General features: G+C 45.3%; 1 protein-coding gene and 1 pseudogene across 1 annotated transcript; one reads left to right on the top strand and one right to left on the bottom strand.

Moving 5' to 3' along the window:
- Positions 1–99795: 99795 nt before the first annotated feature.
- LOC144762531 (uncharacterized) lies at positions 99796–268155 on the bottom strand. Its single transcript, XM_078647755.1, has 22 exons — positions 268015–268155; positions 267661–267719; positions 267474–267566; positions 247339–247463; positions 231100–231246; positions 192370–192453; positions 191942–192109; positions 184541–184637; positions 184210–184436; positions 182262–182415; positions 181972–182180; positions 181781–181895; positions 181491–181696; positions 176449–176560; positions 158531–158700; positions 158265–158338; positions 158062–158189; positions 134445–134634; positions 124649–124781; positions 113152–113248; positions 107742–107823; positions 99796–99888 (listed from the first exon to the last, which is right to left on the bottom strand). The coding sequence occupies exons 1-21, from the start codon at positions 268029–268031 to the stop codon at positions 107747–107749; spliced, it is 2682 nt and encodes an 893-aa protein (XP_078503881.1). The 5' UTR covers positions 268032–268155; the 3' UTR covers positions 99796–99888; positions 107742–107746.
- LOC144761245 (chromobox protein homolog 2-like) lies at positions 159539–168502 on the top strand (annotated as a pseudogene).
- Positions 268156–288358: the final 20203 nt, after the last annotated feature.

Raw genomic sequence — 288358 nt, 5'->3', positions numbered from 1 at the left:
ATACCTCACATCTAACCCACTAGGAGGAAGCACATCCACATGAGAGAGCTGCCACCTTTTTGGTGGTAGGTTGTGGGCTGTAGGTTGGTCTCTAAAGACTTTATGCTGTTGCGTTTGGGAATAGAGAGATAAATAGACATATTGTGTTGCATAAAATGATGAGAATAGACAGTAAAAATACCTACTCTAAGCTAAATTTAGGAGTGGTCTATGTCAAACAAACAAGTGGTAAGAACAAGGGGGCTGATTTACCAGGCCCTTGCGTCACTTTTGCGTCATTTTTAACATGGAGAAAGTGACGCAAAAGTGGCACAAGGGGCTTGTAAATCTGCCCCAAGGTTTTTAATGAGCTTCAAAATTTAGGGTGGCTGTCAGTAATCCATATACCACCAAGGAAAGAAAACGACCCTAGCCATCATGAAGGAAATGGAAGATTCTATCAAGGTCACAGAGGTGAGGATTATGTAATCAAGTCTTTATTCACCACTTCAACAGCCCAAACCATATCATTACCAAAAACTACATTGCCAGAAAACAACAGGGTAAGTTTTACGACGTCCAACCAATCAGGTAATCCTCAAAAGCCATGAGAAGAACAACCACTTTTTTCTGCACTCTTCAACCATTCAGCCACGGGCGGCATCACCAACAGGTCCTTAATCTTGTTTATCTTTCCTTCCTAGAATCAAATGAACAGGACAGCCATAGTTAGAACAGAAAATGATTACTTTTCAGCAAAGAAACACTACTGAAGAAAAAGGACACTATGCACATAGCACTAAAATTGTATTTAAGAACATTTGATCAACCTTCAATAAAAACAAAAGCAGCATTTTCAAGAAGCCCAACTAGGTCATACCACCTCACCTGCCACCCTTCCAGGGTACAAAAACCTTGAATACAGTGGACCGGGATAATCTGCAAAATAATATAGCCTTCAAAAGAATCTTGCCTTGCTTTGACAACAGCTAGGCAAATTATTTTTATTAGATTTCCAAATACGGAGGCTTCGATAATGCACGTTCAAAGTTTGCTAAACACTTGAGAAGTGATATTCTGGATTGGCTTGAAATAAAATTTCTGGAACTTAGACAGAGGACTGATACGCCACTCATAAGCTCTTGTATGAAAACCTTGGAGGCCATTTTGACACAAATTGAGTGAGCCCTAAAGCTGAAGTATCAATGGCCGCCACCAAAATTACACCTTTACCCACTGCACTAGGGTAGAGGACGAGACGGGCCAAAAGGTTTCTTGAAGGAAATTAAAAGTTGGTTGGTATCCCTTTGGTGCAGGGCCCTCACAATATACTCTCTCTGTCCTCGCTATATGCAGTTTTGTTTGATCCTGAAAACCGTAATAAAAACAACACACGTGACATGGCTCTTTTGCACCCCATAAACATAATCCTGACAAATACCAACAAAAAGTGATGGGTGGAATGGTTTAATTAATCTCACCCACTGGTAAATACTTATGACTGCATTCCCAGTCCAACATTGTTTTGCGTAGGCCACCATACCAGCTCAGAGAGGAATGTGGAAATCACCCTGTGTAGTGTAGCTCCTATTTTCCCAATAGGCTCTGCGCATTGGAATAGTACCTACAGCAGTAAAGGCCTAGGCCAGACGTTAACTAGGTCTACTACTGTCGATACTAGACTTAATTTTTGGGTTTGCCAGCTAAGCTCAGAGTTCGCTAGAAACTTTCTCGAATGTTCAAGGAAGGATTAACTTCCCTGATTAGACAAGAAGGGATTTAGTTTCTGACAACCATAGAACATGACAACTTTGCTCTCCCCTAATCAAGAGTCAATCTCGAGAGTCGTGTGAGCACAAGGCAATTATTTTACTCAGTCAGTACGTGCATTCTTAGTCTCATCAGAATGTAGAGAAAAGGAAGAGACGGGCGTGTTCAATAAAAAGGTGTTATTTATTGATCAGTCTCTTTTCTCATACATGAGAAATGGATCGATATTATTGCAATACTTATAGTTAAGTAAAGTGCCTACATTACAAGCAATAGTATAAAATAATACTGTAAAAACATTGATATGGTTTCTGAGCCATATGATGTTTAAAATGATTAAAATATATTTACATACACATATACATTTGACTAAACGTACTCAACTGGTGTTTCTAAATACGCCTACCCCGTGTACCTGACCTAAGTCTAATGCGTGGGCGGGAATAGAAAGTTACAGTTTAAGTTAAGTTTGTTTTTGCCAAGTGAATAACTAAAGAATTCTCTGTGAGGGGTTATTCAGTTCTGTACCTGGAAGTTAGGATGAATGAGGAATGGTATCTCTTTCTCTGCTCTCGATATTCCAGGCTGCCTGCGAGGGCTGCCCGAAAGCGCCGGTGCTGGGTCTCTCGGCTTGAGATAGCAGCGCGTCTCTCAGCGCGTCAGGAAGGCGGGGCTGCTGCCAGCGGGGTCTGCTTCTGCTCTCGGCTTCGGCAAGTATGGCTGCTCCGTCTTGTCACCACGCGTGTGTTTGCATAGGGCAAGGTCGGCAATATTTATACCTTAAAGGTGCCGAGATTGACGTAAGGATGGACATAGGTACGTCAATAAAGATGTCATACGACTTGCTCGTTAGCACATTCTTTTGCAAAAAGTTCTCTGTGAAATCAAAACAATGGCCGCACGGATTATCCAGGTTGTCATAGGTTTGATTTGTTATGAGAACGTCGTATGCCTTATCAGGGGCTGGAGGAATGTCGCTTGTCTAATTAGATCTCAAGCGTTATGACCTAATCAGATAACACGTTCCTGTGCCGTAGTGTGACTGCGTCAGATAACGGTATCTGCATCATGGGGGATTTCTTGCCTCATGGGCTGACTGTTAGTTAACTAGCTAGTAAGTTTAACCAGAATAGGGTCAGGAATAGGGGGATCGATTCAGAACCTATAGAAATACACGACACCCACTCCACGCTAACTATGGTCATATCTACTAATCTATGCATAGTATAACATAGTACAACATACTATAGAGTATAGTGTATACCTTACCACCCCAAAATACATAAATGCATTTTGAAATTTTCAAATATACTGAAAAATTGCAGTCAGATATATTGTATGCACTCAAGCTATGAATTAAATGCAAAAGTAAACACGCATTGTTATGCATTATTGATTTTTGGTATATGAGAAATACACATGAAATGGCTCTTAATATGGCTATACAGAAAGGAAGGTCGAGACCATTTCATCACATAATAAAATACTTGTGAACATACCAGCGGGCAGCTAAAGTCTATAAAGTCTCTAAAAATAGAAATCTTAGTTCTCTAGGAATAGTTTCTTACTTTAAGCAGAAGATCAGTGTCCCGGGAAAAAATATATAGAAAAATATTTTAAGGGGCTTGCTGAAAAAAATTGCTGTCCGTGAACTGGAGTGAAATTGTTCATGTGACTTTATTTTTAAAGTTGAAGGCCGAATTCAGGGAACGCCGTGTGCGAGTTTACTCAAAAGTCTCTATTTCTGTTCCGGAGAGAACATCATATCATTCAGGCTTTCGAAAAAACTGTCAACAGCTTCATGGGAAAGTTCCACTAAGTCGGAAATAGGGGTAACCATGCATTCGTGCGCATGATTGTCTCCATTGACATTCTGATTCGCATTGCTGACAGAAGGTCGTACCTGTTCGATGTTGCTTTCATCTTGAACTTCACTACCCTTCAATCGTAGTGGTGAAGATTCCAGGAATGCCGTCATCAGGATTGGCAGCCTTTGAGGGCAGCACAAAGCGTGAACCTTGGTAGGAACCAACAGTGTATCTGCATCCACTGGCGCATCCGATTGTAGCGTCAGACAGGTGTCTAACACGCATTCTTCTCCGCATAGCAGACACCTTAGTACAGGTAAAACACACCTTTGCCACATTGGTCGAAATGATAGAAACCAAGTCATGTTTAGGTCTCTAAGCCGGGAGAGTCCCAGGATTTTTGATATCCGGTCCCGGTATCCAATGGCTAGGATCGTATCTTCCATTGTCGCGAGAGTTTGATCTGTGACATGGGTTGCCATAACGAAAAATAAGGACTAGGAATAGGATTCCTGCAATTAGTCCCAGGATCAGGGGAAGTCCGCCAAAAATCGAATGGACGAAATCTGGAAAAATACCCAGTATGGCTTTGAATGGTGTTAATGCCATCGAAAATACTGTCTTAAATACCTTTGAGACCCCAGTGGTATCAGAAATATTTAAGATTTCGCTTAGGATTTCCGCGAAATGTACGGGGGAATTAGTTGATAATAATGTATGTATCTCTGCAGTCGTCCTTGCGACTTGTAGATCATACGTTTCTTTAGATGACGTGAGCCTTGTAGGCGTCTGAAGAAGCACTGTTTTCATTCTGCTTAAAGTGTCTATTCGAATAGAAGTAATTTTCAAACTGGGCCATGCCCTTGCCTCCCTGTCTGGAAAGGAGCTGGGGAACAAAGAACGTCCACAGCACTTGACCTTCGCCGTCGTAGTGCCGAGATAAGGAGTCCCGGGCATAAGACTACAACATCTGCGGTCTACAATAAGAATGTAACTCCCATTATAGAGTCTTTGAAAGAATGGTTCTATTTCAGTTGCAGGTGCGCCTTGCTGGTGACATGAAAGGTTGTATGAATTCCCTTTACAGGCTCCGTGCAAACTAATACCGTTACACAGAAGCGTGCCGCTTAGTGACATAGCACAATTGTTGCCACTAAGAAACACTTTCTGTCCTTTGTTACTGACACATGCATGTGAATAGGGCAGGTTCCAAGTTGTTTTAAGGTACCCCTTTCCCAATTTCTCGTACATGCCAGCCTGTATATATTTTTGGCAGTATTGAAACCTGAAGGTTGAGATTGGAATATTTATGATTCCGTGGATTATCCATTCACTGACAGGTCGTTCTGACATTGTCAACGGTAATCTTTCTAGTTTTTCAATGCTCAAGATTGTATAATCAGCACCCTTTTGCGCCATACCGATTTGTCTATCAGTAAGGTTAAAGATTTGGAATAGTGACGTTGTGTTGATTAAACGCCAAGGCACATAGCCTGAACACAGATTTTGTAACGTCCAGCCAAGCTGTACAATGGAACGCAATTGTGACTGTCCATGTTGTAATAACAGTAAGTCTTGCGATAATATATCGATTGCTGAAGACACAATGCTGTCCAATGAAAAAATTCTGGAGGACAGAGTCATTAACCCATTGTCCACTACAGAAAGTGATTTTTCCAAATTAATATGGTCAATTTCCCGTATTCTCTCTGCTGTTTCAATTTGAGTAACCTTCCAGGCCTCATTGTATGCTGCATATACAGAGGCTGCTATGAAACGCTTTTGACGCTGTTTGCGTGGTCCCAGTATGAAATCACGCAAGTCAGCACCATCAGTAAGTAAAGTTAGGTGTTGCTTAATTTCAGGCAGTGTGGAAGTTTGTAGCCATTGAAGGCATAATTTGCCCACACTGTAGGTTGTTATTATCCCTGGGTGATGTCTTTGAGGATATCTAGGGTCTGGCCTGGTCATTTTGAAACCCTGTGTTTTATTCAGGAATCTATCTTGACAGTTATTTGTATCTGTGGGCCAGATCAACCATTGTTTCCAATCAGGATGTGTTCTGTTTTGGTTAAGTATATGGTTTATGTCTATTTCTTCATCTGTATCAGAGTTATTGCTAAACATTGTTGGCTTTGGAATAGACAGGTTATTTAAATCTTTGATTTTGGCTAAGCCAAGACAGGTGGTTTGTTGAACAGTGTCATTTAAAAATATCATTTGTTCTGGGATCATGCAGGCTCTAAACAAAGCTTCTAAACCCTGTACTTGCCATTCTTTTGTACCCCAAACACTTTTCAAATCAACATTTTTGTCCCAATAATCAAATCCAAAAGTATTCATTTTTTCAAAGAATGAATCTGAATATATCAATTTTGTGTTGGTTATCATGGTTTTCATCCCTGTCTTGTTTGACAATTTGTAATAAAATGTTTCAGCATTACTTGTGTTAAAACCTTGAAAGTATGAATATTTGTCATAAACGGTTCTTGAGCTCCCTTTTGGAGGTGCAGCACAATGTTCCCATTGATTATAATTTAAAACATTTCTAGGTTGTGCAGATTTATGCAAGAAATGGTTACCATAATGGTTATAGCAATACATACTATCATTTTTTGTAGAACCTTGCAAATAATCATGTTTTGTAAATTTAGCAGACATTACTAAGTCAGACATCATATTGTTAATACTTTCAAAGTCCCAATCATCAGCAAATGAGTTTGGTTTTGCAAAGTCACTCAAGGAGATCTTGATTTGGTGTGGATATTTCAGGATCTCGACCGGACCATAAATTTCATAGTCAGTGTTGTCCCAGGCTACCCCACCAGGTATTGGAATTGCTGTGAAGTTGGCTGAAGAAAGTTCTGAAGAAAGTTCTCTTTTCTCGACGTGTGAAGATGTGTGTGGTTTGAGGACCAAGTTGATGTTCTGACTTGCTGTGTCCATTTTAGCATATTTTCCCTCAATGAAGCGTCCCAAAGTAAATACCATGATGAGCCAAAGTATGAGGATAAATGCACCAAAACCCACCCAAAATTCAATCCATGGAGAAACCAGATATGTTTCTTTCAGTTGTTTCAAAAGTTCCTTAGCTTTGTCTTTAAAGGATTTTGATGATGGCTGTGTCTTTGATTCACTGAAACCTTCAGAGCAATCATCGAAGTTGATGAAGTAACCAGATGCAGTTCTGTCAATTGTTCCAATTGGTTCAGGATTTTTGTTTTTTGCATTGTCACTTGGTACTTCAGTGTAGATTGGTGTGTCTCTGCTAAATGTCTTTATTTGGGTTTTCAGAGGTCTTAGTTCTATTGCATTGTTGCATAGTCCTTGTAGTTCTTCTGTAGGCGTTTCGAATGTGATGAGCCTCTTTGTTAGGACCTCTGTACTGGTAGCAACCTTGGTGTTCTGCTACTTATTGGGAGTCCACTTGGCCTACCGTTTGTTATCGGCCACATGTTGTGGTTTTACCAGGTCGATGGATACAACTCGGTTCTCCTTTTTTCCAGCAAGTGGCGGTAGTACAACTGATCTTGTCCCGTTGACAGACGAGACAGGAACTGCTTTTCTGTAAGAAGGCCCAAATTCCTTCTTTACCGCGATCTTCTCCCTGACTAGATCCCCGACTTTTGGAATCCAGACAGGTCTTGCTGGGACAGGTGGTGATTCTTCAGTGGTTGTTGGCTGTTTCAACTGTATGTTGCTCAGGTCTTTTCTTGTTTTGTTTAAGTCCTGCAAAATAGCCAAACGGTCTTTGACAAAGGTTTTTTCTATTACCACTGAAGTCTGACTATCAAGGTCAGAGATCAACATCCTAGTTCCGAATAATAATTCGTACGGACTGAATCCCTTCAGAGAATTTCTTGGCAAGTTATTTAGACTACGTTGGACACTTATTAAATGTTTGACCCACCCAGCTCCCGAACCTAATATCCTTTCTATTATAGATTGCTTTCTGCCTTGGTTTTTTCTTTACACCATCCCATACCCTCAGGAAGGAAGTGAGAAGATTCCCGCTGGGCTGTGCTCATTTGGCCATGTTTCCCCCCCAGGCTGGATTGCCTGAGTGAAAAGAAATGGTCGAACGTAGCATGCTCTTAGCGTATATGCCATTTAGACTCGCAAATCTTGTATAACAGTCCGGACGTCAGCCGAGTGCTGTGGATCTACATTATAAGTGGAAACTAGCCTGTATATGTTAATCGCAAGCCATTCTTTTTAGTGGTGATGTTATCTGCAGTCAGATTCCACCGTATTTTATTTTTTCTCTCCCCACTGCGATTTCTGTTGCAGTTTGGGCAGTTTTTTACAAACATGGTATGATGTAGGCTCATGCCTGGCCACCAGTACCGTGATTGTAAATCTTCCAGAGAATCTTTTAGTTTGAGGTGTCCAAGACCCTCACCCATATGTGCGTCTGCGATTAACAAGCTTCTCCTGTCCATGTTTGGAATCACTCTATCCCCCACTCCAGGGATTCGCGCAAAAGGGACGGAGTTTGCATCGATTATGTATGTATAATTGAGTGGATAGTTGATCGGTAACGCTGAGCAGTCGCCTTTTGATGACGTTTTCACCGCCAGCCATGTTTCACCGTCAATGTATTTTAATGTACGCTTTTTTTCGAACTACGGGAGCCGATTTAGTGGCTGCCGCTGCGGCTGTTTCAGCCAATGAATTCCCTACAACGTGAACGCCATCACGTTGATGACTCAGTGAGTGAGTCACGTGAGTCTTTGGTAGTTCTTTTTGTAAAAGAGCTATTTGTTCCCAGAGCAGTCTCTGCTTTATTGGTGCATCTGGGTCATCTTTGTAACCGTTCTGAATCCATGTCTGCAAATCGCTGTTATATGATTTGACGCAGTAATATGAATCTGACACTATAAGTGTCGGGAATTCGCGATCCGCATTATCTAGCGCCATTTTCAATGCGATTATTTCAGTTTGTTGTTCTGAATTAGTTTCTACTGAGTGTGATTTTGTTAATAGAGGTTTTAATGTACCTCCGCGCCACACTTCTTTTGTAATCTCACATGTGGGGTTGTATGCTTGTTCTCCCCAAACGGATGGTTGAGCATGTCCGTCTGTATAGATTACACAGGCGTAATGTCGTAGAGGCAGAATGTCGATTGGCAGAGGATACGTCTTTTCATATTTTAGATTTTTCAATTCTTCTAGTTCTTCAAAAAATTGTCAACCAAGCTATACTTGATAATTCATATCCTTTGTATAGAACTTTTAGATGGGCAATTCTGGATTTTTTGAAGTTGAATTTGTAACCCTTTGCAGCGAACCCAAGTATTATGGTGTTCACCCTTTTCAAGTGAGTCTCCAAGTCATCATCTGTTAAGTAAATGTCATCAACATAAGATAATGCTTCATCATCATATAGTTGTAGTAATTCTGTTACTCTCGCTGAGAATACCCCCGGGCTGTTCTTGTACCCCTGGGCTAACCGACAGAATTGTTTTTGAGTGCCATTTACTGAGAATGCAGTTAAATATCTGCTTTCTGGTGCTATATTTTGACAAAAGAATCCATTGGAGATGTCCAAGGTTGTTTTGTATTTTTTGCGCACTATGTTATTCATTAGTGCAGCACTGTGTGAGTTTTGCACTGCAAAAGTTTTGCAACATGTGTTAAGGTGTCGGTAATCCAAAACTAGTCGATATGAATTGTCTGGTTTGGAGACCGGAAACAAAGGATTGTTCATTTGTGAGGTGCAAGTTTCAATCACCCCCTGGTATTCTAGCTGATCTAGTATTTCATTTACCTGTTTTTTAGCTTCTTGCTTAATTGGGTACTGCCTTTGTGCAGTTGGTTGTGATTTTAACTGGATTTTGTGAGGAGGAGAATCCTCATCCCATCCTACATGATTTTTATATAAAGCAGGTGCTAAGGCCACTGCCCACTTTCTAGCAAGTGTATATTTTTTATGAATCGGGATTTGATTCGAGAAGGCAGGCATAATTACTTCTTCGCCATGAGGGCACTCCCTGACAAACTCTGGTGGCCAGTCTTTTTCAGCTAGAAGGATGTCATAGCCCTTGGAGAGGTTATCCCAAAATAGTCCCCTTATTTTCCTAGTCTTATCTCCCTCTATACGTAATGTTATCTCGTATATCTTGTGGGGCTTGCTAACTCTGGTATCTGCAGTTTCCACTTGAAGATATTCATTCGTGTCCACTGTCTCCAGATGATTCATAAGGACTTTGCGAGCTATGCTCACCTCTGCTGCGCTGTCTAGCATTGTCTGAGCCCACTCTCCGTTTTTCAGTTGTGTCCTCAGTATTCTCGGCATTGTTAACTACCTTGATACTGGCTACCTTCTTTTTTGGAAATTGTAATTTCTTTTTCAGTTGAGCAGGTTCCTTGTCTTTGGACTTGGCGTGCTCTTCTGATCGTCCTCTTCTTTCCGATTTCTGCGAGGAATTCTGAAAAGATTGAGAGGGACGTGTATCAATGTCTTGATATCTATCAGGTTTTTTAATATTATCCCTATTTCTAAGGTTATATCTATTCCCAGAGGGGTCACTCTGTGGTGACCTCTGTCTTTGGTTTGGAGATTTCTCTCTTCGCCTAGGAGACCTTCCTCTGGGCTGGAATTTCTTTTCTTTAGGATTGGATTGTTTATTTCCATCCCAGTTCTTTTTTGGTGAATTATTATTATTAAAAAATATTTTTTCTGGACTTGTAGTCAGTTGCGGTTTTACTGGTATTCCACCTAGACTATCTCTGCCTAGTTCTTCATAGGATTTTTCTATGATTCTGGCAATTTCAGCTGGTTGGTCTGCTATATCTGTCTCTTTTAACCTCTGGCGGATCGCCACGTTTGCTGCTTCACCTTTTATGTTGGCTAATAATATAGCCGAAACCTGCTTGAAGTCTTTCAGTAATTTCATACCAAGAGTTAAAGCAGGTTCTGGACCGTATTCATCTTGAATTTGTTTTAGCACATCTGGTATCACCGAAATGGATGGGACACCGTGCGTTTTTGTGTAGATGGAAGCAAAGACTGTACCCCAAGTGTCACAGTCCTCAATGTGTGGTGCGATTCCCATTGGGAGACATAGTCAGAATCCTGTGTTTTTCCAGCGGGGTGGTGTCAGGAAACACCGCCTCTATTTGGGTGATTTTCTGTGCCAACCAGAATGGTATTTGTTCCCGTTTAGCTGGAACTTTACCTAGGCAGGATTGGATGTTCTGTGGTGTAATTTTATTTGTGTTCCCCTGGTGAGGGGTCAGCTGTGGAAGTTTAATCGCTGGCTGAATTGTTGAAGTCCGCATTACATACTGAACTAATTGTCTATGAATTTTTAGTAGTTGTTTTAGCTGTATTAATAGCTCTGCTGCAGGCATTCTATCGATGTCTGGATGTGGTGTGTATCCGGCTAAGACCGGCCACGTTGCTCCTGGTCTTCCTAAAGGACCGAGCCTTGTAATGTGATTGTTATGTATTAGGGCGCCATCAAATAAGAGCAAATGCTCTTGGAATTTGAGTGGTACTTCCACCTCCTCGAAAGGAGTGTATGTTTCTGGTGGAACCTCTCCTTTGTAATAGTGGAAGTACTTTGTTACAGCATTTGCTGCTGGAAAATGTATCCATGTATAGTATACCTCTGTCTGCCGATATTCGTGTGCCTCAATTACGAATATGACTGTTCCACCTCTAGGTGTCAGTCCATTTTCTATAAGTTTTAGAGTTATAGATCTTCTTTTGGCGACCGGGATGAGTATTATATCCGCGTCTGCATCTTTTAGTGCAGTATCTGCTGCTGCTGCTATTTCAGCTGCTAATCTAACTGCCTCTCTTTCATCATCACTTTCAGCCATTTTACTGACCGGATGGTATTATGTTTATTTGCAGATCAGGTTTCTTTATGGAACAAAGATTAGATGCACAATATTTTGGAACTGTTTTTATCCTTCAACGTTGACTTGACCAAAAACCATACATAGGAGTTCCCTCCTGCGAGGTTTTGGAGGATATTACCTTTCACCCACTCCAGACGTCTTTGGAGTATTTGGGAAAAGGGGTCTGAGTGAGAAAGCACGACTGAGTTACTCTAAATGTCTTACGTTAGTTTTATCGCCCTTTCCAAACGCGTTGGGCGCCATGTAGTGTAGCTCCTATTTTCCCAATAGGCTCTGCGCATTGGAATAGTACCTACAGCAGTAAAGGCCTAGGCCAGACGTTAACTAGGTCTACTACTGTCGATACTAGACTTAATTTTTGGGTTTGCCAGCTAAGCTCAGAGTTCGCTAGAAACTTTCTCGAATGTTCAAGGAAGGATTAACTTCCCTAATTAGACAAGAAGGGATTTAGTTTCTGACAACCATAGAACATGACAACTTTGCTCTCCCCTAATCAAGAGTATATCTCGAGAGTCGTGTGAGCACAAGGCAATTATTTTACTCAGTCAGTACGTGCATTCTTAGTCTCATCAGAATGTAGAGAAAAGGAAGAGACGGGCGTGTTCAATAAAAAGGTGTTATTTATTGATCAGTCTCTTTTCTCATACATGAGAAATGGATCGATATTATTGCAATACTTATAGTTAAGTAAAGTGCCTACATTACAAGCAATAGTATAAAATAATACTGTAAAAACATTGATATGGTTTCTGAGCCATATGATGTTTAAAATGATTAAAATATATTTACATACACATATACATTTGACTAAACGTACTCAACTGGTGTTTCTAAATACACCTGACCTAAGTCTAATGCGTGGGCGGGAATAGAAAGTTACAGTTTAAGTTAAGTTTGTTTTTGCCAAGTGAATAACTAAAGAATTCTCTGTGAGGGGTTATTCAGTTCTGTACCTGGAAGTTAGGATGAATGAGGAATGGTATCTCTTTCTCTGCTCTCGATATTCCAGGCTGCCTGCGAGGGCTGCCCGAAAGCGCCGGTGCTGGGTCTCTCGGCTTGAGATAGCAGCGCGTCTCTCAGCGCGTCAGGAAGGCGGGGCTGCTGCCAGCGGGGTCTGCTTCTGCTCTCGGCTTCGGCAAGTATGGCTGCTCCGTCTTGTCACCACGCGTGTGTTTGCATAGGGCAAGGTCGGCAATATTTATACCTTAAAGGTGCCGAGATTGACGTAAGGATGGACATAGGTACGTCAATAAAGATGTCATACGACTTGCTCGTTAGCACATTCTTTTGCAAAAAGTTCTCTGTGAAATCAAAACAATGGCCGCACGGATTATCCAGGTTGTCATAGGTTTGATTTGTTATGAGAACGTCGTATGCCTTATCAGGGGCTGGAGGAATGTCGCTTGTCTAATTAGATCTCAAGCGTTATGACCTAATCAGATAACATGTTCCTGTGCCGTAGTGTGACTGCGTCAGATAACGGTATCTGCATCATGGGGGATTTCTTGCCTCATGGGCTGACTGTTAGTTAACTAGCTAGTAAGTTTAACCAGAATAGGGTCAGGAATAGGGGGATCGATTCAGAACCTATAGAAATACACAACACCTGGTCCTACTCCAAAAGGAAGAGCCCATGCTGGACTGTGGGCCAGGTCCCCGCTGAACCAAACACAAGCAAGCCCAGACAGTTTTTAACCTATTTGGGCCTCTTGCGTAGGGTGACGCTTGGTTCAAGTGGCACAGTGAGCATAGGACCCACATATCGGTGTTACAGTGGCCTCAGTAGCTCAGTCAAGCACTACAGAGCTGAGGCCAGACTGAAGGGATGGTCAAAAAATAAATAAATCGAAAGCGTGACCCTTCCAAAGAAATTGAAGGAACTTCCTGTATGATGGAAAAATTGGCACTATAAGGTTCTTTAGGTCCAGCCTCACCTACCAATTTCTTACTGAAGGATGTGCCACAGAAGATGGATACCCTCCTTCTTGAAGTAGCAGTAGATCAGCAATCCATTGAACGTTGTCCAGTTGATTGCTGGACGCAAACCCTTTTCATTATTCTCCACCAAGAGGTTACTGACAAAAACCATGGAGTGGAAAGTAGCTTTCCTTCATGCTCAAAACGGAGGATCATCTAGTTGATGAATTGTTCTTACTTGGATTCGTTACAGAGACCGTAGGTCTCCTGTTCTGCATTGGAGCTGTGCACCATCTCCCAAGCTTCCTTGGTAATTTACACTCAATTGAGGAAAAACAGACTTAAACGACCCTCCCTCACCGCCCAAGGCTTAGAATGTATGAAGGGATGATGCTCACCTTAAGAGCTGAGAGCTGTTCCGGAAACTCCAAGTCCACTACAAACTCTGGCCACCCCTGTGGATAGGCAAGAACCTCGAGCACGCTACACCTTGAGCGACCTAGATTAAAGAAAGATTTCACTCCTGTTCCTTCCCTGGAAATTCTACAATGGTCTGGAACTCACTACCTTCTGTGATTCGTACAAACCCATCCCGGGCTTCCTTCAAGAAGAGAGCATTACATTCATTCTGCTTGAAAGATATCCACTGAACAGACCAATTGCAGCCCCTTTTAGCCCCTTTGCATAATAAACTGACCTTCTCCCTTTCTCGCTTTCCTTTATCTAACCATTCTAAATTTTCTCCGGAGTTTTACTGTACTCGAAACTGCAACCTGTTATTACTCCAAGACACTTGGGTCATGTATACGCTTTATAAAACTCAATCAATAAATAAATAATGAAACAGTGAGCCAACGCAACAATTGCACCTCCCTTCTTATCCCCAAATCATTCGGGTCTATAATGTAGAAAGAAACGTTGCGTGCACGTCCACTGCACCTGCTGTTTCAAAAGGTACAACCCCAAAAGGTCAGAAAAGTTCAACATATATACGTGAAGAAGTTAGTCCAGTCTTTTCATATGACGTCCAAAGTAATCTTAATTTTTCTTTGAAATGAAACAGAACAGCCAACACATTTTCGTTCACTACATGTGAACTTCGTCAGGGCTGTAAAACAAGCAAATGCGTATAGTATAAAACCACAGAAATACAACATGAAATACCATAACAATTAAAAACATATAAATATCCTTCTCACATATATATATATATATCCATATCCATACTAATATTATAAAGAGAGAGCCCGAACCTTTGAGGCGGGTAATCTCAGTAACCACAGCACCAACCACAACACCCAATACAGCGTTGGAAAGGGCAGTTCAAGCAGAAGGACATAGGCTATGCAGATGGCCACCATATACATTTAAAAGGTAAAAGAACCGTGCCAGCAGAGTAGTCCCTTGTGGGCGTGTCAGAGTTGTGCTGTGGGCATGAGCTGGGGGTGTGACTAACGCTGGGGGCGTGTGGTGCGACCATCATATTGTGGGCTGGGGGCGTGACAAACTCTGGGCGCATGACAAACACCGGGGGCGTGTGTCCGCCCTTCATGCCATGTGAGTCGTACATACAAGCACCAATTACGTTACTGCGCAGCATCAAGGGGCACGCTGGAGGCGTGACACGCTGGGGGCGTGAGAAATGCTGGGGGCGTGTGTCCAGCCTTCATGCCATGGGAAAGCAATTGCGCCGCATCAAGGGGCACGCTGGGGGCGTGAGAAACGCTGGGGGCGTGTGCTACGTTCCGCCCTTCATGCCATGTGGGTCGTACATTAATCAGAAGATCGTCTGCTGTGACCGTGTGCTGGGGACGTGAAACGCGTTCAGCTGGAGGCGTGGTAAGTAACGTTACTGCAACCTCTCCTGTGCGCTGTTACTGAACTCTCTCATTCAACAAATTACACGCGCCTGTTACCATCAACCAGGGCTCTAGCCGGGCTCAGGCGGCGGATCAGTACACTAATTACACGCGCCTGATATCAACCAGGGCTGCCGCTGGGCCTCAAGCGGGGGGACACGCAAATGAGCGTGTCTGCGGGGACAATTACTGCAGCCTCTCCTACTCGCTGTCACTCAACTCTCTCATTAAACTGATTTACCCACGGCTGATCACTCTCATTCAACGACATTACATGCGCCTAACATCATCAACCAGGGCTGTAGCCGGGCTCAGGCGGCGGATCACTACACTAATTACACGTGCCTGCTAACATCAACCAGGGCTGCAGCTGGGCCTTCTCCGTCCCGATTCTAATGAAACAAAAAATGTTGTCTACCGCGAGATTTTTAAATAAATTGCCCTTGCCAAATACACACATTCTATTTCATATCCGGACGGGCTGCTAGTATATATATATATATATATATATATATATATATATATATATATATATATATATCACACACACACACATATATACACACACACGCAGAAAACAATTAGAGGATCGAGTGAAAAAGTAATAAAGCACGGCATACAAACACATTAACTCGAATTTAATCATAAACATTTACTACTATAGCCAAGCAACATGTATTGATTAGACACATTTGGAGAGCAAAACCTAGTTGGGCTTTATTAGCAATTATGGCCACAAACAAAATGTACTCTATTTCATTGTAACTGCATTAGTGAGGTCTTGGTTTGCCTATCTTTCTGTGTTCAAATAATGCTAATCAGTTTTACTGGTAAATGCTCCCAAGATACCAAATATCTCTGTGCAGCGTTAAGAGCATAATCTATGCAAGTAGTTGGGAAGTGTAAATACAACGTGAAGAGAAAACAGGGGCAAGAGTAGTATCTACACACTGAGTGATAATTAAGGAAACTGTGGACACAGCATGAGGGGGAGGAAGGAGCAAAAACATACCAAATTTTGACTTAAGATATTTGTGTTAGGAAAAAAGCAAGCAAAAAAGTGAAAAAAGAAAGTTCTCTAAAGCAATGCAAGTATGGCCACTCGTTATAGCACCTGTAGCCCTACACATTCTGGGAGCTATGGAAGCCTGCTGGGCCAGATGTGCACAGCCTTTGTTGCCCATACCCACCTAAAAACCTTGGGCCAAAGATCCTTTTCAAAGAGTTTAAGATAATTGACAAAAGGTTTCCTGAAGATGAAACCTGGAGCCACTGGGCCCACCCACTTAGAGGCTATATCACCCAAATTCAGGCATACCTTCATCAGTAAGGACCACCTTCTGTCTATGGAGGTCAACAGTTTGTGTTCCAGGCAAAACACGATTCATTGTGCCCAGTCTGATAGGATAATCAGAGAGATGGGCAGTCTGGAGGACTTCACCTCCTCAGCCATATTTAGACTCTTCACTAAGGAACTTAGAAAGATCTAGAAGGTTTTCTTTGCATGACTTCCAGGTGTGGTTAATGACTTTATATGGGTTCCTAATGGATTTTTCCAGAAAGGTGGCCATCTTGATAAGCGTGGCTCAAATCCACCGAGCGACTTACCTCACTCATCTATCATTCTCATATAATTAGCCAGCCGAACAGTGGAGAAGAATTAGAAATATATTTATTAGGCCATAAGATTCATCTGCAGATGGGCCCCCGTCAGGTCTACACCCCAGGGAGTGCACCGAGAGGACCGACCCATCCCATCAGGACAATACATTATAACATAGCATGGCAGGGTAAAGACACGCCCAGACTGGAAAAGTACTGGGCTCAGCAGAGGGCGAACAATAGCCTCATACAAGAGGCATCTGCACCTGCAATAGCAACATTTGGTTATATCTGCCCAAAGCCATGGAGCCGGGCCTCGGCTTCTCCAGAGCATGGAAACATTTCTGCAAGAAAAATACCCAAGGCGAGAGATGCTGAAACCAGGGATTTTCTGCTCATAAGGGAGGGGGGGAAACTGTACCATGAGACATTGGAGCTGCAGAGCAAATGTCAGCATCAGAAGTCTCTCTGCCATAGACCAGCCTCTCTCTCTCTTATGAGAGAAGTTGAAGCTTGCATATTACAAAAATAGCTCAGTGGGTTGCAGCACATGAATAATAAGCTGTAACTGCATATTGGTTAGACACATTAGGTTAACATATTCATAACATCATTAGAACATTCTGCAACTGGAAAATTACTATCAGCCCTCCTTTTAGCCTATTGTGGCTAACATAAGTGCAGCCGTTATTACTTAAAGGTAAGGACTATACAATTCTAAAGGCATCACTCATCAATCAAAGGGAAATAAAAAAACACAAGAATAACCAATAGTATATCATCATAAACGATATCTGGTATCGGGAAATGAAATACTAGGATGAGCATGATCACAGAAGTAGTGCAGCATACTATAGGGCAGGAAATGCAGAGACAACAAGTAAAAGAACAACCCCTGCAATACCTACTAAGACAATTATTCTCTGGGTGTGAGGCACCCTCCTTTTTGACTAATCTAAGCATATGTTCTCGGGGTACCATTTCTCTATAACACTATGTCATGATTGGACTACTTAAAAAAATACATCACAGTTTAAGTCATGAGCAGGAATTAATGCAAATAAGATCAAGCGGTCATTATCAGGGAAAACACCCTATTGAATTCTATACTGAGGGCTCACTTGCATTATAAGCGAGGACCTATATCTAACATCCATGAAGTAGATATTTATCGGGCTGAGAAATGTGTTTTACTAAACTACTCAAAGTATACTAACCCTCACAGCTACTTCCATAGGGCAAGAATACAAGCAACAGTTTTCCACCCCTGTGTGTGTATGAAGGCAATGACCCACGCACCCAATAATTTGCAGTACTATAAATAACATGTGTCTGGTGCAATATTTGAATACTACATCATCCTAATGAACTTCCCAGTGCTCCTCTTCGTGAGGAGCTAGGGTACCAATGATATTCTCAGGTGGTGTTGGAATAACACCCATGAGGGTATGCGCCAAGCAACAAGAAACTAATTCTCTAAAGAGAAATATGAAAGCAATAGTTAGGATATAAACAAACACAATATTACATTTGTAGACCATGAGAACCAAATGAAATCAGGGACATCTGGACAAGGAGCCGCAGAGGCTGCTCCTCCCGGGGAATAGGAACATTCAAAGGGACTCATTTTCCTAGCTAAAAGTCCAAAACTAAACTAAAAAGGTAATCAAAAAGTCACAGGCACACCGAAGCCGGCCAGGGGGTTCTTTCCCCTCAGAAGGGATCTTCTCCCTGTGTCCATTAAAGCCTCACAGGCAGGCTTCTATTGTTCATTCCCTAATCCCACGACGGAGTCGCACAGCTTTTGCAACTCAGGAGCACTTAATCCGGGCCCAGGCGCAATCCTAGTGTCCCATCTGACAATGTCTCGACAGTGCACCAGGGCTCTTACCAGCAGTCCGTCCATAACACTTAACTATTCTTCAGCACAGTTCTCTTCTAAGTCCCTAACTCAGCCCTTCTTCTAGTACTCTGTTCTCATTCCTTCCTTCCATGGGCCGCAGATTATAACGAGTGCTCCCTCGCACCTCTGGATCTGTGAACAGAATGGGGGGCTCAATGGCAGGGGACTTATCCGCTGACGTTTGCTCACTGTGATTAGGAGAGGCCTCACCACTTGCAATCAGAGCCGGCCTCTCTCCTCTTCGATCCGGCTCCTTACCCCTCAACAAAGCATCCGAGACGGGTATGTGCTGAGGAACTGCTTCACATTCGTCGTCAGCGACGCAGTTTCTCACCCATTCGTCATATGGCAGTGAGACACGCTTGCGGCCCTGGATCCGGAGTGCGATGCGGGTGGTGAGGAGCACTTGGCCTCAGCTCCGACCACCTTGGATCCAAGCAGGACTTCCGCTGGTACTTCTTGACGACAACCCAGTCCCCGGGTTGTATAGTGTGTCCTTACCCCTCCGGCAGCGGCTTCAGGGTGTCTGCTACCTGCTGATGAACAGAACGGAGATCTTTAGTCAAAGCATATGAATAAAATTCAATTTCAAAGAAACCAAATGAGGTCTATTCTGTGCTTTCATATCGCTCTACCAATGTCAATTTGAAGGTGAACACATCTCAGGCCCATCAATAAATTTGTGCACTGACAATAGGTAATACATTACATATCTGACTTTTCGCTGTATTACCTGTGGACGGACGTATGCATTTACTGAATTCTAAGAGATGAGAAAAAATAAAACAAAACAGACATGTTGTATTCCCGCATTTGCACTTGAGAAACAGCAAAAAGGGAAGTTCAAACCGCTATTCCTATAGCGAGCACACAGCGTCTACTTTGTGAACCTTCACTGTTGTGCAAAACTTCAAACACTTCTAATATTCTTTTTCTTACTCAAACAACTATATTTTTGCTCATGACCATGCTCACATATTATAGATGCAGCAGGAAACTAACTTCTACAAAGCTTTAATTTCTAAAAATATTTTGCTGAGGATCACACAAGCATCTTTCACCTTTCTCACTATTTAGACCATGTAACATTTTGTTTAGGGGAAAACCTGTTCACCAGCTCTAATAGGGATTGTCATCTCAACTATACAGGCTAACTGATAAGAGACTTGTATACCTTTACTTAGTGCTGCACAATAATGATGTTACCTAGGAATGTGAAGCAAAACAACAAAAAAAGTAGCGACCTATTGTTCCCTTCAAAGGTCAAATAAGGAAACACTAGTCTGGGGCTACCAGTCCTTTCATCCCTTTCATCCCTATCCAATTAAAATAATCCTCTAATAAAGACTATTTCTGTCCTGATCAAAAGGAAAATATTGGGCACGTGCTGTTTGCTTGCCCTGAATATAACTCACCCAGGCGATCATGGCTAAAACCGATTTGTGCCCAGTTGGGCCTTAAAACTGCTAGTGAGGCGGTTAGGATTTTACGAACTGATACCTCCCAGCCAGTTGTTATAGCCATGTCGAAATTTCTTCACTGGATGTGGATAATTCGGGCTCGCAAAATGAGTTTGGAATAACCCAGGGTCAGTTGTCGTATGCAGCATTTCTGATTTTGCACATTGTATTAAGCAACTGATATATTTTGTAAATGATGAATTTCGGTTTTTAATAACGGTTTTTAACCTTTTAAATAATATAACATTTAATAATTCTGTAAAAAGTGATGAGTTAGTTTGATAATTTTTAGATAAAATTGAAATGATTTCGTGGATCGTGTATCTTGCTGGGTGTGGGGGGTCAATTTTGTAAATGTCTTTTCATGATTGAAAAAATATCGATTAAAGACTATTTTGAATTGAGAATTGACTATCAGTTTATTTTCACAGACTAGCTAATAAAGAACTAGCAATGTACTTGCAAGACTACAATAATTGTATTATCACCCAACACTTGTAGAACAAAACTACCCATATCTAATTCCCCTTTTAGATCAAAGCAGGACAGGCTAATACAAATTTGAGAAGAGGAGGGAGCAATATACATGTTACCTAATTTTAATTTATAAAAGCTAGCGGGGAGCTAGCTTCCAGCGGGGAGCTAGCCTCCTCCCCCAGTTTGACAGGAGGAAATCTGAAACATATTTCACTTCAGTCAACACCATCAACCCCCGGGTGTAGCACTGAGCATAAACAAAATTTTAGGAGATACATAGCACTTTTGAGAGGGCTAGAACGCCTTTTAGCACATGTACAAATGTCATTGCCACAAAATGATGTGTGTGCCTATTAATATCTTATACAATGTAACTAAGGAAAATTCATTATAATTATTTATCTATTACAAAACACACTATTTCTTTTTGAGGCCTTTTATTCCCATGAAGAAGTAAGGAAAAGGAAATGGGACTGGGACACAGCTAAAGTCCCCCATAACTAGGCACTATGCATCATTCATTAGGGAAATGGTGGCAAAAGGAAAATCTATAAAAGAACAAAAATTACTTAGGTGATGGTCAGGCTTGTGACAACACCATGTGTACACCGTAGAACTCGTGTATTTTTCTTCTATACCATTTGACCAAATAGACATACACTGCAGAAGTGTTGTCTGTGAAATTTAGGGACCAGAACAAATTCACCACAGGGGAGCTTGTACTAGTATCAAAAATAGAATTGTCAAAACAATACAAAACAGAAACATACATAAAATAAAAACAAGCATACCAAGGCAGCAGGTATACTTGCCGTGCTAATCACAGAAAGCATAGACAAATCCCAGTAACACATGCAAATGAGCTGTGACACACAACACGATGCCATGCATTTCATGCACAGTGAGCCTGCGGCCCAAAACCCAGCATGCTGGCCTGCTTAATTTGTCAGGCTTAAGATCGATCAGCATACCTACCCCGCAGAACAGAACAAGCAATGCACAATAAGCCAGAGAAAACATAAAACACACAATATAGGTACATGCGTATAACATAAAATAATACACAATAATACATATACCAAACACAAAAGCCACAAAAGGAAAACACAATATTAGTTACTCAAAGGACTATATTTTTCTCATGCATGTCATGCATCATGCGGTGTCAGCGCACACTTTATCTGTCTAGCACAAAGCTGCATCAATACTCACCGTAACACAGATAAAAATATTTCCCATTGCACTGAAACGAAACAAATCAAACCACAAAAAAAACCAACACAAAATATTGGACAAAAAGGCAACCATTTAGTAAAAATACCTTCTATAAATACTTACCTTAAAACCTATGCTTGGAGCTCATTTACACTAGTTCATCTATATTATCTATCATCACCCTATATATACTAACTGTTCACTTTCCGTTCTGAAAACCCTGTCTTAGACAAGAAACAGACCTAACCTCTTTTAACCGTCAGCCAAAAAGATAAAACATTTAGCAGCATTGAAAATCACATAACAATCTTGTAATTACATTTAATGCAGCATCTAAAAGGGAAAAAGATATACATTTACTTTCACATCTTTCACTTGTCATGAGCCAGGAATTTCCATATTTGCGTAAAATTTTTATTCTTGTTATTAAAGGTACCAAATATTTCTGCACAGACACCTTTCGCTGTCTAAATGGGCCTTTTTATAACCAATGCAATTTCCCATCTTTAAACAAAGAGGGCGCCATCTCACTACATTTAATCCTGTTGCCAAAGGTATATTCTCACCCCCAGAACATACTAAATACTCCAGTGCACACTAGCAGACATTTGCACAAAACACGCACTCTGCACCTCCACTCAGCGGGTGGGGCACTGGGCCCACTGCAATGGTGTCCCATGGACAAACTGCATACAAATACTGTTACACACATACATACATTCCCACTAGGCCGCTCCTATGAGCAACACAATCAATATTCTTTACCTAATAGGCGCTATGCATTTACCTACCCTCGCATGATCAGTACTCTCCACTAGGGATCCACTAGCAAAGTCACTAATCAGTATGCCAATCAGAGACCCCCCAACTCAATATTTATTTAAATAGAAAACTTTTATACTATGACATGGTCCAACAGTGAAACATTAAAATCAACAAAATGGACACAACAGACAACCAATAAATCTCTTTTTCTCTGTGCCTTTAAACTGCACACAAATCAGTCACTTATTCTGAATATTATTCAAACAATAGGAGTAACATGTGCTTAAACTATTGCATCTGAAACACTCACTAACATATTTAGTAAATTAATATTTCTCAAAACAATCCATCTTTTCTCAGACTAGGCCATTTTAAAGTGTAATTCTCTATGTCCAAATACAATATTCTGTTGAAAGTTATTCATAATTGTTGTTCCTAATACTAAATCACATGTGTTCTGACCCAAATGTTTGCACTCATAATTATGCAGACTCGCTCCAAAGTCACAATTCACATGGCTCCGACTGTGTATCTCTGCCTGTGCCAAGAGCTGAGCCTCCTAGCCCCCCCCACAATCTGCTGCCTGTGCTCTGCGAACCCATTGGAATGCTCTTATCACACCAAGGTCACATCTGCTGTGCTCTGCATCTATTTTCCCTTTTCTAATTAACCCTTCCAGAACGGAATAAAAAAATTCACAGATTGTTATTCTAAACCTTACCAGCCCAGAGCTCTACAACCTTCTTTTTTTTATTATTGTGGACTGAAACACATCCACTCAACAGGTCATGTTTAAAACTAACTAAACAACTCCTGCTCTCCACCCCCTTTTGAGGCCGCTTTTGCCGTTCAGAAATGCATTTCACTCTTACAGTCTTCCAAGAGCTAAGAATTCTGGGCTTCTAGCCAGCCTTCCAGCCTTGCTGGCCCTCCACCACCTTACAGACCTCAAGGCCAAAATCTGCCTCGCGCTCTGCGCTCCTCGTTCTGGAGCTGACAAAGCCAATAAGCCTTCCTAACTCCTTCTAACATGCAATAATTAACCCTATTTTAAAAAAAAAATCTCTTTTTTTTCACTTCTTTCTAACTTTACACTCTTTCTACATTCTATTAATATACATTCTAATTACTGGTAATCAAATCTTTTTTGTTTTCTTCATCTTCTACTATTCACAAATTAAGGGGATGAAAGAAACCAAATTAAATAAGTTCCAAACACATTTTATTTTTTTTAAAAGGCCACTGTTTTTTTTACTTCATTCTTTTCTTTTCTGAGAGCCAGGCACAACCATCTCAGGTAGCTCACAAGGACCAGACAATCTAACTCATGCAACAAGACGCGCTCACTTCATTTAAACAAACATTTACACAAACAAAAGGCAGCCCACAGACTGCTCTCAAACCAAAGCAAATCAAACAAATTACATGAAACACATACCCCCTCCTCTTAATCACTGCTCACATTGGCTCACTAAGCCATTAAAAGCAACTTTAAATGGGAACAACCTGCAAATTCCAAATGTACACATTTTGTCTTTTTTAAAACGAAACTTTTGATCTGTCCATATTCTGGGCTATCCTCTTATCTGTCTTTGCTGAACCTCTTTCTGCCACAACCTTAGGGAATCAAACATGCTCTGACAGGTGTGCCTAGCAAACAATCTCTCCTGCAAGTAATCTATCTTAGCTGCATCAAAAATATTAAACAAAATCGGGATCAAACCATATTCACATACATCTCAAAATTCAAAGAGTCTTCTACAGGAGCGGGTTGGCTCTCGGCCAATCTGACATCAGTTGAACTGCAGCAACACCCAAAACATCGCAACTTACTGAAACGCGGCATCTTGCACACTCTATCAAACACCACCAAACTCACTCAATCAGACACCGTCAAAGAACCCACACATACCCAGACACAAAAGAACCAAGCAATTATCTCCACACACAACCACTTACAACTGCACACGCACGTCCTATGCATTGAGTCCCTGCCAAACACGTGTTACCATAATGGGACAAGGCCCGTCTACCAAGTCCTGGGGAACCTGGACCCTACCGCAGACCGTACAGTACACTAACTGTTCTGAGGTTGGAGGACACATCCGCCACCCGGGCGGCACTACAGACCGTTGCGCACTTTACCCCGGAAGATCTGGGACTCTTCCATCAAACCACTCACACTAGGGGTTTGGGTCCTTTCCCAGTATTCAACCGTGATGAGCCACACTCCAGTCTCAGTACCACCAGGTCGGATGCTCTAAAACAGACATCCACCCGAAACCCTCATCACCAATAGTCTGTAAGAGCGCCACTTGCACTCCGAGTTCCCCGGAGCACACTAGCCCCAGGAGCACACTAGCTCCTTTACCCACTGGGGACACACTAGTCCCGGAGCACACTAGCTCCCTTAACCACTGGAGACACTAGTCCCTGGAGCACCCTAGCTCCTTCAATCACCAGTCGGACCACTCACCTCCTGCGCGCAGAACCGACATCCACCGTTCTCCACTGCCGGCTGCTGGGACCAACACGGTCAGCTCCAAAGTCCCGCCTTCCGGACCCCGGCGCAGGATCATGAACCGGGACCTCTCCCGATCAGCAGGGTGGGGCAGCGCTGCGAGAACCAAGCTTGGCATCAAAGTGGGTACCCAGACCCACCGTGCCGATCAAAGGGTCCAGTACTTTTGGGCGCCATCTGATAAGCGTGGCTCAAATCCACCTGGGCGACTTATTATTATTATTATTATTTTAATTTATAGAGCGCGTAGTCACCCATGAGTATCCCAGCGCTAAGATCAATACAACTGAGGTTCAACGAGGGGGGACGGAATTAGGGGAAGAGGTGTGTTTTCAATCGTTTCCTGAACCGTAGGTAGTTGGGTTCAGTTCTCAGGTCGAGAGGAAGGGTGTTCCAGAGGCGTGCAGTGTGAACCGAGAAGCGCCTTCCACCTGTTCGGGCCTTCTTGATTCTGGGAATGATGATGAGATGTTCCTGGTCAGATCGAAGGGATCTGGGGGCTTTATATGGTTTAATACATTTTTGACTTACCTCACTCATCTATCATTCTCATATAATTAGCCAGCCGAACAGTGGAGAAGATTTAGAAATATATTTATTAGGCCATAAGATTCATCTGCAGATGGGCCCGTCAGGTCTACACCCCAGGGAGTGCACCGAGAGGACTGACCCATCCCATCAGGACAATACATTATAACATAGCATGGCAGGGTAAAGACACGCCCAGACTGGAAAAGTACTGGGCTCAGCAGAGGGCGAACAATAGCCTCATACAAGAGGCATCTGCACCTGCAATAACAACATTTGGCTATCTCTGCCCAAGGCCACTGAGCCGGGCCTCGGCTTCTCCAGAGCATGGAAACATTTCTGCAAGAAAAATACCCAAGGCGAGAGATGCTGAAACCAGGGATTTTCTGCTCATAAGGGAGGGGGGAAAACTGTACCATGAGACATTGAAGCTGCAGAGCAAATGTCCGCATCAGAAGTCTCTCTGCCATAGACAAGCCTCTCTCTCTTATGAGAGAAGTTGAAGCTTGCATATTACAAAAATAGCTCAGTGGGTTGCAGCACATGAATAATAAGCTGTAACTGCATATTGGTTAGACACATTAGGCTAACATATTCATAACATCATTAGAACATTCTGCGACAGGAAAATTACTATCTATCAATCTAAACAGCAATTTTCAGGATGCAAAGCAGCTTATTGGCCAGGGTTGGAGAACATTCCACCCTTAGGTGTCCCCTGATCTTCAGTGGTGTGTAGATTGTATTTCTGACATATCTGCTTCCTTCACTTCCAGAGCCTCTGCTTCAGATATCCTTTTCACCTCCTGGTTTATATGGCCCCGTGGACCATTTCCTGTCAGGGGAACGCATCTACAGTCTGTCCAAGTCCTTTTCCGGTTCTGAATTACCAGAGAACAACCCCTGCCCCATTCTCCCTTCTGTGCCCAAGGTTCAATTCCCATGAGGGAAATCATCTAGTAACGTTCGGCCTAGCAATCCACACCGCATAGGTCCACCTCCTGGCCGCGATATGCACGATTCTGCCATGAATGCAGTCTCTAAAAGACATTCTAAAAAGGCATACCATTTATTCTGACCTTTGCCATGGTTTCCACAGGCTGGCAGCTAGTTAGACTAGATTTACCATTCTTCTGGAGCTCCCCTTAAAGGCCCAGGGGGTATTTTCAGTGTAGCCTGAAGGTGTATAGAAAAGGGTGTGTGGTGCAACACAGAGACAAACTTATATGGTGCCAGGGACCAATCAATGGCAGTCTTGGTAGAAATGTGTCTACCTTAATGCCCACCCTGCACACTAGCATCTGACCTGAGACTGCCCCACCAGCTTGTGGGCAGGGACCATGGCAACCAAGAAATTGGCTCCCAATACACACCCACTGGTCCAAGAAACTGATTCTCAATACACGCCCACTGCACCGATAGAGGCAGGGGCTCTAGGTATTGAGAGATGCCCTTTCAGGGTAACTTAAAAGGAGACTATTTGATTGAGCTACCACCTCACATGATCATTCTGCATGCAGGCCATTGTGTCAAACTAAAGGAGAAAATTATCCAGTATTGTGTGGTAAGAGACTGAATCACCAGAGCATTGTTCACAGTAATCAATTGTTGCTCAATACACCTACCAAATTGACTTGTTCTCCTCAAAAGGCATAAGAAGAAAACAAGTACGTATCTGGTTACTTGAGAAGTGAAGAAAGGAAGTACTTGATGGACTAAGGCAGGATTTGCATCAAATCTCGGGAACCAAAGCTTCTTCGAAGAAAAACAAGCTCTAATGCCCAAGGCCAATATAGATGGCAGGAGTAAGCAGAACATGTGTATCTACAGCCACACAAGCTACATGTAGTTTAGTTATGAATGTTGTTGATGCTGCCAACATAGTGAATACATAGGTGATAGCATAATTGAAGCCTCCGTGTCTTGTCAAAATCCATTTAGACATTTTAGAAATCTAGACTGATCGTCCACCAGTGCAAAACTGTTTGCTGTCGCACCTATCCCCTTCAGAGTAAGGTGATGTTGTTTGGCAGTAGGTACAGTATTTATGCTGGAGGTAGAGTGGTCCAGTGCTGTGGATTGCTTCATGTTTGATACTCATTGCTATAAAGACGACAACTTGCTACAGGCAGCCACTGCAACGATTAACTGGCTGTAAATGGGAGTCCAGGTCTTTGGAATTAACTTGATGTCTTCCAAGAGTGCACCCCAAGGCTTCAGGTCACGAAGAACATTATATGATCAAATGATTGGTTTCGATGATCAAAACACTTGACGTAAAATGGATATTGCAAACGTGAAGAAAATGTGGAAAAAATAGCCCATAGAGATTTCCACCTCACAGTAAAGGCCTGCAAATGTTTAAAGCACAGAGGGTGATTAGACTTAAATGCACAGTCCAAGATTTATATTTTGTAGTCATTCTTAAGACCCTACATGGATAGCTGAAGGAGGAAGTGCTGAAGACCCACGAGGAGGCTTTTCTCAGAGCATATAACATGTAAACTAGTTTGTAGTCCTAAGCGCCTTACTAACAAAATAAGTGCAAGCGAAAAACGGAGGTCTTGATCTGTGACTTGTGAGACCAACTCAAATTGTGAAGTGTTCCAGGTTCACGTATGACTAGCTTCTTCAAGTTTAGTTATTTTTCTCAGCATTCTGGAATTAGGGCCTGGTTTCTTTCATTATTGAACCAGCATTACAAGTTTCAGAATGAAAAGAAAAAGCCGGCGCTAAATCAGCAAGTCAAGCATGGACCTGGGCAGTTTGGCATCCATTTATGGCATTCATCAACCTTTGCCCCACAAGGCTGACGAGAGGTGTGTGCCAACTTGACAACCCCAGTGAAAAGTTCCTAAGAACTTCAGCCTCCCAGCAACTCACACTTTCTAACTTTATCAATGGCATCTGGTACTCCCATTGGCAACTAGCCACATGCCAAATACTGAAGATCCGATTAGTAACCTGCTGTCCAATGAGCACGGTAACAAAAAACTAAAATGTTATCTCCAGGACAAAGCTGTGGTGAACAGGAAGACATACACACAATTGCCCCAAACAATAACTTGGCCAAGAAAATGCACAACAAAAGTGTACTCAAGCTGGCCAAACGAGTCTCCTAACTGGTTTCCAAGGTCAGTGCAACGGTCCACATACCCTAGACCTAAGAAATAAATATACTCAGAGGGTTAAAGAACATTCAAGTCTAGTTGTCCCCCAAAGGAAATTTCGTCAGAAGCTTCGGACTATTCCCCAGTTATCATAATTAACTTAGTGCAGACAGCTGCATAGCAAATCGAAATTTCAAACAGGAAGTGCCATAAAATGTTAATAGATACGTAGGGCTATACGATTGCATTTAGTTATTGCTGTAAACACTTAAATGCTGAATCATGCCTAGAATATGTCAATCAAAAAGAAGCTTCACTACTAATTTACTTAAGGACATTTTCCAACAGAAGGAAAGGCTAAATACCATGTATAAGGAAAGAGAATATTTGGAGTGGGCAGATACACACCTCATGTAACAGTGACACTTCAGTCAACATGAACCCCATAAATAAACTAAATTACCAGAGTTCAACCCACTTCTAGCTATGGCACATTGCTCATTGTACTATGTTAAGCCCGTGTGCTAAGTATGTATGTAGTACCAAAACCTTAATAAAATCTACACAAAACAATAAAAATCCCAAACCAAATTAGAAAAAAAGTACATTTTAATAAACAAAGTGTTAACAAAAGTGCAATAAAGGGAGCAGAGATATGAGTTTTAAATTTGAAGTGAAAATAGAGCCAAAAAGTTCAGATCATCTATACAGTCTATGGTTACGGTAGACCGCGCACTTAAAGTCCAACGCAATGGATCCCAAGCTCAATTACACCAAGCGAGACAGTCTGGTCAAGGTTTTTATGTTTGGGCTAGGTATGCAAAATGGAAGTCAAAATCTCAGAGGCACGGCAGCAGGCTGTATCCCTGAATGTCTCACCTAAGTCAGATAGGCGGTGAATGAGGTCCCCTTCGAGGTGTTTATTTTGGTGGGAAAAGCTCAGAGCCGGAAAACTAAAATGTCATGCCCAGGGCCATTATGCACCAGTCAGATACTTTCAGTACCTTCTCCCAGTCAATATTTCTACTTAGGGACTTTATCTCTGAAATGGATGTTGGATTTCTTCAGCGCGACAAAGCAGTAGGCTGTGGCCTAAGAGGGTGCCACAGGGTCAAAACCCTTCTTGACAAGCGTCCACTGACAGATTTGCTCCTGCAGAGAAGGTGTATGAGGGACAAACTGATTTCTTCAACCCAGTGGAGTTGCACTTTTGTCAGAACAGCACTAGTGGCCAGCCCTGTTCTTCTAGAGGCTGAAAGTCAAAAATTTTCTGAGGCCCAAGACTGCAGTGTTAAGCCCCTTTTTTCTCAGCTCTCCTCCAGGCTTCGGGGGTGGAGGCTTGCTGGTTCAGCAGAGGTCTTGTGCAGAGTCCAGTTTTGATGAAGCAAAAGAAGGTCATTCAAGAAAAAGTGATTCTTCAGATTGTCGTGTACCTGTAGCCACTTACTCTTGGAGTCCACTTCTTTGTCCTGGGTACAGGAGGGAGCCAGTCCAGGCCTTCAGTGCCCCTCTTAGGTTCCAGCAACTAGGGTTTAGCTCTCTTCTGAAGGTCCAGAATGTGTTCCAAGGAGGGTTCCTTAGGTGTCAACATTTATGGTTGGCACTAGCCTGTAGATGGGAGTGCCTCCTGCCTTAACCAATGGGGTGAACTTTCCCAGGGTTTACCATTACCACTTAATTAGAAGTTCTGATTGTCCTACTGCAAACAATTCTATAATGGACCTTACTCCTAAATCGAAGAAGGGGGAAGCCCTTGCTCCCTTGTGCAGAGCCTGTGTCTCCACCCAGAGGTGGTGTCAGGGAAATGAGTACTCCACTCCATTGTGCCTACAACAAACTAGTTTTCCTCCCACTGGGTTTGGACTCGGAGCCAGCCTGGCTGTTGTGAGCAGGAGGGGGTACAAAGGCTTGCCTCCCTCAGGTTTGCTTACATTTAGTTGTGAAAGGGAAGGCATCAACTTGCTCCATTAACAGTTAATTAAGTCAATGGGCTCGATCCGTTGGACTCTTACTGCAAGGGGAGATAAACGCGTCCCCACACTCAGGCTGCCTCTGCTCTGGGAGCAGTTTTCACATCTCATTAAGGTGAAGCACTGACAGACCAGCTAACAGTATGCTAATGCTATATTATCTGACTGGATGATAAAGCAAGTAAAAAGTAACTTTCTAAAAGTTACAGTCCCTACATATTTGTTACGAATCCGACTTAAATTGGATTTTTAATAACCAATAAAAAGTCTTTGAATGCTTTTTGGAGTTGTTTTATGTTAGTTACAAATTAAAGTTTATAAACTGTATTTTGACATTTTCTAAGATGTGGCTACAGCTCTTCCCATGAAATTAGCTTTTGAAGCTTGTCCCTGGAGGAGCATGAAAGTAAAATTTTTGGATTCCCCTTCTGTTGGGAGGGAAAGTACTCTGCATAGTGATACCCCTGCCCAGAGTGCTCAACTGTACTGTTGTCTGCCTAGGACAACAAAAATCAGCATTAGGAATCCAAACACAGATCATGCATGTGCGTCATGACATAGGTATGTCTCACGGATTAAGTTCTTGTTGGACCGGGAAGGGGCACCCAGAGTGCTATCCTCATAGTGGTGGAAGGTTACTGCCTTCACCAGGAGTTAAGCAGCACGAGCACAGTGGTGGAAGCATACCATGTATTGATCAGCAGGAGTTCACATTGCATGCATGGTGAATGGGTGCACTGGGTGGACGTGTAACTGCGAGGAATGCAATACATGAGTTGTAGTGATTTGCAGTGAATGCATGTACTGGGTGTATGTGTACCTGCGAGGAGTACAGTAAATGAAGGATGTAGTTTTCAGCAGCGCATGCATAGTAAATGTGTGTGCTGGTTTATGTATGCCTGAAAGTGGCACAATACAGGAAGGCTACAGTACTGAGTGGTGTACACAGAGTGAATGTATTTGCTTAATGTATCTGTGCCTAGGGTAGCAGAATGCATGGCTGTAGTAGAGCAGGACAGTACGTGTGCTGTGAATATACACTGGTTAGGTGTGCCTGTAATGGTACATTACATGGAGGATCCTGGGTTCCATTTTGGGAATCCCAGGCCTGTCTGGTGAAGACATGAGGAGGTAGAGCAATTCCACAGACAGATTTGTGTATTGCTGCATTTTTGTGAGCTTGTGAGGGACACACTGAAGTGTCATGGGGGAGTCTCTCTCCCTTCTACAAAGGGTGCTCTTTCAGTCAGAGAGAGAGAGAGAGATCACAAGGAAGGGAGCTGTACACATCTCAGGAAGGAGATAGGACTGATAAGGAAATCATGAATAGTGGGGATGGAAGCCCAAGATCAACCTTTTGATGCACATATAACTGTGGCTGACATTCTGGTGTGCACTCTAGTCACTCCCATGACTATGTAGTGGAAATATTATAATCTTAGTCTCTCCTGCTGTGACAGATGGCATTTCAAGAGGGAGAGGAGAAGTATGCACTTTGAAGCTTTATGTTGGGGTCCTGCTTGGTGAGGGGACGTCACTCACGGAAAACCGGGCAACTTACTTGGACCCTGGAGCATCGGCACCTGCCTGCTTGCCAAGACCAGTGTGCCCTGTTAGGAAGAGGAGAGCATGTAAAGGAGTAAGGTCTAGTGGGAAACCCTGTCAAGTGAACTCCCAGTGTTCGAGACAACTGCTGCACTGATGGTTGTTGCCCATTTGCAGATTCAAGTCGGAAATCCTCATACGCTAGGAGAGGGCGGGTGTGAAGGTAGCCGTGTTGAGAGTCCCGTGCAGCAAGGGCAAAGCCTGTATGGCACCATTGCGGTGACCCCCGAATGTCAATATGCCAATAGGGGCCGCTGTGGAACTACAGAGGAAATCCTATATGCCAGGCGGGGCCGCCATGGTGCAGATCGCCATCTGGTGAGGGCCGGTGCCTTGTCTCGTGGGGATGTGGCAACCCCGAATACCAGGAGGGGCTGCTGGAACCAACTGTGCCTTGCAGATCGGGCCAGAGTCTGATAACTCTAAACCCCTGGGTCATAACCAGCGACAAGGACTGTGAAGGGGGTAGCAAAGAAGGGTGGGGTAGCCCCTAGCAACACACGTCAAACACAGGAACCACAAATTAGTGGACCTTCTGCATTAAGTATTTAAGAGTTCACACCGGGAGGTGGAAATACATACTCATTCCTAGTTTTGGAGCCCATGCCCAATGACCTGGGTAATACACAATGAGGTGACATCAAGCTAGGCATACACCCCTCCCTCACATCCCCGCAATAGACCTCCCTCTCCTCATACAGTGGTTGAGAGACAGAATGACACTACGTTGGCCCCCAATATAGTAGAGTGAAGAATCTCCCAAAGTCACTTGGGTTAGTTATAGTTATTATATGTTTTTCTTAAACGGTATTTACAGAGGTTCCCTTTACAAGTTGTTACGGAGCACTATATCTTGATGGAGGGCTTTGCTCAGTATCCCGATAGACTGAAGTATGTCTGTGGTGTGAATTATAGTGGGGAATAGATGAGACAACAAGGCAAGTGTAGATGTCAAGCCAAGGGGTAGACATGACCAGAGATTAGCGGTAATAAACGGACTCCCTTAGTGCTGGAGGCCTGCTTAGCTACAATACTCTGGTAACGTGGCGTAGAGAGACATGTGATGTTTTTTTCTTTAAATGTAGGTCGATGGCCCATAGGGGGCTGCTCTCGGATTGTAGCACTATCTAACCTGGTTGAATATACTCCTGTGATGTGGAATGACTATATTGTAATGTATATTATAAAATTCCAATTAAGATAGGTTTAACAAAAAAAACAAGCAACGAGGACTGCATCTGATCCGACCCATTGAATTGAGTGAGGACACATCGCCTAATCACTGGGATCGGATCAGGTATGCTTGAATACCACTCACCACTCCTCCGTCCCCCCCCACCCCCACAGGACCGGAGCTGTGAGAGTGTCCTTGGGCAGGGTACCCTCTGGTACATTGCATGCATCGTCTGACTGAGACGGTAAGACTGAGTACGGGTCTATCGGGCCCTGGGGGACTCACTGCTGAGAGTGCTGCAGTGCCAAGACACTTGACTATTTGCAAAAAATCTGAGTGGACTCCTGGGTTAAGGCCTGCTAGTGAGTATTCCCTAGATGCGGCCACCAGTGAATGAGGAATAACCCTAATAACATTGCAAGGAGTGTGTGAGCCAGGGATTTGCCGTTGAAACACTAGAGCTCCAACCTCAAAGAGGAAATATTTTTATAAATGTCGTAATGAGTAGAGGTAGAAACAAAATACTTTGTATTGTAAAAAAAAGTTTTTCACTGGATGTTGATTTATTGCTACTGCTGTGCGTTATGAGTTGCGTTTACTAACCTGTATCCACACTTCACCCTCCACCCCACTGAGGGAACCTTAGGCTGCTAGTTTACAACTAACTACCACTGAGCGTCGAGTACAGAAGGGGTACTTGGCCTAGTTGCTCAGGATCCATAGTAGGTCGGACCCTGTAATATTAGGAGTAAAAGGCCTCAACCCCGCCTGGTTGGCCCCAGTAACCTGTGGGGTGCCTTGTGACCCTATGAACGGGTTTCTGACCACTTCTAAATATTAGGTTAGGTGGCCAACAAGGTGTACGTAGGGGACACCTTTTAATATTTAAAAGCAGGGTTTCCTCACCTGTCAAATAACATTGCTGTTGTAGGTTTAAAGCTGCTGCAGTCAGGCTACACAGGTAGGCCTGATATCATGTTTTCCAAGCCCACTATGTATGGCACAATAGAAGCTTCAGTCTACAGATGGCATTTAAGTGCCATGCCCTGGGTACATTTGCTATACCATATACTACAGACTTGTATGCACGTTAAATAAGTCAGTCACTGGTAAGCTAATTTAAAAGGGCAGCATAGGCACTTTTTTCCTTCTGTTTAGCAGAAGTAATGTGCACAGATTTCTAAACCAGCAAAACAGCTAGGGCGAAAAGTCTCGGGATGGGGCAGGGGGTGACGGACACAAAAGATGGTCATTTGCTACATCATATATCCCTAAAGTGCAGCTGGGTGAACAGTACCACGTAAGTAGAAAGGTTCAAGAATCCATTCAGAAGGGGACATATCTTCGATATAAAGAGGCATCGCTCTCATATGGAACCACATATGGCATTTGTAATACAAAGTAGCGGTATTTGCATGGTAAGGATGAATAATTTTCATTAAAAACAGCCACTTGCCGAAAATTATTCTCAGGTAGAATTTGCTTTTCTTGTGATGGTAAAAGTGTGCATGACTTTTTTCCCCATGTTTTCTTCTTGCATAAAGGTTTGATGGATCGCCAAAGAACTGGGCTCATTAAGAGCATGCAATCTGAAACCGTAAATAAAAGGCGGAGTGGCCCCCAGTAGATTGATCTTTACACACAATGCAGAGAGCAAGCATTCCAACAGGAGCCTGCAAAATCAAGATAACAAATTCCAAATCCAGCAAGTAATCAGGAGCAAACATAAGTTCCAATTTACATTTACTGAGAAGAGGCGCAGACTGACAGCTGGGAATGGCTAGCACTCCCCGGGATAGTGGCCTGCTGGGGTCAGCAGACCTCCATGTCTGGGACGGCTTTTAAATAAATCAGTTTTTTTTTTTTTTTAAATGAAGCCAGTTTTCCTTAAAGGAAAATCGGATGCATTTAAAAATATTAAAATGAAACTTTTTTGTTTCATTTTTAAGGGCAGGCGGTGGTACCTGGGACCACTCCCTGCCCGTAAAAATATTTGTGCATACATTCACAAAGGGTAAGGGGTCTCCTGGGGAACCCTTCCAGTTTGTAAAAACCAAGGCAACTCCCCCATGCGCAGGCTGCCATGAACATCAGTCAGGGGGAGCAGTTCGCGACGGTGGCCCTTTTGGACCTTGGGACTGCTCAGTCTAAATGCGAATTTCTAAATCCTAAACCTCTACCTTCTAAAGATGTCCTCTTGGCGCTGTAATCAGGAAGTGCACACAAACGAGAGAACTCACTCAAACCAACTTTTCAGATTCAGATTCAGATCAAAATTCCAGGTCTTAAGTTTTCAAAGAAATGCCATCAAAGTTCTTTTTTCCAACTCCAAGAGAAGAATATTCAGCAAATTTTAACCAAACACCAAAAAAGTCGCCCCACCATGCCACATTAAAGGCGGCAATACTGAATAGCAATTTGCTATTAGAACGATTATTATGAACCACCAGCACCCCAGATCATTTTTTAGCTAAAAGCGGTGGAAAGTTCTGAATGAACACACTGTACAGAAAAAGCTACCTTGAAGCACAGCCACCTGATGGGAAGCCATTGAAAATAGGTTACCTTCTCTGTGACAGGTTCAGGTTTCTTTAATCTCTTGAGCCTCCCACTTGCAGGATTTTGGTTTTGTGGTGGTGGGCAATTGGACCTGCAAAAACAGACTAGAAAAGTCCAGCCGGGAATGGACAAGGGAATTAACTGTGAAGGACCCTTCCTTTTCTGAATGTTTCCCTCAGGATTATGTCAATTGGTGAAGATGACAATAGCATGCTTTTGTGATTAATGCAATTTGTTCCGTTAATAAGAGGTCAAGGTTCAATAAGACACCAAGATCTCAAACCATCAGAGCCGGACGAGTAGACCAAGGTTGGTCCCCAAAGATCAAATGATGTTTAGTAAGAAATATCTGATTGAAAGTACATTTCTAACCAATTGTGGTCCATCTATTGAGTCAGTAGCAATGCTCGTGTAAGAAGTAAAAGTCCAAACTCTCACTCCACTCATGTCCAATAGCATCTGAGCATCATCTGCATACATGAACATGGTAGAATGAGCAAGAGAAGCAAGGCAGATGTTGATCAGCAGCCCTGGTCTCAATGGCCAGGACAGCAATGTCTGGAACAACTAGTGTAGGGAGTTCCTGTTTTCCTTGCCTTAGACATAGCACCTTAGCAATAAATCGTAGACACAAGGGGTAAGGGTGGAAAAGTTACTGGACCCTATGACGTCACCAGGGCATCAGAGTGCGTGATACCTTTTGTGCTATCCCTTATATTTTAGTTAATTATCAAAGGACAGTCAAATGTTAGTCGACCGTTTCAGTGTACACAATGATGTTGAAAATGTGATTCTCAATCAGCACTTGCCTGAAATGAACATTTAATGCATAACATGTGCCTCCTTAAAGCACACACACGAGTAAAAGGTATGTACATCTTAATTCAGACATTAGATAATTCCACGTGTGAATGGCATTAATTCTGATTCAAAGACTGTTCTAACTCTGTTTGAGTTTAATATGCAACATAGCAAATTATATCATTAGGATATGAAGCTGAATCAGATTATAAATATTGAATTTGAAATCTCATTACCTTCTTAAAAGGTGAATAAAAAGGCAACATTCAGATCTACTACAGCACACATTCCACACTGTAGGTGTCCGCACAGAAAAGCAATGCAAATGTTGGGGAATTTAGCCGTTTTTGCTATTTAATCTCAGATCATGTTGACCAACGATTTGGACAGAAATCACATCAGCCATTCCATCCAGTCAAGTACTGAATAAGAGTGGTGTGGTTAATTCTGATCCATGCGTAAACCAGTTTATGCATGGGACAGAAACACAAGTTGAAATATTTAACGCATCCGATAATTATTGAATGCGTTAAATGCCTCAGGCTTCGTTGAATTTCAGGAGGACAAACCTGCCGAAATTCAACTGGGGAAACGTGCATAGTAATTGCTGTACCATGCAGATTTTGGTGAGTTAAACACCAAAATCTGCATGTTACTTCACACACACCTTAATAGGTGATATTTATCGCACCCGATAAATAACATACCCCATGGTATTGTTATTTTTCAGGTGCACTAAATAGTACCTACACTTGTATTCACCCCTAAGTTGGCAAACCAACTAAAGCAGTTTCAGTAATTCAATTTACAGTGGATAAGGTGTCCACCTCCATGAGCTGCAAGTTATTGAGAAAGAAATGGCAGGAGATCTTCACATTTACCAAGGCCTAACAAAAATAGTCCCATGAACCACCAAGTTCACATGTACATTAAATAATGATCTCACCGTGCATCCAGATATTGGATTATTTTAGCAAATGTTTGATTGGCAAAAAAAGTAAGGGCTAATGGACACAAGATGGGAATAAACACACAACTAGGTTTACACACAACTAGGTTCCAAACACATGAACACGGTTTTGTCAGAATTCAGCTAAAGTTCCAAATTCCAAACTAGTCCTAATGACAACCTGTGTGACACTGGGGACTAAGCTTAAACTTTCCTGTGGACCACTTGAATGCAGCTTTATCTAGATAACAACGGTAATGGAGCCTTCATTTTCTAAGACCCAGGTGCAGGCATCTATAACAGAAGTGGATTATGGCGCCCTGTTGTACACCACAGGGGAGGATACTTCGGCCAATGTCCTGAACCTTAAAGTGCCTTAAATCTGGGGACTCTCATTGCCAAAGTTGCCCTCTGAATCTCACATTTCTGCAGGGACTAAAACCAGCTGTTCTCATCGGAGTGCATTTTAGCCAGTCCTCGGCTTTCTATTGTTTTCTCAGGATGAGACTGGAAACCTATGCTTTATTCTTACAGGACTCACCTGCAGTTCAAAATGTTTCATCCAGATCACTCATGAAGATTAAGTTCAAGCACATTTCTCGATTTCTCCCTTTACATTGTCCGACTCTCCATGACCAGATTCGGTTTAATGCACTTTGTGACACATAGATCACTTCATCTGTGAAAAAGGAGCCAATGAGCACGATAAGCAATTTGCTCTGATCGGGGAATGCCTTAGTTTCACTGATCACGTGGAGAGAGGTGTGGCGCCGCGGCCAGGGCGACTGACGCTGGAATCTGGGGACCACAGTTCGATCCCCGGCTCCGGCGGCAGGTCAGCCCAGCACCATGTGACTCTGGGCAATAGCTCGCTTAATGTTCCCGACGGCCCCCAGCGCCTAGAGACCCTTACGGGTGAGTGTGCGCTTTACAAATGTGGACTATCACAATTCAGGTGCTCTTTCAGGTTTCAAAACACCATTTATTTTAATATCATACCAAAGCACAGTAATCTGGTATCTGACCATCTCAAGTTACATCTAAGCCTGAAGACCAGGTTATGCACCAAAGAAAGCACCACTTCTTGGTTGTGTCTTAAGTAAAACAGCACTATGATTTTTTCCCTATTCTATCCTTCAGTCCAAACAACTGACTAATATCCACCACTCAAATTACTTTCATATTTCACTACATTAATTCACACTAATCCTTTAAGGGTTCTGGAGTAGCGCGCTACTCGCCAAAAAAGCACTTAAACACCCCATCAGGGGTAGCAAGCACTATATAAATGCAAACCTTTTTCCCTCGTCTATCCCTCTGCTATCTTTCTCAATCCAAATAACGGACTAACATATCCACCACTCAAATGACTTTCATATTTCACTATACTAATTCACCACTAATCCTTTCATGGGTTCCAGAGTAACGTGCTACTCGTGGAAAAAGCACTTCAACGTCTAGTCAGCGGTAGTAAGTGCTATATAAATGCAATTACAATACAATTACAATGATTCTTCTCTGGAGTCTAAGAGCTATCCAAAAGTATCGTAAACAAAATACAACTCGAGAATGGTTTATCGACCTGAACATGACAAGGAATACCCAAAATGTGTGTCCACTGAGACAAAAGTCTAAAATTTGAGACGGACAATGTCGTGAAATCAAATTTGCTCAAACACACAAATTAGAATTAGCAGACAAGAGCTGCAAAGAAAGGAGTAAGATCTGAATCTTGAAGATATTTGGAGAGTAAAAAAATAGGTTCGTAACTGGCCCCCAGAATTTTACTTTTCATAACAAAAAACACAGTCATCTTTCTAGAAGAGATTATTTTCTGATAGAATCCAGATTGATAAATTATGTTAGTGCAGTATCTCACATCCCAAAACATTTATCAGATCATTCAGCGGTCCGGATAGACCTAAAATTTTCCAGTCAACTGGAAATAAAAAGAGGGAAGTTTGATAAAGCTATTCTTAAGGATGTTTCAGAAGTAGAACAATTAAAGTCGGACACTGTTCTTCTTTGAAGTGAAAGATCAGTCAGCTCCCACGGAGGTAAAATGGGACGCCTAGAAGGCATTCATTAGAGGCAGCATCATTAGCATCTCAGCTAAAATCAACAAGGAAGTCAAAGAAAGACTTAGGTTATTGGAAGACAAAATCCTTAGAGCCTCACTTAACCAAGCAGACAGACTAATGTAGAACAGAGGGAGAAAAGCTCTGAGGTATTAGCTAAACGGCAAGATATGCCTGACTATCTAGATACTATCACTAGGAGAAGGTGGGAAGTTAGTAAACTCGCTAATTATGAATATGGAGAAGGGTGTGGGAAGCTTCTGACCTGGAAATATCGAGTCAATCTAACCAGAAACTTAATTAAGGAGATCTGCAATTCAGAAACAGGGGAGATAACATCAGATAGGGCTAGTATGGAAAAAGCATTTGAACTATTCTTTCAAGAATTGTATACTGAAGACCTAGTAGTCCCAGACTCCCAAATAAAAAATTATTTGGATAAAGTCCCCTCACAGCCCTTATCTTTAGACCAGGGCCAATAGTTAAATATTTGTATTTATTGTTAACTGTACAATTAATTCAAATCATTACAGAAAAAACAGTCATGTTACAATGTTACAGCTAAAACCGTGAATACAAAAAAAAACCATTTATTATTATTATTATTATTATTATTATTATTATTACGGCAGTCTTGTATAGCGCATGGTTACCCTAGAGCATCCCAGCGCTTAACCAAACAGAGTAATACTTAGGTGAGTAGAAGAGCAGCAGTTAACAGAAAAGAAAAGTTTTCAGATGTTTACGAAAACGCAGGAGGCATGGCTCAGAGCGCAGGCTTAAAGGGAGTGAGTTCCAAAGAGTAGCAACTTTTACAGAGAATATCCTCCCTCCTGTACGGGCTTTTTTCACCTTAGGGATCTTAAGTAGGTGTTTTCCGTCTGAGCGGAGCGTTCTACTTGCCTTATAAGGGGTCACCATCTCTTGCAGAGCAGGGGGGCCTTTGCCTTGCAAGATTTTATGTGCAAGGCAAAGAGATTTAAATTTCAACCTTTCTCGCACTGGCAACCAGTGCAAAGCTCTCAATGCGGGTTTGGCCGACCGTGACATAGAGATGTTATTAAGCATTCGTGCCGCCGCATTCTGAACTTGCTGTAGTTTGTTCAGAGTGACCTCAGGGGCGCCGAGATAGATTGCATTACTGAAATCCAATCTCGATATAATCAGCCCCTGGATCAAAAGCTTCCGAGATGGAAATGGAAGAAGAGGCAGCACTTTGCGCACAGATCGGAGAAGGCCGAAACAGACACCTGCCAACCTAGTAGCCTGGGTCCTGAAGGAAAGATCTTGCTCCAACCAAATACCAAGGCTCTTGATCTCAGCCTTGGGTTGGGGGGGGGGGGGGGATCCCAGACAACTAGGCCAAGCGGACAGTGGGATTAAGGGACTTTTCTTTCCCATCAGCATGATTTCGGTTTTTGACCCGTTTAGCTTTAGTGCTGATTCCCCCATCCACGTATGGACTTTGGATAGGCAGGAATGCAGCACCTGGGGATTTTCCATGGCCTGGGAAAGGGCGAACACCAGCTGAGTGTCGTCGGCATAGCTCACGATTTTGATGTTGAATGGAGCCACCACATCCTCCAAGGGGGCCATGTACACATTAAATAATGTGGGGCTCAACGAGGAGCCCTGCGGCACTCCACAATGGAGGTGGGTGGATGCCGATCGTGCGCCGCCTTCCCAGACCTGAACAGTCCGGCCGCTGAGAAATGACCGAAACCATCTCAGCGCAGTCCCACACACTCCGACGTCTGACAGGCGCTGAAGTAACACTTGATGGTTAACAGTGTCAAAAGCTGCACTAAGGTCCAGGAGGATCACTGCCACTGATCCTCCTGAATCCAAAATGCTTCTTGCTTCTTCAGTGACTGCCAGCAGGGCGGTGTCCGTGCCTTTAAACATTTTTTTCTTATAAAAGAAGTTTGCCGCCCCTCCCCAGTTCCGCCACAATCAGCCTTCCCCAGGGTTTGTGGATGCAGAGGTAGGGCTTTATGGAAATCCGAAAGCCCACATTCTTCTATGGGGATGGATGACATTGTGCAACTGTGGCAGATGTCCATTGGCCATGGGTACGTATTCCTGTATGGCTCTGTCCTGGGGGGGGACGCTAGAAGTACAGAGAAGTGTCAATGCACTTACAAGGCCACCTCGCCGTCGTTCCTTGGGTTTGTAATACATTGCTCCAGAGTTTTGTTTCCTTCATTTGCCTTTTTTAAGGCGAGCCTGATGCTGTAGATCAATTTCCCCAGTCTTGCTAGCGTCATTGTGCTAGACTTGGAAAAGCACATTGCTGACGCTTCGCTACAGTATTTTATTTCATAGATGTTACAGATTAGGCGCAATAGTCTTCTTCGATCATCCTTGAGATTCAGGCAGCAGCATAAGAGGTACAGCCACGATTCCTTCTTTTATGAACAAAGTCTGCAATTTGTGGCATCTCCCCTTCGGGCCCATGCCGGATTAAAATACGCAATTCCTAGCGTGATTAATCTCATGGACAGTATTTTACTTCGGGTTGATAGAGTGAGAGCGTCACTTAGGTAAACCTGGGCTTTGCCTACCATGTAGGAGCTATTCAGCGGGTCTAGGTGTGGACTTGAGCGGAGGGATTTGGAATCTAGATGGAGTTAAATTTCGCCCACTTGTTTATTTATAGCTCAATTCCAGGTGATTATTGACATTTCCGGCCTCGATATGCTCTCTTCCACTATGTTCAGTGCCTTTATTGCTTTATGCGGGGCGATGTGCCAGAGCATGCGTGGCTCTTAAAAAGATAAATCTCAGTTGGTGTTTTAAAAAATTTGCTGGGGCCCTTAAAATCCTGAGATAAAGTTTTGTAAAGTCCCCCTGGCACATCAAATCGGGCCTTGCCAAGCCTAATTCCAGCCTTAGCCTTGCGGACCTCGGAGCACCGTTTTATAAGTTTTTGATTGTATTGAATTTAAGCTAGCGTGCTGTGACCCGGGGAAAGCAAGGTGGCCATAACTGATTGCTGGTAGACGTTTCGCTTTTATAACTTTCAGTATTGGGCCGGCAGTCGGGCTGATCAGGTGGTGGTTTAATTGCTTGAGGAGATGTATCACCATGTTGGCCTTAGTACTCTGATGTTTCAAGTGGGCCTTCGCGTTTGCTCGTTCCGTCAGCCAGACCCCCAGGTAGTTGTATGCTCTGCTGTATTGATATGCAAGTTGCCCATTTGCCATTGTACTTTCTTTTTCTTGTGGTAGGTCCCGAAGAGAACGACCTTGGTCTTTCCTTGGTTTACTGTCAGGTTATTGATTCTGTTGAAATGATTTAATGCGGTTAGGGCTCTTTGTAGGCCAACCTTTGTGTGGTCCATTATGGCTGTATTGTCGGCGTATTGAAGCACCGGCAACCTCAAGTTACCTAGTCTTGGTGCTACTAGACAGGCTCCTTTTAGGGCATCCCCCAGATCTACTGTGTATAGGTTAAACAAAATGGGTGCCAGCACACACCCTTGCTTCAGCCCGTTCTCTAATTATTTGAGGACACTGCTGGTTTTGACTCGTACCCAGGTGTCCTCAGAGCGATCTTATTGCCTTCAATAGGTTTGGAGGAATTCCCCAGTTTTCTAACTTCCACCATAATCTTCTGCGAACAACTTTGTTGAATGCTGTGCTGTAATCCACAAAGCAACAGAAGAGTGGGTGTGGTTCTTCCTGGTAGCCTGGGCAGATAGGTCAGTACCAATTATTATGAACCACCAGCACCCCAGATCATTTTTTAGCTAAAAGCGGTGGAAAGTTCTGAATGAACACACTGTACAGAAAAAGCTACCTTGAAGCACAGCCACCTGATGGGAAGCCATTGAAAATAGGTTACCTTCTCTGTGACAGGTTCAGGTTTCTTTAATCTCTTGAGCCTCCCACTTGCAGGATTTTGGTTTTGTGGTGGTGGGCAATTGGACCTGCAAAAACAGACTAGAAAAGTCCAGCCGGGAATGGACAAGGGAATTAACTGTGAAGGACCCTTCCTTTTCTGAATGTTTCCCTCAGGATTATGTCAATTGGTGAAGATGACAATAGCATGCTTTTGTGATTAATGCAATTTGTTCCGTTAATAAGAGGTCAAGGTTCAATAAGACACCAAGATCTCAAACCATCAGAGCCGGACGAGTAGACCAAGGTTGGTCCCCAAAGATCAAATGATGTTTAGTAAGAAATATCTGATTGAAAGTACATTTCTAACCAATTGTGGTCCATCTATTGAGTCAGTAGCAATGCTCGTGTAAGAAGGAAAAGTCCAAACTCTCACTCCACTCATGTCCAATAGCATCTGAGCATCATCTGCATACATGAACATGGTAGAATGAGCAAGAGAAGCAAGGCAGATGTTGATCAGCAGCCCTGGTCTCAATGGCCAGGACAGCAATGTCTGGAACAACTAGTGTAGGGAGTTCCTGTTTTCCTTGCCTTAGACATAGCACCTTAGCAATAAATCGTAGACACAAGGGGTAAGGGTGGAAAAGTTACTGGACCCTATGACGTCACCAGGGCATCAGAGTGCGTGATACCTTTTGTGCTATTCCTTATATTTTAGTTAATTATCAAAGGACAGTCAAATGTTAGTCGACCGTTTCAGTGTACACAATGATGTTGAAAATGTGATTCTCAATCAGCACTTGCCTGAAATGAACATTTAATGCATAACATGTGCCTCCTTAAAGCACACACACGAGTAAAAGGTATGTACATCTTAATTCAGACATTAGATAATTCCACGTGTGAATGGCATTAATTCTGATTCAAAGACTGTTCTAACTCTGTTTGAGTTTAATATGCAACATAGCAAATTATATCATTAGGATATGAAGCTGAATCAGATTATAAATATTGAATTTGAAATCTCATTACCTTCTTAAAAGGTGAATAAAAAGGCAACATTCAGATCTACTACAGCACACATTCCACACTGTAGGTGTCCGCACAGAAAAGCAATGCAAATGTTGGGGAATTTAGCCGTTTTTGCTATTTAATCTCAGATCATGTTGACCAACGATTTGGACAGAAATCACATCAGCCATTCCATCCAGTCAAGTACTGAATAAGAGTGGTGTGGTTAATTCTGATCCATGCGTAAACCAGTTTATGCATGGGACAGAAACACAAGTTGAAATATTTAACGCATCCGATAATTATTGAATGCGTTAAATGCCTCAGGCTTCGTTGAATTTCAGGAGGACAAACCTGCCGAAATTCAACTGGGGAAACGTGCATAGTAATTGCTGTACCATGCAGATTTTGGTGAGTTAAACACCAAAATCTGCATGTTACTTCACACACACCTTAATAGGTGATATTTATCGCACCCGATAAATAACATACCCCATGGTATTGTTATTTTTCAGGTGCACTAAATAGTACCTACACTTGTATTCACCCCTAAGTTGGCAAACCAACTAAAGCAGTTTCAGTAATTCAATTTACAGTGGATAAGGTGTCCACCTCCATGAGCTGCAAGTTATTGAGAAAGAAATGGCAGGAGATCTTCACATTTACCAAGGCCTAACAAAAATAGTCCCATGAACCACCAAGTTCACATGTACATTAAATAATGATCTCACCGTGCATCCAGATATTGGATTATTTTAGCAAATGTTTGATTGGCAAAAAAAGTAAGGGCTAATGGACACAAGATGGGAATAAACACACAACTAGGTTTACACACAACTAGGTTCCAAACACATGAACACGGTTTTGTGAGAATTCAGCTAAAGTTCCAAATTCCAAACTAGTCCTAATGACAACCTGTGTGACACTGGGGACTAAGCTTAAACTTTCCTGTGGACCACTTGAATGCAGCTTTATCTAGATAACAACGGTAATGGAGCCTTCATTTTCTAAGACCCAGGTGCAGGCATCTATAACAGAAGTGGATTATGGCGCCCTGTTGTACACCACAGGGGAGGATACTTCGGCCAATGTCCTGAACCTTAAAGTGCCTTAAATCTGGGGACTCTCATTGACAAAGTTGCCCTCTGAATCTCACATTTCTGCAGGGACTAAAACCAGCTGTTCTCATCGGAGTGCATTTTAGCCAGTCCTCGGCTTTCTATTGTTTTCTCAGGATGAGACTGGAAACCTATGCTTTATTCTTACAGGACTCACCTGCAGTTCAAAATGTTTCATCCAGATCACTCATGAAGATTAAGTTCAAGCACATTTCTCGATTTCTCCCTTTACATTGTCCGACTCTCCATGACCAGATTCGGTTTAATGCACTTTGTGACACATAGATCACTTCATCTGTGAAAAAGGAGCCAATGAGCACGATAAGCAATTTGCTCTGATCGGGGAATGCCTTAGTTTCACTGATCACGTGGAGAGAGGTGTGGCGCCGCGGCCAGGGCGACTGACGCTGGAATCTGGGGACCACAGTTCGATCCCCGGCTCCGGCGGCAGGTCAGCCCAGCACCATGTGACTCTGGGCAATAGCTCGCTTAATCTTCCCGACGGCCCCCAGCGCCTAGAGACCCTTACGGGTGAGTGTGCGCTTTACAAATGTGGACTATCACAATTCAGGTGCTCTTTCAGGTTTCAAAACACCATTTATTTTAATATCATACCAAAGCACAGTAATCTGGTATCTGACCATCTCAAGTTACATCTAAGCCTGAAGACCAGGTTATGCACCAAAGAAAGCACCACTTCTTGGTTGTGTCTTAAGTAAAACAGCACTATGATTTTTTCCCTATTCTATCCTTCAGTCCAAACAACTGACAGTGGGATTAAGGGACTTTTCTTTCCCATCAGCATGATTTCGGTTTTTGACCCGTTTAGCTTTAGTGCTGATTCCCCCATCCACGTATGGACTTTGGATAGGCAGGAATGCAGCACCTGGGGATTTTCCATGGCCTGGGAAAGGGCGAACACCAGCTGAGTGTCGTCGGCATAGCTCACGATTTTGATGTTGAATGGAGCCACCACATCCTCCAAGGGGGCCATGTACACATTAAATAATGTGGGGCTCAACGAGGAGCCCTGCGGCACTCCACAATGGAGGTGGGTGGATGCCGATCGTGCGCCGCCTTCCCAGACCTGAACAGTCCGGCCGCTGAGAAATGACCGAAACCATCTCAGCGCAGTCCCACACACTCCGACGTCTGACAGGCGCTGAAGTAACACTTGATGGTTAACAGTGTCAAAAGCTGCACTAAGGTCCAGGAGGATCACTGCCACTGATCCTCCTGAATCCAAAATGCTTCTTGCTTCTTCAGTGACTGCCAGCAGGGCGGTGTCCGTGCCTTTAAACATTTTTTTCTTATAAAAGAAGTTTGCCGCCCCTCCCCAGTTCCGCCACAATCAGCCTTCCCCAGGGTTTGTGGATGCAGAGGTAGGGCTTTATGGAAATCCGAAAGCCCACATTCTTCTATGGGGATGGATGACATTGTGCAACTGTGGCAGATGTCCATTGGCCATGGGTACGTATTCCTGTATGGCTCTGTCCTGGGGGGGGACGCTAGAAGTACAGAGAAGTGTCAATGCACTTACAAGGCCACCTCGCCGTCGTTCCTTGGGTTTGTAATACATTGCTCCAGAGTTTTGTTTCCTTCATTTGCCTTTTTTAAGGCGAGCCTGATGCTGTAGATCAATTTCCCCAGTCTTGCTAGCGTCATTGTGCTAGACTTGGAAAAGCACATTGCTGACGCTTCGCTACAGTATTTTATTTCATAGATGTTACAGATTAGGCGCAATAGTCTTCTTCGATCATCCTTGAGATTCAGGCAGCAGCATAAGAGGTACAGCCACGATTCCTTCTTTTATGAACAAAGTCTGCAATTTGTGGCATCTCCCCTTCGGGCCCATGCCGGATTAAAATACGCAATTCCTAGCGTGATTAATCTCATGGACAGTATTTTACTTCGGGTTGATAGAGTGAGAGCGTCACTTAGGTAAACCTGGGCTTTGCCTACCATGTAGGAGCTATTCAGCGGGTCTAGGTGTGGACTTGAGCGGAGGGATTTGGAATCTAGATGGAGTTAAATTTCGCCCACTTGTTTATTTATAGCTCAATTCCAGGTGATTATTGACATTTCCGGCCTCGATATGCTCTCTTCCACTATGTTCAGTGCCTTTATTGCTTTATGCGGGGCGATGTGCCAGAGCATGCGTGGCTCTTAAAAAGATAAATCTCAGTTGGTGTTTTAAAAAATTTGCTGGGGCCCTTAAAATCCTGAGATAAAGTTTTGTAAAGTCCCCCTGGCACATCAAATCGGGCCTTGCCAAGCCTAATTCCAGCCTTAGCCTTGCGGACCTCGGAGCACCGTTTTATAAGTTTTTGATTGTATTGAATTTAAGCTAGCGTGCTGTGACCCGGGGAAAGCAAGGTGGCCATAACTGATTGCTGGTAGACGTTTCGCTTTTATAACTTTCAGTATTGGGCCGGCAGTCGGGCTGATCAGGTGGTGGTTTAATTGCTTGAGGAGATGTATCACCATGTTGGCCTTAGTACTCTGATGTTTCAAGTGGGCCTTCGCGTTTGCTCGTTCCGTCAGCCAGACCCCCAGGTAGTTGTATGCTCTGCTGTATTGATATGCAAGTTGCCCATTTGCCATTGTACTTTCTTTTTCTTGTGGTAGGTCCCGAAGAGAACGACCTTGGTCTTTCCTTGGTTTACTGTCAGGTTATTGATTCTGTTGAAATGATTTAATGCGGTTAGGGCTCTTTGTAGGCCAACCTTTGTGTGGTCCATTATGGCTGTATTGTCGGCGTATTGAAGCACCGGCAACCTCAAGTTACCTAGTCTTGGTGCTACTAGGCAGGCTCCTTTTAGGGCATCCCCCAGATCTACTGTGTATAGGTTAAACAAAATGGGTGCCAGCACACACCCTTGCTTCAGCCCGTTCTCTAATTATTTGAGGACACTGCTGGTTTTGACTCGTACCCAGGTGTCCTCAGAGCGATCTTATTGCCTTCAATAGGTTTGGAGGAATTCCCCAGTTTTCTAACTTCCACCATAATCTTCTGCGAACAACTTTGTTGAATGCTGTGCTGTAATCCACAAAGCAACAGAAGAGTGGGTGTGGTTCTTCCTGGTAGCCTGGGCAGATAGGTCAGTACCAATACATTATCCATCGTTGATGCCTGTGACCTGAAGCCAGTTTGGTAAGGAGGCATAATACTATTCTCCACCCACTCCTCCAGGTCCTTTAGTAGCAGGCGGGCATAGGCCTCGGCCTCAAGGTCGAGTAGGGCAATGAGCCTGTAATTTGATGGCTTTAGGCGGTCTCCTTTTTTAAAGATAGGGACCAAGATGGAGCCCCTCCAGGCATCAGGCGTTGTTGCGGTCTGGAAAGTGTATTTGTATAGGGAAGTTAATATTGCAGCCCAAAAGTCGGGGGCCTTTTTGAAAACCGGTGCTGGGATCCCGTTTGGCCCAGGGGCCCCGTCCTTCATGTTCTTGATGGTCTTAATGACCATTTGAGGATTTAGCTGGGCTGTTGCTACACTGTCCGGCGATCTATCATCCTCGGACCGGTTGCAGTGGCTGGCTTTTGTGACTTCTGACGTGATATCCCATTGCCAGTCTGGGCCATCAACTCCGCGGGCCATCAACTCCGTGGGCCATCAACTCCGTGGGCCATCAACTCCGCGGGCCCCATCTGAGCGGTCATCGTATGCGGGGATAGTTGTATAAAGCTGGGTACCATAGATCAGCCAGTCCTTTTCTGCTACTCCGTTCTCTCTTGAGATTCCTCTGCTGCTCAGTTGGTTTATGTATTTCCACAGCTGCAGGGAGAAAACTTTGAGCCATTCCCTTTCCCTGGTGGCGTTTTTGTGTTCCCATATTTTATTCCTTAGTACTACCCTCAATGAGGCAACCGATGGTCCCTCCGGTAAGACACCCCCTCTTCTCTTGTTTGCGAGGGCTTTGCGCAGGAGTTGTTTGCTGTCCTGTATGTCTTTGTTTAGCCCTGTCCTGCCCCTTCTTAGTTGCCCATTAGGCCTGGTAGGATGTGACTGGGGTTTCCAGAGCTTAGCTTGTAGGTCTTGCACGATGTTTTCCCAGGCCTTTATGGGTGAGAGCGCCGAAGACAAATAGCCTTCCTGTTTTTCTTCAAGCCAAGTCTGTGACGTGTTGCCTGTTGTCCGACCATTTGATCCTTCTGAGAGCACTGTATTTTTATCCCCTCTTGATGCTCCGATGGTTTGGTGATAGAGAGCAGACGGAACCGTCATCTGGAAGACCGCTCTCAATGGCCTGTGGTCGCTTTCTGGCCTATGTTCTACTTCAAAGTCATCTAGTCTGGCCGCCAGGGCCTCGCTGACCATGATGTAGTCAATTCTTGAGATGTTTCTGAAGGTGGGGAGAGGATCCCATGTGTTAGAGTGGGCCTTTTTCAGTGCGCGAGTTAAGGTCAGTTTATGATTGCTAATGAAATTGGACAAGGGGGGTGCCCTACCGCATCTTAGGGTAGGGGGTTTGTTTGTGTCCAGATCTCTCAGGTTGAAATCCCCCACTAGAATAACCTGCTGTGTTTTGTATTTGCACAGGAGGTCTTCAAGTTTCCCCAGCAGTCCCTCCAGTTTCTCTTTCATGGTAGGCTGTGCCTGGTTGATGGAACAGTTAATTATTAAGAGAGGCATTGGATAGGAATTAAGGTACAGGCCTCTGATGTGTAGGGCTTGCAGTCCGGGTGAGTTTAAGTCAATTGCCGTAGCTTCCAGGGCGCTTTCGTGCTTTATAAAAACTGATAGACCGCCGGCTGGTCGGCCAAATAAATTCTTTTTTATGGCTGGAATGAAGTGTTTGTAGTACCCTACCAGTGCAGTGCTGGACGAGGCCCACATCTCTTGGAGGCAGAGTAGATCGCCTTTTTCCAGAAATTGCTTCAAAATTTCATGGACGCTGATTTTTCTTATCCCTGCTATGTTCCAGGAAATTATGGTTAGTTGCTGTTTGTGGGCTGCTCTTTGCTTTGTCACTTCCCTGGCTAGCTGGAATTCTCTGCCATTAGGGATGCTGGTATCCCCCATTTGGAATTCCTGATGGGATAGGAGAAAAGGGACCTGCGCTAACGACCCGATAATTATTTTGGCATGAAATCCTGATGTCCATTGGGATCCTTAGGGCGGTGCGAGTAATGCCCGAGCAACCCAAACTATTGGTCCCCTGCAGGATAGACCAAGGGGCCTTTTTCCTGTTGTCTGGTGCCAGGACGTATGGGTATTTTGTATGTGGCACCATCTGAACGTCGATGCTCCACTCTGCAAGTTGTGTGGAGTTGTTCACAATGGCTGGTTGTATTTTTATGAGGTTTAATCCCACCACTGATGAGTCGCCATGTGTGTCCCCCTTCGTACTCCGGAATTTCACTCATTCTATGTCGCCCGTTTGTATTTTTTTCTAGGGTAGCCAGGTGTTTAAAGAGGCGGAGTATATTACTCCTGTTCAAGATGTCATGACTCCACATCACCAGACGTCGCTTTCCTCGCGGAAACATGGATGAACGCCTCCTCAGCACCCGACATCGCCATTGCCATCCCAGACGGATACAAGATCACCCGGAGGGATTGCGTCAATCAGACTGGAGGAGGCATCGCCATCATCCACAAGAACACCATCCGTGTCACGACCATCATCGATGACACCTTCAGAGCCGCCGAACACCTGCACTTCCAGATCCACACCGATCCCAAGACCACCCTCAGAGGCACCCTCATCTACAGACCCCCGGGACCACGCACATAATTCTGCGAAGACATCGCCGACTTCATCCGCCCGCACGCCCTCCCCTCCGTTGACTAAATCCTCCTCGGAGACCTCAACTTCCACCTGGAGAACAACAACGACCGCAACACGACCACCTTACTGGACAACCTCGGTCTCAAGCAGCTGGTGACCACCCCCACCCACTACGCCGGACACACGCTCGACCCCGTCTTCTCCTCCAGCAAGGACATCGCCTTCAGCCACGCCACCGGACTCCACTGGATGGACCACAGCTGCGTCCACTTCAGCTTCAAAAAGAACACGATCCACCGCCACCAGCAACAGGTTGCACGCAGAAGCTGGAACAAGATCACAGCCGACCAGATCGTTGCATCCCTGAGCCAGGACCCCCCCGCCAGCTCAGCGAACACCAGCCAGGCCGCCAACAACCTCGCGAGGTGGATCAGCAACTGCGCAGATGACCTCGCCCCACTGCGGACCCCGCCCAGCAGACCCGGCAGTCAGAAAGCACAATGGTTCACCGACGAACTCAAGAGCTCCAAGAAGAACTGCCGAGCCCTTGAGAGAGCCTGGCGCAGAGACCCAACACCAGACAACATGACCACCCTCAAGCTCGCCACCCGAAAACACCACCAACTGATCCACACCACCAAGAAAACCGCATTCAAGGAGCGACTAGACAACAACGCACCCAACAGCAAGGAACTCTTCAAAATCGAAGAGCTCTCCAACCCCAGCGCCGGAAACAACGACATCGCCCCGTCGCAAGACCTCTGCAACTCCCTGGCCTCCTACCTCCACAACAAGATCGCAGATATACACAACCGCTTCAGCACACAGCCAACGCTCCCCACGACCGCACCTGCGCCCCCCACCACCACCCTCCGCGGCTGGTTCCCGATCAACACCGAAGAAACCCTACGCACGATGAACTCCATCCACTCCGGATCTCCAACCGACCCCTGCCCTCACTAAGTCTTCAACAAGGCCGACTCCATCATCGCACCCCACCTACGTGACGTCATCAACACCTCCTTTGCCATCGCAACCTTCCCGGAGAGCTGAAAGCACGCCGAGCTCAGCGCCCTCCTGAAGAAACCAACAGCGGACCCCACCGAACTCAAAAACTACCGCCCCATCTCACTCCTCCCTTTTCCGGCCACAGTCATCGAGAAGACCGTCAACAAGCAGCTGGCCGGCTTCCTCGAGACGAATGGATCCCTCGACCCCTCGCAGTCTGGCTTCCGGGCCAACCACAGCACCGAGACCGCCCTCATTGCCGCCACTGACAACATCCGAGCCCTGCTAGACAACGGGGAAACAGCGGCCCTCATCCTCCTGGACCTCTCCGCAGCGTTCGACACCGTCTGCCACCACACCCTAGTACAGCGCCTCAGTGATGTCGGAATCCAAGATAAGGCACTAGAATGGATCACCTCCTTCCTCGCCGGAAGGACACAGAGTCCGCCTCCCCCCGTTCAGATCCGAGGCCACCGAAGTCATCTGCGGAGTCGCCCACGGTTCATCGCTCAGCCCCACCCTCATCAATGTCTACATGAGCCCCCTTGCGGCCATCGCACGCCAGCATAACCTCAACATCATCTCGTACGCCGACGACACCCAGCTGATCCTCTCCCTCACCAACGACCCCGATACCGCCAGACCCAACCTACACGAAGGGATGAAAGACGTAGCCGAGTGGATGATGAACAGCCGCCTGAAACTGAACTCCGATAAGACGGGAGTCCTCATCCTGGGATCTTCGCCCTCTGCCTGGGACGACTCCTGGGCAGCGCACCCAAACCTACGGACCACGCACGAAACCTGGGCTTCATCCTGGAATCCTCCCTCTCCATGACCAGACAAGTCAATGCCGTCTCCTCGTCGTGCTTCAACACCCTGCGCATGCTATGCAAGATCTTCCGGTGGATCCGCACCGAGACTAGGAAGACGGTCACCCAGGCCCTCGTCACCAGCCGACTGGACTACGGCAACTCCCTCTACGCCGGAACCACCGCCAAACTCCAGAAGAGACTCCAGCGGATCCAGAACGTCTCAGCAAGACTCATCCTGGACATCCCCCGACACAGCCACATCTCCGGACACCTGAGAGACCTGCACTGGCTCCTGATCAACAAGAGAATCACGTTCAGACTCCTCACCCACGCACACAAAGCCCTGCACAACCAAGGCCCAGGATACCTCAACAACCGACTCAACTTCTACACTCCGACCCGCCAGCTTCGATTGACCAACCACGCCCTCGCCGCCGTCCCCCGCATCCGAAGAGCCACCACAGGAGGAAGGTCCTTCTCCTACCTGGCCGCCAAGACATGGAACTCCCTCCCCACCCACCTTCGCCTCACCCAGGACCACCTCTCCTTCAGGAAGCAGCTCAAGACCTGGCTGTTCGAGCAGTAGCGAGTAGGCAAGACAACAAGTGGAGGGGATGAGGCTCGGGCACTAGACTCGCAGGAACACATCCCCAGTACAGTGGAAGCACAAGATGGCACTCTATCGAGGCGAGCAAAAAAGAAGCCTCAGAAAGTGCCTTATCGAGCCCTTTGGTGCAGCGTCTCGCAGTGATTCCTTTCGGTCATCTGTAAGCGATTTATTCCTTGTGGTCCTCGTGGACCCAATTCTTTGGAGGTTAGCATTGAGAGTTTCCTCTGGAGTCATGAGCGCTGGTCCTTTTCTTTTGGGTCCCATGTCTAGGTGGAGCACTGGAATAGCTCCTCCTGCTGTGTCTCTGCTCACTTACAGATCTTGCCTGGCTGAGCAAGCACTCCCTCGGTACAAAGGAGTTGCAGCAATGCTGGGGGAGGAATGGCTTTAAAGGATCTTAAATTGTCTGGGAGTGTGCTCTGTGGGCCCCTTTGCTGCTGTTGCCTACTAAAGGGCAGCCACGCTTGCCTCAAAAGGACACTAGTCTTTACCCAATTTTTCCAATTTTCCAGTTCCCTTTCCAGCAGGGGATTTTTCCCCAAAGCACAAGAGTCAACTGCACACGGGTTTCCCAGCTTTTTGCCTCTCCTAGACCAGTGGTGCAATGGTATTTAACTGACAGTTTTAGCAGGCAGTGCTGGGGGCTGGCTGGACTTCAAGAGATTAGCAGCACATTTTGTTTAAAAATAAATAAATAAATAAATAAATGTGCATTAGGTAGAGCAGGTAAGGTGCAGCAAGCTAGCTGGCTGAGTCAGTGGGTGGGAGGAAGGGTGGGGGGGGGGTGGGGGAAGTGTGGACGGCAGTGATAGTGGTGAGCGGCAGGCAATGTGCAGGCTAATCGCGTTTTGCTGTGAAGTCTACGGGCGTCAGATTCTGCCTGCTACTGCTGCTGCCATTCACAAAGTCCACACGCACTCACCCGGGCTCCGCGACCCCCCTCCTTCCACGCAGCCTTGATTCCCGGGCTCCCAAGCTGGTGTTTTTCAGCGATTTTCGGTTGCTCTTCCTGCTTTGCTCCGCTCCTGCTGCAGCTGGTTGCTGGACCAAACGTGGTCGAAAACCTGGACTGGACTTCCTCTGAACCCGGACTGGACATCCTTCCAACAGTTAAATAGGAAGATCACACTACTAGAAATTAAAATTACAATACTAAAACTAAAGAGGCAGTGCTGCAGGTTTAAATGCCATCCCCAACGAGTTCTACATTGGTCTTAATGAGACACTCGCCCCCGTTATGGAGAAATTGTTTGACATTATCTTCTCTAACAATTCCACAATTACCAGTTCCTGGAATGAGGCAGCGGTTTCCTTGATTTTAAAGCCCAATAAAGATTTTTTTTTAAATGGGAGTCCTAGACCTATTCCCTGCTGAACTGAGATTACAAAATGTTTGCGCAAATGATAGCAGGGAAGACTGAACAACATGATGGGGCATTGTGTTCATCCGCATCAAAAGGAGTTTATTAGAGGTTGTCAACTTCTTGATTTTATGCATGAGTTGATAGGAGCAATCTACATCACAAAAGCTAACAATTTGTCGCTCACGATTTTTTGCATTGGACGCGGCCAAAGCTTTTGACTGGGTGAGCTGGTATTGTTTACACCATATAGTTCAAGAGTTTGGCTTAGGAGATAACATCTCTAAGATTATTAGGAACATCTATAAAACTCCCACAGCTAGGTTAATAGTCAATGGAAATTTTTACTAACCTAATTAGTTTAGAGCGAGGTAATAAGTAGGGGTGCCCCCTCTCCTCTTCGATCTTTACATAGAACCATTGGCACACAACATTAGGACTAGCGAGCCTTTGCTCCATTCGATTATAGGGGATGGGTAAAAAAGTTGGCCTTGTATGCAGATTATCTGATTATTTTCACGAAAGATTCACCAGCAATTCTGCCAAAATTGGAATAACTTGTGAAAGATTTCAGGAAGATATCTGGTTACTTAATTAATACGCAAAAAACTGAAATTATGTCTTGGAACTGGCAATCGAGCTCTACTTTAGATCATAATCAAATAAGATATTTAGGCATTCAAATCATTCAAGACATTGACAAATTGGCCCAGGTCAATCTGTAGGTTAAAAAGAAAGGTCAGATTGAGATCTTGCCGCAACCTTCCATTATCAATTCTTGGCCAATCCAATCTTGTTAAGACGTCCATTTTGCCTAAAATTACAATCATTTTTGATTCAATCCCTTTGTTCGCTAGGTCGGCCGTTTAAAAAAAAAACACAGTCTGATATAAATAGTTTTCTTTGGGCTGATAAAGGGGTCAGTATTGCATGGAAGACATTAAGATGTGAGAAAGCAACCAGGGGAATAGCCAGCTCTGATCTGTTTTTATAGCTGGGCTTTCTATTTTAAGAATCAGGTCCCGGCTTCTTTATTCTTCCTGCTTTCCGCCTTACCTTGTAGCTAGGTCAAATAGTGTCCCCCAGGGGGGAGATGGGTTTCTTTTTAAATTCGGACATCCCAGATACTTTAAAAGGTCAAATTGAAGGAGCTACAGTCAGTCTGTGAACTATGGTTCCAGATGAAGAAGCTGTTTAGAATTCCATATTATTGCTCAAACACTCCGATACGGAACTCTCCAGGTACCCCAGATTGCCTAAATGACAGATTATCAGCCCCTCTATGGGAAAATGGCCATCAGAAATGGGGCCAATTACTCAAACTACTGCCATGGGATGAGTTGAACTCACAAACAAATCAAAGGCTATCCAGATTCAAATTGTATCAACAGTCTCGTTGGGCTGCAAATCAGGGCAAAGATGGAGTCATAAATGAAGAGTTGGAGGATACGTTTTTGGTCCCTCACCACCAAAGCAAAGTAGTGTCTAAATGGTACTGGCTTTTGATTAAAGAAATTCCACCACCATTGCCTATGGAGGAGCCCTGGAGAAGAGAACTGCCTTCCAGTGACATCACATCTTACTGGCAAGTATCATTGTGCACTTTGTGGAGGGTTGTCAAGGCTGCACCATTGAGGAGAAATCTGTTCACACTCCACAGAGCCTATTTGACTCGGAAGAGGCTTTCCAAGCTAGGAGGTGGAGAGAAGTCTTGCGTGAAATGCACCCTGAGGAGTGCAGATGATGTGCACATGTTCATGCAGTGTCCTCAGATCCAGGGGTTCTGGAGGCAAGTGGGTAAGACTATCTCAGATGTAATTTGCCAAGAAACCAAGGTAAGCCTGGTTTTAATTATTTTGGGAATTTTACCTGAAGACAGTATTAATAACAAGCTTCACTTCTGTTTGTTCTAATTCTTGTGGCAAGAAGGGAAATCTGTTTAAATTGGATCTCTCCTAATCCGCCAAAGTTTTTCGATTGGTCACTTCAGTTAAAAGAGTCCATAGGCTGGACATGGGATGCAAGTCACAGAAAAGAACAAGATTTTGTGGGTTTTGGGAAGAGTGGGTCAATAACTTGGGTCTTGCGACTTCCTAATTTACACAAAAGTCCAACAATTATGAAACAAGTGAGTTTTTGGGAAGATAGTTTATGCAGAAACCATGGGCTTGAAACTATCCTGGTAAATTCCCAAGTGTCATGCGGTCCACGTCTCCAGGTACCCATTGAGGTGGAAAGATATCTACAGGGTTGCATGTCCCATCCATCGGGCCCAGGAGGGTGCTATGGTACTGCTTTAAGAGCACTCATTTTCTTTCTTTGAGGACCAAAACAAAAATCCTTTATGGGTTCTGGAGTAGCGCCCTACTCGTCAAAAAGGTGCTTAAACACCGCATATGGGGTAGTAAGCACTATATAAATGCAAACCTTTTCCCTGCTTCTATCCCTCTATCTTTCTCAATCCAAATAACTGACTAACATATCCACCACTCAAATGACTTTCATATTTCACTATACAAATTCACCACTAATCTTTTTATTGGTTCCAGAGTAGCGTGCTACTCGCCAAAAAAGCACTTCAACCTCTAGTCAGGAGTAGTAAGCGCTATATAGATGCAATTACAATACAATTACAATGATTCTTCTCTGGAGCCTAAGCGCTATCAAAAAGTATCGTAAAACAACTCAAGGAGAATGGTTTAACAACCTAACAGTGTCAAGGAATCCACAATATGTGTGTCCACTGAGACAGAAGGTCTAAAGTTTGAGACGGACAGAATGTGGTAAAAATCTAATTTGCTCAAACACACGATCTAGAATTAGCAGACAAGAGCTGCAAAGAAAGGGGGTAAGCGGCTTACTTGTAACTTACTCAAAGACCTGCATAATTAAACTCCCCACTGCATAGCGAGAAAGTGACATTTTGCGGTCAGACTCGCATTATTCAGCTGTGACCGTTAAAACTATCTAGTCCATTTAATCTCAATGTAAAGTTTGAATTGGGCCACCAGTTCAGTGTCAAAGGTCCTTCAAAATTGCACTGAATGGTTGAGAACTAAACCAAGTGGTTCTTTTTGTATTTGAAGATGGTCAAAAAAATTATGAAAGTACCCGCTTAATACTTTTGAATTAGTCCAAGGATTTCAGCAATTATAGTTTTATGATTGAGGAATTGTATGCACTTTTTTCCAGAATGTAAACTCTCCAAAGCAAAGGAAAAGTGTATAATTGATAAAACCTAGATTAGCAGGAGGTACTAGGTTTTAAAATGTAAGTAATTTACCCCAAATTATTTATTTTAAAAGTTTTCTATAGCGCTGGCTAGACCCAGGGGTATCAGTGCTTTACAGGACTGAGGTACAGTATTCAAAAACATATGAACGAAACAAGAGCCAATATAACAAAGAAAGCAGATAAATATAAAAATGTAATATGGGCTGGAGTGAGACCGGGACGGCCGAGGTATCCAAAATGGCGTCCGGCTGGACGCCATCCGACATGGGAGTGAGCATTCTAGAGTCCCGGGACAGCGACGGCATGACGGCGCAGGAAGAGGAAGGTGGCGGTTGGACCAGCGGGAGGAAGACGATTGATTGAGAGGTTGAAGGAGAGGAATGGCAGGAAAGGACAAGGACGGGAGGAGCAGAAGACTCGACTGCGACAGAAGTACGAGGACCAGAGGAGACCAGCGGGAGATCAGACGTCAGAGCGGCACTGTAGAGGGAGAGTTCCCCAACAAACACCATGCCAGTATCCGGTAGTCCCCCGAGGAAACAGGACAGATACCCAACGCTACGGTCCAGGGGGTCCATAGCTCCAGGTAGGTGTCTTGGAGGGAAGGGTGGAGGAGGAGGTTAGCGGGAAAGGGCTACTTGGGGCTGTGGCACAAGTAGAGCACTTATAAGCGATTGAGTGGTAAACCCTGCACAGAACCCTTCACTTTCCCAGCCCTTCAGTCACTCTTATTCCTCACTAATTTCAGTGACCTAAGAATGATGTGACGGGGAGCACAATATAGAGTTAGAAGTATACAGGATAGACCGTGACGGTAGTGTCCTTTCTGTTTTCCTTTTTGACTATTTCAGGACTGCGTAGTCCCTCCATTGTGTTATGGTGCACTTAAACTGTCGGACTGTTATTTAATAAAAATACTACATAGCGATATTTCTAAGGGCCACGCGTCTTCTCCTAAGGAAAGACTTTAAGCTCAGGGTTCATCCTAAGTGAGAAAGGGGTAACAACCATCACAGAAAGCGATTTACAAAACAACTATATTAAGCTAACCTGGATAATGAGAACTTAGCTTAGGGTGGGTGGGTGAGTGAGGGTGAGAAGAGATAAGGAGGGGAAAGAAGAGAGTATGGGTTAGGGGAGTAGCACGAGTAGTAAAGCGGAGGGACGTCATGCGAAGGACTAGGTGTCATATGTAGATATAGAGAGCAGGGAGGGAGGATAGGGGAAGAGTAGCATGAGGGAGGAGAGTTTGGTGGGAGAAGCTTGAAGAAGGCCTTCCACTAAATGACTATTTCAGGACTGCCCAGTCCCTCTATTGTGTTAGGGTGCACTTAACTGTCGGACTGTTATTGAATAAAAATACTATATTGCGATATTCCCAAGGGCAACGTGTCTTCTCCTAAGGAAAGACCTTAAACTCAGGGTTCACCCTAAGTGAGAAAGGGGTAAAAACCATCACAGCGGTGTCAGAAGTGGGATACTATCATCTGAAACAAGAGGACGCAACCAGTAACAGTGCAGGGCATAACTCAATTAGCAGAAGGACAGACATTTGCAATTGTTTTTGGAGCAACAGAATCAGAATGCTCAAAAAGAAAGGGAATCCTTCCACGCTGCAATGAAGGAACAGGCAGTTCTCTTAACTAGCAATCAGAATGTGCAAGATACCGCCATTTTGCGACTCACAGATGCTATCTCTAATGCCCGAGTACATCCTAATATCCCAGGCAGTGTTTTACAAAGGTTTCAGGAAGGCGAAGATCCAATTTCTTCTTTACAAACTTTGAAAGGGTGGCTACCACCACTACATGGCCTCCTGAGAGATGGTGTCAATATATAGCTCCATTGCTACCTGGGGAGCTACAGGCAGCTTACCAAGCTGCCAGTCCTGCAGGAGTAACTCCCTATCAAGATATAAAGAAAGCCATTTTAGAAAGACTGGGATGTGACCATGAGTACTACAGAACCCGCTTTCGGAAAGAAAAATGGGTCACGAGATAATCCCCGAACATTGTTTTATCTGGTTCGAGACCTCTGGAACTGATGGCTTCAGCCTCATCCTTCCTCAATGGAAGAGGTCACTGAACAGATTTTCCTAGAGCAATATCTTGAGGCATTACCTAGCAACACAATGGCATGGCTAAAACAACATCCCGGACTTGCTACTCAATCTGCTATTGAATTAGCCTGTGCTTATCATAGATCTCCTGATTCCAAAGCCCCGGCAGGGAGAACTCCTTTTCGCAAACCTACCACGAGAACCTCAACCGAGGGTGGGGGGGAACAACCCTTTTCTACTCCTAGACCGGCTACTAAACCATTCCCAAAGATTGCCCCACCAACTCAAATGGGACCCCACTGTTTTAGGTGTACAGAGTGGGGGCACATATAGCGTAATTGTCCTTTAAACACTGACAGTTCAGAACCAATGGAGGTGGGTTGATCCCGAGGTAGGGTACTGGTAACCGGAGTCCATAGAAAGAGGTACAAGAAGGCCATTAGACTCAACAGTCGACCTATTGAGGCTCTACTTGATACAGGCTGTCATAGCGTAATAGCCCAGGCACTAGTTCCTTTAAACTCTATATGCGAAGGGGAAACAGTCTTAGTTTCCTGTGTACATGGAGACGTTAAGTCATATTCCTTAGCAGAAGTATTGCTTGAAATAAACTGGTATCCTCAAGTAAGAAAAGTGGGGGTAGTTCCAACACTTCCAGAAAACATTCTCTTAGGTACCAACTTACCCCAGTTACATGAGTATTTGATAGCGGTATCCAAACAAGATACTGAGGTTGAAGGGCTACAAGAGGCCCCCTTTTCCAGTGAGTGATGGAGCGAGGTGGCAAACGCAAAGTTTTGTGTACCCCTCGTAAAGTTAATGTCCCATAACAGTAACGTTCACCGATTGCATGTTTTTTTAAATTAACCAACCATAGAATAAAGTGCACACATTATGTTTTTATTACACATGGGGAGAATTAACTTTGCTTGCATGTCGCAAATAAAACTGAGCTAATACGTATTGTTTGTGTTGTGAATTAATGCACAGCTTGGAAATAATCAAAATGCAATTTAAATGTGCTTATTATATTCATTTATGTGATGGAGAGGTTGAAATGCAAGTATAAAATGCATTTATGTGGCTTATTTGCTAGGTAACAACTAACTGGGAAACATTAGTCAGGTGGGAGGTAAACAGAATGGGTTTAAATTCACAATTTAACATGGATCTGTGTTTGTTTTTGCAATAGTTCCAAAAGTGGCCTCTGAAGCCTAGTCAGAAAATGGATGGTCGGGTAAACTGTGAGCAAGAGTTGAACTGCGCAGGCATGCCAAAACCTGCAAGTCAGAGTGAACTGCCTGTGCTCGAGGAGGTTCAAGGCTGAGGTGGCCTGGAACCTAGGATGTGTGCCAAGCATGGATGATGTCGTGCACAGAGCCTGGGAGAAAATATGGATGTTGCCACTGAAGGAAATGCCTAGGCCAAAGACTGTCCTAAAACAAAGCCCCTTTATTTTTTCTCTGACACGTTGTGAAATTAATGCTGTAATGGTGAGATGATGCTCACCCACCCCGAAATTGTCCAATGAAATTTGGAATAAGATGTTAGTTACATTTTAGATAGATTAAGTTAGGGTTTTAGGGTATAAAAACCCCTGGTTTTGTCTAGTGGGGGTCGCTTTTTCCATTTCTATCGGAGATGCTGCCCGATTCCTGGATGTAAGATTTCTAATTGTTTTTCTTCCTTGTTTGCTTTACAGGATTGAAGGATAAGATGAGGGTGTTAGTTAGGGATGAATGACTTTGGAACTATCTGTTCTTTGCTAATTCTAACTGTCGTCTAAAATAAAGCGATTTTTCTTGAGCTCAAATAAAATGATCATTTTGAAATATTAAGTTTTACTGAATAAAGATTTACTAATGTCTAAATGTCAGACATGTTAAAGTTTTGGCTTTGAATAAAAATTAGAGAAATGAAGTACTAAGAGCTGGTCTTTGAATTCTTCCTACGCCTAATTTTCATTCTAGCAGATCCATTGCCATTATGGGGGTGTGTCTGAATAATTAAAGTCTGAATAAAACATGGTAAAATGTCTTTAAATCTGCAGGTGTAAATAATAAATAGGTTTAGACGCTCCACCTAAAATGCGTTTCTCTGCCGCGATTCACCAGAGCCTTGAAGCCGAGTGCAAGTGAACAGGGTAAATGCGCAGTGTTATGGGCCCCACTGATGCACGAGTTGTGCGTTTTAAGGTTTCAGGGAAATGGTGAGTATTGATTAGAAATGATTTCTGGAGCCGCGCTGTAGCAGTTATATACTTGGTAGCAGAGTAGTGGTTGCTAAGGAAATTAGCTAGGGTTATGGTAAAGTACTATATAGAGTTTTGATGTACAGAATTATGACTAACATCTATTGAGTTCGTATTATGTTACATGTAGTCCTGGAAAGGCTTCATAGAGTAGGGTGAAGCCAGTGCCTCCGTCTGCAGGTGGAGGAAGTGTGGCAAGGTAGTCGCACAGTGAATTAGTCTGTTTCAAAGAAGGAGTATTGTCAAATACTACGGTGGTATTGGCGCATATCACTGTTTAGGGACCTTAGGCGTGAAAGGATAAATGTAGTGAGGACAGTCTATAAAAATTCATCCTTCAAGTATAGGGTTCATTCCGTGCTTCCCGACTAAAACTTACTGCTGGGAGAGTAATAGTTCTTAACCCGAGCTTGATTGAAGGGTAAAGGGAGTGGTGTCTCTTTTGCTAACAAAAGAGGAATTCTGTGGTGGGTTAGTGGATGCGCTGCCTACTAGTAACATGGAGTTCATGTAAAATATGAATAGGGTTTCCGTATGAATGTGTGTAAATGATTGCAATACGCGTTCAAGCGAAACTCTGGGACTGACACTATTGTATGTGCTTTCCTAGAGAAGCGAGATAGTTATTGCCGGGTAGAAAGGTAAAGCCAGTAGTGTTGCTTTATCGGCGAGTCTAAAAATTCTGAGGAGATAAGCGTCATCCACTCCGGCTACAGAATACTTGAGCGATTGAAATTTCTATCACTTTATTAGCGAAACAGACTAGTGGATTTGTTCTGTGTAAGTTACTAACTGATTTTGTAAAATATCTTGTGAATACGGCTTCTTGAAAAAACCCTGTAAGGGAGAGGTCAGTCGGCGCTGCAGAAGCCGGAGCGCTGGTGACGTCAAAAGTGTCGCGCTGGGATTGGTCCGCGTGACCAAGACAGTGTAGGAGTTGATTGGTTCATCACAGAAAGCAGCAAAGGCTATTGGTTAAGCAATATAGTGATGTATCGTGTTCTAACAGGTGCATTAGTGCGAACCGCGCTGTGATAGGTTGGTGTCACAGAATGAACAACAGAATACTACGCGATCTTTTGAAAGCAGGAAAGTTTACCGAAAATGTCAGACTACTATTATGATGATATGAAGAAATCTTCATTGTTTAAAAAGCTGAAAAACATGTTTGTAAAAGACAAAGAGATAGTTATGAGAGAGGGAAAAATACTTCCTTCACCGAAAACGCCTGCTTCCTATACGTTGACGAAATATGGTTACCATACGTGTGTTTGGTTGGAAAATTGGGTACAGTATACTAAGGATGATGGTGTGTTAGCTTTCCCGGAAGGAAGATCATTTGATTTGGCTGTTTTGAGAAATTTGAGAGACAAAATGATGAAACTTGAGCCAAGACCCAGACCAACTCAATTTGAAGGAGTTAGTTGAGTGGGAAGATGAGATGCATCAAATAGAGAGCGAGAGGTTGAGTAGGCATCTTAGACCGAGAGGTAAAGGCAGAGATTTGTGGGCAGAAACACATGAGACTAGAATGCGAAGATGGAGAGATGGTAGTATGTGCCATGGCATGTATCCTGTCAGATTGGTTGAAGAATGAGGGACGAAAGAGTACAGAAAAGAAAAAGAATACAGAAGTGGGAAATCAAAGCTATGGTGAAAGCGAATCAGAAGATGCGGTTTTAGAAGAAATATTAAATAGGAGACCATCCCCATATCAGCCAAGTTCTTTATGGACTACCCCGAATGCCCCAATGTCAGAAGAAAGAGTAAATGAATCACCAAGACAACCATCAAATTTTAGAGATTTTCCAGAAAGAGTAGAAACAAGATATGTCCAGAGTACACCAATAGGAGAAACTAGAATTACAGGAACTCCTGTACAGAATAATGATTCGCACAGAATTGTGCAAAGTGCAGAAAGAAAAAGTAATGAACAGCCAAATATGACTGATTAGGACCGTTCTGCACATGAATTGATTCAGAATCTTACTAGGAATATGGAAGCTGTAACTGTACCAGTAACCATAGGACCTGCAATACCGGTGTTTGAAGATCAGAAAATAAAAGAGCCTAGACTAACAATTCCGTTACAACAAAGTATACAAAGAGCAAGAGAGAATACTTGTCCTGATCTATCAGAAATAAGGCAGAATATGAGCGTAAACCCACCAGAATTAACTTTAAATCAAAATTTGTCATGTGGATACCAGACAGGAGCAGAATCTGGCTCTGCTACTCCAGAGAGAAGTACAGAAAATAGATTTAACGCAAACCCCCCTTGGACCATCAGAAAAGGAGTTAAGTGAATGGATAAAATCGTTGATATTAAAAGAGCAGGAATTAAAAGTGTTGGATGTGGCTAAATTAAAAATAGATATGGAAGAATTAATAATTGGAACAATTGGGACAGACAGATTGAAAACTTATCAGGCTGATGAGCTCATGTTTTTATGTAAAAGCATAACATGGAGAGCAAAGACAATGTATGATCAATTAGAAGTGGCAAGTGAATATGGAATAGATTTTTCCAAAATAAAGTCATTGCAGAAATCTTATCGAGTAGATTTTGCAGAAAGACATTGAAAACATGAATACTGCAGGAAGACAAGTACAGATAAAAGATTTGATTGTGTTGCTGCGCAAATGGGGTGATGTAGGAAAATGGAGTCAAATGGGCAAAGAAGAAAGAAGAAAATAGTGACAAGTCTACTTTAGCTTTCCCCATTAGAGAGAAGGAAAAAGTGGTAACTGAATTCCCTACGAGAGAAATTCCTGGAGGAGGATATGTACATGTGCCTTGGAGCAGACAAGATATATTGTTATTTACAAATGATTTCCCCAGATTAAGAGAGAAGCCAGTAGAATGGTATCGACAAGTGGACAGATTTGTAAAGGTGTCAAAAGTATTGTGGATTGATTTAGATGGAATATTTGACATAGTGGTGCCAACAGATTTATGGACAGAATGTAAAATATCTGTGGATTGGCCTAGGGAGGAGTATCCCAGAAATGAGAAAACAGGAGCTCCTTCACCAGATGTGATGAGGAAATATGAGCAAGTGATAGTATGGTTGGAAAACAAAATACCTCCAAAAGAAACTGATTGGGTAAAAATAGACAGAACACCACAAGAGCCGAAAGAAACTGTGCATTCATTTTATGAAAGGTTGTTTTTAGTTTTCAAACAGTACAGTGGTTATGAGTTAAATGAGAAGGACATGAGCCATTTTGTCTATAGATCCGTATATGGATTAAGGCCAGAAATCTCAGACATAGCATGATGGATTGGCAGTCTAGTTCAGTAGATAAGGTCCTGAGACAAGCAAAATATTGTAGTGAGGAGATTGATGCCAACCAAAAGAAGCTGAAAGAGAAAGCCATGTGGGCAAGTAAAAGTAGCGGAGCAACAAGTAGCACAAATGGAGAATAAGAATGTAGGGAATCAAGGTGGGATCAAAGGTAAACCAAAATTGGTAGGAAATATTGATGAATTGAAAAAGAAAATGCCATGTTTCAACTGGGCCAGATAGGGCATTGGAAACTAGTGTAAATGTCCACCTAGAGTTAATGGGGAACATACATCATTGAATCCGCAGGTGCAGTTTGAGGTAAATCAGCAGCAACCGCAACAGCAGATAGCAAATCAGCAAAGTCAGGTGCTGCAACCGCCACTGCCATACAGTGGGAATCAGCAGAGATACAGTGCAGAGACAGGATTCAGCGGTGGTGAGCAGGTAAAAAGACCGCAAAGAGTAAATGCGTGTCCTCAATATTGGTTGCAAGAGGAGAATGGCAGTGAGCCGGATGAAAGTTTCTGACGGTGTCTGAGAGAGGAAGAAGAGTGTGTGCTTGGAGCCACTCTTGAGGTAGATCAGTCAGGTCCATTTGCGAGTGGAAAAGTGAATGATGTGGAAATAAATGTCCTAGTGGACACTGGTGCTACCCGTTCTACTGTTAGATCAATGGAAATTCAAAATCTTCCTCTCTCGGGTGAGACAATCCAGGTTGTAGGTGTAGCTAACAGACCGATGAATACTCCCTTGACAAAACTAGTTGAAATAGAGATTGGAACGTATAAAGATATGCATCGGTTTGTGGTATGTGACAGCAGTCCTGTTAATTTGTTAGGTAGAGATATATTGTGTAAGATTAACTGTGCCATATATTGTTCACCAGATGGCATAGAATTGCAGACTCCAGATGAAGATAGTTTGTATAAACTGACAATGCTCATGATTGAAGGAGAACAAGACAAACTGTTGTCTGTTTTTGATAGAGAAAATTCCAGTTGAACTGAAAGAGGCAGTGAAAGAGTGTGTGGGATTTCACTGGAAAGGATATAGGTTTGATGAGGAGTTGATCCTGTGAAATTGTCCATAAAAGAAGGTGCAAGTTATCCAAATATACCGCAGTATAAAATGACTGCCGAAGTAATTGAAGGAATTACTCCAGTGATTGACAAGATGATTGAGCAGGGAATTTTAATAGAAATTGAGAGTAGTCCTTGTAATTCGCCAATAATGGGATTGAAGAAGCTAAACTGAACATTTAGAATTGTGCAGGACCTGAGAAAAGTTAATAAAATTGTTGTCCCATGTTGTCCAATTGTCCCGAATCCAGCAGTGATTTTGTACCAAATACCACATGATGCAGAGTGGTATACAGTGATCGATCTATGCAATGCGTTCTTTACTGTTCCATTGCATCCAGAAAGCCAACCAATTTTTGCGTTTAGTTTCCAAAATCGTATCCTAGCATGGTGTAGAATTCCACAAGGGTACACTGAGAGTCCATCGATTTTTAATCAGCTGCTAAAGAAATCATTGGAAAATTTGACCATGCCTAGAGAATCTTTGTTAGTACAGTATATTGAAGATCTTTTGGTTGCATCAAAAACAAAGGATGCCTGTGTGACTGACAGTGGCATTGTTGAATCATTTGGCAGAGGAGGGACATAAAGTATCTCCATCAAAATTGCAGTTTTGACAGAAAGAAGTACAGTATTTAGGCCACAAGATTGCAAAGGGAATCAGACAGGTCACAATTGAGAGGATTAAAATGATACAAGGAATGCAGCCCCCTAAAACTCAAAGACAGGTGAGAATGTTCCTAGGAATGGTGGGTTACTGCAGACAGTGGATAAGTGGATTTTCATTGATTGCAAAACCATTGCAGACTGACAAAGGCAGATATCAGAGACCCTATTTTGACCAAAACAGATGGAAGCATTTGAACAGCTCAAAACTAAATTGTGTGAAGCACCAGCTTTGGGAATGCCGGATTATGAAAAAGAATTTGAACTGTACTGCAGTGAGCGAGAAGGGTGTGCTCTGTCAGTATTAATTCAGAGGCATGGAAGAATGAGAAAACCAATTGCGCATTTCTCAGCTGTTTTAGACCCGGTTGCAAAGGCATTGCCAGGTTGTCTGAAAGCAGTAGCAGCAACCAGTGTGAGTCTGGAGCAAAGTGAAGGAATTGTGATGGGATTTCCGGTGAGAGTCTATGTACCTCATTCAGTGGAGATTCTCCTTACAAGAGCAAAGACACAGTACATGACTAACAGCAGAATGACACGTTATGAGAAAATAATTCTGGGAGCTGAGAATGTGACGATTGCCAGATGTGTGAATGTCAACCCATCAACACTGTTACCTGATACAGTTGAAGCAGAAGTGAAAGGTGAGCTTCAACCCATCAACACTGTTACCTGATACAGTTGAAGCAGAAGTGAAAGGTGAGCTTGATCACAAGTGTTTGGATGTTCTGGAATATTGCACAAAGCCTCGTCCAGACATTAAAGCTGAACCTTTGCATGAACCAGACTTTGTAATGTTTGTGGATGGATCTTGCTTGCGAACAGAGAGTGTAGTTCTAAGTGCTGCATATGCTGTTTGTACAGTGGCGGAAGTGTTTGATGCATCTGGTCTTAAAGGAATTCATTCTGCTCAAATAGCAGAGTTGATTGCTTTAATACGAGCATGTGAGTTGGGAAAAGAGGCGAAAGTAACCATAGTGACCGATAGTCAATATGGTTATGGAGTTGTTCATGATTATGGACAACTTTGGTCCCAAAGAGGCTATTTGGCCTCTGCAGGAACACCTATTCGGAATGCAGAGTTTGTAAAAACATTGAAGTGATACAGTTGCCAGAGAAATTGGCTGTGGTAAAATGTTGAGCCCACAAGAAAGTTGAAGATTATATCACCAGAGGAAACAGTTATGCTGATGCAATTGCAAAATATTGTGCCAAAAATCAAATTTCAATCAATCGAGAGAAAACTGAAGAACATGTTCCAAGTCCTTTAATGCTAACCACTGTAGTGGAAACTTGGCAGGAAGTGAAGCAGATGCAAGAGCTGATCCTCTCCCTCACCAACGACCCTGACACCGCCAGAACCAACCTACACGAAGGGATGAAAGACGTAGCCAAGTGGATGACGAACAGCCGCCTGAAACTGAACTCCGATAAGACGGAAGTCCTCATCCTGGGATCAGCACCCTCCACCTGAGACGACTCCTGGGGGCCCCCTGCCCTCGGCAACACACCCAAACCAACGGACCACACACGAAACCTGGGCTTCATCCTGGACTCCTCCCTCTCGATGACCAGACAAGTCAACGCAGTCTCCTCGTCATGCTTCAACATCCTACGCATGCTCCGGAAGATCTTCCGGTGGATCCCCACCGAAACCAGGAAGACGGTCACCCAGGCCCTCGTCACCAGCCGACTGGACTACGGGAACACCCTTTACGCCGGAACCACAGCCAAACTCCAGAATAGACTCCAGCGCATTCAGAACGCCTCAGCACGACTCATCATGGACATCCCCCGACACAGCCACATCTCCGGACACCTGAGAGACCAGCACTGGCTCCCCGTCAACAAGAGAATCACATTCCGACTCCTCACCCACGCACACAAAGCTCTCCACAACCAAGGCCCCAGATATCTCAACGATCGCCTGACCTTCTACACTCCCACTCGCCAACTTCAATGGACCAGCCACGCCCTCGCCGCCGTTCCCCGCATCAGACGAGCCACAACTGGAGGAAGATCCTTCTCCTACCTGGCTGCCAAGACGTGGAACTCCCTCCCCATCCACCTCCGCCTGACCCAAGACCACCTCCTTCAGGAAGCAACTCAAGACCTGGCTGTTCGAGCAGTAGAGGACCCCCCTCCCCAAGCGCCTTGAGACCCTCCGGGTGAGTAGCGCGCTATATAAATGCTTGATTGAATGAAGAAGAGGCAGAAACAGAGGAAAAAGATATTTGGTTAAAATCAGGTTGCAGACAAAGAGAGGAAGATGAAATTTGGGATTACAAAGATGAAAGACCAGTAATGCCTGATAGCATGATTTCAGATATGGCCCGAATGTACCATGGTCAAGCCCACAATGGTAGAGACGCTATGATTCGTCTCTTTAGGCAGACTTGGTAGAATCCTAAATTTAGAATGATTGCTGAAAGTGTGTGTCAAAGATGCTTGGTCTGCCAGCAATTTAATCCAAACAGAAAAACTGTTGTAAGTTTGGGAACCATAGGACGGGAGGGTGGCCCATTTACAAGAGTTCAGATGGATTTTATTGAATTACCTCCATGTAATAGACTTAGATATGTGCTTGTGATAATCGGTTTGTCCTCTCGATGGGTAGAAGCTTTCCCCACGAGAAGAAATGATGGAATAACTGTTGCTAAATTGTTTCTACGTGAGATAATACCAAGGTTCGGGTTTCCGGTCACGATTAAAATCGGACAGAGGCCCGCATTTCCAAAATGATTTATTGCAGATGATTTGTGAAGCTCTGGACATTCGCCAGAGACTACATTGTGCATACAGACCTGAGGCTTCAGGAGTAGTTGAACAGGTGAATGGAACAATTAAAAATAGAATTGCAAAAATGTGTTTGGCAACAGGAATGAAGTGGCCAGATGCTTTGCCACTTTTGTTAATGACATTAAGAATCATACCCGACAGGAAAACTGGTTTGAGCCCTCATGAAATTTTGATGGGAAGGGTGATGAGGCAGGCTTATGTACCAGTTAATAAACTGCTAACTAAAGGATGACATCATTCTGGATTACTGCAAGAATCTGATGTAGTAACTTCTGTGCTCCACCAGGTGGGAACTGAATCAAATACCAAAGAAAACTCCAGCTCATGATCTGGTCCCTGGGGACTGGGTACGAGTGAAAGTTCATCGCAGAAGGAATTGTTTGGTACCAAGGAGGCAAAGACCACGTCAAGTGATCTTGGTCAGTACTACTGCAGTTAAGTGTGCTGGACTGAAAAGGTGGGTCCATGCTAGTCACACCATCCGTGTGCCTGAACCTGAATACCCATACGACGGTGAAAGTACAACTGACACTGATTCTGAAGGTGAACCAGAAAAGGATCCAGATACTGAAGATCGACAGGAACGTCGACATCTGGAAGTATCAGAAGCCAGTTCTGCGTCTGAAGTTGAAGGTGAAAGGGAGATTATTGAAATACCAGATTCAGAAGATCAACTTGAAGGTCGAGAATCAGTAAAGACAAGCACCAGTAAAGACGCAAAAGAAAGTGAAAGAAAAGTTGTTGAAAAAGAGAAAATTGAAAAAGAGAAAACTGAAAAAGCAAACTGAAGACTCTGAAGGCAGGAACGGAAATCCTGAAACTGGAGAAAAGGAAGTAACTCACGATAAGGATGAGATTCCAAGTACCAGTTATGAAGGTGTTCCTCACAGAGTAAAAGTAAAGAGAACTGAAACTGATGAAGATAAAGACATTGTAAAGATCATAATCAATGATACAGTGGAAGACACTGAAAGTGAAACTGAGGACAGTGCAGACGAAACTCCATTAAGAAAAAGCACAAGAAAAAGAGCTTGGAGAGTGGAGCATAATACAATAGAGCCGAAGATTAAGAAAGTCTGCAAAGGAGACAATTGGCATAAAGGTGCTGGAGGATTAAAATTCAAAATAGTCAACAAAACAAAAGAGCAAGAAGACCAAGTGAATGAGATCTCTAGCCAGAAAGAAACCTTGAGAAAGAAAATAGAGACTGTTCAAAGGCCTAAAAGAGTAAGACGTCCCAATCAAAGGTATAAATCACCTGAGTGGACATACATTGTACTGCCACCCATTGTTGAAGTTAATAGTAGTCAAGAAAACCTGTATGACCCAAAGCCAATTGGGAAAAGTGAGTAAAAGAAGTCAATTTAGAAATGGAAAGTTAGGTTCTAAAAGTATATGATATTAAAGTAAAAAAGTCTGAGGTCCTGTGAGACGGTTTTGTACATATAGAAGAGGTCGGAGTTGACACAAGGTCGAAGAAAACTTGTTAGAAAATCTAATTATAGCATTATTTAGAATAGAAATCGACACAAGGATGAAGAAAACGTTAGCGTGCTAAGTGGTGTGAAATTTATAGGTGACAACAGGTCGAAGAAACAGTGTTAGTGAAAATGTCAATGAATAATCACAGAACGAAATGTTCCATTTTTAGAAAATGGTGCAGGTGTTTTTCCATATGTATGGGGTTGAGGACTAGATTATGGATAATTTTAGCTATTGTGATTCCTTTCCAAACTAATTTAACGAAATCAAAACAGAATGTGAGTGCGAGCAAGCCAATTGAGAAAGGAAAAAGTGCATGAGAGTTTTGTATACAAGCCAGAGTTGCATCAAGATAGGTCTATCAGTGACTACACTACGAATACCTTTTCAAAGTTATTGTTGGAGTATATTAAAACAATGAATGTTGATGACTGTTATGTATGTGTAAAGTTGCCAGCATCAGCGTCAGAAGGCGTGACATATCATCACCTTCCTCTTACTTATGGAGTAACTTGTAGTGTAATTGCAAGTTTGATTTATAGGACTGGGAAATGGGAGTATCATTATTCCAATGTAGATGAGATATTTGCAAAATTAAAGATTGATAATACACTAAATAGAAGAAAACATGCAGAAGTAATGGGAGAATATTTCTTAGAAGTAGATGAGTTAAAACAAGTATGCATTTAATAATTTGACATGTAAAATGAGAATTGAAGAGAAAGCTTTTCTAAATATGGTTGAAGAAAGGAGGATTGCTTACAAAGGAAAAGAGAAAATGAAGCATGCAAAGTCGAAATATTACACATTTGATGAGAACATGTAGGATAAAAATGTTAATGTAGCAATCAATATAGATGCACCAATGTTGGGAAAATTTTGTATCAGGAGATATAATTCAATGTATGACAATTATTTTGTGGGTGCAAGTCAATGTGAAGACACCTATAGAATTATAGGAGGTTGGGGATTTAAAGGGGATGTGGTAAATAAATAAATACCTCTATTTTTGACTAGATATACAATAACAGATAGCTCAATAAATAAGAGTCAAGATTCGAGGTAGCTAGAGTTTGCAGGTTTAATACAGCATAAAGGACAGGAACAGGACAACCTGCACGGGAATAGGATGGCAGCTGCCGGGGGCAGGATCGGGACAACAACTAACTTTTAATAACAGTGCACAAGTATATATAGTTAAACAAAATACATGATGTTCAATACAATAGGCGTAACAGTGGGCAGGGCCTGTAGCAGTCGCGAAAGATAAGGCAGAAAGTAGGTGTAACAAGAGGCGTGAACAGGGCGTATACATAGACATGTGATGTAAACGTATCGGAATGTGTCATAAATGGGGCGGAAACATGGAGGGGGCTACCTAAGGAGCCGGGACCTCTAACCTAGTGGTGCGCGCAAGCTGGCAATGACGTGTTACTAGGAGGGACTGAAGTCTGGAGGGTCAGAGCGACATGTACCTAAACACTATCTAGTATCTGATGTTTAGAGAACATATTGATAGAATCCAAAAGTTATCAGAGTAAAGGCTAACAGACTCTAAGACTGGTGCATGCATAATTCTACATGTAGTGCGTGTTGAGGAATATTAAATGACCATTAATACAGTATTTCTCTTACATGGAGACGTAAAGGCTAGACCATGACGGAAACTATTGATGCGATTCAGTAGCTTAGGAATGCAGAGAAGGAGAGCTGGACTGATAACTAGAATCATAACATACTCTTGACAGACTGGCAGGCAGAGCCAGGCCGAGCCGGGCACTGTGAGGCAGGAAGTAAGTGAAGGGTCAGGGATACAGGTGGGGGCTGTATCGCTCCTCGGAGAGGCTTCAGGAGACAGGAGCTGAATCTGAGTCCGGGCCCTTTTGAGGCCTAGAAACGGGGACTTTACAATGAAATAACGTGCGCACTGTAAAACGTGGCAACATAACTTTACATAGGCCTAATACTCGTAGCTTTCACGAGGACTGGAAACTGGCATACTAGAGTTGGACACAACTGTAATTGCGTCTTTAATCGATCATGGGGAATACATATGCATATTAATCATGCACATATAACATAACATGGGGAACACGTAGGGACACAGAACATGGCAAAATTTACTTTTCCACATTCCCTCCTTGTCACTACGTTTCCATCAGGACACATCAATATTCATGATACCATCTATCATTTCATACAGTATCATTTGCTCGTCTTGAATTTTCTTGGAACGGGATCTAGGACGGGACTTGGGACTAGGAATACAAGAGGTAGCACAAATGCCGCAAATCGCAGGGCCACATTGTATACAGAGGCAGCAACTGAATATGATCGTTACTGCAATACCTAGAAAGGACAATACTTTCCATCCCCAGGCAGAAATTATACTCCAGAACCAACCGGACCATGTCCAGGTGCCTGGATTCTGGTGTAACTGATGGGCAATTTTATGAAGTCTGGTTATAGCTGAATAAACAGACGGCGCGTTATTAGGAATGAAAATGCAGCAACTAGATCCGATGACTCTACATGCTCCTCCTCTGTCGGCCAGTATGACGTCAAGAACGAGACGATTTTGGAGCACGACAAATCTCATAGCAGATTGCTCTTCGGTTAAGTTACCCAGGGCAGAGGCAGTCTCATTCACTACTGCTTCAAGGGTTCTGGTTAACCTACGGATTAACTTACTATTCTGGATAGGTCCTATAAAGAAGAAGAAACCTTTATTGAAATCTGTATACTGTTCTAGAGCAGTTTCAGTTTGATCGACAATCGGGGACTCGATCTCCCTTCTATGTCTAATGTGTACTAGATGTGTGTTTCTGTGATAATCAGACGGGGCTAGGAAAACTGGTGGCAGTAGGAAGGCAATGTAACAGGTTCCATCCCAATCGAGGGGCAGACGAACATATGCGGTCTGACCACAAACAAAATAAGAATGACGTGAAGCTTTGAAAATAGATTTCCCACTGTCACTATACTCGACAATAGTAGTACAATCACTATGTCCTACATGGACGGAACCATTATTTCTGACACATAATTCACCTTTGACTGGTAGTACTGAAATAGCAGGTAAGTCTGGAGTAGGATCAGACTGAACATTCAGGACCATGAAATTCGAAGAATAATTACCCAAATTATAAACTTCATTTTCTAGATCTAACCCCGTTCTGTGGGGAAGACCTTGCTTGTCTGGAAAACATGTACTATTCAGAAAGGACATATCTGTTGTGGATGACGTTAACATGGACCAGGCTCCACATGAACCATTATGTGAAAACGGATAAGGAAACAGTGGCAGAACTCCCTTCGGTGTCTGGAAAGGGGGGAGTCGACCACACACCCAACAATTAGTGGCATTGCTGGTCTGGTGTGAATAATGTAACATACGGATAAATGTATTGTTGCGCATAGCAAGACGATAAGATAGTTCGTGAGGAGGCAGATCACTAAACGTGTGCTCTACTGTAGCATTAGAAAACTTATTTACATGAGAAATTGGAAAACATAAATGAAATGCATAACTCGTGCAGGTAACCATCAGACTCAAAAACAATATAAAACTTAGAAAAACGATACATCGGATTGAGTTTTGACTAACTCTCTCACTATGGGGGTCTATTTCATACATGTCAGATACCTGTCTAACCGTTTCACCCAGGGGGACTTAGACAATTAAACTGGCTGACTTATTTTACTAGACCGAAGCTTCTGTTTATACTCCTGCTGCAGAGTTTTCTCTAACAGGGGATCCTTTGAATCAAAGTCATTAGCGGGACAGTCCTTGATAAAAGTGTCTGTAGAAGTGTTATTTAAAGTTTTAGGTCTTAGTCCATGATATTTCTTGACGTGAGACAGATGCACCCAGCCTTTTCTGCCTTCCAACTTCACGGCTGTGCGGGTGGTCAAAAGGACTAACTTCGGCTCCTTCCAGCGAGGCTCCAGTGGACTTGAACGATCAAAATTTCGGATTAAGACCAGGGTGCCGGGAAGGACCTCGTGTGGCTTGACTTCAGTATTGTCGGGAAATGCAGCGGCAACCTGTGAACGACAAGAGTGTAGGGCAGACATCAAGGAAGCTAGGTAATCTGTCAGCATATTACTGGAAACATCTGTAATACTTCGGGGTCTAGGTGTACCCCACATATTCGGGGGGCGGCCGAATACGACCTCATAAGGGGACAGACCTGATCTGGAATGTGCGACCATGCGCATATAGAACAGAGCAACTGGCAGGGCAACTAACCAATCTACACCTTTTTCTTGACAGACTTTGGCAATACGGATTTTCAAGGTTTGATTATGTCTCTCTACGAGACCGGCTGCTTCTGGATGGCGTACACAATGGAACTTCCACTGGTACCCTAACAAAAGGGAAACGTGTTTCATAAGTTCGGATGAGAATGGCTGGCCGTTATCAGAATACACGACCCTAGGGAGTCCATAGCGGGGGAAGAATTCACTAACCAACTGCTTGGCAGTGGTCGCGGCTGTATAATCTGGGACTGGATATGCCTCTGTCCACCTGGACAAAGCGCATACAACTACAAGGACATACTTGAAACCTCGGCATCGCTCCATCTGAATATAATCCATCTGGAGGACTTCAAAAGGGTGGTCAGGGGGCTGGAATCCACCTTGTGCCACCGGGACACTTTTACCTGGATTGAACTGGCAACATATCATACAAGTGCGGACTTTCTGCTTGGCTGCAGCTCGTAAATGCTTGTTAAACCAAATGTTCTGGATACTGTCTAACATGGCTTTTTCTCCTAAATGTGCTGGACTATGTGCGGTATTGATAATGACTTGAACCATAGAGTCGGGGAGAAACCATGTGGCTTTTCCCTTCGTCACCCATCCCTGATCTGTCTGGACCCCTCCTTGTTCGGACCATTTCTTAATTTCTTCAGGAGTAGCATGTAACTGGATATCTATGACATCCTGAGTAGGGTCCTTAACTGTCATACAAGTAGTCGGATCTAGAGTGGATGTCGGTGTCTTGTTAACTGGTATGTCTGGAGTCTGTGCTGTAAGCTTGGCTGTTCGATCTGCTAGATCATTACCTTGGGAAATAATGTCAGTAACTTTAGTATGTGCTTTGCATTTCATGATAGCGATAGATGTCGGTAAATGTATTGCATCTAACAGAGCTTGAATAAGGAACCCATGCTGAATCTTGGTTCCATGAGAAGTCATGAAACCTCTCTCCTGCCAGAGCACTCCAAAGTCGTGTACGACTCCGAATGCGTAGCGTGAATCTGTGTAAATATTAACTTTCAGGTTCTTGGCATGTATGCAGGCTTGTGTCAGAGCGACTAGCTCTGCTGCTTGAGCAGACCGGGTGTCAATACGGTGTGTTTCAATAACTTCAGTGTCAGTAGTCACTGCATACGCGGCTACTAATTCTCCTGTACTTGTTCTCATACATGAACCATCCACATAAAGTGTCAGGTCGGGATCTGGTAATGGAACATCTGTCAGGTCTTGTCTTGGCTTAGTCATAGTGTTAACTACTTCCACACAATCATGTGTGGCAGGATTTGAAGTAACGGACGGTAACAGTGTAGCAGGATTTAGAACGTTGCAGCGTCTGATTTCTATGTGTGGCTGGAACAGTGTCAGTTCATAACCTGTCAAACGTGCAATTGTCAAGTGCTGAGTCTGTGTTCGGTTTAAAAGAACTTCCACGGAGTGTGGAACTTGTACTGTCAAGGAGTGTCCTAATACTATGGAATCACTTTGTCTGATAGCTAGTGCTGTGGCTGCAACTGACTTGAGGCACGCAGGCAGAGCCTGGGCTACTGGATCTAGTGTGCTCGAAAAATAAGCACAGGGCTTGTATTGTCCTGCTTGATCTTGTGTGAGAACAGATAATGCTGTACCATCGCGTTCTGTGACAAAGTGTAAAAGGCTTACTATAGTTCGGTGTAGCTAGAACAGGTGCTTGGCATAAAGCTTTCTTTAACTCATTAAAACTAAGTGTATGTTCAGATGTCCAAGGGAGAACAGTCGATACGGCTGCCTCCTGTGTCGTTAACTGTATCAGTGGCTTGGCTAGAAATGCATACTGAGGAATCCATTGTCTGCAGTAAGTAGTAAGGCCGATAAAAGCACGTACCTCCTTCTGGGTCTTGGGCTGAGGAAGACTCGCTATTAACTGGATACGGTCAGGTGTCAACTGCCTACCCCACTTGGACAGTAAGTGGCCTAAGTAGATCACTTGCTGGACACAGAATTGAAGCTTTGAAGGGGACACCTTGTGCCCCATCTCGGCTAGGAAGTACATAACTGTAAGTGACGCTCGCTCGCAAGCACGTTCAGAACGGGCTGTGATCAGTAGATCATCGACATATTGGAGCAGGGCAGTGTCAGTTGGCATGTGGATATTGTCTAGTTGTCTTTTAAGTGCTTGACTGTAAATACTAGGACTTTCTGTGAAACCTTGAGGAGCTCGTGAATTTATAGCTCCTTCCATTTAAACAAAAACCGAAAAGGTACTGGCTGTCTGGATGTATCGGGACACTGAAAAATGCATTCTTGAGGTCGATGACGGTAAAAAATATTGCCTCAGGATCAATAGCTGTCAACAGAGATGAGATATCTGGAACAACTGGGTACTGGGGAATGATACATTTATTGAGTTCTCGAAGGTCAACCACTAATCGATATACTGGGGGTGCATTTGGATCAGTACGTTTCATGACTGGAATGATAGGAGAATTACATACATTGGAGTCAGTTTCTACAACTACTCCTTGAGCCATGAGCTCGTCAATAATTTTGGATAAGGCTGCTACAGCCTCAGGTGGCAATCTGTACTGTCTGATTCGTGGTAAGACTATACCTTGTTTGAGAGTCACACGATGGGGTGTGATTTGCATGAAACCAACATCAGTTGGACCTTGCGCCCATAGATGCTGCGGAACATTAGACAATCTCGGATCAAAATCACGTAAAACATAGTGACCCTTGAAGTCACGTAAAAACAAACGTATTCCCTCTGGGGAACATCAAATAACTGCACCTAATTCTTTCAGTGTCTTAATGCCTAACAAATTTTCTGGACATGACTTCGTAAGCAATAGATCAGTAGTTCGGGACAATGGACCAACTTCTAGAGTAACTGGCTTTGATATCTCGTTAACAATTGGCTTTCCTGAAAATCCAAGGGAAATATTTCTAGAGCCTGAGAGCGGAGCCCCTGGAACCTCGTCGTGACTGATAGTCGTCCTACTTGCCCCTGTATCAATCAGAAACTTTCTGTCTTTCCCTAATACTTGACTATGAACATAGGGACCTTCTTGATCTACAGGAATCTCGATGAGAGGCAAGCCTACCTCCCTCTCTAGGCTGTTTCATGAATACGCTTGATACTCTGGATACTCTGTCTGTGCATACTGGTACATCTGCTGTGTAACATGCTGTGTTGCAGCGATAGGCTGCGGTGCTGGAACTGTCTGTTGTGCATTCTGCGGCTGAGAAGTCTGTGAAACTTGTTCTTGTCTAGGCGGACGTGGTCTTTCTTTAGTTTTACCAGTGGCTATATTGTGTTTCAGAACTGCACACTCGTTTATGAAATGACCTGGCTGTTTACAATAATTGCATGTCCCTTTAACGGGAGCTGCAGGATGACTGGCTTGATTCGCTTGATTCGGACCCCTCTTCTGACTGTCTTGGGGAACAGATTGTGCAACTAGTACTTTCATTTTCGTGTCTTTCATACGTCTTCTCTCGTGTTCTTGCTCTTCTCTGATTCTATTCTGGTGATACTGGAGCATCTGTAACATCTGGGACGGAGTACTAGCTTGCCATGTACTTTCGACTTTCAAAACTCGATTCTTAACTTGTGGACTTGAATTCTCGACTAGTTTAGTAACAAAAAGATGAGGGTATGACTCACTACTAGTCTTCAAACCACTGTTTATTATAAAACATTTCTCAAATCTAGAATAAAAATCACTAGTGTCTTCGTCTTGTTTCGGTTTACAGGCTGAGATCGCATCCCAGTCTTCCTTTTTAGTGGCTAATAATCTAGGTAAAACTTGTATTAATAATTCTGGTAATTCTTTACATTTGTCTCCAAGACCGGTACCTGGTACTCGTATCTTATCTTCAGCTTCTAGAGCTGTCCAATCGATCTTTTTCTCTCCCACCTCCCAATCTTTTTCCTTGAGTTTTTCGTATATGCCCGCAGGCAACAGGACTTTTAACATTTTAATAATATCTGGATACGTGTATTCTCCCATACGGAGCATGTCCTTTAATTCTCGGTGGAACCCTGCTGGATCTTTGTCGTGACAGGGAATTAATTTCTTCATTTCTAAGAGTTCCATCTTGGTAACTGGGGTGTAAACAAATACTCGTTGCATTTCACCACCCTCTGTCCTAACTGGGTGTACTTCTCATAATGGATGCTGTCTATATAAAACGGTTTACTTTCTGGAGGTGAGACATGAACAAAATGCGGGTTCAAAAACGTTCTATATTTGTGGCGCTGTTCTAGAATGACACTAATTAAATCGGTACCTAAACCTTTCCATCTATACTGGAGTAACTCGTTCAGGATATCATGTAACTGACCTGGATCAGAATGTTGATCCTCATACAGTGTAATGAGGTGCTGGATCATATACATACCCACCAGTCGCTGCTCGGCTGGGGGCAGTTTCAGAAACATTTGTGCCACTATTTCGTCTGGAAAAGTGGTAGAATCAGTAACCCATCGGACTGCTGATCGGGCTAGTTCTTGTTCATGCATGGTACTTAACTCACTATAACCGATTTGTGATTTCAGAATGTGATCGGTAGCTTGAAATACTTGTTCTAGAGAGCCTTGTTCTGGTGCTGGAAGATGAAACACTTTCTTGTGTTCTAGGCGTAAATGTCGGTCTGGAAATCTAGATTTACCTACATACGCTATTCTGGCGGTATTCTCGTCGTCTACCTCTTCAGTAGAAGAGTCATTTTCTTTCTCGCTTCCTAGAGCTTCTTTTCGTTGTTCGTGTAACCTTATTATTTCTTTATGTATTTTCTTGTACATACTCTCTATACTATTGAGTGTCTTGTGCTTACCCTCGGCTATATTATCACTCCACCTTGTCAGAACTTTCATTTCGGTCGGATCTTTAGTCGGGGAATCTTGTTCCCGTATTAAACAATTGATCAGAAACTTTAATAACATGAACTGGATCTCAGCTTTCCTGAGAGACATGACTTCACCGATACTTTCTGGATCTTGTCCTGTACGAATGAAACAATACATTCTGTCTAGATCTTCTTTCATATTCGGTAGGGTGACCAAATACTCGGACACCTGTCTTATACGTACGGAATATAGAACCATACTATCCTCGCCTGGGACTGGATCATAACAGCATTTAGTAAGAACTCGCCTGATTTCTGCAATGGACTGATATTTGGGCGTACGCTGTAACGCACGTTCATGTAACTCGACTGCTCCTAGACGTCTATTTGGCGGGGGCGTACCAGGAGGACCTCCTCCCGCGGCCCCTAAGCTGGAATCGTCGATTGATACTCTTCGTGCTGGCAGAGTGGCGGGAATTTGTACTACGGGCTGGACCGGGGGTACCGTAACAGGTACTGCAACAGGTGCCCCGTTGGCTGGGGGACCATGAAGTACATTATTTACAGGAGCTGGTGGAACAGGATTTGCATATTCTGGGACTGTCGTCCAAATAGGACGAGAGAAAAATATCAGCTGCGGTCGGTTTGTGACGTAGCTTGGTCGGAACTAAAGGTGGCGGGAAATTACTGGATGCCTCCGGGGTTGCTTTTGGCAAGCCCTCGGCAAGAAGAGGATACATACCCTTAATAAGGGCATTCCTCTGTCTGTCTGACTGTTCGGTTTTAACTCGTTCACCTATCTCGATTAGTTCCCTTTCTTGGGCTCTTTCTAAGGATTCTCTACTTAATTCTGACTTTCTGATTTCTTTTTCGGTTCTTTTATGAGATTCTTTGCGCCATAACTCGATGGCATCTTTCTGTGACTGTCTGGCTTTCTTTTTCCATAATACTTCTTCTACTCGCATGATGCACTCGGCATCCCATGTACCCGATACGGGCCATCTATACTTTTCTTCTAACTGTTTGGTGTACTCCACCCATAAATCTAGATATAATATGGCACTTATGCCATGCTTTTGATACATAAAATGACCTGGACTGTCCCTAGGCGGGACAGGAACTGCTTCTTCTAACAGACCTTTTCTAGTTCTTAACTGACGTAATTTTGAGAACAGAGGCATGACTGAACTGTAATCTAGACACAATACGATACACAATGAACACGATAATTACTGAAGATACACCACTTTCATACCACGACATTGAAATACATGAATGACATTTAAAATAACAGTTCTGACAAAATACTACCTGGAATACTGAGAACAGAATACATGAATTTCTCAAGAACAGAACAGACTAGAACAGAAACTAGATGCACTGCTAAAACAGTACGAAACTTACCGGTCTCATAAAGAGACACGTCAGGACCCGCACCCACCTAAGTGGACACTTCGTGTTGGATCTGCGTACCCAAACCCACGGACCAGAGACAATGCAATTGACCCTGTCTAGATACTACCCCAGCAACGGTACTCACCGGGCAGCAAGAACGGAAGGCCTCGGACTGGACTGGACTGCTACGACGCCGGACGGACGAACTTCGGACTTCTGTTACGGGTGGGCCTCCGGGTACCTCGGACCTTGGACTCTCGGCTTGGGCTCTGGTCGGGACTCGCCGCGTTCCTCCACCGCCTCGTCTGGATGCTGGACCGCAACCTCCGTCTCCTCCGTGGGCCTGAGGGATACTTGAAGCAGAAATATCTGCACGTGCACGGTATGGTTCCGTCACGGCTGCAGAGGATCAGGGGGCTTGCGTGGCTTCACCGGCGCGTGGGGAAAGGGCAAGTCCCTATTCGGGCGCCATTATGTGGTAAATAAATAAATAATACCTCTATTTTTGACTAGATATACAATAACAGATAGCTCAATAAATAAGAGTCAAGATTCGAGGTAGCTAGAGTTTGCAGGTTTAATACAGCATAAAGGACAGGAACAGGACAACCTGCACGGGAATAGGATGGCAGCTGCCGGGGGCAGGATCGGGACAACAACTAACTTTTAATAACAGTGCACAAGTATATATAGTTAAACAAAATACATGATGTTCAATACAATAGGCGTAACAGTGGGCAGGGCCTGTAGCAGTCGCGAAAGATAAGGCAGAAATTAGGTGTAAAAAGAGGCGTGAACAGGGCGTATACATAGACATGTGATGTAAACGTAACGGAATGTGTCATAAATGGGGCGGAAACATGGAGGGGGCTACCTAAGGAGCCGGGACCTCTAACCTAGTGGTGCGCGCAAGCTGGCAATGACGTGTTACTAGGAGGGACTGAAGTCTGGAGGGTCAGAGCGACATGTACCTAAACACTATCTAGTATCTGATGTTTAGAGAACATATTGATAGAATCCAAAAGTTATCAGAGTAAAGGCTAACAGACTCTAAGACTGGTGCATGCATAATTCTACATGTAGTGCGTGTTGAGGAATATTAAATGACCATTAATACAGTATTTCTCTTACATGGAGACGTAAAGGCTAGACCACGACGGAAACTATTGATGCGATTCAGTAGCTTAGGAATGCAGAGAAGGAGAGCTGGACTGATAACTAGAATCATAACATACTCTTGGCAGACTGGCAGGCAGAGCCAGGCCGAGCCGGGCACTGTGAGGCAGGAAGTAAGTGAAGGGTCAGGGATACAGGTGGGGGCTGTATCGCTCCTCGGAGAGGGTTCAGGAGACAGGAGCTGAATCTGAGTCCGGGCCCTTTTGAGGCCTAGAAACGGGGACTTTACAATGAAATAACGTGCGCACTGTAAAACGTGGCAACATAACTTTACATAGGCCTAATACTCGTAGCTTTCACGAGGACTGGAAACTGGCATACTAGAGTTGGACACAACTGTAATTGCGTCTTTAATCGATCATGGGGAATACATATGCATATTAATCATGCACATATAACATAACATGGGGAACACGTAGGGACACAGAACATGGCAACATTTACTTTTCCACAGGGAAATGATCCTGTTTTTCCTGGAATTTATTTTATATGTGGAAACAAAGCTTATTATAGACTGCCTGACCACTGGTATGGGACATGTTATGTGGGTTTGGTCTTTCCTAAAATGTTCCATGTAGATAAAGGTACTAATGGAAAGCATGAGGTAGGTAAAGTTTTAAGTAGAAAAAGAAGAGAGTGCCTTAGAAATAATAGGAGATGTATTTGGAGCACTGATACCAGCAGTGGGAATTTCGTTTAACGCAAATAGGATCAGAAAATTGTCCACAATAGTTGATAAATTATCAACAGATACAGAAGGAGGATTCCTGATGGTAGATACTGAAATGGTTGCTATGAGAGCTATGGTTATGCAAAACAGACTTGCCCTTGATATAATTTTAGCAAAAGAGGGAGGAGTCTGCGGAATTTTAAAAGTTCAACACTGTTGCACTTATAATTCTCAATATTCTGACTTATCGAGAATGTATTATAAATATTACAGATTTGCATGAAGAAATTGAACCACTGGAGGTTGAAGGTGTCCTTGATAAATTGGGCAAAAGTTTTTCAGCAATTAAGCACTGGTTTCAAGAAATAGGTAGTTCAATTATAGGTAAAATACTAATACCAATAACAGTCTTAGTGGTAGCAATCCTTATGATAAGGTTATGCTGTATATATATATATAAAGGTAGAAGAGATTTCAAAAATCTGATAAAGAAAAGAAATGAACAATTAGCAAGGATGAGAGAAAAGAATGAAATAGAAATGGAGGAAGTAAAAGAAAAGGTTTTCAGAAATTCGAAAGAAAAAGACAAAATTATAGATGACTAACAAAAGAAGTTGAAACGTGTTCCGCTACATTATTCAAAATTGAGGGTTATTTGGTGATAGAATCACCAGATGAGGGAATTGATGGAGCGAGGTGGCAAACACAAAATTGTGTACCCCTCGTAAAGTTAATGTCCCATAACAGGCAAGTTGACTGATTATTCTATGGTTGGTTAATTTAAAAAAACATGCAAAGTGCACACATTATGTTTTTATTGCACATGGGGAGAATTAACTTTGCTTGCATGTTGAAAATAAAACTGAGCTAATACGTATTGTTATTGTGTTGTGAATTAATGCACAGCTTGGAAATAATCAAAACGCAATTTAAATGTGCTTATATTCATTTATGTGATGGAGAGGTCGAAAGGCAAGTATAAAATGCATTTATGTGGCTTATTTGCTAGGTAACTACTAACTGGGAAACATTAGTCAGGTGGGAGGTAAACAGAACGGGTTTAAATTCACAATTTAACATAAATCTGTGTTTGTTTTTGCAATAGTTCCAAAAGTGGCCTCTGAGGCCTAGTCAGAAAATGGATGGTCGGGTAAACTGTGAGCAAGTGTTGAACTGCGCAGGCGCGCCAAAACCTGCAAGTCAGAGTGAAATGCCTGTGCTCAAGGAGGTTCAAGGCTGAGGTGGCCCGGAACCTAGGATGTGTGCCAAGCATGGATGATGTCGTGCACAGAGCCTGGGAGAAAATATGGATGTTGCCACTGAAGGAAATGCCTAGGCCAAAGACTGTCCTAAAACAAAGCCCCTTTCTTTTTTCGCTGACACGTTGTGAAATTAATGCTGTAATGGTGAGATGATGCTCACCCACCCCGAAATTGTCCAATGAAATTTGGAATGAGAGAGGTTAGTTACATTTTAGATAGATTAAGTTAGGAATTTAGGGTATAAAAACCCCTGGTTTTGTCTAGTGGGGGGCGCTTTTTCCATTTCTATCGGAGATGCTGCCCGATTGCTGACCGATTCCTGGATGTAAGATTTCTAATTGTTTTTCTTCTTCGTTTGCTTTACAGGATTGAAGGATAAGATGAGGGTGTTAGAGATGTTAGGAGAGAATGACTTTGGAACTATCTGTTCTTTGCTAATTCTATCTGTCTAAAATAAAGCGATTTTTCTTGAGCTCAAATAAAATGATCATTTTGAAATAAAGTTTAAGTTTTACTGAATAAAGATTTACTAATGTCTAATTGTCAGACATGTTAAAGTTTTGGCTTTGAATAAAAGAGAAAAGAAGAGCTGGTCTTTGAATTCTTCCTACGCCTAATTTTCATTCTAGCAGATCCATTGCCATTATGGTGGTGTGTCTGAATAATTCAAGTCTGAATAAAACATGGTAAAATGTCTTTAAATCTGCAGGTGTAAATAATAGATAAATACGTTTAGACGCTCCACCTAAAATGTTACAGCGTTTCTCTGCCGCGATTCACCAGAACCTTGAAGCCGAGTGTAAGTGAACAGGGTAAATGTGCTGTGTTATGGGCCCCACTGATGCAGGAGTTGTGTGTTTTAAGGTTTCAGGGAAATGGTGAGTATTGATTAGAAATTATTTCTGGAGCCGCGCTGTAGCAAGAGCATAACTAGCCCTAGGGATAAAGGAAGTCCAAAAATGAGGAAAAAAGGGAAAAAGATGCATGCATGCTTGCCAATCTATTGCCTCATGTCTACTCTTCTCCAGAAAATGGAAATACTCCAGCTTGGAGTTTTTGTGCAGCCTAGAAAGACAGCACCCTTACGAATGCCAGGAATAGAGTACAGGAAGTCGACCCAGAGAAGGAAAGACTATTTTTCATAAAAACAAGGACTGTTATACAGAGCAGGTGAGAGGCAGAGTGGTAACTAAAGGAGAACTAACTCTTTCAGGGAACAAGCATTACAGTTAGCCCACAACCAAGCGGGAGGGGGGGGGGGGGTCACTATGGACAGGAACTGACATTGAAGTCAGTATTAGGAAGATTCTATTGGACAGGGGTCTATCAAGAAACTGCCAAGTTCTGTGCTGCTTGTCCCAAATGTCAGTTAGTCAACCCCTCCAAAGACTAAAAGGTACCATTACATACCTTACCGATTATTAATGTTCCATTTCAACGTTTTGTGATGGACCTCATAGAACCTTTACTTCCCTCAGCCCGGGGACAAATATATATTAGTTCTAGTAGACTACGCCACATGGTACCCCGAAGCAATACCCTTCACTAGTATGACCACGGTAGCAGTTGCCCAAGCAAGGATGTCTTTTCTCCAGAGTAGGTTTCCCTTTGGAACTCCTGTCAGACCAGAGAACTCCTTTCATGGCTAAACTTATGAAAGAGGTATGTAAGCTTTTAGGAGTACACCAAATTCAGACGGCCGTGTATCACCCCCAGACGGATGGTCGGTGGAAAGGTACAATAAAACTACTAAAACTATCCTAAAGAAACTGATAGGGGAGACAGGAAAGGATTGGGACCGGAAGCTGCCACTGGTTCCGTTTGCAATTCGAACACATGAACAGAAGTGTACGGGATTCTGCCCTTTTGAGCTTCTGTTCGGAAGGAAACCATGCACTCTGTTCGACATGGCCGCTGAACAGTGGACAGAAGGAGGACGAGGGGAAGCCACTTCTCGGGTACATGCAGACCTCAAAGGAGACGCTAGCCACACTGTGGGACACTGTCCATCAGAACATGGACAAAGCCCAAACTAGACAGAAAGAGCATTATGACCATACTAGTCACATGAGAGAATTAACTGTTAGGGACAATGTTTTAATATTTCTTACCTCCTCCGACAAGAAACTGTTAGCCATATGGCAAGGACCATATACGAGGACTCAAAAAGTGACCCCTGTTTCTTATTGGGTCGCAGTTACTCACACTAATAAAATTGGACAGACTTATCACATCAACCTTAAGAAATGGGAAGAGCCCAATGCTATACCCCAGGACCAGAATGTAGTCCAAACGATTAATCATGTAACCATCCAGAAAACCTTAGACCTACCCCAGGGCCTCGGGGATAGTGAAAAAGGAGAACTCTCTAGAACAAAAACAACAGTTAGAACAACTGCTAGAATAGTACCCGGGCCTCAGTTCAGGTAGCCCTGGGCAGAAATCTTTGGTAGCTCAAGATATTGTTACCAACCCGGGAAAGGTAGTCAATGTAAAACCATATCGAATAGCCGAGGCCAGAAGAGAGGCAGTTGAACAAGAAATAGAGAAGATGCTCCAGGTAGGTATAATTGAACCCTCCAAGAGTAATTGGCGCTCTCCCATTGTGTTAGTGTGCAAACCGGATGGGAGTATCAGATTTTGCATAGACTTCAGACAAGTGAACGCCCACTCCAAATTTGATAATTACCATATGGACAAGCTGATAGAGAGGTTGGAGGGAAGCTTGGGTCATGTCCACGATTGACCTAACCAAAGGGTATTGGCAAATCCCTCTGACAAACTCCGCTCCGGAAAAGACAGCCTTTTCAGCACCATCTGGGTTGTACCACTTTAAAGCCATGCCCTTTGGGATCCATGGAGCCCCAGCTACTTTTCACAGGCTTATGGCCATCCTACTACGGGTACACCAAAAATATGCAGTTGCATATTTGGATGATATTGTGATGTATAGCCTGACTGGGAGACTCATTTGGAACACCGTCAGAACCTGTTTGACACGTTGGCTCACGCAGGATTGACCATGAACCCGAAGAAAACACTAGGCACCCATCAAATAAACTATTTAGGATATACTATAAGTGAGGGAACCCATAAACCACAAATCCACAAGTTAGAGGCGATTCAAAACATTCCCAGACCTACCACTATAAAAAGACGAGCTTTTTTAGGATTGGTGGGGTACTATAGGAGATCACTCAACTATCAGACGTGGCCAGCACCCTTACTGATTTGCTAAGGCGCAAACCCTCTAGAGCCAAATTTGATTGGGGTCGACCCCAAGAAAAGAGTTTTGATGCCTTAAAGACTTAATTGTACCATGCCCCAGTACTGACTTGTCCCAACTACAATAAGTCGTTTGTACTATAAACTGCCGCCTTCGATAGGGGGCTTGGAGTAGTACTATCCCAACCGGATTCTCAAGGCCTGCTTAAACCAGTGTTCTTGAGCCGACAGCTATTCCCGAGGGAGACCAGATATGCTACCATGGAAAAAGAAGGACTCGCCATAAAGTGGGCCCTGGAGTCTCTACAGTACTTTCTGCTAGGGCGTACTTTCTTTTTAGTAATGGATCAGGCCCCATTGACTTGGCTAGCCACCAATAAAGACACCAATGCTAATATCTTACAATGGTTCTTAGCCTTACAGCCATTTTCCTTTCAGACGCTACACATGCCAGGAAAATTACAAGGAAATGTGGACTATCTATCCAGATTCCCTACATCAGAATGGCCTGACAGTCCATCCCAAGAAGAGAGGCAGTGTAATATGGGCTAGAGTGAGTCCGGGATGGCAGAGGTATGCAGATGGCACCCGGCTGGATGCCATCCGACATTGGAGTGAGCAGTCTATAGTACTGGCACAGAGATGGCATGACGTTGCGGGAGGAGGAAGAAGGTGGCGGTTGGACCAGCTGCGGGAAGACGATTGATTGCGAGCGAGGTGGAAGGAGAGGAGCGGCGGGAAAGGAAGAGGATGGGAGGAGCGGAAGACTAGACTATGACAGAAGTACGAGGACCGGGGAGACCAGCGGGAGAGCGGAAGACGTCGGAGCAGCACCAAAAAGGGAGAGTTCCCCAACAAACACCGCACCAGTATCCAGTAGTCCTCTGTGAAAACAAGACACAGATACCAAACGCTATGGTCCAGGGGGACCGTAGCCCCAGGCAAGTGCCTTGGAGAGAAGGGAGGAGGTTGTTGGCAGGAAAGGGCTTCTTGGGACTGTGGCACAAGTAGAGCACTTATAAGTGATTGAGTGATAAACCCTGCACAGAACCCTTCACTTTCCCAGCCCTTCAGTAGCTCTTATTCCTCACTAATTTTGGTGACCTAAGAATGATGGTGACGGGGAGCACAATATAGAGTTATAAGTATACAGGATAGACCGTGACGGTAGTGTCCTTTCTGTGTTTTCCTTTTGGGGAGCGCCGGCCCCGGTTGCAATCCTGGAGGAATAAACCTTGAAGAAGGCCTTCCACTAAATGACTATTTCAGGACTGCGTAGTCCCTCCATTGTGTTATGGTGCTCTTAACTGTCGGACTGTTATTGAATAAAAATACTACATTGCGATATTCCCAAGAGCAAAGTATTTTCTCCTAAGGAAAGACTTTAAGCTCAGGGTTCACCCTAAGTGAGAGAGGGGTAAAAACCATCACAGAAAGCTATTTACAAAACAACTATATTAAGCTAACCTGGTTAGTGAGAACTTCGGTTAGGGTGGGTGGGTGAGGGTGAGCGAGAAGAGATAAGGAGGGGGAAGAAGAGAGTATGGGTTAGGGGAGTAGCAAATCAGAGATGTCATGCGAAGGACTAGGTGTCATGTGTAGATCGAGAGCAGGGAGGGAGGATAGGGGGAAAGAGTAGCACGAGGGAGGGGCGTTTGGTGAGAGAAAGTGGAGGAGATAGAATTGGAGGGCAGAGAGGGGGATATGACGGGGGTCTTAGCACGTGAGAACAGTGTCAGAGGGAGGACTTAAGGACCCCAGTATTTGTTGAAGAGGAAAAATCGGAGTTCTTTTTTGAAGTTGAAGTAGGAGGGCTTACAGCGAAGGTCTTTAGGCAGGAAGTTTCAGATGGAGGGAGCATTACCAGAGAAGGAGCGAGCTTGGGTGCCTTTCTTCTTTAATAAGGGGGGGGGGGAGGAGGATAAGAATGAGGGCATTTGTGTTAGTCAGTTGTGCGCAGCTTGCTTTGTGGAGCTTATCCGAGAGGTAACTTGGAGCGTTTTGGTGAAGGAATTTGTGCGAGATACATGCAATCTTATAGGTGGATCTGCCTTTTGATGGGTAGCCATTTGAGGGATTTCAGGGCGAGGGAGATGTGGTTGAAACATTTGTCCGAGATCAGTCTAGCAGCTAGGTTGAGCACAGATTTGAGTGGAGCAAGGTGGACTCCAGCGAGGATAGCATTGCCATAGTCTATTCGACAGAACCAGCGATTGGACAACAGTTTTAAAGTCATCAGCCAGCATGAAGGGCTTAATTTTCTTGAGATGACGGAGAGCGAAGAGTGCTCCTTTGGCTGAGGTTTTTATGTGGGAGGTGAGGGTCAGTCTATTATCAATGGTGATGCCTAATTGACTGAGAAGTGGTGAGAGCAGTTGAGAGCATTAAGGTCAGAGAGCCAGTCTTGAATGGAAAGTGGGTTGCTTTTAGGCGCAAAGAGAATGATTCCAGTATTTTTAGGGTTGAGTTTGAGATGATTAAGGTGGAACCAAAATTGGATCTTGGTCAGGGTGTCATTAAGGTGAAGGACATCAGAGTGGGATTTAATCTTATAGTAAAGTTGCGTGTTGTTGGCATAAAGGTGGTAATTTATTCCTGCTTGTTTGAGTATGTGGGTGAGTGGCTCCAGGAAGAGAGCATGAGAGAGAATGCATCCCTGGGGGACACCAAGAGAGATCGGAGTGGGGTTGGAGAGGCAGTTCTGAATTTCGATTTGTTGGGTTTTGTGTTGGAGAAAGGAGGTGAACCAGTTGAGGACATGGCCATTGAGGCCAAAGCGAACTTTAAGAGTGTTTAGTAAGGCAGTGTGGTTAACAGTATCAACAGCAGTGGATAGGTCGAGGAGAATGAGAATGCATGATTCACCTTTGTCGAGTGAATGATGCAAGTCGTCCACTATATGGATCATAGCAGATTCTGTGCTGCATCCTTTTCTAAAGCCAGATTTTAGTGAGTCAAAGAGGTTAAAAGTGTTGATGTGATTATCTAGTTGGAGCAGGACACATTTTCCAAGGGCTTTGGAGATAAGAGGGAGGCTAGAGAGGAGTCTGAGGTTATTTGGGTCATTGGGCTCTGCGTTAGGATTTTTTGGGATGGGTTTGATTTGACCCAGTTGGAGGGAGTCAGGAACACACCCTGTGGCCAGGGAGGAGTTAATAATGGTGGTCCAGAAAGTGGCAATGATATGTTTTAGGTCTTGGACAAGGTTCGGGGGCAGAGGGTCCTTGGTGTGGGAGGATGGTTTTAGCTGAGGGATGTTGTAGACTTAGTGTTCGGTGACTGTGTGAAAATTATGCCAGGAGGCATTTTTTTTGTTGTTGCTGCAGACAGAGAAGGGTTGGGTTCAGGTGGGAAGGAACCGGACGAGAGATGGGCAGGGGGAGGATTTGAAGGGTGGAAGGACATTTGGGAGAAATGTCATTAAAAAATAATGTGCTCGGCAAAAGCAGATTTAAGCTAAAGGATTGGTCTATTTTGGTGATTATCAGAGAAGAACTTAGCAATTCTTCACATTTCTCAATAGAGGCCATTAACTTTTGGGGGGCAGAGGAAGTTTGATTTTTGACAATGTTGAATAGTTCTCTAGGTCTATTTTTGGCCCGATCAAGATGAGTGCGGAAGGCGGCAGACTTCATTGAGGTTGTGTTTTTTGTAGTTGGACCTAGCAGATCGGAGTAGGGCTAGGTGGGAGGGGACGGGTGTTGCCTCCACGTTCTTTCAGATTGTCTAAGGGAGCATCGTTCGTTGTTGAGATCAGGGCTGAACCAGGATTTGGATGGTATGTTTCTTTTGGTTTTTACTTTGTAAATTAAGGTATCATTCTGCATTCCACTTTTTTGTTAGAGCCTTTTAACTTATTGAAACTCCATTCTGTTGTAACCCTTCTACTGACCGACAGAGGCCCATTGGAGGGCAGGTCTGTGCTGCAGGACGCCTGTAAAACATGTTTATGTGAATGGAGCGTTTCCCCATGTGCAGTTATGAAACAGGACCATACATTTAAAGCAGATCTTTATTTGGTCTAGTTTGGCTGAAGTGCACAAACGTTTCTCCAATGTTGAATGTGCCTACAGCCACCTTTATTGCTGTTAGTGCAACACTAGAGACTTAACTAGCAAAATCGGCATAGATAACCTTTCTTGAGATTGTAATAAACCAGATGCAGCTACAATGTCAATAACCAAAGCTGACCAGTGTCCGTGCGTTTCAGACCTGTCCCAATGCTTTATGAACCAGTTTGTTAGAAGATCGTACTTCCAAAGCAAAACCTCGAATAAATACTAAGTTAAATAATTTAGTGATGCCAAAGATGTAGTCCCAACTTTAAAATGTGGGTGGTGGAGTCGATGAGTCACTTAGTCCTCCCACATTTTCCTGATGACAGCATGATTGGCCTCTGATGCAGAACACCATTTTGCGTCTTTAAACTAATAGGGTGTCGGAAACTTGGATTTTGTTGCAGTACCCCGCCCCCAACACTTATCCACTGTTAGTCCTTAGTAAATGGTAGCCAAGGCCTGAGGTACTAAAGCGTCTCCTTAGGGGAAACCGCACAAATTGTGCCACCTTAAGGGACCCATCTCGAAGCACATGCAGGGCTGCTATTGCAGGCAAAAGCGACAACATAACATGTTACACATTCCTGTGTCACGTCCCCCAACACTGCATGTAATATTTGTAAGTCACTCCTACAGCAGGCCTGACTGCCATAAGTCAGGGTGTGGAATGTTACATGTGAGGGCATACCTGCATATTGGCATACCTGCACAGGTATGCCCCTGTGCTGGCCAGTCCCATTACTGCCAGTACAAGTGACCAGTGAAGCCATTTTAAAACGTGCTGGACATTGGTGAAAATGAGTTCCCTAGCTACATGACTGCTTCACTGAAAATAGGGATAATTGGTATCAAACAACTTGTATTGGTAAACCAACATTGATGCCAGTGTTACATATACCAATACATGCACCCAAAGGGTACTTTAGAGGTGCCCCCTGAAAACCTACCAGCAGCTGGGGTCCTTGCTGACCAGTTCCTGCCACCCAAGACGCTGTCCTGAAGTAGGGCAAGAACCTTTTGCTCTCAGGAGACCAAGAACAAAAGTGTGTCAAGGAAGGGGGTGTAACACCCCTCCTAAAGGATGGCCAGGTGATAAGCCTCCTTCGGCTGGCAAGCTTCAAAGAGCTGCTGCCTTTGTAATGTGAATCTGGCTCTCCCTCACAGGAAAGGAAGGCAACCCATTTGTCCAGGAGCCCATTGGCACCTGGAAAGGCAGGAAAATTAGCTAGTCAAGTAGGTGTGCCACCTTCAGGCTAGTACCACCCCTAAAGTGGGCTGCTATGAGGTGGACATGATTTTCCAGAAGTAGCCATCTTTGTGATGGCATACGTAGGAATGCTGGGACAGGGTTATGCCCACTTCCCACAGGAAGTGGTCATAATGGGAACATAGTGACCAAAGGTCAGTAGGCCATTGGGTACTACCCTACACCCCCCCCCACACCTCTAAATTCAGTATTTACAGAAAACCCAGGCACCAGAGAAGCAGATCCCGATGACCAAAGAAGACTACCAAAGAGCCTCAAAAGCAGACAGGAGCGAAGCACCAGCTGACCTGGTACCAACCATGCTGGCCTGTCTGCATAGTCATTGAAAACTGTGCCATAGTCAACTCATCCTGCAGCTGTAGATATCGACTCGAAACCTGGGAGGAGTGCCTGCCTTTGAAAAAGACTTTCGGGAACAGCTGACCTGTTCTGAGGCCTCCAGAACCACCAAAACCAGACACCCGAAGTCACCACTGCATCGTCACCTCCAGCCAGAGTTGAAGTGGGCCACTGGTGTCAACAAGGCCCCCCCCAGCCCTTCATTGTGGTTTCACCCCTCCTGGTCTTCCAGACATCACCTTCAGCCTCTGCATGCAGGCCACTCCTTGGTGAAGAGGACAAAGGTGTCCACCTAGGCCCAAGCCCACCCTGAGGACTTAGCCCACTTGCTGGCTCAGCCAGACTGGCCTCCCCGCCAGAGCTGGAGTGACTGATCTCCACTGAAATATATTGGGCTCCTGATGCAGTTTGGCACCCTGCCGTCGTTGTGCTGCGGGTGGTGTAGTGTTGGTGTGGCATTGGACCATGCCAAACAATCACCTTAACTCCTAGAGATTGGTCTTGTAAATTGCTGGACTATACCTGTTTGGATAACACTGTAGAACTCTAAAATTGCACTGTGTCCACTTTTTAAAGTGAAAATGTATATTTAAAAACTTACTTACCAGAACGATTTGTCTCGTATCCCTATACATATCTAAAGATACTTGCTAATCTTATAAATTGGTGTGGATCTCCTTCTTGAGTTGTGTAATTTGAGTGTATTTGCATATGTCCTGCACTCCTGTGTTAAGTCTAAGGCTGCTCGACCACACTACCGCCTAATGGAGCACTTTGTAATTGCATAGCAAGCCCCAGTCCACTCATACGAGAACCCCTTGACACTTTACACGGTAGATCAGATTCTTGATATATCAAAATGCTAGCTTCCTACACAGGACATTTAAAACAAATATTTCACCTATACCACATGCGCGAGTTTGTCACATTTTAGCGGCAATTCATTGTAGCATTTTTGAAATATCTTTATATGCATCAGAGTGAAAATTACATCAACGTTTATGTACCATCAAAATAGAAAACTACCAAAAGTCCAGCATTTCAAATTGCAGAGTTTGTTCCTTAAAGTCCCTACATGGCAAGAACCCTACCTTCATTTCTGCAAAAAACCTGTGTTCCATCCCTAATCAACTTCTTCGATCAAGTCAGTTGCATTTCTTAACTATACCCAAATATCAAAGGAAGAGACCGGAAGGTGCTAGGTTCTCAGTGTCTGTGTCCCGTACTTTGAAATCCTTCCCAGTAGATTTGCAGGCTAAACGTCAACTATTTAAGGTTCAGAAAGCAGTTACCTTGGCGTTTTAGACAAGCATATGGCTAGTCCTTAGCAGTATGGCCTCTCTTGCGGTCCGTGGTTCCAGCACCAACAGATCTTTTTGGTGAACATGCGCTTAAGTGTCCATAACATATGCACACAGGCAGACTCCCAAAGGAGGGAGCCGTTCTCGTTCTGCCCCAGGAATATTTGCACCCGGGCAGGTGGGAAAGTTGGTCAGGAGGTGTAAACACTGACAAGGCAAGCTAGAACCCCAGGGTGGGCTACTTGATCTGTACAGCCATTTTTAGAAGTGGCGGAAGAGAGTGCTCTGGGTAGAAAATGGAACACCCCCCGGATGTGGTCACCTCAGGGGCCGATAAGCCCTGAGGCAAGTAACCTATTGGCCACTTGCACCCACACTCCCCAACACCCATAAATCTGGACTTTGACACCACTGATACCAGAACCTCAGATCTGTGAAGACCGCAAAGAATGACAAAGAAGAGACCAGAGTATGTGATAGCACAAGTTGCACAAACCAAAGGTGGTATACTCTTCACCTGTGACAACTGTCCTCGAACTGCGACTTGTCCTGGAGCAAAGACTGGCTCACTCAGACAGAGAGACCCCTTTGAGAGATGAAAGCACCTCTAGACTCCATTGGACTAGTGGCACCAATCCCCTTCAGCCAGCAAGTAAAAACACTCACGTAACCAAAGAGTCGCTTGCCCTCGGAGGGATCACCCAAAAGTAGCTGGTCCAGTGCATTGTGGGAAACTTAGTCCTGACCTGCAGCAAGTTTCAGGCAGCTACCGTTTTACCCCAGACATCGCAGTAACATCTTGCTGATCTTACCGCTCCCAATGCTTGTTGGTGACCAGTCTGGTTTCCACCATCTTTACTCGACAACTGAAACAGGGAACCACACAACACCTTCAACTGACCACAGTAGTGGCCCAGTTGTTGAACTTTTACATCCATTTGTTTCCCAGCACCATCTAAGCAGTAAACCCAGCTCTCCCGCAACTCCCGCTTTAGCACCAAGGACAACTCTGCAACCAGGCCAGGTAAAATTGAACTTCATGTTGTGGTTTAGTCCTGAGACCCACAGCACCATAACCCTCTCTGGGTTCCATGGAACTCGACCTGCCAGTGACAGTCAATGGTACTTCTCCCCCAGCCCCCCCCCCCCCCCATTGACCGCAATGGCAACGTTTCTCAGTAGTGAGTTGCACAGACTTTTTATGTCTGAAACAACCCATAACTCTGGTTAAATGCATCCAATTAGGTTTGGTTTTGTGACTAAGGCCCTAATTACAACTTTGAAAGGCCGCCAGCCTGCAGCAGCGGAGTCGGTTGGGAAAAGGCCGCCAAGCTAGCGGAATCCTGACTGCCACATAACTTTCCCCTGGGGCTGGTGGTGTTGCAGTGGTGCAGCTAAGGTAGCCTGCATGCTTCGGCTCTAGGAGAGGTCATGAAGCCAATGCCGGCCGCACTACTGTGCTGCCAGCAAGTCCGGAGCACTGTTTCCATTCACCATGTTGTGCATGGCAAAGAGTGCGCGCACCAACAAGACCGGCATGTGGGGCTAACAAACGCCCCAGCCACACTCCACATGGGCCTATATGCCCCAGGGGCCTTGTGTGTCCCTTTACCTGCCTTTTGACCTACCTTTTCATGGGAGTCTCAACACAACTAATTCAGACAGCTGTGCTCATGCCAGCACTGCCTCCATTGACTGCTGCCTTCCCCACCACCGCTGTGGAAAATGTAATGCTGGAGGTGTGTCAGCAGTCTGGACGCAGTCGTGGCGGTCGGACCACCAGGGTTGAGGGCCACCAAACGACAACAGTCCCTGGACCACCAAAGTAGTAATTGGGCCAAAAATGTATTTTAAAAATCTGCTTTATTTTAAAGGATTGGCGTTGAAATTCCTTTTCCATGTCAATTACTTATCGTCCATATTCATACTCAAATGCTCAACACTTGCTGCTACAGCCGGACTACTCTTTCCCACACTATCAGGACTGGGCTAATGATTTCTTATTGTGAATCACAGGACCATTTTTGGGGTGCTGTGATATTACATAGAGAGGCCTACCAATATAACTAGTTTCAAACACAAAATTACTAGAAAGACCCTACCACCCCCCCTTCCCAATTGTGTTTTCCATTCAGCTCAGTGTTCTACTATTGCTAAAATTCATACAGCTACTTAGGTAAAGGAATACTACATTCTCGGTTTCTGTTGCCAATACCTTCATCTCATTACACAATTAAAGCTACTACAGTTTAGAAGCCTGATGTAACCATACTTATTCTAGTCTAGTTCCGGTTTGTCTGGTCATTCAGTACTGTAATTACTTTAGGACCATAATGCTTTTGGCAACCAAACGCTTTATAAATTCCAGTTCATAGACCAAACACTATATATGTTTATTTAACCTACTGGTGGTTGCCAGAAGGTAGTTATAGTTAGGACCTAGTGGTAAGTGTACTAAAGGTAACTATAACTCGCGCCCTTCTCAGGCACTGCTAAAAACCCCACATATTACATCACTCATGACATCTTCTATGACATCATTGATCATAACACTGCAACATTGGGTGTAAAATTATCGATGCGGAAACTGCATGGCGGGCGCTAGTCACTTACCATAGGGCAGGAGCTATCGTTTCTTCAGCTAACTGCTAAATATCTATGGTTGTGTGTGTAAAATACGCACCCAACTGTAACGTCCCTGTAACCTTTGATATATACACAGATATATCACTCAACAAATCATCTAAACCAATAAAGATGTTCAAGAATGTGTGGATATAAATAAATGCAATTTTCCACATTTAAGACAGCAAGGTATACCCTAGACTGGCTGCAATAGATGAAACCGCCTGTTCACCACTGCAGGTATGATTGATCCTTAGAAAGGTCATGCGGTTACAACAATTTTAGGAGTGAGTTTGGCACAGGAACCATTTTGAACAATAAATTGGGGCATATCCAACAACTTTTCATACCAACGATAAAAGTTTAAACAGAATTCTTAAACCTAGACCACAAAAGCACTTGAGTAAGGAGTAGATGTTAACCATTCCGACAGCCAATGGACAACTCTAGCTGCAAACTTTAAGAATTTCTCATTGATTAATGAGGGACAGTCATAAATCTCATACACGGGATCTGTTCTACCTTTGTAGCAAAACACTTTATGGATCCACCAAGGATTAATAAAGTAATACGGGAAATGTAGGATTTTCCAGAAGTTCAAAATTTGTAAAACCCGCCCTCAATAGGAAAACAGTAAAAGGATTAAAGTTCATAAACTTCAACCTTGCTGGGGCAAACTATCAAGTTAGTATAGCTACTACAGTGCCCTGACTTGCCACATCAAATACCAAAAGAGACCTTGTAACCACACAGTTTACAGGACAGCCCATACTGCTAGTACACATGAACTATGCTGCAATTGTAACTGAGGGGCTTAAATCTAAATCAATGCTTTGGGTAAACATGGGCCACATTGGCCAGTAAGTAAATGCACCTGAGGATTTGGCAGACTGCCATAGGCTGGGTTGTAACTATCAATATCAGGACCTAAGGTCAGGAAGCCAATTGAACCAAAATCATGGCCATCTGACCACCCAACAAGGTACCAGGTGGCACCTTCTCCCTAGCAGGCATTCGGGGCTAATGCGTCCTTCTCTGCCATTGGCCACTGAAAAATACTTTGACATGTGAAACCAATCTCCACAAAATAAAGACAAAATCCGGTTCACTTTTTTGGTTTAATTAACAGGTGCACATTCATAAATAAAACAGATCAAGGCAGCTTGATTGAAGATCCAGCCATCAATTTGCTCTAGAAAAAAAAAACAACGATTAATTTGCCAGCAAATTATACAAAATGTATTGCTGTAATTATAGAATACATGGCTGAGTACCCTATGAAAAGTGTTTACATCAAGAGTTAGAGGTCAAACGTGAGTTTTATTTGTCCTTCTTTGCAAAGGCAACCGGAGATTATAAAACATGAAGATTACCCAGGTTTAACATTGAGCTTTCTTTAATAAAAATCTTTTCGAAGCAGTACAAAAAATACTTTACATTTAAGCTGCAATCGGGGCCTATTCGTGAAAAGCTTTAAAGAATAGCTGCAGAGGAGACCACAGCGTGTTCACACCAACCCCACATTCTAACAGGGTAGGACTTTTTTCCGTCTTTTTTAGTAGTGGGGAGGAAGAGAAGGCACAAATATAAGATTAGCCTAAAGAGAATAAATGAAGTGGAAAAAGGAAAAGCATATAAGGTACGATTTTAAGTATGGAGGAGAAGCAATAGACGTCACAAAGTGACATTACTGGTGGTCTATTTGTGCCGGTGGTTACAGTTGGCAGGCTGTGGCATTGTGTGAAATTGACATGGAGCAACACATTAATGCAGATAATAGTTGAATGATAAATCTATGATAACAGTAACCAAGCAGAGATATAAAATCTACAAGGAGGAGATAACGAAGTGTAGGGTTGGTGAAGGAGGAATGAGGTGGAATCATGACTAGGGAGCCTTTGCATTCAGCAGCAATGGTGGTGGACACCCAAGCAAAACTCTTGTTTTACATGTCCTAGTAGTGAAAAAACAAACATTTCAGTACTGCAAGGACTCTCTCCCATAGGATAACAGATGCCTGGTTACATTTTTAGAAGTGTAATTTCCAAATGGAAGAGAGAACCAGTTCATGTTTGGTGTCTCTGAAATCACATTTCAAAATCCTAACTTATGGTTAAGTCTGGTTTTAAGTTGCAATGGCACTTTAAAAAGTTGGATTTTTTTTCTTAATCATTTGGTGCCTGCAGCCTGTATGTTGGATGATGGGTGTAGTTGGCAGTTGATTGTGTATTTCTCCTAAAAAGCCACACAATGGGAGCTTACGTGTGACTAGATGGGCCATACTTGGTGGGATTTCAGGGGGGCGGTAGAGGAGCTGGACACATCACTTACACCTACATAGGCTATGTCCTGTCCCCACTTAAAGGGCCTAATGACCTTGTATTGTCACTCCAGCAAGGTTGAAGCCAAGGCAGGGGATTCCTTGAACTTCAAAGCCACTGTCTAGAAGCTTCATCCACCTTCAAGAACCAAGGCACCAGGGTATAAAAGATGGAGCTCAGATATTACTTCAGTACACTTCTGGACCTGTGGATACCTTGCCAGGAAGGACTGCTGTGCTGCTGAAGGACTGCCACTCTGCTGGACCACACTGATGGGACTTTTGCTTTACTGACCTGCCGCCCTCTTGCCTAGGTGAGAAAGACAACCTGCGACACATTTTGACACAGATCCACGCTTCGCACAGCAAACCAGGATTGACTATTCTCTGTTCAAGTCGTCAAACTGGGTCCTTGCAGCTGGCCCATCAGGGTTAGTCTGAACTTGTGACTTAATCCTGGTCCGACGCGCCCAGATATCCATAGATGGCGCTTTACGCCTTTGGGTGCTATTTTCACGAAAAAGTTCAAAATTCAATACCTCTGGTTCTACTAATGGGATTCTTGTTATTTTTGTCTGGGTTTATTTATTAAATTTAAATATATTTTTCTAACCTGGTGTGGGCTTTTTCGTGTGGTGTTTTCACAGTTTGTTTGAAGTGTTGCACACATACTTTACACATCCTGCAAATTAAACCGGACTGATCTGTGGCAAGCTACAAGGGGATGAGCACAGGTTAATTTGGGGTTTACTTGTGCCTTACCCTGACAAGGATAGTGGTTGCTGCTGGACCATGGGTCGTACCCTAGTCAACCAACAACCACATTTTACATTTCTATCCTTTAGAAAGGAAGTTAAAACCTGGCTTTTCTCGGCACAGCTCTAATCAACTTCGTCAAGATCAAGTGGTACATCTCAGCGCCAAGACGCCCTTGGGCATTCGCGCGCTATACAAATAGAAAAATCAAATCACACTTTATAGGGTAAGTATCCTGGTGCTACGAATAAATACTCCGGTGATCCTGTGACTTTAGTTAACATTTTCCTTGCATAATCTTACAGCCTGCATGAATACTTTCCTGAAATAAATCATATCCACCAGTCCATGCTACTGCAAGCCTCACTCCTTCCAACCACAGCCTTGCAGGCAGCAACCATGTTGCAAATCGCTGCAATTTGACCACCAATGTTTGTTCTAGAAATCTCCTGGTCGTGCTTGAAGCGAAATATGTTGGAGGGTCACCGCCTCTGAGCTACAAGTTATGTAGCTATACCGCTTGCACCCCCTTTAAACATAACACTTAACTGTTTACACAAATGTGTTACTTTATTCCACAAAGTCACTCATTTCACTTATTTCTAAAAGGATAAATTTTTCTGAGATAATAGGGGATCATAAAGTGACAGGATAGGTTTTGCTGTGTTCCTGACCCTGTCAAATGTTGACCAGCCTCACCCAAAGAAAAACATACGTGTATCTTTTATAAGGAGAGACTATTGCAAGTTCCCCATTTCTGAGCTACCATAGGTGGAGTTGTTGCTCTTTTTCCACCTATACCCCTATTTGCTGGTCAGACCATTTTCTTATACTCTTCGCTATTTCTCTTAAACCCACTAATTCTCTCTCTATCACTTCTTCTGAATCTTTGAGGAGAAATTGGAAAAGATTAAATCTAGATGATCTTAACAGTGCTTTGAACAAAGACTTCCCATGTCTTGATGGAGACATGGAAAGCATAGCTGAGGCTACACATGCATGGCTAAGTGATGCAGTGAATGCCTGCCTGCCCCTATCCCGCTGTAAGGGAAAAGCACATCGTCCCCCGGCCCCCTGTTTCACAGAGGCCCTCAAGAAAGAAAAATCTACTTGTAAGAACTTGGAGAGACAGTGGCGTAAGAACTATGAGGCTCACCAAAAAGAGATCTATCGCAGGGCCAGAAACAGCTATCACTCGGCATGCATGAAAGCTAAAGCATGCTACGTAACCGCGACAATTAATTCAGCGGTTAATAAATCCCAGACTCTTTAATACGGTGAAGGAATTGGCGGGAGAAAACACAAGAGCGGAGGTTCTCCCTCTTAGTACTCAGCAATGTCAAGACTTGGCGTCCTTTTTTACTGAAAAGATCGAAAAAATCGTCTCTAATATTAATAACAACAGCTTTATCTCTCATAATCAAGAGGATACCTTCCAAAGCTTTAGAGGAAACTGTCATCTTGAAGTCTGGCCCCCCTTAACATCGGATAAAACGAGGAAACTTCTTAAAGCTATCAAATCGGGCTCTCCTCGTGATCCCATACCCATCAGTATTATCAGCCAACTGGAGGATTCTACCTTGACGCCCATTACGGACATACTCAATGCGTCCATGGAACAGGCTTCAGTTCCCGCTATATGGAAACACGCCATAGTCAGTCCTTTGCTGAAAAAGCCAGCTGCGGATCCTACGGTATTGGCCAATTATCGACCAATATCGTTACTTCCTGCCTTTTCCAAAATGCTGGAAAAGCACATTCATGAAGCTCTCTCCACATACGTGGAAAATAATGAACTACTCCACCCTTCTCAGTCCGGATTCAGGAGCGGGTATTCCACTGAAACTGCCCTGCTCGGAATCACGGAAAAAATTAAAGAGCTCAGGGATGATGGCCAAACGGTGGCACTGGTCCTATTGGACCTAAGCGCAGCCTTCGACACCATCTCTCACTCCAGACTGCTCTGCAGGCTGGGGGAGAGTGGTGTCGAGGGCAAGGCGCTAGAATGGATCAAATCCTATTTATCCTCCCGGACCTTCCAGATCACCTCCTCTGAGGCCTGTTCGGATGTTTTCTACTCCCCGCACGGTGTACCACAGGGATCTATTCTAAGTCCCCTTTTGTTTAACTTATACCTTCGCCCACTAGCTACCCTTGCAGAGAATTTTGGTCTTGTTTTGATGACCTATGCAGACGATTCTCAGATCCTTTTTTCATTATCTAAATCCGATTCGTCTGATTCGTCTGCACTCAAAACAGGCCTCCATGAAATTTTCTGCTGGATGTCGGCCAACCAACTCAAATTAAATGGGGAGAAAACAGAGATCCTCCTTTTAGGAAACAGCAAAAATCTCTGGAGCGATTCCCATTGGCCGACCTCACTGGGCAAGCTTCCGATCCCTGCCACCCAAGTCAGAAATCTTGGGGTCATCATCGATGACAGCTTATCTATGGTTCAGCAAGCTAATAAAGTGGCTGGTATCTGTTTTACTATTCTCAGATGGCTACGTAAAATCGTCTGGATGTTACCATCAACCACCCAGAAGACCGTAGTCAATGCCTTAGTGACATCTCGGCTTGACTACGGCAACATCCTGTACCTGGGTGCAAATAAAGCAGTCATAAGACGCCTACAGCTGGTACAAAATGCTGCGGCCAGACTGCTTTGTAGAATTCCCAGATATGCCAGAGTCACTAAACATCTCAGAGACCTACACTGGCTTTGGGTCGAAAATCGGATCCGCTTTAAAGCCCTAAGCTATTTGTTCCAAATTAAAGCTGGGACTGCTCCCAAATATCTTCAAGACCTTGCCAAGCCTTACCTTCCAAATCGCAATCTTCGCTCAATCACATCTGCGAAATTTGCGATACCAAGGTACAAACGGGCTAGACTAGGCGGAAGATCCTTTTCATTTTTGGTACCAACTCTTTGGAACACACTGCCTACCCAAATACGCAAAGAAGAAAACTACAGGAGTTTCAGAAAAAGCGTGAAAACCTGGTTGTTTGATCTATAATCTTTGCTTTCAGATCTGATCTCTTTCCAGTTGTGCCCTGTGTCTTTGCTGATTTCGGCGCCGGGAAACCCTTTGTGGGTAGCTGTGCGCCTTATAAATGCTATAAAATAAAATAAATAATATACCGATCGCGTAACATTCGAGACATTTTGGAACACAAATGTCTCCCAAAACCTTTGAAGTAAGACATGCAGTGTCTTTTTGTCTGGCAGCTAGGCACTCTAGATTGACATCCGCGAGGCGTTATATTGCATGACCATGCATTTCAGGGCAGTGAGAAGGACCACCACACTGAAATGCATTGGTCTAATGCCTGAAAAGTGGTACTTGGATGACTTGACGTGAAAGGTGTGGCGCAGCGACCAGGGTGACTGACGCTGGGGATCACAGTTTGATCCCTGGCTCTGGCGGCAGGGGTCTGCCCAGCACCATGTGACTGGGCAACAGCTCGCTTAATCTTCCCGCCAGCCCTCAGCACCTTGACACCTTCGGTTAATTGTTCGCGCTTTACAAATACCGTACATTTACTTGAGGTTTTTTTAAACAAGGACATATGCTGTGCACTTTTCTTCGTGCGACTAGCAGGGAGACCTGACTTAGAAATAAAACAGCAAAATTGTGCTTACTAATAATTGCAGGCATGGTAAACTTATGGGAATTTTCACATTCACAAGTAGTACAATGAAAAGTTTCGTGCCTGTGGGGCTCTCAGCCACCAGAGCACCAAAAAACATGGGAGAGGTATCGTTAGAAAGGGGAGAATCTCCCCTTTCCATAGGAGCCCTCCCCTAGTGGATCACTGCTTGGAGGGCTATCTCAAGCAGGGGTCCACCGACTAGCCACCAGGGAGGGGGAAGCGGCCTCATGTGCAAGGGCTTTGCTGCCCTCATTAATTTTTGCCAGTCTGTGCTGGAACAAATGTTCTACCTCTCAGCATTTCCCTCAGTCTCCAGAGTAAAATCATAACTCACTTGTGTGGGTGGGCCAAATGCCAGTCACTAGGAAGGGCCAAAACATAGGGATTAAGGGTATAACACTGGGAATTGTAAGCGCTACATTAAAAGAATATATGTTTTTAGCGGATTCTGCAATGGGCAGGCACACAAGTGAGGTATCATTTTCTTCTGGATACCAAAGGGAACACTGGGTGGTAGGAAATTTGAGTCAACCCGGTGATCTTTTAACGTTGGCACACAAATGTAAGAAAAAAAAATCTGAATTCTCACTACAATGAGGTTTGCAGGGGATTCTGGGTAGGGAAATGTTGGGGGATCCACGCAAGATATACCTCACAGGACTTCCCAGGGTGTCTTGTTATCAGAAATGCATGTGTTTTGCAAGTTTCCCTAGTTGGGCGCTGAGCCCGGGGCCATAAACCCAGATACTCCCCGCAAAACCAGGTTGTTTTAAGAAAGGTAATTTTTAAGTCTCCGCAATACATTAAAGGCCCTTGCCTGATGCGTGTACTTGACCCACCCACACGAGTGAGGTACCATTTTATAGGGAGACTGGAGAATGCGGGTGGGTGGAAGTTTATGGACCCATGCAGATTCCAGAACTTTCCATCACAGAAATGTGAGGAAAATTTGATTTTTGACAAAGTTTGCAAGGGATTCTGGGTAACAGAACCTGATGCTAGCCAGACAAGTCACCCCATCCTGGATTCCCCTTGATGTCTAGTTTTAAAACATGTATAGGTTTGTTCGGTTTCCTTCGGTGCTGGCAGAGCTAGGTTTCAAAATATACAGCTAGGCACTTTGCAAAAAAAGGGTCAGTTTCATTGTAACAATTGTGCGCACATGTTGCTTTTTGGCCAGTTTCCTGTTGCGGGCACTAGGCCTCCCCACACAAGTGAGGTACCATTTTTATTAGGGGAATACAGAATTGTAGAGCAACTGTTACTACCTATTGACGCGTTTGTCTCACAAAATGTAAGACAGTGTAAAAAAAGAAGTCACTTTGAAAAATGTCCTGTGATTCACATGCTAGTATGGGTAACCACACTTTCGGAGATGTGCATATAGCCACTGTTTCTAAACTCTATATTTTGTTCCCACTTCAGAAATACATAGGTGTATTTCATACAGATTTTTTACTGTTTATATTTTGCCAAATTGCTATAACCCAGTACACAATTAAAAAAAACATTGCAAGACGCTGCTCAGTTATCGGCTCTGGGTTAGCAGGGTTCTTGGTAAACCTACAAGTCCTATATAACCCCACAACCAGAAGGGTCAAGCGGATGGAACGGTATATTGCTTTAAAAAATCTGATATACTTCTAAGTTACAGGTGAAAACGTTGGAACAAATGGCTTTTTCTTCAGCTTTTCCTATTGTCAACTGTTTGCGTCTATAAAAAAAAAAAAAAAAAATGCAGGCTCTACACAAATGACCCCTTGAATTCCGAATGTGGTCTATTTTTCTGAAATGTATAGCTTTCCAGGATCCATTATTGCTTTCATACCCATTTCTACCATTAACTACAAGGAGGTTGAAAGTACAAATAGCCAAATCGGCTATGCCGCAGTAAAATGCCAAAACTGTAGAAAAAAGAAAAAGTTGTTTTCTGACAAAAGTCTGTCCCTGAAAGCTGCTGATTTCAGCACCACAAACCCTTTGTTGATAAAATGACGCTTTCATTTGCAGCACTTTTTTCCCCATTAAAAAAATAATAAATTGCTGTATTTGAACCAATTTCTGTTTCCCCTCCAGGGGAATCTACAAACCCTGGGTACCTTTAAAATCCCCATGATGTTGGAAGAAAAGAACGCAAATTTGGCGTGGATACCTTGTGGTCAAAAAGGTACAGGGGCCTAAGCGTGAACTACCCCAAGTAGCCAAAAAAGTCTTAGCACAGGGGAGTAAGGCCTAGCAGCGCAGGGGTTAAGGTAAGAGTGGATGGAAGCGGGGTAGCAGAACACAAAGGTGCCTCAGCAGCTCAGATGTGTTACCTTCATCAGTCCTCTGCCACAAACTGGACCGAGCCGGAGGAAACGAATCCATGCACATCAGGGCGATCGTCCACACTGCGGCCTGGAGAAAGCAGACACATTAAATCCAAGCAATGCCTACAGAGACATCAGTCAATCATTAAATGCACAATAGGACGCAAAGCGGAAGGCAGATAACCGGCATTAGTTAACGGTGTACAGTGGTATCAAGTTATCCAGTTGCAGCCGTATTTGAGGCGACAGCTACCACAAGTTAGCCTTGGACATGTTAGAACTCTGGATTGGACTCGTGACTAGACAATAACGCCACGATTGTAAAGATTTAACACCACAGGACAAAGGTGTATTAAGCATAATATTTAAATGAAAGCATTTTTTAACGAGACGCACTTGTGGGTTACTTACCAATTTATAAAATACACTGAGTAAATTAAACTCAAGAATTTTAAGAATGCAGCGACAATAACTGGATTTAAAAATACTTTGTTCGGGAAATTATTAAGTCAAATGGAAAGTGTCTCACGTAAGACGCAAATGATTATGGGATTTTATTTATGTAAATAAGTGATAAATGAACACAGTGAATGCTGTCCATTGTCCACATGGACTAGTGCCGCCGGATCCTGCACCAGTTTACCACTTGCAACAGAAAAAAAAAAGTGGTAAAGATCGATGACGAACACTTGTGCCCACGGTCAACGATCAAAGATGCAGCGGCGTCCTCACCTACGCAAGCACTTGAACTGATTTTCCCTCACAGTGCACTAGTCTGGATACATATTTCGGAGGGCGATAACAGAAGTTTCACAAAAAAAACCCCACAAAAAACAAAATAAAACCTAGGTACAACTATTACCTCGCGCCAGCAAATTAGAGTCCCTTTAAAAGGCCTATACAAAGTGGCTAATAAGTGCACGCTGTTGATTAGTAAGAGTACAGCACTTCGTATAAACAGGAGTCAGAACTCCAGAACTTAAAATGTTACCATGTTTATACTAAATGTTCTGCTGCCATCTAGTGACCAATGTTTAAATGTCTACTGAAGCCTTGCTATCAAAATCAGGTCTCTGTAGCCAGCAGCAGCCATGAAAGAAAGGGGACGAGCACGTGCCTAGCAGTCTGACGTAAAAGCATTTATGTGCGTTAAATCTGGATTTATAAGGCGGAAACAGCTTTACATGGGCGAATCTAAGTGAGAAAGCAGGCCACACACCAAACTCAGTTTCATATTAACTCTCAAAGTAAGGGTTGGCTTTAATCCAGCAGCGCCCTGGATTAAAAAACAAAAGTATCGTTGAGGTAACTAAGCATCAGTACTTTAAGTGGAAAGCAGTACAGGCACACTTTCAAATGAAATAAGTTCAGGTTCTCCGTACCAAAGAGCACCTGCCCCTTTAAAGCACCAGTAACCTTGCAGGTCAAGCATTAATACGTGCACACTGGACTTATCCACGTGTGCACTTCGTTTCTTGGAGTATCCGATATTCTGAACAGGGGTCCGCAGCAAGGTCATTCTAAATGCCAGCTCACACTTAAAACGCCTCCTCAGGGGTAGTAAGCGCTATATAAAAGGTCATTTACAAATTCCCTTTATGGGGCGAAGGCGCTCAGCGGACAAACCAAAGTTTCTCAACTCCAGATGACAACTTTGAGGGCGTTCGCTTCAAAGTCTAAAAGGTCTACAACGTATTTTATATAATATAGAACACCGCAGGTCTTCAGTTTTACACTGCAGCAAATATCAGGTGCTACTAATAAACTATTAAATTGTACTCCAATTTACCACTCCAAAATGACAGGCCGAGATGGCCTTCCCAGGATTTTAAGCATGTGATCTTGTGAATGCATGGAAAGGCCTACAGCTCCAAGTCCCAACAAACTAGGATCCCATTTCAAATGCACTCTTGAACATGAATTGGCGTCTATTTGTATAGCAGAAATCTTCCTGAGTCTGTATTACATAAAGTGCACCAGGGTGTGCTTAGAGCACCTTGTTATCACAGAAGGGGCTACAGACACTTGTGTCCTCTACTGTAATATTGATAGCACAGGGACACAGCCGCAGCCCGTGGAGAGAGTTCTGTGGGTCAGAGATGTGGTGGGAGGAGGGGCAGGAATGGGGGGGGGGGGGGGGTGTACTAAAAACCGGAATATGGATAATTAAAGGTAAGTAAACAATGTAATAAATAAAAACGAATTTCGTAGCGTGCCCTGCATTGCAAAATGCGCTACGAAATTTGTTTAATTTAATAAATCGTTTACTTACCTTCAATTATCCATATTCCGATTTTTAGTACCCCCACCCTGTCCCTCCCCCGCCTCTGTCCCACGGAACTCCCTCCACAGGCTGCGGCGGCAAGGACACATGTAGCACCAGCGTCCTCTTTAGAGAGTGTTCCTCCTTTACAAGCATGACCCCTATGCAAATGAGGAAATAACTGCCTATGCAGCCACGCACTATTGAGGCCAACAGGCTCTTAGGAGGCAGAATGTGTGCCCCCAAGGGTAGCCCTCAGGAGGGGAAGTAAATAAGGGGGGGCCCATGGAATTCAGACATCCCCCTGCAGGAAGGTACATACATTCACTCACTACGCCCACGTGCATGGTGTATTTGCGCCCACTTTAAAATGCATACAGCTGCTGCCTACACAGATGTCGGTCTTATAAACAGACGATCTGTAGTTCACTGAATGGGTCTCCTCCAGGCCAGACATGTTTGCTGCTGCCCTTGGGGCAATGCATTCATTAAAATAGGGCGCGCTATCCAAGCAAGCACTAGATGCACTTTTTGAAAGGTACGCCTTGACACAAACTCACTGTGCGCCCTACGTAGAAAATGGTCTTTAAAAAGGCAGGAGAGCTGTGCAAGGTCAAAGGCAAAGACAAAACACTAAAGTGATAGCTGGGTTCCGACAGCACAAGTGTAATGTTACCAGGTCATGTAGTATTATTTAGGGGCATCCTCACCCCTTTCCTAAATTAGTGCAAGATTGGGGCAGTTCCGATCAATACAGATATTTATTTAGAAAGTTTTATAGAGTGCGAACAAGACCCTGGCGGATATCAGAGCGCTTTACAGTAAATAAAGTTCTTTAAACATCAATAAAGGCAAGTTGAAATTCGTATACACAACATTTTGTAAAGGCAAAGTCGTAAGGTACAGCACAAAACTATATTGTTGCATCAGGCACGAGTAAGATAGCCTGTCTAGATTGCCCAGATGGTACTTTTTCATAGCAGGGGTAGTAGCGAGGGTACATTTTGTCTCAGGATTTCCTTGGACCTTGCTCAGGTGAATTTTGCCATGAGAATCGATTTTACTTCCTTTTTGAAAGAAGCAGTGGAGGGGTTAAGTCTGGTTTCTGGGGGTAAAGCATTCCAAATTCTGGGCGCCATCCTTGAAAAGGTTCGGTTATAAGTTTTCTTCTTGTTGCATCTTTGTGGTTTCAGTAATCGGTTTTTCGCACTTATTGAGGATCTGATCCCACCGAAGATCGTCAGTTTTTGTGCTAGATAGCAGGGTGTATTGTGATGCATGGCTTTATGCGTCATACACACTATTTTCAAATGAATTCTGGCTTCCAGAGGTAGCCAATTCAAGGATTTTAGCTCTGGGGAGATGTGGGAATTTCTTTTAGAACCGGTGATGAGTCTCGCTGCAGCATTGATTGAAACTCTTAGCAGTGCCATTGCCGTTGTGGCTTTGGGTAAGCCACAAAGAGTTCTGTATTCCACTCTAGGGATAACTAACGCTTGTACTCCTTGCATGAAATCATTGATTGGCAGGAAGGGTTTCAGCTTCCTCAATGTGTTGATCTGGAAATTAGCTCCCTTTGTAGCATTGCTGATGTGTTTATGCATATTGGTTACTGTCAAGAGTTATTCTCAGTGATTTCGCTGAGTCGATGCTTGGTTGGACGTTGAGTGCCGTAAGGTGTTTTATCCAATCTTGCATTATGGGGACTTGGGCGGGTGGAGCTATTGGAAGGAATTCGTTTTTTAGGGCATTTAATTTGAGATGATTTTCTGCCAGCCATATCTGGGTACTCCTAAGCGTTGTGTTAAGCAGTCTGATGTCTAAGGTGTGGATCTTAAGGTTATAGTTGTGTGTCAGCATATATTTGGTATTGCAAGTTATAAGCTTGTAGAATTTTGGTGAGAGGTTCCAAGAAGAGATTAAAACAGTGATGGAGCAGACCCTTGTGGTACTCCTAAAGTTACTGGGACGGGTTTGGACATGGAGTGGTTGACCTTGAATTGTGTTCGATTTTGGAGAAATGAGGTAAACCAGTTTAGCACGGATCCTCAAGTTCTCATGTTTGACCATATCAAAGGCTGAGAAGTCTAGCAGGATGAGTAGGCAGGATCCATTTGGTCAAGGATTTGTAGCGAGTCGTCAATTGTGTGTCATGGCGGATTCAGTGCTATGACCTGCTCGGAAACCCGATTGGTGTTTGTTAAGAAGGTCAAAGTGGTCAATATGCCTTGTCAGCAGGAGGTGTACACATGTTTCCAATAGTTTGGCCAAGGAAGGGATATTGGAAATAGGGCGAAATTTGTTTAGGTCTGTAGGGTTGGCCGTGGGTTTCTTTAGAATGGGTGAGACCTGTCCAACTTTGAGGGTGTCCGGGATGCAACTTTGTTGTAGTGAGCTGTTTATGATCTTAGTCCAGAGAGCCAGAAGCAGTGGAGTTAGGTCTTTAACAGCGTTAGCAGGGAGAGGATCGGTGAAGTGATTGGCAGGGTTCAGAGCACTAAGTATTTTGCATATGGCTTCTTCAGAGTATGTGGAAAAGGATGACCAATCTGCATCATTTTTTAGGTTAAACTTTGATGGGCTATGGTAAGGTGCAATGGTCAATGCTGGGGAGGTTTTTGTGTGCGGTCCAAAGTATAAGATTAGATCATTGAAGACAGACCATATCAAGAATGACCTCAGAGTGAAGGCAGAGAATTCTTCACAGTTGGGTAGCAGGCATGCTATTTGTTGTGGACGTTGAGATGCATCCTTAGATTGGGTTTTGATTAGTTCTAAGTTTTTTGGGACGATTTCTTGCTTAGTCTAGTTGGTGGCTGAAGAAGTCTGCTTTAGTACGCTTGATCTTTCTGAAGTATGTGTTTCTCTTTTTCCTTAGAATCTTAAGGTGATTGGCAGATGGAGCTGATCTTCAGGTGCGTTCAGAAGATGAGAACGTCCGTCTTCGTTGAGTATTCCATTTTACCAAGGCTTAGAGTCTTTTATGGAGGCTCTTTAGTTGCAGGGGGGCTACCTCATATTATCGTTGTCATGGAATTGAGGTAGTGATCGGTAAGATCATGGTCTTTGGAAGATCCTGCAGGGGGCAGAAGTAGGTAGTAACTGGACGATAGTACACAGACAGTTTTAAGGTGATGAAATCCAAACACTCACCTAGCCTTTGTTTTTCTGGGATGCAGCGCCGTGAGCAGAGTTGATCAGCCGATCGGAGGTTTGAGCTGCAGATCACCACACTGCAGTGAAAGTAGATCTGGGAGGGAGGAAAGGAGGCACAAAATGCAACATGAACCCAAGACCAAATCACATTAGCGAACCATGCAACAATTTTACAAAATGGAACCACCAATTGAATGCAGATATCACATCAACCCAATGGCTATGCTAGCTGGCTATCCAATAACAGCCCCTGCTGCCCATCTTTAGAGTAGCAAGACTCCAGTAGGCATCATGAACGAGAGGCATCCATGTAACTGGAATCTTAGCCTCCTCACAAATTTACGGACCAATTTATTTAGGATGGACTTCTTTGTGCATTATGTACTTTGCTTTTTGCTGGCAGGGCCCTATGTGGGGTATAGCTCACAATCGGAACACATGAACATTTGATGTTAAGCAAAGGGGTCATTCAACAGCATGAACTGACACAATGGCACCGTCACTCTCATTGCTCATTACTTTAGACAGATCTAGAGAGTGACAATGAGAGCGCACAAAGATGAACAGAACAGCAGAGCAAGGGAAAGCTGCAGGGACTGTGCAAGCAAGAATAAAAGCAAAACATGTAAAATATTTCACCTGACCCGAATAGAGTCTCCCATGCAATCTCTGCAAAACAAATGGGATTATAGCCCCGTGGTCCAATGACCATAGAGAAGGCAGAAGTGAGTCAGCCTACACAGGCCATGAGGAACCTGAACAGACAAAAACTAAAAAAAGGCTTCTTTAGGAACTATGCAAAATTGGATGGTGGTCATTTAACTGAACTCAAAACAAGAGCCATGAAAAACTAGCTAGCAATTTACTGGTTGTTTTGGCCACAAGTTGAATACAAAACGCCAGGTGGTGTCCAGGCACTGAGTCCACCAGGAAGAAATACAGGGTCAAAGAATCTCCCAAATCAAGCTCCAGGAAGTAACAGTGTTGAACAATACTTGGTCTCGATAGAAGGCCCAAATTGCTAGATGAGAGAGAGCATGAGACCAGAGAGTCCCAGACAGACTAGAGACAACCATGTGGGAAACCATTGGTATGTAGCAAAGGTTGACAAGGTTAAGTGATCCACTTTAACCCCTTCCGTGCTCCCGGCCAACGGGAGCACTCCCTCCCTAGTGCTGTGAACGGCCAACGGCCGTCGCAGCCCCGCCCACTCATTAGAACACCCGCACCGGAATTGCCGCCACGGTTATGGCGTTAAACACTAAAGTGTACACAGGGAAACCGACAAATGGGCACAACCTCTTCACAGATTAACTTTGTATGCAACAATAAGAAACTGTAAAGCGGCATCATCTACTTTACCCTAGGTTAGGTTTATTCCAGTTATTCTCAGCTTAAGTTATATGTAAAATCTACTATCTACTATACCCCGCCCAGATGCAGATCCAACAACCTCTAGAAAACTAACCACAAAACACTCCAGACTAGACATAGGACCTTTATCACATTAGGCCGGAGACAGCAAGGACACAGAATATGGCCCATCATGGTTCTGTGTAAATAACCACAAAACAAGGGACTAACCACAAACATGCAAAAAAGAACTGAAGAGTATAACCATTTATCAATCAAGTATAGAATTAATTCAACTTTAGGATGCAATCAATTAGTATTACTCCCTACCCTCAAAAGTACACTGGTGAGATCACTTTTCTTGGCCTAAACCTGGATACTCAACCTTACTTTAAAAATAATGAATACTTACTCCATCAACCGCCCAATCATTTGCTTACTCCCTTTTCACAATAAAGTGAAAACTTGTTTAGTAACCATACCACAATGAAGAAACTAGCACCCAACCTGCCCCACTGCATACCATCACTAGAACAGTTGAGAGCATTTTTAATTTATATGAACCCCAAATGTTGTATTAGCTTAGAAACCATGTAACATGAAGGAAAAGAAAACTGAATTGGCACGCCACAATGTGAGGCTTAAGTGCCATACAACATACAAACTTTAACACGCATAACATGCATGAAATAAAAATAATAAGTGAACCTTCTTAATGCCACATTTGCAATAAAAATATAAAAACTCATGAAATCACGCTAACTTTAAAATTGTTAAAAACAAATATTAAAGTGTACAAATATATTTCCTTATAAACCAGCAACTTGAATGTAAAAATTAATATAAGATTTAATTAAATTACTTTCATTTAAATCTATACACTACTTTTTACATTTATGCATAACGAAGGTGGGGGTTTAAGTTATTTAAATTTCAGAATATTTTTTATTTAATATATGTAAAGACTGAATTCAAAATCAGGTTAGTGTTAAAAAAAAAATGTGTTCTATATTTCAAATAAAGTTAGCAATATCTATAAAAATAATTTCACTATTTTTCTTGAAGTCAAATACATTTTGTACTTACTCTTCCAGTGGGAGATTTTGAAGTAAGGGCAAAAGTCTCAATTAGTTAAAGGGGAAAACTAAAAAAAACCTCAAACTTGGAAAAAGTCAGTTTTGTTAAATACTATTGTAAATTCATTTTAAATGAATACAAATGCTATGCACTAAAACAATTTTGAAAAATGTTTGTCAAATTTAAATTTCCCAATTGTAAATTAAAAAATTCCTATTAGGATTTTAACAATATATTAAAAATCAATGTGGTGTACAGAATTAATTTAATACGTTATCAAAATGTATTCCTACCTTTAATTTGAAATCCAAAGGATGTTAAAATATTTTATATTTATTTTTTTATTTTTTTGTAAATATATTTTTATTGCAGAAACAAATGTAATCACGTAATAGGCACCTGCCCGATGGTTCATAACAGATTCACTGGCAATAGTATAACATCCATACACGGCCATTTAGCCCACAACCCGGAGGTCGGGCGGCATTTGCATCGGATCATTAGAGGATAGCTCAGTGTTCCACCAATGCAAACAGGTGAGAATGAATAGGTCTCCTCTGCGTTTCTAAACAACCTAAAAAGAAAAACTCCCTTCCCCTCCCAAACAGTCTCACCCCCCCAGAGGATTAGGTCCCAAGTCCTCAATGGTATAGTTCTCCGGTGCTTGGCGGAAGCGAATGTCGCTCCCCTTCCCTCTTTCCACCTCCCCCCTCCCATCCCGCCATCGGTAATTTAGTATACGGTTAAAGAGCTAGTGATAAGAGACAGTGGTTTTTCCGTTGGGAGTATCCCGCTAATGTCATTCTACTGGGACCTAGGTAGTTCCTCAGCAACACTTTCAGAGTCCGTATGAGTGTCGTGGTCGCGTAGGGCCTGCACCAACGTCTCCCAAGCCTGCGCTGCCTCTAGTGCTCGCTCGTCCTGTCGCCACCTCGCCAGCTGGTATCGCAATGTGCTCTCGTTCCCCGCCCACTTGAGAAGTTCATTGCGCCATTTAGTGCCCGTTGGACCAACCCGCGCCTTCCAATGTCTGGTTATTTCCCGCTTAGCCAGGAGCAACCCTAAGTCGATAAACTTACTAGCAATTTTATTTTTGGGGGTATGTGGAAACCAGTGTAGAATCCCCACCGCCGCATCAATCTGCAGGGATCTTCCAGTTACCTCGGTAAGCGTGTCCCCTACAAACAACCAGTAGGAGGTCAGCGCGGGGCAGGCCCATAACATGTGAAAAAGGTCCGCTCCAAGCGTCCTGCATCTAGGGCAGGCTGCTGACTCCGAGGCAAAATATTTCTGTATTTTCTCCGGGGTCAAATAGGCCCGATGCAATATATAGAAGTGGACCAGCTGGAATCGAGAACTACGCGTGCCCCTCGAGGCTCGGCGCAGCAGCTGGGCCCACATGGTCTCCGGGATCTCCTTCCCTATGTCTGTTTCCCAACGGGTCTTGAGCACCTCCATGGGGGGCCAATCTCTCATTGACCATCTTGGAGTACAGGCATGTTACTGCTTTAACCGTCCCTGCAGACATCATGACAAGCCGCCGACAACCGTGGTTCCTCATGACCAGTTTTCCAGTGCGCCTGGAGTGCCCTTGTGACCGCCGCGTGGAGCAAAAAAATCGCCCCGGGGAATGTCAAATCGGTCCAGAAGTGCCTGAAAAGGCAACAGCGTCCCGTCCTCATAGAGGTCACCCAGGAGCTGTATGCCCACCTCCTCCCAAACTCAGCCGCGACCAGTCACCGCCATGCGGTAATGCAGTGAGCATCCCCAACGGGATCTCCGGGGCATAGGGCCGTGACTTTCCCAGCCTGCGGTGCACTCTGTTCCAGCACGACCGTATGGTGCGTTCCTCCTGGGTGAGGTCCTTCGAATCAAGCCTCTGTTGCAGTGCGATATAGGATAATACATGCCTGGGTATGCCACAACCCCATGACTCTTCCGGGCCACGAAACTCCCGCGCCACCTCCTGAGTATAAGTCTGCAGGTGGGCAGCCAAATAGTACGTTTCAAAGTCGGGTACCGCCAACCCACCTTCCACCTTCGGTCTCAGCAGGGTCTTGAGCGCAACTCTGCGGCGGCCCGAGCCCCAGAGGAACGCCACGATCAAAGAGTCTAAGTTCTGAAAGCTAGATCGGGGGATCCAGATCGGAAGTGTCCTAAAGTAGTACAAAAGCCGGGGGAGCGCCACCATCTTCAGCAGCGCAATCAGTCCCGCTATCGAGAGGGGTAAGGTGGACCAAAAGGACATGCTACCTTTTAACGCCCGGACGCTTCTAGAGATGTTGCCCTCAAGGGTGTCAGCAGGGTGATGATAAATGTGCACCCCCAGATACTTCAAGCAAACAGGCTCCCATCTGATCGCCCTGGGAGTGGCTGGCTGAGGTTCATCTCTGCGGACCGGGAACAGGCGAGTTTTATCCCAGTTTACACGTAGTCCTGACACCTCTCCGAAAGCTGTGAGCACTGCATCCGCCCCGGCTAAGGCGGTCCCTGCGTTATCGAGGAAAAGCAGGAGGTCGTCAGCACATAGGGAAATATACTGGTGTCCCGACAAGGACTGCAATCCTCTATAATGGGTCCCCGTGCGGATCGATATAGCCAGCGGCTCCACAGCAAGGGCGAATAACTGCGGAGACAGCGAACAGCCCTGTCTCGTGCCCCGTTCCACGGGGTAGCGCTGAGAAATCAGCGAGCCCGACTTAACCCTAGCCACCGCCGAGGCATACAACACCATGGTCCATCGGAGGAACCCCTCTCCCAGACCAAATCGCTCAAGGACCCTGCGGAGGTAGATCCACTTCAAGCTGTCAAAGGCCTTCTCTAGGTCAATCGAGAGGATCATGGGATCAGGAGCATCAGCGTGATCTCCCTCCAACAGGCGAAACAAACGGCGGATGTTCATTGTAGTATTACGCTTGGGGATGAAGCCCGCCTGGTCGACATGTACTAAAGAGCCCATGTGATCCAACAGTCGTGCGGCTAAAATGCTGCTCAAGATCTTATAATCAACTGTGAGCATCGATAGCGGCCTGTAGGACGCCGGCTCACCGCCTTCCCGATCGGGCTTGAGCAGGGGTACCACCAGGGCCTCCCGCATCGAGCCAGCTAAGCGCCCTAGGGTCTTCGCTTCCTTGTAAACCACCAAGAGCTTGGGGGCCAGGAGATCTACATAGGTGGAGTAAAACTCCACTGGGAGTCAGTCTAGGCCCGGTGTTTTATTTCGCGCCATCTTTTTTATGGCGCTACGGATCTCTCCTAGCTCCACATCTCGCCCCAAGTCCTTCGCTTGTGCAGGCTCCAGGGTGGGGATCGGTAAGTCACGCAGAAAAGCGTCAGTCGGAGTAGTGTCTGGCGGCAGCCTACTGCGATATAGCATCTTATAGTAACGCCAAAAGCAGTCAAGGATCTCGGGTTGAGTATAAACCTCCTTGCCCTCCGCAGTGCGCATGGCCACAGTGGGCGAGGTGCGTCTCGTCGGGTTGGCAAGCCAAGCCAGAAGCGCTCCCGATTTGTCACCCTCAGCGAGCGATCTAGTCAAGTAACCTTGTGGTCATAGCATCGCAGCCTTTCGACCTCCACGGCTACCGCCTCCCTCGCTGCCAAGGTCTGTTGTTGGAGCTCCGGACGGCCGGGACGGATAACTTCCAGTTCACGGAGTGTCCGATCAGCCTTAGCCAGATCTTCCAGGATGACCAGACGCACCCCAAGTCTCTGTGCCATGCAATAGCCCCTAGCCACAACTTTAAAGGCGTCCAATTCCGTAGCCCTCTCCCCTGTCGTGCCTTCATTCACTGCAAAATATCCAGTGATCCTGTCTTCCAGGTCGCTGCGGAACACCAGATCTTCTAGGGACTCGGGGCGCAGCTTCCAAGTCGGCACACAGGGGGAGCCCGGGAGCCACCGAAAATCAACCAATAGCGGGTTGTGGTCGGAGATAGTCCTCGCCAGGTACTCAGACCGCACAGCTGAGGAAACTAGTTCCCTCGACCCTAGCACACCATCCAACCACACATGCAACTCGTGCATGCCGGAAAAATGGGAGTAGTCCCGGGTGTGAGGGTGCTGGGCCCGCCAGATATCCGTTAGCCCCCACTTAGTCTGCCAGTCCTTCCTGCCGCTGGCCACCGGATGGGTCGGGGAGTCTGGGAGGGGAGGATGAGATCTATCAAGGGTAACGTCAACCACCGAATTGAAGTCGCCTCCCAATAGGAGGGGTCCCGACAAATAGCGGGCCAGGGAGCCCGATAGCATAGTCAGAAAGGCGAGTTTGTCCGTGTTAGGCACGTAAATGCAGCAAATATTCAGATCCCTACCCCCTAGCTTTCCAGCAAGTGCCACGTACCTCCCCTCCGGGTCCACAGTGTAACTATCCACCTGCAGGGGTACCCCAGCTCTTAGCATAAGCCCCTAGCATAAGCTGAATACGTGGTGTTGTATACCTGGCCGCGCCATCTACGCTGTAGCGCTATTCCCTCAGATCTGGTGAGGTGTGTTACCTGCAATAGCGCCTCTGCGCACCAGGTAAGCGTGGACTTTGTGTCGTCTGGATAGAGTGCAGACCCCGCACATTCCAAGTGATGCATTTCAGAGTTGACAGATCAGCCATTATCCCATAGTTTGTTCTCCAGTCTCTCTAAACACAGCTCAAGCATAGGCAAGCTCCTAGTCAAACCCATACCGATGGCGAGTCCCCCCACAACAACAACAACAAAGAAACAACCCTCAAACACGAATCCGCCTCCACCCTCCCCAGAACAGGTTCCACATAGTCCCATCCAAACTGTACCCTCGAAAATCCCCCCTTGTACTAACCTGACGGTAGCCACCGCAGGTGTGCCTTAAGGGCAATATGGGGGCCGAACGCCAATAGGGGGTCCCCGCACTTCAACACTACAAAGGTGCGACCGAGCCCTAGGTCATTAGGGCCTAAATAGGGCTCCACCACAACCCACCATACAGTCAGTTACCCAACAGTTCCCTCCATGAACCCCACCCCTCACCCAGCCGTCCATCCCCCACCCTCCAACCAGAGCCGGCTCACCCGAAATAGTTACTGTTCATTAAGCAGGCCTTCCGCCGTCTTCGGGGTGACCACTGGGAGCGTCACGCTATCAGATTCAGATCCCTCCAAGTCCGAGTGGCCCCCACTCTCGCCAGGCTCCGAAAGTTCAGTCCTATGGTCACTTTGGGGGCCAGAGATATTAGAGACCATCTCCAGCGCTCCTCGTCGTTCCGCCTCAGTTTCCACCGTCGAGGGTCGAGTAGTCCTGCCTCTGCGATGTCGGATCCTCCTAGTTTTCCGCTGTAGGCTGCTCTCCATCGTGGATTGGGAGGAGGTCCCAAAGCCATCCTTGCCAGCCCTGTACAATTCAAGCCAACCACACGAGTCATCCGGGGTATCAAAGAACTTGGTCGTGCCGTCCAGGATAATGCGGAGTCGTGCCGGAAAAAGCAGGGAATATTGGATGCCCTCACCGCGTAGCTCCCTTTTAATAGCCAGGAAGGAGGTCTGTCGCCTTTGCGTCTCGTACGTGTAATCCGGAAAAATGTTCACTCGACTGTTCTCCACCTGGTAAGGTCCCTTCTGCCTGGCGGCCCGTAGTAGAAAGTCCCTGTCGCGGAAATGAAAAAGCCGCGCCACCACCGGTCGCGGGGGCCGGCCCTGCTGCGGTGGTCAGGCCGGCACTCTGTGCGCTCACTCCAGGGTATAGAAGGGGGAAGCCCCTCCGGTGCCACCGCCGTCCGTAGCCAATCCTCTAGATACGCCACCATGTCCTCACCTTAAATTTTTTCTGGAAGGCCTACTATGCGAATGTTATTTCTTAGATTGCGCCCTTCCGCATCCTCCGCCCGTCTCTCCAGAGCTTCTATGCGAGATAGGGCGTCCTTCACTGTAGCGTCCAAGTTTTTCTGCGCCGGTTCCAGGAGTCGCACTGAGCTCTCTACCTCCTTCACCCTGTCCGAGAGCTTGCCATGGTCCGCCCTGAGCAATCCCAAGCTCGTCGCAACTTGAGCAATGTCTTGTTGGAGGGCCGACCGAGTATCAGTGATCGCCACCAGGATTTTGCCGAGCTGCTGCTGAATGTGCCGGTTCCCTGGCCCTTCCGGGTGCAGGCGCTCCTCGTTATTAGGAGTCTCCGCATCAGAGGCAGTCTGGACGCTTCCTTTGGCTCCTCTGGTCTTCCCCATAGCGTTCAGGTCCCTCGACAGGGTCTCAACGAGAGCGGGGGATGGCCAAGCCGGGTGCGTCCCGCCGATGTGGCGCGGCTGCGGGAAATGGTGTCGTTAACCGGTCTTCCTCTCCCCAGCTACGAGCAGGCGTCTAAGGAGATCAGGTCTTCAGGCAATGGCCGAGAGGAGCGTCCGTCGCCAGGCTGGTCAGGACCCCCAGGTCAGAGGACAACGGCAAGCTCCGCCGGTGCAACGCGGTGCAGGCGGTCCAGGTGTAGGCGTTCCCTCCGCTCTCAGTGCGCAGGCCAGGCGTAAGCCATCGGTCCCAGTCTCGGGGGGAGGGGGGGGCAGGCCAGGCGTGGACAGATCGCGGGGGCAGTGGGTCCCCGAGGATCCCCCGTCTCACTCACCAGCAGCAGGCGCCGGTCATCCGGCGCCCAGTCCAAGCACCGCGGTGCCGTCCACGCCGCTCCTCAAGCTCCCGGGGGGGAGGGGTGACCCTAATCTCTCCCCAGCGTCGTGAGTACAGGCCCCAAGTCAGGAATCAGGGCCGCAGCGAACTCAGCAGCACGGCGAGGATCTCCGCTCCTCTCCTCCTTCACACAGTCCCACGGCAGGGAGCGGCGGCGATCACCCGGGGTCCGACTTGGCCCACCGCTCGGCGTCTCCAGGCCTCAAGGGGTCGGACTTCAGGTCCGTCTCTCCGGTGGAGGGGAGAAGCAACAGCCACGTCAGGGGCGCTGGGGGTGTCGGCCGCACCAGGGTCTCCGGCCGTCCTAGGAGCTCCGAGGCGAAGCGGGCGCCATCTTGGCTTCCGCTCCGCGGACTCTGTAGTTCCCCGGTTCTCTTCTGCAGGGCTCGTTACAGGCCCCCAGCGTCTGCAAACATTGCAGGACCCACAGCGGTCTCCGTTGTGGGGGTCGGGCGCCCTGGATGCCGTGGGAACAGGATAAAAAGGTGGCTCGATCGCAGAGCAGAGCGTCTAGGCGACCTCCGCCATCGGCGTTCAAGCCACGCCCCCCAAAATATTTTATATTTATATGTAGTAACAAAATACCTATTTATATTTAACCATTATGAATAATTTCACATTATTTCCTATGAAGTTCTATTTCAGTCCCTAACCTCCATTATTTACCATGGGAGGTTGTTGCAGTATCAGTGGTGGACCATGTGTGTGGTGCAGGATTTACTACTACTTGTTGGCAGTAGTAACTTGCACTCACTTTTGGATCCATTCCCTTTTTCTGGGGGTGGAGACATTTAATGCTACACTTAAGTTTCAATCATTTGTGAATAGGTAAAGTAGTAAAATTACTCAAGTGTAAGAGTAAATCTACCGGTGTAAATTACGGACTAGGTTAAGTTACCTTTCTAAATAGCCACACAAGTGTAATTAGCAGTTCTCTTGCAAATTGGGTACTTTCAAACAATCCGAGCCAAGTGTCAGTTTCTTTAAAGCAGGGTAACAGATAACAGAAGACATTGTACCTAGTGATGAAACAAGTCAAATCTATTTCTGATGACCCCTGTGGTGAGAGGGAATTAGAAGAAACTCCAGTAATGAAACCGGTCTCCATTCAAACAAAGGCTAGTCTGAAACCTGCTCAGATGTCATGAGGGGATCAGTGGTGTATCACAAACTAATGGGACCCTGCAGCATTTGAAGAGGGGCCACTGGGACCCCTATATAGCACATATACTCCTTGATCTGGGCAAAATGGTGGGAGATAGTGGGTGAGAGAGTGGGAGAGAGAGCGTGAGAGTTAAGCTTGTGCACCAAAGGTTCCATTCCTAACAGAGTTAGAGTTGTAATAATGAAACCACTCCCCCCCCCCCCCCCTAAAGAGAGGGTACTACAAAACAGCAAGTAGCGAAAATGGAATTAGAACAGCACGGTTTCATCTACATCGGAAAACAAAGATACCTCCCACTCCCTCCCTATATTGTATAAAAATCCATTTGGACTAAGCACTCCAGAAGACTGATACTCCTCCAAAATGTCAGTCAAGTATATACTTAGTCTGATAAAGAACTAACCAGATAGGTTTCTAGAGTTAACCAAAAAGTACAGAAGATGCAGAATCCCTTTAGAAGACATCCAAGTCAATCATAACGTGTAAAGCAAACAAGAACAGGTGTATCTTTAAGGCGCATGTTCACTTTTGGTTCTCTTGAGGCTGTAACATGCCTTTTCACCCAACTCAATGGGACTCATTTTAAATCGACATCAGAGTATTGAAGGTCTGAGTGAACTCGCCAGAATTCAGACCTGTAACCAACCATCAGGTCAAACTGATTCCTGGAATGGGAGGACTTATTCCACAAAAGCCACCATACCCAGGAGCTTCTCCCGTTAAAGCAGCATCCAACGGGACAAACAGCACTCCTGGGAGAGGTCAGGTAATTGGGCCCTTTGCCCAATGGAGGGCTAGAACGTTCACAGCTGACTATTTCCTGAATGAGACTCTCGCAAAGGAAGGACTGCGATACAGAAGAGGGACAAAGTTGTAATGAGCACCCTCTCTACACATTGACCATTATTTCACACATTTTCAGTTTTGTTTCAATTTATGATACAGCTTGCATTACAATAGGGTAACCTCAGTCTTACTTTGGCCAATGTTAATAAATGGAAAACTGAATGATCTAGCAACTCTCCTCTATGGAATACCTTTTGGATGCAGTGACACACTTCAAAAATAGTCCTAACAGGTGAACAAGAGACAAAACATACCAGACCTTGAGCAACCGCACATCAGACGCAGCTTTATTACAAGTGGTCTTTACCGTGCAATAGCTGCAGCATTGTGCGCCCTCGGTCCAGGCTAACTTCCCATGCAATTTTTTGTACAAATTAAAAAAAACCAAATCTCAGTTCAGTGAGACTCACCGTGCCCTTTGGGATTTGTCTGAAGGTAAAAGTCTTCACTTCGAATCTCTTCAGGTGGCCTGGAATACGCACTCTCGAATCCACAGCAACTGGGTGGAAGACTGTTTCATAATCATCAGCGCCATTTTCACAGCTTAAAAAGGAGGGAAAACACTCTGAACAGGAGAAGGCAACAATAAGACAACAATAAGGCGACCAGTCAGCAGCAGCCCAATAGGCCTGCAGTTCATGTTAAAGCCGGAGATGGACAGGGGCCTAAAACAAACGAAGAACGCTGCACTTTCTGTTTTAGAATCTCACCCAGGGTCGCACGTGCCCCTCAATCAATAACCGCACGCCTCACCCCCGTCTAGATCCAGGCTGTCTAAGGTTGCAGCGCGCGCCACTGCACAATCATGTGGAGCCCACTTTTGAACGGGCCTCCTCTTGTCAACTCAAACTGATGGGGAGTTATGGGAAGGGCAAGGAGTGAAAGCTACCGAAGTACACATTCCTCCTATGAGATGGAACAAAGGTCGAATCAAACACCTGTCGCAACATACAGAGAAACTAACCATTAGCAAAGCCAATAGATCTCCCCGCTAGGACCTATTGGCTTTACGAATACTTTTGGCAGTGCTTTCCAGACAACCCACCAACTGTGTAACAAAAAACACAATTGAGTTGACGAGACCGCGGCAGATTAAGGAATTATCCCACCGGCCCATGCAAGCATAACAATGTATGTACATGCATGCACTGGAATGCATGTGCATGCAAGCAAAGTTATGCGGATGCCATTTGCTTAAATTTTCTTTAACCGATCCAAGATAGCAGACCCCACTTGGACTAGTAAATAAAAAGTGGGTTTTTAGCACAAAAGCACAATTTTTTTATAAAATGAAAAAAAAGTCAGAGGGATGCTAAGGATAATGGAGGTGCTTGTGGGGGCAAGGAGGGGGAAAGGCACTGTGTGAGACAGACCAAAACAAGGGCTGGGGAGAAGCACACACGAGGGTGAGAAGCAACCTACAGTAACACCTGGAGTAATAGTGCAAGGGGGGGGGGGTTGGTGATTGGGGGGAGTGGGGAAGAATCACATGGCCAAAGGGAAGGAAAGAGCTGGAAAATACATGCACAAGTGCTTAACCAAAACGAAAACAAGTTCCCCAAGTGAGCAATGGATGGAAAGACGCCATCCAATAAGAGAAGGGAAATAGGCTATGCTCCAAGGGAGGGACACAGAAAATGGACAAGCTGGGAGTAGGAACGCCATCAAATAAACAAATGACAGTGACAATAAATCCAACCAATAGTAAGCAATGGGTAGGCTGTAAACTCTGTTCTTGGTAAGCTCAGACTTATGTTTTTTTTTGCAACTAGACCACAAGTGGGGTGTTAGGCTCGACTTTAAAATGGGCAAGTATGGCAATTGTGAATGATAGCCAAACAAGCATTTGATCAGGCAAACATACCAGTTATATGATATACTCACTACATCCAAATTTGTGTTGGATGCTGCAAGAAATTGGGTTGTTTGAATGGGTGTGAGCCCTTCAAGTAACAGCCTCAGTCCCCATCAGGGCAAACCATAATCACAAAATTAACCTGTGCTTAACCCTGTGGTAGCTTGGCACAAACAGTCAGGCTTATTTTGGAGGAACGGTGTGAAGTGTTTATACAGTGCACAAACCGCAATAAAAATAAAGAAAAATCCCACACATTTAGAAAAAAAGAGTACATTTGGATGTCAAATTATTCAATCGGTAGAACTGAAGTTATGTATTTTTAAAGGTTAAAGTGGAAAATGGCACCTAAAAAAATCAAAGGGCTAACCACGAACATCTAGGCACAGAAGACCAGGGCTAAGTTGAGTTATGGCTGACCACAATGGAATGAGAGTCTGATGCACGAAGTGGATTCAGCCCGGTCTCAGCTTACCTTCAGATTTGCAAGAAATGGTCCAAGGTAAAACTCAGTAGGGCCAGGCAGCCGGTGGTGTCAGAGGAAGATGTCAGGGAGCCGCTAGTGGGACAAAGCGACAGACTGAAGTTCCACACAGGCTCAACGAGGCGCGATACCCCTTCTGCAAGGAGCCACTGAACAGAATTTGCTGCACACACCATAGTGGGAGCTTCAGTGAAATCAGGCCAACCGGCATTGCATCTTGGATAGAACGAGCAGGTAGGTCCTGGTCTCCTCTTGGTACTTAAAACATTTTATGGCAGAAAATGTTCTAAGTGCCAAGTTCTGGAGGACCAGAGGCACCATTTGGCAAAGATGGTTGTAGCCTTTTCAGTCCCCAAGGCTCTGATCAAAAGGGAAGCCAACTAGCCCCTTGTATCGCTTCGGAATCCTGGGTTCAAGTAGAAGAGCAGGGTTCAAGTAGCAGGACAGACCACTGGGAGCTCAGAGAAGGCTTCAGGCAGCAGAGCAGTCCTTGGTGCAGAAAACAGTCTTCTGAAGTACACAGCAGGCAGTCAGAATCCTTCCACTGGTCCAGAAAGTGAACTGAAGAGTGGATCTGAGGTTCCCCTCTTTATACCTGGTGCCCACTTTGAAGTGGGAGAAATGCTTGGAGGCTGTTCACCCCCAGAACTGCTCTGGTCCCAGTCTGTCTGCAGGGACAATAGGCTAGTGTGAAGGGCTGTGTGGTGTGGGTCAGTCTCTTTTGAAGTGCAACTGGCAGCTACCACCCCTGCCCCCAATCATGCCCATTTAGGCATCCCTATTCCCTCCGTTTGGCTGTCTGGGAGGACTATACAAAGGCAAACTGCCACTCACACCTAGTCATGTGACTCACGAACAAGCTGCAGGCACCAAATGGAGAGGAAAAATGCCAACTTTCTAAAATTGGCATTTTCACAACTGACTTAAAATCTGACTTAACCATTAAAGAAATTCAATTACAACACCAAACCGGACTTTCCTACCTGTTGCCAATCAAAGGTTCACAGATTAGATGTAATAAGTTAACCCAATGTTATTCTTAGGCAGTTGTGAAACACAAATTTGAGTTTTTCACTATCAGGATATGTAAAAAGTACCCGTCAACATTTTAAATAAAACTGCACCTTGTCCTGTGGGTTGTTTAAGGCCTACCTTACGGGTGACTTCTCTATTAAAAAGTGAGTATGAGGATTGGTAAACTGGTTATTTTTCAAAGTCAAATTGGCAATGTAAAACTTCTGGCAGGCTGCAATGACAGGCTGGAGACACGTTTTAAAGTGCTACTTCAGTGGGTGGTGCCGGCCCGCTAGCAGCATTTAATTCACAGGCCCTGGGCATATGGTGTACCATTTACTTTGGGCACTCTACCACTGCTACAAAGTGCTACAGGCTTTGGGACAACACAAACAAATACAGAAAAATAGGAGGGTTGAAGGCAAAGTTTGGAGGTGACCCTGCAGAAAGGGTCAAGTCCAACAAATACCATTTTGATTACTGAAAAACTAGAAAACGTCTGCTCTCCATATATTTTAAATTTGAGATTATAACACATGGTCTTAGATATCTACGGTGCAATTGACTTGGAAGGGCGGGCAGAATCTACAAGAACTATTCCTTCTACCATAGTGGGTCCAAAAAAGATGTCACTCGCAGCTGAAAAAAAGAAATAAGCTACCAGCAAATCAAAGAGGACCAGAGTCAAAAGCAAGAATATATGGGATCCTACCGTAGAAAGTACAAATTAACTTCATGTTCCTCCTACCCACATCTGCAGCCCAATGCACTCCACCCAGTCAACAACCCACCCTACCACGTCTGCAAACTGAACTCCCTGGCTAATGCAAATTCTATTGTAAGATGCAACGATAGAGGGTAATGGCAGCTAACAAGTTGTGCTAAAAGATTAGTAGTCATTTTCTGCTACTAGAGCAGACTGCTATGAGGCAGTCCGAATGCGGATTAAAAGAGGTGGTGCAATTGCGTTTATGAGTACTGGACAGGCTCAATCGGGGAAAAAAGGGCATTCCCCTACAGCCTGTAGGCAAGAGGAGTGTTATCACATTAGAATGGACTACACACTCAACCATGAAAACAGTGCATCGAGCCACACCCTGCGTCTACTCTATGGCAAGAAACCTGCCATTGTGGAATTCAGTATGCTTTATTGGCAAGAAAAACATTGTGATAGGTAGATTGATAAGGCTCATTGTAAACCACATTAACAAACTGTTCTGCATGAGACAGTGCTTACTTAATACCAAGGGGGAGTCTGGGAGCAGAAGAGAGGGGTTTGCAGTAAGGCGTGGACAAGCATGCTAGGCTGAGCTCAGCAGGGCTAGAGTGCCTGCACTGCTGCAGTGATGAAAACCACTCATCCAGCAGTGCAGCCTCTACCTGCCACTGCAGCTCTAGAGAGCTGTATGCTCAATGCAGACAGAAGGCGGCAGAGATTCTGGGAGCCTCTGTCTAGAGAGAATACCAGAAAAACTGATAATTGATCTCAGGAGGTGAGAATCTAGACCGACACAGAGGGACACCAATCGTAGGCTCTAGCAGCAGTAGAGGGAAGCAACAGAGAAACTGACCATACCATAGGGATAGAGACCAGAGGCAAATGGGAGAAGGTTGCTAATGAATGCTAGAGATGAATGGCTGCCTTTGTCCTACGTGGCCTGCCTACCTTCTAGGTGGAGCATGGTGGAGATTTGGCCAATGTCAGGCACTGCCTAAGCATCGGTGGATGAGCCCTCCGCTTGTGCCCCTGCCCCGATCTACCTGGAATGAGCTGGGTATCTTATATTAGTTAATACTGTCCCTTGATATACATGACCAGAAAAACACAAAATTAGACACTGGGCTGATCAAACATTAAGAGCAATATGCTTGAAAGAGCTTTCTGGAAACGGTCATTGGGCATGTGATATAATCGGATTGCACATCTAAGCCGGATGAGGATGCAGAGATCTACAAGCATGCTTAAGATCACTACAGAACTTTTGAACAGGGCTCTGTGGTATTGGTTTAGTGGGGAAACATAACAGCCTGACAGACGTCGCAATTAAAGACTCCCACAGGTACCAATGGAGAGGCAGGGAAATAAAAGTGTGCGAATTAGATGTGATTCCTTAGTTTGCGTAGGGGAGGTTAAACTGGATAGGAGTGAAATACATTTTTGATCGCTCCTTGAAAGGGGTTTAGTTACAAGAATTGTGAACTATGAGAGTTGTGGCAGTGACAAAACTGCAGAGCCTATAGGACACTAGCAAAATGACTAGGGACAACCTATCAGCCTCTGGAATAATGAAGTGTCTTGGCTTTGAGTATCAATGATTACTAGTGGTGTGGAAAATTTACGTAATTTGCTTTGACTTAATTCTATTAAATTTCAGTAAAATTAGGTGAAACTACACGCAATGGCACAAAGCGCAAATATGTATTTTATTTTCCACAAAATGCACCCTTGCATTAATTTGATGCAAGAATGTATACAGAGCTAAAAAAAGTGCAAAAACCAAATGCACCGTAAAGCACAACTGCCTGAGTACTATTGTTCTTTTGCATTCATGATAATTTTTAGAGTGAATCAGAAGTAAAATTTTTACCACAAATGGCGTTTAATTATACAACTGCAGTAATAGTGTAGCTGTGAGCATCACATAACATGAACTTCCCAAAATTATTTGAATTATGCTAATCGAATTTAAAATTTCGCCCAGGCCCAAGGATTACCCAATTGAGCTGCAACACAAGGAGGTGGACATTAAACAGCGTAATCATCAGATCCCTCAGCATTACCCCAATATAATTGGTAAGTCCGAATTAAATCTATATGCATGGTTTGAGAAAGGTGATTTTGCACCAAAAGGAGTCCTGAATAAATGCCACAGAATAATCCAACGGGAGCAGGCATTTTCTTTACAAAGTAGTATTTTGCATTCATAGACATGACAGCACCTGTCTTCCCAGTGCTATGGTGGTTGAGGCCTGCTTACCTTTATTGGAACAATGTGTATATACACACCCGTCTGTATAATATCTATATCAATCCCCTGCCGTACATAAGGATATTGCGTGTCAGTTCCATGAACATGTAGAAAAAAAGAGGCTTAAGGCAGAGTTCCTTCTCAAGATTAAGGAACTCTGAGCTGACTTGCGTAGCTCTTGTAGGAAAGAAAATATTTGGAAACGTCAAGAATACATATTGAATATCTAGCGCAAAATTAAACCCATCGAAAAAGCTATTTGTTGCAAAAAGATTAGATTCCGTTCAATAAAAGTACTTTTAAAAAAAAACTGTCTCAATAGGTCAAAATGTATAGAAACCTGCATAAAGATTAACTTTACTGTAGCTGCCCAAGGATGGAAAAATAAACATGTCACTATAAATATCTCCTTTCTGATGGTCACTGTACAGCTTGAACTACGGAGTTGAAAAATTGAAAGTTATTTTCTGATCTTTCAACACCTGCTTTAATAATGCTCAATGACTTGACCAGCCTTTCCCCACAGCTGCTAACACTGGCAACAGGCATGTCCATGTCCGAACTCCACTGTAATAAGTTATTACAGTGAGTTGCTAGGTCATCTCTTCATAACATGTCGGCCTGTGTCAAAAGTCGGCAAAATTAAAGAAATTAGAGACTAGTTTTAATTATAAGGATTGCAGAATCTCATGTATTTATCTCTGGAGAGCGAAGACGAGCGATAGAAAACCAAAAGGTTAAAGTGAAGAGTTTATTTGTTAAAAAAAATTATTTAAAAAAGACACTTGAAAGTACACCTAATCACCACGTTAAAGTGCAGTTCTGGTAGCAAATTAGCAAATTGCAAGTGATTTTTTGTTTTAATCAGTTAGGACACAATCCATAACTCACAACAGCCATGCACATGACAATTGGCAGATCAAATGCAATGCTCAGGACCCCACACAAAGACAGATGCGATTACAAATGTTGAAAATCTCAGATTAGATAACTGGTTGCATTACGGTTACCGCTTTGACCGAGTCAACTATTAACGCTTTGAGAGCGAGAGGTTATTTAATTACATTTTGCTTTTCGTGGTTTTAAGTACTGCAAGGTCAAGTGCATCAGATCGGGTGTACAGTTTAAGGCGTACATAGCTTTTGTGCAAACCTCCACTGCCTTCGCCCGTGCACAGCAGGTGGGAGCCGCAGTTATTTTTCGAATTGTTTTGGTTCTGCGGTTCCAGAATTAGAACTGCAGTCCCAAGGCTATGGCTCCATGTAAGCTTCACCGAGTGGTGTCAGAACCGTGGCTCTGGTGCATGCAGGTGGCCCTATTACAGCCATCGATATTTTGGAACTGCAGAGGGGCCCCTCACTGGTCTGCAGTTCCAGGAGCCACAAGTCTGCACTTATTTGTATTGTTTTATTTAATTATAGGGAGGGGTCCCTTCACAGCACTTCTCAACATGGTCGGGGAAGAGGGGGCTGCAATGGGACCCCCTTCAGGTACTAACCCATTCCTTTTATGTGCCCACTTTCTTTTAAGGGCTCTGGGGAAGATCCCTCGCAACCTAGTATGGCAGCAGCAACACTTTCTCCCAAAGTTACCGCCGGCCAATTGTATGCTTCCGATAACACAGATCAGTCTTTCGATCGGTCTTACTAAAATGGCTGAGGGGAGGAGACACGCTCTCAGCCAATCAGACCTGTGTATTTGATTGAATAAAAGCTGTAAAACTACAAGCCATTAATTTTACAGTTTTGATTCCATCAAGGTCACTTCAGGGATACTGAACTTATGACAAATACAGAGTGTTAGCACTCCTCCTTTAGAAGACTGGGGAGGGAGGCAGCAGGGTCATTGACTCTGGGGAGGGGAGGGGGGTATAGAAGGGACAAAGGCAGCAAACGGAGAATGGCGGGCTAGAGAGCAAGGCAGTGGCAGCACAACAGACCACACAGTATTTGCAGGAGGGGCAGTGACAGAGCAGACCAGGGAGGATGCAGGAGCAGCAAGGCAACCATGCAGGAGAGCAGTGGCTGCGGCTGCACAATGAACCTTGGAGGGCAGGAGTGGGGGTCAGGGGAATAAGGTCAGTCAATGAAGGCCAGCAGGTAGGGGGCAGAGTAGGCAAGTTGAGCACAGGGCAGGAGTAGTGGCAGCATAAGACCATGGAGGGCATGAAGGGATAGGGACATAGGAAGGTGTGGGGAGGGGGCACAGGAGACAGGGAAAGCAAGCTGACTATGCTAGGCAGTCGGAAGGGGCAGAGGCAGCACAATGGGCAGTGCAGCGCACGCTGGAGGAGCAGTGGCACCTCAATAAACCATGGGGGTCAGGAGGAAGAGGGCAAAGGCAACAGACAACAAAGGGCATGGGGGAGCAGGGCAGGCGAAAAAAGTAAAACACAGGGAAGGCAGGAGTAACAAAGCACTGCCAGGACTGGAGTGAAGGGCCAGGAGCATGGACAGAGGGCAGAAAAAATGTGGGCTGTGGTAGCAAGCCAAGCATGGAGGGCAAATGGGTGAGGCAGTGGCAGCACAAGAGACCATGTAGGGCGGGGGTAGATGGACTATGAAGGGCAGGGAGGAGGGGGCAGAAAGCAGACTATGGAGTAAAGATGGTGAACGTCAGGCAACTAGACTTCATTGAGCAGGATGGCATAGGAGGGAGGGGCAAGGGCTTGCACATGAACATAGGGCATAGGGTAAGCCCAGGGGCAGGAATAACAAACGGACCATGAAGGGCAGACTGGAAGGGACAGCTCACTTGGCCAGAGGGCAGGGGCATGCATATAGAGGGGAGGAGGACAGCGAGGGCAGTAAACTGACCAAGTCAGGCAGGGGTGGGCACAGTGCATGCACATTGGGAATGGATGGTAGGCAGGAGGGGGGCAGCAAGGTGATCAGAGACTAGGCTGAAGAGGGTTGCCACCAGCAGAGTAGGTCTGTGGCAACCACGTATTGCGAATGACCAAAGGTTGTGAGCAGTTTGTGTTGGCTAAATAGGTTCTTTAAATAGATAAGCAGGAATTCATGAAAAAACAAAAAAAGCCAAAGGTTACATAGACAGTATTGAAGTATGTTCATATGACCCCCCCACCCAAAAAAAAACAACAAAACAAACTCACGGCAAAAAAGCCATAGTTAAAGTGACATAGTTAGGTATAGTAATCTTAGTTCTAGTGCCTTTTTAACCCCTTCGGTGCTGATGACGGAACCGCTCCGTCATCAGCCGCGGTCGCGCTGTGCTGATGACGGAGCGGTTCCGTCATGGCCCGCCCAGCTCGATAGAACGCTCATGCGCGGCGCGAATTCCGCGCCTGCGCTGAGGGTTCTGGAGCAAGACTGGTTGCTTTGTATTTAATAAGACTGAACAGTCTCAATCATAGACCAGGGGCAAAATGTATACAACATCCTACTATTCAAACTTAGTCCTCAATACCTGAACCAACATGGTATTTCAGCTTACCGAACTAATTATATCATTTTGAATTTTTAGTTAAGAGAAATTTGTGAAGCAAATGCTAGGTTAGACCTGAAGATCTACTTGCAACAGCTAGGAAATTTAATTGCCCATTAAGATGGCCATGGGTGCAGGTAGAGCCTGTAGGGCACATACCATGCTCCCAAAAGAATTCTTGCGGCACAAGCCAACTTTCAGTGCCTTGCAGCCTAGGACATCTTTGAAGAAAGGGATGCTGGGATGTACCAGTACATATGTTTAGTTACATAATGTTGTACACCAACATAATAATAAATAACTGATTTGTCACAAAGGAGTTTTCCGAAACAATCAGTCACACAGGGACATGGGGAGCTGCAGGAAATTATACAATGCCATTCAAACATCATCCAGAGCATCACATAGTGATAAGTTAGTAACAGAATCCTGCATACCTGTTGACCACTATATCCCACTGTGGAGTGCTGCGTCTGTCTCTGGAAGGGGTAGCCCAGCAATTATCCAGAAAGAGCTCAAGCTGTGGATCTTGAGTATACTGTAGTTCAACTTCAAAATACAGTGGTTCCTGCAAGTATTTCACTACCGGATACTCCGGATTACTGTAGAAGTCAGAGTATGACAGATCTAAATTGGAGAAATAATTGTAATTAAGCAGAGGGCATTCAAATATAAACTTTGTGCATAAGCTAGTACATATCGTACCTTGTGTAAATGGAACCAATGTTTTTACTGTAACACCTTTCCATGCTACAACCTATTACAAAGGGCAGCGTTTCTTGTGCAACAGAAAAATCAAATGAAACTAATTACACAAGCAGTTCACTTAATGTAGCAGGTTCTTAAAGGAGCACATGTTGAACTTACCCAGTGCTTCAAAACGGAAGCTTTCGATTTAAGTTTTGAACAAAGACAGGAGGAGGATGTGGAGTGAAATTTGGGGGTGGGCGGGCAGGGGAGACTGGGGAGAAACTGGAAGGAAAATTAGGACGGAGGTAGATATACATTTAGAGTCCCTTCAATTATGCATTCATGATAAACAGATTCCAAATGGTGACAGAGCTAGGGTTGACCATGCAGGTGTATAATTCAAGTTAAGCTTCCCTAGAACATGGACTTCTACCGGTTTATTTCAACTTGTTCTGCAAATCCTTATGCTAGAAAAAACAATTAATTACCTAAAAGTACCTGGTAACTTTTCACTACCTCTCCACCCCAGTCTATGCTGAAGCCATTGAAAAAAATATTAAACCATACTCTCCATTCATAGAGTGGGTGATTTTACATCCAATCAAGGAAAACAGTCCACGTAGACCTCAGTCCTGGTTGACCCAAGACTGAAGGGAGGCATCGTCCTCGTTTTGGCCCAGATTATGCAGGACCAAACTACAGCCTTCCCCCCCCCCCCCCCCATTTTCCCCCCTCTGGACTACATTTCTGATGGTGTGCAATTCAAGAACTCCAAATAATGGACAAGACCTTGACAGGATTCATTCTTACATTCAAGACTGTACTGAAGGCTTATACATCTCCCCAGCATATTTGTGCTGTCCCACACATTGAATGAAAAACCTATTAAAACCATGTTGGCGGCATTCCACCACCATACAGCAAAATCACATCCAGAAATTACACAAAATTCACCATCTCAGAATTTCCTAAAATTTCAGTTCTGCCTTTGACATCCCTTGATTGGAGACAGTTCATTTTATACATGTATGCACTCACAAGGTTCAGGAGTTGCTTAACCTTCGTCTATTTGCACAGGTTAGGACCTCCCCGTTTAAAGTAAGCCAATGGAAGGGTAGCTATTGGCTGAAATTAAACAATCCTAAAATGATAGGAGTTTTTGGAAAAGTGAATCCACCACACCTAAGCAAAGGCTCACATTGAGGAGTGCTAGCTAAATACAACAACGCGCCAGCTTTGCTGCCCCCTACTTCATGAGTAATTATTAATTTGACCTTATATTAACATTTATAATCTGGTGGGACATCCCATTGTCAAACAAGCGACCCTAACATGCCTATTGTCAGCCAAACTGCAGATTGACTATTTTTAGTAAAAAAGTTATGGGTTAAATTGGCTACTCTGCTAACCAGAGGGGAACCTATTGCTTATTGGCTGTGGAGAATGCCACTTAGCTCCTGGCAATGACCATATGTGGCTGTCTTTTGAACAATCAAGTTTCAAAGCAATCTTTTACCAGAAGAAAAAGGCAGCGAGACATTTTTATAAGCTGCCCCGTTGCAGAATATGTAAGATAGGAAAGTGCATCTTGGACAGTCCTGAACATGCTCACACGTCCCAGATAGCACAGGGGTTCAGTACACAAATGGTGTCCTGTGATGTGGGGAGGGTAGAAATGAGAAGGGAAGGAATCTGCTGAGGAAAGAAAGGATTTAATCATAGAAATCCCCAGAAAGCTCAGATTAGCATTTGGAATATATAAAATGAAACCTCGCCAGATCGGGTGACGTCACCCTGCTGAGGAAATGGGATTTGTGAGATCAAAGGATGGGTACCTCAGACTGAGGTTAGGACACTTTATAAACCCTAGCAGAATCCAGGTTACTTCAGACTCTGCTTAGAAAGACAAGAACCCTTTAATATGCAAGAGAGCTCCCAGAGGCAATCTACCTCCAGCTTGAGCTTTGTAGAGTTAGATCATTCTGGTAGGCCATCTAAAATAATTAAAATACACAATGGGATGCGTAAACGATGTGGTTCAGCTCTCCTCTTTGTATCTGGCGGACTTAGTGGCCACGTGGAGAGTAAAAGCAGTTATTCTAGCCAAAAATGGGAGACGCCACATACTTTGTTTACTTTATGCAGGCAACCAAATTCTTCTGTATTCTACAGCAGTAGATTTACAACATAAGTTTGACTGCCTTGCATTGCAAAATACATTGTTATGTTATACTTGGTTTTGTATAGCGCACGGCTACTCAGAGTGTCCCGGCGCTTTGGTTTGCACACCTATCTCATAACATAACAAGAAAAGACAACAGAAAAACAAAGAATCCAGAAAGGAGAAAAAAAAAAAAAAAAAAAAAAAAAACCCCAAAGAAGCAGCTAAGAAGTAAAAAGCCAAGTTTTGAGCCCCTTCCTGAAGGCCAGCAGGTTTGAAGTACTGCGCAAGGCCACTGGCCGCGCATTCCATAGCTGGGGAGCCAGCAATCTAAAAGAGCGGCCTCCAATACGCGCCCTTTTGACCCGAGGGACAGCGGCAAGGAACAAGGATCCTGACCTCAAGGGCCTGGCTGGATGGTAAAAAGCCAACCTTTTTTGAAGGTATTTCGCTCCGGAGGCATGCAAAGCTTTATGCGCCAAAGTCAAGGTCTTAAAGATAATCCGCTTCCGGACGGGAAGCCAGTGCAGTGCCTGCAGGAGGCCCGAGGCTCTGGCACGGCGAGATAGTCCAAAAATTGCCCGTGCTGCCGAGTTCTGGACCACCTGCAACCGTTGAAGCAGATATTCTGGCAGGCCGAGATAAAGAATGTTCGAGTAGTCAATTCTCGAGCCAATTATCGCCTGCACTGTAATCTTCCTGTGCTCCTCCGATAGTAAAGGGAGAAACTTACACAGCATCCGGAGCAGGCCAAAACAAGTGCCAGTGAGGCCGATTATCTGAGAGCGCAGCGTTAGGCCGTTGTCAATTTTAATCCCTAGGTTTTTAGCCACCTGGGCCGAACTTGCTGGTGGAAACATGTTCTCTGGCCACCACACCTTCCAGTCCGGATCTGAACTGCACCCGAAGAAGAGGACCTCGGATTTGTCAGAGTTGCACTTGAGGCTGTTATGTTGGAACCACTGAAAAACAGCCTCAAGGCAACCCCGGATCTTCCCTCCATCGAAGTCCGCACCACTCTCACAGGTGAAGAGGAGCTGGGTGTCATCAGCGTAGGAAACGATCTGAGCCCCGAAAGACTCCGCCAGAGCCGCCAGAGGGGTCATGAAGATGTTAAATAGAGTCGGGCTCAAGACTGAGCCCTGAGGGACTCCGACACCCAATGGCGACATCTCAGTGGAGCAAGTAGAGGCCCAGACCGTTTGTCGACGGTCCGCCAGGAACGAACGAAACCAGTTGAACACCGTCCCCCTCAGACCGATCTCAGAGAGTCTTACGAGGAGACCCTCGTGGGGGACGGTGTCGAAGGCCGCCGACAGATCTAACATCACCAGCATCGCCCTGCCACCTGAATCCAGCACCTCCTTAATAGCCTCCGAAACTTCCAGGAGTGCTGTTTCGGTGCTGAGATTAGAGCGGAATCCAGACTGAGTGGGGTGCAGTAAATCATGGGACTCCAGATAATCGGCGAGCACCTTATGCACATGTTTTTCAATAATCTTAGCGAAAGCAGGCAAAAGCCAGATAGGCCTGTAATTCGCCAGCACCTCCACGTCCAATCCGGGCTTTTTGAGCAGGGGAATAATCATCGCCTGCTTCCATGACTGAGGAACCACACCCTGTGCAAGAGAGCAGTTCAGCAGGGGGTTCACATATGGATTAATGGCTAAATATAGAAAAGATTAAAATGGTGATCTTTTGTAAGAAGAATACATTGTTTCTTGGTTTAAAAAAAGTTAATACAATGTTATTGTATTTGGGTATGTTATTTAACAGGACTCTATATTTGAATGATCATCAAAAATCAGATAAGATCAGAGTCTTCTCTTAATATGGCTTTAAGTCTTGTTAATGTCTGGCAGATGCAGGTGGTAGAACAGACAGACAGTAGGCCAGCAGTTACGACCATCTAATTCCAATGCGACCGCATATAAAGCGGTTGCAAACTCCCATTTCTCTATGGAAACTTGTGCGGCAGGTGGTTTCCAGGAGGACCTGGACAACCATGCGCTCTGTGTGGGAGCAATTTGAAAATCTTGCAAAGCATTGAGTACGTGATAACAGCATTGACCAGTTCATTGTGAGTTTGTCATTAAGGATGATGCAGAGGTTTCAGGCGTGGTCTGTGGATGTGGGACCCAGGTCAGGTGGCCACCAGGAGGAGTCCCAGGGGAAGTTCTAACTTCTGAAGATCAGGATCTCCATTTTTAGTGTTGAGTTGTAGGCAGGTCTCGCATCCAGTTGGCCATGTTGGACACAGGTGGAGAAGTTGGTCTTGGTGGTGTTCAGTGAGGTAGTGGCAGAGCATGGTTAGCTTAAGAGACAATGTTGACGCAGCGGGTTCTTAAGATGTGGGCGAATGGTGCCATGTAAATGTTGAACAAGTTTGGTCTGAAGGAGAAGCCTTGGTGGACTCCACAGATTAGCTTCTTGTGATCCGAGGTGAAAGTGTGATCTGAGGTGAAAGTGAAGTCTGACTCATTGTGCCCTGTTGGAGAGAAAGCCAAGGGCAGGTCCTTGGATACCAGAGTCCTGGAGTCTGGCAATGAGGGGGCCATGGGAGACTGCTTAATGCTGCAGAGACGTTGAGCAGGATGAGAGCAGTGGTTTCTCCTCTGTCATTGATGGACCAGATGTCATCCATTGTTGCCAGGAGGGCAGTTTCCGTATTGCAGTTGCTGCAGAAACCTGACAGAGTGGAGTCCAGGAAATGGTGCTATTTAAGATGGGTGGCGAGCTGCTTGTTCTTTCTCTGGGACTCTCTGGTTGCTGAGAGCTTCATGGCTGGCTGAGGTTTTCAGAAGAGCTGTGACCACTGCAGGTTTCCAGCTGTAGAGATAACAGTTTATGATGGTGGTCAGGTTGGCACTGATCAGTATGCTTCAAAGGTTGTACATGTGGTGAGGGCAGGGGTCTGAGGGTAAACCCAGAGTGGATGGTCTGTAAGATTCTGGCGGAGTCATCTGTGGTGAGAGGGCTCCTGTTCGTTAGGTGGTGGGTGGGGTAGCAAAGTTGGTGCAGATCTCAAGTATTATGGTGTGGCCGAAATCCGACGATTATGACAGAGGATCTGTGAGGGGTATGAAGGTGGTGGATGCTGCGGTTGGGTTGGTGAATTCTGTGATGGAGTTTTGTCTGAGTTGGAGCAGAATAGAAGTATGAGTACAAGGGCCTCTTGTTTTTTGTTGTTCTTATTCTTTCTATTGAACAAATACTCAACACACTTTAGTTACACATATTAATGTGGCAAATGTCGGTAAGGGCATCGGGTTCATCGCTCATAATCAATACAGTCAGTCCACTACAGTAAATACAGTCAGTCCACTACAGTATAGTATCAGTGTGTTCAATCCCCACAACGTTCCATTACAAAACTCCATACAACTCTCCTTTGCAAAGCATCATTCACTATTTAAATGTTTCAGGTTCCTCTATACCAGAGGTTTTCAAACATTTTGATGCAAAGACCCCTCCCCATCGAGATTTGTTTAAGGCGTAAGGACCCAAACTAAAGGTCAGTGAGAGTGGAAGCGTGGTCTAAGGTGTAGGTTAAAACAAAGGGCCTCATTTATGAGGAATTGGCGTAGGGAAGCGCCGCAAGTCCTCTTGCTGCGCTGGCCTACATCAATGTGAAAGGGCAGGAACGCACATTTATGAAATATGGTGCATTCGTGTGCTTTCCCCCTGCATTGGTGCACAAGTTGTTGCCCGGAGCCAATGTAGGCAGGATTGTTTTTGTGCAGGAAGGAGTACCTTCCTGCAGAAAAACAATCCAGAGAGGAGTTTTCCTTTTTCTATGTGAGCTGCAGAATACTACACATGGAACGAGGGAAAAAACAAGGCGAAAGTAAAACATTTCTCCTAGTTACACCTGCTGTGGGGAGGTATAAGGTTTTGGCACTGCCACAGGTTGACATGATTTTGTAAATCTAGGGCAGCGTCAAAATCCATGAGTGTTGTGTGAACACTCACCGCTAAGGCCCATGGAAGGCCTAATTGACAGACTAAGGTAAGGCAGCACTTTAACTGCTTTGTCTTACTCCATATGTATGAGGTTATGTAAAGGTACTCGAGGCTATTGTGTCTTCTGGAGATACGATTGAGATGCTTGTGCTGACAGCTTCAAAAAAAAAAAAAAGTGACGCTCTGGCGGTTCAAGTCTCATTAATCAGCCTCAAAACATTGTTAGTTTTTAGGTCTTTCACTATCTGGTACCTACATATAAAATAATGGACAGCTTAAATGAAAATTACATTTTGAAAAGTTGTTACTCAGTGGAAAATGCACTGTCGTACATTATGAAACCTATTAGTTAATGCACTGCAGAGGTCTGTGTGTAACCAGAGAGCCAAAGAATTACATTCAGTTGGTACAGTAGAGAATAGGGACTTGTGTATTTTAGTGCTACTAGGTCACAGCCTATGACAAAGAACTGTGACTGTGCAAGTCATTATTTTATTCTTGGATTACACACATTGTAAGATAGATTGATACAAACTGTGCAAATAGTTTTAGGATAAAATGGAGGTTCCAAAATGTAGATTTTAGTAATACCAGACCATATGCAACACATTTTTTTTGCATAACTGTCCCTCCAAAACCTCCTCAGGGGTACTAAGTGCTGTATGAATTACGATTAAAAGAACATGCACTTCACAGCCCGGTTAACGCTTCCTACCACTCAAAACCAAATCAAATCTTTGCCATCACAAAGCAATTAAAGCCAGAACCGCTCCCAAGCACCCTTTACCTTTGCAGATTCTCATAACCAATTGCATTTCATTAACGCACCCTGGCACTAAAGATGGTTTAACTGGTCTGCTCAGCCTCTCCGTTTACAGCACAAGAGACTAACTTCATTTTAACAACCCGAATAAAGCCTCACGGTTTCCAAAAGTAAGTGCACATGTATTAGATTCCAGGCAGAATGGAGGCCTGGAAATGTGCGACCCCTTCTCAAGATTCCTCGCCCCCCCCCGGGGTCACGCCCCACAGCTTGAAGGCCTCTGCTCTATGCTCTACCCAGCACCCCCATATCTTGCCCCATTTCCGCGGGCATCCATGCCCTTGGTATAAGACCTTCAGCTGCACAGCCTTAATCGAGGTCTGCGTTCCACTCTAACCCCTGGAGGTTGAATCGCACCCCACACGCTTACAATATTTTTTTGCCATGGTCTGCCCTCATTAGCCAAATTAGTCTGTATTTCGGCCACGGGTCATCCCCTGTCACACAATACGCCATTGAGCATCCAGTTTGACCTCCTGACCCACCACCTCAGACATCACTCACGCAATCCCATTCCAGCATTGCTGAATGCGTAGACCAGTCTACAAGGTGTGAAAGAAAGTGCCCAACTCTCCGCAGCCCATTGTGCAATGTGCAGTAGCACTACATCCCATTCTGTGTATGAGCACCCTAGAGGTGTATTTGTGCAGAATATGCATTTGTATAGGGCGGAACTGTGCACTTATGGCCACCTACCAGGGACTCTGTATTGCCTCTGTCCAATCGTCATCTTCTAGTATGCCAAACTAGACTTCTCATGCCTCCTGGGTGTCCATAGTGTTCAGTATCTTTTTATATATTAGGGAAATTGCCTTATCTGGCATTGGATCTAATAATAACCAGTCTTCAAGTGGTGAGCATTCTGGTAGCTGTTTACCCATTGGGATGTGGGCTCGCAATGCAGGTTTCAATTGCAAATATCGGAACCTTTCCTAATCGGCATTTGGTACTTTACTGGTTTCTTCGATCTGTGCGTGGTACCTTCAGAGTGTGGATTTATAAGCTTCTCTGGAGGTGTAGTCTCATCCTTCTCAGTCTTCTTTCCAGTTGTTTGCAATAGTGGTTGGAGTCGTAGGTCTTCAGTGAACCAGCATGCTTAAGCGGGCGTTCTTGTGTGTGATCTTCATGGGGGACTGGGTGTTCACACAGTCCGAGATCCAATTGTCGAAGGTGGATAAGGTTGTTCTGTATGGTCGCCTGTGAGGATACACTGGTTTGACCGGATTGTGTGGGTCCAGTCTGCTTCTGTTATGTTGTGCCAGTTGCAGCTGAAGGGGATTGTTGGTTTTGGTTTACTGGGGGGCATTGATTAAGAATTGTCTGAGAGTGCGCTGTCCATGGGAGCAAGGAGAGGTGGCTGAAAGTAATCTGTTCTGGCTGTGGAGACTGGCTGGAGTGTGTCCAGTGAGGAGAGTTGGGCCTTGTATGAGCTATGCAAGTCCGATGTTGAAGAGCTCCAGGTGGTAGGGGACATTGTGGTCCATAGGGTCATGGAAATAAATGTGCAGGTTATTGAGCAGGAGGAAGTTGTTTGGATCTAATGCCGATGGGAGTGAGGACATCTGAGGAGATTGCTGAAGGTGGTGCAGGGTCCTGACAGTCAAATGAGGGTGCCTGAAATGGTTATACAGTGGCTGAGATGCAGTTGAAAGTACATGTGTTCCACAAGTGTGGTTGGTTCATCCATAGAGGTAGTGCAGGTGATGGTGTATTTGTGGATGATTGCATGGCCTCCTCCAGGTTTATGGAACCCATTGCGGTGGAGGATTGTCACGATGGCAGGAGTGGATGACTGGCTGAGCCAGGTTTTGGTGAGCATGAGGAAATCCAGGGAGTGCATGTCCATGAGGTTCCAGGTCTTGAGGCATGTTTGCAGTGAGATCTGGTGTTTAGGAGCATGCAGGCAATGTGGACGGGAGTATGTTAATGTTAAGGTGTTTTATATAGCGCTCGACTACTCCGAGGAGTGTCCTGGCGCTTTTAACCCAAAATGAACAAGGGACAGAGACAAGGAGGGAAAGAACCTACTGAACAAACAACCACAAGTCCTTTCTAAAGGCCAACAGGTTCGGGTTCCTTCGGAGAGTGACCGGCAGAGTGTTCCACAGCTGAGGCGCTAAGCGCCTGAAGGAACGACCGCCAACCCGCACTCTTCTTATGACCGGGACCGAGGCCAGGGCCAACGACTGACCTCCGTGGTCTGGCAGGCTGGTAAAAAGCCAGCCGCCTTTGGATGTATTTAGCTCCGGTCACATGTATGTGGAAGGTGGGATGGGAGGATGCTGCAGGAGAAGCAGCAGAGAATGCACGAGACAGGTTCTGCCATGTGGTGAGGAGCAGGGGCAGCGGTCGTGATTGAGTGCTGGCAAGTCAATGGGAGTGTAGCGTTGGCAGTTGGATGGACCATGGTCCGTGGTGCTGGTCGCAGTTCTGGCACGGACTGGCTTGCCTTTGGCATGCCTTCTTCATGGCAGCCATTTAGTGGGTCCTTGGGGGTGGGCATTGGAGGAGAAGCCTCCACCACCTTTACTATCTTTAGGAAGTGAAAAGGTTACCCTAATCTTAATTGCTTACCAAATACTCCATTCCATTTGGAAATATTAAAATGGATTAAGATATACACCTTTGCATTCAGTTCAAGAGTTTTGTGGTAAAAGACCGAATGGGTTTATGCCCACTCCAATTAGTACTCACAGCCTCAAGCTGGGCCGCAGTTTTATTTTTCTATAATTATTATACTACTGATCAAGAAAAGAAATTTTGATTAATAACTGACCCATGCAAAGTATTGGTTAAGCATTGTGATTATTTAAAGCAATCTTTTGTAAAACATTGACAAATCAAATTCGGGCAACAGTGGCATTTGATGGCTACTATATAGTTGGGGCAACTGACTAACCCTTTGTAACTGATCCCTCCAACAGCTAGTTATTTAAATCATGGTGTTTTCACATATTGTAGTTTGCATCAATACCACCACACAAGATCATACCACCCACCAGAATACATTAACGCACGCCTCCCCAACACAACCATTTAACCGCATACCATCCGTCCCACAGCCAACACACAATTCTTAAAAGGCTCCTGGGTACCATATCACTAAAAGACACTTCACACAATGCACAGTATAATACACCATTCACTATATATGGTGCATTGCTTAGATCATACTCATCCATCACTTCACCCAATATCACTCTGCACCGCCATACAAGGGCTCCAAAGTAGCACTCTTCTGGTTCCTCTATTACCAACAAACCATTATCAAAATTCACTATCACCTTTACTAAATAGCTCATTAGAAGGTGATTACACTACCTCATCTTACAAAGTGTTTCAGAACGCGAAGAGCTTAAGAGAAATAATGTTGCATTTTCCTGCATGCACAACTAGTCAACCAGAAAGTCAAGGGTTTACTCATCAGAAGGCTGGTAGCAGGTGACACGGAGTTACGCTAATACAAAAGACAACTGCTTTGCTGGGATGCTTCCCTCTATTGACCAGTACAGCACTCGACAGGAGGCAGATCCCAATTTACAGTTACTAATAAGTTCCCTCCCGGAAGAACCGCACGCTCCCACAGCAATCTTCAAAGATTTATTAGCAACATGTCACCCAGTTTCAGATTCCCCTAGGATCAAGTTTGATCCTTGAGAGATCGCACTGTTACTAACCGTTCTATTTCCCTATTCTTAATACTTTGTTTATTTGATTAGCGCAGTTAATTAAAACCATTGCAATAAAATATCAACATTGGCACAGTTAGAAACTGAAGAACACACTATCAGGATTAAAAAGTCTATGCATATAAAAACAGTCTTATAGTTACCAGTGTGATCACACTACTGAGCTAGGCCTGAACTAAAACAGAAGGTGCTAAACCAGGGGACAAAAAAAGTCTAATTCGTTTTTTGGGGGGGGGAGGAACTAGAAGCACTGGGGCCAAAGAGGGTGAAAAAAGATTGTCCAGGAGTCTTACAAACTTTCCAATCCTTGCGAGCGCTTGAATGTCTGAAGTAAAACACAGGGCCGTTGCCTCCCAGCATGACCTAATGCCCCATTTTCAAAATACGGGTTTTAAGAGTAATCTTCTAGGGGCGTCCATGGAAGGGCAACAGCACAAAAGATGCAACCATGATTAGGTGTAGTAGGTGCACAGTCTGCAGGCCCCTTCCTCCTTTGAAGGCGCCCACCTGTAAAAGGTCATAGAGCGCAGGCCTAGGAGGCGCATGAACATTATGTTCTTCCGAGACACTGCATTTAGACTTTCCAGCAAATAAGATTGCGGTACCCCAGGATGGTATGAGATATTCAGGAGGAGCAAGACAGTAGGTGTTTTTAAAGCCTGGAGGTCCATCCGATGGGAGATTAGTTTCACCTGTTTATTGATAACTTTTTTCCAGACTGAATATGGAATAGTGTCTGAAGTTAGTAGTGAGTTGTCGATCTCTAGCGTTTTTATGGCCTTTGTAATCTGACGATTCCATGGATTTCCAGGACTGGCAAAGGTTTTTTTGCCGGGATTTTAAGGTTGTATCTGCAGCTTTTAATGACCTTATAAAATATTTCAGAGAGTCTGCCTCGCAATAGATGGATTGTCTTTGTAGGCCCAGCTCCAGACGTAGTCTTGCCCTCTGAATGAATTTCGGAAGATGAGACTTTTTTATAGGTGGAAACCTGGGCGAGGTCAAGACTAGCAGAGCATGTACCAGGGAAGGCCTGGTGCCCATAGTTTAAGGCAGGGAGTAGTGTAGCTTTGGTCACCTTCAAAATGGGATCTGCGGAGGGGCTGCTCAGGGTCAAGTTCAGTCGGGTCAGGGAGTATGTTATTGCACCTGCTCTGCTAGTAACAGTGGTTTACTGTATGCGGAGATGCAATTTATTTTCTTCTGACATAGCATGGCCACAGAGAATAGTGCATAAGTGTGATTAATAAAACAACTTTTCAGAAAAAACTGTCGCTTAACCTACCATTCAGAACTCCAAACCCTTACTGTAGTTAAGTTAAGCAAAGGAAATTGTTCTCAACCTACAAGGGGATTCCTTCATAATGGAGCCCAGTATTAGTGACCTTTGTAGAGTCCACACCACTGAAGGCGCTCAGTTCACGGTTACATGCATCCCTTGCTTTTCAAGGCTTGAAGAGGAGAGCTCTGCAAGGAAGAGGGAATAACAGGATGGCTAGTAGTTTATTTCAAATGATACTATACCCAGCATATCTTCTCCGAACTACAAGCAATGAAATGAACCAGGAGGACTATCTGTAAATTCCAAAACTCACCCTCTAACTTGCCCCCAAACTACACCCCACGTCAACATTGCTGGCTATGTGGAATCCTTAACTTTCAACAAAGAGCTACATACATTGAATGTTCCAGAGTTGACTACAAAGCGTAGAAGAGTTCTTGAGTTGGTCTAATCATACATTCTAGGAAAGGCTCAACCCTATTTACTTGTGGCATTGACAATACAAGTCCAAAGGAAAATATTCTACAAGACTCACGTTACGGATCACAGACTTCCACCCAGCTTGGGCACATAAGGGGGAAACAGAGTGTAGGCTATGTTCCTTCGTCAAAGAATCCTGGCTACACCTCCTTGGCTGTTGCCCTAAATTGAATAATGTGTGAGCGTCTTTGCCAGATTCTCATTGCAAAGGGTGTAAGGAACTGTAGGGAAGCTTCAGCCCTGTGCTTCAACGAATCAATGACCAGAAACCTAGCAAGACTGGGGAAATTTACACTCAATCAGGATCACCATAAATGAGGCATTACAAGGTGATGTCACTTCTGTGAGACCAATACCCGCTCATTTTATGATGACCCCACATTTTACAACAAGGTAATGGCTGCAGGGTGGGTCTCCAGCAGGCACTAAGGCGGACCATCCTTTTTAATCAAAGTTTACCTACTAAATCAGACTCTCCAACGAGTAATTACAAGCAATCACAAGAACTTGCACAAACGAGTTAAGGGCCAAAAGCTGATCTTAAGGGCAAAGTCATTGACGGGGAGGATAGTTTCAAACAATTGTTTTTCTTTACAGTAATTATTTTAATTAATCGAATAGTTAATATTAAAAAAAAATGTCTCGAGTTGGACTACTCCTAGTCCAACTTAGAAACCACTGGCAAAGGCCTGTGTGCCAGCACTGTAGGAATGGTAAACAGCTCCACCTCGTGCTCAGTAGTGTTACTCTACAGCACTGCAACCAAGATCTTGTTTTACCAGAGCAAATATACCTCTAAGCTGGAAGTATATCCAGGTCACACCACAATTTAATTCTAGCTGGCCCTTTCCTCAGTAGAGATTTCCCATATCACCCATAGAATGTTTAGTCACCTGTGATGATCACCTTTACTGCGCCAGAACCTTCTGCTTTTCACACTTAACGCAGTAGATTTATGTAGGGTGAGTTCCATCGCTATGCAACTTACTGTTACCACTACCCCCCCCTCCCCCCCCCCAAAAAAAGAAGAAATATGGAGTCTCTATATTTCACACAAGTTAAACATTTGTCCATGAAATAACCTCATTTCAAAAGCCGCATTTCCCAACTGGAGTATTGGAGATTACTATTTTGGGGTGGTACATACAAACTACTACTACTACATCTCCAAGACAATACTAGCTTGATAACATTTCAGCAGGTTTTAAAAGGTCCGATTTTACTCTTCCAAAATGTTATCATTCATTAATCCTAAAGTGCCAAGTTGCTACATATTGCATTAATACTGAACACGAAGGAAAACAATCCATAGGCTTCTTTAATTTACTCTGCTGCCTAATCTGCATACGTCTGGAAAAATACCCCTCTTCAAAGATCTATTGATCAAGAACAATTCGAATCAAAATGATCTTTAAAAAATAAAATGACAGAGCTCACCAGGGAAACCATAAGAACACAATAGGCTGTGGCACCCTATAGCAAACAAATACAATCAAATGCACAAGTTACACCCAATTCCCCTCATGCTTTAGCTGGCAGGAGGTAATTGCTTGCCAGTTTCAAACGGCTTCTGGAGGGACAGTGTTTTGCTGAGAGCAGACACCCAACACAGCCCTAGTGGTGGACTTGGTTAGCCATGTGCTGTCGAGCCCATGGCTGCTAGCCATGTGCAGCCAACTAATTGTTGAGCTGGCAGTATACAAAATCTAGATTAGGCACACAACGGTATGCAAAAGTGGGGAGGTTTGCCCTTTTTGCCCATTAGTCAGCCCCACCCATGGATAATGAAGTGTACAAGAAGTAGCACCTCACCCACCAGCTCGCAAGAACACTTTATAGACCAGTGGCAGAAGAGGATTGGACCTGCTGTCTAATCTATGGGGAGATTTGAAGGGCTGGATGTACTCCATCTTGTACTCAGGACAAAGTGGCCCACAAAGGTCAGTTGGTGACCTACTGTCTGACTACAGGATCAAACTGCAAGAGGTATTTTCCCTGTTGTGACTAGTGAACCAGTTACAACTGAGACTGAAGTGGAGTCGACCTTACTGGCGGCCTCTGTTGGAGTGTGTCCTGGCCTGCAAGTTCTGTCCCTGAAGCCCTGGGAGCATTTGAGGTTGAACTACCCCATAAAGTCTGAAAAGTTGGGACTAATGAAGATCTTAAAGTCCAAAATCTTTCTAACACCAGCTCGACCTTACGGCAAAGGTGCCAGATTTTGATGAGCCTATTAGATATACCTTTATGCTTGCCTCACTTGAGGATTTGCGCTCCCAAAAAATACTAAGGACCAGATGTATCAAGGGTTTTCCCGTTTGCGAATGGGAAAAAGCCTTTTGTAATGTATCATCCTAAAAGGCCATCGCAAAATAAGGTCTCAAAATTTGCGATTCCCTATTTCGCGAATACATTTAAGGAATCGCAAATTGAGATTCCTTTAATGCAACTTTGGAAGCACCCAAAATTTGCAATCTGGCCTTAAGGAATCGCAAATTACCACCAACTTAAAGTTGGTGGTAATTTGCGATTTCCTAGAAAAATGCAAAAAAGTGCATTTTTCATAGTGCCATGTGGCGCACATACATGCCCTTAGGGCATGTATGTGCACCACATGTGCACACATGCATATTTCAGGAGTGCATCAGGGTGTCCTTTTGGCACCCTTTAAATTGCATGCGCAATTAGCGAGTACCTATTGGGTACTCGTAAATTGCACAAGCAATTCCCATTAATTTCTATAGGCCTCTTGTCCCATAGAAATGAATAGGAAGCCATTCCTTATTTGTGGCTTGCACTTTGAAACTTACATTTCTCCCACTCTAAGCATTTGCTACCTAAACCAATGACTTCAGCGGGACCTTGTCCGTCAGCTGTCTGGCTTCAAGAGGACTTTGGCGTATAAAACCTTGCCCCGCTGAAGGATTTAGAATTCTATAAATAGAAATAAATAAAAAACGAAGCCAAAAGGTAAAAACTTGAACCAAGATGACACACTTTGTGTATCCCACTTGCACATGTTCGCAGTTGACCTGAATTTGCACCTGGGTCCCAGTCAACCATGAACCGTGATTTCAGGTTTGCACTTTTAGTGCTTTTCTCCTTAACCCCTTCGCTGCGGCACAAATTTTGCCGCGGCGCTTCCATGCTCGTGATGGAACCACGACGTCATGAGTCACGGGCGTGTGCTCATGATGGCGTGGTTCCATCACTTATTTCTGACAAAGAATCCTCATGCGGGAATTCACATATATTTCAACGGTAGGTATTACACTTCCCCACACACGTGTCCATTTTTTGGGGCACCTTCGAGTGTAGACTGATTTCTCCACTATCATTGCAGTGTGCATGTCTTTACACCACTGGTGGAGGGTAAGAGTTTGTTGAGGTCCCCAGCATTGCGCTTTATTAAGCTTCGCCATTGTCATGCCTAGTGTCACCCAGTCTTGAGCCATATTATTTAGGTCCCTGGGCTCCCACACATTGAGAAGGTAACGTTTAGGTTCTGGGGAAATCGTGATCGTCGTGACCTGAGAGCGTGTGCATCACAGCTTTCCAATAAATCGCAATCTCGGGACAGAGCCAGAGGGTGTGGAAGCGTGTGCCTGATGCACCACATTGCCCAAGGCAGAGCGGTGTGTACATCCGGTTTATTTTGTGTAGAAGCGTCCATGTGTAGTACATGCGATGTAAAATCTTTAATTGTACCAACTTTAGCTTAGATGATATCGCTACCTCCTTAGGGGAGTCAAGCGCCTCTTGCCAATCTGCTTCATCTAGCTCACCTACTTCAGATTCCCATTTGGTTTGCAGAACTGCAGTAAGGTCTGTGCGGTTATTTATTATTTTCCGATAGGTTTGGGAGATGGCCTTTGTTAAGGTGATCCGTCAGGAGCCTATCTTCTAGTGGTGAAGATCCTACAAGCAGTGTACCCGGTGGGATCACGGTCATGAGTGCGTGCCTGATCTGCATGCAACAAAAGGTTTGCCAGTCCGTATGGGACCTGCAATGGGGCAAACCGGACCATTCCCCTTTTTCCCCCCACAGATCCCCAACCCTTGATATTCCTATCAGGTCCCACTGCCGAAAGCCTTTGGTGTAGCGTACCCAATCTTTTCGTGTCCCATAATGGCAGGGCCTGTGTTACTACTCCCTCCCAACCCAATGCTCTTCGCGCCTCGAACCAGATGTGGATTGTGTGCGCCGTTGGACCTGTGAGGTTGTTTCTCCTGACTATTGTAGAGTGCTCCCATAATCCCCACAGTGTCTAATGGGTGTCTATCCATGCGATATGCTGGGTCATCTTGGGAGATGGGAAGCCATTGGTTTATGGCAACGAGATGCAAAAACCCAATAATATATTTTGATATGGGGGAGGGCAATGCCACCATCACACCAACTTCTTGTAAGTTGGTGCATTGCTATACGGGGCGTTTTTCCTTCCTATAGCAGACTGGTCACTTCTACATTTATCACTGTAAAATATTCTGGGGTGACTGGGAACGGTGTATTCTGTTGTGCATATAGGAAGCTGGGAGCACCATAGTTTTAAAAAGGGCTGCTCTCCCCAATAACGTTAGCGGTAATGAGCGCCAATGTTTGACATCGCACTGAAATCGCATCAGGGGCTGCGTTAGGTTTTGCGCTATGAATTGAGTTTTGACGTGTGTTATGTATACCCCTGGGTACTTCTAGCCACTGCCAGCTATCTGAAGTGTACATCCATGTGGAAGTCATGGTGGGGAGCTGTGGAGTACGTAAAGTGGTTTTGTCCAGTTTATGGTATAGCCAGAGACCCACTCATACGACATATGTCCAAAAGTTAATCGAGCGCACTGGGGATGCTAGGTATAGCAGTATATCGTCCGCATAGAGCGAAATGGGATCTTCCCAACCCATGACTCATTTCAACCCATGGATTGCCCAGTCTTCACATATCCATGCAGCCAAAAACCTGATAGTTTCAGAGCTGGCCGTAGCTAATTGTCAGCAAGCATACAAAATTCAAGAAGAGCTCCATAAATCTTGCCTTCATGGACATGTTGAGAACTTTTGACAATGTAAATCGGAAAAGATTATGGGGGATGATTGGTTATATGGGGGTGGAGGAAGACCTAGTTGACCTCCATAGGAGGCTCCATTGTAACACCACAGTGAAGGTATGCCTCGGTCATGACGGTGACTGCACTGAATCACTGCTCTCAACTGAGGGTTACTCTGCGCTGAATCCTAGCCCCCTTCTTGTTCCTAGTCTATATAAATGGCTTTGAGTCCTTTTGCAGTAGAACTTGGATTTTCCTACGGTTGTCAGTTAGAATCCACTCTTCGTTACGCAGGACACTTCCCCTTGACAAGGATAGCTAATGGCCTGCAAAAAGCCCTCGACACTTTTATAAAATTCACGTCTATTTTGGATTTAAAAGTAAATCTTGAAAAGGCCCATATAATCGTGTGGGGTCAAAAATGAACCAAACCTTATACTTTATTTACAAGGAACTGTTGTGGAAACGGTTTCAATTTTTTGTTATCTGGGGGTTCTTTAATAAGCAGCTTAAGTGGGATCCTCTTAACTTTAATGGTGCAGCAAGTTAATAGGGCGGTTGAGGCTCTTTCAATTTGCAGTTAAGCTCGGGTGGAAACCTATCTGAGAAATGTTAACGATTTATAAGGCAAAGTACATTTCTTATGGTGCAGGGGTTTGGGGGTAGTGGGGATTGCTTTAAGCTCCAAGTCATTAAGAACACCTTCAAGAGACTCTTGATGGCCCCTCAGGGGCCGTCAACTTTGTTTCATCACTCTGAAGTGGGGCACAGCTACTTAAAAGACGGCATTGAGCTTGCACCCCTACTTTGGGCAAAAATCTGTGCCACAGACGATTGGACCTTACAAGGCAAATGTTAACAGACTGCTTGACCAGGAGTAACTAAAAGAATATCCCATGGATAAGCTATGTTAAATGTGACCTTGAAGATCTTTGCCTTAACAATCGTTCACATCCAGCTAGCATACTGCGCGTGGCCAAAGTACAAATGAAGGCAGCTTATATGGAAAAGGCATTGGCAAGCCCCACTAGAGCAACTCCTCCTCAACTTTGTACGTATATTAACCCGATGGATGATTTTCACCAGCAACACCATTTTATTTGACACTCATTTTAAAACCTCAGCATGGATTTTATTTAACAATCCACCATACATTTATTATTTTTGTGTCCTTTACCACTGAACTTTTTTTACTTCCGCTTTGGAGATTGGGTAGCCCCAGTACCCTGAAGAATGGTTTTAAAACTTATATTCATCGGGATCTCAAGGAATTGATCTAGCGGTTCACAATTTTATTAGGGGGGGGGAGGGGTTGTATTAGAAAGCGCTAGGGTCATTATTAAAAAAAAAAAAGTTTGTTCACTGCTATAACTTCATCGCATAGCACTGCACTCTCAAACATTCTGTAAAGCTTCCTTGCAAAGTTTTTACATTTTTGAACTGTACATTTTTTATTTGAGCTCCTTTTAGGATTCACTGAAATCGAATAAAGTTTCATTTATTTATTGTACAGTTTTCTATAGCGCGAACAAGACCCTTGGGTATCAGAGCGCTTTACAGTTACAAGCACGAGATTACATTAGACTGTTTTAGTCAATAATACTATCATAATGGTTGACATCGATTACAAGGTCATAAAGAATGAAGCGGTGTTCTGAGGTAGGTGAGATAATAGCAATAATTGGAATGTTCAAACTTCCTCTATGTTTGTTTCACGTGTCTTTTCCTTTGTCTTCCATGTTCTCCGATCAGTGAAACATCTTAAACTTATGAGGTGAAGAATTAGCGCCTATAGCAAGTGATTATGGAAGGAACTTACTCATTAGAAATAACTTGGTTTCTCTCTTAAACATTGCTAAGTTTGGGATTTTTCTGATGTTCGGGGGAAGCGAGTTCCAGATTCTAGGGGCTGCTCCTGAGAATGCCCTATCATAGGTTTTTTTCTTCCTGAAAAAGGGTGGTCTTAGTACCAGTTCCTTGGCACTCCTGGCTGGTCTGCTTCCTCCAGATAGTTCAATTTTTTGGGCAAGGTATCAGGGAGTATTGTGATGAGTGCTTTGTAGGTGATACACGCCAACTTTAGCTGTATCCTGGCTTCGTAAGGTAGCCAGTTTAAAGCTTTTAGATGAGGGGAGATATGGTTGAATTTCCTAGATCCTGTGATAAGTCTAGCAGCTGCATTGAGGCATGCTTTAAAAGGTGCCGTGGATATTTTTGGTAGCCCTGCCAATGTTGTGCTTCCATACTCAATCCTCGAAATGATCAGTGATTGCACAGCTGGTTTTAAGTCCGCGTCAGTTAAATATGGTTCATGACGGACATACCCCCGTTCACAAGTTTACATCGCCTGGTTTATTACACCAGGCTACATCCTCTATCCATCCATTATCCTATTCATCCAACTAACAAGCTCACTTGTCCACCACTAAATAACAATTTTAATTTCTTTACGAATCCACCACTCTTCCACCTATGGGTGCCATTATAGTGTGCTATTTACTGAAAAGCACTTCAAACCCTCGTCAGAGGTAGTAAGCGCTATATAATTACAATTTACTTGAAGCAGCCGCCAAAACTATCCCGACTGATTCTATCAGGCTACTGACTGGACCCTCACATTTGCACAAAGATTTGCTTCAATGTTTTAATTCCTTCGCCAACCATTAACAGTTTGTTAATTTGACAGTAGTTACCAAGATACAAATCAGTGGGCGAGAAAATAAAGTGTTTACTTGCACATTTAGACAATTATATTTGGAAACGTGCACTAGCTTTGCATAAATTAGGAATTCTAATGCAGAGAAATTGAAAGCTGCTTGCTGAAATATCCATGCTAGGAATTGCAGCAAAGGGTGTACTTGGACTGGGCTCTGAGCAGCCGACTGATATAAATTGTGAGTGCAGTGATGAAGGGTCACTGAAAGAAGATGTAGGCTCATCGCTCTCCTCGAATCTTGAAGCAAAGGCCTACATGCACATTCTCTTAAGAGCTGGAAACCTGGGCAGCAGATAAGCTCTCCTGCTTTGCCAATCCGGCTTTACGCCAGACAGCTCTACGATGGATAACATCTTAATGCTGACGTACTGCTCTTCACTAGCTGTTAGGAGGAAGCAACCCCCCTCTTTTCTGCTGTTTCACAGACTATAGCATCGCCTTCGATAAGGTGGACAGGGCAGGCTATGGGGGAAGCTAGCCACCTGGGGATTCCATCCCTGCTCCTTTGGGTGATTAGATTATATCAGATCATGGGTCTGGGTAAAAACAAGCCTTACTACAGTCACTGCCAGATTACCCACCAACAACAGTAACAAGACTGTGATGGCCCCCTCCTTTTCAACCTTTACACTGCAGACATGGGAGCAGCCCTGGAAGGAGCCAGGTTTGTTACACCAAGGCTGGGAAGACACTCTCTCAATCTTGCAGTAGGCAGACGATACGGCCATCATGGACCAAACTAGGGTAGGTTTACCGAGAGATCTTAATGCTCTCGATTGCTACAATCTAGCAAATAATTTGCACGTGAAACAGAACAAAACCAAGTTGCTGTATTGGGTAAATGTCCACATAAATTACAACTACCTCGAAATGTGGCTATCAGCAAGGGCCAAACCAACCGTCCATCTAAAGAATCTCAAAACAAGGGGCTCACTGGTATCCACCTGCTAAAGCATCTCATTAACTGTCTACAAAGTAGAACAGCTGAGCCCAGGCTGACTGTACTGAGAGCAAAACTGATCTGGGCCCTCAAATATGGCCATAGAGGCTTTTTCCGGTACCTTTCGATAAGTTATTAAACTCTCAGATTAAGGCCTAGAAGAAAACCCTACTTGCTCTTCAGCATTGTAGACGATACAGGCTAAGGGTGGAATTGGGCGTTGGGAGTCCTGACCTTGCTGGTCAGGGGACTTTAAGTACTACTTCCTGGTGCTGCCAGCCCTGGAGGCTTCGCTAAAGCACCATCTGAGATCAATCTTTGGAGCAGTGTCCGAGGGATTTACAGCTCATAACTGCAATACACTTTAAAGATCAGGACAGAAAGCCTGCACACAAAAGACATTCCACGCTCAGCCTGGAAAAACGTAGTGAACCGGCAGGTGCTTTTAATCTCTTGAACAGGGCATTGGGAGTCTTTGGCCCAACCCTCTGACAGAGGCGCTGGATAAATGTTTTATTCCAGGGAAGGCACGGTCCTATTTTCAACATGCACCCACAACCCAGGCTCATAGGAAAATTCTCTATAGGAGGCTAATTGCCTTCGCAATCTCAGATTTTAATCCTGCCCTGGCCAATCAAGAGGAAGTAATCTCATGCAGGCTATGGAAATATCAAAGAACATTGGCTCCATTTATTGTGCTGCTGCCCCAAACTGGCCGAAGAACATTACCTGCTCTTTACCTGGTTTCGGTTGAAAGGTGTGAAGCGCTGCAGGTAGGGATCGTATCTGTGCTTCACTGAAAGCACGCCCAGTACTCTAGCTAGATTGGGGAAATTAACGAGGCTTATCTGCTACTCACTAGCTGAAGAGGGAACAGTGACTGTCCATACTCCATAGGTCTTGTACTCCACACTTAGCCAATAGGAGATCTGTTAACCCGAACTGATAACCTATTGGGTCATGAGTAGAGTATAACACGGTTATGCAGCCCAGGACTTGGCAATCACCAATTCGGAATCAACATCTACCAAAGTTGGCCCTCACCCATTGAGGGTAGGAAAATCACCAGCTAACCACCAAACATCCTAAGGTGGCCAGTCGTGTGGAGTTGGTGCCCAAATAGGAGAAGGACCAATAAGTTTACTAGGCACATTGCACTTTACACCCTCACCACTAACCTTGGACACTGATTGCGAAGTCTAAAATGTATTTGTCCATTATCTCTGGCAGGTTTGAATAAAAAAAAAAAAATGTTTTAAGTCCCAGTGGAACAAATCAATGAGAGTGCTTTTAAAAAAAAAATCTTGTAAAAATTCCCCTTGCTGTAACATGTTTCATCCTTATTTCATGTAATGGTTCTGACATGTAAAGATTTTAATTATCTAACATGAATAAAGTACTAATAGGAGTTGTAGCCAGGATGGGATATACACAAACACGTACAGCGAAACGAGCACTGAAATGGCCGTAGGAAGCAGCCTAGCGAGTTAAAGCCGCGGTGAAGCAGCCGGGCGGAAGGACCGGTTGTCCTCACCAGCTACTCGCCACCATTACAGCATCCAACAGCAGCACTAGTAAATAGAGAAAAGAACGCAAACTGCTGCATTAATATTAAAATATTAAGAATAAAACTACTAAAGTAATGGGGAATAAAATGCCCCCACCCACGAAATGCTGTGGAATTTACAAATAGTCCATTCAGCAAACTGCAATGGACAACTAAAGTATAACTAAGTACAATGAAAGGGACTGACCGAAAGCCCACTCAACTATTTTCTGTATATTTTGAGTTATCGCTGACGAAAACTCACAAAGGCTAAAATTCTTTGTAGTCGCACCTAAAAACGACGACTATTTTTACTATCTAGGAAATGCATGCCATTTCTAGCTTCAAAATGATTCACATTTCAAAACATTAACCCTCCCCTTTTTCAACCTGCTCTTTACATATCGACTTTCACATGTTATACTACAAGATGAACCATAATCACAATTACTCTAAACACTTTATTTTAAAACTTTATAGTAATTTCCAGTCACAACTTCAATAGCTCTAAAAGACAACTTGTGACTAGCAAGCAAGAATTTAACGAACATTTTCAGATGATTTATATGAAGAGGTAAATCAAGAATATTTATTGTCGAGCATACTTCCTTCGCAGATTTTAGCAATGTCAATACTCATGCAACAGCACCGGCAATAAAAGTAATAAATAAAAAGTTAGGCTCCCATTAATTGTGCTTTCCATAAATACAGTTATATAGTTTACCTTTGCTTAGTCTCATTACCAGGGCTAGAGACCCAAATCCCTCGTCAGCAGGCGGTAATACGATATCCTCGGAAGTGTAGGACACCATCAGAGTATCATTGATGCGATAATTACAGGATAAGCTCAAACTAGGGAAAAGTAGAAACATTTTCAGAATCCAAATTGCATTTCACTTACTTAACTAATACACAAATTATACTTACTTGTATTTTGCTCCACTTGGGCTTGGTCGGAGGTGGAATATATCATTTTCATAAATCACGGAGTTTCCTACAAACTGAAAATAAAATGGTGCATATGAAACATCTCAGTACAGTGACAATCAAATAGGATAAGACAGTCGAGTTTGGACTACCAACTTACACAGACCCCAATTAGGAGATATACCAACAAAAAACCCCCCACAAAAACACCAAACACACACCACATCTCTCCGTGCAAAATTCTGACATAGAATGCTGTAGAATACCCTTGAAGTTGTTCCACAAGTGTTGGCATTAAAGACAAATGTTGCGCTCAGATCCGTTATCTCAGTAGGTCTACAACGCTGATCTCGTAACACCAGTTGACTAAGATCCATGCCCTGCAACACGGCCTTTGGAGTGATAGTAAGGACTATGGTTCCATTAGGTTGACAATCTGTCAAAGTAAAGTGTAGATATTAAGTCAGGGATTTTAGGGATAGAAGAATAAGTCAAAGAAAAAGTGCATCACTTTAATACTTTATCAGAATGGCATTAATCATTTATTAATTCTTAAGCACTTGGCATATATGCAGGTAAAATAATGAAGAGGCTGCCGTGTTACAAGTAGACTAGTGTGTAATGAACGCTTTGAGTAGGGACCTTAATATGGTTAAACTGGGTTTGAGAGACAAGAGCAATAGGGCATTTTATTTAAACCAATATAATGACAGATGAACGCATTTGGAGATGCTTAAAAAAAACAGTTGCCATTAGGCATATAGTTTCAATAAAAAATGTCCATATAGAGATTGGAGAAAAGAGTGCAAGGAGCAGTTTCACAATGTATGCTGCATGCCTTGTTTAAAGGAGTAGGTGACTAGCAAGTGCCAAAGAGCATGAAGATTTTTAGTACAAAAGGTTAGTGTAAACCGGAATAGCACCAAATCAGATTGAGGGGGTCTTTTCTCAACAAACAAAAAAAGTCTTAAACTAGCTCTCCCGACTATTTAAGAGTTTTATATAGTGCCAATTAGACCTGAAGATATCGGGTACCAGAGCGCTTCACATGAGCACCAGTGTAGTTACAGATGGAAACATTCATTAGGTCGAGCGTGGGCCGGCAGCGAAGCTGCCCCGCCCTGCGAGAGATCTTGTAAACAACTATGGGACTCCAAGCCCCACCTCTCCTTTCCATTGGGTAGAGTCAGCGTTTAGGGTAAATGCTGGCTTCCCATTGGAAAAGAGGGTTTTTGGGTGCCACCCGGTCCACTTTTTGTATGGCCCCAAAGGTCATGATCACCTGCTTTATGGCTGTTGTGACCATCTTATCTAAGGGAGGCGTGACAAAGGTTCAGGCAGAGTTCTTCAATGTTTTCACCAATCAGCTTAGACCTCACGTGCTTTTGCACATACATCCCGCGTGCCCTCAGTTTATAATTGAGCCAGTAAGAGGAGGCGTGGGCTCTATAGTCTGGACGCTGCGGGCAGCTGGTGAGGACAGGATGTATGCAGGTTTGAAGTGGCCGGGTTAGGGGCGGTCTCCTATCACTGCACTCAGTCTGAGCATCAAACGCCGAAAGACTGACTGCACTTGAAAGGAATTTAAGGAAGATTGGAAACCTGCCTGCCTGGGTCATCTTTGGGGTGTCTGGTATCCTCCTTGCAAGTACTGAGGAGGCCCTGTTCATCGCTCTGTGCCGGGGTTGGATTTACAGTCCAGTCGTGTTATCAGGACCTGCCGGGGTGCCTGCAGCGAGATCAGCCTTTGTGTGTGGTTTTTTGTTAGCACCACGATGTGAAGACGCGCTTACGTGTCTGATCAGCAGTTTTATCACTTTGTGTGGTTTTGTGATCCAGTCGCAGCAGCAGGGTGTGATTTGCATTAGTTACCTGCGGTGTGATTAGCAGTTCTGCCTTTGGTGTCGTTTTGTGTTCCTGTCGCGATATACGAGCATTCTTGAACGCCCCTGGTGCCATAACCAGTTTACACGGCACCCGCGGGGGGAGGGGGTGCAGGCTGTCCCACGGAGTTGAGGGTCACACTCCGAATAAGGGCTTGCCTCCTCTCGCTTTGTCCCCTCCCTCTTCTTGCCTCCTCTCTCTATATATGTTCCCTCTCAGCCTCTCTTCTTACCTCCTCTCAATCTTTATTGCCCCCCTCTGTTTGTTCCCTCTCCTCTGCTGGCTCCGCGGTCACCCCTTCTTGCCTGGGGTGGGCCTCCATATCCCATTCCACAGACCCAGAGGCCATCACTGTTGGCCTTCTCCAGCTCCCCTCCCCATGCAGGATGCCTCCATCGATCACTCTTCTGCCCCGTCACCGGTCCCCTTCAATTTACCCCTCTGCTCCTGAGATCACCCTTCCAGTGAGTGAATCATTACTCACTGCAGAGCATCAATTACAAAGGCGGTGAGCCCTCAACACCCATCGGGGTGCAGGAGTGCTGAATGGAAAGAGCCCACCTCATGTCCACCCTGCTGTGCCAATATGGAAGCCGGGGGGGGGGGGGGGGGTTGCAAGCCATAGTGTAACACCCTCCACATCTGGGACAAGCCGCTTTGCTGGGTACTGCAGCTTCATTGACTTAGAGACTTTGGGCTCTGCACTGACCCAACGTAAGCAGATTAATTCCTGAAGACTAACTCCTCAGCAATTGCGCTAACCGCCAGAGAATCCTGACTGCGGTTCATAAGTGTACAGAGCAGGTGGGTTAGCACCGGCCTCTGCAAAGTTGGAACTCACACATCCCAAAAAATGCTCCTTGGTCACAAAAGGGTGGGTGAAGTACTACTCAAGGAACAACGTTCCTCCACAAGCAAACCTATAGCCCCAGTCGTGGAGATTTACAAAGCTAGAGGGGTCAGCGCTGCACTAACCAGGGCGGAGCCGTGGGGTACTTGCAATCTGGATGTACTAGTAAAATCGGAGAGCAAATTTTTGAAAGATCTGATGGCCCTCCCGTCAAGTACTCCTACTGTTCCAGTGTTACTTGATCTAGGCAAATCAATCAAGGAACAAACGCAACTTCGCCCCCCGCTTCTTTGGGCTCGGTTGTGGCGGGTGCCCGAACTAGCCTCCTACGCAGAAGGGCTGTCAGAGGTAATGGCCATGGAAGGCTGGTCTAGGATTAAATGGTTGAGGGATGTAAAACTGCTATTAGTGGAGTTAGGGCTAGGCGATGCATGGTCATCAAGATCCGCCCTATCCAAAGTTAGGATTAAGAAATTGTATTGGAATTGGGTCTCTTCTAAACTAATCTCAGATCCAAGTCATTGCAGCTCCACTGTAGCCTTTGTGAGGATTAAAGATGTGGTGGCCTATGAACCTTACTTAGACATGATTTCCATCCCTCTTGACCGTGCCCTGTATTTTAAGTTCAGAGTGGGGACTTTACCAGTAGGTGAACTAGTTGCCCGTTGGAAATCCCCTTTCCAGTCTTCCCCCTTTTGTGCGCGTTGCCCCTCTCGTGTAGAGTCGGTAGCCCACATTCTTTGAATGTCCGGATTACTGTGCACCCAGGAGGCGTTGGCTTAAACCCTTATGTAGACTTTTAGGTACCCACCATTATAAAGTGGCGTTATGTATTTTAATGTCCGACACCTCCACTTTGATTGTGTGTGTTGTGTCAAAATTTTTAAAGTGGTCATGGTTGATCCGTGCATGAAGGCTTTCATTGTCAATTTAATTCTGTTTTAACATCTTCCCTGTTCCTCTTTTTTGTATAATTAGGAAAGTGTTTGTTATATATGCTGTGTTTTATACTTGTTGTACATGCTTTTATGATATTTTTATATCGAAATAAAGACCATCAATCAATCAGAGACTTTGGGCTCTGCACTGACCCAACGTAAGCAGATTAATTCCTGAAGACTAACTCCTCAGCAATTGCGCTAACCGCCAGAGCATCCTGACTGCGGTTCATAAGTGTACAGAGCAGGTGGGTTAGCACCGGCCTCTGCAAAAGGCCCAACAACCCCAGATCATCCGACACCCGTTCAGCTATCTGGGAATGTAACCTATGTGCCCCACAGTTCGTGAAGACTGCATGATGCCAAGGGGTCAGTGGTCCTGCCCCAGAATTTTCTTCTAAAGTGGTGATCTATTAATCTAATTGTATTCGCCTAAAGTCAAACTTCAGGTACCAGAATACATTTGGTTATAAAATATAAGCCCAAGACCCTAATTGGAGATGATGTGGCCGAACGGCCAGAGCTGCAGACATCGGAGCTGGGGAACCAGGTTAGAGCCCTGGTTCATTCAATACCTTAGAGTTTGCGCTATATAAACCCACAAAAAAACTATATATATATATATATAACTACTTGGTAAATTGCAGCGATTCAGGTAGACCTTAGGTATGCTTGACATATGGGCATTATTTCCTCACCCTGGACTGCCTTCTCACGATGCTGCTAATTGGATCCATATCATGAGACACCTCTTGGCAGTCCTGGATTTTAAATCAACAACATGTGCATGCTTTTAAATTTGAAATTGAATTTTTAGTTATTTATAGAGCGCACATTCACTGAGCAGTTTCTTGGCGCTATAGGATTTCAGTGCCGAGAGAAGCATCGTGGACTAAGGGCTGAAAGCCTGCTGGAACAGAAAGGTCTTAAGAGCCTTACGAAACTCCAAGTAGGAGGGGGAGGATCTGAGAGGGAGGGGCAGGGAGTTCCAGAAAGTAGGTGCGAGTACCGAAAATTTCTGGCCACCGGATAGTTTCTTAAACCGGGGGATGACTAGCAGGGACTTGGCAGAGGAACGAAGGTCTCTGGCAGGGCAGTAATTGATGACGGTGGAATTAATAAACGCAGGGGCAGTGCCCGCCCAGGCTTGAAAGGTGAGGCAGCCAAGTTTAAAAAGGGCTCTTTGTTTAATCGGTAGCCAATTAAAATCTAGTTACCTTATGCTTTATGGTTACGGTGACCAGGTGGTATAATGCTAGTGTGACACCGACACCACCTTTCTACTGCTGGACTTTGCCTTACATATTGTTATCAGTTGTGTTGGTCCAATTAAAATGAACCCAGACTACAACTTCCAGAATGCACCGATATGTAAAAGAAAGTCCAGGAATGTAAAAGTGGTGTCCCTTGAGATGGAGCTATCTGACCACCCTATTAATGGTAAAAAGCGTCACCTGACGATCCAGCATGGAAAAGTTGCTCCCTAAAAAAAAAAAAGCGAGAACATTTCCCCGTCGAGCTGTAGGTCTGCTAGGGGGTTTTGCCGAACAGGTCACAACATTTCACTTTTGTATTTAACTATCTAGGATTACAAGCTCATCTCAAATTTCACTCCTCAAAAACGCAACTGCAATACTACTGAAAGACTAACTGGATAGAGGTCTGAAAATTAAAATTATTACTGCACCCTAAGGTCAAACATTTTGCTGTATTAAAAAAAAAAAGAAAAAAAAAAAGAAACACGTGGATATTGGGGACCCGAGGGAGAAGTCCTACCCTTCTTAGATTTACACCCAATCCAATAACTAAAGAATTACAAATCAATGACACCATTTTCATATTATCTGGGGTGGGGGTCTATGATCTGTACTCCGCAATTTAATTTTTCAAGACAAAGCAGGTCAGATTGGTTAGCCCAGTTTTACACAACTTAAAACTTTTTTCAACCCAAGAGGTTTATTGCTAATGGGATTACATTAAATGCCCAATACATTTTTTTAACCCAGATTTAAGTATTACATATTTTCAGAATTTAAGTTATTAAAAAAATGTATGCCATTGCAATTTTAGCCTCTGTTTTACGATAATTTTTTCATTCTATGGTTGCATGTACGTTGTTGCGGTTTGTATGTTCACATTATTGTAACTTATCAAACTAATAAACTGGATATTTACACCAAATTCACACACCAGTGTTTGTGGAGAAAAGAGGTAATTTGTGATACACCACGATGTAAAAATAACCACAAAAAAAACAGACAATCTCCAAGTTAAACATGTTAAACAACATACATTCAAACACAAAAGTTGTCTTTTGGGCTGCAAACTAACAGCTTAAAAAATTATAAAATGTTGGCCTCCATGAATTGACCATATTCTATAGTCATTTCTACAAAAAGTAGTAATGTCCGAATGAAGAACTTATTCACCCATGCAGTAGTGAAAAAGCAAGTAACAGCAACACAGATTAGCATTTTAAACTTTGAAATTGCAGATTTGAAGTGTTCTGGGGCTTATAGAAGACTCTTCCCCCGATCTGTTGCAAGCCACTCCCAAGGGATTTGCCTTTATGAAACTTGGTAAGCAAGGATAGTGGGGGCAAGTGTGTGTGTGTGTGTGGGGGGGGTGGGGTTGCAGTAATTTTTAAACAATCAATGCAAGGTACCTTCTCTGAGTTTAGTATTGAGGGAAGTGAAGCAGACTTTCGCCCTCCGGCATGGACGATTAAGTGTACGATGTCAGGAATACGGATTAATTGTGGCCCTGGGTCTGCCTCCAACTTGGTTGCATCGTTAGTAGATGTCCTGTCCCCATTGATACTTGGATATTCTAAATTTACTGTGGTTGAAGATCTGAATTAGCATTTTTAGGACATTACTCGTCTGGCAGCAGTGATTGTGGCTGCAGATTTGGAGGGTTGCAGCTTTTTCAATATGTGACGTCCTCTACACAGATGGGGCACATATTGTACCCTATTTTTTTAAAATCTTGCTGGGATAGTGATCGAGCAGCCTATTCCACTCACTTGTTCGGCCCATTTTGCCATTCCATTTATGGTCTTGTATGATAAAGTGCCCAACAGTCATGCCCCTGTGGCACAGGCATGGCAGTGCGGTAAGATTACCCGGTCTAAATTCTGTGATCTGCTGGCGATCAGCCAGCCTATTTTGGACAGCTGTATTGAAACTGCAGATGCAGAAATGAAGTGGATCTATGGATCGCCTTTTTCTCAGACAGTCAACTGAATGGCTTAATGAGGATTTGATGGTTTTGAAAATGGAGTGCAAGTACCTTGAGTGCCTTCGGCGCCGAGCATACAGCCCTGCCTGCAAAAAAGATTTGCCAGTGCAAAAAATCTACCACTGTAGTATTAAGAAAGCACGGAGTGACTTCAGCACTGATAACATTGTTTGCTCAAAAGCTCTAATAAATTAAAAGTGGCCATGATCGATTCCAGGAGGAGGGAATTAAACATGCGATATAAGCACTAAAAGCGATATTTTGTTCCTTTTATTGGTCTATAGGTTCAGATCGCCCGAAAATTGACTTTGTCCAATTTTCAAATAAATATGGTACAAGAAACTGTACAAGCTGTGTAACCAATTCAAAATGAGTTTCTTGGATATAGCATGTGCTATTGGAAGGTTTACGATTGCTTTCAAAAAGGTTTGTGTATATAGATCAGCAATGCTCGGGTAATTTAGGATGAGTTTATTTGCATGTCATGGGGAAGGTGACGACAAAGAAGGGGTATATTTTAAGCTATTAGTTTTTATTCAATAGGAGGTTTATTTTGTTAAATTATGTATAAATATGTAAGTGAATGCATTTATAAAAAGCGGTCATGTTTGTAAAGGATGTGTGATTAAGGACCTAAGGCCTAAATAAACCCTTCTTTGACGGGCGGAAAGCTCTACTCATGAAATATTTCACTGTGGTGAGGTCACTCATCACCAGCTCCACTCAGTCTCGACGGCACCATCAGAGGTGGGTTGTAATGTCCTAGCCCAGTTCATTGTGGAAAAAGGAGCAAAGTTATATAGTTTATTTCCTGTAAAAGCCAGAGAGGCCCCATGTTGGAGAGCCTGGTTCGACTGTTTGGAGAACAGCACTGTGCTATCAAACTTCAAGCCTGGTACTGGGCGGTGGAAGCATGCTGTGCCAGTTCCACTGTTGAAAAAATCCTCTGCTGGATCCCTCTAAGCCAGAACACTATCACCTGATCTTGCTGCTGCCACTATTCTCTAAGATCACATCCTGATTGAGAGACCCTGCAACTGTGGGGTGGGCCATGAATTGCTGAGCTGGATCGCCTCTTTTTTGAAGGGTGGCACCTTCTAGGTGTCACAAACACCCCATCAGTCAAAGGTGCTTCCATTGAAACAAGGAGTGCCACAGGGCTCCTCCTCAAGTACAACTTTTAAGTGTACATATGACCGCTGATGGTGATCGAATGCTATGGATTTACCATAATTTCACATGCAGATAACACATCTGATTATGCAGTCACAGAATATGTCCCACATTGCCTCTGCCCTATGCCTCTGCCTGGCAGAGCTGGCTAGGTAGATGGACCTGAATGGACTCAAGATCAATGCTGGGAAGACAGAGGTTTTGACCTTGGGCAGTCAGTCAAACATCTGGTCAACTGCATAGTGCCCTAAGGAGCTGGGCCCAGTTTGTGTCTCTAAACCCAAGGTTACGAATATTGGCGTTTCATTTGATGAAACATTTTAGGACAGTCCAATTATTGCAGTGGCAGGACAATATTTTGTGCTGCTTAAGATGCAGAGAGAAATACTGTGCTCTCTGCCAGTCAGCAAAAAACCCCAATAAAAGACAGTAGTTCAGGCACAGATTCTATCGGGTCATCAATTGCAATGCTTTGTACCTTACAGTAACAGGGGCTGATTAAGAGACCCCAGGGAATAGAGGACTCTGCTGCACATCTTTTATTGACCTTGTAAAGGCGCATGTTGAAATTGGCCACACTCCAGTTGCACTGGCTTCCGGTTAAGCAGAGATACTCTTTCAAAACCCTGTGCTACTGTCACAAGGCACTTGCTAGTAAAGGTCCATGCTACCTTCAAACTTTGGTTACACCACTTGCACCATCAGGGAATTTAAGATCAGCAGGGAAGATATTGGGAGACTTGTCCCAAGATAAAGAAAGTCCGCACAGATGGGAGCTTTTTCAGGTATTTGGCACCAAAATTGTGGAATGCTTTGCCCCAGATAGTTAGACCGGTCCAGTTGGATCATCATTTTAGGAAAAAATTAACTCTGGTTTATTTACCCCAGGATGTATGGGGTTTAATAGTTGCACCTAGAACTGCTGATACCTGCACCTAGCACCGGGACACCTTGTTTGAGGCAGCTATGTGCTTTAGAAACCTTATTCTTAGTAGCATTTTTAGTAGTAGAAGTAGCTAGCATTACCATTAGTAGCATTACCTTTACTCTTATTACTAAGATTATCTCTTGTGAGTTCTGCGGATAGAGGCAATAAAATGTGAAATTAAAGGTCTAGGCCACAGGTCTTCAGTCCATGTTGTACACCCCCTTGGTGAATGGTCTACCTGACCAAAGAGGCCTTTGGCACTAAACGGTGGTGCATCAATGGGCCATAAGGGTAATGGAGGGGCTGAGGCAGTCTCCCGTGCAGAGTAGCCTTGTATCTAGACACCAGACTCCTAGGGATCCGGAATAGCCTACTGTCAACGTAACTCCATCTGTACCAGCAAAGAGTAATATCTCAACTCTGAACTTAAAAGCGAAGAGTGCCAAAGTGCTTGGCGGGTTAGGGTTAAATGCTCCGTGATCCAAGCTCGTCAGAGTTGCCAGTACTGGGACTCCCACTGAATTGAAGTCTGATTTTGCTGTGAATGCTAACAATAAGAACTTGTCCAGCAGTGGTGCCTCTAGAGGTGTCCCTCCCAGCACCTCATGCCTCTCGAGCCAGGAAACTAGTCTTCAAGCTTTAAACTGGTAAAGTGTGAACAGAACTGTGCCGAACACCACAGGCTTAACCAGATGTCCTTACACTGCTGCTTTGCAGACAACTCAACGCACTAAAAACTGTGCTGGGAAAACAGGTTCAGCTTTTGTTCCCAAAAGTGACGGGGACCGGTGATCAACCCTGCCAGTTCTGTGAAAGTGTCAGTTTCACCTGACCCAGCCAAGGGAGAAAAGGCAGCAACCAAGAAGATTCCAACCAGCGAGCGAGATACTGGAAAATCAGGCACTAACCCTGGTTGCCCACCCAACCCAGTACTTCATGATGGCAGCCACCAAGATACAGGAAAGTCTGGGGCGGGGAACCGCAGGCCAGTAGCAGTCTGAGATGAGCACTGGCGAGGACACCACCAGTTCGGACTCAGATCAGGACTCTGCCATTTCAAGCCGGGCCCAGAACATGTCAGTTTCCATCCAGACAAAATAGGACAGGAAACCTACCTGCAACCTAATTGAGCACGTCTTTGTGACGGATGTCACCGCTAACCTCATCACGGACCATGAAGGAGTAACCAACAAGTGTCGGATTGTTTAAGATAAGAAACTTCTGAGCCTTCCAGCTGGGATTATTCTAGTGCACCATATAGGTTTCCTTAAATATATTTTGGATTTTGAACGTATACCTTTTCACTTATCACTGGAGCCTAATTGTATATCGATCGTTCAGTTGTGGAAAGTAATTACATGGGCTATTTGTTCAAAATGTTGGATGTGGGCAGGCAGCTAAATGTTTCTTCAAATTTGAGTTTTTTTATATGGATACACGTTGAGGAGTGGTAAGAGACAAAAGAAATGGAAATAAGCTCTCCTGTGCATAGACGTGTTAAATATCACCCCGTACCTGAATTAAGTGTTAAGTTCCTAGGTCTTTTCAAGGAGGTGGAGTGAAGTAATCCTTACCATCGTAACGGATAATGCTCGGTTTCTAAAATGGCTTCTTTCTCTGGGATTTTTCCGAGATCTTTGTAGAGACTTTTAATAATGTGTGATGGTGTGTGCATGTGTTTTTTGTACTAGAGCATGGGATTGTATGTGCGCTTATGCGTGTGGATGTTTCTGTATGTGCTTGTGTGCGCCCTCTGTTCGCGTGTGAGTGCACACATGTGTGTGCTTGTGCATATCTGTGTGTGATGGTTTGTTTCTGCATGTACCTGTGTGTGCGTCCTTAGGTATTTTTGTTCTGGAGCATGTGATTGTATGTCTGCTTGGGTTTGGTAGTTTCTATAGGTGTGCTTGTGTGTGCGCGCATTTGTGTGTGCTTGTGCATGTCTGCATGTGATGGTTTTTGCGTGTGCATGTACTTGGGTGTTTTTGTACTAGAGCATGGGATTTTATGTGTGCTTGTGTTTTTGGATGTTTCTGTATATGTGCGCATATGAGTGTGCTCACATTTGTGTGTGCTTGTGCAGGTCTGTGCGTGTGATGGTGTGTGCATGCTGGATTTGTTATTCTCTGGCGGCCACTGTCCTGGATACTGACTAACTGCCAGATGCCTGACCTTAGGATGGCCACCAGTGTACAGTACAGTCCCCTGCCTGACCCCAAGATGGCTTCCATAGTTGTCCCCTTCACGTTGTTTTACTTCCCTGGGACAACAATTGGACATTGACCAGACCTTGAGCCTATCCCCTAACCGGCTTACACATCAGGATTTGGAACCTGCGGAACTTTACCCCAGACTGTAGAGACCAAGTGATTTGGCTAATGCCCAGTGGAGCTACCATATATCTAAAGAGGAGATGGGTTGTGGACCCCCCCCCCCACCCCCCCCATCACCTACCCAGCCAGACTTTCCCCTAGTCCCTACGTCTTATCTTCCTCCTACCCCTTTACCCTATCCCCTTACCCTTCATTGTGCCATTCACCTTGTTCCCTATGTTCTTTAAATGCTTTTCTTGATACTTATGTAACTTTTAACTAATGTAAATTGCAACATTATTGGTCCTCATGTAAGCACTCCGTTTCCTTCGGGTCTAGCCAGCACTATATAATCTCATTAATTAAATATGTTCCCATTTAGTACTCCTTCTCTCTGTCTACTTCACCAGCGCCTTTCCCTTCTCCCCTGAATCTCTCACCTTGCCTGCTAGTCTGCCTAGCCCCCTGTCCTTTGTGCCCTTTGACTAAGCACTCCTTCTCCCCTTGTTGGGGAAGGATCCAATATTTATACTCTGGAGTCTCAGCGTACCCGCTGAGAGAGTCCACTGCGCCAAGGCAGCCACTCACAGCTGAAGTATTGTATGGCACCCCTTTCCAAAGCACTCCCTCTCCCCTTTTTCAGGAAGGATCCAGTATGTAGGCCTTGGAGTCTGAGACCCCTCAGAGAATCCACTGCGTAAAGGGAGCCTCCTGCACCAGAGATAGAGAAGTGATACCACTTCCCCTGGGATCACAGCTTACTGGACTTAGGACATTGCTTGGACTCATCTACCTGTGAAACCTAGAGATCTGCTGTACAGCCCCTGTCAAGTGCTCCAAGTCCAAGCGTGACTAACTGTTCCAGCCCAGGTTTTTCCTTTGCATTTTAGGATTCTTATAAAACCTTCATGTTAATCCGATTCTTCCCTCCCCCCAAAAAGGACTGCTAGTCGAAGAAAGCAAATAAAAGCATGGACTTGAGCAGTTAGTCATGCATGGATCTAGGAGACCTGGCATCTACTGCTGTCCAGAAAGCAAAATTAGAAATCCAAGTCTGAAGGCTGATCAAGACACTCTTGTAGCAAGAATGTGTAGAAGCAGATCTCAGATTAATTTCTTTAAAAAGGGGCTGAGTTTACGAGCTTTACTTAAGGAGTGACAAAGTACACATAATGCACCCCCAAACAAAAAGCCTCTGCAACATCTGCTTTTTCTGTCCACCCAGTGAAACTGCCTCAGTCACCAAGGGGTGATCAGCAACATGCCTCTAAATGGTTGGGTCATGCGGGTGTAATGAAGTAATTACCATACTGTTAACCAGAACAGGCAAGGTAAAGATAGGTAATGGTGTCAAGTTCAAACAGCCCATGACTGGAGCTTGAATATAAAGACTCTTGACCAGATTGGAAAAAGGTTCAATTTTCAGGAATGTGCACCATCTTGCTTATGATTCGATAGGATTTAAATTTGGTAAGATCCGGTCCAATCCTCGGAACGTAGGTGCTCTTCTCAAACATGGGGAGTGGACCCACTTTCCTTGATAAATCCCCAGCTTTTGAAGCTGGAGGGGGGGGGGAAGGAAAGATATTTAAAGGCTTTTGAATGATACCAATGGTTTTTGCCTGATCCAAAATATAACAGCATCTTTCTCTGGTGGGAAACAGTCAGAACACCACAGTCTAAACGAGTGTTGTGACTCCGCAAGCCCTACCACGCTTGCCTTAACCACACCTATGCATGGTTAAGGCAATGCGCGGTCTGTTTGCTGGCAGACGGAAGCAGGAAGCGGTGAGGTAAGTGGGGCGGAGTGTGGTTCTGGGGGGTGGGTTGGGGGTTTTGTGGTAGTTTAGTAGGCAGGGCGGGTAGTTTTGTGGGATGGGGGTGGGTCAGGATAGTTTTGTAGGCTGGAGGTAGTGGTCAGGGCTGGGGTAGTCATTTTAAAATTAGGGGTTAGGGTATTAGACCTCAAGGCAGGGGAATGGGTAGTCAAGGTAGTTTTTAGGCCTGGGCTAGTTTAAAGGACAGGGTTTTAGGCCTCTGGGCAGGGGGAGGCGAATGGGTAGTCATGGTAGTTTTTAGGGCTGGGGGAGGTTCAGGGTAGTTTTTGAAATAGGGGTTTGCCCAAGGTCAGTGGAAGGGGTTGGGATAATTGTAGGGATAGTGCAAGGGGATGGGGGATTGAGGTAGTGTTAAGGGTTACAGACAGTTTGGGGGTTGGGAGGGGGGAGTTTAGGACAGGGGGGTGAGTCTCAACCTTAGCCACGCATACCCTTTTACCATTCATGCCTTAACCATGCATTCCTTTAAGGCATCATTTTGTGGTAAAGACGCATTCATCGTTTAGGTTGCCTGGTAGAGGCATGCGTGGTTCTATCATACAACCTTCTCTGGTGCATCTTCGTAGCTCATTTGAGTGCAGTATCTAAGCCAATTGCTTGGGGAAACAAAGGCTTTTAAGTGAGCAGACAAGCCTTCTGAGGCAGCTAGATGGATCTGGAATAACAGGTTTTTAAAAAGGTCAACTGTATACCAGCAATTTACAAGGTATGCGAGGGGAGTGTATGTATTGCTGTTTAAGTGCTTGATTTTTGCTTTTGGTTAGTTAGCACTAATTTAATCAACATCTGATTAAGAACCAAGTTAGTGAGACTAGTTAGTTTGAGATCTTGATTTCAAGCGATAAACTGAAAGGCTTGATTTTTAATGACTAAAATGTCATATTTTAATTTGTGTTTATTAATGGGTTTAATTTCTCTGGTTAAGATACAGATGGTTTTACAAAAAATATCTAGATCCCTTTTATCAATTGCGAAAAAATATATAGATAAAAAATAATCAATATTGTTGTGTGCCTGTTGGACACTATACTCTGTTTCCTCAGGTAAAAACCTGTGGGTCTGACATGTACAATGTCTTGATCAAATGTAAATACTACATAAAAAGGTTACAAAATACACTTGCCCACTTTACTTGTTCGGATGCCGTTTATGCTAAGCTGAGATTTTTGGTGCAATAAATAACACATTTTTCATGTAGAAAAAACACAGGCGCCAGTCTTTGAAGAGTATAAGTATGCCTGGTAATGGCGACAGCTGAAAGACTGCTTACCAACTACACTGAAAACAAAAGAGGGACATAATGGTGGAATAGAAGGCTATCACATAGCTCCTTAACGCGTTGTTCAGGCCATGATACCAAGATGGGCTATAGGTCCCCCCCTTAAAGGCCTTTGATCTACACAAAATATAAAGTGCGATTTCAGCATATTATTCTCCTCCTGCCCGGTTGAAAACTCCCTTCTTTATGGTGCAAAAAAACCAATAAAAATACAGAGCCATCTGTGTAAGGTGGCTTCATGGGCTATGACATTCCATACAACCCCGCATCGACACCAGAACAGTGTGGACATTGTAATTTCCAAGCTGGTGTTTCTACGGAAGGTTCTATCCACCACTCTCCTCCTTGAAACCAAGCAGCAACGTTTAGCTCTCTTCAGGTATTCTGCAACCACCATGGTCAGTGGACTTGCTTCTGCAGAGTTCGGCCTATCAGCCTTCGGCATGGAGGGGAGATGCATTGAGTTACTTGAATTCTAGCTAGATCAAACTACACCAGCATTCCAGATCCCTTGAAGTTTTTACAATAGTAGCTGCCACTTCAACTGCATAGCCAGTGCTGCTGGAATGATGTTGGTCTTTGTAGTATTCTCAATTAGAATATTACTATCGGAATGTTATGGTTTCTCTGGGTTGGACGTTCTGTAAGTGGGAGTTAGGAAGAGGGAGACTGCTCTTCGTGAACTGTGGATGTATAAGCTGTCTGTTGTGATTAAACTATGTTTTTCATGAACCTGACTACTGGATTACTTCAGTCTTGAAGTCTTTATCAAGGCTCTTAAGATGTATGAATGAATGCTGTTCCCAGAAACAATATATACATTTGAAGCACAAGAGTTTTCCCTCAAGGTAGCCAATCGTTTAAATTGGAGGTGGCTCAGAATGATGGTTAAAGTATTCCAAACTGGGTGAAAGGTGGTTGTACTCGGCCATCGGAATCAATCGCCACACTATAGAGGATTCTCAATACTCCCAGACGCCCTTTACCGGTACAGATGTCATCGAAAATTCTCAAAATTAAGAGCCAACAAGACACCACAATGCTGCTAGCAGAGCCCTCTGTTGCATATCACTAAATTAAAACCACCACTAGAGTCACAATATTGGTCTTGTGTGCCCAAGTTAGTAAAAATAATTATATCTATATATTTGTTTTATTAAGATCAAATTTAGGGTGCAGTTCCATAGTCAACACTATACAATCCGTACATATTAATCAATACATTAGGTGTATGAAACAATGCTTACATTTAATCAGTTTTATTTAAGCAGGACAGTCAATGTACCTAGAAGTCGATCATTTTGCACCATACAATCTTTCAGGCTCGCAGGCTGGGAGGAGAGGAAACTCTCGAACAGACTAAGGGTGAAGCAATTTCCCTTATGTTTGCGAAGGCAGTAACACTTACTTGAACCTGTATATTGTTAATTAGTGCCTATATTTTGTAAATGGCATCTATGTTCCAGATCTTCCACTACAGGTGTACGGTGCTTGAAGCTTCCAAACGTGCAATTGCTAGTCTAGTGGCAAGAGATTGGTTTTCCCTTTGGTGTCGAGTGGATAGTCTTAGCTCTACTGCTCATCCACACAGACCTCTTTGGGGAGCCAGGGTTATGCCTGTGATTGCTTTGATGTGAAACAATCTCCTGTCAGTAAGATTGTGTATCAATGAACACTCGCCACTATGTGGATGTGTGCTCAGGTTTCCCCATAACCCTTTAACATGTCTGGACTGCTAAAGATCACTCAATGTTGCTGGTCCAGGTACTACCTGGTCATTCTACTGCATTTTATTTATGCTGTAATTGTATGGAGGACTTGGCTGATGTAGCCAAATTATACACTAGGTCTCCTCCAGAATCGCAATATTAACATTTATTTTCCAGTTGGCCATTTGGGTTTAAACGAGTGTTCTGAATGATTTCTTGCTTTTTGGTCTATGGATAATGATTCTATATGAATTTGCTCCCTGCCAGCAGAACCAATTTAGTGCCATGTTTGTCCATAGTAGTATCCGAGTCACATGACACTAGTCTTGAAGGGCCCAATCAATCTATTAAGTTCCATTACTAGAACATATTGCTCAGTCAATAAATCAGTCTCCTGTCAATGGAGGGTTACGCAAGGTCCAACTCTTGAAGCCAGGATCCCAGGCGTGAAGCAAGGCTTGCATATTACCAATGTCCAGATGGAGGGGAAAATTCAGTCTACCAGTCTTCCTAGATCAATTTGTTAAAGTATTAAGAGTGCTTCCTGAAGGTGTTTAGAGCGGATAACATGCCTCCAGTTAACTGCACAAATCAAACCTACATAAATACAAGTGGAGGCAAGTTCAATTAAGGAAAAACAAGGATACCTGTCAAACCTCCTCAGAAGTCCTAACACACTTACAGACTAAAGACGGCAATATGTCAATACTTTTCTGGCAAATATTGGCTTCAAATACCTTGCTTTAATGGTGCCTGCATAAAAGGCCACCATATGTTTCCATTAGATCAGCCACACTGTATTGTACCATCCTTTTCACATGTGAAACTGAAGTTCAAGTTCACAAAAGCACTCAAGTGCTTGTTACAATAGCTTCATAGCTAAATACGGTTTCATACCATACAGGATACCTGGCATTTTAGAAATTAACGAAGATGCGGAACTGAGATCTTGATGTTTGATGAGGTCTTGAACATAAAGTTAAACTGAATCAAAGTGCCAGCCCCAAGTTGTGTCGTAGAGGCTGTGACAAGTGTACATGGATTTTTTGAGTACTCTAACTTACTGGCTGGTTTCCATCTTCTCCATCTAACATGAAGTGTGTGTGAAGCTGGGACACTTCTCAAACTATACAGTGATGTGTGTGTTCCGAGGTCAGTCTTTCCACTTCTATGAAGGCCACACAAATTATTTACATTTACATGTGCTAAAACTAAACTACTACTGGTCTCGATTACCTGTTAAAGTGTCCTTTCAGTTACTTCATCTTCAAATTTCAGTCAAATCAGTAGGTACTGCACTTACCTATACCCTTGGTGTGTTTTTATGTATGAATAACATAATTGAACCAATGAAGGAGCACAACTGTTTCCAAATGGCTGTTGCATACACTTGTATTCCACAACTTGTGAGAATTCCATATATATTTTTAGGTATTCTATTCTTGATCTAGCACTCAATGGCACTAAGTGACCACCATTTACTGTAAATTAGATCAGTGCATTATTCACTGGTTAATGCTCAAGCCCCATTCAAAGTCAGTCACCTTCACAAAGCATGCAACTGGTATACATAAGGATTAACATCAATTTTCGATTACTGTGCTTCACATGACTAAACAGTAAAAGAAGGTGCCGATCCCATCAAAGTCATACATTCTCAACCAACTGGGTTGTACAGGAGGCTTTATATTGGTGAACGGTTCAATGTTCATGCTTTTGGACCCCTCTAGGTGGTTTGTGGAGTCCATGTTATACACTCCAAACATAGGATTTTAGATCCAGATAGGATAAAGCCATGAACAGAGCTGAAAATTCTGTAATGAAAAAGATTGTTGCGTTTCACTGTAGCTACGAGTCGCTTGATAATGTACTGGGGCAGACAAATATATATATATGATGTTTAATGACCGTACACAACACTTCTCTAAATAAAAGCGGTCCAGATATTAGGTTAACTGCCCCAAGTTGCACTCGAGAATAGTGGTAAAGCGGTGTTATATTCAGGGTGTATACATGGTTTACAAGAACATTACCTATTTTTTCTTCGGAAATGTAACTGCAAGACATCGAGAAATTACTCCTAGTGTTGCCAGCCGAGTCTTTCAGAGAGACTGGAATGGTAACTGCAGTAGTGCCAACGCCGTCCTGGAAAAGCAAAACCAGATGCATCAACATCCTGAATTGTTCTCTGGTCAAACAAAAACTACACTATTTACAGCATTTAACACTACAGATGCCTCCAAAGTAGGTTACATAACTACCTAACTCAGAGCATTCGTCTTCCATGTATAAGAATTATTGCCATCTTCCTCTACTGTGGGTACGTTAGCACCATAAACATTACCAGTTCAATAGCTGGTTCTACCCACCTGATTGGCTAAGCATACTTTGAATAAGGCTCCTTGACTCTGCTGCCTAATCTTAGTATAGTTCGCCCTCTTGAAGGTTTGCATACCAGGTAAATATTAGGCAGTCCCTGACCCCCATATGTGGGTCTTCCGCTTGTCTTTGCTTGTAGTATAGCGTCCCACTCCGCTATTGCAGTAGCACCACTTTTCTGTGATGTTCAATTAATATCTCCGCTTGGGCTCTGGTCCAAGGCTGTACATCTGGCAACCATAAATGTATATCTCGCTTTACATGCCAAGACAATATTATGTTTGGCAACCACCAGCGGAAGGTCCAGGAACTGAAGAAAGAGGGCTGGCATCAGGGGTCCCTCAGGGCTCGGCCCGGAGCCCAACACTTTAATCTCTATATGGCACCACTGCTTTTTTTTGATTGACACTGACGTCGAGTTAGTCGCTTATGATGACTCAACCGATCCTTACCCTGGATAAAAATTCCACAGTGGCTGAAGAACAATTTCACCACTGTCTAACAGCAGTGATGGACTGGATGAAGCTAAACCATTTGAAATGTAACAGCTCCAAAACAGAGATTATGCGGTTTGGCAAGACTAACATTTTCAATCCGAACCTATGGCAGCCGTCAAATTCAGCCCCTCCCCCAACTACAGTGGAGACTGTAAAGAATCTGGGAATAAAATGTGATCATACATTATCCTTCCACAAGCAAGCTCTTGCTGTGGCAGGTACCTGTTTTCAAATAATAAAAATTCGCAGAAAATGTTTCGATCTACTCCCAATTCTGGCCAAAAAGACAGTGGTAGGAGCCTTAATTCTATCCCGTCTGGACAACTGTAATAGTCTATGCAGGAACAAATAAAGACCTACGAAGACTACAGGTAGTCCAGAAATCTTCAGTGAGGCTGGTACTCTATTTGCCTAGAGATTCCTCCTCTGCAACAGCACTAAAAACCCTCCATTGGCTGCCAGTCCATAAGAGGATTATTTTTAAGGTTCTTCCCATCATTTATAAAACAACAAATACTGGACCAGGATACCTTAACGTAAGAACTAAGCCATACATCACTCAACGCACCCTACGGTCATCTTCAGAGAACCTCTTAACACCCAAATTTAAACTTAAAGCCAGGGGTGGAAAGACTCTGGTGGCCATAGGGACCAAAGCCTGGAACTCCTTGCCAACTCAACTCAGACACACACAAACCGAACTTAACTTTCGGAAGTCCTTAAAAACATGGATTTTTGGTATCCCAGATAATATGGCTTTGTCTTTCCTCTGAATGTCTATAATCAGAGACTGTGCCGGCCCCTTTCTCCTGGAAGGTGCCCTTTCCCTCCACATACAGCGCCAAGATACTTCTTGGAGTGAACGTTGTGCTATATAAAAGCTCTTTCATTCGTTCAACTCACACTTGCTCAGCTGGCTGTTCCTGACCCAGTATGCTGAGTGATCTGTCCTGATTCACTGTTCACCGTGACACCTCGGTCAGAGAATTCGCTATCTCAGCACAGATTTGAGCAATTAGCACAGTCCCATACCATATGAAGGAAGCCTGCAGTAATTCACAGGGAGGACGGTGATCTGCTGAACCAGAGTACATCCTTGTGCTTTCTAAGCTGTAAAATATGCTTGGTATACTATAAGTACATTTACATCATGGATTCCTCACAGTCTTGGGGTATTGCAGCATTTCTCATTACTCTGTGAAACCTTTACCCAACATCCCTTCCCACTAGGCTTTACCTACTTCTAGGCTAGAAACAAAAATGGAGAAACAATGTCAAAGTGAAGATTTGGCTGTTCTCCTAGGCCAATGTGAATCAGCTCTTGAACAAATTTAGTTGGTTCGTTATCTCCCTCTACCCATGTAATCAAGACCACATTGAATCGTGCATTGTGAGTGAGGAGATAGCTTGCTTCAAAGTCATTTGTGAGGGTGTCATATGTACCAAGTGCCATTAGAGTACAAGTCTCCCACTAATCTTATGCTGGCCTCAGGCAACTCTTGGTGATTCTGTAACCTGGTGAGTGTTCTAAATTCTGGGAGACACCAGAGTGGAATCTCAGGGGCATACAACCAAGGGGTCTCAAACATTTCAAAACTACACCAGCATAGTTAGGCAATCTTTAGAGTTGAGGGGTATACCTGAGAAATGCCTCCTACATTGTGACAGAGCCTAGCGTTGCACCAATCTACGAGCAATTGATTGCCATTGCATAGGCCACTGCAATTGAGCTGCAAAATATTAAGCCTCATAATTTGGAGTCCCTAGATCACATTTATCCAATGGCTGAATAAGCTCATGCAAGGTCACTTTTATTCTTTCCTTTCCCCAAACCAGTTGAGTCAGTAGGGAGTCCAGTTCAGCAAAGTGTTGTAGGCAATAGTACTAGCAAACACAAAACACAATCTGAACAGGAGCAAAATGTGCTATTGCAATAAGTCCCATGGGAAATGGAGGGGTGGGGGTGGGGGGGGGAAGAGGGGAGAGATACACCAGAAGGCTAGCGGTTGTCTGGCGCCTGTCAGCACCCGACCTATGTTCCCAGAATTCAGACGTGTTATGATACATTTGGGTCCTCAGATACCCAAACATGCCTGCTTCCAAGACAGCAGGGGTCGTGTCAGTGCCATCAAGGTAGACTGGATCTTGCAGGAAGCTAGAGTAGATCAATTTTATGTTTCTAAAACTCAGTTGTAACTGGTTTCAAAGCTAGCTGCATGTACTTCATAGACTACATTCTGGTGAGCCTTCAGAATTGGCATTAAGTTATAGTTAGGATGCCAGAACATGCAGGGTTGACTTTGACCTTATCAGTGGACCACACTGATTTTCATCTGCCCACAACTGAAGCAATACCCATTATCCACTCATTTTCTAGAAGACTCCTAGGATAAAATGGGACTCCATTGTTCTTTCCCGTATATAAGATACCATTTTAGAATTCCCCCCTCTAAGTATTTGACCCTTTAAGTAATGTGGTGTTGCATGGACATGTGTTTTGAATCATTGCCTCCTTTACTATACCATTTTTAACACAAGTCTGATAATTTCTATCCCCTCTAGATTGGATAGTACTAAATTTTGGTCCCTGCATTTTATAAGCAATAGTTTGAGATTATATAAACATTATGGTAGAAATCGATTACCAGAATAAGTAGCTAACAATGCACTCCATGAGGGAGGACAGAAGATTCTCAGAGAAAAAGGCTGATTAGTGCTAAAGCAAAAACCTAGCCGTCTCTGCCATAATGTTTGTCTGTCACAACAATAACGAGGTAGAGATTAGCAAATTACAGAAACATTCTTGCATGTATTGCAAATTGATATCCAGGCATCATTTAGTTCTCCAAGTGATTAAAGCCGGACACATTGGGAAACCAGAGATCACGAATTATTTAATAGACTCCTCAGTGAACCCCAGAAAGCAGTTTGGCGTTAGAAAGTTGGCAATCTGGAACTTGTGATAAAGTTCCGATTGCCAAAGTTACAGCTTAACTGAATGTGTTCTTCCACTCCTTTGCTCTGGCTCATGGAGTGCCAATTCCTAGGAGTAGAGATTGTAAATTGGCACAAAGAGGATAATACAAGAACCTCACTATCAGGTCAGTCTTACGGATTCAACTCACAAAATTTGGGAAAACGTTAACCTGGTCTGAAAATTGGATCCATTGAAATCAACTCTTTCAGAACATCAGCAATTGGATTGGAGACACTGGAATATCGGGTCTGCTGTTCACATTAGACAGCAGACCCAACTCTAACTGGAGCCAAACTCGACTCTCCTATAAGATTCTGCCCTCTAGAAAGGTCCTTGGAGATGTCCTATGAAGTGAGAAAGCCACCTCAGTGCTGTGACTAACCCTACACCAACCTCTGATCATACCCCACCGAAATATCCAGACGAACTTAATTAAATTTGTGTCGAGCTTTGAAAAATAGTTGGATCAAACAGAAAACCTGGTGACGAGTCAAATTCTGGTTTAGCATTTACCCTCAACTACATTTAGTTAGAACTGGTCAGCAGAGCATGCTGCTTCAAACAGTTCTTGGGTGCTGAGGAAAGGAAACTGGAGTACCCCTTTCATTTTTGTGACCGCTTACCCAGTGTTGTGCTGGTAAAGGCTAGCCTCCTCCATCATACATATGGGTATACCGGAGTACTTAACATCCTCAGGGACTGTCCCTTAAAACCTTAAAGAGATCTTTTGTGAACCCATTGAATGGTGGCTTCTTACACATTTTTGGAAAGTTGCCCTTCTTGAATAACCATGCATCCATGTTTACAGTAAATATAGAGGTGTGATGCTTACTGCGATGGAATATTGGGTAGCTCTTTATGCATTTTACATTATTTATGCAACCTCTTGTATTGCAACATGGTGCTAATAATTATGTGTTGTATTGCCTGTAAAAATTCTACTTGAGTTTAACTGGAGACAATTAGTAAATGTATCCTGCACTCAGCTTTCCTAGGATAAACAAGCACCTGAAAGTAGGTTATGTACATGGTTACTTTAATCATATGTGCATGTTGGCCTTGTGCCAATTTGACTAGCCAATTTGACTTATCAATTGTATGGAAAGGGTTTTGAGAATTTCAGGTCTTCTATAACCTGGAATAAACTTCTGAAATGCAGTGTCGAGTTAAACAGCAAGATACAACACAGCGGTATGTGAACAGCAAATAGCTTTAAACTTACCTCATAGACCACAAGAGAAGATGCCAGAGGAACTGCAATATCGACGTGTGTGCCATTGTCAAACAGCAGATAGCCACGGGTTTGATCAGACTGATTGGTCAGACGTATGTTTCCAACATAAGGTGTCCAATGCTGGTCTATACTCTCCCGTTTGATTACAAGGTGCAGGTAAAAGTCATCACAATATCCTGTTGCGCTGGGTAACACTGAAACAATATTTCAAGTCATTCAGAGTAGATCAAACAACCAATTTAGTACTTTGCGGTGAACAACAAAATTAGTAGCCATACCTATATCCTGAAGACTTGCAACGATTACAGCAGGAACAGAAAAGGATTCACCCTGAGGAATCACGTTGAAGCCAAATGTAACATTCAATGTATAGACGGTGAACGGCCAAGTAACCTAAAAAAATAAAATATTAACAATGTAGCACAATTATCCATTTGGTTCAAACATGATCAATGGTCTTTAAACCCACCTTCTTGTTGACATTTGGGTCATCAAATGGAACATTCACTTGGTAACTAAACCGTCCGTCTGGATGTTGGAGCTCGGAGATCAAGTATCCTCTTGCATTAGCTTGGGCTGTACTTAGTGTTTTAGGACCAATGGTAATAAACACAAGATTCACATCTTGAAGAAATACCCCTACGGTCGCATTGAACATCCTCGTTGCTGGAATAGTCTCTGTTAAAGGAAAGAAAGTACATCACAAAATTACCTCAGCCGCTAGAAAGGTAAAGTTGCAAACTGAGATGCCCTACTTACCATTTATTACAGTGGGTGGGCGTGGCATGAATGGAGTTGTAATGTCTTTTATGATGGTTTGTCTGGTCTGCCCCCACTTGTCATCGGTCCACTCATTTTGCAAAAATATGTTGACACTGTAGGTTATGCCGTACATCTCATGCCTCACATGGCTCTGAAAATTAAACATTATGCCTTTATTGAGCTACATGATTATGCATGGGCTACATTGGTTATAGCTATTGTATAAACATATGTCATTACAAGAGCGTTAGGTGGAATAATTAATACAAAGTTAACAAAACTGCACAAAGATTTAGAATCTGTGCAGCAGTTAACTGTTCTCATCTGGCTTCTTGCACGTATCACGGTAGTAACAGATTTGGACCAGGTTTGTGATGTCTACTACAGGAGGACATACTTTTGATGGGCCAGAGTCTACATTCTGGCTTCCTTTACCACAACATACCCTAGACTCCTGCCCTCTGTACAATGGCTGATTTGAATATTGGCTTGTTCAAATGAATGAACAGGATGTTGAATCATCAAGCTCAATTTGAAAGAAGGCAGAAGATAATTGTGAGACAACGGCCCCTCCTGCAGTCAAATTCCACCTTCAGCCGGAGCGCAGATAAATGCACACTAGGTGTAAGGGGACTCAGTTTGTCCTCCATTGCAAGTGTTTGCGGCAATAATTACACTAACCAGGAGTCCAGTGAGGTGGTACAAGACTAATGTTGTGAAGCTACTCAAGTAGCTAACACATTGCTCTCTGGGAAATACGGATACTTTGTGCTACTAACACCATGTGTTAAACCCAGTTTTGCTCAGATAGTCTAGCCATAGCAAGGTATTCCATTACTCATTTGGTGGGATACTTCTGCACCTTAGATTATTAATCCAGAACCTCCCATTTCCATTAAGTTCTTCATTTCTACACACCCTTTTCTCTTTCAGGCTTCTGCCCCTTCTTATCATTAGTAGGTGAGGACTTCAATAAAGGGCCGATTTATCGCACCCTGCAACATGGATGCAAGATTCAGGAACTCATTCAAATGAGCATAAACTCTGTATTCAGCAGTTTCAGATAGCATGGGCGTAGAGTGAACTACAGTCTTATCTGCTCAACATACAAAATGCACGCGTCACAGCAGGAACACCACAAAGCAGACCGAGATAAGAAAATATTCCATCCATGTCATGCCAGTATTTTAGCTGTTTATTGCATTAGGAAGGAATCCCATTTTGCAAACCACTAAGTGGGAAGTAGGCGAATGGACACCAGTATAAACCAGAAAATTGTGTTCAGTGCTGGTAAACAGTCCTGTATTAGATTTAAAAAACAAACAATGAAAAACGACCCTTAATGGGAAGAAATGTATCAAAACCTTGGGACTCTTCCCAACGTCTCATTTCAGGACACCTTTTGTGACTCTGAAGGGGAGGGGTAGATTTACAAGTTCATAGACCACCTATCCAACAGTTGGACACATGCAAAAGCTGAAAGCCAGTATAGAGTATAAATGCCATGAGCTACGAAGTGTTAAGTAGGTAGACATTGCAGCAGCCTCCAACATTAATCCAGAGCACGCACTGCAACGGAACATTTTATAGGCACTTTCAGTAATAAGGTGTTTTTTTCACAACCAAACTCAATGGTAACACTGAACTACTTTAAAAGTATGAAAGGAGTATCTGAAAGGCCAGTTTTCCAATATTTGACCTGGAGATCTTGGGCAATACACTAGTCTACTTGGTGGTCATGCTCAGTTAGGTGGATTCAAAATGCAGACAAGAGGTTATGCATCTAGTTCAGAATAATGGACAATGATCTTTCCTAAGTAGGATGGCTGCTCTGTATGAATTATGCAGACAAATCTCACTTAGAGTGAAAACCAATGCACAAGGTTTCCATAAGTTACTTAGTGGTTAAACATGGATGTCCATTACATATAATCTTGCGCCTCACCTTATAGTAGCCACTTGGTGCACCCAAGGGGATCTGGATCGTTGTAGCTAGGCTGTCATTTTGGATCACATACTCATTACGAACATCTCCAGCTCTCAGTTTCTGCAAGTCGACCCCAAAGGCACCACTGCTCGTCTGGACGTTGTCTGCGCCAGCCATTAGAGGTCCAATCAGACTTTGTCTTGGAACACTCCACAAGATAGCATCATCTGTATACTTTAGGTCATCTGAAAATGGCATGGAGAAAAGAAGCCAACAACAACTTCTTTAGAGTGGTCTAAAATCCTGCAATTCAACTAATGGTGGCAGCAAAAAGAAGGATTTCACTCACCAACAGGGCAGGCTACTGCTGTATCAACCATAAATACCATCCAGCGCAGTTTGTAGTATGAAGTGGATCTCAAAACGGAGAAGTCAACACCACCAAACTGCAAAAAGACTACATCATTACTGCATGCACGATTACTAACTACGATGCTTTACAAGCAGAGGTCTCAAATCCAAGGTTTCTTATAGAAAACAAGCAATAACCACCTCAAAGAACTGGTTTTACAATGCGTCATCCAGCTCACTTCAACAGAAGAGTGTGAACATTTAAGGCTGCTTAGCCTGCCAAAAGACTTCTAGGCAGCTCCCAGGTAGTACTTTAGATCACCTTTGTATACATATGGATTGTGTGAAGCTTTTTTTTGTAAAACATATTTTTATTGTATTTGTTCAAAGGAAAGAGGGAAGGGAGGAAAGGGGGAAAAGGAAAAGAATAGGCGACAACCCCGCCACAAATCCCACACAGGGGAGTGTAATATGCTGTAAATGAAATGCTGAAAGCAATCCACAATAGTACACGCTTCATCAGGAAAGGTCAGACAACGCTCGTGCCTTCTCAATTGTCCACAGAAATACTGTCCAGGAGCAGTAAAAGAAAGGTACCTGAAGCCATAGAGTTTCCCAGTCCCCAAGCTAAGCAGAGCCGCAACAATGAATAGTAACAAAACCCCAACTGGTTCTCCCCCCACCCCCCACCCTTCCCCGGTGGTGACGACATAGCCACGCTCCCACCATATCCCGGAGGGAGGACACAAACCAATCATACTTTAAACAAATGCAAGGCTCGTAGCGTGGGTGGGCATACCGCCGACGGTAGGCCAGATGACAAAAAGCAGACTAGTGGACCCCATCGAAAGTGGAAATTCTTAAAATCTCCCAGGAAGATGTCCGACATTCTCTCCATGCTCAGAAGGCCCCACAACCTAGAGTGCCACAGTGATACAGCCGGTGCTTGCGGCTTTTTCCACGCCGCTGCCAGGGTGAGCTTAGCCGCCCCGAGGCACAGCCACTGAATACGCTTATCAGCCTTAGTCTGGTGTTCCAACAATGGGTCTCGAAGACCCAGCAGGACATGAGCCATCGAGTCCGAGATCGGGTACCCCAATATCTCCTTGATGTGGGAGAGTATCTCCGACCAGAAGGGGCGGATGATCGGGCAATCCCACCAAATATGTTGGAAGTCGCCCAGCAGGCCACACCCTCTCCAACATCGATCCGATGACGTAGGAAAAATGTGATGGAGCCTGGAGGGGTACAGGTACCAGTCATACATTGTTTTCAGGTGGGCTTCCCGAAGGCTCACAGAATGGTTGTGCGCTGCCACATCCCTCCAGAGGTGTTTCCATTCCGTATCAGAAATGTCCCGCTCCAAAATGCTCTCCCACCGCTCCATATATCGAGGGCGAGGGGCAATCACCGTGCGCAGGAGCAGGCCGTACAAAAACGAAATCGCTCCCCGCATCGTCGAAGTGCGAAGCAAGAAGGATTCAAAGAGAGAGAGTGGACGAGTAGCAGCCTCACAAACCCCCTCCGAGGTCGCCCAGTGAAGGAGCTGGGCATGGAGGTAGCATTCTGTAGGTAAAAGATCATAATCACGCATACAATTGTGGAAGGTGAGGGGCACGTTCCCATGAAACAAGTGCGTAAGTGCCCGACATCCACCTGCACGCCACCGGCGGTAGGGACCCTCCTGAGCGGCCGGCGGGAAGGCCGGATTAAAGTGGATGGGGTGAAGGGAGAGGGGAAGGTGGTCCATCGATCGTCACCAGTGATCGTATCCCACACCTTTAGAACCGTGCTAGTGGGAGTGCTGATGTAAGCATTCTTTGGCCGATCTACCTTAGGCTTCCAGACCAGGTCCCAGATCGATCTACCCGCCACTGCCCGGTCCATATGTAGCCAGTGCTTCTCCGAAAGCTGTTGGGTCCACTCCACTATCACCCGCAACTGTGCGGCCTTGTAGTACAGCAGCATGTCCGGGAGTCAGACTCCCCCCTCCTCCCTCGGCCGACGAAGTGTCGCAAAGGGTATCCGAGCCCGGCCCCCCTGCCAAACAAACTTCGGCATCGTCTTCAGGCGGTGGAAGAAGTCCGTGTCTAAAGAGATAGGTAGGGCCTGGAAAAGGTAAAGGAACTTGGGGAGGAGGACCATTTTAAGCGCATGTATCCGGCTGAGCCACAAAAGGTATTTTGGCTTCCACCGGTCAAGGTCATTGCGCACCGAAGCCAACAGGGGGGGAAGTTCGCCGCAAAGAGGGAGCCCACAGTTGGCGTGAGGCGTACCCCCAGGTACATTAAGGATGAGGGGGTCCAAGACAGTCGTCAGCACGCGTAGCCGATCCACCTCAGCTGACGGGAGGGTCAAATTCAGGACCTGCGACTTGTCAAAGTTGACTCGGAATCCCGCCACTGCTTCAAACCGGGACAGCTCCTCGTGGACAGATGGTAGGGATCGAGCGGGGTCACCTAAAGACAGCAGGACATCGTCTGCAAAGAGATATTTTATGTTGCTCCCCCGTGAAGGGTATGCCCTTGATGCGGTCATTCTCCCGAATCGCCAGCGCCAGAGGCTCAATACTCAAGGCAAAGAGAAGAGGGGAGAGAGGGCACCCCTGTCTCGTACCTCTCGTATGGGGGAATGCAGCTGACCGATGTCCGTTAACCAATACCCTCGAGGTCGGTCGATGGAAATTTGCCTGAAGCATCGTAAGGAATTGGGGTGAGAATCCAAAAGCAGTCAGGGTGCGGAACAGAAAGCCCCAATCGACCCGGTCAAAGGCCTTTTCCGCATCTAGACCCACCAGTACAGCAGGAATCCGGAACCTAGAGGCCTTCTCAATCAGGTGAATCACTCTCCGTAAGTTGTCATGAGTCTGCCGCCCTTTAATGAAGCCTGTCTGGTCCGGGTGTATAATGGCCGGCATCAAATCTTGCAACCGGCGGGCGACGAGAGAGGAGTACAGTTTGGCATCCACATTCAATAAGGCTATAGGGCGGTACGAGGTACAGCTGGAGGGATTCTTCCCCTGTTTGGGGATCACAGATATCAGGGCCTCAGCCATAGTGCCCGTGGTCTCCCCGGCTGTTGCCATGCTATTGAAAAGGGAGACTAGGCAATCGACAAGTTCCGAGGCAAACAATTGATAAAAATAAGCTGTATACCCATCAGGCCCAGGGGCTTTATTGGGTTTCAGGGCCTTGATCGCCACTAAGACTTCCTCCCTAGTAAAGGGGGCAGTCAGTTGGTCATTGCTAACGGCAGAGACCTGTGGGAGGGGGAGGCCAGACAAAAAGGCGTCTTGCTCCTCCGTATCTAGAGAATCACCTTTATAAAGTGTCTCGTAGAATCGTCCAAAAATATCCGCCTTGTCCCCATCCCGATGATGAATCGTGCCTCCTGAATCCCGGATCCCCCCTATATATTCCCTCTCCCTCTTTTCTCGGAGCTGGCGTGCCAAATGGCGGCCCACTTTGTTCCCCTGAGCATACGACCCCCGGCGCAAACGCAGGAGGGTTAGTTCAGAGCGGTTGGTGTAATGTGCCTTCAACTCCCCCCTAATAGCCGACAGAGGTCTGAGTGTCATGCGAGAAGGGTTTAGTTTGTGGGCCCGCTCAAGTTTCTCAAGCTCAACCTCCAAGGCCTCCCGCTCCACCCTACGCAGGCGATTAAGAGCCGCGTTAAGCCCTATGCAGGTGCCCCTCAGCGAGGCCTTACAAGCATCCCAGGTGTTAAATACCAAGGTGTCCGAGCTCGGGTTAAGCGTTAAGAACTCCCTAATAGCTTTCCTAAGTTCCTTACAGGATGCCTCATCACGCACCAGAGCTGCCGGAAAGTACCACTTCCGATACCCATCCCCCTTCACCGACCACTGAAGCTGGAGTGTCAAGAGGCCATGATCTGAGACAGAGAGAGGAAAAATCGTAGAAGTCCGGACATCTCCCCTGAGGGCCTGACTCACAAAAACATAATCAATGCGTGAGTAGGTGTGGTGCACATGAGAAAAAAACGTATAGTCCCTGGACTGTGTGTTCACTTCACGCCATCCATCTAGAAGGCCCAGCTCCTCCATCCTTTGCTTAGTGACAGTGGAAAAGACACCAGAGTCCGTCCTCTGGGCACGGGAGCTGTCCACAGCCTGATCCCATACCATATTAAAGTCCCCCATAACCACCAGGTGACCCTCGACGAAGGCCCCCACGGCATCCAACAGTCCCTGAAGAAAGTTATTCTGCTGGGCATTCGGCACATACACTACCACAAACGTACACAGGCGCCCCTGAAGCATCCCTTTAACCATCAACCACCTGCCCTCCTTATCGCTATTCACTCCCAGAGGCTGGAATTGAATGGAAGACCTGAATAAAAGAGCCACCCCTCTGTGCTTGGTAGAAGCGGAAGACCTGTATATGAGGGGAAACTGCTTATGTCGGAGCCGGAGCTCATCTCTACGGGCCAGGTGGGTCTCCTGGAGGCCCACCACGTCTAAGTGGTGATCCAAAAGGTATTTCCACAACTTCAGGCGCTTCTGTGGAGAGTTAAGGCCCTTCACATTCCAAGTACCCAAGCTAATAGGCATGTGAGTAGATCAGGCCCCCCAGCTCTCCAGCAGCTAAATCCAGCAGGCCCCCCCCTCCCTGGAGCCCCCCTCTCCAGACAACTCCCAGGCCAGGGAAATCTCTCCTCTCCTCCCAGCACTGGCTCCACCCGTACCACTCCCAGCTCATGTTCCCAGACCAACAACCAGCCCCCAAGGCCCGGCATAGGACAAGCGCCCTCCACAACCAATAGTAGCGGGCCAGCAGACCAGTCCTCACACGCACAACCGACCACTCGTCGTCACCACCCCCCCCCCCCCAACCCTCCGCCCCCCAACAGCACCCCATCCCTCCCCATCCTGCCCCCCATCTTCCCCCAAACTCCCCAACAACCCAAAACACAAACAAAACGAGTCCCAAGGAGGACAGACCCCGAAGAAAGTCTCCCAAGGGGCGCAGTTGGAGACCCAAGAACGAGTCTCCCAGGGCCAAAGACCGGGGTGTCTTCTCGGAAAGTACATTCATAGCCCCGTTACCTGCAAGTGCGTGCCCCTCCGGCACCAAGGCATGCGGAACGACGATCAGGCCGCCCCAGAGCTCTGTTGTGACGGTGGAAGCGTGGCGGAGTCTACAGAGGCCACTGCATTCCCCCGCTCCTGAAGGCTAGTTGTGCGGTCGGGCCTCCTGCGATTCTCCGGGCCCACCCTGTGCCAGGACGAGGAACGGCGCCTTCTCCGCGGTGAGGGGCTCCGACGTTCGGGTGTCGGGGTCTCATCCCCAATCCCCAACAGCTCCTTTGCTTCCCGGAGGGAACGAATCTGTGCCAGCCTGTTCTGCCACCGGAAGATAATTCAGAAAGGGTGGCCCCAGGAGTAGGAGACATTGTGCTCTCGGAGGTAGGTAGTGATGGGACGGAACTCGCGCCTCTTCTGGAGCATCGTCACGGCTAGGTCCTGGTACAGCGGAGGTCGATGTTCTCTAAATTGCAGGGAGGGGATATCACGCGCCTTCCTCAGAATCCTTTCCTTGACCTGGAAATCGTGGACACACACCAGGATATCAGGGGGGGGGGGGACCTCTGTTCCGCCTGGGCAAGCCCACTCTATGAACCCGATCCATTCTGATCTCCTGTACGTCCTCCTCATCCAGAATCTGAAGGAAGAGAGCTTGCACATATCCTCGGAGATCTCCCGCCTCACCGTCCCAGGGGACCGCCCTAATGCGAATGTTGTTCCGGCGGGAGCGGTTCTCCAGGTCTTCAGCATGGACCTGCAAGTCTATATTCTGCTCCATCAGGCGGAGCACGTCCTGCTGCAGCAAGTGTACATCATTGGCTGTGCTGAGGTCGTGATCTTCCAGGGTGGCCACCCTTTCCCCGATGCAGTCGACATCCCGCCGCACCTCGCGAAGATCCGACGTAAGCTGGGCACGAAGCTCCGATATATCGTCTTTGATGGAGGAAAAGAGTTCCTTCATGAAGGCCTTAGTGGCCGGGGCCTCATCATCAGATCTCCCCGATGACGAACTCTGGCCCGGGGAGGCCGGGGCCTGAGAGCTCCTGGTAGTCCCCTCTTTCCCAGCCTTCACCTTACGGGGATTATTGGCCATCACTGCTCCAGGTCCTTGCCCCCAGGAGTCGGAAGAGCGTCCCGCAGAGGAATGGAGGGCAGGCAAAGGAAACCACAGGCTCACCAGCTGCCTCTCAATGCTCCAAGAACCAGAGGCAGTCGCAATGTCCAGCGCCCCAAGGGTGTCCACAGGGGGGAGACGGGAGGTGGCGCCAGGGGAGCCGGCCCCCAGCAATGCAGGTCTGCTAGGCCCACGACCTCACCGGACAGTCAGCGTCCCCCTCCCATGGCACCCCGCTCTGACTCCAATACCAGCCGCCCTCCACAAGCTGCTCACCGGGTCTGCTTAGCCTCCGGGGATCCGGCCGCCAGGTAGGCCCACCTCCAGACGAACACTCCGCTATTCCGAGCGGCCACTGCGGGAATGCTGCAGGCGCTGGGCAAACAGCTCAACCGTAACTCTCCCTGGGGCTGCGCGCACAATTGCTCCCCCCTCCAATCCGCTCCCGGCGGAGCACGTAGACACCCGGCACTAAGGAAGGCTGTCCCCCACTCCGCCGCCATCCGCAGCACCTCCTCTCACGGGGGGGGGGGGGGTGAGGGGGAGGGGGTCGCAGATCCACCCTTGCTGCTGCAACGGATCGGCCACAGAACAAAGGCCGGGCCCCAGGAATAGCGCCGACCGCCTCCCGGACTAGGCCTCGATCCCCGGCCTCGATTAGTCCGCCGGCCGCCCTCACTCAGGCCGCCGCGGCCGCAGGCCCCGCCTCCTCCCGAGGCTCAAGACCGGCGCCAGGCAGGCGGCCGCCCGCGACTAGGGGGATTGGAAGGCGTCCGCCGGGCAGCGCAGGCTCTCACTCCTGTCTCTGGCCGCCAAGCCGCGCCGAGCTGTCTCCCGCCTCAGGCGAGGCCCCAGACCGGAGCGCCGTGCAGGCCCTGGGTATCAGGCAGCACCGTCGTCTCGGGGTCGCGTCTCCCGGGACCGGGGATTCCAAGAGTCGCCCCAGTGCTGATCCCCACTTCGGGGGAGTTGAGGAGCAGTTTCCCGCCCAGAGAGACTCCAGGTGCCGTCGCTAAACAAGGCTATGCAGGGCCGGGCGCCGGAGGGGGGGACACAACACGTCCTACTCCGCCGCCATCTTGGCCACGCCCCCGTGTGAAGCTTTTAAGTGACACTGTAGGCCAAGCACATCCCCTCCTAACTGGTGTGATGGTCAGAAGAGCAAACCTAAATGGGGTCCCCCTTTAAGTTGGTGCTTGCCATAAGCAAATAATGGACCAATATAGCTGCACAATACTTACAATTCCTGTAGATGCCTCCGATGCATTGTAAGCAGCTCGCAGCACAATCCGAGATTCTGTAGTGCGGATTCCATAACCAGCTTCTTGTGCCGCACTCAAAGGCATGGCCTTCCTTCCAGATGGGAGGTGGAATACAATCTGCCAGACCGACCCATTACCAGCCACTGCCTGAGAACACAAAAGTTAGTTATGGTAGTGTGTAGCACCAGTACCCTTCCACCTAAAGTATTTGGCCATGGCAACAACGTCTGCCTTCATAAACGCATTTCATCATCGACCTGGATCATTTTTTCATCATTGCCATAGCTTGAAGCGAATGTTGGATTACAGAATATGCAGATACCGTGCAAGGGCTTCAGGGGTTCATTGATATGTAGAGATGGGGGGTTGCTTCTTTCACAAAATTGAATACATACTCAAGAACTCACATTTGGAAAAGCTGCAGCCCAATCCTCTGGCTGATCTTGTACGTAGCCCTCTGGAGCCAAAGGAATGCTTCTCTCAACAGACACCTAGAAAGAAAGCATAGATCAGACTCTACAAAGAACGCACCACTGAACAACTGTCAGTGCCTATTTCACCTTACCTAAGCAGGTCCTACCAAAAGTTGATTCACACACACACACACCACAGAAAGTACTAGTTTTGTATGAGCACATACATCTGTGGGAAATGGATATGGACATGTTTGCCACCCCATATGTTGAAACAAGATTAACAGCAGTTTGCAGGGACAATACATTATTTAAGTTGAAACAAGCTAAAATAGAATGCAGCAGCAGGTCATGACGCAATTTCTTTGAGGAAATGTGTTGAAGCCCACTCATCACAAAAGTTTAAGTTCAAGCCATTGCAAATTCCATATTCCCCCCATGGTTCTCCTTGACGAAGCAAGCTGCAATTCATTATTATACAACAAATCTACACATAGCGGCAGAAGTAAACCATCCAAGAACTTGCAAACGATGATAGTACAATTGTGTACTGCATACTTGTAAATGGATGTCCGCGTACAAGCTATTTCTACAAACTATTCTGCTCACTCTTATTTAAAGTAGTCTCCCTTTTAGAACAATGATTCAGGTCCAACATGCATGGCTTGACTATTCATTGGGCAAAGATAACTGACTAGACAATGCCGGGGTGGAGGCGGTTGATCTTCACAGGTCATACAGCTTGCCATGGATATGGCCTTGCATCCCTAATGTTTGGGAGTTACCTTGCTGCTGCAGACCCAAGACTGGACCAGGCTTCTATTCTGTATAGGGTGCCTTTTGGCCCATCTAGATCAGAGTTCTCCAAAGTCTGTCCTGGAGGGCAGGACCCAGGCTAGATTTTTTTTTTTTTTCAAAACCGTATTTATTAAGAGTTCATGCATGAATCAATACAGCCCTCCACAGTCAGGAGGAGACTGTCAACGACAGACACTGAAAAAGGCATAGCAGTGAACCCAGAGTTATAGAAAACATACCCCAATCCCCTCCCAGACCACCCAACCCCAACAGCGCCCTGCAACACCCCCCCTACTACCCACCCCTTATCCCACCCGAACCCAGTGCACGTGTTCACAGCGTAGCAACATAAGATGAAAAACAAAGGTGGAGTCAGCCAACAGTCTAAGGTACGGGGTCCACATCCAGAGCCAACACATCATCAAGATCAGCGGGGGGGTCGAGGTGCAGACCCCTGTAGTCCGCCCATCTTTTCCAAATTTTGTAGTGTTTCCGGGGACACCCTCTGGCCTCAAAAACAGGTAATTCCAGGCCCATAAGGAAGTCCAGTCCCGCTTTCCATGCACCAAGTGGGGGGGCACGAACGCTTTTCCAGGCTTGGGCCAGATCCCGCTTGGCCACCACCAGTCCCAAAAGCAGCAAGTGACGTTTGTAAGCGTTACCCCCAACATTTTCCAGGATATGAAGGAGACCCAGCCTAGGGGTACGGGGCAGGTCCCACCCCAGCACCTCCGAAAGACAGTCCCAAACCCCCGCCCAGAATCTGGTCAGCCTCCCGCAGGACCACACAGTATGGAGAAGCGTCCCTCTCTCATCACCGCACCTCAGACACTCCGGGGCGGCTATAAGGCCCGCCCGCCACAGCCGTTCCCTAGTATAGTAGGCCCTGTGGAGGTATTTGAACTGAATAAATCTAAGACGGACAGCTATAGCAGCTCCCCGGGGGGATTCAAGGGCCTCGCGCCAGTCATCATCATCCAAGGGGCCAATATCAATCTCCCAGGAGGCCTTCAACGACGAGAGGGAGGGGGAACAGTGTGTAACCAAGGAGCGATATATCTGAGAGACCTTTTTGTCGCCTAGGTCACCCATAAATAGTTTAGCCTCGATGGGACTGAAATCGGGGAGTTGCTCCAAGCCCACCAGACTCGGGCCAAGGGCATGGCGGAACTGGAGGTACCGGAAGAATTGGGACTTAGGCATATTGAATTCAGAGCTAAGGTCCTGAAAGGACTTAAGCGTAGTACCAGAGAGAACGTGACCAAGGGACGAAATCCCGATCGCGTCCCAACCGCCAAACCCGGATAGGGAAGCCAGCGCCGGGAGCAGGCCATTACGCCACAACGGCGTCTCAGCCGTCAGTCTGCCCCACCACCCCACACGATGCAAAGCTTGCCGCCAGACCGCAAAGACCACCTGAGTGACCCTCGGCAATACCCTCCTCCGTCTGGCCGAGTACAGCAATGTGTGGAGCGTGGCACCGCCCATCAACGAGTGCTCCAGAGCATAAGCCGGATCACTACGGTCCCCATACCACCACTCATTGAGCACGAGGAGGTGGGAGGCCTGGTAATAAGACAGGAGGTCCGTGGACGCCAAGCCGCCACAGTATGTAGAGAGAAAGCAGGTACGTAGCGCGACCCGAGAGGCGCCCCCGGCCCACAAAAACCTACCCAGCACCGAGTTGACACTCCGGAACCATTGTGGGTCGATTCTATAGGGATGATTCTGCAGTTGGTAGAGGAGCCGAGGCAGGGCGACCATCTTAAAAATTGCCGCCCGACCATAGATGTTAAGGGGCATACGTGTCCAGGCCTTAACGTCCATCTGGACCCTATCCCACACCGGCCGAATGTTCCGATCCCACGCCACCGCGGCCGAGGCCGAGAGGAAGACGCCCAAGTATTTCATGCCCTCAACCACCACCCGAAGGGACGCAGCCCATGGGCAGTGCACCGTGTCACTCCCCAGCACCCACAGGGTCGACTTGCGTGGGTTAAGAAAAAGCCCCGACGCCAGACCAAACTCATGCATGATCTCAAGAACGCGAGGGCCCGTACGATGCAAATCAGTCATAAAGAAGAGCACATCATCCGCATATAAGGCAACGCGGTCCGAGTGGTCCGCCCCCCATACAAAGCCCCGATAAAGCGCGTCCTGGCGCACCCGGGCGGCCATAGGTTCCATAGCCAGCGCGAAGAGGTACGGGGAGAGGGGACATCCCTGTCGGGTGCCCCTGGCCACAGGAAACCGCGTGGAGACCGCCCCAGAAACACGTACCGAAGCGGTGACATCCGTATAGAGCAGTTTTACATAGGAGACAAAAACCGGTCCCAAGTTCAGTAGTGGTAGGAGGGCGAAGAGATAGGTCCAGCTGACCGAGTCAAAGGCGCTATCAATGTCTGCCAACAACAGCGCCGCTTGATCCCCGGTGGTTCCGATCGCGTCCAGCGCCGCCTGGGCCCGCCGAATGTTGTGCCGCGTCGCCCGGTGTGGCATAAAGCCCGCCTGATCCGGGTGGACAAGGGTTGAGATATGCGGGAGGAGGCGGTTTGCAAGCGCCTTGGCCAGGAGCTTGGCTTCAAAATTAATAAGGGAGATGGGACGGTACGACTCATGGCGCTCGGGGGGGTCTGCCCGGCTTTTGAAAGACCACAATTTCGGCATGTCGCCAGTCTGGGGGGAGGGTGCCACGCTCCCGCGCCAGTTCCAACGCCCGCCTGTAATGTGGCCCAAGCTGCAGGTGGAATTTCCGATAGAATTCGCTGGGGAACCCGCTCGGCCCCGGTGCCTTACCCGCGTTTAGTTGACCCAGTGCGTCGCCTAATTCCTCCGCCGTCAGGGGGAGCTCCAGAGCGTCACGCACATCATCGGAGACCGCCCGCGGATGGACCGCTGCGAGGTATTCCTCAATGCCATCAGAGGAAAGGCTCTCCCGGGGGGCATACTGATGTTCATAATGGCGCGCAAAGCTCGCCGCAAGGATCACGGGGTCTGTAATCGCCACTCCTGCGTCGTCAACAAGCCCCGGCAAGGTGATTGGCTGCAAAGTCTGCTGACAAAGCCTATGGAGCATGGTGCAAGACTTGTCACCCCACTGATATACCCTACTACGCGTAGCCAGCCACGCCTGGCGTGCCTCATCTAATAAGACCGAGGAGTAAGACTGTTGCGCCTGTAAAAGCAGCCGCAGTGTCACATCATCGGCCGCCGCCCTGTGCCGCGCCTCCAGCGCCTCCACCTGCACCGCGGCAGCAGTAATACTGTTTTGGCGAGTCCGACGAGCCGTTGCGCACCAGGCTATATCCACACCCCTCAAGGCGGGCTTCATGGCCTCCCACACTGTGATTGCATCCATCCCCACCGTAAGGTTGTCCTGCCAGTAGTGGGCGATTGCACCGCGCAGATGCTGGGAGTAATCTGGTCGCTGCAGGTGCCACGTAGACATCCGCCACCGAAACGGCTGGCGCGCCTTACAGAGATCTATCTGCACCGCCACAGGGGAGTGGTCCGAGAGCCCGCGAGGCCGGATCGCCGCCCCCTGCACCCTGTCAAGGAAGGCCCCCGGTACAAACACACAATCGAGGCGCGAGAGAGAGCCATGCACAGCAGAGACATACGTGTATTCCCGCCTCCCCGCATGCAAATGTCTCCACACATCCACCCATCCAAGACCATCAATCATGGCACTCAGCCGAGTAGGGGAGGCTACAGCCTCGGCCCCTCGTCCCCTCTGTCTGTCTAAGGTCATGTCCACTACATCATTCCAGTCGCCTCCAATCACAGCCAGGGAACGGGGAAGCTCGGCCCATAAGGCAAACAGTCGCTCCGCAAGGGCCCACTGCAGCGGGGGAGGGGCATACACACAACCGAACACCACAGGCTCCACACCAACCCTACCCTGCACAAACACAAACCGGCCCTGAGGATCAAGCCATTGACGCTCATGAGTATAAGCCAGCCGTCTGTGAACAAGAATGGCCACGCCCCTCGACCCCCTAGTGAAGCCAGCATGAAACACCTGGTGGAAGCCAAACCTCTGCAGACTCAGTGCCTTAGTACCCAACATGTGTGTTTCCTGAAGAAAGAGCACATCTGCCAAGTCCCTTTTCGCCCAGCGAAGCACAGCCCCCCGTTTGATCTTGTCTAGGAGCCCCCGGACGTTCCAGCTCAGTACACGCATGGAAGTGCCAGGAGACACGAGCCGTGGAGCTTCAGCCATTGTCACGATGAGCCAGTTCCCGTCCACCCCAGTACCCGACCCCGGCCCACAACACCCCGTTTGCCAACATCATAAGAAACACGTGCACCCCCCAGAACACAGCCCTAAACCCCACTACCCCACTAACCCCGGCCCAACCCACAAGCAACCAAACACCCCAAGACCCCCCACCCCCACCCCTCAATGAACGATGAAGTATCTGTCGCGGTATACGGTACTTCAGGCCCAAAACACAGCGCCCAAAGCCAGCCATACCAAGGGATCCCAACTAGTCCCCCCCCCGAACTAACCAGACACTCCCTGAACCACCCCCCAGTCCCAACAGGAGGAGGCAGCCCATAGTACAGGCCCCGAACCCCAACAAACATACAGTCGAGTCATAAACAAAGCACCATAGAAAAGTACCAGACCAGGATGGCCCCGGTATTCGCCAAAAAGAAGTCAATACTGCACCAGCCAATGTCTGTCCCACCGACCACAGCTCAGCATCCGCAACATATATTTTGACATAGGAAAGGCAACCAGCAGATAGTCTCTGTGAATGGTGATCAGGAGCCTTGTTCAGATTGATCCGTATCGGGCTGTGTGTCCCCCAAAAGAGGGTCCCGGGACAGGGACCTCCGGCGGGAGCGGGACTTGCGGTGACGTTTCCCTCTGCCTGACGGGTTGCCCCGGTCCTGAGACGAGCCACGCGACGACCCAGAGTGCAGCCCTGGTTGGACATGAGGTCGAATTCTGACCGTCTCATCGGTCCAGTTGAAGACGGCCTCCGGCGTATCGAAGAAGAGGGTCTTGGAGTTGAAGATCACACGGAGGCGGGCCGGGTAGAGCAGTGAGTATTGGATTTTCAAGCCACGCAGCTTGGCCTTGGCTTCCAGGAAGGAGTGCCTCTGCTGGTGGACCAGTTTGGTATAGTCCGGGAATATCATAATTTTATTATTGTCATAGAGCAGGGTGTCCTTAAGCCGAGCCTCCCGGAGAATGACGTCCCTGTCGTGGAAGTTGAGGAGCCTGGCGATGATCGGGCGAGGCCGCTCCCCGGCCGGCGGCTTCTGTGTCAAGGCGCGGTGAGCACGCTCCACCACGAAGCATCGCGACAGGGAGTCCGGGGGTAGCCAGCTCTCCAGCCACCGGGACAGAAAAACGTCCATGGGCCCATTCTCGCAGTCTTCCGGAAAGCCAACAAAGCGCAGGTTGTTCCGCCTCGCCCGCCCCTCGGCATCTTCCACACGGAGCACCAGGCCCCGCTGAGTCTGTTCCATGTCGGCAATCTTCTTCTTAAGGGCACCAACATCTCCCTCCACTGCTGTGACCCTGGTCTCGGTTTCAGTAATGCGGGCGACCGCATTACGAAGATCTTGCCGCAGCAGCATCACGTCGGCACCCACCGCGCCAATCTTCGCATCCAGCATGTCGCGGGACTGTGTAATGGCTGTCAGCAATGCCGCGTTGTCTGGTCCAGCAGTTTGGCCCCCGCCAGCCGCACCAGCTCCTCCACCAGGGCCGGTGAACTTATCAATGGGTCCAGTCTTAGTGGCGGCCGAGCCCCGAGTCATGGCGGCCGCAGAGATGGCAGATCAGTATCACGCACCTGTAGCAAGGCCGCACCTCACCTCACGATAGTCCACCAACCAGGCCTCGGCCGGGGCGTCCAGAGCACACCAGGCCACACGGGATCCTCACGCCACCGGCCCACAGATCGGGCAGGCCCCCAGGAAACGCCGCCTCACCAGGGCGTAGTAGGTCGTCCCCGCGCCCACTGGCACGGCGCAGATATGGGCCACTCTAGCCCAGTCCACGAGTCTTCCGGCCGCCGCCCCGGCGACCACAGGGGCAGGGAAGGGCAAGTATCCGGGCCAGGCGCCCGACTGACACCCCAGCCCCCGGGGGGTCCCACTCGGCCGAAGGATCTGGGCCGGCGACTCCGGGCGGGGACCACCAAACTCGAGGTCCCGGCTCCACCAAGGCCAGGCAGGCCGCAGGTCTTCCGAGGCCCCTCCAGGCACCGGCCCCCACCGCAGATATGGCGAGGAAAGGCAGGGGATTCCGCAGCTGGTCGCCGGCAGCAGGCAGCCCCGGATCACGGCCAAAGAGCAGCGCCTCAGGCCCCGGATCAAGTCCACCGGTCCGGGCCCGCCTAAAGTGAGGCCCCGGCCCGGTCAACCGGCCCCAGGTCGTCCACCGCTCCAAACTGCCTCACCTCAAGAAAGGGCACTGCACGTCCGTCTTGGCACCGGTCAATGGAGCTGGGCCGGTGACTCCGGGCGGGGACCACCAGACTCGAGGTCCCGGCTCCACCAAGGCTAGGTAGGCCGCAGGAGCAGGGAAGGGCAAGCATCCGGGCCAGGTGCCCGACCGACACCCCAGCCCCCGGGGGCTCTCACCCGGCCGAAGGATCAGGGCCGACGACTCCGGGCGGGGACTACCAAACTCGAGGTCCCGGCCCCACCAAGGCCAGGTAGGCCGCAGGTCTTCCGAGGCCCCCCCAGGCACCAGCCCCCACCGCTGATGTGGCGAGAAGAGGCAGGGGGTCCCGCAGCAGGTCGCCGGCAGCCAGCAGCCCAGGATTGTGGCCAAAGGGTAGCGCCGCAGGCCCCGGATCGAGACCTCCAGTCCGGGTGTGCCAAAATTTAGGCCCCGGCTTGCTCAACCGGCACTAGGCCGCCCACTGCTTCGAGCCGCCCCACCGCCGAGAGAGGTCGCAGCGCGTCCTTTTCAGCACCGGATGACTCCCTGCGCCGTCCGCCACCGTTGCCCCAGATGTGGTGCACAATTCGGGTCCGGGGGCCAGGAGAAATCACAGGATAATTATCGGGCCGGCGGGAGCTCTAGCAAGCCACGTCCGCCATGATCGCCCGCTAAGCCACGCCCCTAGATTTTTAGTACATCCAAATTTGCATGAATGTAGTTATCTTAAAAATCTGGCATGGAACCAGCCCTCCAGGAAAGACTTGAGAAGACTGAGCAAGATCAGTGACGTGTGATTTGCCCGGCAGGAGGGTGAACCTTGGATTTACATATGAAAGATTCCCATGGTTCCAATGGTTAGGTTGGAGGTAGAGTATATTCGTCGAGCTGGGGTGGTATGAGAACGGGAACAGCTAGAAGGCACCATGGACTGCCTTGGATTAGAATTATGCCCATTGGTTAGTGCCAGTCTGAGCTTAGATTGTTTTTGTAATGTGGGTGAGCTTTAGCGGTATTACATTTGGTTTGTCATCAATGAATGTACGTGGGCTGTTTCATTTGTGTTGTGCTTTTGTAGCATCCCAAAGAGGATACACAGCTCGGATAAATGGGGTAGTCCATCTTCCATATATCTGAGCGGTGTTCTTAAGCAATGATTTACAGACAAGTTGAATATGTTCACTTACCCAATGGAGCGTTTAGTAGTGATCATTGAACAAGCGGAACCCATAAGTAGGGTTATGCAGATGGTGTGAAGGGCATGATGGGCAGTTGCGCAGAGCTCAGTTGCAGGTTTATGCTGTGTACTTCATTAGGGAGTGCTGATGGGAGCTCCACAATTAAGACTGATCACGACACACAAACATACCACCGGGCACTTCATGGAAAGAAAGCCAGAGAGGACTTTGCAAGCACTAGTTCAAGCAACATGATGGGTCCTTGTAAGGCTCATTTTGCATAGTGATGTATGCACATGGCACGTTACTCGATTTATCCCAGTTTTGAAGTAGTACACTTCTGTGCTTGCTGGTATACGGTGTTGAAATTATACTGTTGGACATGAACATTTTATTTCACTATTAAGCAACAGTATACAAAGGGTGGTTATCCAGCACCTACCTGGTGGTACTTTGCATCTGGCCAGAGTCACTATCCCAGCCTATCAGAAGACCTCTAGAGTGCATAAAAACCATACATGCATATGCTCTCTAGCACACAAACAGCTTCTCCTTGCCACTCAGTGTCCAACATCTTCCATGCAATGCTTCTAAAGAGTTATTATCCCAGCATATCAGAAGACCTCTACAGTGCATAAAAACCATACATGCATATGCTCTCTAGCACACAAACAGCTTCTCCTTGCCACTCAGTGTCCAACATCTTCCATGCAATGCTTCTAAAGAGTTATTAAATGCCAAAGCCAGTCGGTGCTACAAGGGTACCTGGGATAGTGAGTGACACTGCCAGTTAAGAAGGCAGGAGAATTGGAGGGTGTTTTACCAGGCTAATGATGGTACAATTATCCTAATACTGAGGGAGGCCACACTGCAATCATTTGTGGTGCTGTGGGCAATCCTTCTGGAGCAACATGGCTGCCAGTGGACATTTCTGCTAGTTCTAGAGTTTGATAATTCTTTTGTTGGTGGTTACTAATTGTACTCTTTGCGGCAGTTTATACTACAGATGCGTTAGATACCCATGGGAAGAGGGTCAATGCCAAACTGAACAGTAAAGTGCCACTCAATATTTCACAAATTAGGCTGAAAACAGTTGACCCAGACTGAAAACTTCCAAATGTGACACAAACTAAGTAAAAACTTGGCATCCTTGTGCATGTTCCATTTGCTTTGCTATCCACTTAGGAGACACATTATTTAACATATATTTATTACACACACACACACACAGATACTCAAGAGTGTTCCTGCGTGATATGGGGAGAGACTTTCAGCAAAGAAGTGTGTAACTTCCTTTTAAAAACTGCTGGGTCCTGAGTGGAACGCAGGGCGGGAGGAAGGGCATTTTAAGGCACTGCTGCCTTCACAGCAAAGGAGCTGTCCCCTAGCCTATGATACTTAAAGTGGGGGACCTGTGCAAAGCGAAGGGCTTGCGAAGGAACATAAGGAGAGATCCGGTTTTGCAGATAAAGAGGACCGCACCCATGGAGAGTGCGATGAGCTAGAACCAATCATTTATATTTAACTGTCCACCACGGGAAGCCAATGGAGGGTATCGCAGCTGATGGCGAACATGGTTCCTAGCTGAAATGCCCATCGCAGTCTGGCTGCCGTATTCTGAACCACCTGTAGCCTTTTCAACAGGTAGCCCAGAGCACAGACAAAAGGGCATTGGCATTATCCAGTCGTGACAGAATAAGTGCACAAGTGACAGTTTCCCCTTGCTGCCTGAGGTGGAAGAGGGAAAACATTTCTACGCATTTTAAGAAGGCCAAAGCAGCACCCAGCCAGCTTTTTTTTGGTTTTTTTGAGAACCATTGTCATTTCAAGTAAATACAAGCATGGGCCTACAACCATCCCGGCCGGCCACTAGTCAGTCGTAAGTTCAGCAAAGCAGTATAGAAAGGTACAGCAGCCCGAAAATCGGGGTCTGATAAGTGTCCAGGATATAACTTTTATTCAAGCGTACTTCGTGTGAATCAGGATTCAAGTAGGTTCATTTTACAATAAAGGAAGAAAAGTCAGAACCAATGCCATATGGTCATACATGTTCCTACCATAGCAGCATGAAGCGGGAATCCGCAAAGAGTGCGAATACGGTTGAAGAAACGGTGGTAAGGCACACGAGTCAGGATAGTTGTAAAAAACACAGACACTGCGTGGCGAACTGCACCCCACCCCTCAAAACGAAGACTCTAGGAAACACGAAAAACAGCGACACCAAAAAAGAAGGACAAAGGGCCATAGAGACAAAGAAGGAACAAATTAACAAACCCCATCCCCCTACCCCCCACCCTGCACCCCTGCAGAAGGCTACGGCCTACCCCCCCCAGCAGCGTGCCTATCGCCCTAAATGAGACCCGAAATATAGAAGAGAAAAAGGAAAAAGAAAAAATGTGGAGAAGGGCCATCGATCTAGCTACCCCCCCCCCCCCCCCCCACCCACCGCGCACAGTAAACATCCTAAAAGCAGGATCAGGACAGCCACAGTAAACAATCATCAATAGCGCAATCAATTACATCCCCGCGGAGTGTCCCCCTAAGCGCCATCAGCCAACAATAAGTTCCACTATGTCCTAGACGATCTCACCCCTGGCCTTTTCTATCAATAGTACCAACATACATCCATCTAGCAATCGGCATAATGAGCAGTGTGGAGGGTCCAACCGATCCGGACGGACCGCGCAGCGCCGTCACTCCATGGGACTGTAGCCCCCAAGACCCAGCCGAATATGTATGGTGGAAATCCGTCTGTGTCAGTATCGACACCGGAAACAACCTCCAGTCCGCGCACCATCTCACCAGCCATGAAGAGAGAGTCACAATTCGGGAAGCGTTGAAACGCCGACGGGGCAGTCCAAACCATAGATCGATGTGGTTTCTGCAGCCGCCGAACAGATAAGGGCCCCGACGAGTCACTCACATATGCGACACATCTATCCAAAGCGGTATCATGAACCGGGTCTATCAGCTTCTCCACAAACGTAGGCGTAGCTGGAGCAGTTATCACTGACGCAGAAGTGGGCAAATCGGCACTTCCTTGAGATAGAGCCACGCCGATGTGGAGCGGTGGGACAACAATGGCGGCCATCTGTCTTCCCAGATCCCGGGCGTCTCGGATCAGGGTCATGTGCAGAGTTGTTAACGCAGCCAGTATATCTCTGGACGTGGGCTCTCTCTCGTGGTGCCAGACCCCAGGACTCACACACAGCGGCTTCTCTGCCCGGATGAGGTGTGCGTAAGAGGGTGCTATCCGCCATCTTAGCTGATCCGGCCTCGACCTTCTCCACCCCACCTCGGGACCGGGCCTCACACCAGAGAGGAATAAGATTCACCACGGGGATCCCGAAAGTCAAGGCAGGTTTCTCATCGGAGGGTCACCAAAAGGCTAAACAAAATCTCCGCCGCTCCCTGGGAGCTGCCCGTCGACTCTGGGAAAAGTCGGTAGTATGCCCGGACAAAACACTGGAACGGGGGGCCAAGTATCGTGCACACCCCTCGACCCTGCTGTATCACACTGCCCACAAGGCTCTCCGCCAGTTGAACTGGGTCGGCACTGTCGCCATCGGCCATCAAGTCTTCGGTTCCCACCGGCCGACTCTTCACCATCACCAGAGGCCGCTGTTGTCGCAGTCGCGGCCGGCCACACTCCTCACTCGAGACCCCGGTCCCAGCTACGTGAAGGCCGCAAAACAGTCTGGGACATTGCAACGGGTCTGCCGCACGTAGAAGCCTCGGGAGCAAACGATAAGAGAAAGTTGTCCTTCGCCTACTGTAATATGCCGTTGCGGCTCAGGATGGTTGCCAGGATGTAAGCGCGGGGTGAGAAGGCTCACGGAGCCGAGCGTTTACGCAGCCATCTCGGTCACCATCTTGGCTCCTCCTCCCAGCCAGCTTCTTAATGTGCACCGAGAAGAAACTCATCGAACCAGACACCCAAATTTTTGACGGGCAGTGGAAGGTTGGGCGGCCACAGCTGCTCTCGGAAATTGAGAGGGAATTTACCAAACAGCAAGATCTCAGACTTCTGTTCATTACACTTCTTGAGTTGTGCATCCACCAGCCATTTAAAGATAGAGGCTAAGCAGTGTTAAACCAATGATACAGAGTCAGCACCTTTGTCCCAGGTGAAGAGCAGCTGGGTATCATCCGCATAGGCCATCACCTTAGCCCCAAGCTCCTCTGCCAAATATATCAGTGGAGTGACATTAAAAAGGAGGGCTAAGGGTGGATTCCTGAGGGACTCTAGTTGTCAGACAGAGGGGGGGGGGAAGAGGACGACGGTGGGAAGCAAATCTGCTCGACCAGCCCCTCCAGGAAAGACCTACGCCAACCCCAAAAGGCCCCCTCGACAACCCAATACCGGGGAGTCGCACTAGGAGAAGTGCGTGCCGAACCGTGTCAAATGCCGCCGGGAGATCCCGCAGAATTAATGCCGGTCTCCCGCTGACGTCAAGACACTCCCAAATGGCCTCCGACACCTCCACTAGAACTGACTCAGTACTATGCGAAGCCCGAAACCCTGATTGAGATGGATGCAAGAGTGCCTCTCTTTCCACGAATTCTGTAAGCAGTTTAAGAACCACCTTCTTGCACACCTTGGCGAGAGCCGGAAGGAGGGAGTTAGGCTGGTAGTTCCCTGGGCTGAGGGGATCCAAAGACTGCAGGATCTTAGCCTGCTTCCAGACCTGTGGTACAACAGCTTTCTGGAGAGACATAAGAGTTCACTTCTATGTTCATGCTCTCTGCGCCAGCAGCCAGCAGCCAGCAGCCAGCAGCCAGCAGCCAGCAGCCAGCAGCCAGCAGCCAGCAGCCAGCAGCCAGCAGCCAGCAGCCAGCAGCCAGCAGCGGCAAACCAGACTTGAGGCCCCTAAGAATTGAGAGAGATTCCAAAGAATCGACCAGTCTGAATACAGACCGTGAGTGAGCAGAATCAACAGGCGGAGTCTTCGAAAGTTCCCCACTGCTGGCGATGCAGGGTGTAAATGCCGCCTAAATAATCCAAATCTTGTCCCTAAAGAAACAAGTGTTACACCAGGCAGGTGAAGATGGAGTCACACTCGCTTGGGCCAAAGGGGATGTGAAGCTTTGTACAATGGCAAAAATGTATTTGGCGTGGTTACTGGAAGATTCGATGCGGGCAGTGTAGAATTGCCCTTTCGCCAATGTAATAGCTTCATAGTAGGTTTTTTGATTGACAACTTCCATCTTGGCCACCGGGCAGTATCCACTTCTGTGCCAAGCTAGTTCAAGAATCTTGCATTCATGCTTCGCAATTTCAAGGGCCAAGTTAAACCAGGGTTTAGAAGGAGATTTCCTAGCCAGCCTGGTGGGCCGATGTGGGGCCATAGTGGCCACTGCCCGAGACACCCAGCCAGTGAACCCCTTCAGGCACTTCTCTAGCTCCCCTGTCAGAGTAGGTCTAGAAGTTTCCAAGGCCAGCTTAAATTAGAGTGGGTCAATTTTCCCAAATGCTAGTTTACCGCAAGAGCGCGCCAGTGACTCTGCATTAGACACTTCCCATGAAAAGTAGGATCTAAATGATCTGACCATGAAACCAGACAAGGATCCCTTAGAGCAGTGGGAAAGTTGGTACAAATTTGATCAAGTATGTGGCCGGCCTGATAAGTGGGAATGCTGAGCTGCTGATCAAGTTGCTCCAGATGAAGTAAGTCCAGCAGGTCATGCGCCTCCTTGTTGTCTGCTTGATCCAAATGGATATTAAGATCACCCAAAACCATAAAGTGGGAAAATCTTACCACCCTGGAGATAATAGTCCCCACAGGTAAAAAAAAACGAACCCACCAGGCCAGGGGGCATATAGATCAAGGAGCCACCCAAGGTAAAATGTGCTGAGAAGCGGACGCTAAAATCAAGCGCCTTGCAGCCCCCCCAAGCAGTAGTGTCCCCCAAGCAAAGATCCACTTGTTCTTATAAATAGCCACACCTCCCCCTCTCCCCTCCGGGCGGCTCTATATAGTCCTCCAGGAGATCAAACTAGTCCGCATGATGTTTCCTAAGCGAGCGAGCATTAATCATGGCTGCCAGAATATGAGGGTCCTTGACAGATTGGCAAAGAGGGAGACCATTGATAACCAGAGAAGCAAGCCGTGACCCGGTTTAAAACCGCACGCAGAAGAAGCATCTTTTGGTCCCTCAGCCACATCCCAACTGCAAGCATGGCAGCCCGTGGTGAGATCCAGAGCCCGTAGTGTGGCTCCAGAGTAGCTCCTTCTAAGCGCTGGGGGGTAGCATGGCTGGCGCTGGCCGCCTCCGTGATGCGGACTAGCGCAGACTGGCTCACCTTAGCCGCGCCTGCTGCACGTCCGTGCAGCGCACATTTAAATATCCCCGTGTGCCAAAGAAGTAGAGCGCCAACTACCAAAATGGAATCTCAGTGGCACCACGGGCATCCAGGAAGTGATCTGACCCAACAACTCCAGCAAGCAACTTTAATGCAGGCGGTAGTGAACACAAAATATCAACACATCACTTTAAACATTCTTAAAGTGCGGGTATGAGGGCTATAAGTTGTGCAAATGAGCAGAGCAATTTTGCAGCAATAAAAGAGCGAAGTGGTGAGTGGAGAACCCCTAAGGCGCTCCGCTCCGTGCAGCGCACACATAAATGTCCCCGTGTACCAAAGAACTAGAGCGCCAACTATAGGATCTAGTTTTGCAATTAATGGAACAACCAGAGGCGTTTCAGAATGAAGCGTTTGCATTCAGTAGCCTGAATGAAACTCATTATCCTACAACTTAATTGGATCACTTGGGATAGAAAAGTAACTTCAGAGTGATTTCAAATCTTTAGGTAGATAACACATTTGGTTTCGCCTAATTAAGGATTGGAGTAAAAGGAGGATTTGAGGACCAAGACAATGGAAGCCAGTATGTAGGTATGCTTAGGTGGGGACTGTTTGCAAAGTTGAGCATTGACAACACATATATTTGCACTTACTCTTCAAGGAAAAGCAACTAGGAATATTCATCACAAGTTTTGAGCAGGTAACATTTGAATACCATCTATATTTATGGCCATAATATTTAGTTTGGAAAGGGGCTACTCACCATGTTTCATGCCATGGGAGTGTAGACTGTATAGTAGAGTTGCCACAGAACATTAGTTCACTTGGTCTTTGCTCTGGTTCAGGTGGGTTTGAGTCAGCCACCATTTTATTTCATGGTATTTTCCTCTCCCACCACAGGTTGATTTGAGCTTACCTTCTCCAATTTCATATGTGCTTGGGGGTAATCAGCATAGTCGTAACCAGTGTTTCCAGAAGAGGATTAGAGCTGCTAGGGTGCAGAGTAATATGTAGATTAGGGTGATGAGAAGGTTACACACATACTTTCTGTGCATTATGCCATCTGGCATGTAAAGCAGCAATGAAGGACTTCCACTTCTATCTTGGGCAAGTTTCTGTACACTGTCCCACCTGTAGTTCAAGGTCTTAATTTGTTTACAGTTTTGGCCTGCCTCATCCATTTGCCTTCTGGGGTCTGGTGGAGAGCTGTTCTTGTGAGAGTCCGGTTCTCTTCTGAAGGAGTCCATTTCCATCTTTTTCTCATAGTGGTTGTATCCATGCTCTCTTGCTTTTATCTGGTGAGCAGTTCCTGGTTGATGGCTCGCGGCCAGAAAATGCCCAGGATTATTTAGATTACTGGTGTGGAAGGTTGACAGTTTGGTGATGTCACAATTCATCACCCCCCCCGCATTCTGATCCAATTCAAGAGTATGGACAGAACACCGCACTGAAAAAGAACCAGCTTAGTATTGGTGTTGTATTTAGATTAACTCCACACATTCAGTGGCCTGAAGGCATGCCTGCATTTTGACTGCTCTTGATGTCCCGGCCTGTTGCTGCATGTCAGATTTTACTGCCTCTGTAGTTGAACTTTTCAGTCCTGGCTAAATCATCTCCATTCACCTGAATTGGTTAGGAGTTTTGGGTGTGGAGGGGTAGGACTTCCAATGGCTTCATGTTGAGAAAGGTACCCTGTGGAAACAGATGGTTGGGCCATTTAAGAGAACTGGCCTAGAAATACAATATAGGTTATTTTGGAGAGAAAGCTTTGCGTCATCCAAGGCAGTGTTTATGAATTCCATCCAGTGCATTTTGCTACATTGGAATACAGAGCACATCTTGATTTAATAAATTGTATTCCTAGAAGGTTTGCAATTGATTTTAGGTTACAAGTTCTGAAATTCTGATTGAGAATGAGATGTTTGAGAGGTCTGTAGCGGTTGGTATCTTACAGGTAAAGTAATATATTTTAAGCAGAGGTCTTGAATTCTGGGGGAACTCAGTGTTAAAGATGGATAAGAACAAGAAGGCCAACAGTAAAAGTGGAGCTCCTGGAAAATGTAGATAAAAAAAGGTCAAGAGGCGACAGAGGTCTTAGAAGGTTAGACTAGCAGCGGTTGTTGGATGCAAAATTCCTTCCTCGGAAAAAGTTTGTCCTAGGTGATTGTACCCCACAACTGGCTGAACCAAAAACCTAGATTCTGGCGCTAGATATGGATCTTGAACTCTCCACACCGATAGTGTACGATTCTTATTTTGTCAAGTCTTTTATTGAAAAAACGTACACTACTGGCGCCTAAATGGATTCAGAGACCAAGGCAATACTATAAAGCACAAATTGCTTTGGGGAAAAGTGGCACAACTTAAGTTTGCCACAAACTCATGTGATACACAGAGGAATCAGCGAGTTGGAATACAGGATGTAGGAATTTATTGACAGATGGAAGCTGCTAAATCTGCAGTTTAGACTGCAACTGTAGCTGGGTTTACTCATACATGGGTAGATTTCTTGGCTGCAGTCAATGCTTTGCGCAATAGCACCTTTTACCTAAAGTATATCGAGCAACATATTCCTACCACTTGAGTACCCAAAATCCTTTTGCTAACATTCCTGGGGTGGGGGATTCCAAACCAAGACCGCAGGCTGGAATTAATCATAGCAGCCTATGTGGGAATAGCATCTGCCCAAGCTGGTGTGGCAGCCACAATTTCACTATTACAGAAATACTATTGTGGCATGGTCTGTAAAAGTAGACCAAACAGTATATCCTTAGTTGTTAATCTCCACCATTGCATGCCCACAGCAGGCACCCCTCAGAGTAGCCAGCAAACCTCTCCAAAGTGTTTACCTAGACCCTTATGGCCTCCTTAAAATCTGATGGTGCATTTAAATGTATTCTGCTTGCTGTAGATTCTCATGGGTGTGGCCACATGGGTGCTTGAATGGATATTAAAGATTTGCAAGTCTCACGTTACCGTTCCAGATGCGAGGATTAAATGACCTTAACATTTAGGAAAGCCATCAAGACTCCTCTTTTTCTGTAATCTGGATCACTAGATACTGTTATGTTAAAGCCTGCCCAGCGGTGGTGATGCAGCTCTCTTTGTACTGTTTGAAAAGCGCAGGGTTGCTCCTTAGCTGGAGCAGCTGTGCGCTATACAAAAATATAACAACATCTTCACATATGCAGTTGCTGCATTCCACTCAAACTAGGGCCCTGCTTTTGCCTCAAAGGTTTACATGCGTCCAATGGGAACCCTGGGTGTGGCAGTGCATATTTCCTCACCCTATCATCCGGAGGGAAATTCGATATTGGGGAGGAAATACAGTGACTTAAAGCAATCCTTAACAGCTAGAGTATTAGGGTCAGGTTGTAGTTGGATCCATCACTTGCATGGCATCCAGAGAGCATTAAAAATAATCTGCCTAGAAGATCTTTGGGTGGCAGGCCCCATTTGAAATCTTATTTGACATCCAGATGTAGACTGTCCTGGCACAGTGGTGGTAGATACACCTTTTGACATATGAACACTTCACTGTCTTACAGGAATTACCACACATCCGAGACAAGCGTTCTAATGACCTTTCTAAAAAAAACACCACTGAGAGTGAAGGAGGAATTAGCACCTTCCGGTTGGATTCAGAAATTCAGGGATCTAGTAGAAGAAAAGATTGCAGCAAAGAAGGAGCTCATCATACCGTGCACTGGTGCCAGGCCTCTGCATTCAAGGTACAAGAACTGATCTTGCCACCACTAACTGGTTGTAAAGACAAACGACTTGTCTCCATTGATCAAGTTGAATTACATTGTGTGGCCAGTACTACATAGGCCATGAGGACTATTGTGTGATTCCACAACACCTCTCGCTACCCTACAGGAGCTTCCTCTACAAGTTTTAGGCAACACCAATGTTTTTCCCTTGCTAGGGAATGCAGAGAATAAACCATTGTGGATTCCAGATCAAATTTATACATGCTCTTGAATAAGTATACAGCCGTCTGTACTGGCACCATCTACTTCGCTTTCATGGGTCTGTCCTCCGTGTTTGATCACGTCAAAAGATCCAAGCTTTGGCAGACAATGCCCTCTATTGGCATCGAAAGACATTGTTCTGTTTTTAAGGGCTTTCCATAGAGACACCAAAGCTGTAGAATGCTATTCTAAAGGATCTCAAAGTATCCTGCAAGTTTTTTTTTTTATACAGAGAGGGGTCCGTCAAGGGTGTATCCTGGCCCCTTTTCTTTTCAATTTGTAGATTAACTTTGAGCAGGCCCTTTTGAAATTAAAATACTGCCTCAGGGGGGCAAGTGAAGTTTGCCAGTTCCTCGCTATGCGGATGATGCAGTCCTCATGGTGAGGACACCGAGGGGTCTACAATGCTTATTAAACTCCTGCATACATTTTATGAAGGAATTGGAGGTAAATAACAGCAAATCATTTATGAGGTGAGCCAGCGTCCAGCTAAGCCCTGCACTTTTGATGTGGGCTACACCAGTCCCGAAGACGCCTTTTCATACCTAGGGGTGGTGTTGGATGTAGGCCTGAATTGGCACCCCTTGACAAGTCAAAAGAAAGGCAATTTCGCTAGGGTTATTGCGGCCGTTCTTAACTTTGCCTCCAGACTAGGAACTAGAGCTATCGGGGCACTTTTCCAAATTTATAAAGCTAAATGTATATCGAAGGTCATCTATGGAAGTGAGACTTTGGGTTATATAGAACACTATGTATTGCAATCTGTTGAAAACCCTTTTCTGAGACGGATTCTCCACTTAACCCCAGTGTGTCCCATTGTTTACATGAGATGGCTTTTCTCAGATGTGCTGGCCTATCGTCCATTGTCATTATGGATCATAATCTGGATGAAGGAGGGAGTCTACACAAGTAAAGAAATCCAGAAGGATGGTATTTCCCTTGACTATTCTAACCATATTTGCCGGTTAAAGGATATCAGAGAAAGTCTTTCCAGCATTGGAAGGGCTTATCTATTTGAGAATCCAGAGGGAATATGTAGAAGTGATATGTACTGGGTAAAGAACTTCAAAATGAACACATGGGCCAGGGAAGAAGAGAGTAAAGGAAGCTCAGTGTTTAGGTATTCCTTGTTGAAGACTGTGCCATTCACTGAGCCTTATTTCTGATGGTTCAAAAGTGCCCACAACCACTTTCTACTGACTTTCATCTGGATCTCTTTCATCATCTCTTATCCCATCCCAGTGGTGCATATAGCGGGCATGGTCTCTTACCCTGTGGCTGCGTCGGAAAGTCGTCACTGGATAAGATTCACTATAATATTTTGTCGTTTTTAGGAGGTCCGTAAGAAAGTCTATTATATCTATTCTTAAGAAGGCCAGCTTTAGGCAGATTAGACCGGCTTATCTTTTTACAACTGCTTTCAAGCAACTGTTACACACTCTTCGCTTTTTAAGGACTGCAATTAAGCTTAGGTCCAGCTGCGATTTTTATGGTTAATCTGGGTTGCCGTGGTAATAGCAAACACTTTTGATGGATCCATAGAAAAAACAATTTCTTATTTAACTCGGAATTCTGTTAAATGTTTGAGTCTTTTAAAGTGTTTGTTTGACTTATGGTTTGCTTATAAAAATCGGAAAAAGTTGATAATGTTGAGGATTCCAGTTGCAACTACAACCCATACATCGGATGAAAGTATACAGCATGCTTCTGCTACTTCTTACAGTGGTTTATGATGAGCGACCTTTGGGGCATCCAACAGTTTTTTTCTGCCTGTCACAGCTCCTGTTTTACAACAGACTGCTTCGGGTCATTTTGTCGATGTGGAAGACTTCACTTACATCTAATCTCAAACTTAAATGTATGTGAATTTCCTTCTTTTGTTGAAATATTTATCTGATAACCTCCATGGCATTATATTTGGTTAGCCATCTCACTACTCCGGATTCTTTGGATTGGATTTGTGATGGTCTTTTTGCTAATAAAATGACATGGTCTCCCAGAACACTCCTGTAGAACTGGTAGTCAAGGTGCTGAAACCTCATCTGTTTTCACACAAAGTGCTAAGAGACCGGTCCCTTGTGAACATTTCTGCTTTTCCTGTGCTTGATGGAATTGTTTGGGACAAGGTCCCATATGATATACTAGTCCTACAGAGACACTGCAGATTCCTTACAAGTTTATGGTTGTTGCAATGGGTGATAATATTCATGGATTTCTTTCCGATTGTGATGTAAACATCTCTGATCTGGAATATTATACTGCATTTGAAATTGAAGATTTGTACCTGAACTCCAATTATGGAGAAAATTTTGCTGTCACTATGCACATCAGTATTTACACAGAGCTAGTGTTCCATGTACAGTTTACAAATTCACAAATGGGAACATTGCCCAACCCCCCCCCCCCCCCGCCCCATGGGTAGTTCCAGAAAATACATTGACATTTGCATATTTTCTGGGCATGATCCTTTAGATCCAGTGACCATTCTTCAACTTGACCCTTCAACTGGCAAATATATGCTCACCCAAACTAAACTGAGTCGGATTACTTTATTTCCCAGATGGACCTAAAAGGCTATGACTATTGGAAAGACTATTAAATTCAAATCAGTTTGGGCAACAAAAGTTGGCAAGTACAGGAAACAGAAACTTTGGTTAGAGCCCGTTTGATTCCAAAATACATTTTCTTAAATAAGACCGTGCAGTAGACCACTCGCTTGGGTCTTGCCAATACAAAAGAAGAAATTAAACTTAGCCATTAATCAACTGCCCTCTTTAATAATTGGCATACTTACTAAATTACACGGAGGAACACTTCACTAGTAAGATGCATACAATTCAACACTTTCAGTTCCTGACGGGTGGTTATTGTAGCCAGTGGACACAAACCGGTGTTGAGCACATTTTTTGCACTCTACATGGTTTTAAAACTAGCAGAACAGGCCCTCACCACATTCAGTCTCGCTCAAGGGTCATTACTACCTAATCTCTAGGTAAATTGTGCCAGCAATGGTTGCAACATTCCACTATCGGCAGATAAGGAACAGCTGTCTTTTCAAATGTCATGGATTTGCAAGAGTTCTCATAAGATCCTAGGTCTCAAAGTTCTAAAAGATTTCTTTATGCTACCTATAATGAAATATGGAAAGTATCACAAATGGAAGTGGCTGTGCGTTTAGGGCAAATTGATCAAGCTAATTTGAAAAAGCACTTGCTGTTGATAAAAGCATTAATACGTTGTCAACCCTTATTTACAATTTGAACATCGGATCGTCTGCAATTGACAGTGTACAAAATGACATGTCTTTATACCATGTGCAGAGTCAGCTTAGGTCAGTTATGCAGTTCAGCTGGACACTACAGGTTTTTAAATTATTCTACATGCCCTAGAAATACGTAAAATCCAAGCTATTTTTGCCTTGTAGGCAACAATTAATGGCTAAGAAAGATACAATGTTAAACAGCAATACATTACAACATCTGCCTTTCACAGTGGCAAAGACAAAGTCAGCAGTATGGTTAATACATGGCGTGATTTTACTCCCAATTTCAACGTTTCAATTTACATCTTGCATGAAACATTTTCCAATAGGTAGGTATTAGATTTTTAAGGTAGAGTTTTGTCCACAAAGTGTGGTCTTTGCCCTTTGATTACAGATGTGCCAGTGGGGAATGAGAAGTGCTCCTTAGTGGAAATGAGTGAGATTCTTCGCTCGGCCACCTACTCTTTTGTTAAGAGGTGGCACCAAATGGTGTTTAATGCTTCAATGGCCAATCTGGCATGTTATTTGAAAGGAGTACCAGCTTCTACGATTTATCCTTTCGAATAGAAGTTATTTGATGTTGAATGATCAAAGTTGCTGAGGGATGAGAGCAAGTGTCCCATATGTGGTTTCAGTTCTCAGATAGTCACATGTTGCAATTCTGTGCTACCCCTCCCCCTCCCCCCAGCACATTGTTACAGGAGTTAGCTTGCAGCCTTACAATCAAACATTGAAGGTTAACTTTGACAAACTGAGCAGACTAAAAACATAATTGCTGCAGAAGTGGCACTTACATTTGCCCATGAAACCTTTGAACTACAAGTTGCAAAGGTTTCCCTCCAAAATTCTATCATTTTGCACAACACTGCCTCACAATTTTGATGAACTTGTGTAATGCCTATTTAAAGCTTCCAACACTGCAGGAGTGATGCATTTCTTTAAGGTGACTGGGTCTGGTTTTGTTTAAATGTTTCAGCCAATTTTTGGAGTGATTGTCCTACGTTTCAGTATTTCTGGAGGTGTACCATTTGTGTTATTCCTCATTTGTGGTATTTGTTTTATTTTTGCTGCTCCACAATGAATGTTTCTCGACCAGACCAAATGGTGATCTACTGCACTTCAAGCTGTGTTGAGAATGCATGATACAGTTATTTGGAGTGTGATTCAGGAACTGAGTAATGACTGGTTCCTGTCCATTCTGCCAGTGTGGTTTGCCTGTGTTACACTGTCGGTGCCCTTTCATGTCTGCCCTCCAATGCAATCGGTACATCTATGGACTTGGATCTGCTGATGCATCCAATGAGGACCCATTTTCGGGGCAGTACCATAAACATGCCATTCCTCCAAGATGCCTTCTATGAGCAATTCTTCTGGGATATGGAGGTTTTGGTCCCGAGTTTATGGTTCTCAGCTCTTGTGATGAGCTACAGGATAACACCTCCAGCATTGGTTGAGGATGTGACCACATTTGTTCTTTGCAACGTATCCGCATGGCCATTGTGTAAATATTGTCTGAGGATACATAATCCTTCTTAGATTCCTTTGACACTGGAAGCACTGAAAACATCTTAGGAAACGTATCCTATTTTTAATTCGGACCTGGTTTGTTAATTGGTTTAATGTTTATTCCTATATAGTTTTTTTATTTGGCATACTTTTAATGATTTTGGTTAGCTTGGTTTGTGAATGTGACTTTTTTATTGTAGTTTTAGTGTAGTTTATGTAGAAGCTGAGTTTCACAGCCAAGGGGTGCGTGTGGTGGAGCCCTCTAGGGCCCACTTCGGTTCTCCATTTTAGTTTCATATTTTACACTTTTTAGCAGGCTTCATTTTAGCATGGTTATATTTTACACATTTTATTTGCAAGTTATGCTTCTAAGAAACGCTTGGAATTCGGCTTGTTTTTAATAAGCCTTTCCTGCAAAATAATCTGTAGCGTTCGTTCAAGGCTAGGAACATAGAACAAGGTATCCTGGTACTTTGGTTGCCCACTCATACAGCTTCTAACATCTGGACACATTACATCAGAGCTGAGGCTAGGAACATAGAACAAGGTATCCTGGTTCTTTGGTTGCCCACTCATACAGCTTCTAACATCTGGACACATCATTACATCAGAGCTGTGTCTAACACAGTGGTTTTATTATATGAACAAAGCCCTGTCCCTTTGTCAAGGGGCGGGAGGGACTCCAGCGACGATGGTCCGGGAACTAATGTAGTGTTTGATGTGCAGCTCCGCTAATACTGATCTTCCATCTTGATCCAGCAGAGAGGGTTTGCCAATCCAACGCCAAACCAATACATCCAAGTGTGGGGTCTCAAGCTAACCTAAGATTGGGCCGAGGTACACTCACTATGCTCTCAGAGTAGAGATAGCGATAGGTAGGGATATACAGAAATCAGACTGCCATGGGTGGACTATTTATACTCTTCACCATATTCATAATGCTGGTTATTTTGCTTTATCTGCTTAAATCGCAGCTCATTCACTATGCAAGATTACGACTTTCAATAAATGTATTGAAAACTCCATTTATCCTTTAGAGTTTCGTGTTTGAGGTTGCCAAAATCACCTATAAACCCAGGAGTGTTAGGGGTTTTAGTGAGGCACGGAGCTAGAGGAGCGTTGAGCCAACAATCTCGGATAGTGTAGATGGACTTAGTCCATGCATTCTAACGTCCCGTTGGCCAATATGCAGTCTTACTTTTTTTTAGTGGGAACCGGATCACAGTACTTTCTATTGACTGAATTTCAGTCTATTTTGTTTGCTTGATTGGCGACTACAGATGGGGACACTATCAAATAAGTTTTGATTCTGCTTAGAATGGAACAGTCCAGCTTGAACTGCCAGGCAACGTATCCTCTGAATGAGAATCCATTTAGACGTATTGGGAATCAATGAGGTGCAGGTTGAATGCTGAGTGGTCAGCAAAATAAGGCCTTCAAGGAAGAAACCTAGACCAGGCACTAAAATGCCAGCGGTTTATTGGTAATTCCAAAGCTTTATTTACAAACCCCTACCAGCACGTTATAAGATGGGGTCCTTGAGACACGTCATGACACCTTTGGCAGGTCGGAGATCAAAAAACTAAAGTTCCACATCAGTTTTAGTGGTATTGTGAAGTGCATGACATTCAGATTTCTCTTGGATTCCTGCAACTAAAGGGATAGTTTTAGATTTAGGGGTCTCTAGTTGGCACAGGTAGGTACTTGTGACAAATAATGACCCTTGCCTCTAGTCAGGGTAAGGGGTTACACTCCTAAAATAACCCCTGCTCACCACCTTGGTAGCTTGGCACGAGCAGACCGGCTCATCTCAGAGGCAGTGTGTAAAGCATTTGTGAACACATACAGTAATCCAGTGACAACACTACAGAAGGACACCACACAGTTATATTAAAAATAAGTATTTATATAGATTTAACACAAGACCACAAACGACAAAAATCCACAATACTGTACTTAAAATGGTAGAATTAGCTTAGTTCTCTTTAGATCTTAAAATGCGACACGGAGTCAATGTACCTTAAAATGCCACACGCAGGGCAACGAAAGTGCTGCGTTTATTCCTTACGGCGCTTCCAGGGCGATGCGACGAGCAACGCCACGATGTGATGACATATTGGTGCAAAGAAATAAAGACGTTGTTTTCTTCTTGATGCGACACGATTTTCCGATGTTGCAAGAAGTCTCGACGCGTCAGCTGCAGCAGCAAAACCCTTGTTTCGTGATGCGACAAGAGCGACTTTGGCCACTACACTTCCGACGCTGCGAGTCGCTTCCGCTCGATGAGACAGCTGCAGCGGAGACACCCTTGTTCCGTGATGAGAGAGAACAGTGGCTCAGATGGCGGCAAGCTTCTCAGTGGATGCGAGACGCTTCTCTTGAGGCGGTGCTATGCAACAGCGGCGATATCCACAATGAGACGGCAGCGGCTGTGACGCACATCTTCGTTGTGAGATGCTTCTCTTGATGCGGTGCAATGAGACAGCTACAGCGGCGACATCCACGATGCGGTGGCGGCAGCGGCGGCGACACGCTTCTTCATTGCAAGACACTTCCTGCTCCTTGCGACAGTCCCTCAGAAGGCCCAAAACAGCAGCAGGGATTTCCAAAGAACTCTTGGGGAGCTGGTGGTTGAAGTCGGTTGTCCTTGAGACTTCAGCAGGAGGCAAGCTCTTCTCTCAAGCCCATGGATATCCTTTACAAGTTGACTAAAGTACACAAAGTTCCTTTCTTTGGCAGCCAGGAACCACTGTAGGCCAATCCCCCAAGCAGCACTTCAGCTTAGGGATAGTCTCTCTTGTTCCACTCCTCAGCAAAGGTTTCTTCTTGTTGTCCCAAAAGTGATCAAAATTCTTGGGCTCAGGGTCCCAATATTTATACCGCAAAATCCTTTGTCCTCTGAAGGCATATGGGCCTTTGCCTAATCCAAACCGGTTCTGGTCAGTCCTGGAGCACTGTTTACATGACTCCATCCTTCCTTTCACAGTGCAGGGCAGAAAAAGACGCACCACTGGAGGTGGAGCCAGCATTGTGAAGGGAAGGCACAGCCCTATTCAAGTCTCAGGTGCAACTCCTCCCTCCCATCTAGATGCAGATCTCTCTATTCACCACTGGGCCGACTCATCTGGTCTCCTGGAACTCCCCAGCCCTTGTCACTCAAATTCCAGACAAGGAATACACAACCTAGCAGAGGCAGGCTTGGATAGTTGGACAAGAAAATACCTGTTGGACCTGGCCCTCTTGGCAGGGTCATCCCTAAACTTTTTGCTTTTCTCCAATACTCTCTGACCTGTTTTTGTTGGTTTAATGACTCTGGGCACTTTGCCACTGCTGACCAGTGCCAAAGTGCATATGCTCTCCCTGTGCCAAATGTATATGTGATTGATATACCTGATTGGTTCATTGGATTTACTGTCAGTCCCCAGTAAAGTGCACCAGGAGTGCCAGGGCTTGTGAATGCCAACACTGCTAGTGGGCCTGCAGCGCTGGTTGCGCCACCCACAGAAGCAGCCTTAAAATGTGTCTAGGGTCTGCCATTGCAGAACCTGCATGCAGTCTGGTACTGTCATGCTGGCTGGGCAAGTGCACACACTTGCCAGCCCCTAAACCTTCCCTTAACTTCATATTAGTCACCCCTATGGTAGGCCTGAGGGCAGGGTGCATTGTAAGAGTAAGGTAGGACATGCTCTGATGTGTGTGACATGTCCTAATAGTGAATTACTGCCAAATTCGTTTTTCACTATTGTAAGGCTACCAGTTCCCTTTAGGCCAGATGGGCTGCTGGAATTATTACACTCTATAATCCCAGCAGGCTCAGGGAACATGGTAGAAATTAATGTTTAGTATGCCTGAACTCAGAATAATAAAATACTTCTTTTAGTAAAGTTTATTTTAATATCCTGTGTTTGCAAATGCTACTTTTATAAAGCTAGCATTTGCTTGTCTAACCATTTCAGCCCGCCTCTGCTTTTGTGTGTATCTGACTGTCTGAGTTGTGTGAGTGACAGGGCTGGGAGGTTACAGGTGGTGAATAGCAGGATGACAACTTAGTGGGAGGTGGGAGTTTCCCTGAATGATGCATCAGGCTGTGCTCTGCCTCCACAATGCTGGCTCCGCCCCCCTGGGGAGCGACTGATGACTCAGCCTGCACCTGGCCCAGGAAGGACCGAAGCTTGTCAACAAAGTGTTCCTGGCTGCCCCTGTCCACACAATGCTGGCTCCGCCCTCCTGGGGAGCGGCTGATGTGCCTGCCCTCACACTGAATGTAGAAGCAGAAGTACCCACCACAAGTGCTCAGGGACTGAGAGCAGTTATGCAAAGGCCCCCCTGGCCTGTGAGAACAAAAGAAACTGGGTATAAAAGTAGGAGCCCTGCTCCTTGTAAATTAGATCCTGTTTGCGCTACAGAAGAAACTCTGCCCGAAGAGAAGGACCTGGAAGAAGACTACAAGGAGGAGTGCTGTCTCTGGCCTGTGTCTGGTGCCTTGCTGCAGAAGGAGAGGAGAGAAAAGACTACAAGAGACTTTTGCTTTTATTGAACTTTGTGCCAAACGTCTACTAAAGATCTCCAAGGGCTTGCTGTGGAACTTGCCCCCTGACCAGCGCCCCAGGAACAGTGGGCGCTAACCCTCCCTGACCAAGGCATCTGCTGTGTGTGCTGCTTATCGCTGCAGCGCTGATCGAGGAGGACGAGAGCCATCTACGTCCCCTGCACACCGTGACCGTGGGCTAAACAAGTCGCCATAACAACGTGAGGCCCAGCCCGCCGCTGGCCCGAGCACCGCGACTGCGTCTGCATTTGGCCCCACGAGAACAAAGTAACGGAGGACCCGTCCGGTCCAAGCATCGAAGTCTACTGGGCTCAGTGCCGTAGATTCCCCCGCAAAGACGGACTGCCGCCCTTTGTCCTCTCCCCCCGATCGGCGTCTTGCCAGAAACAGCCCCTGCTGTGAAGGGCACAGCTGCGACCGGCACTTTGGCTGGGTACGTCCCGCACTTGGGGACCGTACTGCCACTGCCGCCACCCTCAGCCGCCGCTGTCAGGACTGAAGCGAACACAGAGGGAAGGACCTGTGACCCCACTAAGCACCGCTGCCCCGGGTGACCCGTGACCTGCTCCGCCTCGAGCCGCAGCTCGCCTCGCCCTCCAGGGAAGCAACGCGACGTGGGACAGCTCCCCTTCCAGCCGTCCGCTTCAAGATCCTCAACCAGACAACTGACTCAAGGTACTGACAACTGTACGCCTCGCATGGTGAGGTCCGTACCCAGCGCATTGCCATAAATAGCCTGTGTGCCTCTAGAAGTAATCAAGAACTGTGCGCCTTGCTTCAGGACGTGTACGTCATGGAGTACACCTCGCATTGCCCCCTTGAAAGTAGAGAGCCTGGTGCGCTGCGCTTCGAGGCCCGGACTGTGCGCGACGTACACCGGCTGCTGAAGTGAACTGTTCCCTTCCTGAGAACGTCCCGCACCGCCAGAAGCGTGAGGCGTAGTGGGGCTCTCCCCATGTATCAAGGAGAACTGTGCACCATAGACTGTGCGCTGGATGTACGACTCGAACCCCCATCAGGAAGTCCAGGTACCTTGGTTCGCTGCCCCATAGACTGTGCGCTGAGAACAGGGCTTGAGGCCCAGTACGCTGAATCTCCCCGCAGTACGAGCCGCACAAGCTTGGTACGGCTCGTACCACTGTTAGCATTGCAGGAAGAGTACGCGTCTCACGCGAGATGCGTGAGACTTGGTAGGGCCGGGGCTAATAATCGTACGGAGTGCACTGGAGCGTTCTAAGAGGCCCCAACTTGGGAAATCACTGTACCAGGCGCCTAAAAACAGTACCTGACGTCAGAGAAGGGGTTGTGAAGATATTTAACCCTTTGCAAAACGAACATTGCATAAAAAGAACTGGCATCCCCAAAGTAACGGGAACCATTCCTTGAAAGTAAAACGACTGCATTTACAAGGCACTGCTGGAAGAGTATATATGGTCTATTGAAAGTAACTGGAACCTTGCATTTACAAGTAACTGGAACCGCGATTGAATAACCAAGACTGTATTTACAAGCCTGCGTGAAAAAAATTATATAAAGATATATTTTTTTACTACAATACAGTTTGGTGTCATTGTGTGGTGGGTTGGTGGTGATGGTGTGATACTGCAAATGTTTAACCATATGTGCCCCAGAGATTAGCCTAGACTGCTTGCGCCACACTACCTAGAGGGTAAGCAGGGGTTGTTCTTGAAGGTAATCCTTTGCCCTGACTTGGGAGAGAGGGTCCCTGCTTGTCGCCAGTGCTGCACTGCGCCAACCAGAGACCCCCATTTCCAACAATACCTACTTTCTAAAAGTGGTATTTTCAAACAATGTTAAAACAACTTCACTAAAAGATGTATTTTATCATTCTGAGTTCAGGCATACTAAACTCGAATTTCAATCATGTTAAGAGTCAGTTAGGATTATAAAATGTAATAATCTAACTGCCCATTTTGGCCTATGGGGAATAGGTAGCCTTGCAATAGTGAAAACCGGAAATGGCTGTAATTCACTATTAGGACATGCCACACACACCAGGGCATGTCCTACCTTATACCTACAATGCACCCTGCCCTTCGGCCTACCATAGGGGTGTCAGATATTAAGAAAAGGGAAGGATAAGGGATTGGCAAGTGGGCGCACATGCTCAGTCAACATGGCTGTACCAGACTGCACACAGGCTCTGCAATGGCAAGCCTTAGACACACTTTTACAGGCTGCTTCTGTGGGTGGCACAGCCAGTGCTGAAAGCCCACCAGCAGCATTTGGTTTACAAGCCCTGGGCACTCCTGGTGCACTGTACTAGCGTCTGTAAACCAAACCAGGCAATCATGGAATCACTAAACCATATATCAATATACAATAGGGAGAGCATATGAATTTTGGGCACTTTACCACTGCTGATCAGTGCTAGAGTCATAAAACCAACAAAAACAGGCCAGACGAAATACAGGAGTAAGGCAAAAAGTTCAGGGATGACCCTGCAAAAAGGGCCAAGTCCAACACACAGCTATTGTGAAGACCGGAGAAAAAAATGGACAGATGCCCCATATACCATACTGTAACCTTACCTTAACATGGACACATACTGGAACAGCAATAAGTCATGTCAGAGTTAGGCAGTTCCCCTCAACATTTTTTCCGAGTCAGTATAAAAAAAAGTTGCTGGACTAATGTCTACGATAAACCAATCTAGTACAAAATGTGCGACTACAGCAAAAATAAAACATAAAAAATAAAAGCACCACTATGGAATTGGTTTGTGCTACTTTCCTACAAAGCCTTAACACTAGTCATTAGCAGCAAGAAGTCTGCGTATTCCTTGGTGAGAGGGGCAAGGTAGCCTGGGCTGCAAAAAGCAAAACATTACATATATGCCATCATAACTAAAGGGAAATTATAGTATGCGACAGGTTAGGTGTTAAAGACACTTAATAGCAAAGTGTTTTATGTTAGAGGGGATACACTAGGAATTATGTGCACACAAGACCATATGGGTAATATTGTGATATTTGTTATGCAGTGAAAACCAATCAAGCTCTTGCTGCATCCACTGGTGTTAAACCTCAGCCAACACACATTAGGTTGCAAACACCGCAGTAGACATACCCACCACCTGGCAAAGTAAAGTAACTGACTATTTTGTCCTTCAGACATGAACTGTTGTGGTTGGCAGGAGATTTACGGATGCAAATGCAACAATTGGACAGAATGCTGAACAATGTCAAACATTCATCCCAGTACAGAGGTCTGGGCCTAAATCCATTGTTTGTTTTCTCCCCATGCCATTCCAGCTTAAATACAACCATATGCAAATCAGTCTTGACCCTGCTCCCTATGGGAACAGTCCAGCCCGAACTACCATGCCAGGTCCTCCCGGGACCAGAAACCAGCATCCTGGGACCAGGACCAGAAACCAGCATCCTGGGACTGGTCTCAGGGTCACCGACATTGGATTCAAGCTAGCCTGGCTGATGAGCATGATACCCCAGTCCCAGGATGTTTGTTTGCAGTCCAGGGAGGATCTGGCTTGGCTGGACTGTTCCCATGAGGATCAGGGAACGACTGATTTGCATATGGCTGGGTCTGAACTGGGGTACCCAAGTGAGCAAAACTACTATGGAATAAACCCAGATCTGGCGACTGGGGGTGAATGTGCATTGTTCAGCATTCTGTCCATTGTTCGTTTTTTGCTTTTGGCAGGATTTACCAACACTAGGATGTGATCTCTTGGTATTTTCACACTGCAACGCAGTCAAGTCTTTCAGAATGAAATACTGCTGGCAGCACCAGACTCCCATCCACATGATCACCCATGCTGCCAAGGAACATTAGAGATTTAAAAGTCAGCATACATATTTTACCAGGCAGAGATGTATTCAAAAGCTTCAGTTCTGAAGGAAAACTTGCAGTTCTTAGGTTTCAGGCTGCTGCCTTGATTTATCACAGTATGCAAAATCGTGCAGTTGCAATGGCTTGCTTGCAAAGTCAGCCAATATATTGCATGTTTCTCTTATATGATGGCCACAGCTGACCATGCTAGATTTTTAACTTCTGAGTGGGTGCTCATAGGCAGGGCCCAAGGGTATGAAGGAATATGGAGGAGTGTCTTGTATGCTCTTTCTTGGCGTGGATGTTTCCATCTCCTGGACCAGACCAGCCTTGCCTATGGCTCTTTGATAAGGGTAGAAGGCCAGGGGTGCCACTTCCCTAGTGTGCCAATGTTGTTACTGTGGCCACCAACACTACTTGGAATCTTGTTGTATATTTATCCTTCTTCTATTTCCTTTACTCCACCACAATTCTTACCTGTGTCATCCATTCCAGAATGTATATGGCTCTGTCTCCTTCTAGTGTTCTAGCTGGTGACAGTTTGTGCCTGGCCAGCTTGTGTTGAGGTGACTCCTTCTGTTTCCTGCAATAAACCTCTATTGCTGCTCCTGTGGTCTCCTGGTTACTTACTACAATTTTGGCGACGTTACCTGCTGGCCAGTACCATTGAAGACCTCATCTTGATACTTTTCAAGATTTTCAGCGGAAAGCAGGAGTTTTCCTCAACAAGAAACGAATCTACGGCGTGCAGATCTTGCCAAGGTTCTCCTCTTCTGTTTCCAGTGCAGGCGTCCATCTGTGGCAATCCTACAATTAATTTGGTAATCCTACCATTAATTTAAGACTAGAAAGCGGAGCGGAGCTCGAGCTCTACCAGCGCTGACGTCACCCAAACAACGGAGTTGGTGAGCCATTGCTGAACAAGCGCAGCGCGTGTGTGAGCCACGCTCGAGACACCGTCTTCGGTTGCCGTGGAGACGCATCAGACTCGTCAGTCGTTGCGCAGTGAGTACAGCGCATGCGCGAGCAACGCTCGAGACACCACTTCCTGTTACCCTGGAAACCAGCTGTCGTCAGAGAAGCTGTGCGCGAGTCAGCCGAAGCGAGAACAACGAGTTTCCTTGGTGAGAGACGCTCCCTGTGAGTTCCAAGCCTCGTTCCCAAACAGATTCAAGCCTCGTTTTCGCCAGCGGCCATCTTTCCTTCAGGCCTTTGTCCTCCAAGCCTCATTTCAACCGAAATCCAAACCTCGTTTTCAGCAACAGCCATTTTGTCGTCTAGTGTTTACATTGCAAACCTCACTTTGTCTTCCAGCCGTTTTTGGTGATATTGGAAAGGAATTTACTCGTTTACCCTAAAACTTCTGCCTAACTCTGTCGCAGTACTTCAATATTGTTTGGACACCTTATGAATGGTAAGAACTGTTACTACAATCTCTTAGTTTTTGTTGTGCAAAACTTGTGGTTATTTTGTTTTCACTCTACAATCAGTGAACATGGCACAACAATTTGTGGTAAATTCGCCTCCCCAGTTCCTACCTGAACCTGGTGTACCTGAAATACCTTGGGAGGACTGGTATATCATGTTTGACAATTACCTAGAAGCACTAGATGGACAGGAATTTTCACCCAAAAGGAAAAAAGCTATCCTTTTGAGCACTTTGGGCAAAGAAGGGCAGAGGGTCTTTAGATTCCTACCTATCACACTTAGAGCTGGCGGACATGACATTGATGAGTTTAAGGAAGCGGTTGATCGCTTGGAGATCAGATTTGCAAAGGAAGAGAATCTGATCATGAACCGATATAAGTTCTATACACAAAGCCAAAAAGAGTCAGAAACCATAGATGATTTTGTGGCCAGACTCAGAGAGCTTTCTATAAAGTGTAAGTTCGGTTCTATGAATGACGAGCTCATAAGAGATCAATTAGTCGTCCAGTGCTCAAGTAAGAAAATCCAAGAGAGGCTATGGGCAGCCAAAAATCCTACCTTGAAAGACGCAATTGATCTGGCCAAAGTAATTGAAGAGTCTAGTAAGTGCATGAAGGTCCTTGATTCGCACAAGTCAACTCCTCACCAAGAAGTTTCTGTGGTTACCGACAAAGGTAACGTTGTGGGGTGTGAACATTGTTCTGGAGACAGTGTTGCGGTAGTAAAAAATAGACCCAGACCCACTGTCAAGAAAACTTCAGTAAGCAAAGTCTGCAACAGGTGTGGCAGTAGCAGTCACTCTTCCGACGCCAGGTTTTGCTTTGCATCAAACAAAGAGTGTTTGAAGTGTGGGAAAGTCGGACATTTTTCCAAGATGTGCAAGAGCAAAATTAGACAGAGGGTGAATACTGTTGATGACTACTACGCTGATGATTCTGGAGTTGAACCTGACAGGCTTTTGGTCATTGACGATGTTGATGTCATCTGTGATGATCCGAGACAAACCAGACCCAAAGCCATCTTCAAGATTGACTCCCACGAGGTGTTGTTGATGGTTGACACGGGTTCTCGACATACCATTATACCCAAGTCTACTTTCAATGCCTTTTGGGAAGGGGTGAAATTACAGCGTAGTGATATCTCACCTAAGGGTTTCAATGGCCAGAAAATTGAAATCCTGGGTTTCTTTGAATCTGAGATTGCTTTTGAGAAAAGGTCTGTTTTTGGGAAAGTTTATGTTTCCATTGATGGCCCGCCTATTCTAGGGTGGGTACATCAATATGACCTCTACATCGTCATCAATCCTAGAGCAAAGAACCAAATTATGGTTGTTGACGATGACTCTATTGAATTCATCTTGTCTGAATTTGGGTCTGTGTTCAAGGAGGAGTTGGGTGAACTTCGGGGGTATGCCCATCTCATTAAGTTAAAGAAGGGTAGTCTGCCAGTGCAGCATCGGGTAAGGAGGATTCCTATATCAATCCAGAGTGAGGTAAAACTTTTAATTGAAGAGATGCTTCAGTCTGGTGTAATTGAGCCTACAGAAGCTTCAGCATGGATTTCGCCCGTCGTGATTTCTAAAAAATCAGACGGAAAATTGAGATTTTGTGTGGACCTCAGGTCCCTAAACAAGTGTGTCGTTGCGGACACCTTCCCATTACCCAACATCACGGAGATGGTTTCCACTCTTCAGGGGGCGAGATATTTCTCAAAGCTCGACCTGAAGAGCGCCTACCATCAGGTTAAGCTCCATGAGTCCTCGAAACATCTTACCGCCTTCATCACCCCAGAGGGTATCTTTCAATTTACTCGTCTTCCCTTTGGGCTGATTTCGGCGGCGAGTGTCTTTCAAAGATTAGTCAGCGAAATCTTTAAGGGGCTCAAAAATGTGGTATTCTTTCAAGATGACATCTTGGTCTTTGGAGAGTCTGTGACTGACCACAACCTTGTTCTCAGGAATGTCCTACACAGAATCTGGGACACTGGCCTTACACTACGTAGGGAGAAGTGCTCTTTTCTTGTAGAGAACATTGAGTACTTGGGACATGAGATTTCAGTCGATGGCGTCAGACCCAAGAAGAACCTTCTTGATGCAATACGCTTAGCCCCTTGCCCGTCTGACAAGGACCAGTTGCGGTCATTCATGGGCTTGATCGAATACTACTCCAAATTTGTGGAGAAATTCTCAGAGAAGACCTTGCCTCTGAGAACCTTATTGAAGAAGGGTTGCAAATTTTCATGGGGTCCTGAAATGGAAACTTGTTTTAATGAAATTAAGGAGGCTATCTGCAGTGCTAAGGTTCTGGCACCCTTTGATACTGCCAAGCCCTCCACTTTGTTGGTAGATGCCAGTGCCTGTGGCCTCGGTGCAGTTTTGCTTCAGTCCCACAAGGATGGTGACAGACCAGTTGCCTTTGCCTCGCGTACCCTTTCGAAATGTGAACAGAACTATTCTGTTATCGAGAAAGAGGCTTTGGCTGCTGCGTGGGGTGCTCATCATTTTCGACCATATCTGTGGGGCACCCGCTTCAACCTTAAGACTGACCATAAACCCCTCATCCGCATTCTTTCTCCTGGGGGTGGAGCATTTGGTTCTCCGAGGTTGGCAAGGTTAGCCTCTAAACTCCAGGAATACCACTTTGACATTTCACACATCTCTGGGTGGAGGAACTTCCAGGCCGACTGTCTGTCTAGGTTGGCTGTTCCGTCTGGTTCTGATGTTGGCTTCAGTCTGGAGGGATGTGATGCGAATGTTGCTTGGATCGACGATGTGCTTTTTCTTTCTGAGAGCTCCTTTTCTCGCTCTGAGTGGGTTGATGCCATGTCTAGAGATACTGTGTTACAGGAAGTCATCCAGCTCATCAAATTAGGTTCACGCAGAGAGAGCTGTCTCCATGTCTCTGTCCGTCCTTTTCTCAAAATCATAGATGATTTGTCTGTTTGCAATGACAATGTGATATTGCGTGGTGACAAATTTGTACCTCCTGCTGATTTGAGACCGAAGCTCATCTCCTTAGCACATGAGGGTCATCTTGGCCAAACCCTGACGCAACAGCGTCTCAAGCTCAACTTCTGGTGGCCCGGTGTGGACTCCATGGTCTCCTCATGGGTCGAGGATTGTCCTATCTGCAAGGTGGGTGAGAAGAGACTTAAGGTTTCAGTGGGTTCTGAAATGGGTGCGTTGCAGTTCCCGGAAATTCCGTGGCACTCCATCTGCTTAGATTTCATAGGTCCCATTGCAGAACTGCCTATTTCTCAGAGGTTTGCTGTTGTCATTGTCGACTGCCATTCTAAGTGGTTGTCTGTGGAGTTTCTCAAGGACATCACTACGGCTACTACCATTAATCACCTTAAGTCTTTATTTTTTAGAGAAGGTTTCCCTAGTGTTCTTATAACTGACAATGGCACACAGTTGGTTTCGCATGAGATGCAAGCCTTTTTGTCTGATTGCGGTATTTCCCACCATAGGACCTCTCTCTACAACCCTCAGGGTAATGGTATCTGTGAACGCCTTAATAGATTGGTGAAAGGCACCGTTCAAATGGCCCTCTCCAGTGGTTCTTCTGTCTCTTCCCTTGTTAGTGAAATGGTTTATGCATATTGTACCACTCTTCATGGTTCCCACTCCAAATCCCCTTTTGAGATGATGAGGGGTAGAGTTCCCAGCACCAAACTCATTCCCTCTTGGCTCAAAAATTTGCTTTGTCAGTCTCTTTTAGGTGATGGTTCCAGAGTGGTCCCCAAGCTTTCTCGTAAGGACTCTATGTTTCCTTCCGGTAAGGGCGCTTCTAGTTGTAGTTCTGTAGGTCTGCTTCCTAGGGTCTCCTCTCACAAACCTCGTGAAGGTGATGGGACCTCCACCAAGGTTGTAGTTGGTAAAATTGCGAGAGGTGACCTTGTCAAGGTAAAGTCAGGTCGTGTTTCTGGCGGGTTGTCCAAGTTCCGTGGTCCTTTTCTGGTTAAGATGGTCTATCCCCACTATGTTGTCCTCTCCAATGGGGAGAAGTGGAACTTAAGGAGGGTTGCCCTCTATCAGAAAGGTAGCGTTAGCTCTGTAGTTGGTCCTAGTTCTGTTCCTGTCCCTTCTCCTGTCCAAGATCTTCCCTCCTCAGGCTTCATGTTTGTTCCTTCTCCGGTTCCGAGTCCTGTGGTTCCTGTTCCTGTGGCTAGGGGTGACGGTGGAGGGGATGCTACTGATCACGCTGTGTCTCTTCCCAATTCCATTACTGATCTCGTTCCCAACTCCTTTACTGATTCTAACCCCATTACTTCTTCAAGTCCTTCTTTACCTGCCATCAGAACTCAAAGGAGCCGTAGACCTCCTGCTCATTTGAATGATTTCTGTTGTGATTAGTTCTTTTAGAGGGGTGACGTGTGTCCCTTTCAATGCTTATTAATTTTGATGTTTTCACCGCTTATAATTACTTGTGTATTAATTATATGATGTTCTCTTTGCTTATAATTATTTGTGTTCGAACGCTTATCATTCTATGATGTCTTTTGTCTTTATTTCAGGAATTGTTCTTTAGCCATGTGCTAAGTTTCCTTTCAATGACATGTCTACTCTTTTGTGTTAAGTTTCCTTTTATTCCTTTTATTTCTATTCTACGAGAGGAGATGTGTTGTATATTTATCCTTCTTCTATTTCCTTTACTCCACCACAATTCTTACCTGTGTCATCCATTCCAGAATGTATATGGCTCTGTCTCCTTCTAGTGTTCTAGCTGGTGACAGTTTGTGCCTGGCCAGCTTGTGTTGAGGTGACTCCTTCTGTTTCCTGCAATAAACCTCTATTGCTGCTCCTGTGGTCTCCTGGTTACTGGAATCTCAATGCTTAGATATTGCCTGCCCCTTCCAGTGGCTCCCATGCCACCTTGCCTGGGTCTGGCTTCCCACATGACTCCCCTAATGCACCTTCAGAATCCTATTACATGGGGATTAGGTGGGTAAGTAGACAACTACAACAAACGACTTCCAATCTGGCAAGTTTTTTTTTTGTTTAACTTCCAAAAGACACAGATAATGGGATTGACACGCTTGCCAGTAGCTAGCACTCCACCAGACTGTCCCATGGCCATACCTTGGTTTCCTGTCACACAACAGTTACCACAATGCCATATGGCCTTGGCTGTAGAGCAGGGTTCTCGAAAGTTAATGCTGGATGGCCGGACCCAAGCTTGATTTTTTAAATAACTGAATTTATCTTAATGGGGTATGCTAAAAATCTGGCATGGATCCAGCCCTCCAGGGCCGACTTTGGAGAACCATAGTGGCTCTTACCTCTTCCTTCTTGAAGATTATTTCCTCCCAGACACCCAAACACGTGGCTTGCCTAATGCTCAGATCAAGGCACCTGCTGCTGTCCTCAAGACTTCATGTGCACCCTTACCCAGGTCATACCTGTAGGGAACGTGCCCCTACACACAGAATTAGGCTATTACTTTGTCAGTTTTGACCATATGGCCCCGCACCCGTGATTATAAACTCATTCTGCACTTACTTCCATATAGTTTGTTTCACAAATAATTTCTCTGGCACTCCACAGGTAGGCAGGGCACATTAACTTCTTTACATAGGTAACTGCAGACACCATATCCGGAGTCGAAGAAATATCAATTGTCACATTCATAGAAAAGCTTGCGTCATCCTGCAGAAAAAATAAATACATCTGAATTTACTGCAACAACTGCGTTTCGAGTATCCCGATAAATGTGTACCAGCAAAAGTCACTTTACTTTGAAATTCGAAGATGCAATGTACCAAGCAATGCGTGGCAGTCTGCACCACAGGCACGATAAGGGACTCCAACGAAAAATCTACCGAACGAATTTCATTACAAGACCGGAGGCTACCATTATGCATACAACTTTTAATGCAGTCCAAGCATAGACGCATATGTCACAAAGCAAAAGTTCCAACTTAGAATACATATGAATCAACAATAGCATGAATCACTAGGCAATCACCCTCTTTTAAATGCGGCTCCAAGCAAGATAAGTCACCTCCTTACTTAGCTCTTATAATATTGTAATTTCATGTTTAAGACTTGTATTTTATTATTAATCTATATTTGTTACTATATACTGATTAACCCCTTCATCCCTACAGGAGTAATATTTATATATATATACAATGTACCTGTTTTATATACCATCTTATAAGGTAGAGTAACACTTTTTTACTCCTTATACCCAGACCCCCAACCTCCAATTTACAGAGGTTGGCTTCCGCTTTCCTTTCCTGTAGTTGTCTTTATTTTAAAGTTATAAGTCTTTCCTCTCGCGCGCGAATTATTCAAAAAACACAGTGACCCGCTTTTATTTTCAGAACAATCTCCCAGACGTTCATAATTGTGCCCAATACCTAAGACTTTGTCAAAACCTTGTGAGGTACGACGCTTTGTGAATGTATCTAATTATTTATCCGTGTTACCCTCGCCTCCCTCCCATAATCAGTCTATTAGGATTGATATTTACAAACTAATTTGAAGGTAATATTAAAAAATTAAAAAAAAAATTAAAAAAGGGAGAGGATATATATATATATATATATATATATATATATATATATATATATATATATATATATATTGAAAACATTACTATAAACATATAAAAAAAAGGCTGTACATATATAGCAAGTTTATAGAGAAAGGTTAAGAATTCAATATAAGCTTCAAACATTCTTATATATTTATTTTTTCAATTCAAAATATGTCTGAGTCAGATTCTGATTCAATTCACAGTATTACTGTTGAATCTGATTTTAATAATGATGCCATCAAAAAACGTATCCACAAGGAGATGAGATCACGTATGTTTTCTACTCTCTCCCAAGTTAGGTCATCTAAGAGACCCTTGTTCCATTAAAATGATGACCTATCTGACTTGGACATAGCTGAGATTAATGATCTCACCGAAAAAAGGGGTAAGAAGCATAAAAAAAGTAATAATATTGATTATACCCCAGAGAGCACGGGAGGTCGTAGCACCTCAAATTTTACAGGAGGTCCTCGCACCTCATTTGCCTCAGGTGTCCCCCGCGGCACAAATCTGAAAGGTGTCCTTAGCGGCACAAATCTGAAAGGTGTCCTTAGCGGCACAAATCTGAAAGGTGTCCTTAGCGGCACAAATTTGATGGGTGTCCCTCGCGGCACAATTCACCAAAGTGCTCTAGATAATGATCCAAGTGATATTGATGGCTCAGAATTTCCTGACGAATATATTCTTGACCTAGATGAGGACGATCAAGATATTGATTCCTTTCTCTTGAATGACGACAATGGTCCTTCATCTTCTAAAGATAGTATCTTGGACCGTTTAGGGGAAGAAATGTTCTCCCCTTTTAACATTAAACATCCTAGAAGCTCAGAGTGGACTCCACATGAGCAGGTTTCTAAATTCATATCTAAATGGATTAGGAACCCTTTAGAAAGGGAAACTTGCAATCTTTTGAGGGCAGAATGCACCAGACCTTCAATTGAAGGTAAAGTCTGTCAAACTCCTAACCTTGATCCGGAACTAATTACTTATCTTTTTAAATTAGGAAGAGACCCACGCAAATGCTTGGAAAGGTCGCTTAAGCGCTGCCAAGATAAAGTTCTCGACATCCTAGGTCCACTTACTAAAATAATTGACGCAGCTGAGGAGAGTTACCTTAATGGTTCCCCTCTTGACACACACTCCATTCGAGGATGGAGCCAAAGAGCACTTGTCCTCTTAGGAAATGCCAACGCAGGACTTAATTGTGAAAGAAGAAGAGTAGTACTCAATAAAATTAGTCCAAAATTAATCGATATGGCTGAAAAAGAAACCCCCATTAATCCAAAAGGTTTACTTTTTGGAGAAGTTTTAATATGTATCAACATTTACCGCTTTAGATAGAGCGCATCAAAACATGAAAAAAGTTTTTTTTTTCTACAACAGCAACCTTTTTGGAAGGGCTGGAAGAAGGGGGCAATCTTCCGGCCGCTTTAATCGACGCCCCTTCCCAAGAAACAGAGGCAATTTTGGTAGAGGGTACCAACCACCCAACTAACCACAGTTTTATCCACCCAGAGGAAGAGGTTTCCGCTCCAGAGAATTCCGAGCACAAGGAGCACCTGCTGACTCCACCCCTCAAGTGAGTACTCCTTCCCCTTCCCTTTCTTTGAATCCAAAAGTAGGTGGCAGACTAAGATTCTTTTACCACAATTGGAAAATTATCACACAAGATCCCTGGGTTCTGAACACCGTTCAAGGTTTTTGTATAGATTTCACCAAGACTCCAATACAGTACTCTCTTCCAAGACCGACACCCCTTACACTAGATCAAGAAAAAATCATAGAAGAAGAAATTTCCTCAATGCTAAAAAAAGGAGCAATTCTAGAGGTACCCATGGAATTTATGACATTCCTAAGTACTCTCTTCCTTGTGGAAAAGAAAGACAAGGGTTGGAGACCGGTTATAAATCTCATGGAACTCAACAAATTCCTTGTCTACCGTCATTTCAAGATGGAGGGCATCCATCTTCTCAGAGACCTCTTACTAGAAGGAGACTGGCTAGTCAAATTAGATCTGACGGACGCCTACTTTACAATTCCCATGACAAAGGAACACCAACCCTTTCTTCAGTTCATTTGGAAAAAACATCTCTTTCAATTTCAGGCTCTTCCCTTCGGCCTCTCTTCTGCCCCATGGTGTTTCACCAAGGTAATGAGAGCAGTTGCCTCATGTCTAAGAGAAAAAGGGATTTGTCTCATCATTTACTTAGACGACATCCTGATTCTTTCTCAAGACTATGCTCAAATCATCAAAGATCTGAAGACAGTTATAGACCTCTTAGAAAGTCTGGGTTTTATCATAAACTGGGAAAAATCCATTCTAGTCCCCTCAAAGAAGATGGAGTTCCTGGGCTTCACAGTAGACACAGCAGAATGCCTTCTCCTTCGCCCTCCCAAGAAGATTGCCAAAATAATAAAGGTGATAAGACATGTATTGAAACAAGAAAATCTCTCCCTAAGAGAACTAGCAAGACTTCTAGGCCTTCTATCTTCCTCCATTCAGGCCATTTTTCCGGGACCACTGAATTATCGAGCCCTTCAGAATAAAAGCAAGAGCTCTCAGGTCAGGTCTTTGGTACGGAGATCGAATTTCCTTAAACCCAGATGCAATCTTAGAACTTAACATGGTGTTTAGACAATCTAGATGCATGGAATGGGAGAGCGATCTTTGGTTCAGCACCAGATTTTATTCTAGAATCGGATGCCAGCCTTCATGGCTGGGGTGCTTGTCTACTGAACCAGAACACTGGAGGAATTTGGTCCCAACAAGAGTCCCTGCACTACATCAATTATCTAGAATTAACTGCAGGACTTTATGCTCTAATGAGCTTCAAACGCTTTCTTCAAGGAAGATCAGTCATATTGAAAATGGACAATATGTCTGCCGTTGCTTACATAAACCGTCTAGGAGGGACCAAGTCAGAAGACCTCTCCATTCTAGCAAAGAAGCTTTGGTTTTTCTGCCTAGAACACAAAATCTCTGAGAGCAGAATACCTTCCAGGGAAATCCAATCTTTGCGCAGATTGGAATTCAAGATTCATCTTGGATTACAGCGACTGGAAGCTCAACACTTCTGTTTTCAACTCCCTCAATCATTTCTGGGGCCCATCCCAAATAGATTTGCGAGCAGATTGACTACCCAATTGATATCTTATTTCAGCTGGATGCCCGATCCTGGTGCTCTAGCAGTGAATGCCTTTCTCCAACCTTGGATAGGGATCAACGCTTATGCCTTCCCTCCATTTGCAATGATCCAGAGACTCCTTCAGAAAGTGAGACAAGAACGATCCTCAATTGTCCTAGTAACTCCTTTTTGGCCATCCCAAGTCTAACGATCTCGCTAGACTTTCGTCAACAGCTTCAACTCTCCTTGGAGAGTCATGGGCCCCTGGAACACATTACGGGTACAACAACATTTGGAAAGTCTGGTCACGTTGGTGCTTGGAAAGGGACTTGGATCCCGTGGAGGCACCTATTGTTGATATAGTTAATTTTCTTGGAGAACAATTCGATAGAGGTTCAAGTTACAGATCTCTCAATTGTTTTAGATCTGCTATATCTGCAGGACATTCTCTAATTAACAATAAAACGGTAGGTAAAAATCCTAATATTTGTAGAATACTTAAAAGTATCAGACTTAGAAGACCTCCTCAACCTAGCTATCAATCTCTTTGGGATGTTAATTTAATTCTTGACCTTTTTTGTTCTTGGCCAGTTAATTCTCTTCTCAGCAGGAAGAATCTTTCTATCAAATTAGCTACTCTTCTTTGCTTAATTTCATGCATTAGAGTCTCTGATGTTAAAGCTCTAGATATTTCTTTTAGATCTTACGATATGTTTGGAGTAAAATTTGAAATACATAGAAGAACTAAAACCATGTCAGATTCTATTTTCTATCCTCGTTTTGATACTTGCACTAAACTCTGTGTTGTTCAATGTATGAAAGAATATGATGTGAGAATGAACTCTCTTCGTCCTTTGAATGTATCTCAGTTACTCCTCTCTTTTGTTAAACCCCATAAAGGAATTTCTTCTAGCTCTATTGCTGGATGGGTTAAAACAGTCATGAAACTTCCTGGAATCAATCTGAATATTTTTAAACCACATTCTATTAGAGGCGCAATGGCCAGTAAGTCATTCTGCTCAGGTGGTAAGTTAGATGATATTCTAATGGCTGCTGATTGGTCTAATGTGGGTGGGCCCAGTTTATGATAAAACCCAGACTTTCTAAGAGGTCTATAACGGTCTTCAGATCTTTGATGATTTGAGCATAGTCTTGAGAAAGAATCAGGATGTCGTCTAAGTAAATGATGAGACAAATCCCTTTTTCTCTTAGACATGAGGCAACTGCTCTCATTACCTTGGTGAAACACCATGGGGCAGAAGAGAGGCCGAAGGGAAGAGCCTGAAATTGAAAGAGATGGTTTTTCCAGATGAACTGAAGAAAGGGTTGGTGTTCCTTTGTCATGGGAATTGTAAAGTAGGCGTCCGTCAGATCTAATTTGACTAGCCAGTCTCCTTCTAGTAAGAGGTCTCTGAGAAGATGGATGCCCTCCATCTTGAAATGACGGTAGACAAGGAATTTGTTGAGTTCCATGAGATTTATAACCGGTCTCCAACCCTTGTCTTTCTTTTCCACAAGGAAGAGAGTACTTATGAATGTCATAAATTCCATGGGTACCTCTAGAATTGCTCCTTTTTTTAGCATTGAGGAAATTTCTTCTTCTATGATTTTTTCTTGATCTAGTGTAAGGGGTGTCGGTCTTGGAAGAGAGTACTGTATTGGAGTCTTGGTGAAATCTATACAAAAACCTTGAACGGTGTTCAAAACCCAGGGATCTTGTGTGATAATTTTCCAATTGTGGTAAAAGAATCTTAGTCTGCCACCTACTTTTGGATTCAAAGAAAGGGAAGGGGAAGGAGTACTCACTTGAGGGGTGGAGTCAGCAGGTGCTCCTCGTGCTCGGAATTCTCTGGAGCGGAAACCTCTTCCTCTGGGTGGATAAAACTGTGGTTAGTTGGGTGGTTGGTACCCTCTACCAAAATTGCCTCTGTTTCTTGGGAAGGGGCGTCGATTAAAGCGGCCGGAAGATTGCCCCCTTCTTCCAGCCCTTCCAAAAAGGTTGCTGTTGTAGTTAAAAACTTTTTTCATGTTTTGATGCGCTCTATCTAAAGCGGTAAAGGTTGATACATATTAAAACTTCTCCAAAAAGTAAACCTTTTGGATTAATGGAGGTTTCTTTTTCAGCCATATCGATTAATTTTGGACTAATTTTATTGAGGACTACTCTTCTTCTTTCACAATTAAGTCCTGCGTTGGCATTTCCTAAGAGGACAAGTGCTCTTTGGCTCCATCCTCGAATGGAGTGTGTGTCAAGAGGGGAACCATTAAGGTAACTCTCCTCAGCTGCGTCGATTATTTTAGTAAGTGGACCTAGGATGTCGAGAACTTTATCTTGGCAGATCTTAAGCGACCTTTCCAAGCCTTTGCGTGGGTCTCTTCCTAATTTAAAAAGATAAGCAATTAGTTCCGGATCAAGGTTAGGAGTTTGACAGACTACCTTCAATTGAAGGTCTGGTGCATTCTGCCCTCAAAAGATTGCGAGTTTCCCTTTCTAAAGGGTTCCTAATCCATTTAGATATGAATTTAGAAACGTGCTCATGTGGAGTCCACTCTGAGCTTCAAGGATGTTTAATGTTAAAAGGGGAGAACATTTCTTCCTCTAAAGGGTCCAAGATACTATCTTTAGAAGATGAAGGACCATTGTCGTCATTCAAGAGAAAGGAATCAATATCTTGATCGTTCTCATCTAGGTCAAGAATATATTCGTCAGGAAATTCTGAGCCATCAATATCACTTGGATCATTATCTAGAGCACTTTGGTGAATTGTGCCGCAAGGGACACCCATCAAATTTGTGCCGCTAAGGACACCTTTCAGATTTGTGCCGCGAGGGACACCTGAGGCAAATGAGGTGCGAGGACCTCCTGTAAAATTTGAGGTGCTAGGACCTCCCGTGCTCTCTGGGACATCAAACTTGAAGAAGGATGACGGAAGAAAACACCATCCACGATTGATCCACAGGTGTGAAATCAAGAAGACAAGTTATCTGCAAGGCAAAGAAAGGTTGTTAATAAATCCCAATAAAAGTATTAAGGACAAGAATAATAAACAATCATCTAAATAACAATTCCTGACAAAGGAAAGGATGTAAGTAATCCTGCAAAGGAAAATAATGTTTGTAAGTAAAAAATTCAAATAAGCATATCATAACATATATTATATATATATTATATCATTTAATCAACCACCCAGGGAAGGGTGGGAGGGATAATGTTAGCCTCCGTGTCTTTAATGAAATCCAGATTCTCTGGTCATGTAAATAGGAGAATCGCAATTTCATTACAAGACCGGAGGCTACCATTATGCATGTTGGTAGCCATGTAAATCAACATCAGACATGTGAGAAACAGGTTTGCAATAATGATGAGCAAAGGTTCTAGAATTAGACCAATCAGCAGCCTTTAGAATATCATCTAACTTACCACCTGAGCAGAATGACTTACTGGCCATTGCGCCTCTAATAGAATGTGGTTTAAAAATATTCAGATTGATTCCAGGAAGTTTCATGACTGTTTTAACCCATCCAGCAATAGAGCTAGAAGAAATTCCTTTATGGGGTTTAACAAAAGAGAGGAGTAACTGAGATACATTCAAAGGACGAAGAGAGTTCATTCTCACATCATATTCTTTCATACATTGAACAACACAGAGTTTAGTGCAAGTATCAAAACGAGGATAGAAAATAGAATCTGACATGGTTTTAGTTCTTCTATGTATTTCAAATTTGACTCCAAACATATCGTAAGATCTAAAAGAAATATCTGGAGCTTTAACATCAGAGACTCTAATGCATGAAATTAAGCAAAGAAGAGTAGCTAATTTGATAGAAAGATTCTTCCTGCTGAGAAGAGAATTAACTGGCCAAGAACAAAAAAGGGTCAAGAATTAAATTAACACCCCAAAGAGATGGATAGCTAGGTTGAGGAGGTCTTCTAAGTCTGATACATTTAAGTATTCTACAAATATTAGGCTTTTTACCTACCGTTTTATTGTTAATTAGAGAATGTCCTGCAGAAATAGCAGATCTAAAACAATTGAGAGATCTGTAACTTGAACCTCTATCGAATTGTTCTTCAAGAAAATGAACTATATCAACAATAGGTGCCTCCACGGGATCCAAGTCCCTTTCCAAGCACCAACGTGACCAGACTTTCCAAATGTTGTTGTACCCGTAATGTGTTCCAGGGGCCCATGACTCTCCAAGGAGAGTTGAAGCTGTTGCCGAAAGTCTAGCGAGATCGTTAGACTTGGGATGGCCAAAAAGGAGTTACTAGGACAATTGAGGATCGTTCTTGTCTCACTTTCTGAAGGAGTCTCTGGATCATTGCAAATGGAGGGAAGGCATAAGCGTTGATCCCTACCCAAGGTTGGAGAAAGGCATTCACTGCTAGAGCACCAGGATCGGGCATCCAGCTGAAATAAGATATCAATTGGGTAGTCAATCTGCTCGCAAATAAATCTATTTGGGATGGGCCCCAGAAATGATAGAGAGAGTTGAAAACAGAAGTGTTGAGCTTCCAGTCGCTGTAATCCAAGATGAATCTTGAATTCCAATCTGCGCAAAGATTGGATTTCCCTGGAAGGTATTCTGCTCTCAGAGAGATTTGTGTTCTAGGCAGAAAAACCAAAGCTTCTTTGCTAGAATGGAGAGGTCTTCTGACTTGGTCCCTCCTAGACGGTTTATGTAAGCAACGGCAGACATATTGTCCATTTTCAATATGACTGATCTTCCTTGAAGAAAGCGTTTGAAGCTCATTAGAGCATAAAGTCCTGCAGTTAATTCTAGATAATTGATGTGGTGCAGGGACTCTTGTTGGGACCAAATTCCTCCAGTGTTCTGGTTCTGTAGACAAGCACCCCAGCCATGAAGGCTGGCATCCGATTCTAGAATAAAATCTGGTGCTGAACCAAAGATCGCTCTCCCATTCCATGCATCTAGATTGTCTAAACACCATGTTAGTTCTAAGATTGCATCTGGGTTTAAGGAAATTCGATCTCCGTACCAAAGACCTGACCTGAGAGCTCTTGCTTTTATTCTCTGAAGGGCTCGATAATTCAGTGGTCCCGGAAAAATGGCCTGAATGGAGGAAGATAGAAGGCCTAGAAGTCTTGCTAGTTCTCTTAGGGAGAGATTTTCTTGTTTCAATACATGTCTTATCTCCTTTCTTATTTTGGCAATCTTCTTGGGAGGGAGAAGGAGAAGACATTCTGTTGTGTCTTCTGTGAAGCCCAGGAACTCCATCTTCTTTGAGGGGACTAGAATGGATTTTTCCCAGTTTATGATAAAACCCAGACTTTCTAAGAGGTCTATAACTGTCTTCAGATCTTTGATGATTTGAGCATAGTCTTGAGAAAGAATCAGGATGTCGTCTAAGTAAATGATAGACAAATCCCTTTTTCTCTTAGACATGAGGCAACTGCTCACATTACCTTGGTGAAACACCATGGGGCAGAAGAGAGGCCGAAGGGAAGAGCCTGAAATTGAAAGAGATGGTTTTTCCAAATGAACTGAAGAAAGGGTTGGTGTTCCTTTGTCATGGGAATTGTAAAGTAGGCGTCCTTCAGATCTAATTTGACTAGCCAGTCTCCTTCTAGTAAGAGGTCTCTGAGAAGATGGATGCCCTCCATCTTGAAATGACTGTAGACAAGGAATTTGTTGAGTTCCATGAGATTTATAACCGGTCTCCAACCCTTGTCTTTCTTTTCCACAAGGAAGAGAGTACTAATGAATGTCATAAATTCCATGGGTACCTCTAGAATTGCTCCTTTTTTAGCATTGAGGAAATTTCTTCTTCTATGATTTTTTCTTGATCTAGTGTAAGGGGTGTCGGTCTTGGAAGAGAGTACTGTATTGGAGTCTTGGTGAAATCTATACAAAAACCTTGAACGGTGTTCAGAACCCAGGGATCTTGTGTGATAATTTTCCAATTGTGGTAAAAGAATCTTAGTCTGCCACCTACTTTTGGATTCAAAGAAAGGGAAGGGAAAGGAGTACTCACTTGAGGGGTGGAGTCAGCAGGTGCTCCTCGTGCTCGGAATTCTCTGGAGCGGAAACCTCTTCCTCTGGGTGGATAAAACTGTGGTTAGTTGGGTGGTTGGTACCCTCTACCAAAATTGCCTCTGTTTCTTGGGAAGGGGCGTCGATTAAAGCGGACGGAAGATTGCCCCCTTCTTCCAGCCCTTCCAAAAAGGTTGCTGTTGTAGTTAAAACTTTTTTCATGTTTTGATGCGCTCTATCTAAAGCGGTAAAGGTTGATGCATATTAAAACTTCTCCAAAAAGTAAACCTTTTGGATTAATGGAGGTTTCTTTTTCAGCCATATCGATTAATTTTGGACTAATTTTATTGAGGACTACTCTTCTTCTTTCACAATTAGGTCCTGCGTTGGTATTTCCTAAGAGGACAAGTGCTCTTTGGCTCCATCCTCGAATGGAGTGTGTGTCAAGAGGGGAACCATTAAGGTAACTCTCCTCAGCTGCGTCGATTATTTTAGTAAGTGGACCTAGGATGTCGAGAACTTTATCTTGGCAGAGCTTAAGCGACCTTTCCAAGCCTTTGCGTGGGTCTCTTCCTAATTTAAAAAGATAAGTAATTAGTTCCGGATCAAGGTTAGGAGTTTGACAGACTTTACCTTCAATTGAAGGTCTGGTGCATTCTGCCCTCAAAAGATTGCAAGTTTCCCTTTCTAAAGGGTTCCTAATCCATTTAGATATGAATTTAGAAACGTGCTCATGTGGAGTCCACTCTGAGCTTCTAGGATGTTTAATGTTAAAAGGGGAGAACATTTCTTCCCCTAAACGGTCCAAGATACTATCTTTAGAAGATGAAGGACCATTGTCGTCATTCAAGAGAAAGGAATCAATATCTTGATCGTCCTCATCTAGGTCAAGAATATATTCGTCAGGAAATTCTGAGCCATCAATATCACTTGGATCATTATCTAGGAGCACTTTGGTGAATTGTGCCGCGAGGGACACCCATCAAATTTGTGCCGCTAAGGACACCTTTCAGATTTGTGCCGCTAAGGACACCTTTCAGATTTGTGCCGCGAGGGACACCTGAGGCAAATGAGGTGCGAGGACCTCCTGTAAAATTTGAGGTGCTAGGACCTCCCGTGCTCTCTGGGGTATAATCAATATTATTACTTTTTTTATGCCTCTTACCCCTTTTTTCGGTGAGATCATTAATCTCAGCTATGTCCAAGTCAGATAGGTCATCATTATCATGGATCAAGGGTCTCTTAGATGACATAACTTGGGAGAGAGTAGAAAACATACATGATCTCATCTCCTTGTGGATAAGTTTTTTGATGGCATCATTATTAAAATCAGATTCAACAGTAATACTGTGAATTGAATCAGAATCTGACTCAGACATATTTAGAATTGAAAAAATAAATATATAAGAATGTCTGAAGCTTATATAGAATTCTTAACCTTTCTCTATAAATTTTCTATATATGTACAGCCTTTTTTTTATATATGTTTATAGTAATCTTTTCAATATATATATATATATATATACACATCCTCTCCCTTTTTTTTAATTTGTTTTATTTTTTAATATTACCTTCAAATTAGTTTGTAAATATCAATCCTAATAGACTGATTATGGGAGGGAGGCGAGGGTAACACGGATAAATAATTAGATAAATTCACAAAGCGTCGTACCTCTCAAGGTTTTGACAAAGTCTAAGGTATTGGGCACAATTATGAACGTCTGGGAGATTGTTCTGAAAATAAAAGCGGGTCACTGTGTTTTTTAAATAATTCGCGCGCAAGAGGAAAGAATTATAACTTTAAAATAAAGACAACTACAGGAGAGGAAAGCGGAAGCCAACCTCCGTAAATTGGAGGTTGGGGGTCTGGGTATAAGGAGTAAAAAAGTGTTACTCTACCTTATAAGATGGTATATAAAACAGGTACATTGTATATATATATATATATATATATATATATATATATAATATTACTCCTGTAGGGATTAAGGGGTTAATCAGTATATAGTAACAAATATAGATTAATAATAAAATACAAGTCTTAAACATGAAATTACAATATTATAAAGAGCTGAGTAAGGAGGTGACTTATCTTTTTTTTTTTTTTTTTTTTTTTTTCTAGGGTGGGAGGGATAATGTTAGCCTCCGTGTCTTTAATGAAATCCAGATTCTCTGGTCATGTAAATAGGAGAATCGCAATTAACATGCAACTAATCTTTGGTAACAGCCTTCCATTTACACGCATGTACTTCGCCCAGCAATCATGAACATGCCACTACAAAAATGTGGCTTGTATACAATTAGTAAAACAAGCTCACCGTTCTAACTGCAACAATTTAAACTAAAAAAAAAAACACACAAAAGCTAGTCTATTTAATGAGCACCCATGGCAAAACTGAAATAGCAGAAAAATAAGGAAATGTATTGACCGTTGGCAACTACCTCAGAATTCAATAGAATAGGTTAACAACTAGCAAATGGACAATTTTTACGTATGGCATCTTATCCAGTTTGGGTTTATAAGCCAAAGGCATGCTCCATATGTAGCCCACGTTTAGTAATACCCAAGTCTAAAACATGAAATTAGTCTAGACCAGCCAACAGACTTTATTTCGGTCTTCTGTACAATTTGTCAACAGACAAAATAAACCACAGATCCGCGGACATAGATCATACTTGCATATGTTGATACACAACCAGAGGCACCCACACAGACTACCAGGCAAGCACCCCACCTCAGGAACTCAAACCAGAAACTCATCCCACCATGCACACATCCCACCCATGCACACAACCAGGGTATGCTCAGACATGACCTGCGAGTCCCGTGCTCTCCATGCCACTGGAGTCAAGCTATCCTGGCTGATGAGGGCTGAAAGCCCGAAACCGGTCCTAGGATGCTTGTTTACTGTCCAGGGAGGACCTGGCTTGGCAGTTCAGGCTGGACTGTTCCCATTGGGCGCAGGGTCAAGACTGATTTGCATATGGCTGGGTCCAAACTGGAATGGCGAGCAAAAAACGATGGATTGAGGCCCAGATCTCTGTACTGGGGTGAGTAAGACATTGTTCTGCATTCTGTTCATCAATTGTTCTTTTTGCACAACCAGAGGCACCCACACAGACTACCAGGCAAGCACCCCACCTCAGGAACTCAGACCAGAAATGCATCCCACCCATGCACACAAACAGAGGAGTTACAATACTTTGGCTGCTTGCCTAGCACGTTATGCCACTTCAGTGCTACAAGTGGCAATAGCCAGAAAGAAAAATAAATGACGTAGGAGCCTTAAGATTGCAATTACTGCACAACTGTGTTGGTAGCTGTTAGAAGCGGTTGTCTCTAGTTGGCAGAGGTATACACTTCTGACAAATAGGGACACACCTTTTCTAGTCAGGGCAAGGAGATCACACACTTAGATAACCCCTGCTCACCCCCTTGGTAGCTTGGCAAAGCAGACAGGCTTATCTCAGAGGCAGTGCGTTAAGCATTTATGACCACATACAGTAATAAAGTGAATACACTACAAATGGACACGACACAGTAGTATTATAAAAATAAGTATTTTTATATAAGGCTTAGCACAAGACCAAATAACGACAAAAATATACCACAATCTTAATACTCTTGGAAGGAAAAATAATAGTTCAAGCACGGTTTCTTCTTAGCACAAAGTCTTTAGTATCAAAAGCAACTCTTCTTCTCTAAAACACAGTTCTTGGCAACAATGTAACCCACACGGGAGTCACACGACGTCGAGGCAAAGTTAATCCAAAGGTTCGGCGTCGACCGCGAGGAGCGCTACGTCGAGCCCGGAGTCGCACAGACCCCAACAACACAGTACCTTGGAAAAGTGAAGCACTCGATCAGCGGCGTCGAGATGTCCGGCGTCGCGTCTTCGGCGTCGATCGGGCCTCGGAGTCGGGGCGATCTGCAGCGGCGTCGACCGAAGTCAGGCGGGAGCAGCGCTCACGGGATGAAGCAGGATACGACGTCGTCGATGTCGATGTTGCAAGAGTGAGCAGCGCTCACGGCGTCGAGAGGGCTCGAAGTCGATGCGATCAGCGGCGGTGCAGACACGAGGTCACTTGGAGCTGGAGCCGAACTCACTGGCGTTGCTGCTGGCGTCGATCGGGCCCGGTGTCCGGCGTCGAGGAAGCGGGACACTGGAGCCGTCACTCACGATGTCGAGCTGGATTCGGCGGCGTCCGTCGGCGTCGAGATTGCGGGATTCTTTCAGAGGTGCTGGATTCACAAATTCCAGCAAATAGCACTTTAAGCAGATGAAGTCCTTTAGCCCTGTGACTTCAACAGGATGCTGGCACTCTTCCAGCCCTTGGAGATTTTCTTGAGCAAAGCTTGAGTACACGCACAGTTCCTCTCTCCTGGTTCCTTGGCAAAAATAAAGAAGCAATGCAGGATTCCCCCAACAAACAGCACTCTGGCAGAAGGGGTAGGCAGTCCTTCGATCAGCAGGCTTCTTGTCCTTGGTTCAGGTTTCCTTGTCAGAAGTGATCTGAATTCTTGGTTCAGGGGTCCTTCTCTTATACCCCTTTTTGGCTTTGATCCCTTTGTCCATGCAGGGGAATTTCCCCCCATCTTGGGTTTGTTGTGGGTGTTGCCAGGCCGAAGCACCTGGCCTATTCACTGGGCAGGGCAGAGTCCTCAGCCGCTCAGCAGGAGCGGAGCCAGCATTGTCACTGGCAGGGGCAGGGCCATCAGCTGCCCGGCAGGAGGTGGGCCAGGAAAGTCCCAGGCAAGCACAGAGTCATCAGTCGCCTGGCAGGGGGGCGGAGCCAACATTGTATCAGGCAGGGCAGGCTATCAGGAGCTACTCTTCCCCTACTCTCAATGCAAATGCCCCACTCATCCCACACTGACTCATTCAGACTCTCTGGAGCCACCCAGCTCCTGTCACACGCACACCAGAACCAGCAGAGACCGGTAGACAGTTAGACAAGAAAATAGCTACTTTCTAAAAGTGCTATTTTCAAACACAGAGTCCAAAAACCATCCACACAAACTGATGCGTTATTAAACCCTGAGTTCAGGGATACCAAACTCGACATTGCACCATACTCCCCGAGCCCACTAGGATTATAGCATTAATAATCCTGGCAGCCCATTCTAACTGATGGAGAGCAGGTTACCTTACAATAGTGAAACACGACTATGGCTGTAATTCACTATTAGGACATGCCAACCTTGTCAGGCTTGTCCTACCTTATGCTTACAATGCACCCTGCCCGTGGGCCTACCATAGGGGTGACTAACATGAAGTTAAGGGAAGGTTTAGGGACTGGCAAGTAGGTGTACTTGCGCAGTCCTCGTGACAGTCAGACTGCACGTGGTCTAGCAATGGTAGACCTTCAGACATACTTTTACTAGGCCGCTTTTGTGGGTGGCACAACATGTGCTGCAGGCCCACTAGCAGCATTTGTATTTACAAGCCCTGGCACTCCTGGTGCACTCTACTAGGGACTGACAGTAAACCAAATAAGCCAAACATGGAAGTCAATCAATACAGCAATTTCACATAGGGAGCACTTGCACTGTGGCACTGATCAGCAGTGGCACAGTGCCCAAAGCATATACCAGCAAAAACATCGTAAACAGAGGAGGCAAACAGAAAAAATGGAGGAGAGACTCATGCCAATGATGCCAGGTCTAACAGTAGCCAATCTAAGGCATCCAATCTGCTTGGAGGATGCAGAAACACCAAGTAGAAGGTACAAGCCTGGAAAAAAATAGAGGGCAACTGACAAAACAGAACGAGGAATACGGATCTGATGAGTAGGAAACATGGTAGACTTTTCTACGCCAGTATTATATGCAGTCAAAGTTTCTCAGTTTGAAGTAATACTGGAAGACAAAGTGAACGCTTAAAATGCAAAAGGAGAAAGGTGGTTCAATGGCTCCAGGCACGATTGACAAGATGCTGTACCAGATTAAGATACATGTGTCTGGGGTGGGAGGAAAGTAACTTCCACAATCAAAAGGTTATGCAGGGCATTTACTAAATCAAGCTATATTTTCACTAACAGTTGAATGTAGGACATAATACATTGACAACTCACAATTTGAGAGAAGCAGCTTAATGACGAGGCACGAAATTCAATGTTTCCCCAAAAGTCTCTTGTGATGGTGTAACCACACTGTGCAGCAAATGGTGGCGTAACCTCAAACACCGTGCCAGACCGATCTAAAACAAATTTTAAAAAACAAATTAGGGTTACAATAAAATAGTTTTAAAATTTAACGCAAATAAACTTTTCACAGCTCAAAAAGTAAAGCATTTATATACAGAGGAGAAAGTTCAATGGTCTGTTTTAAGAGGGGGGAATTCTATTCCTCAGCTGCACATGCTAGAAGTTTGAAAGAACAGTTGGTGGAATGCCTCCATTACTTACCGGTAATAGAATTACCCAGAGTCTCTCGCTGTAATAACTTTCATAGAAAGGCCCCTGTGCCTCCAATCACACCCTTGCCCACATATAAAAATCCGCTCCTCTTACTTCCTGTTCTGTACCAAGTCCAAACACCACACAGTTGCACTGGTCGAAAAGGGTGGGAGGGAGGGCCCAGAGTCATCACGGCGAGAGAAAGACTCAGAGCAATGCTATTACTAGGAAGTAGGTATTGGCCCTTCATTCCTCTCACCGTGAAGACTTACTACTGAGTTGTACCAAAGTTACAAGATGGCCAGGACAACTGCACAGAATATACAAGTGCAAGCCAAAGGCAAGAGCGATTTACCACAGGGAAGCCAGCACTGCGGAACCCAACAAATCCTGAACTGCTGGACCCCAGACCACCTGAAAGTGAGACCCCAAAGATAAGACAGTCCAATTGGCAGCCCAACAGAGGTCCAGCAAAGAAGCACCCTGCACTGCAGCCATAGAAGCAAACATGCCCTAAAAAAACCTCCTCTGCATTCCCAGAGAAGACAGATCAAACAGCCAATATACAAGCAGACTCCCAACTCCAGGCCGGAGTCAATGGTTGATTCCCCCTACGAGCTAGACCAAGGCGTACAAAGAAGTTGACGAGACCCGGAACACTTGCACCGGGTCCAGGTGGAGCAGAACTGCCCTCCACAAAACAAGGGCAATCTCTCCAGGAGACAGAGGATCAGGAAACAAACACTGGAAGAAACTGCTCCTGTAGACAGTGACAAAGAAGACTCCATGGGCCCAACCAAAGAACACACCTATTCAACAACTGAAAGAAAGGAGACAGGCCAAAAAACAAGCCTAGCTCACCCAGCTAACGAGCAGCCACCACAGCCACCAGAGAGAACTCCAAGGGTAGATCGTGTCCAGCAATTCCTATGTAGAGGGCATTGCCATAGTCCAGTCCGCTGGTGTTGAGGACTTGTATCATGGTGCATCTCATGTGTAGGGGTTGCCACTTGATCTTATGTAGCATGTGTGGAGTCAGGTGGAAGAGACCATGTTGATCTGTGATATCATGGTGAGCTTGATAGGATTCCAAGGTTTCTGAAGGGGTTGGAGGGATTAGGTGCAGGTCCTGGATCTGATGGCAACCAGGAACCGTTCCATGTGTTGCTGCTGTTGTCAAAGATCAGTACTTCCATCTTGAGAACAAAGTCCTGTGCACACGTTAGGTTATCATTAGGTTCTGGTGTCAGAACCCCACTGTAAGGGCAAAGTTCATGTGAATGAATAATAGTCAAACTCCGGATTTTGCTTGTGATAAAGATTTATCATTCAATCTTGATCAGTACAATTACAGATCGCCAGCCGACGCGTGTTTCGTCACACCGTGTACTTGGTGACTCATCAGGGTTGAGTGACTCTTGAAATTGCAGGGTAACAACGGTGTGGAAAAGGATCTTAACCGGCTGCATGCGTAAGTAAATGAATGGCAATAGCCGTTCCCTGCTCGAGGTAGGAAAAGTAGTGAAGGACGGATACATCCTGGATCAGAGGCAGGGACCTGTGGATTTGAAACGATGGCCACACGGATGTGTGCAGAGATGTGACCGAAAGCCGGCTCCAGGTAGCGGAGGTAATGGTCATGCATGATGTGTTTCCCTGTCAATGTGATGCTGAGATTATGCATAAGATGGTTTATTCTTCATGCTCATGGGCCTATTGACATGCCTTGTGTGTTATGCCTAATGCATGCGTTTAAAATGCTACTGTTTCTTTTCCCCTAAAGGCTTACCGGGTTGATGTTCCACATAATGTGCCATGCCCCAGGCTGCTGATGAGGTTTATGCCTATTGTTGTGCCGGAGGTGCTTTTATGCCTATTGAGATGCCACATGCATATGTTTACGTCTAATGAGGACACATAATATGTTATGCCTAATGTGGTGTTCAGATATTCTAGATTCACGCCTGATCTCATGTGGTTATGCTGAATGTGCTGCGATTCAGGACCTAATGTGTTTATGCCCCATGCTAAAGGGATTTATGCAAATCCGATGTTGCTCAGTGCATGATTGTGCCAGTAGCTACTGGCCGTCACACCCTTATTGCTAATGTACTCACATTTATTCTTTGTACTTAGAGATGGTTCTGGCAGCGGCCCGATTGGTCCTGCCCTATAAATAGTCCCCCCTGTATGTGGCTACCTGGTGCCAGTTGGCACAGTGTTACAACTGCGATTGCCTTATGACGTGTCCTCCATAATACAGATGCTGTTTTTTTCACCTAACCTGGTGTGGTCTCTTTGTAGTGTGTGTAGTGTCGCCTGCGAGTGTGCTGCGCAGATGCTTTACAAAATGCCCTGGAGTTTGGCCTACCCGCTCCGCACCATGCTACCCCATTTCTAACACTGTCTTTCATCCCACACGTAAATTGGGTGTCCAAATATGCATGCTCTCATTTCACTCTTCTTTCTGGCCTCCTCAATATTAGTTCATTTTGGCCCCTGCAGTGATGCGATTCTCTCCTGCCAGGATAGTTATTCTCTCCTTTTAGTTTGGTTCACCCTAAATATTTCTGCTCACTCTTCCTGCTGTGGATTGCTCTTTATCCAGAGACCATCCCCTTGTCCTGGCCTATCAGACCGCATCAATGTGGAAAAGAACAGCAGTAAGGAAATCTGGACTATCGTCCAAGATTTAAGCATACCTTGGGAGACATCACTCCTTCAATCGACCTCTGCAACAAACCGAATTCTTCTGCAGCAAAAACACCTGCATATATAGCAACCTCTACCAGGCCCCACCACCCTTGTAACTCAACTACCCATCATGGTTTATGAACAATCCTGGCACATAATTATTTATGAAACCTCCAGCACCATGAATTCCATCCTCTCCAAGGCCTCCATCAGACCCTAGCTACCACCACACCATTACTAAAGGACTGATTAGCAAAGCACCAACACCCACCCTCAACACCTTCATCGACTCAGCCACTTTTCTGGACACCTAGGATCATGCCACTGTCATGCCCCTGCTTAACCCCTCCCATGCTGGTGACGGAACCGCTCCGTCACCAGTAACGGACGCGCTGATGACGGAGCGGTTCCGTCACGGCCCGCTCTGCGTGGATTCCGCGCTGGGCGTTCTGTTGAGCGGGCGGGGCCGTGATGGAACCGCTCCGTCATCAGCACAGTGCACCCGAGGCTCGTGACAGAGCGGTTCAGTCACAAGCATGGGAGCGCCGCTCGCCGCCCCCCCCCCCCAACCCCTAGCGCTGCAGCGGAATTGCCGCCGCAGCGAAGGGGTTAAGAAACCCTTAAGTGACCCAGACATGCTTACCAACTACAGACCAATATCCCTCCTACCATACATAGGTTAGACCCTTGAGAAGGTAATGAACTTACACCTCACCGACCTCTGCAATAACCATTACTCCTAAGCACCACGCAATTCAGCCCAACCACCGTACAGAAACTGCGCTCATTGCCATCCCAGATGACATTCACACAACCTTAACAGAGGTGCACATGGAAATCGCATCTTCCTGGACCTCTCTGCAGCTTTCAACACGGTTTTACATCCCATCCACATCAGATACCTTCAAGAGGTTGGCAACCAAGGACCTACTCTTTGCTTTAACAGATATAACACCAGATGCCAATTTAGCACCGTACTCCTAAGAGGCTCACAAACTCCTGTGGAGTATCAATGTTCATTTCTCAGCTCCAACCTTTTCAATGCAAACAGGATACCTCTGGCCAAGGTCATTTACAAGCAGCAACATTCTCCCCTGCACCACCAATGCACAATTCATACTCTCCCTCACTAACTGGAACCCCCAACATCTAACACAAGGTCATTGCCTGCATAACCGAAGTTGCTAACTGGATGAAAACCAGCTGCCTCAAGCCTGATTAGACCGAAGTAGTGATCTTCGGCAAGAACACCATAACATGGTACTCCAACTGGTGGCAGGCTGAACTTGACCCATATCCACACGAGAATACTCCCCTGTCCTTTGTCCAGTTTCGTGCCAGAGCAGGAGCCAACACCCCCCCCCCCCTCCCCCCCCCCCCAAATGGACTATGCATGGAGGGCACCAAGTGCGCCCTGCATGCAGACTATGTGGTGCTGGAAGGTGCCCCCACCCTGCCTCCATACACTAAACCCTTTCTGGGAGCTGGTCACACCTCCCTGTGACTGGATAGTTATTGTTCTGCCTTCCCCTGCCTGAGCTTACCTCAGTAGCAGGAGGGCAGAAACGGCTCTCTGGCCGGCAGCAGCCCTAGCTTGCTGTCTGTGTCTGGAAGACTGGTAGCCAGAGCACTGAGATCCTCCCAAAGGAGCTTTATGGTGCATGGAATCATACCTCCCACAACAATTACGATGTGGGGGTAGGATTCCAACATGTTTGATACCAAACAGGATAGGATTTGTTACAGCCAATTTCGAGATTGTCATTGCGTAATGACGCAGTGCCCCTCTATAGGTTCTATGGCTGTCTCACAACCTGGAAGAACAGACTCCGTAGTCTGTAGGGGTGCCCTGCTCATGCAGTGGCACCCTCACACTTCAAACCAAGCACCCTGCCTTCAGGATTGTAAGACCTGCCTTAGGGGGGGGACTTATAGGTTTTGAGTGCAGTGACTTTAGATCTAGGTAAACCCATATATTTCATAATTAGTGTTCGCACCAACTTACACAGGTTGCAATGGCAGATCTATAGTTACAAATTGAGTAGTCTCACATGGGTCGCATTATACATGCTTCAGCTCATGGGGGGGAATCCTGGTGTACCTATGCCCTGGATACCTTAGTACCATATCCTAGGGACCGATAAGGCTGCACCAGGGTCCAATTTGGATGTACCCAAGTACCTACCAAACCAATTAAGGGGAGAAAGCACAGACTGGGGTCCTGATTAGCAGGATGCCAGTCCAAATAGTCAGAAACCGCATTACATAAAGCAAAACGTGGGGGTAGTCAAAAGCAGATCCTACTCGGACACCCCCAAATCCTCCTCCATCCGAAAATCAACAAACTCAGAAGGCCTCTGAAACAAAGTGGCCCACTACACCAAGAAAAGGAAGTGTCTTCCAGATAACCAAGTCTGGTAAGGCACCAAAGACCATGAAGGATTCAGGAACCTTCCCAGCACCTAAAGAACAGGAAAACCTAGAGGCGGGTTAGAACAGGACAATGAACATAATGACTTGGGGGGGGGGGGGGGGGGCGGGAAGGGCCAAGGGAGGTCTACCAACGTTTGTGAGCCTAAGGGGAGACTGAGGTGTAGCAGAGAGCTTTGGACTCTGGGATGATTGAGAGTTTATATAATTTCACTAAAAGGTGATGTCCTTAATCATAAATGTTCATAACTCACCCTCAGATTGCTCTGCAAGGCAAATACATTTTTTTTTTTTTTTTTTTTAAAGAGGTCCTGACAGACTGGCCGAATTTCCCTAGTGGGCGATTGTAGTTTCTGCCCATGTATGACTTACTAACAAAAGGATGGCGATTCTGAGGTGGGCTATGGAAAGGTTCACTTTAGCCATTCACGCCAGGAAAATACGATGAATCTCCTCCTATCAGTATTTAATTTTATTAACTTAAAGCATTGAGGATTATGGTTCACACTAAACGGTACCAACCTCTAATGGTAGGGGAGCGTCCTCCACCACCTATTTTATCTATGTTTCTGCAAATCCGTATTCACTCCTAGTGGGGTACAGGATCTTTTAGAGTATTTTAGTGACCACAACCCCCATTCGCCCGAATTTAGTTGGAATGGTTTAGGGAGAAAGTCTCACCTTTTTTAGCAATTCCCTTACATTAAAGGAGAAGGGTAGGCAGATAGGCTGGGGTAGGATAGTCCGAGGATTTTTTTTTTAGAAAACTAGTAAATGAATGCAGTCATGATTGAGGCGTTTGTAAGCGCAAACTCTGCAGACCAGGCAATCTTGAATGCATACGCCAATATTTGCAAAGAGGTACAGAAAGCTCTTCTTAGTACTACATTGAAATCTAACGAGGAAGGCCCTAAATGTTTGACAAGCCCTCAACGAAGGCTTAGAAAGACCTAAAGACAAGGAACATGCTGGCTGTTAAGAGGCCAGAATGAATTATGTGCAAGCACGAAAGGGTAGGAAGAGCCATCAGATAGAAATACCATGGGAGGATTTAAAGGAAGCGTGAGGAGAGAAAATCTAGCCTTCTGGAGAATTGAGAACCGCCTCTTTTCATTTAAATAATTCCACCAGATATGAGGCAATCCATCTCAGCTAAGAATTGGGTTGCACATTTTGAAAATATTTATTCCAGTGACTGTCGCTAGCTCTTATTCAACGCCTGAGTGGGGGCCACAACTGACATTTGAATTGGAACAGGTAAGAGAAGGCATAGCGGGAATTACACCACGGAGAGTACCAGGCCCGATGGGGTACCCATGGATCTTTTTAAATCATGCAAGGATCTCTGGGCCCCACTAATCGTTCAACATCTGAATTCCATAGCCCGTGGCCAATTACCGTTCCAGTTTTTAAAAAGGGCAACTGAGAGGACCCAGCATGGCACCGGCCTATATCATTAATAGACGCTACGGTCTTGGCAGGATTCTCCTAAAATGATTGCCAGACTGGTCTGACAAAGAAATGTTGTCAGATATCAAATATGGCTTCATGCCAGGCGACAATAGAAAATAATTTTAATCTTCATTTGTTGATTAATAAATATACAACTGTTAAAAAGGGCAGTATACACTTGGCTTTCATGGACCTCAGCACAGCATTCAACAGTGGACAGATCTAAACTGTGGGCTGTGCTGAGGGGCATGGGGATGAAAGAGGCCCTTATAGCCTTTTTGCACCTTCTACACATGGGGCTAGAGACTTCAGTTAGATTTGGCCCCAAGGGAAAATGCCCTATGCACTTGGTTAGGATGGGGAGGTACGAGGAGGTCCAACAGTTATATTTTAGCCCCCATGCTTTTTATTTTATTAATAGGTTATATCAGTTTAAGAGAACGTTGCCGGGACGTGCTAATGGTGGGAACTAGAATGGTCCCGGCATTATGTACGCGGATGACTCAGTTCTTATTGCAGACATCAAATGGTTTACAGTTATTGTGTTTAATGAATTTATGTAAGATTTAGGACTAAAAATCAATTATCTTCAGTCATACTATGACAGTAGGCCCAAAATCAAGAAATCTAAAATTCACTATATAAAAGCATTTCTTAGGGAATGTGGATTTGTTTTGTTATTTAGGTATTCTGTTGGATTAACAATTAGATTTGGGGGGAGGGGAGTCTCCAGTGAGAGCACAAATACAATCTTTTTACAGGGCAACGTATGGCATAGACTTCTTTTCTAAGCGCTTAGGTCATAGCCACGTGAAATCAATTTTACATCTGTATAATGTAAAGTGCGACCCGACAGTGGCATTTGGAGCAGAAACCTGGGGATATAAACCCTGCCGCCAAACACAAACTGCTGAAAATAAATTTTTAGGAGACAAGTGCCCCAGAGAAAAATGTTCATGAAAAGAGGAGCAGTTTATTTATTGTATTCAATACTGCCAAATACTCTCTGGGTTCTCAAAATCAAAACAGCAAAATTGGGACCCACCGCTTTGCCCAGTAGAATCGATAGAAATCTAAGCACTCATAGACTATCAACTTTCAATGCAAGACCACATATGGCACCTGCTTTGGCACGATGCGCCTTCTTAGAAAGATCTTTAAATGGTTCCCAATGAACTCTGGTAAAATACTCACCCTGGCACTAATCATTAGCCGGCTAGACTATGGCAATGCCTGGTTCCTTGCCTCCAACGAATCCCTTCTTCCCCAATCAGGGGCGCCCAAAATACAGCATTTACTGTTAACCTGCCACCAAGGCCTCCATCAGCCCCCACACTCCGAGCCTTACATAGGCTCCCTATTTGCAAGAGAGCCCTGTTCAAACTGCTGTGTATAACTTACACATCTTTACTAGGCTCTGGCCCAAAATACCTGCAAAACAGGCTTGCTTCTTATACCCCTAGCAGGAACTTGCACTCCAACAACCAAACCTTTCAACACCTCCGCCAGAGTCGTACAGATAAATACAGAGGCCGTACCTTTTCTCCCTTGAGCCCTCTCCACTGACCATACACGTGCCCTAGCTTTACAACCACTGACCATACACGTGCCCGAGCTTAACAGAATTCAAGAAAACATCTGAAGACCTGGTTGTTCTAAAATACTACCTCCGTCAGCTATCTGCCATCCAAGTGCTGAGATGTCCCTATCGGGATGAGTCATGTGCTATATTAAGCAATTATAGCATAATATATATGGCGTAAGAGGGAGCAGGAATGTAATAGAACAGGCATTTGCAATGCAATCTGTCTCGTCTTTGGGACCATCTATGCATTTAGGTACGCAGCACATTAGCTTGGGTGCTGAAACATCTACTGTTCTTTAACATGGAGGGAAAGTAAGCACCAAACTGTGTGACACACCAGGTACAGGAACACATGGAGAGAAATATTGCGTTTCAGCAGGAAATGGAATAGACCAAAGCTCTGTTTTTAATATAAAAGCAGGGCCTTCAGTGGTCATGTTACTGAAAATACAAGATTTGAAAAAAAATATTAATTTTCTACGGGTGCTCGTGGAAGACTATTTCAACGGACTGGAATCTAAAGAATGCTTAAGTGATTTTGGTATTTTACTGATCTCTGCTGGTCGTTTTCTATCAAGAAAATGAAATAGAGGCAGCTGCCAGAATTTTTAAACAAGCATCTGCAATGCAATAGGTTTCGTATTTACGCGAGTTTGCGCTATTGACATTGCAAATAATGCCTTTCATTTTTGTTTTGGTTTTAAAACCTAAATAAAAGGCATTGCCATTTACAATGCCAATAGCTTAAACTCGCGTAAATGCGATACCTTTTGCATTACAAATGCTTGTTTGATTTGAGTTTCACACTCCATGAGAATGCGTGTATTTCCCAGCTGTTTCACTCATGTGCTTCTCTCTTCTTGCACTTGGTGTTGCTCTCTGTCACCCATGTGCTTAACGCCGCCCACTCCATGATGTAAAAGCCTTCTGTACCTCCCCCCCCCTTTGCGGTCTTGCCCGTGTGCTTCTCTCATACCCGCTCAATGCTGTTCTTTCCCCGGTTTACTCTCAGATGCTCCACTTTGCTCTCAACGTATCTTGTGCTGTCCTCCCCGCCCGCGCCCTCCACTTTGCTTATTCACACTGCGCCCTCCGTTTTGCCTCCCTGCACCCCCACCGCCCCATGAGGCTTGCCCCTTGTGGTATTGCCTCTCCTCCTGTCCCCAGTGTTGCCGTCTTCACTGCTTCAGCCTCCCAAACTCAAATCTTGATTTTATGCGGTTTTTTTTTTTTTTTTTTTAGTGACCGACCCAACTTGGATCCGGAACTAAAGAAATAGAAAGTGATTGTGTCATTTTGTAGGCGAGTACATGCATGGTGTTTGCACCCAGAAACAGGTTCTTTTCTTTAGTCACGCTGCTCAGCATCGTGGATAATGTGCAGCAAACCAGTGCAGAGTCGACTCTAGTCTATTGTAGGCAGAAGGGGAGACTGGCCCTGCAGAGGGGGGGTGGGGGTACAGACAGTAGGATGCTCATGTACCGGCATGATGGGGGGCGGGGTAAGAAGAGGGGTGACAGGCACGAGAGATGCAGGATAATCAAAAGGAGCACCGCCAGCTGGACACAGGAGGAGAGGGTGACAACACCCGCAGACAGACAGCGAGACAGACAGCCAGAGGTAGGTGGGGTGAGAAGGGCAGAGTAAAGCAGAGGGGTGAGAGGCGCGGGGCGCCCTCAGGGACCCAATCACTCACCACGTAGGAGGATCCGCCCTCCCCGCTGCGGGTCTCGGTCTCTGGGATGGAGAAGTGCATGTCCCCCGGTCTCGCACACCACGCTCCTCTTTCCAGGCACGGCACGCGCTGTCTCGCGCCTGCCCCTCCCACACACCTTCCCCTCTCCTCACAGCATCACAGACAGTGGGCGGGAGGGAGGAGGCACGGACAGTGGGCGGGCGGGGAGAAGGCAGGACAACGGGAGGGAGGGGGATTTTATTTATTTATTTTATTTATGCCTATTTATATAGCGTGGACTTTACCCGAAGGCATCGAACACGGACAGTGGGCGGGAGGGAGAAGGCAGGACAACGGGAGGGAGGGGGATTTTATTTATTTCTTTTATTTATGCATATTTATATAGTGCGGACTATACCCGAAGGCATCGAACACGGACAGTGGGAGGGAGGAGGCACGGACAGTGGGTGGGAGGGAGAAGGCAGGACAACGGGAGGGAGGGGGATTTTATTTATTTCTTTTATTTATGCATATTTATATAGCGGACTTTACCCGAAGGCATCGAACACGGACAGTGGGTGGGCGGGAGGGAGGAGGCACGGACAGTGGGCGGGCGGGAGAGAGACGGCTAAAAAAACAAGGCCAAGGGAGAGAGGGAGGGCGAGGACATGGGAATGAATGGACGGGGGTGGGATGGGAGTGCGTGTAGGGATTCGGGGGCGTGTTTTTCGTGCTCTCCCCTTCCCATTGGCTGGAAGGTAACATTCCAGCCAATGGGAAGAGGAGAGGGCGGGGCTTAAAAAAAGACCCAGAAACACCCCCGAATCGCGTTCTCACTGGGAAAGACTGATTGACAACGCTGTCTTACAATGGCTAGCCTCCATTTATGGAGCTAGCCAATGGAAGGGGCGGATTCAAGTCCCCATAATGTAAACAATAGCTTTCGCCTGGGCGTAGCCCTGCTTCGCAGTGCCACGGCCAGGTCGAAACCTTAAAAAAAGAAAGTCCTTCAGCAGAAAGCAATTCTATTTTACTGACCTCTGCTGGTCATGTTCTATAAAGACAGTTACATTGAGGCAGTTGAACAGAAAAAAGGTCCCTAAGCAGAAACAGACAAGTCTTAGAGCTGATCTCCACAGGTCACAAAGTACATACACATAAGTATATACTACAGTATATATACAAAAGTATATACTAAGGTATATACAAGAGGTCTCGAATGCTCGACCTAAAAATTGTGATAGATTGCATGAATATGGATGTGAGCCACCGTATACCATGACTAAGCTATATCAAAACGGCTAGACTATTGGACTGGAGCTAGACCAATGACCTGGTCAGTGTGACTGACATTCCCCCACACAGGTCCACCACTAAGTGCTCGCCCCCGAACTCAGTTACAGGGTGCTAGAGGTCCTCCTCCACCCACAGGATCCTGCCTATGCCTCATCCCTGGCGGTCCCGTGGGAGAGCACTCTGCTCTTCTGACTCCCTTTGATTTTTTCTGTGCCCTTTTTTCTCAATATGCTCTTGCCGCTCTTTTCTTTCTTCTGTCCTCTTCCACCTTGCGTTGTGTCAGATGCTGCTGCCCTAGTGGAACCTCCCCTCTCCAGTGTCCTTCCAGCTGACACCCCTTCCCCTGACCCTTACTAACTGGGGGCCGCTGGCACGCCAAAGGCAAGCCCATCTGCGCCCAGACCGCAACCAGCGCCAGGGACACTAGTCCACCGACCGGCCTACACCAAGACTCCAGCACCCGCCACAGTCTGAACACCAGACGCAGCAACAACTGCCAGCTTTTGACGCCGAGCAACATCCAAGGCCCGATTATGTCGACACCGCACCTTCACCCACCTACCTACCTACCTACCGCACCCAGCCTACCGGACATCACCGCTCACAAACCACTCAATGGCATCCTCAAAATATACACAAGCACACCATAGAAATCTGGGACCTCAACTCCACGCGCCACCATTTTCTCAAAGAAGCCTGGACCAACGCAAACTCTGTGCCCAACATCACCACCACCATTCCAGACCGATACAAGATCCTACTATCACGATCATCCAATTCAATGTATGGACTCTGAAGGGTGGAGAGACGGAGTGGTTCGCTGGATTAGAACTCGTGACCTTCAGGTTAATTAAACACACCACATCACTTCAAACATTAGCATAATCTTTAAACAATCGCCATTTATGAAGCGCTACCGCCATCATGTGGTTACAATCTAGTTAACTCCCCCCTAGGCACGTCGCCTTTCCTTTCCTAACATTAGGGATGCACAGTTCGTGTTTCCTTATACAACAGGAGTAGAATATTGAAAACGTGCAAATGGCATCAAGTTAATGCTAAGAGCTTTTTTGAGTCCGGTAAAAATATGACCCGAATTCTAGCACATGTAGACTTTAACGAAATAAAAAGTATTCTGATGTTACATGTCGAGCGGTGTTTCAAGGAAAATCTAGCGTTTCAAAATATTGTCCAATGCGGACTACGTAGCTCTGTAGAGCTAGGATGAAAACGCTATATGAGCGCCAGGTCTATAAAAGCCAGCAGGCGGCATTTAAGGTTTTTAAAGTTTCAAATTCAAAGACAGAAAAAAATGTCGCTTCAAGTCCAGAGCGCCTGCTAACTTTTTTCATAAATCCAAAATTCTAACATGTTCAGCTTTACACCGCCTCACCAATTACGGAAGCAACGGTTTAGAATCAACGTGCTATTTGGAGGTACTTTCGAAAACTAGATTCACCCATTAAACTCATAATTTAAAGTTCAAATATAGTGATAGAAAGGTGTGAGCAATTGCTTACCATCAACCACGCGGCAACGAGGGTGGTACCTTGTGCCCCTTAAGAATGTAAATATATCCATTACTAGCAAGAGCCTTCCTCATCCTCTCCTATATTGGCATCCGTACCACTGGCATTATGTGGAGATAAAGGTCCAAATTATGTGGCAGAGTTATTAAATTGTGCGACAAAAAGGCACTTTATACAAAATTAGGTCTTGGGACGTTTGAGAAAAAGCACCAAAAACAATTTTCGATGTCTTCCGAGTTCTTCAAAACTATGGAGGGCCTTCTAGAAATGGCTGTTTTTGAACTGCACCCTTGAATAATTTAACAAAACAGGTTCATAGCAAATAAAAAAACTTTTCAGGTTGCTTGAAATTACATTTGAGTAGGTAAGGGTTCGGTCCCTTGTAAAGACAAAAAGCATCCCCTCGCACGTCATCAAATGGGAATGGAAGTATCCGAGCGATGTCACAAAACCAGTCACAGACGGCAAAGTATTGGGTGTGTCGTGTGAGCCAGGGCCGGACTGGGAACTGAAAGCAGCCCTGGCAAATTTTGCCAGACCAGCCCCCATCCGGCGCGTAGCGAAGCAGCCCCCGTCCAGCTTGTAGCGAGCGCGCGTAGCGCGCGAGCCCGACGGCCACTAGGGGGGTTTGGAAAACGACAGACCTAAATGGTGAATTTTACAGCACATTTTTCATTACATATTCAAATTGTATCAACTTTCAAAGCACAGTAAACAGTAGATGATGACCTTACAGAACATCAGGTTACCCACCCAGTCATATGTATTCATAGGCATTCTTTCAGAGAGCACCAAAAATAGACACAAGTAGTGAATCAGAGAGAACAAAGTAAAAGTGAGACCAACCCCCACATGGTGTGTAGCGAGCAAGCGCTGTGAGCAATGACTAGGGGGAGTTTGGGGGTTTGAACTTCTACCCCCCAAGAAAATTTGGGAGACAGAAAGGCCAAAACAAAGCCTTGTTCAACACATTTTTCATTACATATTAGATTGTATTAACTTTTAAAGCATAGTAAATGATTACCTTATAGAGCACCAGGATACCCAATTATAAATCACAGACATTGCTACAGTGAACACTAAAAAATGAAATGTCAAGCATGAAACATGAATTTAAATATAACCAATTTATTCTTCATATAAAATAGCATGAAGACATTTAAAAACACACTGAACTTCAAACAAGTGTGCAAAGGTTCAGAGTAAAAAGTGTACAAGACAATGTGCAAACATTAAATGATTTTTATATCCTGAGTTCTGTAAACAGTGCTTAAATAAAGGATCTCATGTAAAGTGCAACCATGCACAACATTATGACTAGGTATATTGACATTGTAAACAGCTAACATGACCTGCCTGTAGTAGCAAATCCTTAGGGGAAGAGGTGTGGTGCCGCGGCCAGGGCGACTGACTCTGGAATCTGGGGACCACGGTTCGATCCCCGGCTCCGGCGGCAGGTTAGCCCAGCACCATGTGACTCTGGGCAATAGCTCGCTTAATCTTCCCGCCGGCCCCCAGCGCCTAGAGACCCTTACGGGTGATTGTGCGCTTTACAAATGTGGACTTTACTTTAAATATGATATTATATACTATAAAACATAACATACTTCTCAAACAAGTGTTATATTCAATTGCACTTTGCATTCATTTGTGTCAAGAGGGTGTTTCGCAGATGAGATGTCGGAGCAAGTCCCCAAGCAACCACCCATGGGTTTTGATGTAAAGTCCTACCTACTAACAAAGGTAGACCTGGATTTAAAACAAAAGTGGACGCCTTCTTGAGGTTTTCCAAGAATGCATGTATGCTGTAAAGTACAGCATAAATACAGTTCAGTAAACATTTTAAAGTGTTCCTAAGCATAGGATTTTGTATTGGATGGATATTACTTGTTGTTTCAGTGCAAAGCCTATGCTAGACAGTAGACATAATGCTCACAGGCTTTCACTATGGTACAAAGGTGTGTGCGTGGTGTAAAGCAGGCTCAAAGAGAGCCAACGCAAGGAAAAGAAAAATGTTGACGGTAACGTGCAAAGGTCAAATGCTTTTCATGTCAAGAGTGCAACCATCAAAGAAATTATTTTATTAGAAGTGCTCAGCTTAGAAATGTGGTAACTTGAGCTCACATTTTAAAGCTCACATTTTAAAGTGTTAACATCCCTTGCATCAATTTGCTTTTGGAGGCAAAAAGATCAATGATTTTCTCATTGCTTATTCGCATTAAAGCATCTTTTTCCACAGACATAAGCATAAAGGCTTCCAAACGTGACAGAGAGAGAATTACGCAGCCTATTCAAGATGTACTTGAGCTTAGAAAAAGATCTTTCACAAGCCACCTGAGAGGAGGAAAGAGTCAATGCCAACTTATAGGCATTAAAGAGAGAAGGGTAGGCTTTACTGTACAGGTTATAACCTCTAGTCTTGGGCCGAGAGGTTATAACTTATCAGGTACATATTCACGTCCCGCGCTGCTTGCTTCTTTCAAAGTGGTACAAAAGGGGGTGGTGATGGACGGAGCATCTGAACCAATCAAACACTCACAACCAGTCAACAGATCTGGGTTTAATCCATCACCGTTCTTTAGCCCACTCTGCCACCCCAGTTCAGACATGGCCATATGCAAATCAGTCTGACCCTGTGCCTCATGGGAACAGTCCAGCCCGAACTGCCAAGCCATGCCTTCCCTGGACCGGAAACAAGCTTCCGAGGACCGGTTTCTGGCATTTCAGCCGTCTTCAGCCCGGCTTGCTTGAATCCAGTGGCAAAGTGAGCAAGGGACTCACGTCTGAGCATACCCTCCTAACTTATGGCGAACAAAGTGGTACAAAAGGGGGTGGTGATGGACGGAGCATCTGAACCAATCAAACACTCACACCCAGTCAACAGATCTGGGTTTAATCCATCACCGTTCTTTAGCCCACTCTGCCACCCCAGTTCAGACATGGCTTCTTTCAAGCTCGAGGCAGAAAAACGGACTCGCCTCACTCAGGCCTGCTAACTGCTGTTGGTGGTGGGGTGGCACTGTGCCACCCCACGACCAACAGCAGTCAGCAGGCCTGACTGGTGCGAGTCCGTTTTTCGCACTGTGGCAGACACTGGACACAGGGCGGTCGGTCGGGCTAGGCGCTAGCCACTGCCAGTAGAAAATTATGGTTGTGGTCGCTTAGCTGCAGAAAGGATATTTGTATGTTAAGCACTCGTCCAGACCAGGGCCAGCCAGGCCTCAGGCCTGGTCACGCTTGCCCTGTTCTTGTCTCGCCGGACTCACTTCACTCACAGGCCTGTGACTGCTGTTGGTGGTGGGGCGGCACTCACGTGGCAGACAGTGGCAGTCTGGCAGACACTACACAGGGGCGGTCGGGCTTAGCTAGGGGCGCTACTAGCCACCACTGCCTTCTGCCTCAATAAGTGCATTAACCATCTGACCTATCCTATTATACACATATAGTGGAGAAGTGTGGCTCAATGGTTAGAGCGGCAGACCCTGATGCAGAGGTCTAGCCCGGGACCAGGGTTCAATTCCCCGCCTCGGTGCGTCTTGGGCTCAAAATTCCACGGACCAGATAATTCTCGCCACGGTGCCTATTCCAATCATGGAGTCCCACTCTGCAACTCTGGGCAATAGCTTGCTTAATCTCCACAACGGCCCCCACAACGCTAAGGATGCCTGGCCTCCACCTTGGGGATGCCCAGGAGTGAACACCTCACAGGGAAAGCCAGGATGGGTTCCACAGCGGTATTCGTACAAGCGCCTTGAGACCCTTGCGGGTGAGTAGTGCGCTATACAAGTATCAATTTACATTTACTCAAACTTGCAGCATACACATAGATACAGTCCATGTGCTTCAACCCTCCAGGACATCCGATAATGTGGTCTGTGACCAATATAGCTAATCATGAACACCTTTACCACTAGCATTTCTCCTTGTGAATTGACATGAGGGCAGAGTTTGTGAAAAAAAAGAATCCATATGTCCTGGGACACCATAGGCTGAGACTGCATCCACCTTTCAGGACTGGCTTTCCCGCTCTGTCGCCACCACCTCCTCCCTCCTACCCCCACATCAGTTCCATTTCCAGTACTTAAGACCTAATGTTCCTATATTTACTGTTCAGGATATTTATTAAGAAACACACAATAATAATGACCATCATACAAAGTAGTTACATTAATTCAATCCAACTTAAATGGTTTATACCAAACACGAGCTTCTTAAAACACATCAGAACCTCCACACAGCAACACTTTGACGTCCATTTAACTTCTGTCACAGCAATAACCATAACCAGAAACCCCTGTTTGCATATATCCTAGAGACTAATCTATAGTCACGCCGCGGCAGGACATCGTGTAATTGGCGGGAGGTTTTTAACCAGGCCTGGTCAGGTTATAACTTAGGCAGCTTGCGAGTTGCGAGACGAGTGCGAACCTAATTGCACAGTTCTATTTCAAAGAAGCAAGCAAGCAGTGCTGACTATATACCTGATGATAAGTTATAACCTCTCGGGCCGGGAGGTTTTTAACCAGGCCTGGTCAGGTTATAACTTATCAGGGGTACATAGTCATGTCGCGGTCGCGCTGCTTGCTTCTTACAGAGTGGGGGGGGGGGGGGGGGGGCGGGGAAACGGACTCACCTAAGGCCTGCTGAAAAGTGACTACTAGACACGGGGGGGGTCGGGCTAGGCGGCGCTAGCCTACATTTATGTTATGTGGCCGCTTCAGCAATGATCAGTAAACCGGACATCCTACACTATGCACTGGCACACTTAAGCACAGGACATCTTATTTTCCTTTCAGGAGAGTGCACCAATATCGTGTGTTTTTTCACAAACAAACATCAATTCATTTAATGTATGCTTTTATTGGATCCGTTGGATTCAATAATTGTTTAACTGTACATTATCAACAGAATGCGTTGTTCCCAACAGGCTATGCAATTTCCCTTCATTTAATTGTTGGCTATGCACTCATAAGAGATACTCTTAAACGTATCCAGCAAGCATCGAACCAAGGTTTCTCAGAGGATGGGCAGCGAGGCCACTGCACAAAGCCCCACACTTCTCACTAAACTCTGCGCAGTTAAACAGTAGATTGTAAAACAAAATGCAAGCAATTTAGAGGTTGCCCACCACAGGAAAAAATGTTGCACTGTATACGGCTGGAATATTAATACAAGTGTAAGGTTTACTCAGATTACAAACGTCTATAGCCAGAAATGTTATGATAATATAAACAACTCCAGTACATTATTAATTGTTTTTTAATAGAGCACAGCTATATAATTCATACTCTTTTTATTATTCATTTATACTTTTTCACTTGTTAATGTAAAAGTATCCCTCTGAACATTTGTTTCAGACTCAGAATTGTAAAAAAGATTTTGTGCATACCTCTGCAAATTTTTGTGAACCTCTGTGGGTGTATTTCATTGTGTGATGTAAACGTTACGTAGATCAAATGTTCTAAAAACGATAAAGTACAACAACATCTCTGAACTATAGTCGCCTTCCCGTGAAACAAGTTTCATTCCAGATTTACTGCAGGAGCAGCAGAACATGTAAGTATAGTATACACATTGACAACCCATTTAGCTAACAAGTGCATTATCCTTATCCTTGCATGAAGTCACAACCATATCATTCATGGAGTTGCGAGACGAGTGCGAACCTAATTGCACAGTTCTATTTCAAAGCAGCTGACTATGTACCTGATGATAAGTTATAACCTCTCGGGCGGGAGGTTTTTAACCAGGCCTGCTCAGGATATAACTTCTCAGGGGTACATTGGTCACGTCACGGTCGCGCTGCTTGCTTCTTACAGAGTCTGGGGGAGGGGGGAGCGGAAAAACGGACTCACTCACCTCAGGCCTGCTGAAAAGTGATTACTAGACACAGGGGGGTCGGGCTAGGCGGCGCTAGCCTACAATTATGTTATGCGGCCGCTTCAATCAACTGTACCGTCCGTCCGTGGCTCTGATGCTCTGTGCGCACTTCCTCCTCGCTCTCGTCACTCCTGGCAGTCACGCGGGAATTACACCCCCCTACCCCACCCTGGAAGCGCGCAGACGCGGCAGAGCAGGGCATAATTCTGCGCACTGCGCGCACAGGCACCTCCTCCTCCGTCGTTTGGGGTTAGGTTGCAGTGTCTTGCACATAACATTCAGCAATGCATGCACCGGTCAATCAGGCTTGCTGGCGCAGTGGCGTTACTGCCAGGTATTCTGCTTAGGATAATCATAGGAACTGCCTCATGTAACTTGGAAGTCTCTCAGACTGAGATCAGTGATGTCCCGGACCCTAAACTAAGTGAGTGACGCTGTTGTAGCTGGGCCGATTTTCAGTCCGACCGTGACGGTCAGACTGAAAACCGGCCTCCAGCCACAAAACCGGCCCCCAGCCACAAAACCGGCCCCCCCAACCCCTCCAGCCGACCGGGGGATTGCCCGGTGGGCAGACTCACCAGTCCGGGCCTGGTGTGACCCGCCGAGGTGTGCAGCGTTTAGTGGTAGTTGCCCTGTTTGAATTCTGCACATAGTGCATCAAATTAAGCTATGTGACAAGAGTAACGAATCCATATCCATAAGCAAGTCCGTGTCCATGGATTCGTGGTAATTCGAGATGCCCTTCTCCTTTCGAGCTCAAGTCAGGAGGAAGTTTTTAAAGGTCAGCATCTTTGCATTCTGGGACTTGTAGTCATTTATAATACGGAAAAGAACAAAATTGCAAGTTCCAAGATGCAATGAAAAACAGGTGTGGTTGAGCAAGGCAGCTTTACAAGAAACAAAAACAAAAAGCACCCCCCACCACCCAGTTTGCTTTTCATCCCCCGGCCGTACATAGGATAGGTCTGGACAACATACCGGGAAACACCCACATTTATTTACCCCCCCCCCCCAGTAAAAACAGGAGACGATTTGAAGGTAAATTTAGCCCGAACAAATAGGCAACGTTAAAAAAATCCCTTGGCTAGAATAGAAGGACGTGAAAGAAAAATCACCTCTTAAAATACACTAAAAGATAGGCCATAAAACAATATATTTAGTAAAGCGAGAAAACGCAGTGAGCATGGCCTATTGTCCATATTCGACCCCCACCGCTTGATATCCCTTTCCAGTTTCCCTACAAATGGGTGCACTCCCAGGGCTTTCTTACCAAGAACAGAGAACCGCACATATTTGCCCAAGAAGTAAGAAGCATTCAGGGAAATCCTGGCCAGCGATTCTACGCAGTCCACGACCATGGAGTCTGAAAACCAACACAGAAAGAGAAAAAGTGTTAATCATTCGGTGCGTCAAATATTCGACGATAAATGTTGGTGAAATATAAGAGTTAATTTAACCTGCAGCAAGTGTGGGTTGTGCCAAAGTCCCGGAGACCAATGCCAATAAAATGGTTAACCTGAAAACATAAAAAAATAAAAATCAACGAAAAGAAGTCACACAATTCACCCCTAGAAAGGTTTCATCATGGCAATCAAAATAATTGCATGCATTGAAGAAAACTATAGCGCGCTCACAAACATTTTCAGTGTGGGCATTATGACCCAGGTACAACTCGCTTTGCGTGTTATTTGTGCAACATTTTCGACTTGCTCTATAGTTAGCTCAACGGGTGCATTAAACTATTCACAAGGAAACGTTGCCTCAAAAAAAATATAACCGAACTGAGCAATAAAGCTCGTACTCGTAACTACCTCATCAAAAAAGGCATCGCTGGACCCCACAGTGACCTGGGTTGAGGTGAACAACCCTTCGGGGAAAAACCAACCACAGCCGCCAAAGTAAAGAAGAAACTAAACAGATGAGCCTGCACCTAATAAACGGATGAACACACAGGAAATCCGGCTTAACTTCCGGTTTATAAAAAAGTCGTCTGTTGAGCCAATGGATGGGACATTTTAAGACCACCCCTTGTTGACGCACCAGCACACCTTTGCACCAATTTCCTGATGTTATTGGCGCGCACACTCGCTAGCTTCACAACTTAACACTACTAATACACACTTTTTGAAGGTTAAACGTCATGGATACGAGTAGTCAGCAGCAAAGTAAGTAAAAGCAGGTGGAATTTCGTTTCACAGGTGCCCACCGTCCTTGATATGGCAGTTGTAGCTACTGCGGTCAAAGTGAGGATAAAATGTGTTTTTGCTCAAAAGCACTCTCGCACCGCTACTAAAGATACGCTATATTTCACAGTTTTATTATTTCTTTCCGTTACTTTAATTTCTTGGAAACCTGGCATCGTCTTATTTAGCAGCTGGCTCCTTAATATTGTTAGGCAGTTCTACCTTGGTGGTCAGCAGCACTTTGGATTCTGGGACCTGTAGTGTATCTATTCGTAATAAAAGTATAGCCTAAAAGTCCCACCCTGTGGATGCAGCTGGCTAAAAACCACCAGGGGACTAGTTAAAGGTGACTGATTTCAGAAGGCCACTTAGCAATTCTGCATATTTCTCAATTATTTGACGTCCAGTAAAGCCATTTTCCTATTTACACTAGTACAGATCAGTGATTATGAATGAGTAAAGTCTACTCCTAATGCATTGTGGTATTTGTAGTTTTTATAATGGGTGCAAGTTCTATGTACTAGAGTCAGAGATCAGAAGGTTGGATAGCTCTCAATTTTCCCACTTTCTTATCAATGCATATTTAATCTACGATACGCTATCCTTTTTTTAAAAGTTGTATTGCTTCCTGTGGCTACACATTTTGGGAAAGTAAAACATGTGTACCTTTTATCTGTCTTGCATGATAAAATTCCTCCCTGCGCTGTAGTTTTATAGGATTTGTGACAGCTTCCTTCGTACGTTATAGGTTTCCAGATATTACCTGCTCGAATGTCTTCCCCGCGGCTCGCCACAGAAATGACGTGGTGAGCATCAGCTCCCCCACAGAACCCTCCAAGCAATTCAGCGCTCTAGCCTCCCCATCCCTCCCTAACATGGCCAACCCCTTTCACCTCTGACCTACCATAAGAGGAGCTGCGACCCACCCCACTTTTTGATTTTTGGGGTTCAGCTTCAAGCAAGTCACAGGCAGGGACATCTTAGGATTTTGGGGGCCCTGGGCCAAACGGATTTTGGGTGCTCCTGCTCGGAATAGCTTTGAATTTATTATCTAATTCCAGCTCTTTCATGCCCACTTTGCCCAGGTCATTGACAGTGTACATGCACACTCATCCAAATGTTAAATGGTTTTACATCTAATATTCAAGGATTACAAAGTGCATTATTACTGCGAATAATTTATGTGACACCCTCCTATTTCTCATATGTTTGGTCCTGTTTTGATCTAAAATAAACGTTTTTATGGATGTTGCATTAAACATAAGCCCAACGTTTCATTTCAAAATGTTTGTTATAGACTTACACAACAGCCATATTAAAAATAAATTAAAGGAAAACAGTATTTAGAACAATCTGTTTAGGAAAGTTTCAATGTCACAGGGACAAGACTCTCTGCACAATAGAGCTGGCACTATCAGGGGCCCCCTGAAAGGCTGGGGGCCTGGGCCAAAGCCCACTTAGCCCATGCCTTAAAACGTCTCTGATCACATGTAATTGCGGCGAGGTTGTACTGTAGCAGACCCAGGGGCCCGGTAAGAAGTCCTGATGTGCGGGCTCTTTTTGAGATATTGGTATCAACGTGTTGTTTATTTGTTTTTATTTATTTTATTTCCTCATTTATAAAGCGCAAGCGAGTGTTCCCCAGGGGGCTCTCTCTCGGTGCTTTGAGAAATAGGTACTCATTGGGCGTGCACATCTAAAACAGCCAGGTCTTTAGAAGTTTCTTAAAACTGGTTAGCTCACCGCAGACCCTAATGTTCTGCGGCAAACTGTTCCATTGGCTGGCAGCCAGATGAGAGAAGGCTCCCCCCCCATCCTAGCCCTGTGTATTCTTTGAATGCACTGGAGATTGCCATTACTTGATCTTAGTTGTTGAGCCGGTTGGTACCATATGAGTTTATTTTTAAGATAGGCATGGATTTTTCCCTGTAGTGATCTAAAGGTCTCACAGAGCATCTTAAAATAGCTCGTTTCCTGACCGAGAGCCAGTGAAGCTGGCGGCTCAGCAGGGGGGCAGAAGGGGTCTGCGCCGGCTTGTTGAAGGCAAGGCGGGTTGCAGTGTTCCGCACCACCTGTCCATACTAATATTATAAAGAGAGAGCCTAAACCTTTGAGGGGGGTAATCTCAGTAACCACAGCACCAATCACAACACCCAATACAGCGTTGGAAAGGGCAGTTGCAGCAGAAGGACATAGGCTATGCAGACGGCCACCATATACATAAAAAAAATATATATGTTTTTATTAACTTTTCAAGAAACAGTGGTGTTCATCACAATCATACAGTGCAAGACATACAATTGTACCGTAGGACACCATATACATTTAAAAGTTAAAAGAACCGTGCCAGCAAAGTAGTCCCTTGTGGGCGTGGGCTGGGGGCGTGACTAACGCTGGGGGCGTGTGGTACGACCATCACATCGTGGGCTGTGGGTGTGTGCTGGGGGTGTGACAAACGCTTGGGGCGTGAGAAACGCTGGGGGCGTGTGTCCGGCCTTCATGCCATGTGAACGCAATTGCGCCATATTAAGGGGCACGCTGGGGGCGTGAGAAACACTGGGGGCGTGTGCTACGTTCCGCCCTTCATGCCATGTGGGTCGTACATTAATCAGAAGATCGTCTGCTGTGGCCGTGTGCTGGCGGCATGACAAACGCGTTCAGCTAGAGGCCTGGTAAGTAACATTACTGCAGCCTCTCCTGCGCGCTGTTACTGAACTCTCTCATTCAACGAAATTAGACGCGCCTGCTACCATCAACCAGGGCTCTAGCCGGGCTCAGGCGGCGATCAGTACACTAATTACACGCGCCTGATAACATCAACCAGCGCTGCAGCTGGGCCTCAAGCGGGGGAACACGCGCCTGCTAACATCAATCAGGCCTGCATCTGGGCCTCAAGCGGGGGAACATGCAAATGAGCGTGTCTGCGGGGACAATTACTGCAGCCTCTCCTTCTCGCTGTCACTGAACTCTCTCATTAAACGGATTTACCCACGGCTGATAACCCTCTCATTCAACGACATTACACGCGCCTGCTAACATCAACCAGGGCTGTAGCCGGGCTCAGGCGGCGGATCACTACACCAATTACACGCGCCTGCTAACATCAACCAGGGCTGCAGCCGGCCCTTCTCCGTCCCTATTCTAATGAAACAAAAAATGTTGTCTACTGCGAGATTTTAAAATAAATTGCCCTTGCCAAATACACACATTACACACATTCTATTTCATACCCGGACAACGTCGGGACGGGCTGCTAGTAATTTATATAGAAGATCTTTCCTTGCTCCCACAAGCAATGAATTGCCGTAATCGTCGACTCACCAGGAGTGACTGGATAAGGGTTTTCCTTGCTGAGAGGAATCCAGGGAAAGATCTTCCTAAGCATCTTCATTGTGCCAAAGCAGGTGCCTGACAGTGTCTTCACCTGCTCCTCCATTGATAGTTTGTTATCTATCCTATTGCCAAGGTTCTTATCCCAATTATTAGGGGAGGGGGCTTCACCCAACTCAGCAGGCCACCACTAGGGAGACCAGATTGCTTCGGCCTTACCGAACAGCAAAATCTCCGTCTTCGAGGAGTTGAGCTGTAAAAAGTTCTTCTTCATCCACCTCTCAATGCTAGACATGCAGTTTTTAAATTTTAATTGAGTTGACATAATGTCCTCCTCAATGGGGACAATTAGCTGCGTTTCGCCAGCATACGAGATGGTTTCAAATCCATGGCCTCTGATGATATCAAGAAAAAACAAGAGGGGGGAGGCAGAGGGATGTGAGCTAGGTTCGCCCTCCAGAACTAGTACCTGTGTCAAAAAAATCCGAAGTATCGGACAAGAACCCTAGCTATGTTGTCAGGGTCACTATCTTAAATAGATGTGTTTTTAAGGAAAAAAGGGGAAGGATACCCTTTTTCTTGAGTCCCCTCACTCACAGGAGTTGCCTCACAGTGACATGCTTCATCATAGGGGAAAAAAATACTTTTATCCGTGCTCCTAGCAGATATATTAAATATATTGATCCACCGGTCGCGAGGGACGCCGAGTAGGTTTACAGGCAAGGAGCACTCCTGCACCAAATGGACCACGCGGACCTCCTCACCCCCCTTATGTGACCTTGAGGCTTAGCAAAGCCTTCATATACATCGACCATAAAAATTCTGAGGAGTCGTATGTATTTATATATAATTTGAGTGCTCATTGCTAGGCATTATTTTCACGGTTTTTGGAGTGGCAATCACAGGGCTGGACCTTGTGATGTCCTGAGGAAGAGCTGAGGGGTACAGCTCGAAACTAGTTGGCTATCTCATAGGTTCCCGGTCCCATTAGACAACCGGCTTTACCTAGAGACCCACACCACCTTTTAATATATCTGCTAGGAGCACGAATAAAAGTATTTTTTCGCCCACTAGTAAGATATTTTTAATTTACACCTCTCCACTCACTTTTTCACATTACACCACACATAGTCCTCACTAATAGTGCTCCTATGTATTTCGCAAGTCGTAGCACGTCTCAACCCGCAGCGGGTTGAGATGGCCCCTATGATGAAGTATGTCACTGTGAGGCAACTCCGGTGAGTGAGGGGACTCAAGAAAAAGGGTATCCTCCCCCTTTTTCCTTAAAAACACATCTATTTAAGATAGTGACCCTGACAACATAGCTAGGTTTTCTGATGATATCAGCCAAGGGAGTCACATACACATGAAATAGGGTGGGACTCAGGACAGATCCCTGAGGAACTCCCCTGTCCACCACTATAGTCTGTGATGAGAAACTGGCATATTGGGAGGCCCAGCCATAGCGGGCTCTTACCATATGTTCGAAGCCCTGCTTCAACAGGCTCATGTATTATGGCAGGTCCTCGTGGCAGGACAGGGTTGCGTCGGCCTTCAGGGTATCGCCCAGTCTTCCGCAGGCCAATACGTGGCTTGCCGTTTTGGCACGGGCGGTAAGCGGGGAGGGCACTGTTGGTGCTGGTGTCCTTACCAACCGGCGGGTGTGTACTAATCAGTCTTTTGATGTTTTAGGCTGAGGTAGGGTAACCATCTGTTTTACGGCTGGGGTGACTTTGGATTCCTGTGCTTTTCAGGGGAAATGGGATTGCCTGCAGGCTGGTTATTCTATCAACTTCCGGGAGCTAAAGACTGTTCAGCTGGCATGTCTGGAATTTGGGCAAGCCCTTAGGGGGCATCATGTGCTGGTCTGGACGTACAATTAGATGGGATGGATTATCTCAATCACCAGGGGAGTTGCAGGGTTCAGTCCTGGTGCCTCCTGGCTCAGGAGGTTCTGACCAGAGCAGAAAGTATTGTGTTGTCTCTGCAGGCTGTGTATCTCTCAAGGAGGGAGAATTGTGAGGCGGACCACCTGAGCCAGGTTTTCCCCCCATGAATTTGATCTCTTTGTCGACTGTGATGTTCCATGAGTTGCAGAAGAGGTTTGGGTGTCCGAAAGTGGACTTAATTGCAGACAAGGACAATGCTCTCCTGTCCCGCTTCTGCATGATTACTCCTTGTCCGGAGGCATAGCGGATATATGCAATGTTATTCAGGTGACCGGCAGGCCTCCTTTTCCTCCGATTCCATTGCTTGCGAGGGTATTATGCAAGATAGGCCTAGTGAAAGCTTTTGTAATGTTGGTGGTGCCAGGCTGCGTCCAGCGCCCTTGATACCCTTTGCTGAGGGAGCTTGCGGTTCAGGAGTATTGGGTGATTCCAGACCATCCGTATCCTCTGAGGGGTTCCCCTCTTCGGGCAGGTCTTCTGAAGCGGCTCTATCTTCATGCCTGGCTATTGATAGGATGACTTTGTTATCTAGGAGTTGCTCAGCTAAGGTGGTGGACCTGATTCAGAGCTACGGACGTCAGGTGACTCTACGGTCCTATTACAGACATTGGGGGTTGTTTTCTAAGTGGTGTGTCACTAAGTGGATTTTTTTGTGTGATGGTTTTCATTGGGCCTGGATCCTTCTACCCTTCGGGCTCAGTGGGCGGCTTTGCGGGCTTTCAGGAGTCCCCCCATTTGGATGAGTTGGATTCATTGGTTTCCAGGTTGATGTGCAGTTTCTTTCTTTGGAGTCCTAGGGTGATGTGTCCTGGCCTGCCCTGGGATCTCGCTTGGTATTGCAGGTGCTGCAGGTCGCTCCCTTTGAGTCTTTGGAGGAGGTTCCCATTAAGTTCTTAACCATAAAGGTTGTTTTTTTGGTGGCTGTTGTGTGAGCTGGGAGAATTGGGGCGTTGGGGTCCATTTTACGATCTACTCCTTTCTTGAGGGTGTTGTCGGACTGCATTGTCCTGCAGTTTGATCTGAAGTTTTTGCCCAAGATCCCTTCCATAACTAATCGTTCAGGGAGGTTGTTCTGCCTACTTCTTTCTGGAGCCTCGGTCTGCAGGGGATGCAGGGCTCCATCTGTTGGATGTACGTAGGCCGGTGTTGGTGTATCTGGAGTTAATCTTTCTTTTTTGCAAATATGATAATTTGTTTATCACTTTTGGCCCAGTGAGGCCCAGTCATAAACTGTTTATTTCCACTTTGAGTAGGTGGATTAAACAGATGATTCTTCTGGAGTATAAGTCTCAGGGGTTGACGGTATCATCCAGGAAACAGTGGAGGTCTACCCCTAGTATTTATGTCTCCAGTGCTTCTTTCAAGGAGGTCTTGATAGCAGACATTTGTAAGGCTGCTACTTGGGCTTCAACTCACATGTTCATGGACCACTAAGGGATGGTGTTGGGAGGCTTAGCTGATTGGGATTTTTTGTTGCAGCTGTTTTGCAGGCTGGCACTGACTGTTGATTGATTGTCACTCACATTTTGTGCAGTTGTTTTTTCCTCTGTTGGCTGTTTGGATTAAAATGTATTTATGCCTCTCATTTTTGATTTCGGTGTTCTTTTTTCTGGTGATTGTTGAAACGTTACTAGGCCCATATCAGATAATTGTCATTTAGTTTCCCCGTCTGAGTTTCATACCTCTCTCTTCCTCTTGGCCCTCCAATGGATTTTGCTCTGTGCCGAGAGGGGTTGAACATAAAGGGTCCCAGCAGGCATCCAATGACGATCCGAAATTGGATAACTGAACTACAGACTGGAAATCAGACTCTTATAGATTACTCTCATTACAATACTATAAAGATAGATGATTATTACGGCCAGCCCAAATCTACTAAAGAAACATAGGCGAGACAAAATCATACACATGAATTGTTCTGTTAAAGCACCGCAAAATAGTAGCATTAGTATTTAATGTTCAGAGATCTCTCTAATGTGAAATCCTCTGGTCATCTGTCACAGATTAGGATTGCACACTCAAAAAAAGAGATACAATCCTTATAGTTTAGTCATTTTGATGATTTATATTGGTTTATAAGAAATTTAAAGAAATAAAGAGCATCAATATTTCAGATTTAAAGACAGTTAGTCAGATACTAATAAGACACTGAAATAAGGTACCAAAGCTCAAGAGTTCGGGAAGGGACATGAGACATGCCAGTTCAAGCATTCTCCCATAAAGGAAGAGACCACTCGGAGCTCACAGCGTATGCATCCATTCGTAAAAGAAGCCAGGTGAGTCCGCAATTGGCAAGTCAAGAATTGTCAAGGAAAAGCTCCGCAAGGACACAACTCATCCATCACTCACTCCAACCAGGCAAGGAGAGAAACAGCTGCTGCGTGGGTCGTGTTTGTGTGTCTCTATTAATTCAAGCAATATTATATTCTTGAATTTCCAGGGGTGACACCTTCTGGAATCACAGGCTATATATTCAACTGCAACATTCCCAAGATTAGAGAACTTAAACCATAACACAAACAATAAAAATGATATAAAAAATAGTGTATTTTAATAAAAAAAGAGATAAATTTCCTTTACAATGTAGATGTACAAATATGATGATATATATTTGTACATCTACATTGTAAAGGAAATTTATCTCTGTTTTTATTAAAATACACTATTTTTGATATCATTTTTATTGTTTGTGTTATGGTTTAAGTTCTCTAATCTTGGGAATGTTGCAGTTGAATATATAGCCTGTGTTTGCTATACGAATAGCCTGGGTAGTTACCCTCACATTGTATGTTTTCCCTGACCCAGGATTCTTATCCTTACCAGGGGGCCCTTGTTTCTTCACAAATACCTTCTGGAATCACCTCATGTGTTCAGACCACTCAGTCCATTGGTTAGTTCATATAGGAGGGACCATTACGCAGTCCTTAAGCAATCCAATGTGAGAAACGTTAGAGCAATGCTACTTTAGCAAGCGCACATAGGCAAGTTCAAGAGGACAGTTTCCCAGGCAGATGGTCAGAATTTTATCATTAAAATGTAGCAAAGTATCTTGAGCAGTGTTAGATCTGGGGGTCTCTAGTTGGCAATGGTATACACCTTTGACCAAATAGGGACCCTTGCTTCTAAGTCAGGGAAAGGGGATTACTCTACTGGATAACCCTCTCACCCCCTTGGTAGCTTGGCACGAGCAGACAGGTTTATCTCAGAGGCAGTGTGTTAAGCATTTTTGAACACATACAGTAATACAGTGAAACCACTACAGATGGACACAACACAGGTTTTATAAAAATAAGTATTCTTTATATAGACTTATCACAAGACCATAAACGACAAAAATCCACAATACTGTAATCGATAATAATTCTTCAAGATATTAGAAATAGTTAAAAAAAATAGGTTATTCACTTAAAAACATTCTTTAGCAACAGATAACCCCAACAGGAGTTATCACGACGTCAAGGTCAAAGAAATCCCAAAGTACGGCGCCGACCGCGAGGTGCGCAGCGTCGGGCCCGCAGTCAAAACAGACTCGCAGAGAACAGTGCCTTGGAAAAGCAAAAACAAAGACAGCTTACGGCGTCGGGGAGGTGCATAGCGGCTTCAGTTCCTTGCTTCGGGGACGATGATGCGTCGGTGTCCTGGATGCTTGCTCAGGCAGGGGAGGCGCGGTTCCCGACCGGAGAGGATGTGAGGTCACGATGGCGCCAAAACCACGGTTCCGTCTTTGTCCTCTGAAGGCAGAGGGGCCTGTACATAGTCCAAACCAGTTCTGTGCAGTCCTGGAGCAATTTGTTTACAGGGCTCCTTCTTTCCTTTGGCAGGGTTGGCCAGGGTCATCAGACGCACCACAGTAGGTGGAGCCAGCATCGTGGAAGGCAGGCACAGCCCTATTCAGTCCCAGGTGCTACTCCTCCCACCCATCTACATGCAGATAGGGTGAGTCAGCACAAGGTTGAATAGACCTGTCTCCTGGAGCCACCCCAGCCCCTGTCACTCACAAACCAGACATACAATACACAAGCCAGCAGAGGCAGGCTGGATGGTTAGTCATGAAAACACCTACTTTATAAAAGTGATATTTTCAAACACAGAATGTTAAAACCAACTTTGCTAAAATATGTATTTTATTATTCTGAGTTCAGGCATGCTAACTTTGAATTTCTACCATGTTCCCTGGGTCAGTTAGGATTATAAGATGTTATAATCAAAATGCCTATTCTGGCCTATGTGGACAGGTAGCTTTGCAATAGTGAAAAATGAAATAGGCTGTAATTCACTATCAGGTCATGCCACACACATCAGGGCATGACCTACCTTTTACATACAATGCACCCTGCCCTAGGGCCTACCTTAGGGGTGCGTAACATGTAGAAAAGGGAAGAATTAGGGACTGGCAAGTGGGTGCACTTGCCAAGCCGACACTAGCCTATACACAGGCTCAGCAATGGGAGGCCTGAGACACACTTTACAAGCTGCTTCTGTGGGTGGCACAATCAGTGCTGCAAGCCCACCAGCAGCATTTGATTTACAGGCCCTGGGCACACATGGTGCACTGTACTAGGGTCTGACAAGTAAATCAAATAACCCAATCATGGAGTCACTAATCAATACATCAATTTACAATAGGGAAAGCATATGCACTTTAACACTGATCCACAGTGGTAAAGTGCCCAGAGGCATAAAACCAACAAAAACAGGTCAGAGAAAATACAGGAGGAAGGCAAAAAGTTCAGGGATGACTCTGCAAAAAGGGCCAAGTCCAACATGCAGTACATGAGAACTCAGGAAAGACAGCACTGTTGCACATTACTTGTTATACTGAGGAATTCTCTCACGAAGAGTAGATGCAGTAAGGCAAAAGACTTTTCATATTCAGTTCGGCCTACATTAAATCGCACTAATATAACATGAAAAATATAGAATTATTTAGCATACATTTATATGAGACAATAAGATGTCACAATTCTAGTATGACATTTGATACACTTGAAATCATTTAGTAAAACTCACAAATAATACGTGTCTGTATGACAGACTTCTATCTTTTTGAATGTATCAACATGTAATTATATTTAAAACAATTATATTCGTTCTAAGTGCACTGCATTAGTACATGTACGAGATACACTCTATAAACGTCTTATGAAGGTATCATTAGCTAAGAATGTGTGGCGCCCACTTTTCTTTTGTCATTTCAGTGTACACGTTTACACAGGAAAAATACATTTAAATTTAAGTCGTCATCATATTTATGTTAAATCTTGATGATTAACTAATTTTCCTTAGCAGTACACACATAAATTATAATAAAGCAGGGATAGAGATAAACTCCATATTGTGAAAGTTCACCATTTTACACGTTTTCTTAGCACATGTTAATTAAATGTAGTTTGTTTCTTTAATAAATAACACTTTATATATGAATTATACAGATGATATAGTCTAAATGCACTTTTCCTGCATGTTTTTATGATGCAGTAACTAGAATTATTTTGTTTTCACCATCTTTTTTATAATGTGTAGTTGGTACATGGTTATTAATTTTCTCTTAAAAGTGTCATGATTGTTTTTCTCAGGTCTCTAAAGTTTAAATGTAATTTCCTTTCCAACATGATCAGGTAGCCGCTTTGGCTTTGGTATATGCTCACTAGGTCATTTATGTGGCGAGGAAGGCTTACTTGGAGGTAATGCCCTGGTTTCTTAGTAATCTAATTACGTCGAGTGTAGTCTTTGTCGCCACAATGGGTTCCCATCCCTCCCTTCCGTGTTTTGATATCAGCTTCATTTTTTTGGTACTGAGGCTTGGTAGTGGAACAGGAGGTGAGATGGGTCATGCCTTTTCTTAAGGTAGGTCAGGGGTGAAGGAGGTTGGCCAAGTTTGGGATGGATGAGAAGGCCAGAGCCCTAAAATGCTTGGAGGGTTCTGTGGGGGAGCTGAAGCCCACTACGTCATTTCTCTGGCGAGGAAGACTACACTCGGAGTAATGAAGATTACCAGTTAGTAACCAGGGCAATGCACATTATCCAGCAGCTACCAGTGGTGTCTGCATTTCTCCTTAATTGCATTAAAGGAAGCACTTAAGTTGTAAATACATAGAACACAGAGGCCCAAGTTTTTTTTCTCAGGGGCTCATGTGGCACTGCCGAATGCTGGGGTTTCTGAATAGCAAGGCTTCCTAGTTTTGTTTCCATCTCAGGTCTCCCTTTGTCCATTAACATACACTTCCTGTCTCTATGTCACCCTTGCAAGTCATTTCCACTCCCACTTTCTCCCGTTGTAACTGTTTTCCTAATATTCTCTCCCTGATTCTTTTCCCCTTTTTATGCCTTTCTCTTGTTCTTGATCAAAGTCTGATGAGAAATAATTCCTGTTCCCCCAAAACCCGCACCGGTGCCCAGGACCTACATCCACCAGCACAAAGTATTCATTGACTAACAATAAATCTCCTCGTCTGAATTTCTCGTCCCAGTCCTTGCATATTGAGGCCCCGCCCCCAGCTACAGCCTTTGTATACCCACCCTAGTAAACTTTTAATCAGATCAAAAAGTCATAACTTGCTCATGATGCCTAACCCTATCTGCAACAAGACATAAGTGATCCTTGAGGACTCATTTAACGTTTTTTAGAATTTAGAATTCGTCACATCAGTGAACATAATTCCACATAACTCAAGAAATTTGATCAAAACAGGTATTTTTTTATCGTAGATTTGATCTAGGCACATATTCAAATATCTTTACAACAAAGCATAGGATAATGATCCATCAGTCAAATCATGTATGGCAACCCAATGTCTACTGCCTCATCGTTTCTAACATATGCAGTAGTATCTGACACCTTTTGCACACAAATATATGGGCAATGTTAACACTTTAGCCATATATTAACATTAATTATTAGTATACAGTTCAAACACATTCACTGGTAATTGTATCCACTAAAGAAGTGTCGTTGCGTCGACGTTTTGGTCTCACAAACTGTAAATCCTTGCGACCATCCTCAGGACATGTGTTGCACCATGAATAGGGACGACAGGTAATTAAAACCTCAACCGTAGTGTCCTTCCGCCTCTTTATTAGTAGGTACACGAAGACTGTACTTTAATCTGCCAGTATGTTATTTAAGGAACGCTGTGTAAATCTGTCCCATGCTCTCCAAACTAGTGGAGTCACGATAACCCTATCTGCAACATCTAAAGCAGAACTAAAAGCTCCGTCAATTACTGCTGCTGTTTAACTGACCTTTCTATGGTGGTGGTTGCGCATTCTCTCTGGGGTTGCGTGAGTCAGTTGATATACAAGCAAGCCTAACACAGGTGTCTGGTGAGAGCGGTGTTCTACTCGAACTCTAGCTATGGGGTCCAGAAAGTGCATTGCAAACCATAAGGCCTCTAACCCCCCTGATGGAAGTTCTACTGCACAAGAAGATGAAGGAAGTTCTGTTGAGAACATGGCTCCCTTCCCTTCGGTGTCTCGGTTATGATGATTGACTAATAGTGCAGTGCCAGAGTCAAGAGAAGGTCCACCTGCATCCAAACAGCCCCATGGGCAGCCGGAGCCTGACAGCTATGAGCCTAATGAGAAGCTGGATGTAAGATGGCACTATATCCAGCGAACCGATACGGAGGACGTTTTGGTCCACATGAGCGCTAATCCGGCTTTTCAACAACATTTCGTATGCACTGCCCTGCCGTTTGATCTGTCTTCAGCTCCAAAGGTATATACCAAGCTTCTTGCCCCGGTAGTGGGAGTTTTGCATGCCAGAAGCATTAATATCTTTCTATACCTTGATGACTCGTTAATCTCTGTCTGCTCTTTTTCAAAGGTTTACCAGGATGTGCAAACAAATTGTCAGGTGGTTTAGCACTTAGGGTAGGTAGTCAATTAAAAGAAGCCCCATCTTCATCCAGTACAGGATCTTAAATTCATTGTGGTGTACTGTCATGGTGACTGGGGACAGATCCCTCTTCCTCAGTCAAGGGAAGACAAACTAACTGCAAATCTGGGGTCTTTACTGAGAAGGGATCAAGCAACAGCCAGAGGATGGTTGACAGTGTAGGGGGATACGGCAGTATTATTGGTAGTTGTTCCCTGGTCTTGCAACCACATCCAGCTACTTGTTCAGTACCTTCTATTTCACTGGACTTCCCTAGACAATGACGTTGTATTCCCTATCTCACCTCCGATCCGACAGGACTTGAACTGGTGTCTTCATTCCATAAATCTAGACAGAAGATTCTCTCCAGGAGCGTAATGCAGAGCCCTGTGGCCTGAGTGGTGGAGAAGGGGCAACTCAGCCCTTCACTGGGGACTTTTTAGCCCAAGACCAATGAATACTGTGAGATATGGGAGACAAAGGGACCCCTCTTCACATTCTGCAGGGGTCCCCAGTCATTTTGCCACTGTGAATCCACACCATAATCTTGCCAATGGGTGCCAGTCTCTAGGACGGGGAGGAGTATTGGGAACTACTCGACCCAGGGTAGTACTGTAGGGTCAACTGAGGAGAAAAGAGCAGGGTGCACTTCAATTGGAGACATGGTTTGGGCCTTCTTTTTTCCTCCTTCTGTTTGGACAGGCATTCATGGCTCATGCGTGAGTGAACTGCCAAAGCAGCCGAAGGTGAACAGCATTGACAGGTTTAGTCTGTGACATGTTTCAACAGGCTAGGTGCAGTCTTCACCTGTCGGCAGTATATCTTCCGGGAGAGGAGAATGGCCCTGCTGACCATTTGAGTCAGCTATTTCCGAGCTTGGTGTCATTAAATCTATGCTCCGTTCTGTTTAAAAAAAAATGTGAGCAGGTGCAGTCTTCCAAGCTTGGATCACTTTGCTATGGAATCAAATTCTCTTCTTCTGAAATTCTGTTCTTTCATTCTATCTTGGAAAGTGAGGGGGTTACCCTATCGATGACCTGCCCTCAGCATCCTCTCTCTACCTTTCCCCCCTTTCCATTAATTCTGGAAGTAATGAGAAAGATTTGTGATGCACAAACCCATGCCTTACTAGTGCTACCTTGTTGGACCAGGTGTCTTAGGCATTTGCTTTTGGATTACCAAGCAGTTCAACCATAGAGTTTACAGTTACATCCACCTCCCCTTTGAGCTCTATTCCTCACTGATCAAGATCTCTGCTGGCTATGTTTATTTATTTATTTAATTTATTTATTTATGCGTTTTGATATAGCGCGGACTTTACCCGTAGGTGTCAGAGCGCTTCACAAAAGGAACAGTAATGATACATGAGGAGAAAATTACAAGTGAACAAATTACAAAAGCAAATGTTAAGTTACATGAGGCAAAAGTGACACTTGTGAGCAAACAAAATACAAGAGGTAGCAAACGGTACATTACAGGAGGAAAAAGTGACATGTGTGCAAGTTACAAAAGGTTAAAAAGTACCTGTAGAGGTATAATACTGCAATAAAAGGCAGACACTCAAGCACAAGAACAAACGTTACGTAGGCAATGGTGGCACTTGTGCAAGTATCTACAGCAAACAAAATGTAAGAGGTAGCAAACAGTGTGTTACACGAGAAAAGTGACGTTTGCATGTTACAAAAGAGTAATAAACACAGGTAGAAGGATAATACTGTAATAAATGGCAAACACTTCAACCACAAGAACACACTGGGAAGGCACTTCCATAGTCATGGAGAATAGAATTTTCTATAATGGAAGGTCTTCCTTCAGATAATAGAGAGGGCGTGAATTACATTTGGAGGTGTCATTGGAGGTGGTGGTCCGGAGCTGAGGCGGAAGTGAGTTCCAGATTCTCAATGCGTTGCCTGAAAAGGATTGGGCCATCGATCTTTCCTTCTTGAAAGTGGGAGGTTCAAGCAGTAAATTTTCCACATTACGTGGTGCTCTAGAGCCTTCAGAGAGTTTCAGTGCATTCGCCAGGTAGTGAGGAGAGGAGGCGTGCAAGGCTTTGTGGGTAATACCGGCAGTCTTGTAGATAGCTCTAGCCTCGATGGTAAGCCAGCGGAGGGTGGATAACATGGGTATGATGTGGTCGCTTCTTTTGGCCCCATAAATGAAACGAGCTGCTGAATGGAGAACAGATTTAAGGGGGGACAGGTGGGATTTGGGGAGGCCAGTAAGAAGAGAATCGCAGTAGTCCAGTCTGGAGAGGACCAGCGATTGGACCAGGGTTTTACGGTCTTGCTCCGGAAAGAAGCGACGAATTCCCCAAAGAAGGCGTAGTTGGTATCGAGCAGACTTTGCAATGGAATTGATGTGGGAGATTAGATTGAGTTTTTTGTCGAGTATGACACCAAGGGATTTTGCGCTGTCGACAATGATGGGTTTATTGTTAAGTAGATTTATTTGATCCATCCATGATTGAACCGGGGGAGGAAAAAGTGAGGAGGAGAGGAGGAGGAATTCAGTTTTGGAGGGATTCAGAATCAGTTGATGAGTTGACATCCAGTTTTGAATGGAGTCGAGAGTAGAGCTTAGGATGACGAGATCGGGAGTGGAGGCAACCTTGAGGTAGATTTGAGTGTCATCTGCATAGAGATGATAGTGGATCCCGGATTTACTTAGGAGATTTCCCAGTGGTTCTAAATGGAGATTGAACAATGTGGGTGCAAGTATAGAGCCTTGAGGAACACCTTGACCTACCGCCCAAGGATATGAAAGACTGTTCACTATTTTGATCATTTGGGATCTATCAGAGAGGAAGGAAGCAAACTATTTAGGCACAGTGCCCTCCATGCCCATTCTCTGTTGAAGAGTGTTGAGGAGAGTGTTGTGATTGACAGTGTCAAAGGCTGCAGAAAGGTCGAGGAGAATTAGAAGACAGGACCCTCTCGAATCGAGTATCCGCAGCGAGTCATCAATCACTTGCAGTAGGGCTGTTTCAGTGCTGCAGTTTTGGATGAAGCCGGACTGACAATTGTCAAGAAGATCATTGTCCTTGATATGACGTAAGAGTTGTTTCGCTACACATCTTTCTGTGATCTTCACAAGAAAGGGTAGGTTAGTGATGGGGCAGAAGTTGTTGAGGTCATTTGCATCAGCAGTGGGTTTTTTAGTTCAACATCTATTTTTATTAAGTCTCGTACAGAGACACACAGAAAAAAGGGTTCACATTGACATAGCGATAAGCCTACAACCCACTTGGGGCCGGCCGCGTTATATAACTTGTTGCGCAGACTCTGCGTGAGCTGGTATGTGCAGTCATTTTCGCCGTCATGCCCATCAGGGTCAGTCCAGAACCTCAATAAGTCGCTCAAAGGGGGATCAGTAAGCACAGTCTACTATGCCCCAGCAATACCCCGCATTAAACACCACCCCGGAGAAGCGGGCTGGCACAAACAATTTAAACAGGAACAGACAACGGACCATAGTGGCCCAACACTCAACCGAGAGCCTATCAGAAGGCAGAGAAAAGAATAAAGACAGAAACTAGAGGGAGCAGAGAGGAAGAGAAGAGGGAGCTAGGGGGGACAGCCAGGGCAGTGGAGACGCAAGAGCCCGGGTGGGAGGGCGCAGCCAGCGGAACACCCGTCAGGAGGCCCACTCCAGTGTCACAGGTTGCGAGGAGTAAAGGGGATCACCGCGTCCTCCACTAGATGCAACGCCCGCAGCGCCGGGGGCATATTCCTAGCATATTCGCTCCTGCAAAGATAAGTCACCAGGGGCCGCCAAACCTTATCAAAACGGGTCGTGCGGGACTGCAGCCTAGCCGAGAGCAGCTCCATAGTGATGACCTGCCATAGTCTGCCAAACCATACAGCTAGGGGGGGGCCTCCACCTTCTTCCAATACAGGGCAATAAGTTGTCTGGCGGCACCCAACATTTGCATCGCTATGGTCCAGTCACTACGGGTCAGGGCCAGCAATTCAACAGATTTAATTCCCAGCAATATTGTACTAGCAGCATCAGGCAGAGGAAATCCCAACACCCCCCGAATGTGGCTCAGCACCTCTTTCCAAAAGATAGCGATCACGGGACAAGTCCACCAGATGTGCAGGAAGTCTCCAGGCACATGATGGCACCTCCAGCAACTGGGCGGCACAGAGGGAAACATCCTGTGCAGACGCTGTGGCGTGTAGTACCATTGTGTCATTACCTTATACGCATTTTCTTGTTGTGGTATGCTACGGTATATCTTAGGGACATCCCTCCAGAGGCGGGCCCATTGTGCCTGATCGATATCAGTGCCCAGCAGCTCGTGCCATTGCCGCTGATACGGGTGAGCAGAGGGAGTGTGCGGATGTTGCAGAATTCGGTAGATCTTAGAGATGAGGCCCGTCGTTCCCGCGCCGGAACGAGCCAGCCGCTCAAACGGGGTGAAGGCCCGGGTGGCCCTCGGGTATATCGCATCCGATAAGGCCCAATGCCGCAGTTGGAGATACTGCAGTTCTGCCTCCGCGGGAAGATGGAACTCGTCCCGACAATGGGCAAAAGACTTAAAGGAGCCTCCATCAAAGAGATCCGTAAGGACTTTACAGTCCTCCTGCGTCCACCTGCGAAAGGCGGTAGTGCGGTTGGCCGGCGGGAACCATGGGTTGTCCTCAATGGGGGTGTGTGGCGAGGGGAAAGTCGTCAGGCCTCTCCGTTCCGCCACCTTGTCCCACACGTTCAGAACCGTCTTCGTGGGGGCCGCCAAATAAGCACTAGGGGATCGTCCCGCCCTATGGATCCAAGCCAAATTCCAGATGGTGCGACCTGTGACCGCCCGATCCAGATGCAGCCATCCCTTCTCACTCCGCATAATGCCCCACTCAATCACAAACCGCAAGTGAGCGGCCCAGTAATAGTCCACCAGATTTGGGCATCCCAGTCCTCCACGATCGCGCGGTGCCAAAAGGAGTGCTTGTGAAAAGCGGGGTTTCCTGCCCCCCCAGATGAATTTAGTACAGTCCTTTTGCAAGGCCCTAATCTTCGGGAGAGGGATAGGCGTAGGAAGGCATTGAAATAGGTAGAGTATTTTGGGTAAGATAGACATTTTGATCGCATTCAGCCTACCCAGCCACGAGGGGATGAGAGGTTTCCACCGCTGTAGATCATTGAGTACAGATTTGCGACTTTCTGCCCAATTGAGTGCCGACCAACCCTCTAGGGAGGGAGTCAGGGAGAGACCGAGGTACCGGATATGTTTATCCGTCCATCGATAGGGGCACAACCGCTCTAGGAATGGAATATCGGCTTGGGGGATCGTAAGGTTGAGCACCCACGACTTTTCGTGATTAATTTTTAAGCCGGAGGCGCCTTCAAAGGAGCAGAGCACTGTATGGAGCGCCGGTAAGGACTGTCGGGGTTCCGTGAGAGTGAGGATGGGGTCGTCTGCATACAATGCTACCTTATGGACTTGCCCACCCATCTTAACGCCGCAAATGTCCGGTTTCGTCTGATCAAGTCCGCTAGAGGCTCAACCGCCAGGGCGAACAGCAGTGGCGAGAGGGGGCAGCCCTGCCTTGTCCCTCTTCCAATGGCAAATGGTTCCGTCAACCCCCCATTCACCCTGACCCGTGCCCGCGGCGCAACATAAGGCGCCATGATCCTGGCAATCATCTTTGGACCGAGCCCCATCTTACAGAGGACCGCCTGGAGGAACACCCAGTCCACGCGGTCAAGCGCTTTCTCAGCGTCCAATGACAGGAGGCACGCCGGAATGTGCCAGTGGTGCACTTTCCCCACCAGGTGCGCTATCCTCCGCACATTATCGGCCCCTTGGCGGCCCCGGATGAAGCCCACTTGATCAGGGTCAACAAGATCCGGCATGTGGGGGTCGAGCCTTTTAGCGAGGACCTTCGTATATATTTTAAAATCAGTATTGAGCAGCGCAATCGGGCGATACGACGAGCAGAGCGCTGGATCTTTCCCAGGTTTAGGAACCAGGGCTATTTCCGCCATCCCTATGTCCGGGGAAGGACCCTGGCCAGTGTCGAAGGAGGCAAAGAGTCTGAGAAGATAGGGACTCAGTTGTCCCTGGAAAAGGCGGTAGAAGGAGAGCGGCAAACCGTCGGGGCCCGGTGTCTTCCCCAAATTCAGATCTCTGATGGCCTCGGTCACCTCATCAAGCGAGATTGGCTCTTCCATCCGTTCTGCCGCATCGGGATGCAAGCGCGTCCCGCCATAGTGCTCCAGAACCTCCTCCGACTGGACAGGGGCCGGTGGAGTCGCCGCGTACAAGGTGGCGTAATAGTCCCGAAACGCCTCTAGTTTAGCTTCCGCCGCCGATGCTCGAGACCCGTCCGGAAGCATCACATTCGCTATATGGGATCTGGCCGCCTTGACCCTCAGTCGGCTTCGCCAAAAGTTTCCCCACTTTATCCCCTCCGTCGAAGTGTAAGCGCTTCAAAGCCAAGAGAGAGCTCTCCGCTCTGTTTGCCCTTAGCAGGCGCAGCTGACCCCGCAGATTATCCAGGCGTCTACGCGTCTTTAGCGTGGACTCCTCCTGATTCTGCGCCTCCGCCGCCTGTAGGTCCGTTACCAAGCCTTCCTCCACCGCCCTCTTCTCCCGAGCCCTCGCAATCTCAAGGGAAGTGATATGGCCCCGGATTGTAGCCTTAAAGGCGTCCCATACCACTGGGAATGGCGTTTCCGGCAGGTCATTGAACTCAAAGTAGGAGGTAATGGCCGCACGGATGTCTTCAACCGACGTCGCATCCCTGAGGAGGTGCGGGGGCAGGCGCCATTTCCGTTCCCTAGGAGGGCCACTCCGAGGATCTCTAAGGAGCAG

The sequence above is a fragment of the Lissotriton helveticus genome, chromosome 6, assembly GCF_964261635.1.
Source record: "Lissotriton helveticus chromosome 6, aLisHel1.1, whole genome shotgun sequence".
In the NCBI taxonomy this organism is placed as follows: domain Eukaryota; kingdom Metazoa; phylum Chordata; class Amphibia; order Caudata; family Salamandridae; genus Lissotriton; species Lissotriton helveticus.
The sequence above is the reverse complement of the archived record's forward strand: the minus strand, read 5'-3'. Positions and strand labels throughout refer to the sequence as shown.

Coding starts and splice junctions, on each gene's coding strand:
- LOC144762531 (XM_078647755.1), bottom strand. Junction 181,896..181,971: donor ACCCAAATGTCAACAAGAAG/GTGGGTTTAAAG, acceptor TTATTTTTTTAG/GTTACTTGGCCGTTCACCGT. Junction 158,190..158,264: donor CCAAGTGGAGCAAAATACAA/GTAAGTATAATT, acceptor ACTTTTCCCTAG/TTTGAGCTTATCCTGTAATT.